This window comes from Rhea pennata, chromosome 4 (genome assembly GCF_028389875.1).
Source record: "Rhea pennata isolate bPtePen1 chromosome 4, bPtePen1.pri, whole genome shotgun sequence".
NCBI classification, from domain to species: domain Eukaryota; kingdom Metazoa; phylum Chordata; class Aves; order Rheiformes; family Rheidae; genus Rhea; species Rhea pennata.
This window is the reverse complement of record NC_084666.1, coordinates 13,874,556-14,162,913: the sequence shown is the minus strand read 5'-3', so window position 1 is coordinate 14,162,913 and position 288,358 is coordinate 13,874,556. Positions and strand designations below refer to the sequence as shown.

Below are 288,358 nucleotides of genomic sequence, written 5' to 3'. Positions count from 1 at the left end.
AGGATCTGAGGGCTGCTAAACCCCGCGGGACAGTTTTCGCGCTCGCGGCGCCTCCGCTCTTGCGGAGTTTGCGCCGATGCTGAGCCGCGGAGCAAGCGCGGCGGGCGGGCGCGGCGGGCGGCTCCCTCCGCGCCGTCGGGGCCAACTTCCTCCTCGGGGGTGAAGCACTCCCGCGAAGAAGCCAAGCACCTTTACAGCCGGGTGCGGGATGCTTTTACGTGCCAGGACATGGAGTGGCCCTTCCAAATCCGCGGAGGCTCCGTGTGTTTTACAGGGCGCTCTGATCTCTTGTAACCTAAGAGCTACTGTTTCGAGGGAAATAAAATAGAAACAAAGAAAACAACGGCAACATCCCTTCCTTCTTACTTCTCCGTGTTAATTCAAAGATAACATTTACAAAAGACAGACAATGCCCTGAACTGGCTTAGAGCTGCCTCCTTTCCTCCCTCCCATCTCCCACGCATCATTTTTTGTAGTCCCTCTGAAATAAAATGCTATGGGTAATCGCTTTGCCTAGCACATTCATTATATGAAACGCGACTGTTTAGGATGCTAATTGACCAATATTGTTACCTAGCACAAGTGCCTTCGGGGAAGCGCCGCGGTTCCCAATAAAAACACTGGATTTGGAACAAGCACCATTAAAATCACCTTTTCTCCTCCAACTCTTTACTTCAGTTTCCCTTACAGCCAAGGCAGGAAAATCAGAAGGCAAGTCATAGCATCAACATAACAGAAGTAAACAAACAAACAAAAAAGTTCCTAAAATCCATTAGTATTTTGGTCACTCAGAGTACAGCAAGCAAGAGAAGAAGAGTTTTGATACCAAAAATTCTCCTGTTAAACAAAGAGAATTATCCCGGTGAAGATTTCGTTTTGTAAATTTGATTTCTTTTTACTAACTGAGAGCTTCTATATTTCATTAAGAAAGAAAGGAAAGAAATAAAGAAAAAAGAAAAAACGAAAGAAACTTTTCTGGTTCCCCGGTTTCAGACCGAGCACTTGCCAGCATATGAATTAGAACCAAGCCCTCGCTATGGCACAGTGATTAAAATACCACCAAGTATGACAGAAACGTAAACACAAAGCGTTCATTGCTGAGAGATAAATAAAGAGCTAATTATCTCATTCTGTCAACTCTCAATGAAAGCGGGATCTCGCTCTCAGTATGGGATACACACTCGTCTCCTCAAATCTCAGGAACATCCCGGTGTTCAAACCATTCTGGGAAAGGAAAAAAAAAAAAAAAAAAAAAAAAAAAAAAAAAAAAACAGCAGCTCTATTTTTCTATTCGTGTTTCCATCAAAACAATGAGATCGAAAGTAGCCTGGGAGTTGCCTGGATGTCTAATAAACACATCACTTTTTCTTTTGCAAGGTTGTATTTGGGATTAGAAAAAAAGTAAAGATCCTACCTGTAGGATCAAGGAGACAATGCGAAACACAGCGCACTGATATTTTTGTACATGTTTTCTTAGTCGGGGCGGGGGTGAGGGGAGACAAAAAAAGAAAAAGTGCATCTTTGCGCCGAGCACCGGGCTTTGGGAAAATGTCGTGTGATTGGTAGAGCAAACTAATTTTGTCAGGCTGAATGTGCCGATGTCCCAGGGCTAAGGCGCCTTGCTCCCTTGATGCGGGTTAACGTCCTCAATAGTCCCCCTCCAGCTGAAGTCTTTGATCAGACCGCTGCTGGCGCCTAAAAACAACATCACTTGTCTGCCTATTAGAGGCACTGACTAATCGTGACAGATTGTTTATTCTCGCAATTAGCAATGCAGCCGCTGCTCCGAGCCCCCCGCCCCCCCCCCACCGCCGCCCCCGGCCCGGCGCGCCCCCCCGGCCTGACGGGCCGCGGGGGAGGCTGCAGCAGCCCCGGCCCCAGCCTCGGGACGCTTGGGCTCCGCTGTAGCTCCGGGCCGGGCCGAGCCGGGCCGGGCCGGCCGGGCCGGCGGCAGCGCCGCTGCGCCCAGCCTTGCAGGAGCCTTCGGGAGGCACCAGGAATTATGAGGGGAATTAAATGTATCTGAGCCCTGTGCTATACGTATGTGCTGTATGTTGGTTAATATGTGCATGCTACGTCCGTATTTATAGGAGTGCACGGAGTATGCTGCAAGTCATCTAGCAATCGCCTTCACGTAGAAGTATCACGTAAAGCGCAGCCCAACGCATGTGCGTGTGCGTGTGCGAGTGACGCGTGTGCACACGCGGGATGATATCTACAGCGCGCATACCACAAGGGTATATAGTCTAGGCGTGCGGAATATGCGTGTTTGGGTAGAGCTGATTGCAGGATAATTCATTCCAATCAGATCCTTTTGCTTATCAGTTAATAAAATGTCTGTTATATCAATGCATTTCATAATCTATGTGGTTCTAATCTACCATCTTTATTGGGTCCGGTTAAAAGGAAGGAGACTTCGCTGTCCGTCCCCGTTTAGATAATTACCCTTAAATGACTGCAAGAGCCTCTTGTGTTCCTAGGAGATTAGAGCCCTGCAGCTATCAATAAACTTTTCTCAGCGAGCGGCCAATCACATTATTAGAGAGCTGCTCCGTTTTACTGCACATCCGTCCTGGACACAAGGATAAGGGATCGTAAAACAAATTTACAAAACAAAATAGCCAAGACTTTAATGGGCGGAGGGCTTAGATGTTCCTTTCCACGTGAGTGAGTTTTTCATTATCTAGAGACACGCACACATTTATGCCAGGAAATACAGCGCACCTCATGTACCCGTGTACGCATGTGCGCGCGGACTTACACAGACAGGTAAATCGCACCGTACGGCCGATGTTTGTTAAAAAAAGAATAAAAACTAAATAAAAACTAGAACAAAAAAAAAAAAAAAAAAAAAACAATCTCCATTTTTCCAGCGTGCCGCTGACCTGTGGAAAACACAGGGGTAGCGCTCGGGGCAGCCCAGTGTTTTGTTGGAACAGGTCTCCGGGAGAAGGCGGCTCCAGAGCGGCCCGAGCCTGCCCGCCGAGCCGCTGCTCTTCCCCGCCAGGGACCCCGGACTTCCCCGACGTTAGCACCCCCGTTCTGCGCTGAGCGCCCCGTCCCCTCCGCGGTGCCCGGCGGAGCGCACCGTCCCCACCCCGGCGCGGCCGCGCTCCGCCTCCCCCCGCAGCCCGCAGCCCGCTGCCCGCTGCCGCCAGGCGCGGGGCGCCCGCCCGGCCCCGACGGCGAGGCCGGGGCCGAGCCCGAGCCCGAGCCCCCGCCCGGGGCCGCCGTCGGGCCGCCGCCGCCGCCGCCGCAGCCAATGGGGCGGCGCCGCCCCGCCCCCCGCGCGCTGGTTGGGCGGCGCCGCCGCCCGCGCCGCTTTATCAGGCGGCGCCGCCCGCCGCGGGGACGGACCGCGCCGACGGCCCCCGCGCCCCGCGCCGCGGCCCCCATGCGCGGCGGCCGCTCCTCCCGCCCGGCGCGGCGCTCGCCACGGCGGGCCGCCTCTGCATGGCCCCTGCTGTGGATATGACCACCGCGCCCACCGGCGTCCGCAGCGACGAGCCGCCCGCGCCCGCCTTCAGCAAGCCCGGCGGCGGCGGCCCCGTCCCGGCCGGCGCGGCGGTGGCGGCGGCGGCAGCCATGGGCGGGGAGGAGGAGAGCGACAAGCCCAAGGTGTCCCCTTCCCTGCTGCCGTTCAGCGTGGAGGCGCTCATGGCCGACCACAGGAAGCCCGGCGGCAGGGAGGCCCTGGCCGGCAGCCCCGAGGGCGCCGGGCCGCCGCTGGGCGCGGGGGCGGCCGCCCGCGCCAGCCTCAGCCCCCGCCTGGGCGCCCTGACGGCGGAGGCGCCGGCCTCCCCGCTGCCCCTCGGCAGCCACTTCTCCGTCGGGGGGCTGGTCAAGCTGCCCGAAGATGCACTTGTCAAGGCGGAAAGCCCCGAGAAGCAGGAGCGGAGCCCCTGGATGCAGAGCCCCCGCTTCTCGCCGCCCCCTCCGAGTAAGTAGGAGCCCGGGCGCGGGCGAGCGGGAGCCCCGGCGGGCCGGGCGGGCAGCGCCGAGCCCCGGCGGCCGCCGCGGAACCCCCGCTCCCGTTCGTCCCCTTCCCGGGCAGCACTGCAGAGTCGGGCAGGGGTTTCCTCCGGGTTTCACTCTGTCTGGCCTCTCCCGAGACCTTCTCTCCTGCGGTTCCCTCTCTCTGCAGCGCCACTTACGCGTTCTCAAAATACAGAAATGCTTCAGATGTCTCCGAAGCCTTGATTTAGCCTCAGAGGGCTCAGACGGGCTTCAAACGCGGGGGAAGAACTGCTTGCACCAGGGCTATTTCTTGCGTCAAGCGTTAACTGGGGAGGATGGAAGGAGAAAAAAAAAAAGAAGAAAAAAAGCCCTGCCTGTCTGTCCATTAGCTTAACTTTTGGGCTGAATTTGCCATGCAAATCTGCGAGCATGACTTAACCTCAGAAGTGTTTTTTTTTCCCCTGAAAGTGGCTGGAATTATTTTATAAGTATCCGCATAGATCGGGTTCCCAGACATGCAGGCTACAGTCTTCGGACTTCCGCAAACTTCAGCACTACAAACTACTCTCTGAAGTATTTCGAAAGCCCGGAGAGCTGCAATTATTGATGTTTTGCTACTTTACTACAGAGACCTCAAACAGTAAAAATAGAAGTCAGGGGGTCGAGATCAGAAAGTGCGGTTTTTGCTCTCTAATGCCTGCGCTGAGCTCCGCAGATCCGGCCAAGTCGGAGCAGGCGGTGCCGTCGCCTGCCGCCGCCGACCTTCGCGAGCAGCGCTGCTTCCTCCCTCCCTCAGAGAGGGAAGCCTCCCTAGACGACTTGTGGAGCATATCGCAGTCGTTTAATTTATTTAAATTGCAAAGCAAAAGTTGTTTTTACTAAGTAAACCGAAAATAGGCCGGGGTTGAGGACCCTTAGAAATGTTAAGTAAGAGCAGAGGAAGCAGACCTGTGAAGAGCAGGAGATAGAGGCTGAGTGTGAATTCTGAGCTCGTAATTAGTAACATGGTTAATCTTGTTCCCAGGGGCCTAATGAAGAGGGTATGAGTCTGAGAAACCAGCCCGTTTAGTTTATTTTCCCCCTTAATCCAATAAAAAGGACAGCACGTATATTTTTGCAAGAGCCGCTTCCTTCACTTGTCTCTTGCCCGTTGAAGGTGGGCAGGAGGCAGAGTCTGGGGACGCCCGGCTCTCCTCCGTGCAGAGTTTTTCCGGGGAGTCCGAGGTTACTCTAGCCATCAACCACAGACGGCTGCTGGTGACTTCAGTCCTGGGAAACTCGAAAAACGTCTGAAGTTCTTTAGTGAAACATCCTCTTGCTTTACTAGGAGGGGTGAGATCAATTTGAGGAATGCCCCGGGCAGGGAGGACCGGCGCGATCCGAAGTTGTGGAGTTTTGGGGTCACTTGACTTGGAGTGGGACCTTATTTTCCAGGGGATGGGGCTCTGCAGGGTGTCCCGGTCCCGGCGCTGCTAACCGAGATCTCTCTCCTCTCTCCCCCTCTCTCCCTCCCTCCTCCCCCCCGGCTGCTTCCCGCACCCAGGGCGCCTGAGCCCCCCGGCCTGCACCCTGCGCAAGCACAAGACGAACAGGAAGCCGCGGACGCCCTTCACCACGGCGCAGCTGCTGGCGCTGGAGAGGAAGTTTCGGCAGAAGCAGTACCTGTCCATCGCCGAGCGCGCCGAGTTCTCCAGCTCGCTCAGCCTCACCGAGACGCAGGTGAAGATCTGGTTCCAGAACCGCCGCGCCAAGGCCAAGCGGCTCCAGGAGGCCGAGCTGGAGAAGCTGAAGATGGCAGCCAAGCCCATGCTGCCGCCCGCCGCTTTCGGCATCTCCTTCCCGCTGGGCGGCCCGGCAGCCGTGGCCGGCGCCTCGCTGTACGGCGCCTCCAGCCCTTTCCAGCGCGCCGGGCTGCCCGTGGCCCCCGTGGGACTGTACACGGCGCACGTGGGATACAGCATGTACCACCTCACATAGAGCCGAGCCTGGCCCCCGGCTCCCGGCGGCCCGGTGCCCGCTCCCTCCCCGCTCCTCCGGCTCTGCGCCCGCCCTGCGGCTCCCCCGCGGCAGAGACTTCTCCAGGCTGCCTCTCTCGGCCCCCTCCGCCGTGCCCCCAGCCCCTCCAGCCGCGCTGCCGTCCAGCCGCGCTCGGCTCCCGCCTGCGGGGCCGGAGCTGCTGCGCTCCGCGGCTCGGAGAAGCCCGAGGCATGGCCCGGCTCCTCCTGCCTGCGTCCCGCTGGCGCCCAGCCGCAGGGAAGGGCTGGTGGAAGAGAAACCGTGGAAAGGGGCTGAAAGACAGGACGTTTCTCTTTCTTCCTCCAAGGCGAGGTCAAGAGGCAGAAGTGTGGAGCAGCCTCTCCCGTCCCTGTGTAACGGCGCTGGCTGTTACCTGTGTTCATTCCTGCACCAGCTCCTTTGGAAGGGGCTCTGTGTACTGTGTAATATACTGTATATTTGAAATTTTATTATCATTTATATTATAGCTATATTTGTTAAATAAATTAATTTTAAGCTACTCTTGTTTGATGCAACTGGTTCATTCCTTGCCCCGCCAGGGATGACACGAGAGACTAAATCTGTGTGCGTGTGCCGAGGGGGAGAGGCACTGGCCTTCCCGGCAGTTCTTCGTCCGCCTCAGGAGACCGGTGCTCCTCAGCCTGGCTGCTCTGTGCCCCGGGAGCTGCCCCGCGCTCCTGCCCTCCCCCGCCGCCCCTCTGCCGCAGCGGCTGCCTGCGGGGGCCGGGCACCCCACCCCAGCGGCCCAGACCCCCGCTGCTGCCGCCTCCGCATCCCCCCGCCCGGCCGGCGAAGCGGCTCTGCACCCCGCCGGCGGCGGCTCGCAGGGCAGCTCCGGCCCGCAGCGCCCGCCGGGCTCTGGGCGCGGGGCCGCCGCCACGTCGGTGCCGTCCCTCGAGGGAGACCCCGGGCTTCGCCGCGGCCAGCGCGGGCGCCGAGCTGGGCGAGAGCCGCGGGGCAGGGGCCGCGCCGGGGAGCGGGGCCGGGCCCGGCGCTGCCGTCGCCGGGGCCGGTGGACGGGGCGGGTCGGCGGCGGTGTCGGTGTCGGGCCGGGCGTGTGAGGAGCCGGGGCGGCAGGGTCAGGGCGCAGGGTGCCGCGGAGCGGCTGGGGGACGCCGGCGGGAGGGATCGCCGCCGTCCGCGGGACGGGCGCCGCGCTCCGTGCCGCTCCGCGCCGCCTTGCGGGAAGCGCGCCCGGGCCGCGCCGGCCCCGCCGCGGAGCGCCGAGGGGCCCCGCGCAGAGCCGCTGCTCCGCGGACGCGCGCCGGCACCCCCGCTGCGGCTCCCCGGGTTCGTTCGGCGACGGATCGTCCGGGTAAGAGAGAGCGATGTTTTCTCTGCTGCGTTTTGTTGTGGTTTTCTTTCTCGTGCGTTATCTTTACGTTCAAGCAATGGGAGCGGCTGAGAAACGCGCTTTTTACTTTTCTTTTCTTTCTCTTTTTTTTTCTTTCTTTCTTTTTTCTTTTTTTTTTTCCTTAGCGGCTTTCATTTCCAGCAATTTAAAACGTTAAGGTTGAAGCAAAGTTAGAAGGAAAATAATTGCTGTAATGAGGCTAGGCAATCTTCTGCAGGCACCGTGGCTCCAGCGAGACTGTAGCTGGGGGCGAGGCGGGACTTTTATCATCTCCTAAATATCAATGATGCTTTCAATAACTCAAGGAAACAACATACCTGAACTCAGCCACTTTCTCCAGAGCTCACTCCTCTAATCCCTCTCTTCTCATCTCTCGCTGCTCTCTGGCTCCCAGTCCTTTCTGGGCTGGGGTGGTTTTTTTTTTTTTCTTTTTCTTTCTTTCTTTTTCTTTCTTTTTTTTTTTTTTTTCTTTTGGCTGGCTTTCTTTTCCAATCATTTTTTCCCTCTGTGCAAATGACAGTGTCTGTGATCCTGATCCCAGCGCCCAACGCCGCGCCGGACTGGGAGAGCGCGGTGCTGGCTTTTTCCCACGTTGTGTCTGGCAGAAAGGCTGGAGATAAACCTAACCTCCCGTGCGGCTAGACCGGGGGCTTGTGTGTGTAGGGGGGAAGAATCTAATCGCGCGGGAGGCCAGGTTTATCCTGTAAAGAAGCCCTTGAAATTTTGAGAGACATTTTAAACGGCGTAAATCGCCTTGAGCTGCCTCTCCGCAAGCCCCTCTCCCCTCTGCGCGCACCTTTGGGTGCTCTGACATGGCAACGTGGAGGCTCCGGGCAAGCCCCTACATTTTCATCTCTCCGCTTTGTCCGTTTTTTTTTTTTTTTTTTTTTGTTTTGTTTTGTTTTGTTTTTTGTTTTGTTTTGTTTTTACATTATGTCAACTCGGGATGGATATTCGAAGCGCAGGATTCCTATTGAACTTTGCTTTAAGTTTTCCCCCTGACCCTTGGGCTAAAGTCCTTGGTTGCTCAATTAAACCCAGATGAGAACAATTAATAACTAAGTAATGACAATAAGTTGGGAATCACACGGATGAACGCTCCATGTGAATAGGAAAAGCTCACACAAAAGAGCAAAAAGGATTTGTCGGCTCTTTTTAAGGGGGAATTGGCTTTTCTTTTTTCTTGCCTCTGGCTTACCAGCAAATAAAACTCACTTTTGTGTCTTTGTCGCCTTAAGGATCTCAGTGGGCAGTTGGAAGTGAGAATGGCTGTTTTCCTTTCAACTTGAGGGTGCTGGCGCCACGCAGCCCCAAGGATAGAGAGTAGCCAAAGCAAAGTTTCCTAATAACTCTCGTCTCCCCCGCCACCCTCCCCAGTCACTCCGGTACCCCCCCGCGTATCTCCACACACTCCGAGAAAGCCTGGGCAGCCAGACGAGAGAAAACCGAGGGGCCCCTAGCACATGCGTGAACCGCCACGGGCTCACGCACACGCACACGCACACCCCGGGGCTGCGGGCCGATCCTCTGCCATGGGAAAGCACGTTGATGTGATAGTTTCCAAGGGGGGGTGGTGGTGCTGGAAATTAAAGTGCACAGGAGCCAGAGCAGGGAGAGGGAGCAAACACGTATGAAACACGAGAAAGGAAGCCATTTTTATACTCCTCATTCCCACAAAAGAGTCCAGTTGTAGCGTGTGGCTGGCGACTATGTTGTCCGTAAATGAAATCAGCCTTTTAATACAGTTTTGCCTGTAGCCAACTCTTTACATGCTTTAAAAATACCGTACAGCACCCTGCTCAGAAATGCCACTGTGTTTGAACTTTTGGGCAGGCAAATTTCAGGGCCCGGGCAGAAGGTTAAACAGTTGCTGTTTTTGCAATTTGAAAGTAAGGAAGGGACCTCCTTCAGTTTTAGCTCCAGAGAAGAAGGCTACTGGAAAAACCTGCTGAACAAACCTTTGGTTAAACTACGGACTTATTGTCTGCTCTGAATTTCTGGTGTTTCCAGAGTCTCTTCCAGAATTTGCAGTTTAACTCAGAGCACAGATCAGTGCCCCGTTCCCTCGGAAAGCTTTACCCTGCATTTGCCACGGCGCTCCAGTGACTTAGGAGCCCAGGTCCTGAAGTGGAGCGAGGCAGAGCCAGAGCAGCCTCCCGCTGCTCCGGTTTCGTGCCCCAGAGCGCAGCCCCAGCGAGCGGGAGCAAGGCCGAGGCGGCCTAAAGCGCCCGCTGCGAGGGCCGCACGCAGCGGCGGGGAGCCTCGTGCGCCCCAGTCCGCACGCTGGGCTCGTGGCGGTGACTCCTGGTCCTGAGCACGTCTCCTTGGTCACATCAGACCTTTCTCCTGCAGATCCGGGGAGCGGAAGGTCTGTTGAACAAATCTGCTGGGTGTCTTTGCGAAGGAACTAGCAGACTTCGCACTAGTTCCCCGACATTGTCCAATTTCAGGCAAAACATCTGAACTCAGGTATTCTGTATGCAAAGCAAAGATCCTAATCTCCAGCTTACTGCAGACTCAGAGATAAATTACTCTCTGTCTCTCCTAATTATACTGCTTGATTTTATATTAAACACAGAGTTGGCTAGAGAGAGCAAGAAAAAGCGGCTGCCTAAACAGCCTAGTGGCAGGACACTCCTCGGGGATGCAGGGCTGTTCAAATCAAATCCAGCAGAGCAGTGACTGCAAAGTAAGTCTCCTGTTGCTTGGGATATAATACATTGCACCCAATGAGCTGTTGGATATAACGAGGTGGTTTTCTCCCTCCCTAATTTTCCACAAAGGCTGGCTGATGTGGCTTAGGCTTTTAACTGCAAGAGTTTGTGGCAGAAGGAAAGACCTTTTCCCTGCCTGTCACAGTGCAGGGTCCCAAATATTTATATATAAACAAAAATAAACAATCAAACAAATAATATATATATGAAGTGCAGTGAAGTGCTTGTGGGTTGCTGAAGTTCCTCTCATCAGCTTTTAACCCTCTCCACACCCATCTGAAGCGCAGCAGCGCCCATCCCCGGTCTGAGCAACCCGCTCCGCAGCAGGGAGCCCGCAGTGCTCCCGCAGCCGGCACTGCTGTGGTGGTGGGCACCCGCAGCCCGGTGCCCGCGGGGCTGGCCTGGGGCCTCCTGGCTCTGCAGCAGCAGGCTGCACCAGAAGCAAAAGCTCTGACTCCTTTAACCGCAAACAGTAAATTGTAACATGCTGCACAGAGATTTGATAGCGATTTGCTTACAACAATAAACCGGCTGGCGCTGACTCCAGCTTCTTCATCGCATAGATCTTTTGCTCCTCCAGGCTGGATCCTGTTACTGCCCTGCAGTGATTAGAGGGAGAGCAGGACAGGGAACTACCTGGACATGCTCTCCCTCATGTGAGCAGGAATGTGCAATAAATCCACCATGCAAATCTGCCCTTTTCATCTCAGGAAATGGACACAGCTGAGGACCTCGCCACAGCACTAAGTGAAACTCTTACAGCGAAGTGAGCAGTTACACTGGGCAAATCATCTGGCGAGGATGCTCCTGGCTGGTGTGGTAGGATTCACCCCAATAAAGAGCTGATTCTCATGGCAGTGTAAACAACGCTATTAACATATCTTCTTGCTTAACCCTGCAGAAAAAAACTCACCCCCCTTTAGTAGGCACACACTGCAATCAAAACTACTCTGTTAAATCATAGACTTACTAGTGATCTATAAAACAAACCTGGGGAAGGACATTTCATAGAAACAAGGTACAAAATCCGAGAGAGATTTTGTGGCTATAGATGAACTTCTGTTACTGTTGGGGCAGACAATGGGGCGATGGGCTCAGAGTGATCAGCACTGGGGAAGGACGAAGATGCAGAGACACAAACATAAAAAGATGCAGCACAGACTACTTAGTTCTTCCAGCCTAACCAGCAATGTTTTCACTGTGGTGTTTTGTGTTCAACACAGAGCAATAGCAAGGGGGATGAACACTTGATGAATTTTGGAGAAGGAGGTATCATACAAGGAGAAATGCAGTCAAGACCCTCTGGCTGCCAGTGCTGCTGCCCAGCATAGGGGTGGAAAGAGGAAGGGCACCCAGGGGAGGCTGTGTTTAGAGGATTCACTGTTACTGAGGTTCACTTTGCATGCAACAGAGAAAGGAAGTGGCAGTGGGAAGGGAAGGAGCCTGGTAGCAAAGGATGACAAAACTATGCTAAATGGAAGACTGCAAATGGGGGAAGGAGAGGACTGTCAGGAGGAAAAGGGAATTATTCCCAAAAGACAAGTGGGAGCAAAAGAATGACTTTCCTTTGATGCAATATTTTGTGTGTATTTGGTATTATTATGCAGATATCAGCTAACATAAGTACAGAAGACTGAGATGTTTTTAAAACTAAGGGGCTAATTGCCTTATACTGTTAAAGTATTTCCACGTAAGCCAGATGAGCTGTTACCATTTACATGAGAAAAAGACTGGAAGAAACTTTCTGGGGCTCTAAGACCTCTTCTTAATATTGATTCAAGCTTGTACAAGTTAGTCCTACGGAACATCTGCTCCTTACACACTGCTCACTACAAACCAGGAGTGCTTTTCAAAACCGTGCAAGCTTTGGACTTGCTGTGAAAGCCGCATCCACAGTACGCCACAAGAAGAGGTAGTAGGATGTCATGGTTGGTGTCAGTCTGACCAAAGATTTTTATTTCTGTGACGTTCTCAACCCGCTGTTTGGGTAGGAGGTTATATAAACAATATGCCCTAAATTCTATTTATAAAACAAAAAGCAGGGTTGTGAAATGTGATATATGCACTAAGGGATGAGAACAGACATGGAGAGAAACAGGAGTCAGTGGTAGTAAAAGCACTTTAACACTAAGCATTGGTTGCCTGGAATTCCCTCTGGAGGCACCTACCTGGAGGACTCTCGAGTCCCCCAGGCTTCGGGACTGAGATGTTTCTAACTGCCGCTTAGTTGGGCACCTAACTTTGAGTATTCTGTGAGACCCTCATCAGCAGAGAGCTTTTAGAGCCAGAAGGTAGCCTGACATCCCTGCAACAGCAATTGTATCAGATAACAACTGCAAAGATATAAATAGTAATTCGAATGCAAACTTTGATTAGTGCAGCTAAATGACTTTAGCCACATCCTTTTTATAGACACAGCCTGAGCATTAACTGGGTATCCAATAGCTATATTGAGAAAGCTTAGATGTTAGCTTTTAACTCAGAATTTTAATTTAGACATTCTTCAAAGGAGGATTGGCAATATAAGATGACTGTATCCTCACAGTGGAAAGGCTCTTAAAGAAAACATCTCTTAAATAAAATGTCTTTGGCTGCATTTTTGTTAACTGTGATGCTGAATTAGGATGAACTGAACAGCCTTGTTAGCTCTGAGCTCAAATGCAGGTCTTTGGAGAACTCTCCCTCTAACTGAAGAGGCTGAGTGCATCTTAATTTCCCCCTAAATAATTGCATCTTTAAAGAACACTCTCAAAATCAATCCAAGTCAGAAACATTGGAGAGAAAATAGAAAGTTGGATAGAGCTTTTAATAAAATCAGAACTCTGAGATGGGCATGTAATCCTAAACTATTCTTATTTTCTAAAATACCAGACTCAATTTCTTCAATGTGAATTGTTTTCCCTTCCTCAGAGATGGCTTTAATGCCAGCCAAGTTTGAAGTTTCTAATGACATTTATTTCTGAACTATGTAAGTATGAGAATTTCACTTAGGATGGTTGGAAACAGAATCTTTTTTCAAGCTTGTATAATGTTTAACATGACTCAATTTTCAAAATGAAGAGACACAAAAACATTGAAAAATGCCCATAACAAGAATGGGCATTTCTATTCCATAAGGAATTTGTTTGGAAAAATTATAGAGCGCCATTGGAATTAGAACCTAAGTTTATCTTAAGTTTGCTGGGAGGGAAAGTTATATGAGACAATTAACCATTGGCTTCGGATCTGGTCCAAAGCCCAATAAAGTCGGTGGCGTCTTTCCACAGGCTAACAGGCTTTGGATCTGACTTGTAAACTATACAACTTCACAGAAGATAATAGCTCTACATTGCTAGTATGGAAGTTAAATATAGTCTAATGCTTGTAGCTGTGTGTGTGCGTGCATTATGAATGATTCATTTAAACCATAGTTAAGACTGGGTTGCGGTTTTCCATTTAACTCCTATGCATATGTTTGTATTTGTGTGCGTGTACATGTAAAGACAGACGCCTGTGAGTGTGTAAGCACGCACACAACTTAGGACATAGAGAAGACTGAATCAAGTATATACATGTGATGGTGAATATCAGCGTTTACTGCGGTAGATATCACCTCTGCAATATATACATTCTGACAGATCTGAGCGTATACTTTCAAAACCAGCAGCTTCTGTTTACATTGAACTGCAATAAAAACTGAAGGAGACATCAGCTAGTATTAGAATTTTATCTTTTCAATGTCCAGAAACAGTTTCTGTGCCTTTGATGTAGGCTGTCAAGTGCTACTGGAAAATTGCATCTCTCTAATTACTGCATTCGGTGCAGAGGAAGGGGCATGACTGCCTGGCAGCATTTGTCAGCGGGGACCCTGCGGGGACTTGCCTTTTGGGTACTGATAAGTAAAGTTAGCTCAGAGTCAGAAAACAGTAAAGCAGTCCTTGCACAAAGGGAAAACAGAAGGGCCACTATTTCAGATGATCTTACACAAAGTTATACAGCTGCTTTCTGCGCCAGCTCTGATTAACCCTGACCTCCGTGGGCTGATCACTTCTGGCACAACTCCTGCATCTTCCTCCAGACCTTAGCCTCAATACGCAGTGAGTGACAACAGCACCTCTGTTCGCACACGCATGGGCAGGTTCAGGCCCACAGTGACTACCTGGTTAACCCGCAAAACGGCTCTATTGAGCCTGATGGTGTGGTTGCACATTTTGAAGAGTCTGGAGGTGATGCTGGCTTCCTTGCTCAGCCTCTGCAACCCCCTGTTCCTTATTTCTTTCCTTATGTGACAGACGGCCCTCTTGGCTATGTGTCACAAAACATTTGACTGCATTTTTAAAAACTGAGTCAGCAGCCTGATGAAATTTAGAGCTGCAACCTTGCTAATAGTGGCAGTGACAATACGGAGGTTGCAGGGAGGGATGATTAGAAAGGCATAGGGGACCGATATCTGTAAGGTGACAATGCCACCAAGAAAAGAGCAGCACTTTCCCTTTCACAAAACTCTTTGTTGATATGAATAGGACTTTTTTGTTTAAAATGTAACAGCAAGTAAGAAGTAAGGTTGTACTGGCCTTATTCATGTTGCTTTCCTCCTGTATAAACTGAAAGAAAGCATTTGTGTACAGTACATGTTACATATAGGAGCAAAAGACCGGGTCAGCTGACAGTGTGCATCCTAAACATGCGCCAGGCAGAAAGCTCTGCCAAAAAGACTGCATTTTCTATAATGTCCCTAGCGTACCGTGGCAGCCTCCAGAGGTGAAGTACCTCCAGGAGCTGAGCAGGATGTATGAGAGCCACATAGGCTGGAAGGTGGAGCGTACTCAGAGAGATGGTTCGGAGCACAGAGCCAGTTATGTAAGTGAAAAAAAATGTTCAAAGAAAGGGGAAAACCCCAGCTAATGTGCAATGGAGCTGAAGGGAATATCCGCATGGGTGAACAAAGTGATCCCAGCATCTTCCATGTAGGAAGTGTCAAGCACAGGTGGAGAGAGGTAAAGAGATAGAAACACATCCACAAAGTTTTTAAAGCTTACAGTGAACAGCAGCAAAAGATGTGCAAAAGACACGGGGTGCATTGTTTTGTGCCTGGCAGCAGCATGTATTTACTCAGGGCAAAATAAATGCAAGAACATAAACATTAGCAAACCAGCTACTTTACTGGCAATTCATAAGGAGAACTTCCAGAGTGCTTAATGCTGCCACAGCCCAGCCCAGGGGGGATTGAAGTATTCAGATATACATTTTAACATGGAGGATAGGCCAAAAATGGAATTATTCAGTCTCTCCCATCTGCATGGTTTCAGCATGATAGCAGAGATGCTAATTCTACTCACCCTGGACCACAGGTAAAATATAAACTGCAGAGGTTTGAAATGCTCTCTGACTAATGAGAGCTACTGAAAACCAGTTGGGGCTTCTGGGTTGGGCTGCACAGTTTCATGGATACATAACAAAAGCTCCTGAAATGAGAAACAAAGCACCTACATAACTCATTCCCAAGGCTCAGTTCAAAGCTGCAAGTCAAAGTTAGAGGATGGAGGCACTTGCATTGCCTTCACTCCTTGGGAAGTGTTGGACTCAGTAACAGATATATCAGTTAGGATCACCCTCTAAAAAAAATACAGCTGGACTAGGACACAGCTGCCCAGCCCAGAGCGAGCTGAGGCCCCTTCCATGCTTTCCTGAAGAGCTCAAAGCCGGCATGGCCTGCTCTCAGGGCAGGCACTGCTCCTCTGCCAAGCTCTCAGTGCTGACCCCTCTCCTCCTGAGGTTGCGTCCCTCTGCAGCACACAACACGTGGCTTTGGAGGTCAAAGAGAGAACAAGCAGGAGAGGAATTATGGCTTTGTTTTAATGTTATATCCAATGGTTATCTAATGTAAAACATGTAACTAATTTCTGGGGTATGGTCCTGAGTGTTGTATAAGGCTTTTTAAATTTAATCTTTTGAAGTGCCTACTTCTCAATAACTGATCACACTGTGAATCTAAGCATCTGCTTCAGGTGCCTAAAACAACTTGAGAGACCAAAGCAAATGCTATTTAGACAGCACAATACTTGCGTTCAGGTTCTAAATCTGGTAGCTGTATGTGGCCCCAATTTTTAAAATATATTTCTTGTGTACAGTTATTGCACCTAAGAAACAGCTCAATTAGTGAGGGACTCAGGCATGACAAGAACCATATAGAGCTGACTTCACCTTTCTATTTTATTTTACACCTACATTTATTATCAATCTATTATAGGTTGGCTCTGCGCATCTTCAAACCCACATTTGCATTCATGCGCTAATTATTGACTACATAGTTGTTAGAACATCCAATAACATGTAATTACTTTTTACTGTATATTCATTTACCTTCTCTTCTAGATGCGAATTTGTATATGTGTTACATTTGGCTTCAGTTCTGTAAACAGTTGTGCCCATGAATAACTTTACCCACATTAGGCGTCCCACGGATCACAGCTTATCTCTCACCCATTGAATTCTATGAAGTTACTCATGCGGTTAAAATACTCATAAGCATATATGTTTGTTGGATCAGGGCCTCTACTTGTAAGTTTGATGTTTATAATTAATTTAAGGAACCAATACATTTTAATTTTTTAAAAATAAAGGAAGTAAATCCTTGGAAAGCGGTAATAAATTTTTAGAGCTGCACTTATTACTGCAATAAAATGTACCTTGGTTTATTAATTAATAACTGGTTTTTAATTTGACACTCTAAAAATGAAATAGCATTGACACATATTATTAACTATTTTATAAAACAATATAGCTAATATTTAATAACTTAACATAGTAAAGTAACCATAGAACTCATATTTGATTATTACAGGGCTTTTTTAACAGCATAACAAAATAAGAACATTTTTGAGAATGCTATGTCAGCAGAAGTTGCCATTTTATGCTAGCATGTTAGCTAACATATAACTGCCTCAGGCTTTGATCCTAAAATCTTTGCCAAGTGGACACATGGTTGTATCTACCCACAACCCTACTAAGTAGCCTGGAATGCAAGCAGTGTTGGATCAGTGCCTTAGATATGAAGATACGCTAGGCTTAAATCTGTTAGTGTAAAACAATTTAAGTTACTTTTTCCATTAAAATCTGCTATATGTCTCTTTAGATAGAATACTAGTAGAGCAAATCAGTAAACTGTGATGGATACATTATTTGTTTCCTGGAAGGGAAATGTTTATTGCTCAAAAAGAGGTCACAGGTTATTTTGGTCTAACTTTTGCATCCTCTTCCTTTGGGCATGAAAATGCAAGCCAAAACGGCCCATGTGTAGCTCAAGAAGGAGCAGAACTGGTAGGATCTCAGTTGCAGAGACGTAGGTCAAACAGCTCTTCCAGAGAGAGACAGTGACTTTTCCATGAACCGTAGCCCATTTCCAGAAGGAAGGTGATGTACCCATCTTGGCAGACACTCACCGAAAAGAGGGATACATGTGTGCCCAGAGCAAGCATTGGCGCGAGATGCTCCTCTCCACTGCTGCCTCCTGGTGCCTGATCTACTGCTGCCCACCCTTGGGTTCTGGCCTTGTCCTGCTCCTGTCTACCTGCTTGCTGGCACCGTCCTAGGCCTCAGTGCTTAGTCATTCGAAATACTGATTTGCTTGGGTCTCCTGGGCCTCTTTAGGGAATTTAACTGCTACAGGTGGGAATGGACCCAGGCCTTGCATTTACTGGGCTGCACCTCACTTTCCTGGTGTTTCTTGTCATTTCTTTCCAGCTCTTCCTCTCTGACTGGAGCAATTTCTCAAGAATGTTTCTGCCTTGTTTTCTGGATGTGCCCTGATCCAGATGACATCCACATAAGCCAGTGGGGCCAGGCTCCAGGACAGGAGGGCTGGAGTCACGTTGCATTGGCAACACCGGATTTGGCTTCATACCTTCTCCACCTGCTCCCCTTCAGCTCCGGGTCCCTTCAGTTTTATACCTTCCTTCTCAGTGCCAGACCAGATCAGATTTAGCAGTTTCAGCTCTGGTGATGCCTGCTCCTGTATCAACGCCATTTTCACTCCTGACTCCAATACAATTTGGTGATTTAATGTACAATTCTGTCCTCAAAAGAGAAGTTTCCAGGACTATTTTCTCTTTGCTCAGTCCCAAACCTCAGTATCCTTTGCTCCCTGCTCATTTGTGACACTGGTATCCCACACTCTTAAACACCTGACATGGATTTCACTGGGGGCTTTTGTGAATGAAGTGGGCCTAGAAACCCCGCAGGAAAATCAGATGAAAACAAATGTTCACAGCTCTCTAGAAATTGGTGTCAGCTCCCTGATACAGAGAGTTTTACAGCGCTATAAATCAGGCTGAAAATGTAACCAGAAGCCCTGTTAGCTTTCTGTTTCTTTTAGCACATCCGTTTCTTGTAAAATTCTGATTAGAGGGACTGGTCTCTGTAGAAATCTTTCACTCTGGACCCAATAGTGCTATAAATCAAAGAACTACAAATCACCACAATTTGCAGATTCTAGGTTTCATCATTTTATTGCCTTTGGAGAAGTTATGTAAATACTTTTGGACAATAGTGACCTTTGCATCTCCTGACATATTCTGGGATGATGCAATAAATAAAAACATTTTCTACAAAATAGGTATCTTCTTCAGACAATGAATGCCATACTATTTCTCTAAAGGCTCATGTCAAGGACATGTTCTCATATAAAGAATCTCACCAAAATCATTGAGATTACTGCCACAGGTTGAGGTTACAGGATTTTTTTTTTCTTAGGGAAGCAGCAGAAATGGAGAAAAACTTCCCAGGAGTTTCTGTGAGGAAGGAGAAATGTGATTTAGTGATGATCATGTGAATAACACCATTTATGACTCTGCTGCCCCAGCTCTTGTTGGGCTACACAAAATGATGGTTATGCACTTTGGCAGGCAAAGATTTCATCACCGCCAAGTATGAATGACAGAACTGTTTTCAACAAATTTTGCCCTCCCAGTGACAGTAAATTCAGTCTAGGCTAGCAAACTCTAGATAACCCTGAGCTGAGTCATACAAGCCTGCTCAGTAATGCATCAGATCCAGCAGTGGTCACAGCTTTGATTCAGTAAGCAACGTGAAAGGGAAATCGTTAGAGGAATGCTTTTAGACGAGGCTTTGTCATGAATCAGATTCTGTGCAATACTTTCACAGGCTCCAAGACTGTAAGTATCTGTCGGTCGTAACTGCCTACTTCCAGAAGCATCAAGTCCAATGTCAGCAGCAGACCTGTGTCTTTTTAATGTGACAGATTTCTGTTCACCATCCTATTCACATCATTACTCAGAAAATACTCTGAGCTCCTGTTAACTCCCATGGATCAGAGAAAAGAATACCGTACAAGGAAAACGGCTTCGGATACAAACCGAATGCATTACATTCCTTCTTTTAGATTTAGTATCACAGTTAAGAGCTTGTCAGTTACCAGGGGTAAATGTAATACCTATGAATTTGTACTGCTATCATTTATTGATTGCACTAACTCGGTGTCTGAGAGCTCTAGTCGTGGACCAGGTGCCTGTCGTGCTAGATGTTGTGCAACAAGGAGCGAAAAGATGATCCTTGCCAGTGTGAGCTCATAAATCTTTGCCTTACCTTTATTGGGAAATCTGTAAGTTTACATTGCCCATTATTATAGGCAGATAATCTATGTTGTAAGGAGAACATTTCCAAAGGCTCAAGTAAGTGTTAGCCACCCAACTCTTGCTGACCCTCAGTGGGATTTTTAGCGCTTATCTGCTCACTGTGCCTCTGAAAAAGACCACTTAGACAGCTAGATGATAAGATTACATTTTTAAAAAGTTCCTTTAAATACTGGAAAATATTTCAGAAATGGGACCTATGTTTCATAGTCACTGTTCCTGATGTTGTTGTCTTTTAATTCAGCTTATTGATTGAACAGATCTCCCATTTTTATTCTGTAGTCTACAAAGTCAGTTAAATAAATAGAAAACTGAGTGCATTTTAAAAGGCAGCTTAAGATTCCTATTTGTGCATGAGTTAGTGTTACAGTAGGACACCATCTGCTGTCCAGTTGGAGTCCAACTACAATTGGCTCAAAAGGAGAATGTAATATCCTAGCTATAAAAATAATGCAACTTGTATTATCTTGGTAATGCTTTTACAAACCAAATTCTGTATCAGATTTGTGAGTCTTTCTTTATAACATCTGCTTGAATTTACTCTTTTTTATCTTTATGTAGTGGGAATACCTAACTGATTATTGTATTTCTTCATGCAGCTAAGTTTTCCTCTTTTTGGTAAAATGCCATTCAGGTATTCAGAGTGTTGAGAAATGAATGGTATAAATGGAAATAACTCATATTACTTCAAACTTTGCATTTGTAAATAAATTGTGCAAACCTTACTGATCAGTCTTAATCAAAGCCAGCACAAGAGAACCAGCTGTAGTGCAGGCTCTCCCAGTCTGCCCTTGTAAGGTGTCTTCCTAGACCTTGTTTGGCTCTTGCAGAAGCATCCGAGGCCTCACTGGTGGAGCTGCCAATCAGTGTTAATGATAAAGGAGATTTCCACACTTACAACTAGAAACTGAGCTGAGACCACCACTTAATTTTCTCAGGCTACTGAGAAAAGGCTACTTACCAGGTGGTAATAATTTTGAGTTACTATCAGCTTGGAGCACTTTCAAATGCTGACTTGGCTTTGAGAAACTCCATAGATCCTTACAGTTCTCTTCTTTGCAATAAATTTGTCTCAAGCTTTGAAAGCAGATTGACATACCTATTGATAAACTATGCAAAATGATCAGTTGCTTGCATAATCAACATTTTCTGAATTTCTGCTCTCCAATTTTTTCCAGAAATAGGGAATTTTTCTTTAAAATGCTTAGCACTTAGTTTTCTGCTTGTGCTGCTCATAATGACAAAACCGTTCTAGAAGTATGCTGAATTACCATATTGTACCATAAATGCAATATACTGGGGATATGGGTGTATCTGCTAAGCTGCAGTTTGAGTAAGTACAGTAAAACTAGACCAGAAATTGAAACAAGTTAGGCAGGAAGAGGTTGTTATGACTGTATATAGACTAAGGGCCTCAGTAATGTCCATAGGGGATCAGTCCTTAAATTCCTCTCTTATGGCTACATAATGAGAGCTTCAGGTTTACTGGAATGACAAATTTAGGAATAAAATTGCCATTAACTCCTCATCTAAGCCAATTAGTGAGTGATTTTCATGCTGCTTTCTAAAGGGTCCTGTATCTCTCCACCGCCTGCATAGGAAAGCTCAATTTATTGTTTCAGTTAGCAGGGGTAAATCTAGGTCTCACTGTGTAGTATATATAGCCACATCTGAGCTCATAAGAAGCTATCTGAAACTAATCTTTTTGTCTACTTTTGAGAATCACCTAGGCATTTCTACTAAGAAAACCCCTCCTGCTGCAGGACAAAAGCCTTGCCCATGTCCCAGTCACTTTCTATCTTCAAGACTGGCTATAATGGAAGTGGCACACACAAAATTAGAAACTGAGCAACGGTTTATCAGAACTAACCATACCATTTCTAGTTCCTTTAATAATACTATACTGATGGTCCACAAAAATATTTATAGAACAAATTGCACAGACTTCAGTCTTTCCTAAGTCATGTATTTGGAACATTTGTAAGGTAAGTTAAACCACAGAGAATTTTGAAATTGCTCAGGAAAGAAATATACTAAAGCATGAACAAAAATTTTAGAAGTAAAGAGGAAGAGAATGGAAATATGCTGTAGATGTTTTGACACATTTTTCTTTCCATGAGAAGGTATTAATAAATTTGATGTAATTAATGTCACTGAGCAATTTTCATATTGTTTGGGAATGAGCTCAGACAGATGCATAAGGATCTTAAGGTCATTACAAAATGCACAGGTTTGCTTTTCTGAGTTAAACAGGCATCTTGTCACATAGAGAAATACTTGTCTTGATTCAGTGCTCACTGCTGTGGAAGAAGATAATAAATATATCTATTGGAAAATTTCTTTTACTACTTGGGTTAAGAAGTTACAGATTATACAGCAAAATTTCACTGACTGCAAATAGATTGGGGAACATTTATAAAGCAGATTAAGGTCAATTCTAAAATATATTTATTGCACATAGTTCGAACACAATGACTAGAGTACTCTCATTTCTGCCATTTGCTTGATTTTACTAGTTCAATAGTTGCTACTAGCACCCAAGTATTAGCAGAATGGAATTCTCCCAGACGTGTTATTCTGATGGCTAATCTCATTATTTCTGTGGTATGTTTACAGACCTGGATGCTATGGACTAAGAAATAAGCTTTTTGTGTAAGTCATTTGCCGTCTGGCTATAATTTCCAGTCTTGAACAGAGAAGGCTGGTAGAAGACGTCCTATGTGTTTCAGATATGTCAGAGGTTCTTCAGGAAGGAATGGAAAAAGTGCTCCTCTGCTGTGGGTAAGGTCAGAATTGGTGAGCTTAAACTGTTCAAAAGAGGTTTGTGTGGTAGCAGGAAAAATTTTGCAATGATAAAGGCTGAAGAGAGGCAGAAATAAACAGCCTAAGGAGACTGTGTAATGTCCATAGTTACAAATACTTTAAGAAGGCAAGCATCTAGCACGAGATCCTGCCTTTGGGTGGGTGAAGTGAGGGTTAACTAAATGACTTTTTAAGATCCCTTTCATTTTTGGTGGTTCTGTGATATTTTTTCCCCCACAGTAACTGTTGCTATCGCTGTGGCTGTTACAACCATTCTCCTTGCTCAGGATGCCCTGCAATCGGAGGTGTAAGTGCAGCTCCCAGGCGGAGGGTGACTCTTGCCTTGCTCGCTCGTCCTGCTTGGACGCAGTGTCAGCCCGTGGCCAGTTTGGTGCCATGACCCCCCATGGAGCCAGGAGGTCCAGGCAGGCCCAGGCTGCCACGGCTGCAGTGCCCTGGACAAGGGGAAGGAGACGTTGCATGGTACAAGGGCAGAACAAGCAGGCCTGATCTTTTCCCTTCTTCTCCATCACTCTTCCCTGCTCTGGCTCGCTGTGCCCTTCTGGCTGTAGCTGCTCCAGAGGGAGTGTCAACACCAGGGCTTGTCAGCACAGGAAAGCTTCACCAGTTATTCCTCTGTAATGGTTCCAGTGTGGTTATATCGCTATAATACCATCTGGGGATACGCTTGTTCTGCGATAAGAGTGCGTTTCTTTTGGCTTCCCTTAAATGCATTTAGTTTCCAAAGGGACCTAAGCGTCTGTCTGAGCGTAGCCAGGGGCTGGGTGGGTCGAGCAACCACTGCGTAATTTGACTCGTATCGTGTCTGAAGGCCTTCCGCATCTGGCAGTTGATTTGCTCTTTCACTTGTGGGTCGAAGGCGAGCAGTCCCTTCCTAGCCCGCACCTCGTCCTGCTCTCCATGTCCACTTCCTTCATCCAGACAGTTTCCTTTCTACAGTGACATTCACCAACCTGCAGCTTATTTTGAAGATTTAATTGGAACTTATGCAGTATGTCAGCTTCATACTAGCTGTTTATTCAGAGCTGAGTTCCGTCCAGTTCCAATGATCGTTTTAAGTGAGGTTCATGGGATTTGGAACAAAGTTGTGTTTTAAGAGTGTTAATTAAATGTATCTAACCCTGAGACCCACTCAGCACTTCCTAGACTTGAGGGACTCACATCCTAGTGAAAGCTGTGGTCACTTTGGATCTTTTAGAATCAGAAATAAAAATAAAGTTTGCGTGGTGGGTTTCTGTCAGCACTAACAGTATTAGTGCCAAGACCAAAGAGGCAGGATCCAGCAGCAGCGTAGCCACACCAACAGGAGCCTCTGGTGCTGCCCTGGTAATACTGGTTTCATAAGGGGAGGACTTTTTTGTGATACTGTGTCATGACTCCTGTATGCTAACGCAGTTCTAGACAAGGCCATAAACACAGATTACAAACATATCATTGCTTACCACAGCTTTCCTTCAATCAAACCTGTTTATAGCTCAGCTGCTAATTCACCTTTAAACCTATCCATAGACCTAAACAGAACCGTACCAGCCTGAAACTAAATGAACGCTCCCCAAACAGAATAACCCTTACTAGAAGATAGATTGAATTCATTTAAAGATGAAATCTTCATTATATAAGTCCCTTCAATATAAAAGTATAACATATTTTCATACATTAATCCCAGACCATAACATAAATGAACATAACATAACATAAATCCATAAATGAACTTCATATGTTTCTGACCAAATCTCCCCTGTTCTGTATTTTCTAAATCTCTCTCCCAAGAGATGCAACATGAATTAGCCAGCCCACCTCTGCCGAAGGAATTTTGGTTTTCCAGTGCCATAGAGCAAATCACTTTATGACATTGATCTGACTGGTGTCCTATTTACCTTCGTTGAAGGTAAATCCTGCAGATGAGAGAAATGAATAATATGCAGAACAGAAGTGGCCACAGAGTTCGAGTTCAACATGGTGATCATTCCTCTGTCTTCAGTGGGCACATATGACCACACATCATCTGAGCACACAGCTAAGGCCCCCCACAAGCATTTGTTACAGTCAATAAGCAGATGCAAAACTCAGAACCAGCCGACTCATTTTCTGCAGCATCCAGCATAGGTTATGTGAAATATTAAAATATGTAATTTTGAATGCATGCCCTTTATTGCTTTATAATTAAGAAACTAGATCTTTTCCCACTGACTTTCCATGCAACTTTTCCCTGTTCTCATATCCCATGTGGCTCTTAAGTACGCAAAGGCACCAGTATTAAAATTTATAAGATACTTATATAAATCGAATAGTTGGTGAGTATTAAATCTGATTTTTCTCAATAATCCAAGGGGGAATATTAAAATATTAAAATTGTTTGAATCTTTAAAATACAAATGGGCTTTTGAATAGTTTAGGCCAAAGCCTCAACTCATGTACACAAATATATACTGGCTGAGGACAGAGCCCTTGAAGTTTTAATCTTGTTATTCACATCTACCGAGACAAATGGCAGGCTTAGGAAAAAGCCTGCTCCCAAAAATCACGAACAGACTAATATAAAAAAGTGAATTTTGTGGTTTTTTTTTAAATCAAATGGTTTACATCTTTACAAGGACATGCATCTTATTCTACGTCATAACTGATTTCATGGTGCAAAAATTATCGTCAAAATCTTCTTTAGGAGATTATGGCATTATCAGCGTAGCAACCTTCTGTATTTCAGGATCTTTTTCATAATTCTGAACACCTTGAAGCCACACATGAATTTCCCATTTTCAGAAACCTTGTTTTCGATCTCTTGGTATATTATGTTCCAGGAACTCCTCTTGGTTCCAGTTTCTGTCTTTGTCATCAGGCATGTTAAGACAACACTTATGTTGTGGGCCATTATAGCCATAGTCTCTCGGTTCTTTTTTTATACGTGAATTACATTTGCCTTCAGGAGGACATGTTATTGCTTCTGAGTTGTGCAAGAATATGTGTGAAATAGCTGGAGGAGGTGGAGCTGTTTAGGCAAAAGGAATGTTTGCTGTTTGCTTTAGGCTCTGATTAGGTCAATTCTCGGGACAGAGCTATGCCTACAAACCCACAATTACTGTTAGGCTGAGTTTTCTGGAAAAAAGAATTCTTTTGCATACTATTTGTCCATTTTATTGCAGCACAGATGGAATATATACATATACATATACATACACACACACCTATATACATACATACACGCATAAAGTAAAGCAAATTGCAACAGAAATGTGCCTAGACTCTATACTATTAATTTTTCTGCTATTAAGAGATCAGTCTGCTGGCCCAGATACTGGTACACAGAAAGCCAGATATTGCTGTGAGAATGGAATACTGGGATCAGTCAAAATAGACAGCAGTATATTTAGGAAAGTGACAATTTTGTTGTAGTAAGATGTTTTAATATTTGTGCTTCAGATTTCTTTCCATATTTTACATCACAAAATGAAAAACAAATATTTTGGAGGAAAGAGAGAACTAAGTCCTTTGCCTCTTGAGTTACTACTTAAATGAGTTCCTATTAGTTTTTAAGAATTACTTTTCTGGAATGTAGCAATCATAACAAAATAAACAAAAACATTTAAAATCTAATCATCGTAAGATTATTCTTGAAATTTTTAATATCTTGGCCTTTCAATTTTCTGTTAGAACAGCTGCAGGGCTTTTGAGGGTAATGGTTAGTTCTCAATCAAATTGTTGAAAAACTCCTGAGAAGCAATTTGCTACGTTAGACAATAGATTTTTAAAAGTAACCCTAGAGCATGTGAAATTGGGCTTAAATGCTGTTATGATAAAAGCCACTTAAGCTACTGGTAATCATCATGTGCATATTTGCACTCTGTGTATTTATATGAAAGATAGATCTGGACATGCTTCAATTATCTTTTCAACATATTTCTGAATACTCTCAATGCTTTGAAAGATGTTATATTCGTAAAATACAAAAAACACTATAAGTGAAAAGGGTATGTCCATCATCATCATTATTGTTGACCCTCATCAAAATAGCATCTTGTTAAAATAGGTAAGTGACTTTTGTGAATTAGAGGTGAAAGAACCCATTGGATCATTGAGTTCACCATGACAAACTGGGCATGCCCCTGTTATATTTTATCTACATGGAAATACTAGTCCACTAATTCATAACAGACATTCTTTTTCGACTCACATACTGTTCTCTTCCATTCAACAGTACTGATTAGATATCCATCCGATTTGATCACTTATCAGATGTTCTCAAGATGTATTCTTACTCCTAGTTATCAGTATTTATCTGCATGGATTACCTTTAAATCAAGCTGCTGGACTTCATGCTGATGAAAAAGGAAGATCTTTTACAGAAGTTGTTTTGATCCTGGAAATCTGGATTTAATACTGGGTTTTGATGCAAGTTCCCAATGTTACATTGAAGCACTCACTGAATTTCTCTATGCTTCAGTGTTGTTAATAAATCTTTAACAATCCTCTTTGAAGATGGAGTGGGAATAATTCAGGTGAAGAGTAGCTCCATGGAGGCCTTTGGAGGCCTCTCTTCATTGGCTATACAGAGAATGTATAAAAGCTGATAAAACCTTCATCTCTGTCCCCTAGAGGAAAGACACTTACAATTTAAACCTACCTGAGCTAAATCTAAACAGGTGCCTTTCCTGCCTTATCATACTTGAACCTGTTTTGCCAAGTCAAAAGCAGACAAATAAACTTTACCCATTTGTGTCCTAAAATATTTCATTATGTAAACTCATTAGACACTTCAGACCCAGGCAGCCAAATGTTCTTGTTTGTAGCACTGTAAATCTAGACCATCTTTCCAAGCAGAAAAGTTCTCTGGAAGAACCTCACTCACATTGTTTGTGTAGACTTGTACCAAATGCTATTCAAAATATTGGGATGTGGTTTAGAGATAGGACTTTGAACTGGGGCCAGAGGCCATGAGCATCATAGCCATATTTTACATGAACATTCCTTAATGTACACGCATACCTAAATGAGAGAACGCCATGCAAGATCAGATGTTTCATGTTGTAATGAAACAAATGATGTTTTTTTTGCAGTTCAAAGTGTCTCAAATACTGTGCTGCCACCAGTAGAGAAGTATTCTGTGGCATGCAGCTAAGTGTATGTGCTGAATGCCCAAGGAGTGGCCTGAGGGGGGCTTAGGAGGATAACACTGGAGACCATGGGGGAAGGAAGGGACCTGGTGTATTTTGTCCATAATGCCTACCATGAGTCCTGTCTGTGCCTCAGACTGACCTCAGGACTGCTAGCTGGCAAAGCCATGCCAGGGAGCAAGGTAATAACTGAGCAGCACGGACAACCACTGGTTTAGTGCTTGAGTTTGTCTCCTGGCCCTATTTTATTAAACAGCTTAGATACGGCCCTTTTAACCAATGCTTTAGTGGGGTGTTTATCTGATGAAGAAAGTAGCTGTGTTGTGATGTTCTTCATCTTTATAAGCAGGCAAAGGTACGGAGTATCTCTGGCTGTGGGGTTTTAACAAGAGATAATGTACGGAACCCTAGTGCGGTAACTGGGGAAAAGAAGTTACGGAAACTAAAGTGAATCAGATAAGCTCAGGCTAATATTACCTGGGAAAAAAAAGTTGATACGAAAAAATGGTGCAGCTTGTTGTATTCAAGGATTTTTTATTCTCATTATTCAGAAGAGGAAATCCAATCAACAGCACTTTTACATTTGTAAATAAATCTAACTGTGGTCATTTTCTGTGACATTTTTTAGTCTGTGCAGATCAAACTAATAGTCACAATGGTTTCTTCACCATCTTTTTGACAAAGCATTTCTAATATCAACTGAAATTGTCGTATCTGTCTGCAGCAAGGAACGTCAATGAATTAAGAAGCCAGTTGTACATCCTGTATGACTTCCTCAAATACCTTATTTCAGTACCAGCAAACATTAGCTCATCTTAATTTATTGCATATTATCAAAAATTAACTTATGACCAGCTTTCCAAGCCATTATGTATTCAGGCAGACAAGATAGACAGTATGATATCATTATGAGCACTACTACAGACACAAGCTATATAGGCATTAATAAATATGAGGGTAATTAAAGCAGTATTTGTACTTTATCATTTTTTTACTGGTACTACCACAGCCTACAGAAACTATTTTTGAATAAGAAAGACTCTAAATCATTTAAGGCTTTTCTTGGACTTGGGTGTGTTAATTTTCCTTTATGTCAGTGTGACTCTTGACTTCTCATGATTATTATGTATTCAAACTTGTCATCATCAGAAGAATAAACAAGCGACCCAATTCAGCTTGGTCTTCACCTTTCACCCACGTAAAATTTCAAAAGGGGGCTCATTGTTTTTGCATGTGTTGTAACCCTGTAATTATGAAGAAATTCAGTAGCAAATTACTTCCATGGCTTTTCCCCTCCATTCTCAGCAGTTGAAAGCATTCCTTCAAGAGACATTAACTAGTCTCAATTTCCCTGTTGTTCTGAGAATAGCATACTAATGAAAATATACACTAAATATTTTTCTGGGAGAGAAAAACTAGTAAAGTCAGTGGAGGTAAATCATTGTCCATTATCAGTTACGATTTGACATGCATTCCTTTTATTGCTCAACACTTCATTAATGTTGGCAAGGTAAACACTGGGGGACATCTCACAGCTTTGAAGAAGCTCCTGCCTGCACAGTAAGTGATTACCCATCTGCGACAATAGTCTTAGGTTCCTAGAACTGGACAGTCATAGACAGCTATTGCTTTGAAAGTACGGGAAAATAGTGGAACAAATCATGGACTATGTCAAAATGTGTCCTGTGTGAAATAAACGATGCGCTGAAAAGCTAGCAGCTTGATGTCAGCTTTTACCTTAGTTTATCAACCATGAAAGAAAATTAACACAGTTTGTAGGTTAGGAAATACTGGACATGTCTTTTGCAATATGGCTGCTTCTGCAATATGTGAAGGAAAAGGCTGTTGTGCTGAGTTCTCAGACCACAATAGATAAATAGTATAGTGGACTTGTGTGATCTTTTCATCATCTAGCTGAGCCTCGTGTGACTGACTATTTGATGTATAATCAATAGACGTTTTGGAAGGTTACTTTTATTCGCTACATGTTTGCTTGTACTTGCTGGCTCTGAAGATGAAAGACAACATGACAATACTTTATACAATGAGATCTTACTTTTCTTACTATGGAAGACCTTGCATAACTGCAGTTTTTAGCAAAGCTAGGCTCCCTTTTAGCTAACACAATTGAGGTTTAAGATTCTTGTCCTACAGTTGCCAAGAAGAACTGTTTTAGAGAGAGCTTTTAAGTGATCACTTTGTAATGAGAGACAGTAATGGGATCATGGAGTACAGGTAACTGGGATTCATGCTGAGTTTATGCATCCTAACCTATAAAAAATGCCTTAAACTCCATGTAAAAAACAACAACAGCAGTAGTAGCTGAGCTAATATTAATGATGGACAAATGTAATACTTTCATGCCTTTTATTTATTTGCAATTGGTTGTATTGTCTTCTTACGGCCATAGGAATAAAGAAGCATACTTCAGAAGTTCCAGCTGACCCGATGGTGTATTGAAGGCAGGTATTCTCCAGGTTCTCAAAGGCTGCAGTGGGTTCTCATCACACCACTGTCAGCAGAAAAGCGCTCTTTCAGAAGGTGTGCTGTTTCAGAAAGTTGTGACAAAAAAGAGAAATCTTTCCTTCCTGGAAAATGTTTTGCTTACTGCCTGTAAATGAGAAAGATGAAATAGGAAGGGAATGGGCACACAGTCCAGCCTAAGGTCCTTGTTATCAATGCCAGCATGCAGCTGAATATCTCGCTGGTGAAGTTAGCATTATACTCTCTTGCGCTGTAGATTATTCTTTGTGCTTCCTGGCTTTGACTCTTGATCTTCACCATATCTGTGATAAGGCCATTACAGGGCCTCTATCCATGATATTTTTTGGCCCGATAAAGAGATATTATGTAGATGGTCATCTTTGTTATGCTGATCTGGAGCTCCACGAATTCCTCCCAGCCTGCTGCATAGAGCACTGCCCATCTGGGCTATGGCTGTGTGGGAGCCTTAGTAGTGAGAGACACAGCAGCAAGCTTGCCCCCAGCCACATACCAGTTTAGGGACAGGATTCACATGTGGGATGAACCGAAACCCATGAACCCATAATTATATATATATATATATTCTTTCAGGCTTGATCTGAAGGCTGGACTTTAAAGTCTGTGCTTTTGGATAGGTTGTAATGCAAGCATGGATTTAATAGAGAGGGCTTAATGGCTTTAAAATCCATCATCAGGAATAGATGCAAGATGTGCTCATATGAACTTAACACTTTAATCTTCCCCTCTCACATGAAGGCAGTAGCCTTCCACTCTTGCAGTGTGACTTTTAATTATTGACAGAGATTAGGTTCTGGTTGAGTAGGTTGTAGGCTGTGACTTCCCTGATGTCTGTACAGAAATGGGTACATAATTCAGAGACTTGGCTCTCTCTTGGTTTTCCTTCTCTGTCAGGTGTCCTCACTCTTCCCCGTTCATCTGGCTTGGCTAAGCCCAGATACATCAACTTCAAATCAGTAACATGTAGCATTTTAGTGTTATGAAGTTGCCTAATTTACTTAAGAGAGACTCTAGAATCCAAAAATATATATTTTGGCAAGGGTTAAACTTTAATCTCAAATGCTACATGCCAGTTGAAAGTGTATTTTGTGTGCAGATTTATCTGAGAGTGGCTTGGCACTAACAGATTTTCCACTGGCGCTAAAAGAGCCACTGCATGCCAAGAAAGTAAATATCAAACAGAAATGTGCCAGTATTTCCTGCCAGTCTCACATTTTTGAAACTTTTTCCATCCTCCATGCCATTGATTTCTGATATGCTCCCAGGCTTCCTAGAGAAAGTCTTTTGAGTCTCACCCCAGGATGTTGAAAGTCTTGTAATTTGAATAGTAAAAATGTTAAATAAGAAAGACCCCTTCCCCCTCCAACACCCCCAAGGAAAATCCTAGAATCTTTTCCTGTGAAAAGCTGGAATACTTCAAGGGGTTTAAAACCATCCAGAACACACAACAGATGGAAAGTGACACTGGCTAAGGATGGTAGACATTCCCTCTAATTTTCACACAAAATGGTGAAGTCTTTCCATCTCTTTTCTGAGACTCTCCTGATACACTTCTCCTGATCATACATCATTATTGATTCCTATGTCTCATTTTCACACACTTTGCTTTTTAATTTTTGCTCACTCTTTACTACCCTTGGAGCTTTCTCCCAGCTCCTGTCTGCCATGTTTCATCCTTGAAACCCTTTTCCTTGAAGACCCCTTTCTTTCACAAGTCATTCCTACACTGTTGGCCACTCAGTCTCATGCCTGAATCGTGTCTGTGCCTGTGCATAGTCTTTGGGGCTCAGACTGGGAGTTCTCCTTTAGGCTCCAGTCCTGCATGCAAACTACACAGATCAACCTTGCCATCACTTGATTTCCTGGAGGAGATATCTCAGTCATGGTCGGACCTCATTTAATAACATGCCACATGCTTAAACAGTAGTAACAAAAGTATCCAGATTATGCCTTAATCAATTCTTTGGAGGAAAACAGAAAATAATATCATCCATAGTTCACTATATTTTATAAAACATAGAATATTTTGTTTATATTTTTGGTTTGCTTTCTAGGCAAAATGTGCTCAAAGAAAGCTACATTTCTTAGTGACCCAAATGGCTTGGCTAATTTTTGTCTTCAGATATCTGTCAATGAGATCTAGTATCTCCTAAGTTTTGGATATGGTACAATATGGAAAAATGCAGTGAAAATCAAAAAGGCTTTGTCTTACTAATGTGGATATTTTTAAAAAAGCCTGTTGCTTAAATATAATCCTAAAATCAAATGTTTTTGCCTCATAAAATGATTTTGTTGATTAATCCAGCACAGCCTGGAGATCATGAGTCTATGAAAGAGGCTTGTGGTAGAGGCAGGAGTAACAATCGTCCCTAAAGTCTCTTCCCACCTGACATTTCTAATGCTACTGTGAACATAATCATAACTGATTCACTTCTCAAGTGATGGAAGAAATCTCGTTTAGAAATGACTTTCATGTATTCAGAAATACAACTTTAGCTGATGATGGCTCACATGCGTCACGCCACTCTAAGAGCGCGCACACACCTGTAAGTTCAAATTGCCTCCATTTCAAATCCCAACAACTCATGCAGTTAGATTATATGTTGAGTCTGCATTTTTTGCATATCTATCTAATCATGTGAACTTTAGTCCAGATTCACATAACATGCTGTACAAAGCCCTCTGGGCTTCATGTGTCCGTTTGGCTTGGCACTCCTGAAAACCTGGAGCCAGGCGATGGGAAATGCACAGCCCAGGAACCTCAACGCAACATGGTGGGAGTGAACAGGGGCTCTGTGTGTGTGTGTGTCTGAGTGTGTGTGTGCGCACGTGTACAAAAACGTGCATGCAGGTTCAAATTTAGCAAGTGAAAGAGACAGACAGGAAGGACGTTGTTGAGTAGGAGTTGAAGAGAAAACATTTTTTAAACAAGAAAAAAATCACTAAACAAATGAAATGATATATATAAGCCTATGTTGATACTAGGAAAATAGTATACGCATAAACAATAAAAATCAGATTTAGGATTCCTTCTGTGTATATACTTTGTAAATTAAAGACAACATTCTGCTCCTGGATCTGAACTACACATTCTTTGCCGGGGATCACTGAGAAGCTCCCACCACGCGTGGGGGAGTCGCAGTATGGGGTTTGTGTGTGTGGAATATGCCCTGCTACACACGGGAGCAAAATTTTGCCCTAAATCCGAGGTGTCACCTGCCTTGCAGAGTTCTTCTCAGGTCGTGGCGCTGCATGGTCCCAAGACAGCAGAGCGGGGTCAAGCCTGGTGCGGGCACTGCTGGCATCGTAGGCATTGCCCATGCCAGGTCTTGCAGCTTGGAGGGAGGCACAGCCAGATGCCGCGGTACCACCGTTCGGGCTTGCCAAAGTGCATCACTGGGACTCCTAAAGGGCCATAGTCTCTGGCCTCTTAGAGTGATTGCACACGGCTGGAACGCTCCAGGGGTCTGTGCTCAGCAAAGTCTGTGAAAATAAGGCAATAAATAAAACAAAATAAAATGAAATAAAATGAAATAAAATAAAATAAAACCATTCCACTATTTTTACAAGCTGTTGGAGTGAGAAGTGTGGGAAGTCTTTCCACTACAAGAGTCGTAGCCTTTTAACCCATGCCCCTGGAAGAGAGCAAACTGAAAGACTTCTGTTTAAATTTTGCCTCTCTGTTCCTTGATGACTTTTATTTAGAATCTCACCCCAAATGTTATCCAAGTACAAGCTGGTGCCAATGAATTCATTTTTATTCCTCAACTGTCTCTGCTGGGGACCTCCATCATTAGAAATCAGGCATCATAAAACTGTTCTGGTTCAAATCCTTACTGTAAAAAGTCAAAAATTTGCTTAACTTTGCCCAGAACTGGGGCAAGAAGCCTCAGTGAAAGGCCATGTCTCAACTACATTTTTTTCAGCTTCTTATATAGGTTAACAGCATGGGAAAAGAATATATATAAATAAACCTATATGCACTAATTGAAAGATTTGTGCAAAATCCCTGGCGCAGGCACAGCATGTGTCACTGTACGTTACCTGTGTCACTGTGTCAGGAAGCACTGGAGCTGTGATAACAGAAAACCTTTTTTTTTTTTTTTTTTTTTGGGGCGGGGGCGGGGGGATATGCTGCATCTCCACGATGGGTTTGATAATTTAGATGAGCACAAAATCATAGCTGGTCTGAGCTATGTCAGCTTAGAGTTTGTAGCAGTCTATCCACATGATGGTTAATGTCAATCACTGTACTTGCGAGAAATTCCTTGTGCAAGTCTCTTTCTGAAAGGTAGGCCACAGGAGATGAATAGGGAAGAAGGAAGCACAGCTTAATTCATCTTTAAGCAATGTATACTCTTTTTTCCCAGTGTATACAGATCAAATTTCTTCTAAACGGGAACACAGTAAAGGGAAAAAGGAATGTATTTTTTAAAAAAAATTATATTTGATATAAAAATTACAGGAAAACAATTAAATTGGTTTATATTCTGTTGGAATAGTTCACTCACTGCTACCCAGCAGATGCTGCCTCTAAATATAACCGGGCAGACTGCAACTTAGGTAAGGTCTCTGCTGCCAACCTCTCTTCTTTAATTCATTAGCATCAAGTTGCTGCCATAACATATAACTCATTAGAGATCTTCACAATTTCAACAGCGAAAAGTCCTCTTGCCTGTGAATAGTAAAAGCTTTGAAAGTCTTTATTTGATGGACTGAGATGGAGAGAAGGAAGCAATGAAGTGAGGGGGGGGAGAAGAAAAGATAAACCTCGTCTCACTTTGTTAATGGTTATGGTTGCTGTGTATGTTAGTATTTTGGTGCCATCAACACTGAATTCAGACTTTGCTGCTCAGAAAGCCTGAAGTAGCTGTTTACTACAGTGACAGTCTTGAATCAGAATGGTCTCAGTGATAGGAACCACTATATGTAGCCCCTGCTGGTTTCCAATGCTTGTACAGACTCAGGGGCTTCTGCCTGGCTGGGTGAATCCCCCACCCTTAGTCAAATGCTGAGGGGCAGTGTATGTCTTGGGCACAACGCATGTGTTAGGACAGAGCTGTCCTAACACATAGAATGGAGGCATGGGAAGGTTTTTGATCCTGAGGAAAGAATATGGTGCATGACTGAAGTTAAGGAACGTGTCTCCTCCACAGCTCCTTTGAACGCGGAGCCCCTGGCAGCGATGCTGGGCCCATGCTTCTCGCTCCGTCACTGCGTGCCAGTTGCGACTCATTAGCAGATTTTGGATCTGCTCTGCTCTCTGCATCTTGTAGGGGAAACAGGGAGGACAGTGCACAGTGTGGAAAGGGCTGGTGATAGGTAGAGTCCTGTCCTGGGGGAGCCTCAGAGGGAAGCCAGTGGGGCAAGTCCCATGCTCAGTGTGCAAGACTTCACTGACCTGCTTAGAGACTCTGTGTACAGGAGAGACTGACCTGGTTAAGTACAGATTTTCTGTTATTGCAGGCCTTATTTTCTTCCTTTGGGGTCTTGTAAAGCTAGAAGTGCTGTTTTCTGTTAAGAAATATTGGAGTCAGACACCTTCTTACCAGCACGGACTTGTTGGGAAAATTGTAGCTTGAGCTAGAGGGAAAGATCCTTTGTCAAAATCTGGAAGAAAATAAGAGGGATGCTGGCAGAATGGAGCTGCTACCTAGCAAAAAAGTCATAAACTGTTAGAGTTTGGGGCCACGGGCAGACATTCTCTGCTAACACTTTCTAGCTATATCTTCGCTATGAAATTCAAAGGGTTTATTTTAATGGTTCCTTAACTGCTTCTTGCTAAGAATGAGCAAAGGCACTTTATTTGCTCTCTTATCCTTTAGGTTGCAGTGGAAGGGCTGTGAACTGGGATGTCTGACTTCTTATTAATTGGCATGTGGACTCTTGTGACTCCCTCCCCCAGCTCCTGAGCGTTCAGACCTGAGAGGAGAAGGAATCTCAGCTCAGCCACTGCTCATGCTGCATGGTTTATATGAGCAAGTTGGTAAGAAGGAGCCTGTGTTTGCTGCTTGCTTTTCCTGCTGTAGCCTTTTGGAGGGCTACGGAAATTCCTGGGCATCTGAAACACTGCTCAGCACAAAGCTCTGTATGCAACAAGACTTCAGAAGCAGTTATTGGTACCATTGAATAAACACAAATCCACTCACAGATCTACTTCAGCACAGTTTAGCAACCACATAAGTTTTTTCCTACCCCATAGGTACCTATATGTGTTATTCCTTTGGCTCTATTATGGTGCTGGTAAGAAACAGCTGCGGTGATGGTAATATCTCAATCTGCCTGGTTTTGCTCCAGTATTTTCATGAGTATGTAGGGAAAGATTCAGGTCTCTACTAATTTGCTCGTATATGCCATTTTATGGGAACAGCTGCTAAAGTGAGACTCTTCACAAATTTGAAACTTCAGAAGCCTGAGAGATCAGAGGGACAATTCATATGGAATCAAGCAGCTATGGAGTCAGAAAACCATACTCAAAGCATTTAAAGTGTTTTCCCTGTGCTGTGGATAAGAGCAAGCAGGAGTGTCTATCTGAGATCATGCCTATGCTTAGCAATGTACTACTAACAGGAAAAACTTCAGATTTCCCCTAAAATTTCTGTAACAAAAATATAGTTTTATATTATAAATAAATTCTGTATTAAATTGCATTGACTAGTAGGTCCATATAGAATATTATTAATGTGCCAGTTATTTTGTGGGGTTGGTTCTGCTTGTGTATATTTGTATTATGGTAGGGCTCAGAGTTGTAGCTCAGAACTGGGATTCCACTGAGCAAAGTTATCTAGCAATAAGCAAAAAGAGCTGTTCTGGATGGATACACCTTGTTAGCTGAAACAGTGCATGGCACATTATATGCTGCCTAAAAACATATATTCATGTCATCTAGCTTTACTGTAAGTCACTAAATGAGGCCAGAACATGTTAAAGTCTGTGAACACAGAGTCACAATTCAATGTGATCAAGTAAAAATGAATTAGTAAATTTGTCTTCTTCATGGGAGCTGCTGTAACTAGACTGTGTGCAGTCATGTGCCTGTGCCTTAGTGTATGTTGTCTACATTTTCCTTTGACTGTGTTATTTAACACTCTTTAACAGTATATGTATAAATCCAAATCAATTCAAGACGAATGCATCCCATTATGCCTGAAAAGGTGAAGCAAGGCCAATATAAATGCATAGTATGCTATAAATTATGCTTTCTCAGTAACTTGCCAATATCTGGATTTGGCTGCTGTATTTGTGGTATGTTTGTAAGCCCGTACTCTAACTTAGAGGAGCTGATACTTAAAAGCAAAACATCATTATAATTCAAAACAAAACGTAAAAATGTAAAAACCTCTAGCAGTCAATACACAATGGGTCCAATATATGGAGCCACATGGGTCTTATGAGGAAGGAAAAAAGGTGAGATTCAATGAACTTGGCCAATAAAGAAACAATGTGGCATTCTGTATCACATTGCACGCAAAAACAAATCACAAAACTTCAAATAACTTTAAAATACGTGCAATGTTTTATTGTGGAAAAGACAAAACCTATTTGGATGTTTCAGGAACTTTGGTCTTTTCTTCAGTAAAAAGTTCTTGGTCTTGCCATGAAGAAAACTTGGAACTCTATTAGTCTCTAGGTAATGTAAGAAATCTGGTACAGAATGTTTCGGAATGCCAGAGTGCTTCTATTTTAGTATTTAATGCAAAGACATCGTCCTAACTGGAAAAGACCTTTTATTTCCTAAGGAATGTGTCAGATGATCTGGGAAGTTGTGGATGTGTTTGTAATCACTTGAGTTTATAAGTGGAACAATTCTGCTAACCAAACTGGATAAAGGGGAGGCAAAAGAGACCTTCTTGATCCTTCATAGCTATTTCCACCAGGAAAAGAGAGTGAAAAAACAACTTCCTCATCCTCCCACCCCTGAAAAAAAGCTGCAAATAAAGAAGAGAGAAGGATTAAAAGCATCTGAAAAAGTTATAAGTACTGATGCTGAAAGCTTTTAAATGCCTAGGTCTAGAAATGTGTGACCAGACAGGGGAGTGACCACTGAATTCTAGGGTACCCTCACAAGTCATAGCCCTGCTCCTCATCTCACACTAAGGCTCAGAGCTTTTCCTTAGCATTTCCTTTCTGATTTCTCCTTCCAAAAGTCCCACCTCTCAGGACGGCCTTTCGGTTTGAGAACTCAAAGTAACAACAGAAAAGCCTTGTCCTGTGTCCTGACACCTGTTCATTTCCTTCACCCTGAGATGCTTTTAAAAAATTGTTCCTCAGCTTTATTTCCCTTTCCAAGGCTCTCCCACAGTAGAACCTCTTTCACGGGAGCAAAAGGGAGGTAGATGTAAAACTATCCAAGAAAACTGGCGGCTCAGCCCCATCTGTCATCAACTGGTCTTTGCAACCTCAACATCAACTGCAACCTCAACATCAGCTGAAAGGAATAAACCTCTCGTCCATCAGGAGGACATAGTTTCTAAAGGCAGAGTCTGTCATTATAGCTTCTACCTTCCTGCTCAGCTAGGAAGTATAAGAAAGAGTGCTGCCAGGTCAGTGCTCAGAGCAGAGGGCCTGTTCCTTCTCCTTTGGGGATTCTTCTCTCTCTCCTAGGTGAATCTGAAAGTTGCGGTGAAAATACTGTGGCACAGGACTGTCTACTCCCATTTTGCTCTAAAATCAAGCAAACTAGCAAGTAGGAGCAGCTTGTGTACAGTGGTGATGGTGGGAAAACTTTTGCTCTGTGTCTTATTAGTCTATTTATTTGTTTATTGGAATGAACTCTTCACCTAGCCCACTCCTGGGGTGAAAGAGAAGTAATGTCTTGCACTGGTTCAGATTTGGGACAGCTATTCACTATTTTCCTTTTGATATTTCTGGATGTTTTTGATTGGGTTTTCAGAAGCACACAAATGCTATGAGCACTATGAAAATGGATCTTGTTGTGCCCAGAATATTAACAAATATGAACCCCCCAACTTTTTACACAAAGTGTGTTTCTTCACAAAAAATAAATAAATTAAAAAAATGTTTCAGATGAAAGTGGGATACCTCAGGCCATCTAGGAATTGCAGTTTATTACTTCTCTTTCTTATTCTTCTCTCTGCAGGAATCCTTGGACTTCTTCTACTGTGGACCTCAGGGTGAGTAAGCGCAGTTTTGTTAAACCAGTCCTTTCTCATACAGCGCCTTACAAATGAAGACCAAAGGTTCCTCTTGATCTGCGACAAGGATGAGCACCTAAAGAAAGAATTCTAGATGCAGCTCCATGTAACTACTGTGGCTAGTTCTGGGAAGCAAAATATCATTGGCGCTGTGTTTTTAATTCTTCAATGAATAATTATGCTGTAAAAAGAAATATAATTGAAATTTTTAAATCCAAATCCAGCTTTCAAGTAAAAGGGCTTTAGGACAGAAAAATATTCTGTCCTATAGATATTCTATCTATTTTTGAGTAAACTTGTGATTGTAAACCATAGTTCCACAATGATTAACACAGTATGTGCCCACCACTGGAATACCATTTGCACATTTGATTTAGATAATTTTTCTTTCAAATTAGGCCATGATACAAATGCTCTGTTTTATGGCAGCCGTATACTGATAAACATTTGAAAATCCAGACCTTGCTTTTAATACTTCTAAGATTAGAAATCTAAGAAAGGTGCACACAAGATTAAAGCACAATGAAATACTTATTTTTACTTTTCAGATTGTAAAAAGTAATTGTAAAATGGCATTTCATAAGAAAAGGGATATCATTAATCACTTTGGCATTATATAGACACAATTTCCAACACAACTCTGGAAATAAAGAGCAATTACTCTAAACATAGAGGGAGAAGGAGAACTGTAAGGGTAAAGCTGCCGTTCAGACACTGGGTTTGGTTCAGAGTTCTCCCAGGAGCTTCCAGTCGGTCTGGAAACAAATCAGTGAAAATCAGAAGAGACCTACCTATCCAAGAGAGTTATATGATGCCTATGCAAGGTAGTTACAGTTATAGCCATGTAATTATCATTGTGAGTACCACATAAGGAGTACAACTATGTGTATGGATATCCTTGTTCTGGAAGAAAGGTCTCTGACCAAGGAGCACTAGTGGTATCACTATGCTGTTATAGTTCTGCTGGAAAAATTCCCTTCATAAACAAGTTCTTCCTCTTCCATCTCTTCTGCAAAATAAGGATAATTTTTTCAAGCTGTTAATTTTAACTAGTTGGCAGAATGCATCCACTTCCATTCAAGATCTCAGGAAAGAAACCTAAGTTGTACCATCGCCTGTTCTTTGAATGTGAGGTACAGTGTCATGTTAAGAACCACAGGTTATATCCCCACAGGCCCCACAACCTTATTTAGGGCAAGTGCATTGTAAATATGGGAGCTAACCAAGCTTTGTAGTATAGCCATTCACATTTGAGTCATTTTTAAGAAAGCAGCAGTACCAGGAGCATATCCTGCAGAGAAAATGGTGGTTGGTGAGCAACCTAAGCATTTCTTTCCAACAGAGAATGCTAGAAAGCAACAGGGTGAGCGACCTGATTGGAGCAGCTAGTCCCTAGGGTTGCTTAGGCCTCCAGCCACTGTCTCCCAGCTGCTAGCTGGCCTCCAGCCTCCGACTCCCTGTTCCCTAGCTCCCTGTCCCCACAAAACACAACGGAAAGTGTATACACTGCCATCCAGTTAACTTCTCTTTGTGGAGAAAATGGGACAGCAAGAGGCAGGCCCTGACAGAGAAGGAGGCAGCAAACAAAAAAAAATGTGTGATTTCTGTCTGGAGCAAGACAGTCTGTTCTGTGCCAAAATTCTGAGTTTTATGGCATCAGAGAAAACAACAGATTTCATGGCAGCAAAATGAGAAAGCTCGTATTGCTGAGATGCAGTGGGTATACATGACTGCAGACTTGAGCAGACACCACTCCTGTTGCGTTTTCAAGCTTTTCTTCAGTCAAGAAGGGTAGCCATGCACTTTTTTAAGGAATGAAAGAGGAAACTCAAGAGCACATCTTTGTGACAAGGAGTCATTTGCATGTCACATCCCCAGGACCTCAGAACACACAGGGCCTTGCTTGTGTGTCTTAAAATACATCTGTAAGGTGGCTCTGATGTAATATACACCCTATAAAATCTAGCTGGATCTTCCAGAAGGTCTGCTGGAGGAGTCTCTATAATGCTGCAGGAATTGCTGACACCTTCCTAAGTGCCACAAACATCCCTCCACAAAGTGTCCCTCAGCTTTGTGGTCATCTAAAAGACGGGATTCTTTTCTGAAATTATGACATCTCAATCCCTTCTGTGTTGTTCTACAATAATGTCATTAAAAAGGACAACACTAGATAGAAATAAAAATGCATCGTAACATAGAGAAAACAGTTCTTAGTGGCTGCTTTCAACTTGATTTGTAATTTTCTCCCAGGGGCTGGCTCCATCCTGAGAACACTCCTCTGCCGCTATAGCTGAGGTGGTTCCCCTGCTGAAGCCTAATTTGAGGTGTGTTCTGAAATTGTATAACAAAAAGATGCATTACTGCAGGCAAAAGCCCAGTGAACAAACAAGTAATGGCAGAGAATTTTAACTGCATTAACAGTAAGAGTTATTAGCAGAATTCAGCAACTATTAAACTGTTCAAGCTGTTACTCTATGTGCTGACCTGAATACATTTCTTTCTAAGCAATTAAAATTCTACTGTGGAAGTGCTGGCTTTCAAGTTCTCCACTTTACCATAATTTTTATTTGACTTGCTGTGTATGTAATTTACAAATGAAATGAGAAATGAAGTCTTTATACAGCATCCTTTGTAAGCCCATTCAAAATACATACTATTTAGCATTTGTGTTGAGCATTTTCAGCTGATGAATATCATCAGGCCCACAGCCGAATGAATTTTGCAAAGTTATTGTAATTGTTTGGATTCATAACATACGGTTAGACTATTATGCTGTTTCTTTTTATTTGTTTCCCACTCACATTAATATTTTGATTTGCAGCAATATTGGCAGAAGTAAAAAATCTCAGAAATTCCCATAGGAATGGGTGTGTCTAAGAAGATCTGTAGCAGGCACATTTCCATGGCCATGGTGAAATCTGTTTGAATTCTCTGCCACTGCATAGGAATGTTTTAGACATCTGATCTAGGACTGGTATTTTTGCCATATGACTTAAGTAGTGTTTCTAATTTTCATAGTATTTGGTATTTTTTCTCAATTACTAAACTCTGAAGACATGTTACAGCAGCATCACAGCTTCAGAGTGGTTAATTCCCAGTCCTGGTGTTCCTAGTGTATCAAAAAATGTGCCCCTGAAGGTACAAAAGTCCAAAGGCCAGCTAAAAACTCCCAGCATATTTATTTTAAAATCACAGCTTAGGCTGACCTCCCAATTTTTACTTGACCTATGAATATTTGACTGCTTGAGGTTGGCAATATGGCCTAAGCTACTAGTTTCTCACCACAGGGATTGAAGAGAGGGTAGCTGGAGGCACAAACTAAGCTAGCAGTAGTTTGGAAACAAACCATGATTTAAGCTACAGTTGCATAAAGTGTTTTGCAGATAGCAGTTGGCGAGCTCTGGGAAGCATTTCTTCCTCCCTGATGAGGAATGTCTCCTGGGGTTTCCTGGGAGCAATGTGACTCTGGGAGCCCCTCAAGATTAGGATGGAGGGTAGGGGACAGTAGCACTTACTACTTCTTGTCCTACGTGATTTGAACTTAGTCACTGCTCCTTAGTGGAGCAGTTCTTGGTTCTGCATGCTAATAATAGCAGCAACAACAGCAATTACTCCCTCAGCAATTACTGGAGAATGAAAAACATTTCTGTCTTTGGGTCAGGGATCATTTTGTCATTTCTAAATATATTCATATTTATATTATTATTTTGATTAATGAATGGAGAATGGTGGTAGATGTGCCAACCATAGCAATTTATAACATCATTAATCCTTTGTAAAGCAATGGTAATTTTGCATTCAAAATAGTTTATTGTGTCAATATGTCATGTTATATTTTTCTCACTGTTGTGTTCAGCCTCCTTTCCTTTTATCTCTCAGTGTCTATTGGACCTGTGGATTGCCCCAAGTAAAGCTCTGATCTTACAAACGTGTGCAGACTCTTTTTTTCCTATCACAAGCCATCCTCTCCCATGCAGCAAGACTAGTACCGTAGTCAAGAACCTGCATAAATTTTTACATAAGTATTTGTTGATTAATATCATTTTTGATACTAATCAGTATCAAAGTTGCCTTGAGAAAGGACCATGTCTTACTATGTGTTTACAAGGTGACCAGTGCAATTGGATCTGGTTTCTGATTCTGTGTACTAATTACATATGTGCAAGGTTGAATTAATAATAGTAAACTAATGGTAAAATATTTACCCATCAACTTAGTAGACAGGTATTTTGGAGTACAACTTCTTATTAATTTTAAGATAGGTCTTAGATTAGCCTGATGTTTGCATGAACAGTATTAAGCATCAGCACATATCAAATAAATAGGTAGATAAATTGGCCATTAAAGTTAGAGGTCTAGATACTAGACTTCAGATAGGTCTGATTCACTGTGATTAAGCAATTACAGAAGGAAATGTGTCCAGAATAGCTGCTCTGGAGAAGTTATGTTGAATATTTACTAAAAATCATCATATTTGGAAGTTTTAAAGAAATTGCTCAGTGTTATTGGATTTAAATACATGTTTATAGGAAGGAATGAGTTTCCATTGTACTCATTTCATGCTTATGATTAAATTTTAATTTAAAAGACTGTTAGTGCCAAGACTTCTGGAAAAGCTGGTGTTTGCGAAAATGTTTAGAAATTTGACTGGGAAATGATCCTTTTCATTTCAAAATTAGTGAGCTTAGTAAAACTTGATTTTATCTATCTGAGTCTGCGAAACAACAAATATTTTATTTTTTTTTTTACTTATGCTAATGCTACTTTACACACTGAGAGTATGGAGATCTGCTGTGTGTGTTACACTTATGTTAATGTCCCTTTGCCAGAATATTAGTGAGAGGTCTTTGCATGAGTGAGACTCAAAGGCCACGAGATCAGTTTCCATGATTCACTGTAACCCTCTCCAAAGTACTGCAGTCACCACATCTTCATCTTGCCATCTGACGGAGCTGAAAATGGCCTCTGATGTTAAAAGAGAGGAAATACTGTGCTGATATTGCATTTTGTGTAGTCTGGATTATTCTGCCTTCTGTTTCAGCTTTTTAAGGCCAACAGTATGTTTGGAGTGTATATTTCTATCATTTGATTTTCTTTCCTACAGCTTCTTAACATTGGAAAACACAAACCTGCACCAGAAAAAAATGTGTCTTTCCCTCTTCCATCATCTCAGGTGAAGACAATGTGTTAAAAGCCAGGAGCCTCCCCTCAAGTCTAGCATGAGCTGTGAGTAAGGCAGCTTATGCTGAATATCATTTTTTCTTTTACGATTGAGTTCAAGTTTGATTATTCCTGCATCTCTTCTTCTAGCTTCAAACTAGAGTGTTCTGGTTTTCATCAGTTTCCCTTCCATAGTAGATGTACCAGATTTTCTTTGCCACTTTTTTTTTCTAACATTCACCATTTCCGCTCTTGATCACTTATCTTTGATATACTCTCCGTGAGCTCCAGCTCGTGTGCTCCTTACCTTTCTTTACTCTTTCCATTGAAGCTGGTGATACCCACAGGGGAAGACCATTACTGGCTTGAAGTCTGAGAAAGACATATATTTGCTTGTCTTATTTAGGCTAGCTAACAGGGGAAATTAAATTATCAGTGTTCTCTGATGTCTTACCTTCTTCATAGCTCCGAGGAAAAAAAGATGCTCTTTCTGCTACTTGAAGTACCTAAAATAAATCAGATATCTTGAAAGAGAAACTATCTCTGTACATATGTTTCCCCCTCTTTTAAGTGCGTATCGTGTAAACTGTAGCTTTGCTTTGGCATAGGTAGGTTGGCAGAACAATGCAAAGCTCTGCCAACAGAAGTTTTCTGTCAGTTCACTTACAGCACATCTCCAAGATATAAAAAATAAACTGGCAAAAACCCTTTTCTGCATAGGAGCTTCTGTATTTCAACCTGGGAAATCTGCATGCTTGTCCCACGTGCTATGGGCACCTTGGCTATGCTGTCCTATGGGGAACTGTTGCACATCTGCAGCACAGCCGATCTCATGCACAGTGGCCATTCATCCAAATATTAGGCAACTTCATTAAAGCTACTGCTTTGACTGGGCTCATTAATGTCCAGAAGTTGTGGGAACATGGTCAAATTATTAAATCCAGACAAAAATCCTCTTTTTAAATCCAGGCAAAAATTCCATGAATATCAGGGGGACATGCCAGGATGGCTGCCCTGTTTCTTTGCACACTAGAGTTTTTGTAGATAGAGCAAAGGAGCTAAAGTTAACACAACTAATCCGTATTGGGAATTGATAGAACCAACGCAAACAAAAATTTGGTGTATAGATCTAGCTTGAGTTCTGTAATCAATTAGCAATCAACCAACCAAATGTGGAAGTACCTATGAATATATTTATACTTGCTAAGAATCATTTTCTTTCAGTGTTACTGTCCTGTGGAGTGGGATTTGGAGGCAGAGAAACAAGAACGATGCGTTTCCCTCGTGTTTATTTTGGATGAGTGTGACTCAGAGAGCAAGCACAGGTGATGCACCTACTGTCTATTCAGTCAGCTGTGAAAATAACTATTACTATTTGCTGGAGTTGTAGCAGTGCTTGGCCCTCCTCGTTGTGGATTTGCATTCCACTGTTCTGGCTGCTGCACAGATACTAAACGCAGAGATGTTCCTGGCCTGAGGAGCTTCTGCTGCAACTAATAGCATAGAGATGTGTGTTACCTCTCTCATCGTTTAAAAGCAATTCCGCTCTTCACCAGCTCCTGACATGTTTGCTGGGGCCCCCATGGAGCTTCATATGCTAGATTTTTGGAAAATGCTCTAAGCACGCAGAGTGGCTAAATCAATGGCTTTCTTTGCAGCCAGCCAGTCTCGGCTGCAAAAAGCCTTTTGAAAGCGTTCACCCCGCTGCAGACCGAGCGCTGCACGCAGATACAGGCACCTAATTCCTCTTCACTGGGAGCTGTGGGCGTGAGCAGCACTTCATGGCACTTCCTGAAGAATTTCAAAGGAGAATATAACAAACAGTCCAAGTATTCATACCGAGAGCTTTGTTTCCAGTTTCACTGCAATAACAATTAGCAGCCAGTTGGCATTTGGCCACTGAAAATTATATAGCCAACTGGCAAAAAGTATCATTTTATTCCTGGCTTTATACTTGCAAGCTGGGTGGCATAGGAGTATTTTGTGAGTGTATATAACACTAACCTCTGTAGACTAATGCACTGTCTAAGTAGTCAAAAGTCCTTTCTTCACACAGCCAAAGGCTAATTGCCAACCAGTTTCACTGACCTTCATCATCACTGATCTTTGTTAAGCAGTGACATTTGCCAGCATTTAAGCTTTGTCTTCCTTTTTTGCCTGTTTCTGTCATGTTCACTTTCTCTCTTTTAACATTTTTGTTCCATTTAGAAGCACAAAACTCTCCCTGGTTTGAGGAGAAGATTGCAGACAGTTACCAACCTCCAGAGCCGTGGCACAGTTTGACTGCTAAGCAGGATTCCCTCTTGGCGTTTGGTGGGATGCTCCAGAAGACATGCCCATAACTCACCAGACCTCACAGCACCTCTGCACTGCCTGCCCAGAGATGAGAACTGACCTAGGCAGGATGCTCCCCCCGACAGGATCACCACGTCCCCAGAGCAGATACTCAACAAGCAGCAACCTTCTTTTGCAGTTGTACCTGTTTGCTCACTTTTCTCCACGCCCTAAGGCTAAATTGCCCTGCTAGCCAGCTGTCAGCTTTCAAACCATCATTCTCAGTTCCTGCAAGAAAGCTGAAAACATATAACAAGCAAATGGCACTGTACAACATTATAATTGCAAATATTTCGGCTTTGTTTTCATCTCAAGGAAAAGAGGTTTGGAGTGAAAGGAGAACAGAGGCTTGCCAGTGCATGAAGTTTTATGGGCTTATGTCCCAAAATTATACGATCTAAGTCAATCAGTTAGGAGCTACGTCAACACTTTGAATGTAACTTAAAAACAAAAGAATTCCCAACTAGAAAATAATAGATTTCTTTAGTAAATAACTAATACTAGAACATATAATGTTAAAATTGCTATAATTAACATCCCTGTAAAATGAAAAAGTGATTAAAATGGTATGATTTGTATACCTTAGTAGAAATGTGTTCATTTATACATTAGTCTAAAACTATAGTTAAAGGTAAAGGATAATTAGATGGTTTGTTAAGTCAAACACTTGAAAGTGGAGAAAGTCAGGTTGCCCATGACCTCATAAACTATTTTTTAACTTTTTCTATTCACTTAATTATAAAGATAATAGTCAGAATGACTTCTAAGGATCCCTGAGATAGACTGAATTATCAGCTCCCCTGCTTTTGGCATAATCTTGTTCTTTTTTCCTTTAAATTTTCCCCTCTCATGTATTCAAGCACCATGTGAGAATTTCAGTTGTCCTTTTTCTCCTTCTACTGACTACAGGTAAAATTTTGAGAGCTGGAAAACAAAAGGAAAAACTTTAAAATATCCTAACTCATTATTTCAGAAAGTACAAGATAATATTTTAAATTACAAGATTATATTTTTGAGATACAATTTGTGCTATTTTGTAATTTTGAGATGAGTGCCTTAAGCACTAGGAATGTTAAGTACTAGATCCTGTGGGCACTATGCAGACACCATAATAAAAGGGCTGATTTTTCATACTGATTTTTCAGTGTGGCAGGAATCTCTAACTTCTACTAACTTACTAAGCTTATAAATGAAGTCTGAGGTAATGTATTCATTTCAAAGGAATACAGGCTTTTGATGTAGCAAGACACATTAAGACTGTATTAATACTTAGACTCTTACATCAAGATAGCTAATTGGAGAGCAGCAAACCTTGTAAAAAAACACCTAGTACTTGCAGTGAAGGCACATACAGTAAGGTCACGATAGGAACTCAGATCCCCTGTGGCACTAGACAAGGCTGCCTGCAATCAGTTCAGGCTAAAAGATCTGTACTTCTCTCACCAGCCCATGAGATGAAGCTTTACAAACTGCCAAGTCAAATCTTTCCAAACAAGCAACAAGTTAAGTTCAGAGGAACAGAAATGATCTTTATTTTAAACACTTGATAGCTCCAATAACCTCCAAATAACTTAGCTTGCATTCTGGGATCACTTTTCTGCAAGGGGGTGAAGTTGCAAACAGTATAAATTAAAAGTGGTAAAAATATTTATTGGCAAGCAAAATTTTTAGGAGCACAATTTTATATGTCTCTGTTTGCATAGCTTCAGCATAAATGGGGTAATATTAATACCACAAGAAGGTCTGTTTGCATGCTGCTCCAAGAATTTTCTTGCAAAGGAAAAGCCTTGCCTTAGCCATTATTCTTTATGACCACAAATCCTAGTTACCTTAAAAAATTAAAGTCTCTTTTTATGTTTATATGGGTCTACTTCTGTGGTCATGGAAGGAAGAGATAATTACTCAGAACATCTGACAAAGCTGTTTATTATGATAAGCACTTCGCTATTTTTTTTTGCTTATAAAGAATGTCCTATCTGAGCTTGCTACACTATGGAGGAACATTTTTCCAGTTTTCCACTGACAGAATTAGTTTCTTCAGCCATCACTGTGGCTTAACAGAAAGCGCAGCATTCACTCTGCCTCATGGTTGCAGTTGGGCAGTTGCCACCTCTTACCGAATCTAACATCTTGGCTTCTGAAGCTAAGGCAGTTTCCAATTCCATCTCTTACAGAGACCTAAGTTCAAAATAATATGAAAGCAAGACAAGGTCATCTGCAAAATCTTAAGTGAGAGGTCTTCTTTCTACTCAGAACCAGTATACAAAAAAGCATAACAAAGGAGAGCTACTGGCTCAGGAAATACATTTCTTTCCCTTTGCTTCACCATCTGTTTGAAAGTTGATAGGATGGAAGAAGATAATGTTGTGCTTCTTCCTAATAAGCGTGTTATTAGAGCTTCCCGTGACTGTACCCAGCTTCACCACCCAGGGCTCTGTGCTTACATGCAAAATAAAAGAGGTTTGATATTGCAGGGTGCTGAGCCTGCACTTCTCTCACTGATGTACATAAGCAAAATCATTGTAGAGCTAAGAATTGCACACAGGCCTGTTCCACTGACTGCTCTCAATTATTCTCCTTGTTCATTTCACTAATACCCAAAAAATAAGTCTTTCTTCAGCATACAGAACTGTGCAAGCTGAAAATAAGACTGCCAAGTTAGAGAAAGGACTGGAGAGAAAGATGTTAGCACAAATTTAAGAAAAAAGTTTGGAATAGACATAAGAAGGAGAAGAGAGACAGGAAAACTGAGGACAGGAAGAAAAAAAATGCTGTGAATGTAGAAAGGAAGAACAGAGATTTACACACCCCAGGAAAATCTGAAGTGAAGAGGATACAATATCAGTGCAAACCTTTGTCTGAGACATATCACCTGAGAAACTCTCTAGAGGAAATAAATGTCTTTGAGGCCAACCCTGCTTCATGTTCATACAGTTTTTACAATGGGGTTATACAGCTTCAGCTGTATATTAGTATTTAGTATTAGTATTGCCCTTGTGCAGGCAGAAACCAAGAAGGAAAACAGGAGAAACTAGGAACATATTGTCGGCTGTGCAGTCAGGAGATCCCAGCTAGGCCTAAATCTATTGCTCCTTCTCAATGTCTGATGGTGAGACAGGGAAGAAAAGAAAATGGCTTCAACACTTCAGAGTCTCTGTGTTTATCAGATAAGACTAAGGATAGGAAATTTAGTTAAAGAACCAAAAAAATTTAGCAGACTGGAAGCTTATCAGCTATGCCGCTGATTGGAGGAAACAGGATTTAAAAATGGTTGAGGACCTTGGGAGTAATTCAGATTGTGATGAAAGGCTGGTGCTTTGCATGTGTCCTCCTTCGCTGCATCAAGGACAAGAAAAGGGATGTTCAATCGCTCAAAGTACAAGGGCAACATTTGCTCACCCTCTGGCTGATGGAAAAAGGACATTGACTTCAGTCTCCCTCGTGCAGATGTCTGAGAAGTTGGGTGGCAGGAAACTGCAGACTCTGAATTACAGTATAAAGAAAAGGCTTAAGCTTAAGGACCTCCACTGATGAAAACAGAGCTCAGATATTTTAGTTCTAAAATGGCACCGTGTGCCTGTTTCTTTATTATAATGTCTGTGTAATTCACCTCAGTTTTAAGGGGGATAGTTATGAGATTGCATAGGAAAGGCTGGCATAGGCAAGATCATTGTTTTGACCAGAGAAGTTAGCCTGACCTACCCCAATAAATCTTAGTGTTTTTTGTCAGTCAGAAAAAGAGGTATACCTATGATATATGTAATTTAGTCTTGTCTTGATATGATCTGCATGGATTTTTCTTACCATTTAGGAAGAAAAAGTAATCATGCTTTGCTTGGTCAAGATAAATCAATGGCCTTGAAATTTGGAAACAATATATATTCGACCACACAAACTAATAAGGCACCAGTGTTTTAGCAGACATTATAAAACATAAAATTAGATGGAAAATTGCCTTAAGCCCCTGTAAATTAAAATTGCTCTTTTTATAGAAAAAATGAGCCTTATATAGCAACAAACAATTTTGTGATCTTCACTTAACTAGCCAATTTCATATGGCAAACAGTATTTATTCATCCTGCTCCAGTGACCTAACCAGCAAATTTACAATGTGATGCCTTGCATATTTTCACAGTATTGTAAAAAAATGAGGTTCTGTAGATTTATTTGATCCCTGTTGAAAAATTATTTTTTTACCTCCTCCTAACCAGTGTAAACTGGAAATTGTTCTTAATGTAATTCTCTTGCTTACCGTCCACTCATTGATTAGGAAACTAATTAGAGCCAGTTTGCTCTAATTTGAAAAAGTGAAAGTAACATATGTTGACAGTTAATTTGGATTTTTTTTTTGTTAACAAGCATACAAGTTTTTATAATGAAATTGTATTTGATATTGATATAGAAAAACATGGACTAATAAATTGCAACAGGCTGGGAAAATGCAGTACGTTAATCACTCTGGGAATAATAACATAGATCATTTAGTACTCTAGTTTTTCTGTTGATGATTTTGCATTTTAGCTATTTTTATACGGTATTACAGTGACTTGATTTGGAACTTCTCAAACACACGTCAATACAAGTTTTTAGCATTTTGTGAGTTTGCACAGGCCCAGTGCAATTTCTGAGACCAAGTTACAAGAAAAATATATTGTATCTAGGCTCCATTTCAAAAACTTCTGTTGTCTTGGCTTTTTAAAAATGTCAATATTTATAAAAGGGTGCCAGCTGACAGCCTGCAAGACTCCTGGTAAATGTTTCATCTAAAGGGGACCCAAATCGTTTGCAGTTTTTGCTCTGACCTACTTCATCGCTGGAGCAGGTCACCGTCAGATAGATACAGAGGCAACACAAGCATCCCCGCCTGAACAGCTGTCATCTGGAGACTAGCTTTTGCCTGGCTGTGTGCAAGTTTAATGGTAGAAGCGGAACCCTGATACTTGCAGTCTTCAGTCCGGCGTGCTCAGGTGGCCATAGCAGCATTATCTTAACCAAGCTAGAAATCACGAGCCCCTCCAGGCATCTCAAGTAGGTAATTTGGGTTGTGCACTCATTGTGAAGCCCCATGCTGATGCCCATACCACTATGTCTTTAACTACTTTTGTTGCCCAGTTTTGCTAGACAGAAGTTACTCTAGGCATGTCTTGAACGCATGCCCTCGTCTGCTGCTCAGACGTACCCATGGAGTGAAGGCTGCTTTTTCTCCATGTTTACACAGTCTGAGGGGTGCTGCTAAAATGACTGATGAGAGATGAGGACACATTTGCTTACCAGCCTTAGCACTGACAGTCGCTTTATTTCCTGCAGGCCAGCTAAAAGCCATCAAACAGCACCATCTTTCAGTCACCCAACTAGACTGAAATTACTGAGCCTCAAACACTACAGCCCTTTGGCTGTTTCATCAGCCAGACATCTTCTTTAATATAATTACTTTTAAGACTCCTCTGCTCTACAAACATATAAACACTGCTTAAAAATGATATCTTCAGCCAGACAGAAAACATAAATCAATATAGTATAGAAAGAAACATACAGTTTTTCAAATTACCTTTTAGGACAAATTCTGTGTTCCTCATACATTCATTTTGAAGAACTATATTATAATGCCAAATGATATAGCTGGAAAAAGCAGACAAACTCTTGAGTGCAACAGCTTCTCACTTGGTCTAATAATAGGTATTTCATTTGCAAAGCACTTGTGTTGCTTGTATCTTCAGACCACCATAGGTATTCCACTATACCGACCTTTGGCATGATTTATTTTGAAGAAAGAAGCATGCAAATACAAAAATCTCTAAAGTCAAAGCTCAGTTTGGAAAATACAAATTAAATTGTCTTTTCCTCTCAGAAGATAGTATTTTCAGTGCACAATCAATTCAAGTTATTTACCTAGAAGTTAGTGCTCCGGTAGCCCTGTGTGAGGTGGGAGATGCAGATGCAGATACGGAGCTGAAGCATCATCCTATGTTACTAGTCATCATCCTGTTACTATACATTGCTCTGTGCTCTTTTGCATGTTGGACCAGGACATTTGGAGCTAGGTCTTACGCTTTGCAGTGCTCAGATGGGGTCCTTTCAGCCCTATCCATGAGATTTGTGTGCGGCACAGGCTGTTGAGGGCAATCTGGCCAATCCCTTAAAAATAGGTAACTCCATCTCACAGTATGATAAAAAACCAGAGGTGTGCCCAGCAGACAAACTAGGCACAGGCTGGCACCTGAGGTAGTCTGCTGTTGCTCTGGGCTGCTGAAAGCCTGGGATGCTGCTGCTGTCAAAGCATGTCTATGAGGAGGCAGTGGTGTGGGGTGTCAGCCTGCCTGCTCTTCTGCTGCTCAGGATAACCCTTAGCCGCCCTTCTGTGTGCCACTTGGATGCTGAATAATGCCAGTGCCTTACCAAGGTAAGTTATAAAATCATGCTGTGGTTTAAATTTCCAGCTTACAGAAAATGCTCCTTCAACAACAAACTTTGCAGGGTGATGTGTCATTAGAAAGGTGTCCTTGATGTTGATACAGGTTAGGTGAGGTAGCTACAAAAAGGCACCAAGCATCTGCAGAGAGCAATTCATGAAGACCCCTGAGGACACCTGGCAGGAAATACCATATTTACATACATACATATAAATGCTTATATATTTAGATACACATTTTTTTTCACTTTCACTGACATTTTAAAAATTTCAGAACTTTAACAAAAAAATTATCATTCCTTTTAAAAGAAAAGTCTTAGTCAAACAAATAATATTGGCTAAAGAGGCAAACATGGGGTTTTATCGAAAGCTACTTTCTGACTAGCTAATCTCTAAATCCAGACTGAAAATTTCATCAGAAAAGTTTTTTTTTTTTTTTTTTTTTTCTTAAACTTTAATGCTTACAAGCAACCACTAGAGGTCAGCTGTGTTTTTAATTTAACAGAATTGCTACATTCCATTTAATTTTTTCCTATTTTTTAATTTCAATTTCTTTTGATAAAACCTAAGAAAGAAATAAAATAATTACTGAGGATATTTTTTTAAAAAAAGCCAAAAGCCTGTCATATATTGGAAATGATAGGAAGCAAAAGTCTGATATACTCGAAGTACATCAGCAGAGAGAGCTTTCAACTTAGTATTTGAAAATCTTCATGGCTTTATGGAAAATAGACATAACTAGGTGATAAGCTTGCAGAAATTAGTATAAATCTGTTAATTTCAAATAAATGACACTATTCAAACTATAATATGCAGTACTAGTTTACTCTTTGTCAAGGATCTAGGGCTCTGTTTTGACAGCAAATCAAATCTCTGAATCTCTGACTACTTTTCAAATTTCAAATCATTACATTCTAACTTTAATTTTGTTTTATTTTATATTTGATGTTTTAAATGGCCTGGGCATACTTGAGTTTTTTAGGGGCTTTCAGTTCAAGAGTTGTACTCTGTTCTCCATTTCAAGGTCCAAGTAGTTTCCTAACTGTTCCACATAAACCCATATAGTTTCCCCCCAAAAGTCTCCCGTGCAGTCAAAGAGGCTTGTGATTCCTCTCTTCCTAGATGGGGAAATTAGGCCAGTATTGGAATGATTTCTAGATGGTCTTCTCCATCACCTATTTCTGCAGATTTATTCTTTTAGCTGACCACTCCAGAATCAAGTTTGAGTGTGTGTATGGCAGAGGAGCAAGTCAGGAGTTTCTAGTTTCTGGCAGTCTCTCCAGAGGCTGGAAACACTGTGCTCAGGCCGCACTCTACCATTGAAATTTGGATTTTTACATCACTGCAGTATCAGAATTACTGCACGCTGCCTCATGTAACACTGCTGCAACTGGGAGTTTGGGCCAGACACTGTGGTATGGGTTTAATACAATGTACTTTCAGGCTGAATCATTTAGTGCTCGGCACAGTGCAGCAATGACTCAGTGTGGATTTAATGCCAGCCCACACTGGAAAGGCACGCGAGCAGATACCGAGTCATTTGTATCGCACGCTGCTGTGAAACATCTTGCAGAAAAAGCTCACATGAATTACTGTACTTAATATGGTTTATGTCATTTATTTATTGCTCAGATGCATTACTCTGAATCTGCTCCTGGCAGTTTTCCCAGTTAGCTGGAACAGCAGTTATTAGGGTACTGAAAAACACATGCTCTCCCGCATATGCCAGCCAGTGAACTACCTGTGATGGCTCCCTCAGCTTTCCACGCTGCATGATGGATACTGATCCATTTTTTGATGTGCCCACCTAATCTAATGACTCAGAAGAACAAATGTTGAGCAGGATAAACATCCGTAACAGTTTATAAATGGGGAAATGGCACTGTAGGATCTTCCCATTCTGATCAATGGAAGTTGTAGTGTTAAGAAGAAGGTTTTTGTCCTCTTGGTTCGCACTACTGAGTATTTGACTGATGCGTATGTCATAAACTATCTGCTCTGCTATTATGCCGGTAGTGTTTGTAACTTTGCTTCAACCTTTCTCTAATATTTTATGACAATTTCTACTTTCAGTTCCTGTACTTTGCCTGGGTCAGTCTGGGTGGAAACAGGAGGACAAGTCCCATGCATTTATGCAGATTTGGCTCTGAGCACAGACAAAGCAAGCTTGTGTGGCCTTCAAAGGAGAGTCCATCCAGACAAAGCTTTCCTTAGCTGGAAAGGCAGAGGTCCACCATGCTGGCAGTGCGCAGTCACAGGACCTGCTGGCCAAAGAGCTGTGAGGGAGCTCCCCAGGAGAAGCAGGGGGCAGAGCATGAGAGCCCCTCACCTGGGATGCTGGAACAAAGCAAGATGCTACCTACCTGTGGCCAGTGAAACAGGACTCGGTACATATTCTTTTTTAGGTGAAGTGACTCAAATAACCCACTTGAGCCATACTTCCTTATTCCTTATCCTAACAGGACCTATTTTAAAAAGCCTCAAATGCTGACTCAGTGATAGGGAAAATGGAAACAGTAGTAAAACAGTAATGGAATGATCCCGCTCATGAAAAGAAATGCTCAACTGTATGAGCAATCCTGCATCAGTATTTTGAGCAAAGCCTTAAATTTAAGAAGTGCAATTAACAGCACAGTTGTTTTTATGTCTCAAGACCATGAAGGCAGAACAAAAATTAAAAGGCCTGGGAAAGAGTAGGAAAGAAAAGTTATCATTCAAGTCACTTCCTTCTGTGTTCTCTTGTGTACAATGCCAAATCCAAACAGAAAACAAGACTAGGTCCAAGATCCTCAGATCCTTTTATGATAGTGTTTTAGTGACACAAAAGCCTATCTGCCACTACTCTGGTTCAGGAAAGTATGAGATATACTTCCACATCCTGAATCTCTCTTTGGGGGTGACTTGTGTTTGAGTCCGGTTAGATTTTGAAGAGCACAATACTGGGGTTGACTGGGCCTTGGGTAACCAGTGCCTTAATTAAGAGATCTTGGCATAACCATGCAAAAACCACTGCAGTGAGTACTGAAAAGGTAAAAGTTGGAGGAAGAAGAAATATCTAGCTGACCTAAAATGATAAATTCGGTAGGATCTACAGCATAATCCATGGTAATAATTACTTTTCTATCAGCCCCCATCTGACCTTTTCTGCTACATTTTCATATGCTGTATGAAGCTGAGTTTTCCTATGCCAGAGCTACTTTCCTCTCTGCTCTGACCTGTTTTTTTTTCTTTTCCATTGGACATGGCTGTGATGGGTGTGGGTGTGTGATGGGTCAAGGGTGTGTTGATTTACTTGTCTCCAGAGCAACAGCTATGGCACTCTTTATGAAAACAGATGTTCATTTTAGACCTGAAATGTCTTTCTTCTGCTCAATTATGTCCCATCACAGAGCCAGTATTACAAGTACCTAGTCTTCAGATGTACATTTTCAGCAAATTGATAAAAACACTACCTGTCCAAAGTCTCTTCCCTTCCGAGTGTTGAAGCAATGCAAAGAAAAGCAGCCTGTTTGATTTTCCAGCGAATCTACCAAGAGTAGCTTGGATTTCTCTCAGTTTGCAGCTCTCCTGTTCTTTCTTCATTCATTAGTATTTACTTTTTTAAAAAATGTTGAACAGATAGTGATAGGAGCAGTACAAATATCTGGCCCAGACAGAGTGAACTGAGTTTTGTGGAAATGTTTGGAGAAATTCCAAATATTAAGAGAGCAACAATTAATGAAGCAGCATTTTCACTTGCTAGAAGCACTAGGCAGTACAAATTCAGTTGTTTCATAAAACTGTTTCTAAGCAAAAACGATATCCTCGTAATCTACACTCAGAGTGAAAGACGACTTTATACCAAAAAGTGTCTTGTGTAATATTTTTAACCCCCAAGAAAAAAACAGAAGTCTGCATTAAACCATGTTCTAGGATATTGTCTCCCTGATGATTAGTGATTGGTACAGTAATACAGATCAAGAGTCTGAACTCAGATTTGAGAAATGATAGTGATCCAATTTTCTGATAGATAAGAACTTCTTTCAGTTTAAGATGTCCTCATTTTTTAAATCCTGACTACCAGCTCAATTCAATTAACATGTCTGGTACTTTTTAGAAATATGTTTTTGGGTTGAGTTGTCCACAGGAAGCTTTGTTATTCTTTTTGATGGAATAAAGATGAGATCCTCAAATTACGTGACTTCTTTTTTATGTGACATTTCTTTCCTACTCTCTCTTTCTCTCTGGGCAGATTAGTGAATTTGGCTGTTTAGACACTGTTCCTACTCAGAAATGTCAGGTCATCGAGGCAAGACCTGAACTCTGTCTTCTGACAGAGGTAACCCATGGCGGCTACCATTTAAGAGGAGACCACTGCTTCTTCAAAGAGCAATACTCGAAGGAAAAGAGGTCTGTAACTACCTTCTCCCACATAACCTTAACCACCCTTCATAACGAGCTTCATTTTTCTCTGCAAACGAGCCTCTCATTTCCTCTTCCCTAATCATATGGTGCAAGACTCATACATTGGTCTAAAGGAAAATACTTATTTCATATACAGCAAAATGTACAGCATACCAAGTACACTCTTTAAAATAGGCTCATGTTACTAAATATGTTTCTTTTACTTATGCTGGCTGTTTTAGCAGCATTACTATTTACAGGGTCACAGACCATGTTGCCACGAGCAGAGATCTTTAGTATACAAAACCAGTTGCATTTGGGATGATATTTTGTAACCCTTCATTCCCACTGCCAAATATTTGTGATTTTACCACTAGATAGCAGTATGTAGCAATGAATGTTATTTCCAAAGATAGCTTGAAATAGCTCTGTAACTAAATGCATAACATTCACCCAAACTCGTGGAGCACACTGGGAGGAAACTGCAGAAGGAGAAAGGAGAGAAAACACTTCCTAATTTTTTTAAATCTCAGCTGCTCTTTTCCTGTCACATTCTGCTTCATAAATGTTCAATTGTCTGCATCTACTAAGGAACCAAGTACTCTTAAAATCAAACCATGAGATATAAGGGAAAAAAGGAGTCCTTTGTTCCCTGTTATGGGAGTGCACAGAGAGGTGTAGAAAGGCTTTCCAAAATGCTTCTGTGCTCACTCGAAAGATACAGAAGAATTAATGCTAAATATCATTTACGGCTTGCTGCTGTTTGTCTGAAGGGAAAGTGAGGATGCTGGAAGAGCGAGGAGGCTGCAGAGGCTCCCATAGTTGTCCTGGCCGTGTAAGCTCAGAGGACCTCTGCGCACCCTGGTTTGGGCTGAAACAACTGCAGGAAGGAAGGTTTGTCTTTGCAAGAGCCAGGACTCAGGGATTTTTCTTTCTGGACATACCGAATTTCATGATACCAGTCTTGGGTGGCATCCCTTCGGTGGTGTCGGACCTCTGCCTTTGGTCTTTAACTTACCCTGTTCAGTGCCTTGCTCCTATCTGACCACTTGTGCCATCTGCCCTGTCCTTTTGCCAGTATGAAGTAGTCAATACAATTTTTGGAGCAGCAGAGCTCCAAGGGGATGCTCTGCACTTGGTACTGCTCAGATGGTTTCCCTTGAGGAATGTCAGCCTTGTGTGAGTCCATCGCATGCCTCCTCCACTCCTTTCTGATTAAGAGGAAAACCAGGCTGATTCTTCCAAGGCACTTGAGCCACATACAGGTACGTTGGATTTTCCTGTTCCTTACAAGTCAGCCCCGTTGCTATTGCCTTACTGCGTCATTCTCTTACCTCTTGTGTATCTTTGCTTCTCTGTTTTCTTTATGGTAATCCAGTAAAACTTCATTCCTATAGGAAATGATGCAGGGTGGTTTTTTTTTTTTTTTTTTTTTTTTTTTTTTAAGAAATGGTGATTTGCATTAGATGCACATCTATCTTAATTTACAGGTGATTAATTAGTCTCGCCTTGGCTGGAGACTAGATTAGATTGATTGGTGGAATTTATTTATATAGTGAGTGTTGAGCAGGGATTAGAGTTCAAAGCTAAGACAGTCCAGCAAGAGCTGCCAGACAGGGTAATGAGTTGTAAATAGTCAGAATTGGTGAGTTGAAAAGCAGCCTTATACTGTAAGAGAAGAGGGGGAAGTGACGTGGTGTCTATAGGCTGAAAATTGATTATATGTCTCTCTTTACAGAAGAAAATAATCTTCTGTGCTTATAGTGAATAAAGTTACTTGTTTATGCTGACAGGAAAAAAGGAAGAACTGTGTATGTGCCATGTCTTTAAGTGTTCCTCTTGTTGGGGTTAACCAAATACAAAATACCCGGCATTTTGTCACTTTATGTCAACTTAAAAAAATAATGTTGTTAAAGGGGAAAGGCTGTGTTCTTTCCTAAATGTTCTTCTTTCTTCAGAAATTTTATGTTTCTACAGAGCCCCCGACCCTTATGTCATGGGTGAAGAGAGGTGTTGACACTAGGAAGAAGCAAAAAAACCCTTAAGAATTGGGAAGAGTGTTAACTCTACAAAGAGTGCTACTTTGGAGGTATTGTAGTACTTTGCAATGATTATACTCAGATTTCCTAGCGGAGGCTTTTTTACCTATCTGGGAATACTGCTTACGCTGTTCCCATGTCCTTCCAGACACACCGGTGACTGCAAGGTGTTGCCTTTCCTCTTCCTCTCCTGCTGGCAGCCCTGCAAGCAGCAGGGCTGAGTGTGACACAGCTCTTGTCTTACAGTTCCACATCTTCTGCTTGTCTGTCAGTGTTTCTGGAGATATTATCACTGTAAAATGCCAGAGTGAATAACCCCACTCGTTTACAGTGTGCACATGAGTGCACTGGTGGTACTTTTTCCTTCTCCACAATGAGGTCGTTATGTCCATCATACCGAGACCTTATGGCTTATATGTGTTACTCCATTCTTTCTAATAACATTTGAAATTATGACTGTGTGAAACGTATCCTTCCTTTATCTCTTGTGACCCAAGTGAAAAAGATGCACTTTTTTTAAACGCGTGTGAATGGCACTATAGAATCCTTTTTTGGGGGGGTGGGGCAGTGGGAGAGTTTTTCCATCTTGCCCATCTAGGTTACGTTGTTAATTGCTCTAAGTATATACACACTTGGCAGTAAATCTAATATTCTTCTTGATGGGGATTTTTGCAGTCTTTTTGAAGGAGGGGACCCTTGGGCTGCTCTAAACTGGACTTAGAACCACATCATACCTTGTGTTCAGTACTTCTGCAGGAATATGTCGAAGTAGTTGCTATATGCTGTCTTAAAAGATAACACCCACCACCCTGACCCAGGCATGATTTTGATAACTCATCATGAAAAGACTTCCTTCCTGTTGTTTGCAGGAAGAGGAAGAGGAGGATGCTTCCTGAATGGCACAGCAAGGGTGAAGGGAGTAACGAGAGGACTCCAGGTACCAGTAGATGGTGCACAAGATGGGTCAGCATCCATCCTCCTTGTCTGAGAGCCAGGGAAATGTGCACAGTGAAAGGCTTCTTCTATACAGCTCTGTGCACCAGCGCTTAACAGGGAGGCGAAAGGTCTGAGCTGTGGTACCCTGCCTTAGTCCAGTCTGGGTCATTAGCACCTGAGGTTCAGGTGTGCCAAAGACCTGAAGCTTTCCAGCAGTGACCCCCAAGAAGCACTGCTCATCAATGCACCACATGTCCCCAGAGTCCCAAACTCAGCAGATGACCTTGTCCTGGGCAGAGTAAGGGGAAGGTGACAGAGGTAGGTGCCTCATTCTGTTTAAAGGAGAAAGGTGGCAGAAGTAAGAGAGAGAGGAAGCAGGTTCCCATAGACAAGCCAGGCTTGCTCCTCTTGTGCCATGGGTAGGATCTCCTGCAGTGGGAAGTCCTGATTAACCCTACTTTTCTTGCATATATCTGAGCTTACTCTGATCCAGGGAGGCCAGGACGGTTAGTAGTTCTCCGAGATGTCATCCAGGTTGTCTGTGAACTCAAACAGACATCTTGATACTGTTTATTCTTTGCTAAAAGAATAAAAAAAAGAAACAAAACTTCAACATTTTTACTGGGTTTTAAAACCTAGGACCTTATGCCCATGTCTGTATTGCTTATGTTTTGGTCTTTACATGAGATGATATATTACTGTGCTTTTAGCCTGGTTGTAGACATTTGATCTATTTCTATCTGTCCAAGGATGAGGGTAGGGTCATCTTCTAATATTTAAAAAGTTGGAGGTAGGGGAAAAATAAAGAGGAGCACTCAAAATTACTGCAGTCCCCTCAAATCTCTGCCCCTTTAACATCATGGTCTTCTGCGGCCTTGCGGGAGCTGCTGTCTAGAACATGAAAAGGGTAACGGCTGATGACAGGCAAAGCAGGCATCAGGTGGGTTGATACTATGACACTGGTATATTTTAACAAAATAGTGAATTTAATTACTAAGCAGGTAGGAAACTTGGATCATTATGGAAAAGGATTTTGTCCTCAAAGGGAAGGCGGTCAAGTACAATTGCCTTTCTGTTTTCTAACAGAAGTACAACTTGTAGAATACAAGTACATTTCTCCGGTGGGATCAGTTCGAATCAAATTGGTTGCGAACTGTCTTGTTCTGTCAGTTTGTCTCTGTAAAAAGGAGAGCAATTTAAAACCTGGCAGAGAGGCTTTGGGAAGAAATATTACCCACAGGTAGGTATTTCTCAGAGGTAGATTGCCTGCTTACACTAAGGAGAGAGGATACTTCTAGCTGCAGGCTGCGCTAACTGCACCGACGCAGCTACTTTGAAAATTAGTGATAAAGTGAGAAGTGCAGGCATAGAGACTTACCCAGTCACTACCTCTGGTCACCCTCCTGCCTCAGGAAGGGGTCAACAATGAACCATCTGCTTACCTTAACATGGCCAAATTTTTTGTACGGGGAAATTGCTGTCTTATTTCCCTTTATCTATCTTCATGAGATACCTTTTAGCATTGTATAGTTTATTCCTCTCAGCTACTGGCAATCTGAGATAAATCCAAAACACTGTTCCAAAGGTCCTTTAATATCAAAGTTATAAAATATTCTTTCTTTTGGAGAAAGTAGGACAACTTTGTGAATTCAGGTTGCCTCTTCTCAGGAGCATCCATCTTCTCAGATTGCAACTGCCAAGATGCATCAAGGAAGCAGAATTTCCTTAATAACTGAAGCAAAACTGTTCCGCTGCTTTATGAAGAACACTCAGTACTCTCATCTCTGCGATGGGGCACTCTGGTGAGAAGGAAATGTAAAGTTAGACTCATCTGTAAACTCCTGTGCTTGAAAACAGCAACAAAATCTTGCAGTTTTGAATTCAAGTTGTCTTCCAGCTTTCTCTCTCCTTCTCATTCCAGAACGAGCCCTGTGAATAACAAGGTGTTATTCACACGGTGTGGTGCTGCTCTGAGAGGATAACTGAACCACTGGGTATCGATGGTCCTTGCTATCTTATGGGATGGGGCTGGATCATCTAGTCACCAACCAGAGCTCTGGGGTACAGGCAGACTAGTACAGTCCATCGGTGTGGCTGACAGGTGGGAAGCACTTTCTGCTGCAATAGCTTAACAGACACAGACTTCGCTTCTCTTATCGCTGTTTAGGCAGGTAGAATAGTCAAACCGCATTCTGACTATTTGGGGAGGTTTACAGAAGGAAAAGCCTCCATAGTCAGATATTTATTCTACAGGCAAAGGGATGGTCCCTAGCTGCCTTCCTGAGTCCTGATTGCTTGGTACATAAGATAAGGGCTGACTTTACATAGCCTAACATGGGAGTAGTTTGTATTATCAAATGAAATGACATTAACATCAAAGAAAATGAGGGCTGGCAGGTACCGACTCTAAAGCAACAAGAGCCACTTTATATTTAAGTATCTGATACTGCTACACTGACATTCAACAGGCATTTAAGTGTCAATAGGAACAGCTTCAGAGTGTTTGAGCATAAATTGATTGCTTCTGGGTCTCAAATTTCTGAAGGTCCTTCTATTTACAATACTGTAGATGCCAATGCCTCTCTGATGCTCAAGGTATGAATTATTGCCAAACACAAGAGGCTGGGTCGCATGGACTAAGAGTCAACTCCAGTATTTCAAATCTTTTTGTTGAGGCTAGGGTTGCTAATAAGCAGTAGTTATAACAGTATTTTTATTCTTTAAGAATTGGATGTCAGTGTTTAATTTGGGCCTCAAGTATTTATCTGTTTTTTAATGTAATATCATAAGATATCCTCAAGCAAATTTGCAGATTTCTTTCGATGAGTTGAATTCTACTTTTCATCAGTGACATTCTGGATATAGTAAACATGGCAGCAAAGCCAATATATTGGCTGGAATATTATTTTAAGTAGTTCTGTGGGATTTTTCCTCTTGCTTGGTTTGATGAATGAAGCTATTGAGGAGAAAGGAAGTGAAAATCTTTAGTACACAAAATAGCAATTTGTTTGCCTGTTTACTAGGTTTCAGCTTGAATATTAATGTAAGTTCATCACAGTTCAGCTGATATGGAAGGGAGGAAAATCTTGGGGACAGGAACGATCATGGACTCCATTTTTTTAGTTAGGTTTTATGCAGATGCAATGCTGTCTACATTTCGGGCTTACTTTCAGGGACTGTGTAGTTCTCAAAGCATCTAAATTCATGCATTACCTAATCTAGATACTAGTCTGGTTGCTTTAGCCACTTTCTGGAGAACGTGTTTCATGAAGAAAATGATCCACATTCCACCTAGCAATCTGCTATGATCTAGCTTAGGAAGAGGTACCTCCGAACTCTGACAGATTGTACTTGCTTGACACATTTTGCAGCAAACTGTCACTAGATTAAAAACATGTCATTGAAGGTGGGACCAGGCCCAAGAATTCCTCCTAAACAAGCACTTTCTCTGTAGCTCAGATACTAGCAGTGTTGAGGAGGGAGGCAGTGCCTTGGCTACTCGGATTACAGAGATTGTTTTCCAGCCTATGAGCATATTTTGAAGTAGAACTGAGATCCCAGATGCCTATTGGGAAGGATGTATCAGAACTACAGTCATGATACAGAATTCAGTTTGTTTGTTTCTCAGAGGCTTCTTTCCTCTTATCATCAAACACTTTTAAGTTCTGTAGTCTGGGCTCTAGCAAAAGCTTCTGAAAAGCTGAAATGTGGACTGGCAGTTGTTTGCACCAGCAGGAATATCCCTTTTAGATGATGCTTTTTTTTCTGTCGAGGAATGAGGGAAGCCAGTGATCAGTTATTTATTCCTCTGGCTAATGGAGTTGTAGTGTAACCCATATAGAGTCAGTCCTCAGATCTTGTTTTATCCAGGGTTCCTGTAGCCCTCAGAGGGGTTGGAGCAGGATGGATACATGAAGATGGCTTGCTTGCTGGACTGCCTTGCTGAGCAGGTGTAGCTCAGGTAGATAGAGCCGGTACATATGTGATGGGAATACTCGAAGAGCACACGACATGCTGTGCTGAGGGATTATGCTGAGGGTATGCCTCCACCAGCTTTGGCAAACAGTGTGACACTTTACTGCCTGAGCGGTTGCGCATTTGTCCTGACACACATGAGTCATGTAACCCTGTTTGCTCAACTCCACGACTTCTGATTTATCCTACCTCTCACCGAGGGTAATTGATACCTGCAATGTGCAGCTGCACAGCTCTGGGGTCTGGGCAGCAGGTTTGGGACAGAGTTAAGGATGTGATTCCCCAGCAGCTGGTGCCAATCTCAGCTGTAGCTACTCTGCTGACCAGGTGTGTGTTTTTGCCTCCTGCCCTGACCTGAGCATGTGGGCAGCTGTGGGGTGAAGTAGTGGAGGGCACTGAGCTGTTTAAAATGAACAACCTTTTGCAAACAGCTTGTCCCTCTCTTTTGTCTGAAATACCCTGAGAAGACAGCACTTCCTGGTGTTTCTGCTGCAGGGTGTCTTCACCTGCTCTGTGGAGGATGGAGAGGCTGTGCATCCTTGTGTGCCTGTTACTGAAGCACTGAACCTTGTGGTGAGGACAGTGAGGACAAGGTCTGTAGGGTGGATGTACAAGTGAGCCATATGACTTGTCTGAGAGCCTGCTTTCAGTGGACATGCTTAACTTACTGTGTGAGTCTCTGAAGTGTGTGACGGAGAGGGTGGGAATGGCTTGGGGAGCTGATGTGTTGGCTGCAAGCCGGGAGGAGAACCCCTGAATGAATAATATATGTTTATGTTATGACTTCAGCTTCTTGTTAAACCCTGACAAGATGGTTGTATGTTCCTGTCCATAAGCAACAAAATCCACTGCATGTGGGAATATTTGTCTGTGAAATGGGGAGGATTTACAATTTTGTGGTGCCCAGCTCCTAAAATGAGGGGAAACATTGGAGCTCAAATATTAAATCTTGGCTGTGGCAGCATTGCACCATAATGCTGCTGCTATTGAACCACAAGTGAAATAATGAGATCTACTTGGTATGAACAAGTAAACAGCCAGTAGTCATATTCATCTCACACACACTTCCATTTTAATTGCCCAGCATCTGTGCGATTGCTTTGTTCCCCAGAGCCTGACAAGGAGTAAAATCAGTTCACACTGTAAAATGTAGCATGGCATTATGTCCGGAGTTAACACGATATTCCTGCTTTAGATCTCTGGGTAACTTGCCTTCCTGGAGTGGGGTGGGTGTATTCCATAAATGCTTCTGGAAAGTTTTGCTTAGCTGAAAATCTGTGGACCAGACTCAGTCGGTATTTCCTCTGTGTGAATCAACAGCAGATTGCCCCAGATCTGTACTGATTTTGGGAAGCACTCTTTGCTACACTTTACAAAACGAGGCAGTACAGACTTGAAGTAATGCCTCCCACACCCCACCCAGCAATGCTCATTCTTGAATTGCTTATCCGATGGAACAGATATCTGAACTTTGCAAAACTGAAGACCCAGCTGACCTGCTGCTTATATGAGCATCAAAGATAAGCGCTGCCAACAGGTAAGAGATTTCCATCTGAAATGATGCATCCATTATTGCTGATAGCATTTAGTCTCTGTCACCCAAAAAAGGAGGAATGAAGAAATGTTTAGTTACTAAAACTTTAACAAGCAGGTCTAGTAAGAAAATAGCAAGATTCCAGAATCACAGCATGAGTATCTCTATTGCAAGCTCTAATTTACTTGCTGGTGAAACACTCAATGAAGATCTTGAAATGAGGGAAGGAGGTAGAAGAAAGCAAAATAACTCCTTTACTTGTGTCTATCTGCCTATGTTGCAACCAGATGCAATGAGACATGGAGTTTGAAGGGAAATAAAGGGAGACAGTTTTATTTTAAATTAAGAATATTAAGTTTTCAATTGTCTGTGCTAAAAGATAATGTGAGGGAGCAGAAGGAAGTGACCTTTTTTATTTCACTGAGTCCTAAAGCTCGTGCTATCATTCAATAAAACAGGAAATAGTTTCCTTTCTTTCACTTTTTTTTTTTTTTTTTTTTTTTTTTTTTTTTTTTTTTTGGTGTGTGTGAAGACACTGCCCTCTGGATGTGTTTGAAATGGAGCAGCTGTGGGATTTTCCTTAATGATACAGATCTGCATAGCACTGATTTTCCTTGAATTCTTTTTCAAAAAAAGATTCTTAAATCCTTCAGATTTCAAAGGATTTTCTTAATTGATTTAAAAATTAAGCTTTAAAGATCTTTTTTTAATAGATGGAGGCAAGAAGAACAGGAAGAACACTGAACTCAACATCTTAAAAAATCAATGGCATAAGATGTGTTAATCAAAAGGAATAAACAAACAACTTAATGAGAATGAAATAGAACTTGCTTTTATTTAGATTTTGAAAAAAATCTTTAAATTTGATAATGCAGAAAAGACTTGATTTTTTTTTTTTGCAAGAGTGGTGGGATTAAAACTAAAACAGACTGGTTTATAAATATAACCGAAACACCCTATTTCAGGTCTGATAGTATTCATCACTTGCTTCCACATTTTTTGCTGGGCCTGAATCCCTTTTAAAAAAATGCAAGTTGAACCTGGTGATAACAGGAGGATATAAATCTATTCTAATTAGAAATAGAATCATAGTCCCTTAAAGCAAGACAATAAACTATTCTCTTTCACTGAGAATAAGCTGACCAGACTTCTGGATGACAAATCTAGGGTATTGTGGAGCAGGTGCTATGATCTCTTATCAAAGACTGGAGGAAATATGTTACAGCGATAAGAAGAAAAGGTTTATTATGGCTTTACATATAAGTAAACATTAATATCTGAACAGGGAATGGCTGTACGGTAAATAATTACGTGTTTCTCAGGTGCTAAGATCTAAGAGGAATACTAAGTACCTTCAGTTTTCTGAACAATGTTAGAAACATAGTTCATTTAGAGATTTACAGAAGTTAATATACTTGATAAATATGCCATATAAAAATCTCCATGAAAGCCACCCATGGTGCTAGGGAATTTGACATTAGTAGGAGTGTTTTGATAACTTCTCAAGTTAGAATCTCTCTGGTATTAAAAATGTATTAGCCAAGAGGGGATGTGGCTATTGCCAAGTGTGAGCGTGCCTAGACCTGATTAATAAACACTACTTCTATATGAATTATCCTTCTTGTAATTTGAAGTGTGCATGTCTGCATAGTGAGGATGTTTCTTTGGGGAATACTCCTTTCACAAATGTGTGTGTGTGTGTGTGGGGGGGGGAAACAAGAAAAAGTTGTCAGTTCATACACTGAAAAAGGTGTATGTGTGTGGGAAAAATGTTTAACATCCTTTCTGCTTGCTTACTGCTCTCTTTCCCAGTGTTGCTGCAATAATACAAAGCAATCGCCTGGGTCTACTTTCCTCCTACTTCCCACCTCCAACTCTGCCTGGTTTGTATTGCACATGTAGTTGTTCCCTCATCTCATGAACTGTCTTCAGCAGCTGATGGAAGTGGGAGTTTAACTGTATTGGGGTCATCGGTGCATTTGGCCTGGATCCAGCAAGCATTTATGCGAGTGCTGAAGTAAAGCTGATGGGAACTTCCACTGAAATCAATTGCATGAATGTGCTTAAAGTCAATTGCATGCATAAATGCTCTTTCTCGCAACTGATGCCTGCTGATAAATGAATGTAGGCCCAGCCTTGCCATCATTAATCTCGTTACTGTGTGATACCAGCATGTGGAAGTTCTCCTTTTATAAGTCTTGGTGAATAGGCTAACTTCTCTGTAGGGGACAGCTCTTAAACATGACTGCCCCATTAGCAGGCTATAGGAGTCTCATGGCGTTGGCGTGAAAAGTGGAAGCACAGGGTCAGTGCGGGAGAACTGATGGCAGCTGGGGGGCTGTGGTGGGCTCTTCCCACTTTATCAAAGGGAAATGAAAAAATAAGACCTAGAAAAGGAAGAGCCGGAGCTTGAAATAAAGAAACTATAGGAAAAAGAAGTCTAGGTTTGGATCAGGAAAGGAAAGATGGAATAGTGAGAGGAAGGAAGAAGAGCTGAAGAAAGTAGAAATGAAGAGGAGGGAAGGGCCAGTGATATGGGCAGGACAGCCTGGTAAGAGAGAATAGGACAGGAATGAGATTCAATGTACTGTTGACAAGGAAATGTGTAAAAAATGTGTAGGAAATTTGAGGAGGCTTTCAGTTTGATACTGCCTGAGGTGTGCTTGATATAGGAGACAACAGAGCTTTGATTTAAGGTTGGTTTTGTCTTGTTTTGTTTTTTGTTTGGTTTGTTTTTTTAAACAGTGGGTGATGTAACAACAGAGAATAAAAACAAAAACCTGATCAGCATGAAAACATGGAAACCGATTGAATGAGTTTGAAAGATGAAAGAATGAAGAAAGTTTAAATAATGTATAGCTGATGTGCCCATCAGCAACAGGACTGCAGTTGCTTTGTACTAGACACAGTACAAATAGATGGTCAGAGAGACTGCTTACCCTGCAGAGCAGATGGAGACAGAAACTGAGTGGAATAGAAAAGCAAAATAACTTACTTCAGGCCATACAACAGCTGGGTGACTGCTGATTATCCTGGAATCCTTATTAACGTGCATGTCCCAGCTATCTGTAGGGGCAGTACAGGATTTTGGTCCTTTCTATTAACAGCATTTTTTGTTGTTGGCAGAAAAGGGATAGTTAGAAAAGGGATAGAATGTGAGGGGAACAGATGGAGACTTTTCTTTTCTCCTGTTTGTTCTGAACTAGTAAAAATTTGTAGATGAATCAAAAATAAGCTCCAAGGAAGCCTAGAAGGGAAACTGTGCTTGAGTAATGTTTTCTGTGTGATTTCTATTTTCTGTTTTGAGATTTCATTTATAAAACATGAGGGAAAAAAGATGTATTATGAGGGCTTGGAACTATAGTCATCACATTGCTAATGATTAAAGAACAGATTTTTGCAACTTTTACTGTGAAATATTTGCCTACAGATTTTTGTCTACATCCATGCCAGGTGCTTGAGATAAGGTCTGAAACTTCAGGTTTCATTTTCTTGTGACCTCTTGGTGCTCTGAGAACCCAGTGCTGTTGGGTTCTTAACAGCAATAGGAAGTAGAGCTGGTCTGTTGCGTGTGTGTGGAAGGAGGCCAGTACAGAAAGGGAGCTGGGGACTTCTAGGGGGAAGAGGGAGGAGTGACAGCTGCTAGGCAGGAGGACTGCACAGACACGCTTGCCTAGTCCAGGTAGGAGTGCATCATCAAAAGCTATTCAAGATCAGGCTGTTGTTCACAAGAAGGTATTCCACAGATCCTGCTAACATCTGTCAAGTCACAGTCAGGTCAAGGAAGAGGATGATTGTGGTCCTGTAGACTGAAAATCAAGTTCAGTGTGGGTGCTTCTCAAACCAAGTGAAAGAGCATAGCAGATCTGCTTCCACCAGCACCTAGGTTTCTGTGCTTAAGCCTGGCTAGTTGGACAGGCAGTTGTCAGAACTGGTTTTCTTCTCTCCTTAAATTTATTTTTAGAAGAACCTCCTTCTCTCCCTCCCTCCCCCACCTCATTCCTTCAAGTTTTATCTCTACCTTCTGCTGCTTAGTACAAATGTGCTGCTTATATAACCTGTCCAGCTGTTGATACTCTGAGTTAGCCATAAATTAGTTACATTTTCATTTTTGTCAGATCAATGATGGGCCTACAAGTCCTGAAAAATATCTTCCAACTTGCTAAAGCAATTGTTCCACAAACCAAGATATTCAGCAAGTGAAATTTATAATGAAATATATGATTGCATGAATTCAGAAGACAGGACCATTTCAAGACAGTTGCTTGGGAAAAAGCTTTAAGTAATAGAACTACAGTCATTCAATAGCCGTCTTCTTTCCTAGAAGAGGATTCCCTATCTTGCCACTGGTGTGCTGCCTCCAAAGTAGTATTAAACTCTTCTCTTTGTAAAATCCTTATCACAAGCTAAAACCAATTAATGAAGAGTAATACTTTGAGAGGACTGCTGTTCTGTGGTGCACAGGAATCTGTGAAAACTATCCTCACTTCAGTTGTTGAGACTTAGATTTTCCAAAGTCTATCTTTAATAATTAGATTTGAAGGAACTTCAAGTTACTCAGTTTTATGTACCTCAGTTTGCTGAGGTACAGAAGAGGCTTCCCCCCGCGCCCCCTCCCCCCCCCCCCCCAAAAAAAGGTTTTTCATTGCTTCCATCTAATTTTTGTTATTGCCAGACTTATCCAGAACATGACCTGGTCTTAAACTGGAGATCTGAACATTGACCAAACTCAAAGGAAATAGTCACACTCCAGACAAGGTGGGTATGCCCACGAAGTGGGAGCTCTGAGAACAAGGAAAGCAAAGGGAAGATCGGGTGGCCTCCTAGCTGGGACTTCACATGAGTGGGCCTGGGCAAGGATAAGTCCTCGTCTTCTATGATGCTGAATAAAGCATCTTTGTATGTTTCCATTTTATTCTAGTGGATAGCAACATTATTCATGCTTCCTGACAGTTTCTATTATACAGATACAACATTTTCCTATTCTTGTGCCCAATTTCCTGAAGGTATTTGAATGTTTGTCCTCTGGAGATTTTGGTGATTAGGCAGGTTGGATAACTTTACTGTTGGGAATAATCTCTTGAATTCAAAATAAGTAATCAAACAACATTGTTCATGACTGCAAGATATGGTCCAGTTGGGTGATTCTTCAGTGTATTGCTAGTACTCAGAAAGGTTAATTTACGAATAGCTCCCTGAAAGATTTCAGTTAGTATTTGTGCACTTGGAGAGATGAGATTTTGATTTCCCTTGATATACAGAGATTGATATACTTAGGAGAGTTTACACAAGTTTACTATGGTAATTTTCATACTAGAACACCAAGAACCATTCATTTTAATAAGGATGTTAAATAAAATAGGCACATTTTGCTTGGCTACATTGCCTGGGAACACATTTCTCTACAAAATGGCTCTCAATGTTAGAAGATCCAGCTCTGCGTTTAAGTTCTGTGGAGTGTGTTTAAAACCATTCCCACTCAGCACACATTTAAATACAGATTTAATGAAATGCCTGTCTGATTTTTTGAACTGAGCCCACAGTCATGAAACAAGGCAGTAACAGGTGACAGCAATCTGTTTGGTGGGGCAACAAGCCCTCGTATTCTCTATGGGGCTGTAAAACCTACCCATTAACAAACTGTTCCTGTTATCAAGGGAACAACATACGATGTGGGTTTTAGGAGCATCAGAAGGCTTTCCACATCTCTTCACATCATTCCACTCTGTCAAGAGGAGGCAATGGTTTTACTTTTGATAGCTCAAATCTCTTCTTTGCAGAAACTCAATTAGTATTTTAATTAAAACAAAAGGAGACAAAAGGAAATAGCATGTCTTCCCTAGAGGAATATTCCTAACACAGAGTGTGTGGCCACAGAACAGAATGGAAAAGAAGTGATCAAGCAACAGCAAGGCAGGAAATCCTGGAAAGACTGCCAGGCACGGCCTGTTCCATGCTGTCAAAATTTAGCATGAGCAAGAGTTACTCAGCTTTGTGACCTTGCACAATACTTGGGTTTTTTGTTTGTTTGTCCTTTCTCAGGGCAGAGACTTCCCCCAAATAAAAGTATTATTCCATTTTCCACCCTCCTAATTCCCCCCCACCCCCCTTTTATGAAAGACACAACTGTTTCTGCTGCTGGAAGCTGGACTTAACAGAAAACAATTTACAAGTGTAAAATTAGGTAAGAGCTCTTGTAAATGGAAAATCCCAGCAGAGTAGTTTAGAAAGATCATCCCCCACTTACAGCTGAAACTGTTCTTCCAGTCAAGCCTATACTTAATCGAGTTAGAAGAAACTGATAGTCTGAGGAAAAAGTTACCAGAGAGAGAAAGAGTAAAACCTACACTGAGTCTGTTATTTAAACTAGCTTGTTAGAGAGACCTTTCCCTGCTGAGAACAAAATACATCCATGGGGTTTGCAGGCACATGCTCCTACTGAGCAACACCAGGGTATAGACTAATAGAGCTCTACCAAAGATGTTTAAAAGATCTATTTGCAGAATCAGACTCACTGATGTTGAAAGAAACCTATGGAGACCATCAAGTCCACCCTTTCTGCTCAAAGAAGGGTCATCTAGAGCAGGTTTCCCAGGACAATGACAAGTCAGATTTTGAATACCTCCAAAGATGGACAATTCACAATCTCCCTGGGCAACCTCTTTCAGTGTTCAATCACCTTCACAGAAAAGAAAGATTTTTTTCTTATGTTGAAACAAAATTTCTTGTATTTCATTAATTTGTTCTTGTATTTCAGTTTGCCCCCATTGCCTCTTGTCCTGTCACTGAGCACCACTGTTTCTGTCTTCTTTACACCTTCCCTTCAGTTATTATATGTACTGGTGAGGCCTTGAGTTTTCTCTTCTCCAGGCCAAACAGTCACAGCTCTCTCAAAGACCTGTCCTCATAGCCCTTTGGTGAACTCACTTGGGCACTCACTATGCCCATGTGTTTGTACAGGGGAGTCCAGCACTAAGCACAGTTGTCCAGGTATGTCTCGCCAGTGCTGACAAGAAGAGAAGGATCACCCCTTGATCTGCTAGCAGGACTTCATGTAGCCCAGGATACTGCTGACCTTCTTTGCCACAGGGACACATTGGTGGCTCATGTGACAGTGTCAAAAACTTACTAAAATCAAGGTGAACAACATCCACTGCTTTTCAAGGACAGGTGAAGAGTGAGTCAAAGAAGGCACCAGGTAACCTGACCTTCTCAGTATGCTTTGCCACCAGGACCACTGCCCCGTTCAGCAGCGGGCCCACATTGTGCTGTGGACTCCTAATCTTGCTTTTGTTGCTGATGTACCTGTAGAAGCCTTTCTTGTTGCCCTTCACATTCTTCACCAGTTTCAACCCCAATTGGTTTGGCTTTCCTAACCGCTCCCTGTATGCTCTATGTCTCTATATTTCTCCTAGTTTACCTGCTTCCATCTCTTGTGTGTTTTCTTTTTATGTTTGACTTTAGTCAGGAGCTCATTGTTCACCCATTCAGTCTTTCCACTGTTCTTATTTGACTTGTTTCATGGGTAAAGACATCCTCTTGGAAAGCCTGGAGCATACAGGATGTAATTTTGGAGGGAATAGATTTACTATTTGCAGCTTTCATAATATAATGGGATGTATATAAATTACACTTTTGGGGACTGATTTATTGGAATCAGCTGAAAGGATAAATGAACACAGGTTTTATGTGGTACATTCTTTTCTGTGCTTTGGGGATGATTTAATCTCTTAGAGTTCATGTGTCTTCCTGCACAGATAAATTAAAGCTGGCAATAAACTTTTTCGTGTTCCAGACTTATAGAGAGAAGATGGATCCTCTTGCCTTCCTGTATTACAACAATCTTCCAATTTATCCATTATCCAAAACTATCTTCAGCATCAAGTCATCAAAATGTTCCTGGTTATTGTTAATAACAAACCCCAAGTCAGCTGTAGAGAGGTAGATTTCAAAATCAATGAAGTTAAGTGAGAAGAAGAAAACAATCCACGCAGCAGCTTTCTAAATTGCAATCTGATGTGGTTACTAGAAATTGTAAATTTGTAGACAGCTGAAAAGCAGAAATGGTGAAATGACAAAAGCTTCATTGCAAAGCCTGCTGGAACCAACCAGTACAGAATTATTTAAGAGGGAATCTATGTTTAAAAAAAAAAAGAAGGAAGGTGGAAGTTATAATTGCTGATTTGACTTTGTTTTTTCTCTTCATAAATGCGTTGTTTTAGTTTCTTCAGTACTTGACTAGCTTCAAAAGGTGATAGTTTGGTTTCTGGTGGAACTTTTTGTTCACCTCAGTGACTCAGAAGCTGAGACACAGTGCTTGTTTTCTGAATAGAAGCAGAAAACATGGATTACTTAGATCTTAACAAATCTTAACAAGTAGCAGTACCTGTTTTTGTATGTGATCCACACAGACTTCTTGTGTTACTTCATTCTCAACATGATGCCAATTCATGTGAGTGTGTGTGTGATGGGGAAGATGCTTGTGGCTAGTACGCATGCATCTCCTCCTGGGAGCTCCTTTTGAGTGCAGAACCCTGCTAAGTGATGTGGTCCCAGCTGCAACGGTGTTCTGTGGCCTTTCAGCTACTTCGATACAGGGGAGCAGTGGATCCACAAGCCAGGTATGTGGGATCACTAGAGTCAGGGAACTGGCAAGGTACAGCACAGCTGTGCTCCTGAAAGGCAGCATGCCCAAGATAGGGTGGAACTTATACCTGATCACTGCCTGTGAATAAGGGCCTTCACAGTTTTGGCCCAAATGAATGCCATGGATGGCTTAAACTTCTGCATTCTGACAGAGTGGAGAGAAGGATGAAATTGAACCTCTGCTTCTGGCAAATGCAGAGATTGTTTCCTTCTTGATCTCCACATCAACAAGTGAAGAAAGTTGGAAGAGCAATGGTATGCCATCCTTAGCTACCAGCCTGAAATCCCATAGGAACCATAACATGCACTTCACAAAGAGACATACTAATGACAATCAAGCTGTTATAATTTGCTGTTCAAAGCTTTGGGATTTTAAGCTAAATTGCTTCCTCTCACAACCTACAAAGACTTGGTTTGCTCTGAAATTTTAGGAGTTCCCTTGGGAATATGGCCCAAACCTACACAGCGCTGCTTTCGATATCAACATGCAGTGCTTGGTTTCTTCAGTTAATTGTCCTTGCTAATGTCAGATATATCTTACAACAGAAGGCAGCAGAAATGAAGCACCAGGAATGCTTAATGAGACTAAGCAATATAAAAAACATGGCATAAACCTGATGCACAGTGTATGTCTAGGTATTGAACCTGGACTTAGGCTTTGGCTAATCTTTCAGTATAGCCTACACATAGATAGTTCAGCAGTTTTTCAGCTTCTTTTCCTTTCATGTGATACTTTCCTAAGGATCCTCCAGTGAATGCATCCTAATTCTGCATCAGTTCTGCAGAATGCAATGTTCTGCACCATGGCAATAGTGACATTAACTGAGCTGCATATTTGTGTAAGAACTTGCTGTTCTTGACTATTCTACAGAATCACATGGAATATCAGGTTGCCATCAAGCTTATACCCATTTACTGGTATCAGTCTCTTGAAATGATCTGTTCCCTGTGCTCTTGATGGCATATTCTGACATAGAAGGAATCCCACTTCAATACTACAAATAATACTTGCTGAAAATGTCTTTCCCTTCTCCTCATTTTTGAATTTTAAACCTGATTCCTCCTGAATTTCACCAGTTTCCAAGTTTCATTTGATTGCCAAGATATGTAGGACTGTATCATACAACTGAGCATGATGCTAGACTGTAGATGTGCAGAATATAAGAAGGCAGTTTCTACAGTCTCGGTGGTCCTGGTTGCAGTACAGGGTTTTGAAGACAATAATAACAAATTGCTGTTTTTTCTCAGACCCAAGATAAATAGTCTGTTAAAATGTTCTGGAGGACTTCAACTTCCCTTAGGAACCCAGGACTGTTCTGAAGCTACTGTTCGCTGCTGAATTTTGTCCATTCAAAAAAGCAATATACACAGTATTATTGACTGCGACTATCAGGTCCTCTTCTGCTTTTCAAAATCATGTGTCATGTATGAGCCACTGGGACACGTGTTACAGAGAACAGACCACACACTTTTCTTGTCTTGACAAGAGCTTTAGCAGGGAGAAAATACTTCTTCAAACCAGTTCTGGTACATAAAATAAGAATCCATTTTAAATTTGGACCACAAATCTAGCTTTGGTCTAAAGCTTGCCAGGCACAAAGAGATAGTAATCCATTTGATTGCTATGTAAAATGTGGGTTGTTAGTAAATCCAAGGGCCACTCCTACACTACAGGAAGCCAAAGGCACTGCTCACGGCACTGGATGGAGATTCAAAAGGCCTATGCTCTATTTTTGACTCTATCAGTTGGCCATCTGATTCAGGCAAGCTGTTTATGCCACAGTGTTCATACACAGATACTTAAAACTGCATTTAAATAACTAAATAAGCAGTGTGATTTAGACACATCAAAACCTAAATTTAATAATCTCGTTCTGAACTGTCAGAGGTATTATGAGATATAATTAATGTACATAAAGCACTTCATGATCTTTTCTTTACCTGCCTATTTCTTTATCTAATTTTTATGCCAGACTGATGAAAGATGCTAAGTTGAAAGTAATTATTGTATGAAGAGATGACTGAGAAAGCCTAATAGCATAATTACCCTTATCAATAGATTTTCTTGAGTGCAACTTTTTGTTGTCCTCTTTTGAAGACAGTGATGATTAGAAATGATTCTATTTGCATAATTTCTCTCTGAATAAGAATCTTTTGCAAGGACATAAGTGATAAAATTCCATTATAGAAAACTGGAAGGAAAGTCTGATGCATTTTCAGTTGATTGAAGAAGCATTTTTGCAGATACAGAACCATTTTTCTTTAACTTGACAAAGGCACAGAACTCCTTAGCTTGGCTCTTCCCTCTTCCCATCCTCATTCTCTTCCGTCTGTTCAGGCAAAGAAAAAAATGGGATAAGGAGTTTCAATGTTCTGGGCAGGCACTTGAGTTTACAGTTATAATTAATCAGGATGATTAGGTAACTATACTCTGTAAATTTTTTTGACTTTTCCAGTAAAATAACTGTTGCCTCTATAAAATAAAATGCAAAATTCTGTGACCAGTTACTCAGTAGGTGATGAGGCTAAGGGCTATACGAATTAATTATACTCAATGTATGCTGCATGGAGTCACCTTTGGGATCAACTAATAACTTTTGCTTCTTGTGTTGGGTTTATCTTAGGCTACTGGATAAGCCCATTTGTTCTCATAAATTCTGAGTACTGAGCTAGGGGAGAGGAAGAGAGGGGAGATGCGGTTTTGACATCCAACCTGCTCTTTGTGGCCATGATAGGAGTCAGCCCCTCCTGCAGACTGTCATGCTAGGTGATTTTTCTTTTTCTCCTGTACCACTTCATGACCAATTTTTGCCTTTGAGGTAGAGGATTTCAGGAGTGGCATGTATTCCCAGCCTGTGAGTAATTTGGACATAGACTCTCTCTTTAGGGCTTGAAAAAGGCCAGGCCTGACACTCCTTGGACATCTATAACATTACAAATTCAGATAATTAATAAAAATGACACAATAGGCTTTCAAGGTAATGATAGTGCTGGGTGAGGAAAGGTGCTAGGTAAATGCAACTGTCTGCTATTCCTCATGGAAGTGGCTGTGTTTCCAGCCTAGCTCTTAACTGCACTAGTCACCCATGGGTCAAGTCCAGGCTGTACAACCAAGTGCTGTAAACACTGAACTAAAGACAATCACAAGAACCTTTAGGCTAGAACAGGCTTCATCGGGCTTCTCATCTAGCAGTTAAAAAAAAAAAATCAGCCTTGTCACATAACCCATAAAAAATGAGGTTTGCTGTTATTAAAATTTTAGTGCAGGAAACTGAGGCAAGCACAATGTTTTACAGTGATCATAAACCAAATAGAGCTGCCAATGTGGGCATAAAATGCAAATGTACCTTATTCTGAATGAGACAAGTACTAGGTACATTTCTCACGGGAAAGCTGTACAAAACTGGGCAGGTTTGGGATCTGGGCCCTGGACTACTTTAGGATTTTTGTTTTAATTCAATAACTAATACAAAATCAACAACTATTTTTATATATGATATAAACAACTGAACTGCTGTGCTCCAAAATCAGTATCTCACTATCTGCTCAAATGGGATTGGGAACATTCTGGGTATTGAAACATGCTTAGTTATACTGGGTAATTGTTAGAATAGTTCTCTGCATAATTTTGGCCTGGGGCAGATAATGTTCTTCTGAAAATGCTGGCTGTGGCCTGGGAGTTAGCATGGATGGGAGACCATTGCCAAAGGGACAATTTAGCTACAATCACCCCATTTAGGAAGGTAAGTGTCTAGTAGTAAGGATGTGAACTGCTTCGAGTCAGATAGCGTCAGAGAAACAGCCCAAGGCACAAGGATACGCACAAGGCACAAAGATGTGGTGGTATTAAAATACCGTCATGTTCTCAGCTGCACCCTGGTTCAACAGGACTCTACAGCCTGGGAGCTGAGACAGTATCCTGGAAAGGGAGAGGTATGGGTTTGCATAAGAGAGACATGGAGCTACTGGAGAGAGTCCAGTGTAGGGCCACGAAGATGATCAGAGAGCTGGAGCACCTGCCCTGTGAGGAACGGCTGCGAGAGCTGGGCCTGTTCAGCCTGGGGAAGAGGAGACTGAGGGCGGATCTCATCAATGTGTACAAGTACCTGAAGGGAGGGTGTCAAGGGGACGGGGACAAACTCTTTTCAGTTGTCCCTTGTGACAGGACAAGAGGCAATGGGCAGAAATTGAAGCACAGGAAGTTCTGCCTGAACGTGAGGGGGAATTTCTTCCCTGTGAGAGTGACGGAGCAGTGGACCAGGTTGCCCAGAGAGGTTGCGGAGTCTCCTTCTCTGGAGATATTCAAGGCCCACCTGGATGCAACCCTGTCTACCATGCTCTAGGTGACCCTGCTGAGCGGGGAGGTTGGACTAGATGATCTCCAGAGGTCCCTTCCAACCTTATGATTCTACGATCTTTTTGCAGGTCTGGGTCTGTGGATTTAAAAATCATCGTTCCTCTTTGCATGCTCCATTCAAAAACCGAAATTCAGTTTGTATCTATCTGTACAGCAGCTAGAACAGCCTTTGCATTTCATTGTCTGTTCTTGCCTTTTTTTTTTCTTCTCCAAATGTTTCCTTCATTATAGAGTGTTGAGGACAAATTGGAATTTGGAAAAATTGAATTTGTAATCTTCTATTGTTAGAAGAGTACTGCTAGAGATTTTTACACTACTTGGCACTGATAAAACCTCAGCTGGATGTCTGTTTAATTTTGAGCATTACTCTCCAAAAAAGATGGGGACTCTTCTGGATAGAGCCAGAAGAAAGGTAACAAGAAAAGTCATGTTTTCTAGACAATTGATCAATGAAGAGAGATTGAAATGACTGAATTTGTAGCGTATGGAGAGAGAACAACAAGCCTTCAAATGTACTAACATCTGCTGCAAAAACAAAGAAAATAATCCAAGCCTGGGCTAAATATGGCAAGCGGCAATGGGCTTAAAAAGTGCAAACTGAACACCAGGTAAAATACCAGGGCAAGTGAGGCACTGGAAGGCATTGTCTGGAATTCCTGTGGACTTTCTAACACCAACGTTTTCTTAAAAACTTCCAGATAAACTGCTGTCTGGAATGACCTGGGCTATCTAGGCTTGCTTTGGGCCTGGGGGATGCATTGGCTTCTTTCCTGTTGGGTGATTTTGACTTTTTTTCTTCTTTTTCTTCTGTAAGGTTTGAATAATAATGAAGTAAAGCCAGTATATTTTTATCCATCACAAAACATCTTCGGAAGAGTTTTCGTTTTTTTTTTTTTTCCTATCTGGCTATAAAATCCTCTTATCTGTCTGAGCACATTCTCTTTAGAGACCTGCAAATATGTAACAAGATTTCAGAGTATGTATATATGTACTTATTTATCTTCAAAAGATTATTATTTTAGTTGGTTTTGTCTTCATTGCTAATGTCATGTACCTGAGGATATGCTTTGACTATGCTGAGAAGATGCAGACTAAAAACCTTTTGATAATGAGATCATGTTCAATTCTGGACGTTGTCTTTGAATTTTGGCTTAGAGAGCCACAGACCGTTTTCTCTTCTCTTCTCTTCTCTTCTCTTCTCTTCTCTTCTCTTCTCTTCTCTTCTCTTCTCTTCTCTTCTCTTCTCTTCTCTTCTCTTCTCTTCTCTTCTCTTCTCTTCTCTTCTCTTCTCTTCTCTTCTCTTCTCTTCTCTTCTCTTCTCTTGCAGACCAACAGTGAAATGCTGGGTAGTACAGGGTTCCTGTATGTTCTAAGTCTAAAGGGAAAGGGTGAATCCCAGAAGCTGTACAAAAAAATTTGGTGGAGTTTTTTCATTGCTGTTTTCACTTGTAATGTGATACATTCAAAAATTTGTAAAAGGTTTTCATGTGGAAAAAATAACTGGTAATGGATAAATGTTTGTGAGGTAACATTGTCTACAGCACTTCTGCACTGCAGCAAGTGTTTTGGAAATATTTTTAGGATTTGATTAACTCAGTGTGCAGATGCCACGTGTGCAGGGAAAGGTGAAATGAACAAATGGACATTCTGATTTCCGGTGTTTGGACAATTTAACAAGGTGCTCAAAACTGTAGAATATATAGGTCAGATTCTTCCTTAGTGATATTTTACTCTATTTTCTTTTCTTTTTATTGGAATTGTATAATGGTACATTTGATCTGGATCCTATTAATTAGTAGCAAGTCTCCACATTATCCTTGGATCATCAGTGGAGCACTCTTACCCTGAATGACCTAATCTGATCTGAGGCTGTTGTCTTTCCCGACCTGAGGCAGAGACTGGGGAGTAGGAGTTTAGTAGCCTCAGCCCTAGGCTGTTTCCTCTGAAAGCCAATGTATGAGGGGTTAAGCCATCAGCTACTACTTCAGGAAAGACCATATGGCTGAGATTGGAACAAAAGAGATAGAAATGGAACTGATACTAGTAAAATTTATGGTATAACATTTTTGCAAAATTGGAAATTTACATCTTTGAATAATTTTACAGACTTTGTCTCCAAAACCTACAGTTTTGACAACCTTAGAATTCAATATGATAACAGGAGGGAGATAAATTAGACAGTCCCTTTAATTAAAACAAATATTCTTCTGCTCCTCAGGGAGAAAAGCTGCAGGAATTTTGGAGGGAATTTTGGAATGCTGGAGATGCAAGCATTCCCAAAGGTGGAGCAGAAAACACTCCCAGTTCTCCTAGGTAAACATCAATAAGACTTGCAGGGACTGATTTCATATACCCAGGGCTCTCCCAGGACTGCTGTTCAGTGAGGTTTCTTGGTGAGAAGTTTGCAAAGAAAATCTACTCGGCCGCAGACTACTCTTTCCAGCAAACCGTCTTAGCGTAACTAGCAAGACAACAGAAAAGATGCTTTGTTATTCTACAGATCTTCTATAGTGATCATACAAGCTGAATGCAATTTCTTAATGATACGCTTTGGGAGGTGTTCTGCACTAACTAGGCATAGTGCCAGGTGACAAATTATGACAAATGTATCTTCCTTAATCCCTTCTCAATGCCCGTGCCTGCCCAGGGCCCTAAGAAACATTAGTTGTTATATTGCAGGAGTAGAAAACTCAATTACATGGATGATTTTACCACTTCTTTCACATGGTGCAAAGGTCCTAGTATAATGGTAAAATAAAAGTGCATAAACTTGCTGGCTTGACGAAGGTGAGAATCAGATGATTTATTGCCAAATTACAAGTGAACTAGCTCTGTTTATCAATGTTTTGTCCCCTGGACAGTGCCACCCTGGAAAAATATGCTGCTCATGAAAAGGTTTCATCTAATTCTAAATATCATTAAGATAGTCTGAGTGGCAGAAGGTTACTATGAACTGAAAGAGCATAGTTTTGCTTTCAGCACACTTTCCATTAAAAATGACATTTGAGATATGAAAAAAGTCACAGCACAAACCATAGAGAATATACTTGTAAAAGCACTCAAATGATCAGGCAGATCTGATCCTCAGAATAAAATATACGGCATGTGCAGATGGAGGATAGGCTTTTAAAGCACATTCAAGTATGTATAGTCCCCAAAGCATCTAGTTGCTTTTCTCTATTTTAACGTTCTAACATCTATTCTCTCTTTTAACAATACTGGAGAACTGAACTGAGTTGTTCATAAATAACTGGGGTAAGATTGTGTCACAGGCAGAGTGTGTCCTTGTCAGTCACGAAAAATACAAAAGCTAAAGTTACTAACTAAAGAAATGCAATAAAAATAATGATTTCTGTTCTGTTTCCAGTTCTGAAGACTTCTTGCAAGATATTTTGTCCTAGAAAAGAAGAAGAAATTAGGTTACATTTTCCTCACAGAAGTAATCAGCTTAAAGCAGGAGAAAGTATATTTGGAAGGTGATTGAAAGAATGAGAATATTATAGGAGAAATCTGAAGATACGATCATGAGTTCCATCCAAATGGAGTAAGGAGGGCTTATTTACCTCAGACAAACAAAACGAGCAGGACTTCTGAGAAAGTTCATGAGAAAATCCTCACCAAATCCTCCATTTTGGAAAGTGTGTGTCCATGCTGAAAGGAAAGAAGTGTGGACAGAAGCACCATAGTTGCTTGCTCACAGTTTAACCAAGGTCCAGTTCTGAGAACAGAGTTGTGTGTGCTTCTGTGGGGCAAGGAAATATGCCTGGCGCTGCAGCGTGCTTGCCAAGGTACAACACTGGCTTTACAATAGGCCTGTGTTCAGACTTTCTGACAGCTGGAGGTGGAAAAAATCGACCAAAGATTAATAACTTTTGCTGCCTGTTGCCAGCTACCAGGCACACGTAGCACCTGGTCACTGCAGTAGCTCTGCACGCTCCATGGCCTGCATAGCGCTTTCTTTCACAGTATGTCCATGGTGCTCTCGGTATGAAGGTATGAAAAGCATGGGTTGTGATGTGGTTTTGATACTCGTGTGGAAGTGCATGGTTCTTGGTATTTTCCCAGCTCTACTTGCTTCCCCAGGCAGTATTTGAGTCATTGGACAAATGGAGAACCTCATTAGAGAGAGGATGGATTTTGAATGCAGAGTTTGACAGCAACTGATTCAACTCCATTTGGATTTTTCCTTGAACTAAGGAGCTACTAGTGCTTACGCACTCAATGTGAGGTCACAGCCAGCATGCTAATAGATGTCCTTATTCCAGGATTTGCTTGCTGCTGTACGTGTTCGGCTTGGATAGGTGCAGATGATGCAGAAAATTGGTGTTGGTATCTCTAGAGTGTGTGCAGAATTTTGTACAAATGTTGCTGGCTTGGAGAAGAGAATCCAAAAAGCAAACCAAGCAGTGATTCTTCTAACAGGAGAACTATTTCAGCTGTTGAGCCTTTTCATTTCAGCTTAGTGCTAGATCAGATAATGTATTACTACAGACAAGTCTCTACCTGATGCCAGCAGATGTCTGTACATGTGTATGGGAACCTTTGAGATGTTTATGGACAGAGTGGCTCATCAAGAGGATAGGTAGGGCTAACAAATAAAGGATTTCATCTCCAGGAGAGAAGTACAAAGTCTGACAGATATTTTCCTTGAATCTCTGCTTAGAATTAACATGAATAGGAAAGGAAGCCAATGTGCTTGCATTGTTTGTTCTGCATCTGTCCTGGGTTCAGTATTTTCCTCTCTTTATTCTGTGGCTCTACAGGTTACTCAGATTATTTATGTGATTCTATGGGAAGCTCAAATTTCAGAGGCATGAAGATTTCTGAAATGTCTTCCAGATAAATCTCTTGTTCGGAGAGCTTGCGACCATTTTGTTCTATATCACAGAATCGCAGAACAACTAAGGTTGGAAGGGACCTCTGGAGATCATCTAGTCAAACCCCCCAGCTCTCGCAGTCTTTCCTCATCAGAGAGATGCTCCAGCCCTCTGATCATCCTCGTAGCCCTCCGCTGGACTCTCTCCAGTAGCTCCATGTCTCTCTTGGACTGGGGAGCCCAGAACTGGACACAGTACTGAAGATGAGGCCTCACCGGGGCTGAGTAGAGGGGCAGGATCACCTCCCTCGACCTGCTGGCAACACTCTGCCTAATGCACCCCAGGAGACCATTGGCCTTCTTGGCCATGAGGGCACATTCCTGGCTCATGGTTAACTTGTTGTCCACCAGCACTCCCAGGTCCTTCTCTGTAGAGCTGCTTTCCAGCAAGTCAACACCCAACCTGTACTGGTGCATGGGGTTATTTTTCTCTAGGTGAATGACCCTGTCCTTGCCCTTGTTGAACTTCATGAGGTTCCTCCCCACCGATCTCTCCAGCCAGTCCATGTCTCTTTGAATGGCAGCACAGCCTTCTGATGTTTCAGCCACTCCTTTCAGTCTGGTATCATCAGCAAACTTGCTGAGGAGACACTCTGTCCCTTCCTGCAGGTCATTGATGAATAAGTTCTTACCAGTACTGACCCCTGTGGGACACTGCTAGCTACAGGCCTCCAACTGGACTCCACGCCACTGATGACAACCCTCTGACCTCTGCCTTTCAGCCAGTTCTCAATCCCTCTCACTGTCCACTTAGCTAACCCACACTTCCTGAGCTTGCCTATGAGCACATTATAGGAGACGCTGTCAAAAACATTGCTGAAGTCAAGGTAGACAACATCTACTGCTCTGCCTTTGTCTACCCAGCTAGTCTTTCCATCACTGAAGGCTATCAGATTGGTTAAGCAGGATTTCCCTTTGGTGAATCTATGATGACTACTCCTGACCACTTTTTTCTTTCCTTTTTTTTTCCCCTCCACATGCTTGGAGATGACATCCAGGATGAGCTGTTCCATCACTTTTTCAGGGATGAAGGTGAGGCTGACTGGCCTGTAGTTTCCTGGGTCCTCCTTCTTGCTCTTTTTTAAAGACTGGAGTGACACTGGCTTTCTTCCTGTCCTCAGGCACCTCTCCAGTTCTCCATGGCCTTTAAAGATGATGGAGAGTGACCTAGCAATAATATCCACCAGCTTCCTCAGCACTCGTGGGTGCATCCCACCAGGGCCCATGGATCTGTGGGTGTCAGGTTTGCCTAAATGAGCTCTAACCTGATGCTCCTTGAGCAAGGGAAAGTCTTCCTTTCTCCAGACACTCTCTCTTGTCTCCAGGCTCTGGGATTCCTGAGGGCTGGCCTTAGCAGTAAAGACTGAAGCAAAGAAGGCATTCAGTAACTCTGCCTTCTCGGTATGCTTTGTCACCAGGACACCCACCCGTCATCAGTGGGCCCACATTTTCCCTATCTTCCTTTTTCTACTGATGTATTTGAAGAATCAGTTGTTGATCTTCAAACAGTGTCTCATCATCACAGAAACCAAAACCCTGTTGCCAACACCAGTGGCACAGCCAGTTGTTAACCTGGAAAATCCATTTGCTCTCCCCTCACCTCACTGTGAGGATTGAGATTAAAATCACCTGGGCTCCCTGACTCCTTGACCACCATCCTCCGAGCTCTGAAATCCTGTTGGATGGTGCCCAATTGCCCATGGTATCATTAGCGCCCACATGGAAGAGCCGCAGAGGGTAATGGTCCGACGTATGGGCAAGCCTTGGCAGTCTTTCCATAATGTCTCGTATTTGAGCCCCAGCAGGCAACATGCCTCTCTAGAAAAGAGGTCAGGCTGGCAAACAGGTGCCTCTCTCCCCTACAGCAGACAGTCACCCAAAGCCATTGCTCGCTGCTTCTTTCAGGCACTCCTGGCAAAGCACAGGGTCTGTTGTCCCAGCTGCTTCCCTTGTACGTGTGTGTATGTATGTATATACATACACACACTCTCTCATACACACTATATATCTATATATATGCTATGTATGTGTGTATATAAATATATATACACAATATATGTATAGTATGCTTCCTGCTCATGAATAAATAGAGGGTAAATAAGCTAAATATGCTTTTTAAGGGAAGGAATAGCTGTACCTCAGCGTGTTCTTTTATTGGAGCCCTAGAACACATTCTGCTTTCTGCAGGTGTTCCTTGTTTCTGTTCGGGTCTTTTCTAATTTGTATCATAGTCTCATACCTTTTCTCTGAAAATATCAAATCATCTACAGTAAGTTCTGAGCATCCCTGGGAAGTATATTCTTACTGGTAATATCTCTTTTGAAAATAAGTAAATTAAGACACAAGGAAGTTGCACTGAGTAATGTATAGAAACAGTAGGTTTCTTCCCTCCCTCACTAGCTATTAAAGAAATGGACATAGATCACCTTCCAATACAAGTATAGATCTTCATGTATAGACATCTCTGTGCATAACAGCAATCAGAAAAATATCCATGTGGATCTACACCTACTGATAAGATTTGGCACTAGGCTGAGTAGTTCAAACAATTAATGTCAGAATTCTGATGAAATAGGAGAACTATAACAAAAATAGAATTATAGTTTCTACAGAATAAGATAATTTCTAAATCAGCAAAAAACTCCTCTTTTTTCTCCACCCATAGGTCTATTTTTTTCTTTAATTGTTATGATTCCTCTATTTCCATAAAAGTTGGCAATCTTTTCAGTTTATATCTTCAAACTTTCTTTGGAATGATAAAGGATAGAAATGTTCTTTTCTGAAATAAGTTGTGATTCTCACATAATCCCATGATTCCAGGAGATGGAGTTTTCATAAAAAGTAGAGGGACTACTGACCAAGTCACCAAAGTTGGCAGTGTTGCAGGTGAATGACCAGCAAATGCTCTAAGGGAGCTTGAGAAACCTTCACTGCATGAAAGAAGGGACTCTCTGGGCTAGTAGCTGCTAATTCCAAGAATATGGGGAAGATCCTTTCTATTCTTGGCACCAAAGAACTGCTGGTTACAGAGGTCTCATGTCCTGCAGATGCTGAAGTGGCACAGAGGTATTATCTGGAAACTACTAATCTCAGTAGCTCAGTATATGAGCTGAGTCCTGGAGACATTTGTTCGAGTATTGAACAGATTTTTTGAATAACTGCCTCACAACTTACGTTTTTCACAACAGAGAAACACTATTTTAAAAAGAAATCCAGTAAATTCATCAAATAAGTTTGTATTAAGGAAAAATTCACCTGGTAGAAATGTAAGCACTGCCAAGTCGTACAGACACAGTAAAGATTGCATTGCTATGGAAACAAAGCTAAAGATGGCTTATGCTGTGAAAAACAATTTATAAGTGACTGTGAAAAGCAAGTTTATAAGGATGACACCTTTTGAGTTGATCTTGATAGACATGATGTAACACAAATGTCTTGGGTTAGAAAGCTGTTTTTATTTAGTTTTCCACCAAGAAAGGCAACTTTCACCTCTACTCTTACAAGTCTGACATAAAAACTATCAGTGTACATGCAGGTAGACAGACATGTGCCAGTATAGACTAAAACTTCTCCTATCAAAAACTATAGCAAAAACAAGCATGGTCTCTTCATGTCCATCTAGTGAAAGAGGAACCGCTAAGTCAGGATAGAATATTGATCATAATATATTTTCCTTTATATGAGTCAAGTTATTCATTAAAGGGTAAAAAAATCTAGTATCTAGTGTTTAAACAAAACATACTTTATAAATTTGACTAAGCTGAAACATCATACCTAGCCAAATGAAAAAATGCTCTCTAACCATAGTTTCACTAGCAGCTCTGTAGGTATGTAAGGCATGCAGTTCATTTCCTGCCAAGACTGAGAAAAATGGGTAGGTCTGAGATAATATTGCTAGTGTGCCTGAAAAAGATCTTAGCTGTCAATGTTGTAGCCGACTGCATATATACGTTTTGGCTTTTGGTCTTCTTTAAAATTTCCCAGGTAGAACTTTCGCTCTGACTCCATTTTAACTCTGAATGATGGAGGGTGCAGCGGGATACAGAACAGGATTTTCCAGAGCATCACAGTCATCAGTAAGGAACACGAGGTCCTGGAGGAATAAGAGAGAGAACAACTGTTATAAAGAGTAAGGCACAAAATAGTGAAATGTTCAGATGCTCAGGCCCTGATCTAATCTTATTGAAGTCAGGGGACAAGGTAGAGATGGAGGCGGTGAAAAGCAGAGGCTGCGTCACTGTTATTGTATCTGGACCTACCCTTCTGCAGTAGGAGATCATAATGGTGTACAGGCTCCGGGCTTTTTCCTTTAGAGCACTCACTTGAAGCACTCTCTCACATCTGGGGTATGCCACAAAGTCACGGAGTTTTGCCAACACACAGTAATTCTGAAAAAAACAAGCAAAAGAGATATTTGTAACTCTGCAGAAATACAGATTTGTGTTCATTGTCCGCCATTTAAAAATTCGTATTTTCTTTGTTGGAACCTTGAACTCCTACTTCTATGCATGTCTAATCTATGTAAACCTTTAGTTAGGAAAATTAATAATCTGTATTTCAAAACAAAAGTATCTGCTCAAAATAAGTGCTTGGAAAAGTGTGTTTTGGTCAGCCAGTTTCTTTCCCTAAAGCACGTGCTTTAGGAGGGACTCATGCTTTAGGAGACATCAATGCCAACGCAATCATACCTGCTTCTGAAGCTGGTGGAGTTACCTACAGTACAGATGTACTGTATCCACTTTAAGAGGGCTCCTCACTTAGCTGCTGAAAAGAATTATCAGAGACTCACAGACATCATTCTGGTGTTCCCATACAATAGGCAATACTGGGAGCATGAGGGATAATTTTTCTCTGAGTAATTCTCCTTCACACTTTGTGTTATCAAAGCAAAGCATAGACAGCATTAACTTCGTAACTTCCCTGTAAGGCAGCTAAATAAATATTCCAGCTCTTGTTTTAAAGCAAAGCACTGGAACTGCATTGCTTAATCTTAGTTAAAACTGAGGCTCTGGTAATTCTGGAATTAGAATCCACTGGCTCTTGGCTTGCAAAACTTCACAGTGTAATTACCTTCTGTAAAATGTGTTAGACATTTCTTGGTTTGTCTGATATTTTTTACTTGTTATTTGCTCAGCAAGGCACTGGGAACATAGGCAAAGTGTGTCACCTATCCCAGGACACAACACCATGATATAAACTACTTGTGCAGGAGACTATCTGTCTTTGCTGAGAGATGACTACTGCTGCCTTTTCTCAGAATTATACTTCTATATCCTCCAAAATACTTTTTCTTTCTGGATTCAGCAAGCGGGTGTTTAAAAGGGGAAAACTAGCAAAATATTCCAGCACTCCCACTTATTAAAACTGTAGTGCTGGTAGTCACACGTGCTATAAAACAAAGTAAAGTGAGGTTGATCCTAAGCATTTTTCTTTTAAACTATTACTCTAGGCATTGTTGCACATTTAACTTCTGAAAAGGTGCTACCACAATAAATTAATAATATGCAAATGGTAATCATTTCAGATTTTCTTCATTTTTGAATCTGTAAACAAGTATAATCTCTGAAGCTTCACATGGATTTTAGTAAGATCCAAAATGATATTTCTTTTTGTTTTTTTCCCCCACATCTCTGGTTAATTAAGCTCTGAAAAGTTAACTTCAAACTACTCTTCTGGGGTACAGCCTAAGCAGTTATTCTCTCTTCTCATTAGTTGATTTTACTGAACAGCAGTACGAAAGAAAAGTGAAAACTTACGTGTATGTCCAAATACAGCCTGGGGAGGGTCTCCACACATGGGTCCTGCAGGAAAGAAGAACGACCACTGCAATTTTGTTTTCAGACAAATTTCTGCCAAAAACTAGCAACCCAAAGTTTCTTTGCAGGAAAAGCTTTTAGATAGACTCACCACAGGTTTGGAGAGCTGTAAATCCCTAAAAGACTCCGTAATTTCTTTGCTCAGAGAGAGCACCCTCGAGTAGCAGGTCGGAGGAGCTGAGCTGACAAACAGGACAGCAGCCAGCAAAGCAATCAGCCTCAGCAGCATCTTCATCATGGGGAGTTTGTCAGAAGAAGGAGAAAGGGAGGGAAAAAATCACTGTCAGTGGTTGTGCAGCTACTGGTGAGCTTCAATAGTTAAGTTTGACAAGTCAGCCCCCAATTAAATAGTCTCCTGCATCAATGGAAAAAAAAAAATGCCTGGGAGTGGTCCAAGCAGCAGCTTGCTGCCGTTTTAAATTTCCTGCCAACCTACGAGCCTGAACTCCTAGCACTTTCCTGCCCTGGAGCAGGGAAAGAAGGGAGTGAGGATAACAAAACAAACACTACGTTACTCCAGAGAGAAAGCAACCTAGTGAGCATCTAAAGGAATACAAATATGTGTAATAAACAGCACAGAGTTATCAAGGGTCATAGGCCCTGACCCTGCAAGTACTTTGGCACATACCTCTTGGGATCATAATATACAGCCCTGGGACTACACAAGCTGCATAAAGAGAAGTATCGTCACAGGGCTGGTATCTGATTTTGATAGTATCGGTTAGATTGCTTATCAGACCGTTCAGCAGGCCTGAAGGGTTGCTGCTATAAAGGAAACTTCCCAAATTCAGTATCTTCTTCTCTTTTCAGTCTATTACAATGCTCAGTGTTTCTTAATCAAAATAATAGCGCTTGTTGCAGCTGCTTGAAGAGACTATATATTTATATATTCATGGTCTCAAACAGATTAATACACCTCTGTAAGGCTGTCGTAAACCTATAAATACCATTTTGCTTTCCAAGTTGAATTTATGAAGCTCTGTTTTTTCAGCAGAGTCCAAAGTGAGCTAACACATCCAGATGCTGGATGCAGGTATAAAGGCTGAATGTATGTTGGTTTTAGATGTTACTTGTCCAGTAAAATGGAAGTGCCCTTGAAAGAAGAACTGGCTATATGTTAAAAACAAAGAACCCCTCACTGCTCACCCCCGCCCCAAAACCTTTCATGTTCAGATTCTAGCTAGGCATTAACCCAGGCAGTGAACTGCCTGATGGAGGACAGCACAGTCCCTTGGGGTTGAAGCAGAGGGGGTAGGTTCGCCTGAATATGAAAGGAGAAGAAAAGACTGAACATGTGTACAAGGAAGGGCTTCCCACCAGCCATTTTTTTCAGAGAAAATCAGAGTTCTGAAAATCGGTTTTGTGGGAAAGGAGGAGTCTGCCTGCTGTAGAGGGGTCTGCTTTAAATCCCCCCAAATACCTGGAGAAGATAGGGAAAGAGAACTGCATGCTATTTTCCTGTGACATTTCTTGGCTTTATGAAGAATGATATGTTTAGAAAAATCATGTGCTCCTGAATGACAAATAAGAATGTGAGGAAAGAAATATGTAAACTGTTGGGAGTCTTAGCAGTGGGGGTTTTAGGGCTGGCTTTGGCAAGTGGGCTGACAGGTCTTATTTTCAGCAAAGGGGCTTGTTTAGGCAAGTAAATGCAGATCTCAGAGAAAAAGAGGGAACCTTCTCCCATAGAAAACAAGAAGTTCCAAAGCAGGTGGATCTATAATGTGAAATCGAAACACAGGTACCTAATGCACCTCCAAGGAAAGGCTGCTGCTTTGTGTAAGACTTGCCAGCAGAGAAATAAACTCTTATCATTGTCTCATTAGTGTAAACAGGAGTTTAAGGTAGCAGTAAAATATTATCTTTCTATCACATTCTCATTTGGTAAGAGGTTAAAATGTAGCTGCTCTACCAGAAAAACAGTCTTCTGAACACCATAAATGCTCTTTCAGTAAATAAAGTCTGCAGTCCAACTGCTACTAAAGATGTCTTCGAAATTAAGCTTTTCCTTCTTTTTTTTTCAGGTGTGAGGAATACTCTCTTTCCTCACATTTTACCTATATTAGCCCTACAGTGACAATTCCATTTCAAACTACGGCAAAATCCCATGGCTCATGTTCTAAAAGATAGTTAAACGTCAATATGCCTGTTACGAGCATGGCCCTATGGCTGTCCCTTCTCTTCCAAGAGTGAAAGACAGCAAAAGTAACTCTCAAAGTCCTATATTTTGACCAGGTTCAGGCAACCGAAAGATATTTAACAATCCCAGTCTGCAGGATGGGAGAGGGGCAAGACTGTGGTTTCTTGGCCTGAGGCAGCGCCCTCTGCCCAAAGTGCCTTATCCAGTGCTCGTGCCTGGGGTAAGCCTGGCAGTCTCAACCCCTTATCTCCAAGGATACACTTGGGGAAAGAAGTGCCCAACTCCTGTGTAACAGTGAGGATTTGGACTTTTTGTCCAAAAGCAGAGAGAGCTGGGATTAATTTCTTTCTCAGTTTCTGAAGAGGAAGACTCTCATTTCCTGCATCCCTGTTGAATGTCATTAAACTGAAACTTGTGCGTTGTCTTCTTTGCTCTGCTGTCCCTTGTGACTCTTGTCCCAGAACTCCAGGGCTGGATGGCCAAATTCTGCAAAAGCAGTAAAAGGAAGTAGGCAGCAAAAGTCTGTTCCTGCTTTTTTACTCAGGCCCAGGCTCACAGGCTGCATGCCCAGAGCTACATCTTTCCTGAGCACTGAGGTTTGCTCAGACCCATGCACTCAAAGCGATGTTTGGCCACCGGCAGTCAGAGATGTGACGCGTGCTCTGAGGTATCTTCTGTAGAACAGGGAAACGTAATAAACTGCTGAGCTACCAAGACACTTCTTACATGTGGCCCAGAGAGCAAAGGAAAGGCTGGATCTAGGCCTTGCTGAAACAATTAACCAAAATCAAAGAAGGACTGTCTGCTCTGTGACAAGGCAAGACTGCTGGAATAATTTGCTCCAAAGTTTTTGCTCATCTGGAGCACTCCTGCCATGTGGTTTCCCTTTGATTCCATAAAAACTTACTGAAGGAAAGACACCTATGATGGTCATGATTGCATGGAAACCTTGACTGTACTCTTCAGTTCACTGAGCACCTGATGGCACCAAGGGCTCAGATGCCACATGCTATCTCTATTTTACATCAACTCTTAAGGCTGATTTGTCACCACAGCCTCTTAGTGCTACTTACAGTGTATATATTTACTCTTTTTCATAAGGAATATTCCATACCAAAAGTAAACACACAGGCTGAGACTAGATGCCACTCATGACATGACTGTGTATATGTACCTTCGTTTTGTTTTTGAGCTATGTTGTCCTTTTGCTTCTATTTTCCTGAAAACTCAAACAATAATATTTTTCTAAAAGTCAAAGGACTCGTTATGTAGGCAGAAATTCCTCCCATGTTTGAACAGTCTACCAGTGCCTCAACCAACATTTGAGAAAAGCCTTTTCAAGTTGCTGCCTTCCCAATCCTAAAATCCACTTGCCTAACAAAAATGTTTATTTTAAAATAGTTGGAGGCTGCCATGAGGCACTTCATGAAACGAGCTTCTGATTATTTTGAAAAATAGGAAAAGAAAAAGAAAAGTAAAACAGCACTTTACAGAGAAAGTCTTGTGTACTTAGGAAGTGGTTCAAATCCCTATGACTCAGTTTGCTGTTGTGGCAAAGGTGCCACTTTTTGCTTTACAGCTGAGCTAAACTGCCTCACAAGCTTCAGTCTCAGTGCAGAGCTATTCGGAGGCTTCTGGAAAACCCTAAAATTTTGATGAAGTCCTCGACTATACTGGTATGTTTGCACTATTTTTTCCTCACAGCTGCCAGTGCACTATTATAATTGCACTTTGGTGAGTCTTTATGTAGACAGCAGCACTGAACTGGCACGTAGGGTTGTGCAGTATCTCACGCTTGAGGGTGCTGGGCACAGCACGGCCGGTGGCATGGGTATCGGAGGAAAGGAGCATGCCCCAGCACAGCATGCCCTCACTTGAGGTGGGGGTTTCCAGCTCATCTCTTTTGCAGTTTCCAGCTCACCATACATCTCCAGTTGATGTACGGGAGAGCTGTGCATCTTGGTCGAGCTGTGTAGACTGGACAAGGCAGGAAGATAGGACCTCGGGGCTGTTGCAATGCCTCCGGGCTGCTGTTGCAATGCTCTTTGGGATTATTAAGCAATAGTTTTCCTCTCCTCTGCTTACTCAGGGACACAGCTCTCTTTTTCCTACACTGATGTTGTTATTTCCAGTATTTTTAAAAATTTACATATATATTGAGAAAACAGATGTTACTGCTCAAAAGCCTATTTTCAGATAAAACAGTTATAGAAGCAGTTATATCATCGGGGTCGGAAAAAGAGACTAGATGTTCTGCAGCCCGCAGGCCTTGCCAGCATGAACCTGATGCTTTTACCTGCAGGTAAGCATATGGAAATGGGGTGTCCTGTGGACAGGTCAGTGGTGACTGCACTAGTCATGGGTAGGGGAACAGGAATAATTTCCTTGTGCTGCCGCAGAACAGTGACCAAATCACGTACACTGACATCATCTGTAGAAGTCTCCCCACGCTGTCTGCTAAGCCTGCTATCCCAATAAGCTGGGGACTGGGGCAGCAAGATGATGCTGTGCTCTGGGGCGCTGAGCTGCGAGTGGCGTTGGTGCCCGAGACAGCTCAGAGATGTTCATGCGAACTGCTGTCGCTGTGGTGCAGACAAAACCCTGGCATTGCCGAGCCTCCGCTCCCCATCTGTATTCTGGGGATAACGGCACTTCCCACGGATGCTGCGGGAACATAGCTGCTAATGACAGAGAAACAGCAGATTACGCTCGGTTTCAGCCCCATCAGCGATGCTCTTTTCAGGGACTGCGAGGCTTATTGATTTGAGTAATGCAGGATTTAGAGTCTTAAGCCTTGCTGAGAAAAAGGCAGTTTTACCTCGGAGTAGCTAACCAGCCGTCACTGGTACCAGCGGTGCCTTCCGCGAGCTCCCTGGCCGGGGTCGAGCGTGGGCAGAGCTGCAGCACCTCGTCTTCTCGCGGCAGCACAGGAGCGCCCTGTCCGCACCACGCCTGGCTTTGGAGCCCGCTCACGTGCGGGAGTTACCTCAAGGTAAAAACAGACCTTACCAGCGCTGAAAATAGGGCCTCAGCAACACGATTTGGGGGAGGGAGCCTTTTTTTAGATTTAGATCAGCTTTCAGCAATAAAAAGCCATGGGGAAATAGGTTGAGCTGTTCGTGCTTTCCCTGCTGCCCCATTTGCCTCCCCTCTCTCTCTCTCTCTCTGCATCCACATGCAAATGTGGAAGATGATAGCTCCAGGTCTTATCACTGCTGGTCAGCTTCCATCCCCCCAATTACATTCATGATGAAAAATGATGTCAGCCAGTGAGGAATATATCATAAGCAACACAAATAAATGTATTCATCTACTAAATTTATCCCTGATGTAAGCCCATGGGGGAATTCAAGGGGTGAATCGATGCAAAGTCTGCACTACTCGTTCTCAGATGTTGTCCCTCCAAGGAGCTCTTGTCTATGCTGTGCTTAATCCGTAAGCAAATGAGGGACTTCCTTTGCTAGGACTGGTATTCTTGCACCTTTCAGAAGCATTACGTCACTAAAAGAAAATAAATGGATAAGACTGAAAGTGCAGCTGTATATAGTGACCTGGTCCAAGCTAAACAGGAATCTAAAGAGACTTCTCTGCTGAACTACAGCATGCACAGGAGATTTCTCACTACATGCTTAGCATGCTAGCAGGTTCAGTTTTCTATTTATTCTTGCCGAGAAACCCACAAACATCAAAGCTTATGTTGCTGTGTGTATTTCTAGATATAAACAACAGTTCTTCCAGCAGGCTAAAACAACCACAAGGCAAAATAAATTCTCATCTCAACTGGCTGAGAAGGTAAAGTACAGGTCCATATAATACATCATGTCCCTGTAGTTCTGCTTTCCTTTCTATGGACTGCTTTTCATGTTTTATGTTTACACATAATGGATGAAATCCTGCCATCACTGAAATCAATGTCACAAGTCACAGAGTCCTGCAGATCCACGTTCTCGCTTTAAATCTAAACTTGTATTCAGTTCATCAGCCTCAGTATTGTGGAAGCAGTGAAGTCAAACCAATAGTAAATCAGACACATTATTTCCTGCTTCTCATGGAGAGCTTTACTTTTGGGAGTCCTGACTGTTGGAGACACAAAACAGGTTCAAAGGCATCTTTGCCACTCCCCTAAAACTAAATGATGTGACAAGTATCTTGTACAGGTATGAATACTCTTCCATGGCACAAAAATGTATAAAATAAGGTGGGGATAGCTTACTTACAGCTTGGTAAAATCCAGAAGTCATGAAAATAAAGGGAGTTTCATTCTCTTTAAGAAAATTAATAAATTTATCAACTATTTTATTTTTATTCTATAAGCTTGCCTTGAAATAGTACTAGGCAAAGTAAGTATCTGAGCATGTCAAAACTGATCTCAACGCCTATGCTGAATTGAAATTCAGTTTTCAATTAAAGCTGAATTTCACTTTTCATTTCAGCTCTTCTACTTCATGTCATGTTGATAACAAGGAAAAGAATCTCTTCTGCTTCAGAACCACATGTAATGAATTCCCAGGTGACTAGATGTCCCTGTAAGCATGTTTTAATTTGTTTTTGTCTAATCCAGGAGACTAAGAAAAGAATTAGCTGAAGACTCATGCATATTTTATGAACGATATCTGCAGACATGCCTGAAATATGATAGTTCCCTTTGGAAATATGACCATAGGTTAGCACAGTGTGTCCTCTACATGAGAACGTTGTATTGCTGTATCAGTAGAGCCAGAGGCAGTATTACCCCAAGTCTGGACACACAGGTTAGGTGTGCACCACACAGGTAGTCTTGAGAACATCTGTAAGTGCAAGGTGCCCATCCGTCCTCCTCTGCTGGACCAGCTGCTTCACAGATGGTTTCTCAGCGAGCATCCGGCAGTGCATTAACTGGGGGCACTGCAGTGGGGGGGTTCATGGTCACACTCAGATAAAAGGCAAGTCAGATGTGAGGTTGGTTTTGAGGGACTTTCTCAGCAACAGTATGTCTGTATATTCTCGTTGTTTGCATCAATGGAAATATCTGGACTGACTAATTGCCCTAGCTGCAGTGTTATGCTTTTCATATGAATGCAGAATAAACCAAGGTCTTTAATGTTTAAACTTTTAATTCTGGACCATAAAGCTTTTGATGGAAGACTAATCAAACAAACATCTATTTCCTCCCTTTCTGCTTGGTTGCAGTTTTTTCTTTTTGTTTTCCTTTTTTATTTGTTTGATGTTTTAGAAGGGTTGTAGCCAGAAGACCAAGAACTTGGCTTGATTTAAAATGTAAATGCAATTCTATCAATCTTCTCCTCCACTAATAGGCTGCCTGGGCATTTTAAGGGCATATAGTGAAAAGGAAACTGTGACTGCTAAAGAAAAGCCAGCCCCCTGCTGTTCCTGTTCATATTTATTTCACAATCAGCCCATTGAAATGGTGTGATTCACACTCTGATGCTGTCGTCTAGCTGGCAAAGTCACTGGTGAATTTAAAGAAGTTTCCCAAGCTGAAAACCAGGCAAACTATGTTTGGGGCAAAAAGTAATCTTATATCAGCAATGAGAAATAGTGAGTCACTGCAGTGATCTCTCTTGCTGAGAGTTGAGGCTACCCTTGCAGATAAGAAGTTCTTTTGAAATAAGAAGCTATCTTCAAAAAACTGTAAAAAATACGTTGCTTTTGAAATGTAAAATGTCCTTCTGATATACATATACATAAAGTATACAAGAGTAAAGTCATGCTTAATTTTGTAGAGGCAATGAAAATGTCCTTTGTGAAAACACCATTCCTCAAGAGAAATACCCAAGAAAGAGTAAAAGCATGTGTCCATGCATAAGAGGGAAAGAGGCTGCCTAATTCTCTTGAGTGAATACAAAAGAAAAATCCTAGCTGTTTACCTTAAATTATCCAGAGTTAATACATTCATTGTCTACCTTATACTCAAGCAGCTTGTGTGAAATAACGATTTCTTGTTAATACAAAGGCACACATGGCCAAAACATAATCTTTACTATATTAATCATCATCTGTCTTTGTGACGAGTATTATCATATACCATATCATCGACATAACCTAAAAACAAGAATTCAAAAGCAAGTATCTACACAGAATAGCAGAATATCCTAGAGAAATAAATAAAATTCAGTAAAGGCTGGATTAACAGTAATAATTAGAAATGCAATGGTGTTATGTGATAAGCTATTAATTTTAAGATAGAATTTCTCCCATAATAATTCTTCCAGCTAATTATTTGGCAGGGATAGAAGATGCAAAAAATCCTCAGTTAATTACAGCATATTTACTTATTAATCATAGGATGAATAGTCTGAAATCGCCATGATAAAGGTAGTCTTTCAGAAGAGTTGTATCCAGTCGGGACAAGATAATATTGACACCATTGTAAAAGCAGAGCTAAGAGCTCATCTGGAATATTGTATACCCTTTTGATCACCCATGCTCATGGAGGGTGAACTCAAACAGCGCAGGGTGCAGAAGGAGACCATGCTGTGAATGGAAGAGATGGTACAACCTGGGCATTTTCCCCTTCTACCTCCCTTTCCTCGATGTCCCAGCACTTCTCCAGCTGCTGGTTCCTAGCCTGCTGTCATCATGGAGCCGGCTGTGGGTGCCACAGCTCAGAGCAGTCCTGCATGTTATAGCCACCCCGCGCACAGCCCATTCCCAGTCAGCAGCTCCATTCAAAGGTGCCACCAGCATGTTCTGTGGTAGAGGACAGTGATCCCGCAGGCAGGCTCTCTGTGCGTGCACGTCCCAGCTGCTCAGGAAACATGAAATCTTCACGTGCTGGGACCGCAGAGTCCAGACAAGCTAGAGGCTCTGCAGTTTGGGTCGAGTACCAGACCAGTACCCAGAGCCACCACTTTGGCTGATACAAGAGACTGAAATGGACCTCCAGAGGAATTACAGTCAGAAGGCAGCTTTCAAGATGGGAGCTCACAAGTGTCTGAAATAGAATCCAAAGACCTCTATGAGTCCAGGCTGGTGAAAGATGTGGTAACACTGTGACCAGAGAATAACTGTTGCCCGAGGAGACCAAGTCTGAATACAACATTAAAACTATTGTGTTAATGGTGCTACTTGATGCTCTCAAAAAGGCTGGGTTTGCTCTCTGTGAAAAGCACACGTACAAGCAGTGCAGCAGCTGCCACCCTCAGAACATCAACCCATTTTATTCACTAACTGTGCACTAACAAAGAGGTTGGCATCAACTTTGTTCATGTCAAAAAGACGCAGTTTCAATTCTTCCTAGTGCATAATTTACGTGTGCTTCTGTAAGAAAGCCATCGGCGGAGCTCGGGACGATAGTATTGTCTGCACCACTGCCGCTGCGACACCAAAGAGAAACGGAGCGAACAGAGTCAAAGAAGCTGCACATCATTCAGCAAAGTATCAAAGTGATCAAAGCAAACGCTTTGATTCTGCCTAACACACACTATTGAAAGACGGGTTACATTTCCAAACGCCATGTGTCAGTTCTTGATTCCAATAAATTGGCTCTGTAGAAATTTAGCTTTATATTGTGGTAGGCGTAGGGACTGAAAAAAATAAATCTTTTCAAGATGTATTTGCCTAAACCATGCTATAAAGTGTTGAACTTGCTAGGAAAAAGCTAAATGTATTTGTTACTCTCTGAGAATGCTGCATCTTACTAGAGAGAGACCTAGTTTCTGGGCTTGTAAGCCCTGTAGAGTAATCCACATTTTTTGAGTGTGAGGAGAAACTCTGAGCTGATCCTTTTGTTCATTTGTATTTAATACACCTCTTTGTTAACAAAGGCAAGCCTCAGGAGAAAAAGTATGTTTTGACTTACATAGTTTGTGGACCGTGTTTAAAGCACTGTTTGGAAAAAGTGCTAGGTCATAGTCCTTTCACAGCTATAAAATATTGACTGATATTATTTTCATGTAGTTATTGTCTTTCTCCAAAGAGATAGGCAAAGATTTGAGGTTCCTGATTTAAATGGATTATTGTGAAATACTGTTTTTTGGCGTTATAATTTGACCATTAATGATGTCAAGCATGAAGCTTTTCTTATACCCTGGCAGGATGTACTCCATTTCTGTCTGTATAAAATCTTATTTTCTCTCTATGTTGCAGCAACTGTAAAGCCACAAGCTTCCCCCAGGGAGGTATTTTGTTTAGCTGTGTGGACACATTCCTTCAGGAAGCATTGAGGCCAAATCTCTCTCTCTCTCTCTCTCACACACACACACACACACACACACTCATTCACTTACTCACTCACAAACTATATTAGCAGAATTCAAGACTTGACCAGTATTGGGCCTGGGGTCTGAATTTCAGTATATATTAAATTGTATTTTTCACTTTTTTCTTTATTTTTACTCTCTGAGTCAGCGGAGCAGTATAGGCACTTTCCAAACATACAGCACTGCCCAAGGGCAGTCCTATATCCTCTGACCATGTTAGAGTTAAAAAAAGAACCATATCCACCACACTGCCTAAGCTGTGCTATCACCATGCTTATCTGCCACGTTTTTGTTTTGCTTCTGTATGAGATAGAGATGGCCAGAGGCATTTTTTTTATTATGAGGCAAAATGAAAAAATGCAAAATATTTTCTGCAATGTGCACAATCAGCATGTGACTCCGGATGAAAAGTGGTACAAGATGGGAATGAAAGACAAAATAGATATATGCTTATTGTTTTATACGTTCTTTTCCTTTAGTCTCTGAAAGCAGATACAGCATTTTCTCTAAGAGAAAAGTCAAGCTCTATTTTGTTCCAAGATAGAATCAGATTTTGACACCCTCCCTGGTAGTGAGTATCAGGAGTAGGATGACTGCTGCAGTATAATGATTAACACCACCAGAGTTTGACCCTGACTGATGTATTGAGCTCTGCCTAGAGGTGGATGAAGAGTGAGTTGAGGGCTTACAGGCAAGGATTAAAGAGCAGGCTAACACGGGTGATGCTGTTGTGGGTGTTTACTACCGATCAGGAAGAGGAAGTCAATGACTCCTTCTACAGTCTGCTGGAAGTAGCCTTGCAATCACAGGCCCTGGTTCTCATGGGGGACTTCAACCACCCTGACATCTGCTGGAAGGACTACACAGCTAGGCACAAACAGTCCAGGAGCCTCCTGCAGTGCATTGAAAACTTCATGACACAGGTGGTGGAGGAGCCAACGAGGAAGGGTGTTCTACTGGATCTTGTCCTAGCCAACAAAGAAGGACTGGTTAGAGATGTGAAGGTTGGGGGCAGTCTTGGCTGCAGTGACCATGAGATGGTGGAGTTCAAGATTCTGCATAGAGGAAGCAGGGAAATAAATAGAATTGCAACCCTGGACTTCAGGAGAGCAAACTTTGGCCCCTTCAGGGACATACTTGGGGGAATTCCATGGGTTAGGGCCCTAGAAGGAAGGGTGGGAACTCCAAGAGAGCTGGTTAATCATCAACCATCATTTCCTTCAACCTCAAGAGCAATGCATCCCTATAAGTAAGAAGTCCAGCAAAGGGGCAAGACCCATTTGGAACTAAATCTGGCAAGAGATATCAAGCACAACTAGAAGGGCTTCTTCAAATACATTGGTAGAAAAAGGAAGATAGGGAAAATTTGGGCCCACTGCTGACTGTGGTGGGTGTCCTGGTGACAAAGCATACCGAGAAGGCATGAGAGAGCATGTCCTGAGAAAGCATACCGAGTTACTGAATGCCTTCTTTGCTTCAGTCTTTACTGCTAAGGCCAGCCCTCAGGAATCCCAGAGCCTGGAGACAAGAGAGAGTGTCTGGAGAAAGGAAGACTTTCCCTTGCTCGAGGAGCATCAGGTTAGAGCTCATTTAGGCAAACCTGACACCCACAGATCCATGGGCCACAAGTGCTGAGGAAGCTGGTGGATATTATTGCTAGGTCACTCTCCATCATCTTTAAAGGCCATGGAGAACTGGAGAGGTGCCTGAGGACAGGAAGAAAGCCAGTGTCACTCCAGTCTTTAAAAAAGAGCAAGAAGGAGGACCCAGCAAACTACAGGCCAGTCAGCCTCACCTTCATCCCTGAAAAAGTGATGGAACAGCTCATCCTGGATGTCATCTCCAAGCATGTGGAGGGAAAAAAAAAAAGGAAAGAAAAAAGTGGTCAGGAGTAGTCATCATAGATTCACCAAAGGGAAATCCTGCTTAACCAATCTGATAGCCTTCAGTGATGGAAAGACTAGCTGGGTAGACAAAGGCAGAGCAGTGGATGTTGTCTACCTTGACTTCAGCAATGTTTTTGACAGCGTCTCCTATAATGTGCTCATAGGCAAGCTCAGGAAGTGTGGGTTAGACAAGTGGACAGTGAGAGGGATTGAGAACTGGCTGAAAGGCAGAGCTCAGAGGGTTGTGATCAGCGGCACAGAGTGCAGTTGGAGGCCTGTAGCTAGCACTGTCCTCCAGGGGGTTTGGACTAGATGGTCTCCAGAGGTCCCTTCCAACCTCAACCTTTCTGTGATTCTGTGTGACTCTTGCTTACAACAGCTTCTAATAGGCCAGAGCTGCTGTTAAATTGAATTGAGTTCTAGTACTTTGGTTTTTGATTTTGTTTATTTAACATTTATCTATTTGTTTATCTTTATTTATTTAACTTTTATATATCTTTTTAATATTTTTATTTATTTACCTCCTTAACTGTATTTATTTTGTTGGCTTCTACCACAGGAAGGAAAGACAACAAGGAACCATGAGCTGGCCATGGAAGGCTTGTATGAGCGAATGTGAAGCCAAATCCTGTCAGATGTTTCCGCAGCTGAACGCAGCAATGGACTACGCACTTCTGCTGCCCAGGCAAAGGCCCACACTATATGTTTTTTTTTTAACTCATTGTGCATATTCTCCCTCTGGCTGAAGAACTCTGCCTCCAAACACATTTTAAGTAAATAACTCCATGTGACTTTGGTTAAACTAATGGGCATGGAAAAAAAAGAGGGGAGGACAATGCCAGCTCTTTCTGGGCATACTGCTAAACATTAGAGTAGCAGAGGGAATGACTATAGTCCCATACCTGGCTTGTAGGCCTCCTTGGGGTGTCTGAATATCTTCTGGTAAAAATGAGCAAAACGTTTCTTTTCCTGATCTGCCTTGCCCAGCAAAGTGCACAGTGACAAAGAGGCAGAGACGTGCCAATACTTGATACTGCAGAGCTACAAAAAAATGGCTGTGCTCAGAGATAAACACTTCACAAGACCTGTAGTGGATTTTTGTAGTCTATTTTGCTCAAGAGCACTACTGAGCGGGGACTAAGATTTCTTAAATGTCTGCAGCAGTGTTGAACATAACCATAGTATCTTAACAAATGATACTCGGAACTGGAAAGCAGATGCTTAAAATCTAGGGAAAGACGACTGTAAGTGAGGGTGAGTTATTTTCCCCTCCGATTGCTCTTCTGCTTAAGGTGGCATTAAACTGTAGGCATAATACTATTACATTCTTGGAAGAAACACAAGCTGATTTGGGATTAAAATGAATGCTGAGAAATTTTTCATGTAGAACTGGTGCATGAGTTGCTTGAATTTCCATTGCAATATGTGGACAAGTTTTCAGCTGTGCAAGAGATCAACATCTGATGCTGGCCTTTTTTTAAAAAAAGAGAGAACACTGCTTAGAAGGAGAAGGTGTTCTTTGGAGGCAAACTAAGGCTCCAGCAAAACACTTAAGCACATGTGAACTGGAGCATACCACTGAATTTGGTAAAAGCGCTCTTCCCTTTGAAACTGTACATGCACATGTGCCTACAACATAAATGATGGGTAACAACTGCCAGAAAAAGTTGTGGACAGATACTTGTGTCCATCTGCCTAGTCAAGTGAGCTATGTTTTTATTGACTGTATGTTACAGCTTTTAATGCATAATTCACAACCATCTTTAATAGTCCATGTGGTCATTGGTCCTCCTGATGTATAGATGACTTAGGGAACGTAAAGATTTTTGGCTCTTTTGTATTTATACATGCTTCATTCTTTTAATTTCTTTCATCTTTTGGCTCACAGCCTCCAACATGGGAACATAGTCCACTGACAGTGTAATAGAAGGGGTTTGAAGCACAGAATAAGAATAGGTGTGATTATCTATGATGCTGTTGAGAGCTGGAGACTAATTTCCAGACGACAGATGTTGTTATTATCATTGTTATATGGTTATAAGGGGCCAAAGTCATAGATCAAGACTCCCACTGAGCTAAGAGCTGTGTAAACTTGTGGTAAAAAGTTGGTCTCTGGGCCACAGAGCTTTGCTCAACTGACTGTTTTTTTTCTTCCAAGGCTGTTTCCTTACATCCATTAGTAACAATATATGTTCCTTGTCTGGTAATTGCATGCTTTGCCTAGTGTTTGTCTCATGAAATCTGAAAGTGAAAAATGCCTGTGTTAATGTGGTGGATTCCTTGCTGTTGCGTCCACCAGCACCAGTGAATCACTCCCACTTGAGACAATGAAGATTTAGGAAGCAGTCGAATTTCTCTCCTTTCCAAGACAGTATTGTTCCACACATCGTTTTGTTGAGTGGTCTATCATTTCCAGTGCTGATGATTCATGCAGGCAGAGAACATGCCTCTGAAAAAGGCCATATCCGATTTGCATGCTGTTGCTGACTGGGGTTTTTTTTTTTGTTGTTGTTGTTTTTGCATATCTGGGATGCTGAGGCTGGCCAGCATTTTCTCCAATAGTTCTCTATATATGCTAGAAACAAAATGCTGCTTATATGGTTTGTTTTATTTGGCAACATTTGGGGTGAATATCATATTCCCTGTGTTGGTCTTTCTGACCAGTTTCTCCTGTAGAAGTCTAAACCTGAAAGGGCAAATTCATCGTTGTTAGTTCCACTTTGGTACGTGGTCCAGAAGAGAGAGGGCTTTTGCAGAGCACAAATACAGAGCTCAGCTCTCCTGCTCATGTATTCAGCTTCAGAAGGCCTCAGCTCAGAGGCACATGGCTAAATCTCCAGTAGGTACTACACCGATATGACTAAAGCAAGCAAGAAGCACTGCCCAATGAAAAATGCATTGCCTGTTTGGCAAGACAGTAAATGATTGCACAAAACACAGGAAACAAACAAACAAACAAACACACATATTCAGATGTGTTTTAAGTCTGTACAAGTCCACTGTTGTAAGAATTATCTAGTTAGTAATGGAAGTGAACACACTACAGTTAACTAGGTTCAGGCAGCACATAAAAACAAAAACTAGAATCAAAATCTTATGGTTTGGTTGTTTTACCACCCTTTCTCTGATTTTTCTGAATCTGATCATCGCTCTTCTCTGTCTAATGTAGAATTTCAAAGGCAGTTTTTAAGTACCTTTAGTACTTGGGTTATGTCCAGTGCCTCAGTAGCTAGACACAGTAGACACAGTATCTTGGAGAACAGGCTGTTTAAGCTAGGATTGATATTTCTGGAGACTCAGTTTTCATTAGGCCAGTGCAGTAGGAGATGCATGCCCACTCCTCTGGGCATATTACCCTCCAAACAGCCCCTGCACTCCCTGTCTTAGGAAACCAGATGCCTTCAGGTCTATTAGTTTCCAGAGATCAACTCATATTACCAGGCTTTTTAATTAAAAAAGAAAAAAAAAAAAAAAAAAAAAAAGAGAGAGAGAGATTTTGAATGCTTCGGTGAAAATATCAAGGGTTGATATTTTCTAGTGTAATTACTGCTGTGGTTGTTGCTAGTATTTATACAAAATACATATCTAAAGACCCCAGCGAGATAGAAGCTGTATATGTAGTTGGTGGTCGTAAGAGATCAGAAGCAATAGGAAAAGAAGATGAACAGAAAATGTGGTGTGGTCAGTCCCGTAGGACAGGGACTATTTTGCTGGCGCACAAATTATTGCCACGCACACAGGCCACAGTGAATCAGAGGGAACCAAGGAGATTTAGCCCCTATACTCTTGCCCATCCCACTACCCTGCTCTCAGGTGGAGGCTGAGATGGGAACTGCGGAAATTTTTTGCAAAATCCTGATTTGTGAGCAAACTCACAAACACTTTGCAAGCCTGCAATGATTTCTACTGACCTATGTGAGAAAAGGTCACTGCTGGGCACGTAACAGGAACAGTTTCTATAAACAACGTGCTTCGCCACTAACATAATTTTACGTCTACATTTTCACTTCTCTCTTTTTATCCGTCTCCCAGGGCTGTCGGTCGCTGTATTGAAGATTCCCGTAATTTCAGCAGTAAGCCACAGCAGGCTCCTCTCAATCAACAGCAGCAGCGTCACAGCAAGCAACAAAAGTAACAAATCTCCTTCCAAGTAAGCACACTCTGACTTCATTCAGGCACACAAATGTGCTCCAAATCCCATATCACGGTCTCCCAGCCCAGCAAGACAGAGGCTGCAAACTGAGTTGAAACAAAATAGATAAGCAACTGGAAACATTTTCTTCCAGCAGAAAAATAACCCAAATATTTGCACTTTGTCTACCTGCTGGAACCTTTATTCCTTTCCATGACCCTGCTGAGGCATTTCTCTTCTCTAGGTGGAGGGCCCAGGCTGGTTGGGTGCGAGGCAGGTTCTTCTGTTTACAGGCAATGGAAATACCTCGTGTTTCTCAGGAGAGATGATGAGACTGACTTTGGGGAACCTCAGTTCCTAATGAAACAGTTTGGAAAACCTGTGTTCAGTGCTCTTAACCAGATCCTACCTTCAGAGCAATGGAAGCAAAAACCATGCTTTCTTCAGCTGCCTTGTTTCTCTAATTTCCAGCTCGCCATTTGCCTAACTACTTTAGCCTCATCTTCTAGCTGAAGGCACAATGAGGCTTTCATTATAGCAAATACGCACATACTAGACAGATGAATGGAAGCCACAGGTGGTGGTCAGTACTGAATGCTGGCTTTTGTGAAGCACTGACACTGCTTAGATGCTGGGGATTTCTCCCAGCTTCTTATGGAGACAGACAGCACTGATATCAGAAGCACTGATCTGCTTGTCTAATCATAAATGCTTGTTGAAAAGTGGGGAAAAAAAACTATTTTTATACCCACCCAGAAGAGGATACTATTAGAAGTTACTGTCATTTTCAAGTTTCCAGCATGGCTTACAATTTCCTATGAATATCACCATTTTTACAAATGCTGTCTAATGCTGTATTAAAATACCATCATTAAAAGAAGATAAAAAAAATCATAATAGAATAAAACATTACATTGTGTCATCCAAATTCAGAAAATACTTTAGCATGTAGGACCGGACCCCTTTTCTCCTCTATTATCATTAATGGAAGAATACAGAAAGATAAAAAAGAAAGATAAAAAAGAGAAATCAAATTCATTTGATTCTTGTTGATACTGATTCTTTTTTCTTACCTGTCCTTACTTACTATCTCCTGAAGAATCAGAAGGATATAAGATACATAAAATCAGTATTTAATAAGTTTGTATTTGTTTAAAATTTTAAATTAATATTAAATGCATTTAAAATTTTCATTCTAAGACTTTTTAAATAAAAGCATAATTTAAATGATAATTTAAAATTTGACAGTAGTTTGCTTCTTGAACTAAAATATGCCATCACAGTTTTCTCACAGAAAAACAATGTCATAATAGCTGAATAAAGGAGACATGAGAGAATGATGAAGCATTTCTTCAGATAATAAGGACTTATGATGGCATCAGATCAATGGAGTATACAGGGCTGCAAATACTAGGAATCCTAGAAATCTGCAGATGTGAGGAGCATAACTGATTTTCCACTTCTGCACTGACTAGTACATGTAGAAAGAATTCCTTCTTTGTATTAACCAAGCATGATATTCCAAACTGTGTGTCCAATTGTACACTAATACGAAAAAAAAATGCTATTGTGAATACATATTATTCTGCACGTCTACTGTCAGGAGTCAGGCTCATTTCTCACAGCTGCCTGGTTGCTAAGGATAGCTGATGTATATGGATGTAGACTGCTCATTGCATGCATATATGCACTATATTGAGTGAGGATTTTAAAAGAATGCCTCTCCTGGTACTTCTACACATTTTTGTGTTTGAATCAGTTCTTGAATATAAATTCAGATAAGCCTGGAGTATAGTACAGAAACAAATGCTGAGGTGTCTGTATATACCAGAGATTTTTCGTAGCCTACTGGTACAAAAACGTTAGTTCCATAGTCAGCCTAATTTTATGCTGCTTCAGTTCCATGGTTCAATGGCAGAAGTTCCAGCTGGGGACAAAAAGCATTGAATAGGGGCTATAGCCTCATTTGAAGTCAGGGAGTAAGAAGTTAGTATGCATCCAAAAGGAGACATTTGCTGTATCTACATCAGCAAGTAGTGCAGTACTGTGGGAGCAGATCTGGAATGGGGAACATCTGATGCTGAGGATGTCGGTCCACACTACATATGTTTTGGGGGTTTCACACCAGACTAGTACTGATCTGACCCCATGGACTGACAGCCCAGTACCAGTTGTGGTGTGTTCTTGGGCTAATATCTTTATTCTTGAAGCATTTTATGAAAATTACCACAAAGTTTTTATTTTCTACCCTATAAGCTACTAGGATGATGGAGAAAACGATAAAATTATTCATTTTGAGAGCACTTACAAAAGTTTGGATTCTCATCCAAATTGCTCAGCAGACACTTGGCAACCTCCAGACTAGGTCTGTTGGTTCTGCAAATCTGAATGCAAATTTTGTGCCTTTTTCTGCAGACCTGAACACTTCATGAAAACCTCTGTCAAGCTTTGCTCTAACAGATTTTAGCAAACTGCTTGAATGCATATTCAGCAACTAAAGTTTTTCATTATTTTCAGAGTCTAATTAATTTGATAATTGTTTCTTCAGGTGCCACTCTTTTGAGCAATTTCTTTTTCATTCTGTCATTGCTCAGCTACCTATGTACAAAATCTCCAGGGTCCAGAAGCGAGTTCTTTGAACAAAGTTCAACTCATGTGGGTTTATTGTGTTACTCTCAGAAAATGATTTCACTTTTCTAGCCATGAGTTTATATTTTCTTATCTGTTAGATGAGAAAACACATCTTGAACTGTTTTAGTTTTTTATGTCTATGTAAAAATGGAAGGAGAATGTGTGGCTATACCCCTATGAGAAAAGAAACAAGGCTGTAAGTCACCCTGGCACTCCTACTTAGTGTTTTGCCTTAATAGCCCAAGTGTAATAGCTCTAAAAGGCTGGCCTCTTAGCTATTCTACTAAGAAGAGCTCTTCATCACTTGAGCTGCTTTCTGAGTTCTTGAAAGACTCTCTGCAGGCTAGGAAGGACTGTGAAGTCTATTATTTTACATCAGTCAATATTACCGATAAGTTGTCAGTCACAGGAAGGAAGAAGACAAATACAATAGGCCAAGCTATTAACGAAGCTGCCTCCATGTTCTGGATGCAGCCATATTACCTGAAGAGGTGAAGAGAATCATTAAGCAGTAAAGCTTATTAAACAGCTAAGATTAAAAGGAACATAAGCCACATTAAGCCAGTACAGGCTATGAAAGAGAATGGCTGGGCTGTTTCACTGCTGCATAATGACTGCACATTAGACCAGCAAAGCATGCAGTGCAGACACCTCAGGAAAGTGCAAATCTAGTCTGACCTCCTTTGGAATATTTACTTTGGGGAGAGTCAAGGACTCTGACAGTTAGGCTGTGAAAAAAAGCAAAAAACAAAAAACCAAGGAGCTGCTCAGGAGATATTCTGGGACAATATATCCCTCACCTATTCTACCTAGGTTCTGTTCTTCTCCAGTACTGCTCACCTTTATTGCCCAGTGACAGCCACTGGAACAAGTTTCCCCTCTCTAAGTAAAGGGAAGCTAATTTAGGCCTTTTTATTTGCTCCTTCTTTGAGCTGCAGGAGCTCTGTTTGGCAAAAATTACTTGGTACATAAAAAAAACAGGTAGAAAGACAAAAAAGTGTGCAAAGGTTACAGATCATGAACAGGGGAAGAAGAACATGGGAACCCCTGGTGTTCCTGCCCAAGCTGAACATTGTTATGCTCAAGAGCATGATTTTGTAATAAGCTGGCCATAATGAAGTTGCACAGTCTCAGAAGCATTTTATTCCATAGGTGTTTTGATGCCCTCAGCTGATTCCTTTCTGATTTCCCAAGTATAGAACCAAAGGCTATGACCAGTACTCATACAGACAGCAAATATCTTGTCTGAACATCAATGTACCTGCATGAAGTGAAGACCAATCTCCTGCTGACTTTTTTTGCTAACAGTGCTAAAGCTTGACTTTGCTCCCAAAGCAGCAGTTTCACAACACAGATTACCACTGACCTTAGTAGAACGCAAGCAAGCAATCTTGCAGAGAGCTGAAACCAGGTTTCTCTCATCCCAGTTCAGTTGAGTTTTGTTTTATCATAAAGGTGGGCTTCAAAACTTCAGTTCTACCAAGGAAGGAACTCACAAAAAACTTTCACAAGTCTTCCATGCTATTTCTGTGCTGAGGGAAATACATAATGCATACTAGATTGAATTCCACAAAAGTAAGTAAAAACTACAAAGGAGCAAAATTCTTTCTATTTTAAGTGATTTCTGCTACCTACTGCAGTGAAAATTGCTTAGGGTTTTATAAATCTGTGATTTACTGTAACAGAGTCAAATGACAAGGTAAGTATAATGGAAGTGATCAGGCTGTAGCTGAAGTCAATTGCAAAAACATCATTCAGTAGTAATAAGTCTGCAGCAGATCCAAAAGTTCTGGCATTGTAACCATTCCTGACCTCTGATTCCACTAACTTCAGTTTCTTTTCACTCCTTGAATATGCACAGGAAGTCCTCTTTGTTTCTATAGACCGTCAAGTTTTCTGAGGGACTCCAGTGCTTTGAGGACTGTTTCTAGGGCTAGTGTTCTCCGGAGTGATGTGTGTTCAGGAAATATGCAATTTAGTCTGTTTTGATTACTTGTGTAATATCGTGGTATTTCACAGATAACTGACATAGAATAAAGAAGACTAGATCCTAACTAGAAGCTCAAGCCCAAGGTACTGCAGTTTGGACCCAGGTGTGTTCAATGTTCTGTGGCACCGACTGTCGTGTCTTTACAAGCTTAGGTTTCTGTGTAAGTAGATTGTTCTAGTTTATCTCTAATACACTAATTACACAGGCACGTTAAATATTCTTGCATTTATATGCAGCATGTTTTTAAAGATACTGTGTTCAAGGCTTCTGAGCTATTCTCAAAGTTAGCTTAGGAACTCTACTTTAGGAAACCCTGAGTTTGGTGTAGCAGGAGCATGGTGCAGCTGTGAGGAAACGATCAGGCTTGAGAGAGGAAAGAAGCTAAACCAGTGTTGTTTGTAAGCCACTTCCCTTGCTCACTAAGGACACAAAACAGCTGAAGTCCCTATATTCTTTGTAACTTGTAAATGCAATGCAAAGTGGGAACTGCCAGAGTTTTAACTCTGCTAGGGGTATTTTGCATTTGTTGCATTTAGGAGACTTTGATTGTTTTAGCCCTTTCTAGGATATGCTAGTATGAAATAGTAGAACTAAGTAAGATCGGCAAACACTGGTGTTTGCAGCAGAAGCTTAGTTGGATTCAGACTCTGCACTGTAGCGCTAGCCTAGCTGGAGTCAGTTTTCTTTTTCCTCTCCTGCAACAAGGCTGAGCAAACAGCAGGCCTCATTTGAGGTAAATGGCCGTAGCTGTGCTGAGTTCACGTTGATGTGACACAGTGAAGCAGCTGCCTGGCAGCCTTCTTATAAACATTACCGAATGGTGTAGGCCTCCCTGTAGAATGGAGGATGGGAGCAGGTGCTCTACCAGTCTAACCATGAGATCTGATCTAACCACTTGATTGTGAGTCCATCCCATGCCCCATTACCTTGTTTAATGGGAAGGCTCAGGTTCTGTAAGTCCTCACAAATGTTCATGCCTAGGTGATGCGTAGTGGGATTAGTGCAGAAACTCTGCAAAACTATATTTGTCTTTAAATTTGTACCTTGAGGATGAGAAAGAGGACTGCTGGGGAAGGGGAAGTTGTTGGGAGAGCGGTTTAGGAAACCAGACTAAACCACTCCTTTGCTGCAGGTCATAACTGTAGGAATGTTAAGGTAACCTTGATCTATGCTGAGATCAATTCCAGAACTTTGTCCATTCTGGGAGTATGCCAAAGGATGCCAGTTAGATTCACTGCTGCTCATGGTAAGCCTCAATAAAACTATAGCTCTTTAACACAGTCTTAGGAGAACTGAAATAGTTTTCTGTTAAATTCATCCAGGGAATGAAATGGGGCTCAGTTATTTTAAACAGGGTCTGACCTTTCTTGAGTACAGCAAGTACTTATGTTTGAAGAGCCACTAGAAAACTGTCACTGAATATTTCAGGGTTCTTTCCTCTTGCTTCTTTATTGAGTATTCCCAATGCATACATTCCCCCAAATAATACAAAAGGTCAGATAAGTTTTCTGGTTTCATATCTTCTGCCTCTTATCAACCCATAGTGACTGGAATGAGAGGAAGGCAATCGGATGTGGTTTTGAAAGTGCACATGCATAGATTTCTCACTGCCTCAGGTGACACACAGTAAATGGTCACAATATTTTTATTCCAACCCATGGCAAAGCAAAGTTGGCTTAAACCACAGAGCCAGTTATGTCTGAACTGAGAGCACAACAACCGCTCCTGAAAGTTTCTAAGTCCTTAAACAGGATGGACCTTCTCCTGAGAACAAATCTGACTATCATCAGTTAATGCTTTTTGGTGATTTGGAAAGTCAGTGAGATTGGTGCTCCTATCTCCCTGATACTCTGTATAAAATCTCACTACCTCTTGATGTACAGCTGTGCCTTCCCCTTGTCTCTGCAATGGCAGTAAGGCTGCAAAGTGGTAACCTTTCTTGGGAAAGAAGATGCAAGGAGATGTGCTACGTACAGGGAACTTATCAGTTTCCAAGGAGACTGTTTTTACCCCATCATCTTTCATTTTTAAACTGGACACAATCTTAGAGATACAACATACCTTTCTAATATCTTGATTCTTTACTTTAGGGTCATATTCCACATCAAAAACTTCAGTGTAAACAAGCTTCAATTTACAAATATTAGCATAACAACAGGGTATGCTTTTAAATCAAGAACTCTAAGGTCACCCTGTAAATGTCATCAGAAGCATATTAATACAAAAGCTGTCATCACAGAATTGCTAACTACTAGCTCTAAACTACTAAAATGCTCTAAGGGAAGTTTTATAGTGCAAAGGAATGTAATCAGGTTTGTTTGTTTGTTTATTGCAAACTCTGCAAGGAGTTATGAAAAATCACTATTAATCTAAGACATATAACATTGAAAATGTAAAATAATATCTTAAAATGATGTTCATGCTGATTGTAGCTTGTGATTCACAAGGAGAAAGCTTAGCTCTATCAGATTGTCCTTTTCCCTGTCAGAAGTGTTGATATTGAAAACGGAACATATTTTTAAAAGTAAAACAGTTTATCTCAAGCAAAACTGATTGATCATAAAGGAGAGTAGATGAGCATGAGAAAGTTGGATTTGGTTCTGATGTTGTAAGACTTACAAGTTGACTGCAATGGCTTAGAATTATCTGTTCCAGAAGAGTAAATACTGAAATGTCTTGAAAATGTTTAGGCTTCAGAGAGTTTTATTGATATGCATGATGTTATGATATAGGATTTCAGCCTTAGTTTCTGATTTACAAAAGCAACTGGAAAAACACATGAATAACTGTTCCTGGAGAACTGTTGCTAAAATTGAAGCCAATGCAGTGGTATTCTACTTGTTCTGGAGAACTTAAAGGAATGGAATTAAAAAAAAAAAAAAAAAGAAGAAGAAGAAAGACACTGATGTTATTCATCTATTCAGCACTTAGAATATGTTTGGTGTTGCAAAGGACAAAGTGGAGCCTAGGACCCTGTTAATAAGCATCTGTATTTTCAAGGACTGATATTACTCATATTGAAGGTGCTAGAAAATTGCCATCGATATCCTCAAGTCGATGCTGGGCCTGCAGCACACATCTAGTGTTGATGCCTTCTGTTTCAATGGATGCCATTGTGAGAACAGCATTTGATTTAGTAGCAGAAACGCTGGTGCTACCGGGAAGCTCACAACTTGGTGCAAGCAGATCTTTGTTCAGAGCAAAGGCACTGTGGCAATACAATGTATTCATTGCCTTCAGAATAGCAAAACTGAAAATTCTTTTCAAATGATCTTTTTTGGTGGTTTCATGTAGAAAATGACTGAAAGATAGCACCCATGCTAACCCAAGTTAGAGGAATGTAATGATATCAATTAATAAATCATGAATGAACAGCTCATCAATGTTATTAATATATGTTAATTTTTCACATCTTGCATTAATACAGCATACTGTTTGTCTTAACCTCCTAGCTATGTGGATGTTTAAATGTAAGTCAATAGTTTCCACAGACAAAGGACAAGTGGACTGAAAAGCTGCCATAATCCAAGCAGGAATCAAAAAGTCACATAAGTCTAGCAGGACTAATTAATGAATAGAGACATATGCTCTGTAAATTGTTAGAACTGTTTTGATTCATGGTGGGCCTTGTCATATGAAAACATGAAGGGCATCTCAGAAGAGTCATTAGATTCTCAATGTAAATGGGAGACATTAGATGTTTCTAAAAAAAAAGTAATTATTGGAAATTGTTTTGAATAATTTTGATTTCAATTAGCATTTTCTGCATGCTAAGTATTCCCAAACTGTTCCTGCCCTTCTGATGTGTAGGGATGTATTGTGTGTAAAGTAGTCAGTCTGGAGAGCTGCTGGCATACTACCTTTTTTGCCAATTATTTAAGGCAGAGGGAAGGTAAATTTAAGGTACTTTCACATTAATTGAGCAAATTACATTAACATGATTTAAGCCCTTAGCCCAGGTGGAAGTTAACTCCTATCAATTGAAATATGTTAAACTGTAAGTGTGGTCCTACTCTGTTGCTAATGCAAAATGAAATGGTTAACTTAAAGCATCACATCTGCTGGTTAACATGAAAGATAATTGCTAGCTGAAAGGCACTGATTTCTTTATAAGCTATTGCTATCTTATAATTGAACAACATAACCTCAATAACATGTATTGTTTCAGTTTTTTTGACAAAATAACTTAAGCTTTCTGAATGGGTGAGAAAAAAAAATAATAACGAAGAACAATTGACACTTTTCTGGAATATATGTTAGATGAATAGTGTCAAGTTTTTGAAAACTTCCCTGTTTTGTCAACATTTTCTCATGTAAATAGTGGTAATCCAAAAAAATTAAGGAAGAGATATCAGATGGGGATACAGTTTCACCATGTCTGCTTATGGAAAGTTATCACTGTGTTTGGATTTATTGGCTGTCTGGGTTTTCAGGCACTGCAGGTTCTGAGCCCTTAGCCACTGCAAGCTCTTAGACATGCAGAGCAGGGTTTTACCCACTGTGTTCAATTCCAATCAACCTTTGTCTGAAAGGTTGTAGCCAAATTATATTGGGTTCACAGACAGGTGATACAAATAACTAAGGTAGTAAAAAAATCCTGAGGAGAGGCTGAAAATTCTCATACTTTATATAGGATTTATTTTAGAGCTTTTCCTAACCCACTATTCTTAAGGAAGGATGGTAGATGTTATGGGAGAGCATTAGAGCCTCTCTGCCTATAGATACGAAAACACATAGTGTTCCTAGTCCTTCCGCCTCTTGTAACAGAAGTTTCACTTATGATTTTTCCACTGTTTCATTTTCTTCCGCGGGTTTCTCCTACAGGAAATGTACAGACTTTCAGATACTATGGAAAGATGCATTTTCTTTGTACTCGTTTCCCCTCTGGTAGAAGCTTCACAAGTAAGCCTTCCACTGCTTACTGTTAATAACATTTAAGGTGAATATTCGCAAGGGGATGCTATTTCTGTGTATAAATGTCAATAATATTTCTAGAATGACCTCACTATATAGCAGGTGAGGCGTGTTGTACCTCAAGGCAATAAAGTCATTTCAGGATACTCGAGCTGAAGTGTGTGTGTGTGTGTATGTGTACATGTAATTGATTTACTACCTTTTTTCTGCACATCCAAAAGGATAAGCAGAAGGGGCCTCGGTCGCTGCTCTCGGCTGCCGGAAAGGGCCCGGGCGCGGGTCCAGCCGCGGGGGCGGCGGCTCCGGCCGGCAGGTGGCGCCGCGGGGCCGAGGCGGCGCCGCGCTGCGCTGCGCGGCGGGGCGCGGAGCGGAGCGGCGCGGCGGGGCGCGGCGGCCCCGCACCGCCCCTCCCTGCCCGGGCCGGCCGCGCTGCCGCCTCGCTGCCCTCGGCCGCGCCGCTCCGCGCCCCTCGGCGCGGGGCCCCGGAGGAGAGGAGCGGGGCGGGGGGGGAAGGGGGGATGCATTTTCCCTTTCTCTCTCCTTTTTTTTATTACCCCCCCCCCCGCCCCTTTCCTGTCAACTCAACCGAGTTCGGAAAACCAGCTCGGTCCCTCCCAGCTGCCGGAGAGAGGAACCCCCCAGGCAGGAGGCAAAAACACTCTAGACCCAGCGCAGCGCTTACGCCCCCTCCCCGCCCTCCTCGGGAGCCCTCGGCTCCCCCGCGGCGCAGGGCGGCCCGGGCGGCCGCCAACTTCTGCGGGCGGCGGGAGCAGCGTCGTCCGCGCCTCCCCGGGCCGCGCCGCGGGGGTGCCGGGGGAGCGGCCCCGGCCCCGGTCCTTGGCGCGGGGGGGTGCGGCAGCCCCGGGCCGGGGCGCGGCGCTGCCCGGCCGCCGGGTCTCGGAGGCGGCAAAGCGGCGGGAGGATCCGCGAGGATCCAGGTAGATCCAGCTTTTACCTCTCGCCACCAGCCACCATCAGCAGGACCTCCGCCCTCCGCCTCCCCCCTCCCCTCCGCCGTCCCTTCCCCCCGCTCCCCGCTGCCCCTCCGCCGTGCAAGATGGATCAAGTTAGTGAGCGGTAGCCGCGCTGCCCGCCGCGCATCGCCGCCGCTCTCGCAGGGCGGGCGGCGCGGCGCGGCGGCGGGCGCGGGCCGGGACCCCGCGGCGGCGGAGCTCCCCCGGCGGCGCCGGGCGGGCGATGCGGGCGGCCGGCCCCGCGGAGGCTGCGGCGGGGCATGCGGAGGAGGCTGCGGGCGGCCATGGGGGGCGGCCACTCCCAGCGGGCGCCCGTCTTCGACGAGAACGAGGACGGTGAGTGCGGAGCTGTCCGAGGTGCCGCCGCCGCGCCGGCGCCGCGCGCCCCTTCGCCGCCTCCGCGCGCCGGAGCGCAGCGCCGGAGCGCGGGCCGCGGCTGGGAGCGCTTCCTCCCGCCGACCCCCCTCGCGGGGAGACCTGGACGGAGCGCCCGCTGGCTTCCCGCTAGCCCCCCGGGGACGGAGCGGGAGCTCCCAGCTCTTGCCTGGGCGCGGGCGCCGGCGGCGGCGCGGGTGCCTGCCTGTGGCTCGGCTGGGCTGAGGTCTAGCGCGCTGTCGCTGGGGTTTTAAACACATGGCAGGTAACTTCGTGTGCGTCTCGGTGCATCGCTCTGGAAATGGATGCCCGCTCGCGTGCCGGCTGTGTTTCTAGCTGACTCTTTGCCCTAATGCCCGGTTTAAATGGTGATAGCTCCCTCCCTCTGCATACTTCCTTCACCATCTTCACCTTTCGAAAGTTTTTTTAGCTTGTTCTGCTGCGTAAAGATTTTCTCCTCTCCTAGATATCATGAAAAGTGTGTTCCGTAAAGTTTTTGGCAGACAATGGAAAACTTTGTATTAAATGCTGTGATTCTTTGCTATTTATGCACTTCCTTATCATTCTCATATAAATAGAATGTATTTAGCTGGACTTATGTGACTGCATTTAAATTAAAACCATATAAAGAAGGTTTTAAAGCAAAGAAAATACTAACTTTTTAGGAAGCAGTAATCAGGTATCATCAGGAAGCAGTATCATCACCAGAAATGCTTTAAATGTTATACGTGGGATACATATTGTTGTGTGTCTGTACAGTTTATGCCTGATTTTCAATTTATTCCTTTCCTAATATGGTTTGTTATGAGGTGATTGTGCCTCAACAGGCTATATCACATTGCTTTGGTTTTCTAAGGTTCGTAACAGGTCAGTAACACATATACTCTTCCCTAAACATGCAGGACACATGGAGGGATTGGTATTGTTTTACAAAGATAGAGGAAACATATTGAACACATTTAAAGTGTACTTATTTACTTGCACTTAAGACAATTACTTGATAAAGCTTGGTGAGGCTTTGTTGACAAGACTTCATTGTCTGTATAGAGCATAGGACAGTTTATTTACTATTTGACCAGGTTTTGTATACAATAACTGTATTTTTTCTTTAGCAATATAAAATTTCACTCATTTACCATAAGTCATGTTAGGTAAACAAACAAGAGAGAGAGAGAAACCACTCCTCAGTGTAAAATCCTTGTGGTCACCAGGTACCATTAGTCTTGTAAACCCTGAAACTCACCAAGAAATATCCAAGACTGAAAATATGGTGTCAATTGTTTGTGGACATCTCAAGGCAAAAAATAGCTGTGCCTTTGTCTTTATGAGAGTTTTGATTGGACTCTCTTGAGTTAGCTGCTTCCATGAATTATTACCACTTCTTTTGCATGAGACAAAGCTGTGGTCAGTTTTGGTACAATATGAACAAAGTTCAGTGGTTAATTACTACAGAGAAGACTTCATACCACGTTGTTGTTCATTTTCCCTCAGAAAAAACATTTCTGTGATGCAGCCATTATTAATACTATTTTAAAAGGCATACATAAAGTATTAGTGGATTTCTATTAGGTCGTTATTTACTCTTTGCTTCTTTTACTCATTGTGAAAGTCCCTGACATCATCTCATATTTCTCTTAAGACATTATGCTTAATACAACCATCTAGTCCAAAAGAATTCATTGCTTTTGAAACACTAGCGTATTTTCTATGGTGCTTGTAAATTATTATTTGGGATGAGATTTTTCCAAGTACCAAAATAATATAGGAAAACATATCCTCTTTGAAATCTTGCCTTGCAAGGCTTAACCTGAAACTGAACTGTATTTCAAATACAAGAATCTATAAGAATCACTTCAAGAACTACAAGAATCACTCTTTTGCACAATAATGTAGTCAGTACAAAGTTTAAACCCCCACTTTCCTACTACAAAGAAAAGTAGATTAATTTCTTGAGATGGTTGCTCAAGAAAGACAATACTTATCAACTCTAATACAACCAGAAAAAACAAGCTGTATATGGATATATAGGCATAAAGAACTAAACTATTTAATATATTTTATGCAATGTCACAGATGCCTTGTAAAATGAGAAAACTAAGCACAAAAACATATTGTCATTTTATGTTCATACAAGTTAATGTTAAGCGTGGAATAAAACATGAATTTCAGAAGAGGTTTAAAGCCACTTCGTTAAATGGTTCACTGAATCATTAACTTTCTACCTGAGTTTCAAAGAAGTGTTTGGAAATAGGATGGGTGGTGCTGCCTAACAAGCCTGGAGAGTATCTACTCTAGAATTACCACTCATACTTCCTGTTTGGTAAGAATAGGTCTTAATCCGTTCAGCAGACACTGATTTATCAGGCAGAAAACTGTAAGTTGCATGTAGACCTCCCTCGGTGTTTGGGATAATAAAAATGATCCATCCAGAAGCCGGAAGGCATGTTGCAAACCATGTTGCTCAGTCCCCAGGTATCACAGACAGCATATTACATCATTATAATATATCAATCTTTTTGAAGGTCATAATACATAGCATTTTTTTAAACTATATTCATCCTCTATGTTCCTATTTTTGTTAGAAGGATCTTCTAGAACTTCATTCTTCTAAAGGTTAGAAACATTCTGGTTTCTAGATTAAAGAGGTCAAAAATACTTTTACGTAATTTATATTTATTTCTATTTTTTGTTAGCTTAAACAGCTGTTCACTCTCTGTGATGACTACCCCAGCACATTGTTAGATAGCAAAAGTTTCCCTACTTAACTTTGTTTTGTGAGAAAACCTCTTCTAGTTTTCTTTCTACTGCTTTCCCATTCTCTGACTCTTTGCATGTATTCAAACTCATCTTGATTACACACAGCTAGCCTAAATTATGCACAGTATTGCAGGCAAATTTTACCAAGACCTTTTACAGGAAATAATACTTCCTGATCTCTACTGGAAATAGCTTTCCTGGTATAGTCTATAATTTACACATGCCCTTTTCATGAACATATCATACAGATAATTCATAGTCATCTTATGGTCAGTTAGCCCACTAGTCTCCTGTTCAGTAATTTCTGCTGATGAGCTCCAATTTACAGCGGAAGTTCTTGATATTAGCTCCTGTGTACATGATCTTGCATTTTGCACCATTGAATTTCAGACTATTTCTATTATTCATATCCTCAAGATGATCACACTCCTTTCCTTGTGTTGTTCTGATTCTGCATTATTTTAACAATGCTTTGTAGTGCCACTGCTTCCATTAGCCAAATGCCAATTTTTGAGTCCACTGTATGTTTTGTGGAAATATTCAGTTGGATCATTTCCAGACCTCATATTCTTTGTTGGTAATCCATTTCAGCTAGATGTTTCTCATTTAAACATAACACTGTTTCCCAGCCTGCATTTTGTCAGCTAATCCCCACCTTGTTCAGCTTTGCCAGTGCTTTCTTACACTTTTGCTCTGCTGAAATTCAGACAAATGAAAACACAACTCTGCCTTCTACAAAATAAATTTCTCATCAAGGAGAAGTATCTGGTTATTCTCACACAACTGACTTCTGGTAAATTCATGCCTATCTTTGTCTCATTCTTCTTAGCCTAGATTAAAGCACAGCAATAGCTAGGAAAAGCCAGCAAACAGAGTTATTTGTTTGCATAAAGCTTGTACTTCGGCTGAAGAAGGTTATAGGAAAAACAACTCATTTCTTGACTTCTATTGCTGTACAGGTTGGGTAGAGATAGATAGGTCTGATGTAGCAGCACTACTGCCTCTGCTCAAATTGAGATGTGTTAATGGATTTGGACTATTACTTTTTTCAGAAATTTTAAAAGTGTTTACAAGCTAGATACTATTGCAATGTCTGGTCAATCCAGTGTGAAGGTAAAAGGAAACCAGTTTCATTTTTTGAATATTAATGAAGCAAAATAATTTTGACTCCATCTGCCCTAAATATTTCCTGTGCTCATGAAGGAAATAAAACAACTGTCTTCTCCTGAACAGTAGAGGTGCATCCTCTACAAACAGCAGAACAGAAGAAGACCTCTTCTGTCCTCATACTCAGATATCTGGAAATAAAAATCAGTTCACACAAATGGAAATAGAGGAGGAGAAAAATATTCACCTCTAATAATAAAAAATGTAAATATGTTATTTGCAAATTCTCAGTGAATATCATAAGTAACAAATAAGCTAACAGTAGCTTGGTGGTTATATAGAGTATCTTTTATGCTAGATTTGCTTGATTCTGCTCCATGAAGCCTGTAATGATATTTGACAGGTGAAAGTGAAATAGTAGAAAAGACTCATTTAGAAAAGACTAGACTCACAACAGAGATTACTGTTACCAAGTAGTAATAACAGATATTTGCATATATTCTAGAGGAAGATACAGAAGTAAGAATAAGAAGCATGTGTTAGAGGCTGGAAGCTGGACCTTTGAACTGATATGGCAGTTGCATTTGTTTTGATGATCTGGGGCTTAAAAATTTGGGTTTTGATATAGTTCCTTTTAGAAACAGGTGCATTACACTTTTTAAGAGCTTGTTTTTTTCCAGTAAGTGACTTTACACTTAAAGCAAATTCGTGTTTCCAAAACACCTTTCTCAGAACATCCTGAAGCCTTAAAGCTTTGACATTGCTTTGCAGAGGTCAGTGTGACATGCTGTGTCTCAGTACTGTAATCCCGCAGGAGGGAAATAAGAAGTACCAACCTGCCTTGGCTTGTTTTTTCACGGGGAATCTCTGTTTCAGTATAGTGCTTACATATCTACTTATCTCTATGCAAGTGCTGAAGACCCATTGCTTTGCCTGAGTCGTAAGGCTTCATTTTGCTACAGCGTCACAACCTCCGAGCCCAGTACAAGTTTTTCGTACTAAAGAATACAGGATCCATCCTCCTGGGTGAAACTTTAAATTCTAAGTTGTAATTTTAAATTTGATTTCTACCTCTCCTTTTCAGAAAAGCCTTTGGATGATTCTCAGCCTAAAGCAAGAATTTTAAGTTGAGACTAAGGTGAATCACAGAAAAAGTCATAATTAAATGACTTGCCAGCTGCCTAAAAGAACATCTTACACTAACAGCATACACAATAGACACAGATCTTAACAAAAAGGCCTGCAATTAATACAGAATCAGGTAGCTAAATTCTGAAGATAATGGGTAAATTTGTACAAAGTACAGTGGAAACTAAAGATCTATAGAAGCGACATAGGGAAAACTGCCATACAAGGGTTTCACTTGGAGCCAGTTTACAGAAATGGCTAAAAGTCAAAACGAGTCAGATTCAAAATACAGTATGCAATGTCCAGTTATTCTTAGTGACATGGTGGTGCTCATCTGCCTGCCACAACACAGCTGTAATAGTAATGTGTGGTACAGCCACATAACAGCTGCAAGAAGCTCAAATCATGAAGCTAACAACATATCATTTTCAAACTAATTATTTTATAAGAAATATCCCTGAAGAATGGTGATGGCAAAATAAGTCAGACAGAAGCTACAGAATCTAAATAAAGTTCCTTAGTGAAAGTAACAGGTACAGGGTGGGATTCATATTTCAACTAGATTTTTGTCCATGCAATTTTTACAGGGTAGTTAGGTGTCATTTTGCTGTTTCATCTGAAAAGATAAATATTCCAATTCCCTGTTAGAATTGGATTGGGTAAGAATGCCACATTGTGACTTACAAATGCTCTAAGGCAGTTCTATGTTTATCTAAGGGATAAAACAGCTTTTTAAAGGCGTTACGTTATGCTAGATAACAACTATTAGAAAGAAAGATTTTAAAAAAATCAAGACCTGTTTTTTCTTTCTTTCTTTCTTTCTTTTTTAATTTATGGCCATGTTGAGTTCTACAATTTTATTTATCAAAGTTTAGAAGTGAATTCATCATTATGTGTAGCACAATATGTTTCAGAAGCCCTAATGCTTGTGTCTTTACAAACATTGAAAAAAATAGTGATCACTATTGAGCTTGCAGTTGTGGCATAGTATGAGACAATAGGAAAATATGGACAGAAAGGAGAACATGGAAGAGCAAGATGACAATACCAGGCAGCCAGATAGGCACCAACTGCCTTACTGTTGTCAAGTGCTTGCATGGCCTGTGGCAAAGCGGATTAACAGAGGATGTTACAGCATTGCAACCATTCTCAGTTATTACCTTCCCGACTCAGCCTCCTTTAAGGTGTTGGTACAGTGTACACAAACAATGCCGACCTCTTCATACACTAAATGACAACTGTAGTGAAGGTTAATATTAGAGCCCAGACTTCCATTTCCCACAGGAAATTCTGAAGAAAAGCAAGACAAATCTGTTCCTTTTATCTTAGCTTCTTGCTCCTTGTTCCCTCAACTGAACTGCATATCCACGCCTAAAAATGTTGTGCAATCTGATTTTCTCACACTGTTAGGATTAGAACCAAGCCTTTTTCAAATGGCAGCTAAAGTATTCACCAATTTTACTTCCACTTGTCCTGAAAAACAGAGTCAACATCTGCTAACAATGGCTTAAAGATGGACTAGATGATTTGCCCAGATCCTTTCTAAATATATTTTTTATGATTCTATGATTTGATTTTCTGTTTTGATGGAAATGTTCTTTTCAGCAACAAGACCTCTGTCTTAAATCGGAAGGCATTGTATAAGTCTCTGCTGCTGTTTTTGTAGCCTTCCAAATTTTACACAGGTGGTTGGCATGGTAGCCAGCACTGACAGTGTCAAGGAATTTCTAAGTGGCTTGTTCTCCAAAAAGCAAGGGCTTGGGAAACGTAACATTTTACCCAGATTGTTCTGTATATGTTAAGTAGTGTGCACGGAACTCAGGAGAGGCTTTCTGAGTAACAAAGAATAAATAATTAGTGGCAAGCAAGATAATCCAATCCAAGATCAGGGAGAACTCCTAATATCAAAGAAACTGGGAGAAAACAAGATTCTTACCTATATCTCAATCCAGTACTTTTGCAATCACTCCTTTTCAAGTTCACAAATTATGTCTCCCATCCCTACTGTAAATGACTCTTGCAGTGAAAACTTCAGGTCTTCTTCCTGCAGCTGTGCTGCTGCTGTTTTCTTTGCCAACAGAATAGTCTTTCGGACAGCTGTGTTCTGCCGGACTAGAGAAGCTAAATGGTGGAAAAGTAAGCCCACTGGAAATGCCAGTGCACCTACACTGACTTTTTGTTGGTAGGAAGCTAGGGGTTGCTGTGAAGGAAAGAACCAAGAGCATAATAGGCATATGTAATGTCTTTATTACAAACTTAAGCCTAGATGGACTCACGAAGTGTGGGTTAGACGAGTGGACAGTGAGGTGGACTGAGAACTGGCTGAAAGGCAGAGCTCAGAGGGTTGTCATCAGTGGCGTGGAGTCCAGTTGGAGGCCTGTGGCTAGTGGTGTCCTCCAGGGCTCAGTACTGGGTCCCATCCTGTTCAGCTTCTTCGTCAATGACCTGGATGAGGGGACAGAGTGCCTCCTCAGCAAGTCTGCTGATGATTCCAAGCTGGGAGGAGTGGCTGACACACCAGAGGGCTGTGTTGTCATTCAGAGAGACCTGGATAGGCTGGAGGGTTGGGCGGAGAGGAACCTCCTGAGGTTCAACAAGGGCAAGTGCAGAGTGCTGCACCTAGGGAAAAATAACCCTAGGCACCAGTACAAGATGGGGGCAGACCTTCTGGAGAGAAGCTCTGCAGAGAAGGACCTGGGAGTGCTGGTGGATGACAGATTGACCATGAGCCAGCAATGTGCCCTTGTGGCCAAGAAGGCCAATGGTCTCCTGGGGTGCATTGGGAAGAGTGTTGCCAGCAGGTCGAGGGAGGTGATCCTGCCTCTCTACTTAGCCATGAGGAAGCCTCATCTTGAGTACTGTGTCCAGTTCTGGGCTCCCCAGTACAAGAGAGACAGGGAGCTACTGCAGAGTCCAGCATATGGCTATGAAGATGATCCGAGGGCTGGAGCACCTGCCCTACAAGGAATGGCTGTGAGAGCTGGGCCTGTTTAGCCTGGGGAAGAGAAGACTGAGGGGGGATCTTATCAATGTGTACAAGTATCTGAAGGGAGGAGGTCAAGGGGACGGGGACAAACTCTTTTCAGTTGTCCCGTGTGACAGGACAAGAGGCACTGGGCAGAAATTGAAGCACAGGAAGTTCTGCCTGACCGTGAGGGGGAATTTCTTCCCTGTGAGAGTGATGGAGCACTGGAGCAGGTTGCCCAGAGAGGTGGTGGAACCTCTTCTGGAGATATTCAAGGCCCACCTGGATGTAACCCTGTCTACCATGCTGTAGGTGACCCTGCTGAGCGTTGGACTAGATGATCTCCAGAGGTCCCTTCCAACCTTACTGATTCTGTGATTCTATGAGCAGCAGTTAGGAGGTAAAGTCTGAACATTTGAATATCTACTTATTGACTTCTGTGCAATACTTTAAAGGAAATCTGTCTTTGGAAAACTTTCTCAGGATGTGAGATTAGTTGTAGCAAAATATCTGAGAAAGTTTTTTTTTTCTTTTCTATATAGATACATTCTGTCCATAAGTAGGGGGATATTAAACTTGCTCCACAATGTGGTATCTGCTCACTTCCAGTCACATTCAAGCGACCAGTCTTTCAGTTCTGCCAGGGAGACCATGAGGCTGGCAATACTCATTCTTTGCTGACATGTCCCAGAAGAACAATGAGGAACAGCCACATGTCCTCTCATCTGGCTCTGGTGTGACATCCCACAGATCATTAGTTGTATTTGGCATGAAAATGGAAGAATTCCTTGCTACGTCTGTGGATTACAAAGCCAGCAGTAAGGCAGGAATGCAGGTTTTTGTGACTTAAGTAACATTCCTTCCAGTGTTCAGCCCTGAATGAAATGCTACCCCCAGCTGAACTAGAACATGACTGAGAAAATCTTAGTAAGAAAAGACAGTGAGATATGATCTTGCTTATAGATACTCAAAGAAAGTAGATCCTATCCCACCAGGACTTTATATATAGATCTTTATATAATCTCTCCTGAATGTGAGGATGAGAACCAAGAACCATGGGATTTTTTGGACAAGCACAAGACTTTTTCATTTTTTGTGGATTCCTCATGAAATGGCAAGGCTGGGAAAGCAGGAGGAAGAACCCTCCTGATGCTAAGTCTAGTGGGTAGTGATTTCTGGGACCAAGCATAGGGGAGCAGAGAAGGGGAGGAAAGGTTGTCATGTTCATTTTTGAGATGTCACAGTATTTTGACTTCACTAGAATGCGTTAATGCTGAGATGCTGGGGAAGAAGTGGTCGCTGAGTTCAATCAATATAAGGTAAAAAATTCCCAAGGGGATATTCACGGAAAGAGAAGGAGAACTTCAAGCTCAGCCTAGCAGTGGAGCTCAACAGACAGTTCCTTATCATGGTAGAATATGTGAGGAGAAGAGACAAAAATGGGAACGGGTGATGCAAATTACTCATTGAATTCAGCAGAGAGACAGGACTTTCTGGTAGAGTAGAGCATTGCAGAGGGTAGAGTAGCTTGTAGTAAGCAGTGTGCACTGGGCAATTCAGCAGATATGTCTCAAGTTCTGCTTAATTTTACGAGCTAGTTATTAAGTCCATTACCTTAAGCTGTGTTCTTACTACCTAATGTATGAGCCTTTGCTGAATTTTCTGCCCTATTTGTTAACAGTATATACATGTGTTTACGTAAGCTTCCTGACAACAGGAAAAGGTAAGAGATTATTATCTTGCAAAGATCAAATACTTATACTGTCAACAGACATTATTTTCATGACTAAATGTTATTTTGAATTTGCTTAGCTTCAATGAAAATTTTTCATGTATAATACAGAATGTTTGCAGAAGCAGAGTAGGTTAACGTTTGTGGATTTTCTCATTTTGTTAAAGAAGAACAAAACTGTCTTACATTCTAGGTTCAATTTTATTGTGAAGACTAGTACTGTCTTCAGTGTGTCTCCATTTGATCCTAGGAAACTGCCTACTCTATGAGAAATACTTGTTCATTTCACACAGTATCTGTAGATGAGTGCTGATAAGACTCAAGATGCTCATGCCCTCTCAGTACACAAGAAGGTTGAGTGCTACAGTACCACTTAATATATTTATCAGAGCCTAGAGCTGATTCAATTAATACTGTATTTCATAGAACTCCTTTTGACTTCACTGTAAAGTAAACAAAATTAATATTTCACTAAATTCTCCCATACTCCAAGTTCTTCTTCTTCTTATGTTTTGGAGTATGTAGCAGATGGACTTTTATTGCACTTCCTCTATGCAAAAAGTTATTGATAGATACTTTGTCTATCAGTAGATAGATTGAAAAGGAAAGGATGAAGGCATCTGTTGCTTCACTGGTGAGTACTACCAGTCTTTTAGGCCTTTTGCTTAGCAGAATCTGACAAAGAGAAGGAAACTGAATATGTAACCTGTTTTCAGGATATCTTTGGAAAAATCTTAGTGTTATATATTGGTCTATTCCCTTGAGCGATCAGCATTCACCGGAAATGTCTGGCAAAAAGGAATTCTGAGAGTAGAGGTATACTTTTGTATCAGAGAGGAAAGGTCTTTCTTCCATCTGCTATAAAAGAAACTCTTTCCACCCAGTGACCTGAAGACTGGCTTACACTCTAAACATCTCACACTTGATCAGTTTGACCTCATCTTTGCTTTCCTTCATTTCCCCATTGACTCTTATCAATCTGTGTATTATTATAAGCAAATCAAACAATCCAAATGGACAGGTTGGGATTTGTAAGGCACTTAGTTTTGTTTCTAACCTCTGGAAATTTTAACTCTGTAAAATACATTCATAAAAATAGGATACCTCTTCTTAAATCATTAGCTTGGCTCAAGAGGTTGTCATATTTTTGTATTTTTCAATCTGGCATTCTTTTGTCTATCAGGAAATCTTCCTAGCAGTATGCACTAAGGAAACTTTATGGGAGATTTCAGTTTATTGCACTTGTATCTATTCACTCCATCCCCCATTTCTTTTCCAGTTTTGCATGTGCTTAGTTTCTGCTCTTACTAGTAAAAGATTCTTTCTATCTATAATCAGTTTTTCCTCCACAACTCCTTCTGTTACCTCTGGTACTAGTCTTGACACAAGTGTCAAAATCTATAATACTTTACTCTTAGAAATGTTCTACTATATTTTCTGACATGCTTATTAAGAATAATATAAACACATAAATTACTTTCATTTATTCTATAATTAATGCAAAGGCATTTTCCTTTTAAAATTCAAGAAACCCCTCTTGGAATATAATTACAAAGCATTACTGAGTTGAAGGCAGCCTATTATACATGTTTTTAAAGCTTTAATTATAACTAAATGTATTTGATGAAACTGAAATGTATTTCCAAAATTTTATATCCTCAGAAGTATTTTATTTAGAAAAGTTATACCATCATAATATAAAAGTCTTTATTTTATATTTAATTAATCCTTTTCTACTCTCTTCTATATTGTAGATATTTTTCATAATACTTTTCATCAAATCTATCCTTCAGCTTGGTTATCTGACTCAAACTGAAATATAAATTAAAGCTATTCTTTTTAAGCTATTCTTTTGAGCCTCCTAACTGGCAATATTTTCATTGCTTTGGATTTGTATCCATGCTCTCTCTCTCTTTCTTACTTTTTTTTATTCTAGTTTTTTGAATTTTTCAAAGTTTTGGGTACGTTTAAAACTTACACACTTTTTTGATCAAAATGCCTTGTTATTTTTAATTTTGCTTAAAACTGAAAGAAGTCAAACACTAGCTTCGTAATTGCATTACTAACACTATTCTGTGTAACATTGTTGTATTAAATAGCATAAATATATTACAATAGATCATACAAAAAGTAATTTCCTTCTTTTTCTTGCTTTTTTAGTGATGGTAAGGGAACACCTACTGTTCCTTATTTAAAATCTAAAAATGCAGACTGCGTTAATCCTTCTGTTAATTATTATTTCCTTATGATACTGTTCTGCCTCCCTTGCTGAGCAATGAAAACTATTCTTAGTCCCCCTGATTAGCCCGCTCCCTGGCTAATAGTCCCTCGGTTAAAGCAGAAATGTAATATAACCACAAAATCACCATTAGCCATAGATTCTGAATGTCCTCTACACTTTCCTGCAAGAGTCCTAAACTTCCCTCTGGATTATCTAATAATGTTTTCACAGTATGTTGTGTTATGAAAATTGTATTTAGGCCTTTTTGGATTTTGTACACTGCCATTGCACACTAACTGGAAGAGTTTTTTTGTGTGTTAGGCTTAGATAATCTTTCTCCAAGCTGTAAAGCCTTCTAGCTCTTTGGGGGCAACACTGCACCGTAGCCACTATGCTTTGTTATATGCAACCTGAAGTCAAAGAACAAAAGCTAATCAAAAGATCATTTCTGAGAAGCAGCAAAAAGTTATTATTTAAAGCCCAACTAAGCCCAACTTTTTAGCCCCCAAACCTACTGTTTTAAGCCCAGCTTTTGGCCCATGAAGACTGAAGATACAGCTATGCAATCTTAGGTACAGGGCATTACTGTAAAACAAAGTTAGACTCTTCATTGAGATTGGTTTGAATATGGCAGAAAAAGAGTAGCCAGAAGTCATATGTAGCTTCATAATTTCTCTCTGCCCACCCTTGATGTGATTTTTCAGTAACACATCAATTATGCCATTATTTTCAACTATTTTCCATCCCAGTGACATGTCTTTAAGGCCTTCATCTTATATTTTTAAGCTAAACTATTATACTAAATTGTTCTATGGTATAAATAATAATAGTAGATAAAACATATCACATAAAGAGAAATAAATTTTTAGTGTGAGAGTCTCAGCAAAAAATCATTGTTGAAACTCTTTGTTGCAGGATTTATTGTTCTATCAAACCAAAATGTCACAGTTAAGTGCTAGAAGACTTTTCTGGAAAAGAGTCACATAATGTAGCATTTTTTTCTGATAATCCAAACTTTCAGCAATGCAACCATTGTCCTTTTGGAGTTAAGAGAGCTCTCTGCTGATGGATGTAAGAAGAGAACAGCTAGAGAAGAGGCTAGCTGCCCAGCTTAATTGTAAACATTGACTCTGGATGGAAAAAAGTGTAAGTGATGCTAGTTTGGTGGCCAGTCAATTCTAGTTATTCCTAGATTAAAATCTTCCCTCTGAACGGCTTTTCACAAGGCTTTACTAGGAGTGAGGAGAGCTCATGTTTGTTTTCTACGGGAGATAAAGAAACATGCATTAGGGAAGAAATGCCATGTTGTCAGCAGCTCAGCACCAGTGCTGATTGCTGCCCAGATTTCAGCCCTTCGGTTCTCCTAAGTCGGGAGTCATCAGTGCATCACACAAGTGTCAGAGGGAGCACAGACACAAGCATTAAACGCAGCAATGGAAAGACACCCTTCCAGTGGGAAACAGCTGCTGCCACCTATAGAGGAAAGATGCTGCTTGTGGCACTCAGTTTTATCAGTTTCCTGAGATGATGAGAACTTGAATGCTTCTCTGGGCACACAGACACAAATACACGTTTCAATAGCTGCAGGATCCGCTCTCAGCGTCCTAACCTTCCTCAGTTACGGGGATCACATATATCTTTTGATCCACAAATATATGTGGATCAATAGGATCTGAAGGCTGAGGGACAGTCTATCCTGGTCGTTGCTAAGAACCTCCTGCAAAGTTATATTCTAAACTGGAAAAGAAAAATACAGCGTAGCAGACCACCCTGGGAAAATTGCTGACTGCTATCGTATGCAATATGTTTCTTCCATTCTCTAGCTATTTGAACTGATTTGCAGTTCTTTTTCCTTCTATATTTGTTGATTTACATACTGCCTTCTCCCCTCTGTCAAAAGAGGATAGAAAATAAACATTTTTTATTATTTTGGAAAAGTTTTAATTCTGTATTGTGAAGAAACCACAGATTTTTAACATTTTTTTTCATAAACAGCCAGAGGAAGCTCTCACATACCAATTTTAATTATCTTATCCTAGTTAGAAAAATATAGATACAAATATATTTATAGATAATCCCTATACATACGCAAATGTTTTTGTAGGTGAATTAATCTAATCAAAACAAACTTTGCGTATGTAGAAGAGAACTGTAGAACTGAGTCACCAACATTCATTATTTTCATCTATCATTTATAATTAAGTTTATTTGATGTTTTATTTCTATGATAATACAGAATTGGTATGAGTGCATTTAGTAACACTGAGTGTTTCAGAAATTTAGACTAAAAAGCCCTCTGCTGCACTGAAAAATTTTACCTTTTGCAGATCACTGTTTGTTTGTGCTTTGTAGCTAATGATTTCTGTTGTTAAAATTAGAAGTTATGTTCTTGCCATTAATATTTATTGTCTACACACACTCAACAGAGGAATCTTTTAATTCATTTCTGTTGTGTGGTGATATAAGGCAGGTCTTTGTAAGTTGAGCTGATGCTTGGAGAATGTGCTGACCTGCTGCTGTCAAGTCCTGCCACCAGCCTGGGAACCTTGGCTGCTACCAAAGCCTCCTCCTTTGCTTAGAAATCTCTGTGCCAGCTGATACGAGAGCTTGTAATTGCTTGTGGTGCAATAAGTGTACTTTTATGAGGCTGAAACTATCTTTACTTCACCATTGGAAGTATTGCCCAGCAGTAATTATCATAATGATCAGAGCATGGATAATCAGCTCCAAATGAAAAACTGTTGCAGTTAGATGGCCATGTATGTACAGAAATCAGCCCATCTCTTTCATTCTCAATGCTAAAACTGCCAATTCTTTCATTAGACATCTATCTGTAAACATTTGAGAGGAAGAAATGTGAGTTGCCCTGAATATTCTGCAAGTTCTTTATGAATTAATTGTAGTTTTATACTCTTTCCACACAACCCTGAAAGAAGACTGTGACAGAAAGTGAAATATCAAAACAAAAAGGCATTTTAATGTTATTAGTTAATAATGCGAGTTATTGCTTCAACTTAAATGGGCACAAACTGATTATGTTGGAACTCAAATTCCATAAAAGATGGATTTTGAACATAAAGGTAGGAAAGCCTTTGGGAGGCATGCAAGAGCTTTTAGTTGAAAATGGCAAGCAGAATGAAGAAATTCTTATGAATCAAATGATTCGCGCAGTGAAACAATAAGACTCCTAGCTAGAATCAAAAAGAGGTCCCTTTCTGGTTGCAGTTCGTTCCACAGTCAAAACCATAACAACAGATTCAGGTTGGTCCTCCTGCAGCTGTAGGTTTTGATTTGAGGTTTCATCTCTTTTTTTTTTTTTTAGCAAGTATATCTTGTATACAAGTATACAAGTTTAACTTAGCATTATAAAGTTTGAGATGGTCATGAGTAAAATACAACTTATGAGTGCTGAAGTACATAGTGAAAACAGTTTAACTGCAGGAGATGGATAACAATGTGTGGGTAAAGAGCAGAGTTAATGAAGAAAATCCAGCCCTCTTAAAAATAAACCGTTTCTTTTATTTAAACAGGCCATGGTGATTTGACTAGTGTAAGAGGTATCTAGCTTCTGATAGATGGTAAGGCACTTCTTCATGCCCATTCTTTATTAGTATCCTAGTAATGGAATACTTGATATTTACTGTAACCCTTGCACACTGGAGTACTGGTATTTAAATGCACTCACATGCTCACTATTTATCAGGTTAATTCAGTTCTCCTGGCTTTTTCACACAGGTCTTTTCACAGCAGTCTGAGTTGAGGCTGAGCTGATGGGTGGTCCTGGACCCATGGGCAGTTTGCAGGGGGAGGCGGGTCAGTGCCACTGAGGCCCATTAGTGCCTCCAGGGCCCTGAGCAGACACAGGCTGTTTGTCAAGCTGATGTTTGTGACTTTTTTGATGAGGAGGAGCCATGAGAAACAAATACCTGGAAATCTCATAAAAGCCACTTAATGTTCTTGACAATGTTGCTATTTCAAATCCCAGGAGATAAGCCAGACCTGGACAGACACATTTACAGCCAGTTGGTTTGTCTGCTTCTTTTGAAAGTTTTTTGCTGAGAGAACATCTCTACTTTCATACTGATGAGCAATAATCTTATAATGAGAAATGCAAAACAAGCCCACCACTCCACACGTCAGGCACACTTCTCTTAAAAGTTATAGCTGACATCATTGATTTGAAGACCATGGCGTTGCTTTGTGTTTAAAAACAGTAAATGGGAGGTAATCTCAATTGAAATGTGATTCCTGTCCTCATGGCTCTGTAGCCTCCCATTAACATAGCACTAAGATCACATTTGCTGAAATCCTGCTTTGTAAGAAGAGTGGTCCTGGAGCCACCACCCAAAGAAGGTAAAGCAAACGGGTCTCATAGCCTGCCCCCAACCTGCATTATGCAGGCCTCTCTGCATGGGTAAGATTGAGTGATATCTTATGGAGGATTGTGTTGGTAACTCCATGGAAAGAATTGTCCTTCACCTGAGGATACCTCTTGTGAATTTTATTGTAGGAAAAAACAGCCTAGTCCACTGAAATTTGACATTTTATTCCCATAGCAACTTCCCTCAGAGAGCCTTCCAGTTCAGTTATTAATGAGGTTATCCTCACAGTAACTCTAAGGGAGGTGAATACTTCCACTTGCAGGTGAAAAAGATGCCTCACAGTTTATTATACATTTCCTGATCTCACAGGGGAAGTCTATTATGGTTAAAGTGGAACTTAGACTTTCTGTATTTCAGCCAATGCATTTTCTTAAGGAGTATCTTTTCTGTCAATCTGCTCCTCCTAACAATAGATTTCACAGATTCATTTTGTCAGCTCATTCATAAGGAAGCAACTTCATCAATCAGAAACCATCTTTTCTCAACAAACAGGATTTATGTTTTATTACTTATGAAAGGTCTTAAAGGCATTTTACATTTGAGCAGGTTCTGAAACTTTTCTCCTTAGTTTCAATGTCACGTTTACCCTTCAGAAGAGCTATGACTAGCGCAGGCTCACGAAGGCTTCCCTGCTATTCACGGGCTATGATAAGGTCTAGTACGTCAGTTCCATTGTTCTTTGACTATTTTTGATGTTCCCAGTATTGCTACTAAGTTAATAGCTTTTCTGAACTAAACCTCTGTCCTGCAGCAAAACAGAACTGCTTTCACAGCAACAAAAGGGAATCTTTAATTAAAACTTTCACTGATCTTAAAAAAGTCAAATTCTCTGACTTGTGAATCTGTAATAGTAGAATTTTATAAATTACTGCTTTATAATAGGATACACGGATGAGTGAATGAGATGATATCAGAAGTTCCAATTACTTTCTGCTAAAACAAGTTAGTCTATGCAAAAGACTTGCTACACTAGAAAATGAGTTACCTGAATGTTATACGCTAACAGAATGTAGGTACACCTAAAATATTTGCAAAGATCTATTATGGTAAACAAATCTGCAGTTATCCTGAGGCTCTGACACTGCCGAACTAAATCCTAGTGATTGTCATCTAGTAGATTGTATGTCAATAATATTTTACTGTACATAGCAAAAGGTTCATCCATTTTTTGTCAGATTATATAATTATTTCTAAGCAACTACTAAAAATATTTAATATAAGACAACCCGCAAGCTTTAGAACTGACCAGTCCCACTGCCGGTGCTGCTTGGAAAGCAGACACAACTAGACTCACCTGCTGATAGGTTTGTATTTAAAGGAGAGGTTGTCCTGTCATCAATGATGACAGCTAACAGTTTCTTTTCTGCTTTCATTTTGGTTAGGAGTTCTCCTGTGACTTTAAAGGTCAGAGTGAAAAATGGAGAAAAAAAGATGCCGGTATGTGGATTAGACTGTAGCAAGGCTAGTCACCCAGAATCAACCAAATTCTGTTTCTTTGATGGAGCATAGAGGCAATGAGGTCAGGGCTATGAAATTAAGTCAGTTGCAATAAATCACTATTATTATCCAATGCATCAAACCTAATAATAAGTTAATAATTTTAGTTCCTCGTGTTGCACAGCTACAGTGCCAGCCAATGTAGAGAGAGAGAACCAGGTGCTTTTGTATGGCCAGGCACGTTAACTCCTGTGTCCAAGAAGTGAATGTCTCTGCAACACTGATGTGTAACTGTTTTCAGCTGCAATCAGATCTCATCTGGCCTTCAGGCTGATGCAGGTGCCCAGGCTCTGGCCACTGGCAGACACTGATGATGTTTAGGAACAGAAGCTGAGAATTATGTAAACATTTCAGTTCACCTTAAGGGAAGGCATCTGGCTTCTGACATTGTTTTTTTTTTACCACTGAATTCTCCACCTTGTACATAAAATCCCCAATCAATCATTAAAGACCTTCCACAGCAACTGGTGGTTATTTGTTGCTTGTTGAAAAATGATATCAGACTTAGCAGTGAAAATTCCTTTCACCTTTATATTAAGCCTAAAAGAGAAAGGCCCTGTATTCGAAGCCCGACTATCTTTTTAGTTTAAAGTATGAGTCATCATGAAAAAATACCAATGAATGATTAAGAAGAGATGCTTCAAAATAACACTGCAGAAGGAACACACTAAACTGGCCCACATGATCTAAGCCATCTAGGCTGTCAATAGCCCTCAAGTTCTTGGGTGTCAGTCTATGGTACCACATTACTGCTGTCTAGATCAGATCAATCCCCCTCTACCTACTACATAAGAAGCAGTATTAGAAGAGTGTCTTGTCCGTGATTCCTCTGCAACGGGTCAGCTCTGCACAGACTCATCTCCTCCGCTGCAGTCTTGGTCACGGTTTCATCGTTACTCTTAGTCTGCACTATGTTATAGTTCTACCCCTTTCTGAGCTTCCTGATGCCTTTTTGCTAGGTAATATCCTAGGGCAGGAATTATTAGAAATTGAATTGCCTTTTGCAGTATTAAGCTACATTCATGCTTGCCACTATTGTCTTTTATTTCCTTTCCTTTTGGGGCTGTCTCAGCTGCTGCTATTTTAAATCTTAGATACCTGTCAAGGGAGCTTCACGTTGCTTGTATATTATGTCATTTGCCATAAATGGGATTTCTGAAGACCTTGCATGACCCAAGAGAAAAGCAAGTAAAAATCATCCTCCATAATAATTTTTGCAGTTCGCATCATCAACAGTGATGTTCAATAGTCATTCGTTCCTGTTTTATATTGCACTCCTCAGGAGGGCATGCTATCAGCTTGTACCTAATTCCTACTGGATTGTCCTGCAGACTTTTTGTAAAGAAGACACGTCCTTGATGTTCCGTATATTTTCTACATAGTTCTATCAGCTTTATTTGCTTTTTTTGGCTTATTAATAAAAAATAATTTTATATCCATTAGTTTAAATGAGTACCATAAATGGATTAATAGGTTTTATTGGGTTTATACATAATATTGCTTTCAAGTAAAAGCAGTCATATTTTAGATCATATTAATTTAAATCTTTGTGGCATAGCAACATGATCATTTCTACTTATTTTCAGACTAATGCTGAGGCAGATTGGCTGCCTTCCTGAGATTGCCATCTACGACAAAAGGCCTGCTGAGCAAATCTTTCAGATTCTGTGTATACATTTATTGCCTGTGCTCATTTATGCCTTGGGAGAAAATGGAAGGGTCATAGTCAATGCATTTTAGTGGGATAGAGATTAGAGTTTGATCTCTACCTCAGTATAAAATAAGTAATTTTTGTAAAAGTAAAACACAACCTCTCAGTTTTACAGACTAAAAATAATAAGCATAAATTAATAAAAATGATCTAATTAGACCATCTTGAGTTTACCTTTTCCTTAACAAGATTTCTTGTCAGTTTTACTGGGTATTTTATAGGTTCTTGTCACTCTGTGTCGAATACTACTTTATTTTCTGCATATCCCTGTCCTACACTGGACCAGAGGGTCCTTGGCATGTACCTAACACTACTGCAAACTCCATGGAAATGATTGGCATGTTGATTTACTAGGATTTTCCATTATATAAAATATTTTCCATACTACAAAGTGAGAGGAATTCTGGATTTATTTATATCACTTAACTTTGGCATCTTGTGTCATTGCTTAAACCAGGAGGCTGCCTGCAGCCTCCAGACATGTTTTCATAACATTTCTTGAGCAGGAGTCATAGGTGCTATAACTCACTTCGGGAAGTGATATCTCATTCTATTCTCCATGAAACTAGACTTTAAAGGCTAGCCTTTTAGCTTAGCAGAAGGTATCATGATTGACTTTATTCAATCTAAAAATCCATATTGCCACCAAAAGCAGTGCTTCTGCTCTCCTCCCTTCTCCTGTTCTCCTCAGTATGTCAGTGACAGAGTTCATGTGATTGCCCGGTAAGCTGAATGAGCCAGCTGAAAATCTAATAACTTTTTTTCTAAGGTTAGTTTGTGGGCAGAACAAGTGTTTTATCTGAATGACTATGTGCCCTTGTCATCTCATGATGTGACAAGGATCATATAGAATGCCAGAAACACAGTTTCAGCAGGGTGGCCTTAGAGTTAAACTGGTTGTGCACATAAGTTTTAGTGCATCTAAGTTATGATTCTTAAGTTAGTATAAATATTCTCCAGTTCCTCTCATTGTTAGGCTGGCTGAAAATAGAAATCTTCTCTGTGAAAACCTTAAAACAAAATAAGATATCAAATTTCTTGAAACATTTTGGTTTCAGCAAGATAACTGAAAATGCACATGCTCTGTGTGCACACATACAGGCAATAATAATAGCAAAATGGAAATCGTTGTGAACCAGTGGTGAGAAATTTTTCATTTCAATTGGAATCACTCAAGGTTTTTGATTTTGTAGCTCCTTCAGTTTCTTCTCTAGCAGCAAAGAGTTAAAATGAAAAGCAAGTACAAAGCAAAAAGGTGATAAAGACTCCAAATCTAGATAAATTTCTATGTATTTTCCTTGGAATTGGAATGAAATTCTTAATCAAAGAATTAGAACTTTTGTATGGCTTTTGTATCCTTCAGATAGACATTATTCATTAAAAAAATCATTTTCTTCATCATTTGCTCAAGCAAACTATGACAGGCAAATGCCTGATTTTCAATTACTTTCTCTTTTTTTCTGGCATCTCTGTATGACTCTGAGATAGACTAACCTATCTGAAGATCACAGAAATGGCACACCAGACTCTCAGATTATGATTTAATATGGTTAAATTTTAGGCTAGTATTAAAGGGGCATAAAACCGAGAAAACTGATATTGTTTTCTAATCTAATGCTCCTAAGGACGGTGCTAGAGATAAGCAGTTAAAAGGGCTCTTCTGATTGATGCAATTAACTTACGCTGTAAACACGTATTCCCACACGATCCTTCAGAAAAGAACAGCCAATCTCATCTAATCAGTGTTAAAATTCTTGTGGAGCAACACAACAGCCAAGCACTTCCACACCTTCCACACGGAAATAAACTTTCCTTTTTTCCTGGGATGACAATCATGGCAATCTCTTTAGACCCTGGAGCTTCTGGCGAAACCTTTTTTAGGCTATCACAAGGAGAACCTCTGAACAGACTTTTAGCAAAAAAAGAATCAGTGATATGGTTCTTAGATCAAATCCCTGCTCCAGTTCAAGGCAAGAGTACTTTCGATATTGACTTCAATGTCTTGATGACAAGACTCTGTTATCTGTAAATCCCTCCCCATGGCTCGCAGAAGATGATATCCCTCAACAGCTCAGGATGAAAATAAGCATCCTTTTTTCACTTTGGTTTTGGTGATTTATCTGAAATTCCTCAGAAGAGGTCTTGAGATTGTAGGATGACACACAGTAGTTTCAGTTTAAACCTTTTCCACAGAAAAGCTGTAATGATTTGTAGCTACTGTCTGGAACTGAAGGAGTAAACTTATTCTGCAGGTTTTAGTTAGCTGCTTAACATATTTTATAGACTTGATGTGTTTAATGGCTTTCTTATTTTATTTTATCTTATTATAGGTGCAAATAGCTATGGAAAGAATTTATTTCATTTAAATCTTAGGATTAAATAGATTCTTGATTAGCTATGAGTTGCAGTTTGCTTGTGAGTGCAAAATTACATCTTCATTTTTTATAACTTTTAAAGAATAACTTTAAAAAAGAAATTATGTTCTTTAGCAGAATTAAAAGTGAAACAAGATTTTGATGATCAGTTCTCACATCTTTTCCTTTAGCAGTTTGGTTGTTGTTAAACATTAGCTTTCTTTGGGATTTCAAATTCATTTTGGGTTGTGACAACACATACTTGTTTCTGTAATAGTGTAAATCATGAGCGGATTCACTCAAGTTACTGAATGCTTCCTCAGTTATTGCAGTCTGTTTTCATAGGATTTTGTCAGTGAGAAATGGTAGCTGTTTCTCACAGTCTGAAAGGACTGATGTCATTTGGGTCAGTTCGACATTAGCCTGCATTTCATATTACAACACATCTTCAAAGGAGTTAGAATTTTATCCTCGCATTCCCTTCTGTAAACCCAAATTTTGTATCCAATTACATTGCCTTTAATCTAACATAATGCTACCTCTGAGTGAACGAAGTGTGTATCATGCAAGTTATTTGCCCATGCTTAAGTTATGGAAGATAGAGTATAGCCAATCACCTCATCCCGTGGAAGATCAGACATTGTCATCATCTAAGGAAGTGTAACTTAATAATGAACTGCCCTGAGAGAAACCACTTTGGATCAGTCAGGAAATCGGAAATGAAAGTCTTTTGGTGATAGAGGAATGTTTCATTTTGACTGACAAAAGGAAACACATATTTTCTTTCTGGTTCTGGATTGTTGTGACCTGATTCTGGTATTTCAAAGTGTGAAAAATGACATCAGTTCAAAACGCAAAAAATTGGTTCAACTACTTATGCTGTAGAAAAATAATATTTTCAAATCATTAGTTATAGCCATTTTGTTCCATTAAAAAGAAACAACTTTTTTGAGGGGAGGTTTTATGTATAAACTAATATTAAAGTATCTGAATTTCCCAAGAGACAGGAATTACATTTTCCATACATGTGTAGTTTGCAAACACGATTAGACTGAAGTGCATTTTAAAAGTCAAAGCCACATTAGCCAATTTTTAAATTAAATTTAACTGACATGCAAAGATCTTCAATTCTTTCTAACTGCAAACAAATGCTGAATAATTATAAAAAATGATTAACATAATGATTAGAAACAGTTTATATTAAGACTTAAACACCCATTAAGCCCGAAAAATTGAGACATTGTAATGCAATTTAAATGCAAAGCTCCTAAATATAATGATAGAAAACTGCCATGTTCTATCATAAATGAGATAAAAGATCAGCTCTGAAGCTGCTTTTATCTTGTCCTTCAGTTATGTAACTCTTTCTAATTAGTATGTTTTCCAGTCAATTAATATATAGGAATGGCACAAAGCTAATGAAGCTATGCAGTGTTTTTATTTGCTTACCTTGAAGATACAGCTTGTTTTAGCATGCCATCAACAAAAATTCATTTCATATTTAATTTAAACAGTATCTTTCTTCACTAGTTCATTTCCCATCAATAGAGTATGATGGAATGTGACTCCTATGACTACACTAACCATTTTATATCCCTTAATCTAATTTTTAAGCACTCTTCATGTTTCTCCTGTCTATATCCATTCAAGCTGGTGACTCCATCATGAGTACTGAATATCTATGACTTTATCTACTTGGTTATTTATCTTCTATGTCTGCAATTTTAATAAGCTCTTATGGTTGCTGAGGTTCTATCAGCATGACCTTGTGACTTAAAAGTCATCATCGCTTTCTCTGGGAAAAGCTGGAGAATGGGAAAAATAAAGATATATAAAAGAAGAAGCAGAGTTCATTTGAAAACTTAATTGCAGTGCTGCCCAATGAGCATAAAGCAGGTAAATCCATACAGATCACATCTACAAAGGAAATCTGATTTAGTTGTTATTCTGTTTTTCTGATTCACACAAAAGCAGGAAGCATTAAGGCACTCTGAAACAACCACACAATGTCTAAGACAGGACACAGACGTAAATAAAAGTCTATTTCCTTGGCTGATGCCATGTTGCATTTCTCTATTCTGTTTTCCATTGAGATCAATGGGAACGGGGCTAGATGCCTTGAAATGCACATACTGTTATAAATGTGGCTTTACTGTTTACCTTTAAGTACCTTGAGAGACATATTCCGGTTTTGGATACTGTCACACAGTCGAAATAAATCATTGGGCTCATCCAAGAAAAGCTAGAGAAGGAGAATAGTTGGATTTGGCTCTGGATACTTACCAAGTTGCTCAAAATATTTCAAATCAAAAGGTCCCTAATTTCTTTTCTGTGATGCCAAGAATGTGTGTGCCTGTGTTTTGACCACTTTGGATAAGCTATGTGTTCTCTGAGATACAAAATTGTTTCAGGTAATGGTTACTGAGTGTATTTGAACTAATCACATGTATGTGCTATACTCAACTGCAGTAAGAACAACAGATGTCAGCTCTATGTAAAATCCACCTGATACACATATTGTTTCTCAAGCTAGATGTAGTTTACACTTGAACAAATGATGAGGAACATGAGAGTATTTTAAATTGAATTGCTAAGTAAAACTAAAAATCAAAGGGTAGAAATTTTGTGATCTCATGTGCTGTCACAAATCAAACATGTAATGATCTTCATCAAAGTATTAGTTTGCTTGTTTTTGTTTCATTCGAATTACTGTACCATTCATAATAATAATGCCACTGAGCTAAATTCATATAAAAGACTTCATTATTTTAACCTATATCGTTGTGTATGTAATGCTGATTAGTCTATGCAAAAAATAATCATAAGCATTGCCATTAAAACTGGTGTATTTGCAGAATAGTTGTAAAAACTCAGTAGTCTGTGATGCACATATTTTCCCCACAGTTTACTTTATCCTTTGGGAGAAGTGGAGCAAGAAATGTTTATTTTATTTTTCACTAAGAAGTTTTATATCAAATCTCTTCAGCATTCATGCAGTTGAAAAAATGTGTCTGACAAATACAGTCTAAAGTAGGAGAGAAGTTTTCTTCTCAGCTCTGCAGCAACTTGATGTGTGCAGTTTGAGTTAATCATCTACTTTTCTCTGTACCTCCACTCCACAGCCAAGTATACTTTTCATCACTTTGAAAATTGCTTTCAATTTTTACAGGGAAAGCACTATTACCTGTCTCTACTCTCCTGATTACTGCTGTATTGAGCACCTAAACTACTTCCTATAGGTAATTTTACAGCTACCTAGAGACATAATGATCCCTGTTTCCACAGATAGGGGCACATGGTGCTGAAGCCTAAGGTCACGTGAGAAGGCTGTGCCAGAAGAGAGATTCCTGTGTCCAAGTTGGTCACAAACCACCATGCCATGCTTCTAGGCATTCTGGTATTTTTGAGTGCACTAATATATGTGAACAAGTATCTGTAATGGCTAGGACCTCCTTTTTCCATGTTTACTGGCAAAGAGTGCAACCATTCATTCAGATTATGAATCCCATTACCATCCTCCATGTTTTTATTAGATCAAGATTAAACTACTGCAAAATGCTCTACATAGGGCTACTTCAAAACCATGAAAATAATCAAAGCAAGATACACTTGTACTTAAAGCTATTAATGGAGACTTGAAGCTGTGCAGTGGAATTCATTTAGAGTTCTATATGAGTATCATTATATGGAAAAAATAGTTTAATTATTATGCATACATAGCTCATCATTGAGATTAACAGGCATCAGTTGCTGCAACACTATATCATGCAACAGATGCCATAAATGCTGAACTATTTTCTCCCTGAGTTAGCTGAATATCTCTGTTTTATTCCATAATCATTGCTGGCTCTAAATTAATGAAGTTTTTTTTAGGGAGGGAGAAGGAATATGGGGGAGGAGAGAATATCATACTTCTTGATCTTTCCAAATTGATGAAAGTCAATAAACCTGAAAGAAGACTCCTACGTAATTGTTATTAAAACTCACAGTTTAGTTCTGTGAATTCATCTGGGTAAAAAAAATAGCTGAAGACAATATAAATTCATTTTGATTTCTCAAAAAGATCCTTAATTTTCATTTCTGAAAGAGGTCCAACTGAAATACATATTGGAAGACTCAGGTTCAGAGCTGATGTCTAAGTTAGAACTCCTAAGTATGGCGTGTGAGAGAATCTAGCTACCATGTTGGGTATGGTCCAAATGGATCCAGGGGAGCTGTGGGGAGGGTGTTAGTTCCCAGGCCAAACACATACATCTTTTTGATATAGACTGCTGATGAATACTGAGAGTGAACCATGGTGCAGAAAAATCAGAGCTAATGCATGCCCTAAAACAGACTCCAAAGGCTCTTGCAAATGTCTAGGAGAAAGACACTATGTCCCAGGTTATGGGGTGAATGATAGCAAGGACTCTATCCAGGAACAGGAGGATTCCTGGATAGAGGTGCGCACTCAGCCTTGCAGTCTCCAGGATTAAGCAGAAATGGAGTGGGACAGGCTTCGGTCCCACTCAACTTGCTTTAAGCCAACGGGGGTCTCTGTGGTCCTTTTGCACTTCTTTTATAGATCTAACCTTGAGTGGTCTCGGCACACTTTCCATCTGAACATCTGGATTACAGGATCTGCCACTCTATTTTTTTCTCCTTTCCAGTCTGTAGTCTTTCTACTGGATCTGACCCGGGGCCTAAGGATTCAGCCCTTACTCAGTCAAAATTCAAATGCTGTTAGCGATAGCTGTACAATGACACTGCTCTAGCTATGATGCCACATGCATTTAAAGTTTGTTCTTAGGTGTTATGAAGAGAAATAGTATGTTTTACGAGACCAGCTGATAGCTAGGGAAAGATGGCTTATGTGCCCGAGAACTGAACTGTTTCTCCTAGATATATCGACTCATTTAATAAACATAACCTGTGCTTTAGCTGTGAGTGCAAGATCATATTGTTGGAGAAACTTTTTTTCCATTCATATTTGTTAAATATAGGCAAACCTTCTGTAACCAGAGGTAGAGGAAGCTGATTTAAATAGGAGTTTTAATGCAGTCATAGTGTTGTTACCTGATCCGGGAGTTCTGTTTGCATCAATTGATGTTGACAGAAAGTTAATGTCCACTTAATTTCATGACCTTCTATACCTCCATTCACTCTATATTTCATTATGATACACATGATCAGAGGAATACATAGAGGTAGATATGTATACAAATCATAAAGAAAAGCGAACATTCGTGTATGTATGTGTGTGTGTGCGTGTATGCATAAAATCATTCCTTAACTAGTACCAAACAGTTCTTGCTAAAAAAATAGTGATAAAATAAGTGTTCAAAAAGTTGGATTTTTTTCCCCTCTTGAGTAAAGGGTATTAAGAAAACTGTTTTTAAAGGAGTAATAGTCATATTACCATTGCCGAAGAATGTATCCTTCTGCCTGCCACACCATTATCTCAGCTGGGTTTTGTGCTAGAAAAATGTCATTAGTTGTAACACCAGGCTTCACAAGAGAGTTAGACATGTCATGTTTTAGAGGACAAGAATACAATATTTGTGAAATCCCCATTGGAGAAGAAATGGCAGTGTCTGATCTTGATGATATTTTGAACATTGGAAATGCCAGAGGTCATGGTGAGCAGTACTTCTTCTCAGAATAAGTAGTGACCCTGTGGTGCTGAATTTTCACCATAGGGGAGAAAAAGCACATTTAAAAAATAAAAAATGTGTGATGAACAAAATAAGCCCCAAATTTTCTGTGTGAGATTAAAAACACCTGAGGAGAATGACTAGTGTAATGATAAGGTGGCAGAGAACTTAGCTCGACAGTTCACTGCTTATTAGAGTAGTGATGTTAATGTGACTGCTACATGGCTGAACTACTGTTGATGTAGTGATGATCGCTTAAAATGTGTTAGTTTTACCCAGCTGAATATGATATTTGTCTCAGCTGTAGACTGTCCCTTTTGTTCCCCATCCCTCCCATCACATTGAGGGCACTTCCCCAATTTTGGAATCTACAACATTGTAAGTATGTTTGAATGCTCAAAAGAAATTAAGTTACTGCAGCTTAGTCAATTAGCCATTTCCAGAAAAACCACAGTGGCTGAAAGCATAGCTCATTTCACTCAAATGTGTTAGCTTATTTCCACAATCACTTGCGATGATTTTTCTTTTCTCTTCCACCAAGTGTGTTGCAATCTTTATCCCTTGATTTAAGACAGGGCAGACCAGCTTGTGGGACAGCGAACTAGAGAAAGAAAGCACTCCTTTTTCTTAATGAAGATCTGGAAGTGTAATAATATCCCACTTTCTCTTTATGTTGAACACAAAAACTGAGAAAATTTGATCAACTGTTGTGGCTGTATTTTATAACCACTTATTAGACGTACTAATAATTCACGTTAAACCACAAGGACAAAAGGGCTCATTTAATAATTTCCTTCTTAAAGAAGCCCAGTCTGCATTTAAATCCAAAATGATCAGTCATTCTAGGCATTCAGAGCAATAAGAAACATTAAATAAAAAAGTACAGAAAAATAGAATTTACATTTACATAATAAATTTCCTTCTCATAACTAAAAATGAATGCTTAATCTTAGTTTTACAAAAATAAAATAAGTCATTGAACAAACTGATGCATTTCAAAATCAACTGAGTTGCGCAGCACAATAGTATATTCAAGTCCTACTGAAATGTGACTTGAATTCAATTCGGATAATTAGAGTTGAATCTATATAAGGTGTTTTCCAGTTGTAGCTGGGAATTGGCCTCAGAGGTTTGGGTTTAGATTGATGTTACACTCATATAGACCTGGCATAAGGTAGGTCAAGGTAGATAAATATGATACTATTCTCACCTATGTTGCACTGAAGTAGATTTGTTCTAACTTCCTTTGAATTATGCTGAAAGAAATTTCAGCCTTGTAACCTGTATAGATATTCTTCAACTCATCAAACTCTTCCCACTGACTACTTCTTACCAAAGAAGTATACCAAAAAAGATTTTTCCTTTACCAACCTGACCTTACACAGGCACTAAACAGAATACATAAATACACAAAATAAGAAGGGATGCTCTTAAATGTAGGCCTAGCCTGTTACTTTAATTTAGCTTCCAGTGAAATGAATCTGTTTTATGCAAAGAATGTCTGCAGAATGGAGGACAAATTTAGTGAAACTAAACTTTGCAAAATGAAAGTGTTTATTAAAAAAAAAAACAGTAAAATATACAAGAAATATCAGAAGGTTTGAAAGTTGGGGAGTGACAGGGAGAATACCAGGGTGCTGGAGGGAAAAATCACTGAATTTTCCTGATCAAACAGATGAATGAGCTGAAAAAACTGTTTTGAAAATTTTCAGTGCAATGTTGAATTCCTGAGTAATCTTCCATCAACTTAAAGACTGCAGTTATTAAGGTCTCAACTCCTCCACCTAGGGGAGCGCATTTAGGTTGGATGATTGGTGGGAACAAAACTTAAATTGACAGAAGTCCTTGTGGAAGGTGTTATTCCTAAATCAACCGTCTTATCCATCACACCATCTTGGATATGCGATATCGAAGATCTTTGATAAAAAATGTGGGCAGAGACCACAGCCAAAGGCAGACGTTCTTGGCAGATGGATGTGCTTCTTCTGAACATCAAGGTGACCCTAGCTTTAACCTTATTCAGCACAAAACTGGTTTTCTAGCAATAGTAGGTTAAAAATCTTTTGCTGTTTTATGCATTTTCCTTTAAGTATCCAAATCCTAAAATGACTATATTAACAATTATCATCTTTATTTGTAAAGAGTAAATTCTTCTACTTTCAACTCTGTCCACTCTGGATTTGATTTGGTTTCCAGCAATTACCAGGAAGATGGTTACTATAGCTGCACTAATGAAAGGAGCAACCATGTTTCCTCGAAGACAATGTAACCAAGCATAAATAAACAAATGCTTAAATATATTCTACATGTCATTAGTAGTGCAAATGAGATATTACTGCAACAGGGAAAATAAGATTTTAGCGTGTTTTGAAGGCTTAATACATATAAACCTTGCAATATTCTGCTCACTCCTCAGCTTAAGCATTGTAAAATTTTTTTTGGTAGATATGCAAAATATTATAGCATTCTCTTTTCATCATGATGTGAGACAAATATTTGTTATGTTTGTTCATGTTATCACATTTCTCCAGTGACAGTCTACCTACATAATTTTGCTGATGTCCTTTTACTGCAATAATGGTAGATGAAGGTACATGACCAAACCCACAAACATAGGAAAGTTTTAACTAAAAAAAAAAAAAAAAAAAAAAAAAAAACATGTTACGTTTCAGTGAACTTTACCAGCTCCAGTTCACTGAGTTTAGCTTTTAAGTGTGACTCTTTCCCAATGTGTGACTCTAAAGACTGTCACACATTGTCAGGTTTGTGTTTCAATGGCTCAGTATCAATTTTGTTCAGGATGTTATTGGATTTTTTTTAAACCGCCAGACCTACCAATGAACCAGAGGTATGAAGGTCATACTGTGTTCAGTCTCATGCAACACCAGCAATAATGACATTTCTGGAAAATGAAATATCTCACTCACCTTCACTGTACAACACTTCACTGTCTAGGGCAGATCATTTTATCATTTAGATTTTCATGCAGCTGGAGTAAATTCATTGTATTGCCAAGTTAAAATGAAATCTTCCAAAACAACTTATGTTACATTTGTGAAAACTTATGTTACATCTATGAAATAGGCTTAAAAATATCAGTATTATATATGATATGAAGGTGGCACGGTTCAGAGTAGCTGATCCTACTAGTCCATAATGGGACAAGCTTCCATCACTTTAACAGAATATCTTCTTGAATAAAGGATAGGAATTGTCCTGTGGAGTGATTACTGTAACAATACTATCCATATCATATATATATCTGTAAGCAGAGGGTATTACCTGAATTATTCAATACTCTTTTAATAGCAATTTCTAGAAGGATTAAGATCTAGACAGTGCTAATGGCTGCCTAATGCAACTGACTTACTGACTTCTTACGTGATTAGGACAGAGATTTGTTGCTTTTTGGAGACATTGGACGTTGGCGGCATTGGGCTAAGAATGGGTGAGTTGACAAACAAATTAATGACACATGGAGGATATTTTAATGTAAGCCTCCTCTTTTTTCTAGCTACTAGGTAGATTTGGTGTTTTAGGAGAAACGATAAATATTGCATGCTAAAATGCCATTAATAGGAAACTGCCATTTGTTTTAATTGTTATTTGATTTATGATTCTCATTTAGCACTTGGCAAACTATTTTCCTTCTCTTCTCTACTTTATTTTGCAGTTAACTTTGACCACTTTCAAATATTACGGGCTATTGGGAAAGGGAGTTTTGGAAAGGTAAGAATGGATTTATTTTTAGCAATTAAAAATCTAATAGACAATTCTTTTGTGTATTTCTGATGTGATCTCATTAGATGCTACTAAAAAGGAACATAGGTTTATAGACTTCTGCTGTTTAAAGACATTCTGATCTCAGACATACTGGCTCAAATTATACTCTAAATTATTTCTATTATGATACATTCACTAAAGTTAATTGAGTAAATATGTTTATAATAATTAAATCTCTTCAATGGGGATTAGCGGAATTTAGAAATCAAAACAAAACAAAAAAATGCAAAAAGTTGGAGAAGACCATTTAGTAGACAGTCCAGTAGGGTAATCTTGTCTGGACTTATTCATGTCTTTAAAATAATTACAATATTTTAAAGACACTTTACATAGATTTAATATACTTGGGACTATACAAACTGACATTCACTGTAATTATGATCACTAAGTAAATGTTTGTTCAATTCAACAGGCTTGGGTTGAAACAGAGAAGATTAATGGTTTGTTTACATGAGTAGATGACCTTTCTTTGCTATAATAAAGACTATAACAAGGTTTTAAATTTTAATATGGGTAAATACAAGGCCATGCAGCCAGAGAAAATCATATTAGAAAAACATTAGAAACCATTACTTGCAGGAATACATTTGAAGGTGAAATACAACTTTAGTAGCTGATTAAGAAAGAACAATGTAGACCTTGATTTAAATGATTCTTCAGTGCATGACAGCTGAGTGGCAGTGGGCTATTTCTGTAATTATAAATTATGCACATGCATAAGGTTTTTTGGCTCCTGGCCTTCCACACAGAAAATTGACTGTCATTGTTCAGGGGCCTAAAAAGTTTCACGCAGACCATTGCCTTCCTGGCGTGATCCTTGCTCTGTTTGGTAGATTCTGTGAGAGATGCTCTTGGAGGTGAACAGCAGAATACGTTGCCGATGCAAAACTGTGGTCAAGAATTCCTTCAAAAATCAGAGTGACTGGAGAGCTGTGTCTGTTTATTATCACAATGCACGGATGGAGCCTCTTATTTAAACAGAAGAGAGCCTCCTATTTCCTGCAATGAAAGTTAGGTTCAGAGTAAGCACTTAGAAACATATCCAAATCATCCCGACCATCATAGGTCTCCTGAACCCCTTTCTTCAAAGCTTCCGCATTTCCACTTCGTTGTGTCTGCCTTACCAAAGGGGTTCTGACCCTTCCACATCGTGTCAGAAAACTTAAACGATCGTTAAGAGCTTTCTGACGATGTGGTGGTTGATTCATTCTTCTCCTTGGCATCAGTGTGTAACATTTCCTATGAGAGCAGGATTCAGGAAATGTTGCTGAATGTTTCTATGCTGATATTTCTAGAAACATTTAATTTTTTTATGGGCTTATTTTTTCCTATGGGCTGCAGTGTTTTTCTGAGCCTATCTTGGGAGTAAATATGTGTGAGAATAAAGTTTTGCAACCCTGAGAGAATATACTCAGTGCAAAAAAGAAAGAGTGCATAAGGTCCCCTTTGAACTTAAATCCTTAATTGCAATTTTCAATGCAACACAGGAGTCCTTGGCATAACAGGCTTATTTATTCCAAATGAATGCAAACTTCCAACCAATCACCTTATTTTTCTTTCCACAGACAGAAAGAAAGAAGCCCCTTCTAAAATGACCTATTGTACCACAGCCAAAAGCATGACATAGTAAATCAGTCACTATTTCAAAAGTGTCTTTCTCTGTGAGTCCGTCTTGTCTTTTTCCTTCATTTAGAAGCCTCATTGCTGGCAACTTTTCCTATTACTGTCCTTCTGGAACTACCTGGCAGCAGAAAACATCAACAAATAGTGCAAAGCCTTTAATCTCTATTGACTCACTGTTTACAGTTTGGGATCTGCTGTGCTCTAGCACACAGCAACATGCAACACCATGTTTGGTATCACACTTTCCTTAAGCTACTTTCTTCCTTTATAAATGCTCTGTGGCCTTTTTCTTCTGGGAGCAATAGGATTTTTTAAGACGTGCTCTAGTTTTTTTATTTTATTGTTCTTGGTACAATCACTCTCTCTTTCTCTCTCTCTCTTTTCTCTCTCTTGATATTTCTTAAATTACTGTGGTTGCTACAGCAACCTTAGACCTCTGCAGGATATCACTGCAGGAGATTTCTGGAATGGCAGCCAGGCAGAGACGCTGCACAGCTCAGCTCGCTTGTGTGCACAGAGCTTGGGGTGACCTGGGCACCCCCTCTGCTCCACCCAGGGCTCACTGCTTCAGCAGTTGTGCTCCAGCTCTGCCGGCTGCCTTCAGAAAGCAGCTTCCTGGCTTTTCCACCAGCTGTTGCATTTTACAGTGGCTGCTATAGGAATTCCCAAGCCATTCAGTATCAATTAGTTTATATCTGAAGAGCTCACCTTTCCTGGGAAGGAGTCACCAGTTTTGAATGGCGCTGCCCCAGTGCCCCTGTTCTCATAGGGGCAGGTCAAGGCAGACTCATGCTCCAGTATTTTCTGTAGGGAAAGGGAAGGAACATCACAACAGTCGTGAGAGTAAGAAAAAAAACACGGAGAGAAGAGAAACAAGGAGCATAATCTGGTTTCTGGAATCAAATGGGCTGGCTTCTCTTTGCCTGAGAAGAGTTCAGTCTGTAGTTGGCTATGGGGTAGATCAAGAAATTGAGCTTTGAGCCTTCTTGGGACCATTTTGGCCATAGCTTTTGTGCAGATCAGAGGGTCCTGAGCCTTTGTTCAAGACAGATGATGTGTAAGCTACTTCAGACTGATGTGTGACCATTGACTGAATATTCATCCCCCTCCTGGGCATGTGTGCTTTTTCCCAGTATGTGTGTGTATCTGTAGGCACATATAGATACTACTACAGATCTGTGAAGCGCTGAGCAGCAAGACCCAAACAAAGTATGTGGCACAGCTAAAAGCAGTCTTGCTGACCCCAGTGACCTTGTTTTGCCAGATAGATGAAGGTAGCTCTTTATTTATGCTTTGATGTCCTCATCTGTAACATGAAATATTGATTTCTTTTGTTGTTGTTGTTGTTGTTCTGTTTTGGAGACTGAGGCTAGTTGTGCTTTACATGTTCCAGCTATTAGTATTTTCAAATTCACTTGAAGTGGATCAGAGCAGAAATTTCCTCTGAACAGTTTTTGTCTCAAAATTAATTTTTTTCCTTCCAAGTAAATTCAAAGTAGACAATTAAAAAAAAATCAAAACAAAAATTCTGAACACTGGTCTAAGCAGTTATTTCTTTATGCCATGTCATGCATTGTAATTGCTCTCATGTTTAAGCTGTCTGAATTTTTTTCTGTTATGTATAAGTATTGTCATCATTCCCATCAACCAAAATACCACAAAAACTTACATATTTGAAGACTGTTCAATAAATGAAACATTGACTGGGAGTGAAATACAAAAAAAAATCATTTTTCTTTACTGTAACAGTAATCTCATAGTTGCGAGCTTACTACTGCAAAATAATTTGTATTCAGCTACAACATCTAATTTTCAGGGATATTATAGTATCAATTTTCTTCAAGTTTGCTGTTCATGTTAGCAGGTATATTGAACAAATTGACCTCCTTAAATTAAATTTAGATTATCATTTCAATGTACAAACTCTTCCTCCTTCTATTTGTCTAAGATACTGAGATGCAAGGCATAATTCTGATTAATTTGGTTGTATAAAACAGTGACTTCCTCTACTGAAGTAATTGAAATTACATTGGTGTAAAACAGATGGAAGCCCAGAATCAAGTCTGCGCTGATTGAGGGTACTTTACTAATATGCAAAGAATTTCAGAAGAAAATCTGCTGCTCTCCTAAAGCAACATAATGCACAACTACAGAATATTAATATTATTTGACATTATAACCACCTATTCTTTTAGCTTGAGTTAATATGAAAGGATACTAAGCAGATGCTCAGTCTCTGCTGCAGCTGTCTTAGTTTTCTCAGGGGAATCTGAGAACGAAACCCTCTATGTCAAGGAAATTCCCTAGCAGTGTAAAGCCAAACTTAGGACATCCCTTCCCTGGCTTGTTTTTGAAAATCTCAGTCTGCTTGTAGGCTGAGTCTACGACAATTAATTTTAAGAGTATGTGAGTAAAAAGCAGATAAGGTGGCAGTATCTGGAAACACGCTTTGTAGACAGATTTGTCCATCGTGATACTGAGTGTGAAATGTGTCCCTGGCTTCTGGCTTGTAGTCCCCTACATATAGGCATGTATCTTCTACTGCTACAGTGCCACAGCCTCACTCCTGGGCTGTGATTACTCATGGCAGTTATAGGTGACCTATTGACCTACACTCGACCCTATCCATTTCTGATACACTGACATGATTAGTGCATGGTGCAGGAGTGAGGCTGAGGTGTTGCTCTGCAACCTTGCCACCTAACAGAGACCATGGTCAAAGGAGCTTCCTCTGGCTGCAGACTGGCAACTCTCCTGGTTTATAACCTGTCATACCACCACCATAGCATGTGCTAGTTTAAGTCCTATATAACAAACTGAGACCTGGCTTTGTCGAGACTAAGTGCTCCTGTTTCCTGCTGTTCTCCTCTCAGGACCTAGCATGTGGCAGCTAGGTGTCTCGTGCGATTAATGGGAAATATGGGAAATACAGACTACAAGTCTGTAGTCTGCAATAAACTTTTCATCCCTCCCCTCCTTCTGATTTAGGAAGTACTTTCCTGCTGCTACCTATGGCCGTTCCTACACAGCACTGTACTGCTTTCTGCAGCAAACCAGTATCTGCCCAGGTTTTATTAGCAGAACTCTCCCACTTCCCTGACCCAGCTCTGTAACAGCCAAGAGGGCATTCAGTCACCAAAAATGGTCTTAGTGTCTGTGACCAATTAACCTGCAGATCAAAATGGAGCTGTTCTATTTTTTGCACATGAAATCAGAAGAAATCAGAGATGCAGAACACAGCTTAGAAAGGGACCACAGTATAGCTTGTTCCCGAAAGGCTCAATTTAGTGTTGCATGTATTCGTTTTCTTCATTTTGATGGCAAATGGCTCTAGTTCACTTTGGTGAAATTCCTTCTAACATGGTAACTTTGAAGACAATTCATCATCATCATCTCCCAGGTATCAGAAAGACACACCCTTGTGATAACAACTGAGACGTAGGAACACCCTCTTTAGGAAGGTAATATACTCGCAAGAGGCTTTTGAAAATCAGCACCCTGTAACTTCAAGAAAGAAAATTAATAAGACAAGACAAGATTAATCTTACCTGCCTTTAAAAACATACAACACAGATGCCTACATCCATGCTAGTCATCTACAGTCCCTTTATGTTGTCCAGAAGAGAAGCTGTCCCTCTCAAATTGATTCCCTTACCCATTTAGACCTTTGCCATGGAAAGAGATGGTCTGTGCTCTGAAAGTGCCTGTCCCTCCCTGCTGACTATGAAGCTGGATAGCTGGACAGCTGAATTTATCTCACACCTATATTTGGTTTACAGAGATTGCTGAAGCAATGATATCGGTTTGAGCTGAGCAGAATCATTGGCCTTTGGAAAAATTCAAAGAGTATGTTTTAGAAATGCGAGCATGACAGTCTTCAATATTGTTATGTGTAAATAAAACAATTCTACAGATTTCCTTATATAAAGAGTCATCACAGAATTTGTTTGCTGAGGTGCCAGAGCACCTGTTTGTCCCTATTTTAAAATGTCTCATTTGGAAAGAATTTTAATGATAAACAAACACACACACACAAAAAAAAAAACAATTTAAACATTTCCCATTAAGATTGTGCATGTGAAGAAAGCTCTAGGGTTTTTCCTTTCTTTCCTGCAGTAGTTGAGCAGTTTAAGCCTCATAGAACAGCATGTTGATGTTCTGCTCAGAAGAAGAGCTGACAGCCAGGAGGTGAAAATGCCAATGAGTATCTTATCAGGTGTTTTTCACAATAATGTCAGTATGAATATAGCATGGATTTCTTGATTTTTAGCAGAAAATACCTTCAGTATGCTAATGAAAATCCTATTGATTTTGAAAACATGTTAAAAGATGTGACTAGGCACACATTTCTAGAAGATGTTTTTCACTATTCTTTTTGAAGGCTGTATGCTAAGGAAGCTTCTAGTAACCACAGAAGTGCCTTGAACGTCTGAATGCCTCAAATGTGCTGAATACCCTTATCTTTACTGTCAGGTGAGAGAATCCAGTGCCTTTTAGAATCACATCAATGCTGTAAAACATAATGTCTTTTTATTACATATTTAGGTGCTATGTATGAGCCCAGTTTTCTCCATTGGTCAAACCTGTCACCTCTTAGCTGAGTAAACCTCATTCTCTCAGCAGTCTTGCTAGTCAACTGTTTAACGCAGAGCCTCTTAGTATGAAGGAACAGGTGACTTCCGTGAGCGTCTCTCAGTCTTGACTAAGTTTCATTTAAAATCATGCTGCAAATTCATGTAAGTGAATGAACTTCTGAACTTAGGTTCTGAGCCAAACTCCACAACTGTTAGATTTTATAACGTGATTCACTTGGTTGGAGCAGCCAGTTCCAATTCTGTGTGTGCCTACAGAACCTCAGACAAGTGAGCAGGATTTGCCCCTTGCAACTCTGTTACACTTTTGAAAAACTGGCAGACCTTCGAACAATTCTTTTCCTTCCTTCATTTCAGCTCAACCCCACCTGCAATCTGTTCTTTCCCCAAGAGGCCAAATCCAATTTCCTACTTTTCTGTAGCTTGGTTCTTTCTATACGGGCTTGAATCTTTAGTTATTTTCAGGACTTCACCAACATTCTGACTTTCCATAACAGCCCAAGGAGGAAAACAAAACAAAACTTCATTACTCATCATTGTGCAAGATCGATAAGCTGAAGAAAACACATTGCCCTGTTTTACTTAATTAGCAGAACATCTCCTGGTATTAGGAAAGGTAATTAGAAACACTGTTTAATTACACCTTATCATTAAAGGTTAAAAGTACTCTATTAATTCCCATCTTTGGACTGCATTTGAGCTCAAGAACACAGTTTGAGGAAATAGAGTTCCAGAGGCATAAATGTGGTTCAGTTTTTGATGGGCCAGGTCCTTCTGCAGTGACTGGAAAAAGATGCAGGAAGTAAAGTATGCCAGTGGAAAGCTCCCAGAGCGTTTCCTTTGATAATAAGGTATAACTGAGTGTGCCGTGCCTCCCTCGAGGGTCCTGACCTGGGCTCTGGTGCTTTGTTATCAGACCCAGAATCTAGGTGACACCTTATTAGAGTCAGATAAGAAGTTTCAACTGTTCTAAGTTGTCTTAGTTTCTCCAAAGCATTTCTGGACTTTGAGTATGCAAGTTCCTTAAAACACAAATCAAAATCCAAAGGATTTCTTTTTGGTTGACAAGACAATATAATTTGATTTCTCAGCACTAATCTCATATATGGATGCATATGGATTTTAATATGTGTGTGTGTCTGCATGTGTTTATATACATATATATGTATAGTATAAATGTACATATATAAATAAATATAAAAAATAAAATAATAGTGCCCACGTCAAATGAATCCTTCATAATATTCTTGAACTAACTATAGAGTTGTATAAAACCGGATACTTACAGCTGATAGTTTGTATATGTCCTGATGATGAAAGATTCTGGTTGGAGCCTATGACTGTACCAGCAATATAAATATTGCATCAAAATAATATTTTCAGCTTATGTTCTTTAAGCTGTAAGACACACTAAGAGTCCTCAAAAAAGGTGTGATCAATTAATTGGAAAAACCTTCAGAGTATAATTCTGATGGATACATATTGTGCTCTATTACTGTATGTAGGATTTGTTATGAAAATGAGATTCATGCTAGCTTTGGGGATCAATCTTACATTTCTGTGCTGCCAAAAATCATATTTAAAGTGATAATTCTTAGATGCAGTGCTGCTGTAAGATTGTGACTCTCTGCAGCTTCATTCACATGGAAACTGTTCTACCATTATTACCAATGAAAAAAATTGAGTGCTTATGCTAGAATTCTTTTGAATAACATTTTCTTCCTGTGTTTACAAAATTATTGCATCTTTGGCCAAAAAAGAAAATGAAATTAAAGCAAAGAAATTTACTACATGAGACTATATCATTGTAATGGTCTCTTGTGATCTTAAAAATATTATGATGAATATATGAAAATTCTTTTCAGTATTAGTTAAGGGAGAACAATTCCAATAGATGAAATTTTGAGCCACGTGAACCTATGATGTATTTATGATGCAATAATCCAGATGTGCATAGTGACCTGTGGGAATGTGGACAGTGACTGTGCATTTTCCTAAGGCAGGAGGAAATAATTTCTGTAATTAGTGTAATAGCCTGGGATTCAAACAATTAAAGTGTATTCCTCCTAGCTTTATTGAATAACTTCTGGAAATTATGCCACTTTCTGGGTCTCAGTTTCTTCTTATGCAGAGTAGGGTAAATATACAGGTATTCTTTTGCTAATTTATTAGTTACAAGCCATTACAAAGAATCCTGCATGGTTTTAACATGGACTTTCTGCAGGTTTTCATAGTATGACATCCAGATCTCTTTGGATTCTTTAAATATTGTAAAACACTTCTTTTTTTGAAGTCATAATTGAGTTTTATTTCTGGAGGTGTCAAACTTTGCCTTTTATTTTGCTGTCAATTAGGTGTGCATTGTACAGAAGAGAGACACCAAGAAAATGTATGCCATGAAATATATGAATAAACAAAAGTGCATTGAGAGAGATGAAGTTCGAAATGTTTTCCGGGAGTTACAAATAATGCAAGGTCTGGAGCACCCTTTCCTAGTCAACTTATGGTAAGCAAGTCTTAAAAATTCTATAAGGGATCTATTGTTATCTCCATTTGCTGAGTAAATTTAGGCTCTAGAAGACTGGAAAACTGGAAAGAATGAAATAGTGATCTCTTTTTAAAAGATATTTAGTTTTTCCTAAGTTTTATTTTTCATAAATATTTTAAAGATGGCCTTTTTTGTTGCAATATTCAACATTCCTTTCACTTTTTCATTTCTGGTTTGGGTTCTCCCTAAATTGTTATGGCAGTGTGTGGAGATACATTGTTCTGTCTAGCTTTATCATTTGTTTTTGACAATATCTGGACTAAACAACTGATTTAAGATGGTGGACTATCAAAACCAACTATTCGATTAGAAAATGTCTTGAGTTGATTCAGAGAAATTTCAAAACTCAATTTCTCTTAAAAATGGTAACAGGGAATGACATGAAAGCATCTATTTGTCACCTGGAATTTCTCTTATCTTCCCAGTAGTAATATCTGAATGCTTCAATCGTATATGAGTGTGAGAAATTATTGGTCAAGTAATGGTTAGATGCAGCTATACCACACACTCAAAACATTTGATGGCTTTTATTTAGTGATAGTGCTAATGGGGTGCAGACTATCTTACTTGATGTGGAGATGACCTATATCATTTTTTAAAAATGGTATAAACTATTATGCTATGAGAAGTATTCAGTTAATGAATAGCTTGATTGTCTGCAGATGTTCACAATGCTAATAGACCTTCTATTTTGTGAGTTTTTGGCAGTCTTACTAAAGTTTAGTGATCAACCTACATTCTTTTGTCTGTCCTTTAGCTCTCCCTTGACCTGTGCTTTTGAGCAATTTCTTGTTGCCAGTTTAGCACTTTTCATGAACCAAGAGTCAGATTGTTGTCAGCACAGCTTTAGTTCAATTGCACCCACTTACACCAGCAGAGAACTTGATCCCAAAATTCGTTCAAAAAGCTCCTAATCATATACACATCTCAAGTACTCTCCACTTAACACAGAGGATGACACCTGAGCTCATCCTGTATCTTTGTCTTTAACAGTCGGTAACTGTGATACAAAAATTTCTCACTGTAATAACCAAGGTTCCAGCAACTTGTACTATGGGGATTTCTTCACCAAAGATATGCTGCTTTTGTGCTTTGTAGCCTATGGGTTTTTCTTTCATACATTTGTTTAATATCTCTGAACCCATACAAACTTTTGTTCTATAAAAAGAGGTGGCAAGGATTTCGACTGTATGACTAGACATTGTGCAGACACAGTCATAGGTTGATGTGACCTACAGGATAGTTTTTTAAACGTAACAATGCTGAAGAATTAAAGATCAAATATTTATTGTGAAACAAGTTGTATGCTATATTTCAATTACTGAATTATAATAGGCTAACAAATATTCTTTCTTATTTTCCTTTGTTATGCAAAGTTCAAACATGGAATAGATGATACTTTAAAATGTGTTGGGTTTGATGATGATTTTCTTGCAAATAATTAATGTATTCTTATGCTTCTGAGATACAGTCCCAAGATCTCAAGTTTCAGATGCCATACATATGTACATGTTCCAAGAGTAACGTTATACTCTAAAATTAGCAAAATGTTTCAGGAAAAAGAGATACTATTCAAAATGCATCACTGCACTAACAATGATCTGCATCCAGTGCCTCTAGCAATGCTTACAGCTGATCAGACTGTCTAGGATGCTTATTTTGGACGGTTACCAATTTTTCTTTGAAGGCAATGCACAGAGGAGGCCTTTCTACCACATCAGATCACTTAGTAAATGATAGGTCAACTGTAACAGATGGAGCCAAAAGTACATCACCTGCATTAAATCATGTGAATGGCTCAGAGGCCGAAGCTCCTGTCTCACACTCACCATGGTTGTTTTGCAGGATTGCATATAAAAAAGAATGACACAGACTATCCTGAGACTTACATCCAGATGTAAAAATAGTGCCTGCATTCTCGGACTATCTTGCCAAATCATGCCATTTGCTCATACAGTTATACAGCCCTTGTTGCATTAGTATCTAAATGCTTCACAGCCTGAAATGTTTATGTAGACATCATTTGGTTCTCCTTAGAGCAAAAACATGACTCTGCAAAAGTGCATATAAGCCAACAGATGAAATAACACCCAGGACCATTCATGCATGCTGCAATGTGCAGCTGGAGCAGCCCTTGGCACGCACCAGGCCCACGCGAACCAGCCCTCTCTCAAACAACCTCTGGGCATAGCTCAAGAGTTATAAAGTCCAGAGATCGTTGTAGTGTGGCCAGCCTCCATCAGGGTCTAAGACTTCCAATTATAGGCACAAGCTGTTCTGTACCAGCTGGCCTGAGCACTCAGGAATGTTCCCGAAGAGTTTAATCTACTGGTATAGCCACAGAGCGCCTTGAACAGCACAAGGTATTCAAGGGACGCCTCTTCATCCTTGCAATTGAAGGTGGGCAACTGTCTAGCTAAATCCTGGGTAGATCATTCTATTCTGAGATTTAGCGACCGGGACACGCATAATTAGAGCTGTAGACAATTCTCAGAGAATAATTACATTGGCAAATACTTATTTGCACCTAAAGTTTTTCTCCTCAAAGATTATATATTCACATTTCCAGTAGTTCAAAGCCATGATTCCAGAGTGAGAGGCTGAATGTGCACTTTAACCTGGGCAAGTGCAGCAAATGAAAGAGTTGAGCCCAGATCTGCCCTGAAATAGCCTCATCTCACAGAAAATCTTGTTATTTGTATCATGCCCATAGTGTATTTCTATAAAATGCACTTAGAATAATTCTGATCTATTTCTTGAATTCTATACTTGCAGTATGTTATTCTGCACCTCAGAACCCTCCATCTAACTCAACATTTGCCTGAAATTCAGGATATTCTACTCCTTGTTTTTACCTAATAACTTCTGTTGTTGAACTACAACAAGGGCAAAATACAAAAATCACAAGTGATCTACAAATACCAGTCAGGTCTGTTTTAACAGCATTAAGTCTTATGAAGCTCTTAAACATATTACATATATCACATTTATTTATCCATTCAAAGAGCATTTTATTTGTTTATTTACTACCATGGAAAATGGAACACTGCAAATAGAAATGGAATATTCCTGTTAAACATATTTTATGTGTTCCTAGTAATAACCTTTTAAAATAATAGTATTTATATTTTTACTGATTGTTGGTAAATTAACAGCCTACTTAATGCATTTGGACTGGCAGTTTAGATACAACAATAATTTACACTGGATTATTATTATATTAGCAGGAATCCATGAGATTTCCTCTTATGATTCAATTCCTGTCATACCAATGGAAGGAAATCATTGAAGCGGCATTTCTGTTGTAGTAATTGCAGCTATGTTTGTGTTTCTTTTCTCTGAGTCAGATTTTTTTTCTGTTCATTTTGTTAATTGCTCTGTAAATGTACAAAGGGGCTGTTATAGGAGGCCCTAACTCTAGCGTATTTCATAAACTGAAATATGAATTTAAAAAGATGTAATTATGTCATGGTGTGTGTGCCTGAACTGAGCTGCACAGGTCATGTAAATGTTCAGTTCTTTTTAAACTAGGCCATTTTGGGTTAATCTGTCTTTCTAGGCTCTATCACACTTACTGAGGTTGAGTGTTAGTTTTCAGAAATCCTACCTAAGCTAAAATTTTAGAGAGTAAAACTCAGAAATCCCATCAGCCTAATAAATTCAATGACCATCTCCCTGTGCTGGGATATCCAACATTGCCCACAGGTATTCAGAAGTAATTATTAGGAGAAAATATGTACCAGTCTGCCATCTGGAGCTCTATTGCAAACCACATTTAATCAGATAGGCAATAACACTGTGCCTAGATCCTTGGAGAAGTCATAAATGTAGTTGTAGGCAGAACTCAGACCAAGACAAGTAGTAGCGTGCAGCTTTTCTGAAATGCTTTGTTTTGCATGCTCGTTTTATGTTAGGCTGTCACTGGATAAAAAACAAAAGCAGATTTTAGAGTAGGATCTGTAGTAATAGCAGGATCTGTAGTAGGATCAGTAGTAGGATCTGTAATGTGTTTGCACTGAAAACGTTTTAGTTTTGTGGCTAAGCAGTCTTGTAGTCTGTGAAGGATGGAGAGTTTAGAGCCCGCATCTCCTGCTTTCCAGGTGAGCATGCTGACTCTTTGCCTAATACGCAAAACGGGATGGCAGTGCTAACACCTTTACTGAAGGAAATGTATCTTATTTGCCCCTTGCAATCTCAATGAAAAATAGTTAGCTGGCTGGACACACTCTGAAGGTCTTCAAAAATATCCGCTTCTCTCCACTGATTGGATAAGGAAATTAACAGCTTATTTTGGCTGCAGTAACCTTTGCCTTGCTTCCTTCTTCCCTTCCAAAATCCTCAGACACAAAAACCAAGACTTAGGCTTAAATATGTAGCCTGGATCTGATCTGCTATTCCTTTACCCGGAAGGAATATGAATCATGTAAAACTTAGAGAATTTTAATGTCAAAATACTTGAAATTTTTAAATAGCATTTTCTGTAAAATGTATTTCAGTTTCATCAAAAATTCTTTTTTTACTTTTCAATGAATTCAAATAAAATCCCTTATTTTAATTCATCATGTCAAATCCCAAATATCTATTCAAAAGGATATTTGGAAGAAATTCCAATCATGGCAACCTTTTCATGAGCTCACTGGACATGACTCCTGATCAGAATTGCTGATTTTCAAATATCTTTCATTCTAATCTTCAAATTATATAATAAAATCAAGCAATAAAAAATAAAATCAGTAAAATCAATGGTAAATCTCCCAACACTTCCTTGAATTGAAGAGAATACTAACCAAGTACTTTAATCTTCCTTTGAGAAATTTCATCATCAAAGAGAAAAGTTGGCAACTTAAGAAACAAACAAGACTGGAAAGTCCTTTAGTTGTATGTGATAACTGCACAAAGAGGGAATGAGATATGGGTAAGCAACCTGTCATCAATTAAATTCTTGTGCAGCGAAAGAGGAGAGGGAAAGAAGATAAACCTTGGACAGCAGGTAAATCTGCTGGTATCTACCAGTAATTCCAGCGTATACTAGGATACAGAACAGATAATATAAAACAACGGCAGTGTTTCATTTCCATAAGATCTATATTAAAAAGCTTTTTGAGGCTCATATATCTTCTCTGAGCTTTATTAAATTTAACTTTACAATCTGAACTTATAAATCATATTATTTGAAATATGAACTATCTTTCATAACATCTGACACAGAAAAGAAACATTCTTCTGTAAATGTTCATAATAGCTTGGAGGATAAGAACATTTTTCAGGAAGGATTTAGGGCTGATTTATAACCTTCATTTTGGTTTTAAAATGAAATTTTATTTGGAAATAAAATTGCTCAAAGATATTTGAGTCTTGTAGCCAGTCTTATCACCTTTAGAGGCATTTCTGATAGCAGAGATTCCTTCTCAAAATGAAAAGCAGTTCTGTTTTTTATTAGACCTTTTGTATGTGTCATGTGTACTTCAAGCACAGATGAATGAGCTGTAGAAATGTCAGCTACTAACACAGTCCCACCCTGAGACCACAGCATGCTCCTCTGAGCGCCAACATTTTATATTACATTTATCTTTCACTACATCCCTGGATGTCCTCTGGTGAGATGCATAGCATTCCTGAAAGGATCTATTTTTTAAATATCTTTCTTATATCATGCATTAGGACTGAGCCACGATTCACATACCCTATCTACCACTGTGGTTAAACTTGTCATTATTTTCACAGATGAGTAGATTGACTAGTTACTCTGAAAATAACATAGCTTACCACAAGAAACAGACTTTTTTGGCAAAAATATAGGTATCAAAAATGTATTCTCTGCTGACGTAGATAAGAAAGATTTATTTTCTGGACCATTCCTCAAAACCTGAGGAATATTGAAGTAATCTTTTTTTTAGTAGCCTTTCTTAAGGCTATTATGGCCTTTTTTAAATTGTCAGAACATTTTCAAAGGCAGCAGAGAGCGACAAATGAAGATTTAGTTTTGTCAACTTACAAGTCATTCTCCTAGTATAGCCAGAACAATATGCTCGATGTATTTAACATCCCATAAAGAAGGATTAGCTGTATTCTCCGAGTGACTCTATCTTTTGATATATTTTTATTTCTACTCATCACCCTCTGGAAACCCTCTGTCCTCCACAAGACAGATCTACAAGATTACTTTACTGCTACCAGCTAGAGTAGAGCAAGGCTAAGTTTCAAATCCAGTGAGAACTGGAAAAAATCAAGAGCACCTATCATGCCAAAAATGTAAATGTTTTGCATGCATGTCTGAATTCACTTAATGCCACCTGTCTTCAGACTAGATTCGTTGCACTACAGCTGTGGGTTATCTGAAACAGTTTTCATAGAAGGACCTTAAAGGTCATCACTACTTTTAGTAGTAGGTGGAAATCGTCCACACTGTTGTTTGCAGGGAAGGCTGAAGCGCAATTGCCATCAAAAGTGGGCAGTGAGTAAAAATGTTAACTAACTATCCAACTTTGTCATCTATCATTGGCCCAGATGTTGAGATGCTCTAGCACAACTTCAAAGATCACTCTTGGAAGAAGCTCACAAGCACCCTGGGGCCTCTTACAGCAGGAGCCCTCTCTTTAAATTCCTAGGGATTTTCTCAAAAAAAAGGGGGGGGGAGAGAAGGAAGAAAAATAAAATAAAAGAAATGCTGAAGAGAATAAATGATCAGTTCAGTCTCAAGGCTTGCAATGGATTGTTTAATGCACACACACACACACACACACACACACACATCACTGGAAGTTATCACTTCCCTGTGAAGGCACCCTTGCTAGAACAAGCTGGGAGAAATGACACCTTGGACTGCCCTATAACACAGCTCCATTCCTCGAACTGGAGTCAAAGAGGTGCATAAACCTACAAACTCAAGGGGAAAAAAAAAAAAAAAAAAAAAAAAAAAAAAAGAACTTGGCCAAGTGTAGCCAAGTGTATTCCTGATGGGTGGAGTTGAAAATAACCAATCAATTTGCATTTAATTACCTAGGGTGGAGGTAGTTCTGTTCAGTCTTAGGGGAGTTTGCTTAGTGGATGCAGGTCTGTGCAGCTCAGTGAAGTAGGATGTTGGGTTTGACGTTGATGGAGATGTAATATGGAGAGAAGATATTTTATAGGAGATAGAAAAATTCTTTCCTGATGTCCTGTATGACCACCTTTGTGAGCTTCATGATGTTTTCTACAGAAGACTGTAAGTAAAAGTCATGCTCTAACAGGAAAAGATACATAACATTTTTGGAAGGGAGGATTGTGAGGTCTCCTATTAGAGCACAGGTTGGGTATTTACAACTAGGAAAGTAAAGGCTGCGGGTGATGTCTGTCTTCTTAAAGGTCATGAAGCAATAAATCCTGACAGAATCTCTGGTGAGGAGAGTATGTGTCAGCAAAACTGCTTTTAGCTTTCTTCTTGCTAATACCCCTATGCCTGGTTTAGGGGAAGAAAGGCTTTTGTACTGCCCTCTTTGACTATATTTATACTGGCAAATTAGTTTGGGGGAATCCTCCTAGATTCTGGAACTCAGTTTTCCATGTTACTAAACTTTTACACCTGTTCCTAGTGTAGCTGTGGGCTGGGGTGGGAGTGCTACCCCAGATAAATCCCAGATGTAGCCAGAGACCACTCTAAACAGGCAATTTGCATGCAATCACTCTGTTCTGGAGGCTGATCGTTTAGTAGGTACAGACCAAGCTTTTCTATGCAGTTTGACCTCAGTGCTGGAGAACAGTCCCTGGCACATTTGATTATATATGATTCTTACTACTACTTTTGTGCATCTAATTGTGTTTATGAACTGTAGACCATGATTTTGGTGCCTTCTAGATATCATGGACACTAATTCCTTTGTAGGCAAGAAGACAATATAAACTAAGGGAGAAAGATACCTTGCAAGTTTGTCTTGCATAGACCTTAGGTGAGTGAACTGGTCTTTGCAGGAACCTCCCTCTCCCCTCATTGTAGAGGGAGCTATGGATGAGTACTTTCCTCATACAGCTAGATCATTTCATCACTGAATTAATGAAAAATTGGAATAAGAAAAGATATCAGAGCCTTATATCTGAGTGAAGAAGGAGAGGAAAAAATAGTTTCTACAGAACCTTAGAAAAGATAATAGTGAAGGAGAAAGAAAGTGTAGCAAGACAGCAGAAAGGGTAGGATAATTGGAAAAAGAGAATGCGGGAAAGGTTTGTTGAGAGCTGTAAATACTTGGGGTATTGTTTCTGGCTGCAGAAAGTATGCTTGAGTCAACATTTTGCCTATTTGCTGTGTTGATAAACCCCTGGATGCTTGTGTTAACTTGGAGCATTTGTCAGCAGATTAGCAGTAACATCTTAATTTACTGATGCAGTCTGAATATATGATCCAGCGTTCTTCATTTTGTGCTGATTTTAACACCATGAGATACTAACCATCAGTACCGGAATGCTACCTTGAGTCTACCTATATCGAATTGTGCTCTAGGGACTAATTGCTTCCTGTGAGGAAATCACCACCACCTTTAAATATATATTTTTAGACTTGTTTTAATTCTCTCATCCTGAAAGCATGCTGGAATTGGCCTTTGGCCTACTTTAAATTTTGATCTTTTTCCCATTTAGAATCTGCTGCAATAGGTATTTCATCTCATGCGTGTCATTGAAACCTGGGACCTTTCTTAGGAGCCTGTTTTCTGACTCATTCTTACAGAGATAAAGACTTATTTGCTGCTCTGTAATAAACTTTTCTCATAGAAAGCTTTCACTGCAAGAGGAATTTTATTATTAACACTGATGAAGTTCAAGCAGCAGGAAAATAATAATTTTATTTTAAGAATGTTCAGTTTCACTGTCAGGCTCCTCTTGTGAATTTGGGTTTATACTTCTCTGCAAAGCTGGAGCAATCTGCTATCCAAAGCAAGGCCTCATGAGCCTGGGGTTAGCCTTGGCCAGGTCCCAGACCTATGGTGTGAGAACGATCACAATAATCCTCAAGTCTGAGTGTGCAAGAGGCTTCTGCTGTTCCTATTTGGACAGAAACAGAGCTCCGGTGCTGTGGCAGGGGTGTCCTCAGGACAGTGTGCTGGAGAACGGGGTTTTGGTGCCCTCAGCCTAATGGGATGAAAAAGAAAGCTCTTTAGATGTAGTTTCAGACTATTGAATTGCCAGTTTAGGCAAGAGGTGCTGTACTTCTTTTTGCTTTCACCCTCTGTTTAAAGGTTAAGAACACCAGACGTGATAGCTAGTGTGTGTAATTAGGCCAATAACCAAGGTCCTGTAGGTAAAGTGGTTCTCCTAATCAGTGATAGAGTAATGAGTTCATCATGCAAATCTATTTTCAGGGAGACATGAGTGATTCTTATCTATGCTATGGAAACTAGAACTGCAATTAGCCTGTAAAAGCCTTGTTAGAGGCAGGCTATACAAGAGTAGCTCATCACTGCATTAACATGGCCATCCTCATGGAACAGCCATCAGACTGCAAGCAAAACTTGCTTGGACGTACCTAAAATAATACATAGGCATCCAGAGAGTGAATGCAAAGTAGATAACGATTACCAAATAAAAGTAAGTGCTTAACGTTTTTCCTGCAAAACCTTGGTAATGAATGTATCTTGCGAAGCAACATCCAATCCAAAAATGTTAAAATTGTTCTTGGAGGCTATTGATCGTATAATATGGGTTGGAAATTATTCGTGGTAATCTAGTTAAAAATACACTTGAGATCTTGACTTTTGAGTTCAAATGAGAGCCTAAAATGTATAGGTTAATTCCTATTTATTTTCTTTATTTGTAAGAGGATTGAGGTAAAATTCTGGATGTCCTTGTTATTAAAAAAAAATTGTTGAAACAGTAATTTATGTCTTCTTCAGGACATACGTCAGTGCTCTGAGGCAGATTTTTACCTGTCTTAATATACTAAGACTACTGCCAGTACTGCCAAATAACAAAAGTCTGAATTTTCTTTTTGCCCAAATGTTCAAAAGACAGAACATTATCTGAAAGTCTGACTGTATATATGAGAGATAACAAACTCTTGAGTGTAAGGCAATTTAAATTGTACATGATAACAATCATATCAAGTAGAGTGGTTTTAGCATGGTAAATAGTGGAGCTGAAATGAAGTGGTAAGTTCTATAATACATTATTGCTCTAATATTGCTTTCTTGGGGATCACTTGATTTAGTTCATCAAAGCTTATCAAAGTTTTCTTTTATTTTAAAAGTAGACTACAGAGTGTTAAAGTGGCAGCAATTCCAATTTTATTTAACAAAAATGATATTTATTATCCTTGTGGAATATAGTGATATTAAGCTGATACTAAGAAAAGATTAATCATCTTTTTCCTAAAGTAATGACACTTCTTCAGTCTAAAATTCTTATAGAAGAGACTAATTCCCATGCTTTGTAAGCACATGCTTCAAAAGGGAGGAATGAGAGTTTCTTTTTTTCTCCTGATGGACTCTAGTTGTACTCCTTACACGACCAAGGAAATCTCACGGGCTCTGAGGTAGTGACTGTTTAAATTCATCTGCAGGGCAGCTCTAGACAGGAGGAAAATGAGTTCTGCCTACCAAATTCTCTTCAACTAGCTAAACTGGAATCTATCCAGTACATGGTGAGTAACTTCTTTTTTGCAAAAAGCAGAGGTGCAGGATTGAGCCGTAAGGACAAACACCGGCAAAATGCAGCTAACAAAGATAAATCCTCTCCTTGAAGTTGCAAAGCTCTCCTCTACCCACCAACAGATGGGTTCAGAGATGTTAAACAACAGGGCAGGAGAAAAGAAGAAGGCAAACGGGAGTGGTAACGAGCTGGGTGCGTGAGGGTGCAAGCACTGGGGACGAAAGGAGAATATCCACCTCCCTCCCCTTCTGTGGGTACAAAACCTGAAACCTAGCCGCAGAATACTGCCAATACTGATGCATGAACCACTTTCAAAGGTCTGAACTCTTTTACTGGTGCTTGGAAATAAACCTGCCACTTGCAGATTTTCATGGCAAATAATTACTTTTTACTGATAATAAGTCATAAAAGTTATCTAAAAACACTTGGTGTCTGAAAATAATTTTTTCATGCCCCAGGTACTTTCATAACCTTGTTATCAAAATTCTGTGAATGCTTTATCAGACAATGCTATGCAGTGACTTTGCAGCTGCCTCTTTTTAATTCAGAGCCCTCTTCTAATAAGAGTTGTCAAGTTTTCTGATATGTGTAGATACTGTTAAGAGTCTAAGTATATTTAATAACCAAATATATTCCATGTTTTTTAGACAGGTTGAGTATCTACTAGTCATACTAGGAAGACTTTCAGGTGCTGAATGGGTGCTCAAAAGACAATTATGTATTTAGGCATCTTTATATTTTTAAAAGTATAACTTTATCTTTTTTTAAAAGAAGAAACAAAATACTGGCTCAAGATATAAATTTGTTGTTGAGTGTCAAGAGGAGAATGTGCACTCTTCATCATCTCAGAGTAGCAAAAAAGTTGATTTTATCTGAGATCTATCAGAAGAAACAGAGCGACTGCTTACAGACCTATGTGTAAAGTTTTCTCTGTTACAACCTGAAAATTCTGCAATATTTAAAGACCAAAATATTTAATTCATCTTAAACTAAGGCATTTAAAATTGTTCACAGAATGAAATATCCTTTATGCATAAATCAGATTCAAAACCAAAATATTCCTTCATGGAGTGAAAATAATTTGAAAATAAGAATGGAACAGCCTATTGTAAACTGTAGGCATTTAAAAGAAAGGTATTTTCTGACACTTTATGAAAAATTTAAAATATAGATATATTGTCTAGAAATTAAAATATTAACATGCAAGGGGGCTTAAACATGTCAAGCTGGTCTCAAACAACAATGACAGTACTTGTCATGGAACTACAGATGTCTTCATTTGATTACACGGGATTTTTTTTTCCCCTTTTATAGAAAGGTAAAACATTGTTCTTTTCCAGCCAGTACAAGCAGTTCTGTAGATGTTAGATAGTATCAATTTCACTTCCCCAAACAGCTTTATTGGAAGATCCAGAATTTACACATGACCACTAGCATATTTTTGCTGGATCTGGGAAGCTTGATATGGCAATGTTTGCGCTTTGCCATCAGCCATAATGCAACATGCCTGCATTTAAGAGGTTTATAAGTACGAGTTTAGACAAGCTACACTATGTGCTGTCAGCATACTATCGTGTTATTGCTGTTCCACCAAAACGGCAGTATCCGGTGTCTAGCAGACCTCCTGCTGACAAATAAGGCAGAGTCAGATGTTGATCCATGTTTAGGACCATTAAACAGTACTAACGATATGGTGTTGTATTCTGACACTTGTTTAAGTGGAAACAAGAGTTCTTACTGTATGTCAAAACTAGCATTAGTTATGAGGTTGTGAAGGTATAGAAAGACAGGTAAGCAGGCTTAAAGGTTGGGACACTGATTCTAGGTACATTTCATTATAAGTAATAGTTCTTGTGAGCATGTCTGAAGCGTTCACCTCAGGCCTGTGGGGGTGGTGGGGAGGGGAAGCAACATTCCTTCCATATCTCAAGTAAAAGGATCCAAGGTGAGTGTTTTCTCTGGGAAGCTCTGTGGCCAACCAGTCACAAGGCTGAGGCGGTTGAATAGCACAACCTCATTCATTCAAGGTGTATGTGTGGCAGGGGAAATCCTAGACTTGTGATTTTTTTTGATGTATGTCAGTGCTGACAAATCGCATTTTCCTGTTGGCACTGCTCTGCCATCAGTTCGAGCTTGCATTTCATCATTAATCAATTCGCCCCCAAACTGTGCATATTGCCCTTGAGTTCCTGGACGACTCAGTGGTGCAGCAGTCTCTCTTCCTGACCAGTCACAGCAGGCCTTACCCTGCCTGGCAGGATCACCAGTCACTTGTGTTGTGCAGGGAGCATCTGCTCAGGTACCATCATTGGATTTCTTCTCCTTCCTTCCCACACTTCTCCCAGGAGTCTTGTGGCTGGGAGTCCACTTTGTTGTATGGTGGCTGGAGGCATCTAGTGAACTTTTTATAGCTGCTTATTTTATTTTGTGAAATGCAGCTAGCTAACTTCAGTGCTTTAGCTCTCTTCCTTCTCCCCTTCCCCTGGTGAATAATTCAAGAATATCTTAATAGCATTTTGACATGTCAACATCAGGATGTCCCTGTCAACAAATAGAGTTGCCTGTGGTGACTTTTGCTTTCTGTCTGGTACATTTCATACCAAGTCCACTTTAACTTGCATAACTAGTGGCAATAGCTCATACTTTGGTTGAGGTGAAATATCTTTAGTGCTATCACAACCTTTGACAAATACAGCCTGCTTTAATGACGCTCTGAATTCATTTTTCTGTAACTGCTTACTAGAACAATTTCACTTCATTGCCTAGAATGTCATTCTTTTGTTTTCTTTTCTCTCTTACTTGTGCTTTCTCGAGGTGTATGAACTCTTTCCTGCTGATGAGGGAAGAATGGTGCTCTTCAAATTGCTCTCCACTCTCTCCTCAAGCAGAATATCCAGGCTGCACAACACCTTCTGTGCACTCGCACAGGCACAGCCTGTTTCGAACCGAGTGCTGTCAGTAGCTGCAGAATAATGGAGCTGTCAAACATAATCAGATTGGGAGGAACAGAAAAGATCATCTAGTTTTCCAGAGCTATGCACAGAGGGGGACAGAAGTCATGGTTGACAGGTTGATAGTACTGGGCAGCTGGCGCTTGGTGGTTCTTACAATGCTGAACTGTCTGACACTGCCTGTATCAGCAGAAATAGATCCTCTTCGTGGTTGAACTGCTTTTTTCCTTTCTTCTTTCTTTTTTTTTTTTCCTTTTTTTTTTTCATTCAGTCACTTATGTATAAAGTGATCTAGTTTAACCTTGGAAAGATGCTTCTGTTTTACTTTATTCTTTCACAACTCCCAGTGGAAGTGGAAGATGCAAACTTATAGTGAAACTAAATGATACTGTCTGACAAGCTAAGATTGGCGTCATAGAGTCTGGAATGAGTGGTAAAGAAGAAGAAATCCTATTTGTTCATTGACTAATCCAGAAAAACCATTGCTTTTTATGTGTCCTGTACCTGCTCTTACTTGGAGAAATCAGTTAAGCCTGTAGGACTCTGACCTGTGTTCTCCTCCACCCTCTCTCACATTTCCCATGAAAACAGAGCCTTAATCAGAAGCTGTAGTAGGAGAGCAAAAGCACGATGCGTATCATCATGTCTGCTCCTCTGCGGTGAATCTTTCTTCTTTTTTGAAGAAACTCTGATACTGAGTCTAGAAGAGAAAGATGTGCCTGTTCCTATAACACTGTTCAAACATCAAGTCTCTGGGAAAAATCAGATCTGTAAGTAAAGGGCACAGACATTATCACAGCAGATGAGTGAAGGAAGGCAGGCGACAAGATAGTGTTTAACACAGAAAGATCCTTCTTCCTTAACTGTTTAACAGAAGGGAGGAGCTAGACTTTCATTTGTGTGCCCTTCATCCCCACCCCTTCTGCCCAAATGATACTCTGGAGGAAAGATCTCGAGCAACCAAAACTGTGAGAGAACAAACTGGATTTTCAAGGCATTGTTCTGAATTTGGTTAAATGGCTTCAGAGGGCAGAAAGTGGGTAATATATTTATTTCTAAGACGTGCCTTGCTCCTCTCCACCCTTCCCCTGCCAGGTATCTACCCTTTTTTCTCTGTCATTGAAGTGAACCTTGGCGTGTATTCCTGCGTTGCACTCCTCATCACTGCCTTGACTCTTCCTTCATTTGCCAGTGCCTGTGCTGTGATGTCTCCTCCCAAGGCAACCTGCAAGGCAGCTACTCCTCATCTAGATTGGCTCTTACTATTGTCAAGCAATTGCAAGTCTTCAGTGACTAAATCAAAGGATGGCTTAGATTGACCATTTGCTCTTTAAAAAAACAACAAAAAACACCTGGGGGAAGTCTCTTCTCTAATCTTGTGCTTCTGACCTCACTTTTTAAAGCAGCGATTCTTAAATCATGCATTTGAAAAGCATGTTGTGCATGCTGCCTTAATGCAATAAATAACTGCCTGATATTTCTGTTGTGCAGAAGATACATGGGACATTAATTAGCTTCCATTGTTTCTACGTCTTTAATTTAATGTAGGTTTCCATGACAGCAAAGAGACAAATCAATCAAAGCTAGTAGTTAAAACTGACAATTCACATTCTGGTCACTAGCCTAAAAAATGTGATGTACATTTAAATAATTAGACTGTCTGCATGCTTGGTCACATGTTATACTGCTGCCTCTTCATTTACAGCAGTCTTCTGTAAAAATACAAAATGTTATGGGATGTTGATCTACAACTCAGACTTTGCTATTTACAGAGCAGTCTGCTGAAATCAAAGATGTTTATCTTACAGATGCAGTAATAGCAGTAATAAACAAGGAGAGCTGTTATGCTATGCCTTGACTATATATTTTTATGATAGAAAGTTGTATATAAGGCTAGTTGAAAATAATTTTAACATAGAATTTATCAAAATGGCATATTGACTTAAATATTTTTCTTCTAAATCACTTCCTTTTCCAGTAAAGTTTCAGAATATTCAGGAAGTTCTTCAGTCTCTAATGCTGGCCCCATTCTCCTGCACACTAGTTCTGATGCACTTACTTACTAAAATAGATGAGAGAAGTTTAGACAGAACTGAAGACCTGATCTCTCTATATATATATTTCAAGAAAGATTGTTTACTTCTTCCCGTAAAAGTTTTTTTTAAGAGCTTCTTAAACATTGATTTTTATATTTCTATTTTAATGATTTGTGTTAGCCTGTATCTCAGATATTCGAGACAGTTATAGGCTTCCCAATGTAGAGCTGTAAAGAAAGTGAATCTGAAGGATAATTAGACGATAAGTTTTCATAAAAGCTGATAGAGAAGTCTAGGCACAGTAGAGGTTTGAATACTCTCTGGAAACTTGCGGCCAACCGGATCTGATCTAGTGCTCCAGTATGGAAGCCTTCTCCAGAACAATCACCTGATCTTATATTGAGCAGTATCTCCCTCTTTAAAGTGCTATTTTTGTTTTGAGTGATTGAGAGCACCGACATATTTTGTTGAAATGAACACGCGTAGGTGACCTCTTCCTATTCTTAGCTGCCTTTCTGGAGCATCGGATTTGTTTGGATATGTCTCCCAAATAGCTTAACGTATTCAGATGTGAGGTATCAGATCTGTGTCTCACTGCCACAAGTCAGAGAAGCTTCTGCTATTTTTAAGAGAAATTTTATGTAGCAGCACTTTCGAAGTGGACAAATCAGGGCTAGACACCTGTAAGGCAATTGTCGTGTTTTATGACAAAGTAGGTGAGTGCCTGATTCAACTATTCAGCTTATCCAGTTGAAGAACATGTAGCAGCAGCTGGACAGAGACCTGACCTGTCTCTGGGTTGATATGACCTCCTCCTAGGCTATAGGCAGAAGCTGCTCCGGTATTTTCTCCTTCTGCCCTTCCCTGAGCACTTTTAAAGGTAGTCTCATGGATGTCTATGAAGGCTGAAACAAGTGACCATGATATGCCTTGTTGAGCACAAGCATAGGCATACCCACTGTGCTTCTCCAAACTGGTACTGTGTTTATGCATAAGAAAAGAGATTTCTTTCTTATATGGCTGCGGTAAGAGGAATAATGTGACAAATGATAGAAGACCGCACAGCTTAAAAAACAAAGCCACTGAAAAGCAACAAGATACATATTCAAGAGGGGTTGGAGTAGCAGAAAAAGGAATTGATGTTTTCCTTTAGGATTTTTGAGGAAACTAAATACAGAAGACTGCAGTGCTGCAGTGGAAGAAAAAACAAGCACATGTCCAGGATTCTCGAGACGAATGGCCTTACTGTAAAGTTTAATCAAGTAATCATTCCTTAAGGAAAATATCAGGCACCAATAGAATTTTTCTCTAACTTTTAAAAGATCTTTGTGCAAGAAAGGAACCTTGATAAAGAGTCACTAAACAGAAGTTAAAACCAGTCTGTTTCCATAACCTTGTTCAAAGTGTTATATCAGGAAGAGCAAGGAGTGGGGGAAAGGAGCAAAGGAGCATCCTTGGCTCTTGCCCCAGTAACACTGCACCCGTGCCTTAACTTGGCAAATGAGCAATTTCTAGATAGAAATAATGGGTTGTCTCAGAGATGTCTGGAATACTGGGAGCAGTATATGACTCTAATGCCAAAGCAGTCCTCTTGCTCCTGTTACCAATTTCAGGAGAGAAGTGCGTTGCCTGTTCAAGAAAATAAGGCCCTTGCAAACCCTGAGGATGGATGGGTGGATGAGGTAGCTATGTCAAAACTCTGAAAATGATTTTGGTATGTAAGGATGTGACGAATGGAAAGAATCACAAATCAAAGTCCAAACTGAACTTCCTGATGCAGGATGTATTGGAGAATTAGGTCATTACAAAAAAGAATGGGTTGAATAGAAGTCTGATTAGTGGAAACAGTCTGCCTTCAAAGAGAAGGAATTACAGGCGAGTGTTAGATGATGTTTCCTTATTTGAGGAGATCATCAAAACCCTCCCACTCTTTGGCTCATCTTATTGTAGAGTAATTCTTTCTGCCTCCACCTCTATATTCTGCTGATATAATCTTAGTGTTAGACAAGTAGCAAGCCTCTGAAGAGTCACTAATGGCAATGATAATGACGACAACTAGCCTCTCTAGAAATGAAAAAGTATAGAAGGATAGTATAACTTATCTATAAAGGGACATGGAAAGAGAGTCTAGAATCCTGTTCTTCTGGATCCGGGGGTCTGGTCGGACAGCAAGCACATGGAAAGGTTTACAGAGTGTGGTAGTGCAATGCGTCTATTAAACTACCTCAGAAAACACAAGCCCCTCTTAGTCTCTGTTTTAGGACTATAGAATAATTGAGGTTGGAAGGGACCTTGGGAGGTTTCTAGTCCAAGTGCCTCCTCAAAGCAGGGCCAGTTATGAAAGCAGAGTACGTTGCTCAGGGCATCATACAATCTTGTTTTGAAAACCCTAAGAATGGAGGCTGAGCAACTTTCCTGGCTCAGCTAACTAACCCAGAAGAAAAGTAGCTAATGAATGAGGCAGAAGCTTTAGTTTTTATTTTTCTGTGCTGGTTGCACTTATAGTTGAGATTTCCAAGTCAGACAAGTTGTTGGGCCTTATCTCTGTAGGGGTGTGGAGCTGTGTGATCACAGGTGCCACACATTCAGACAAGAATAGCAGAGGCCATTGAAACAGGGGGCAGGGAAACGGGAATGCTAAGCCCATTGGTAGTTTCTGGACGAAAGAGTGGATTTTCCTCAGTACTGGAAGGCTTCTATAATAAAAGAGTATGCAGTCTTCAGAGCCCAGTTTTTGGCTGCACATGCAGTCTCAGTTGACATTTTGTGCAAGTTAACCTAGGAACACTTTATTGCAAAGAGTTGTAACACACAGGCGTGAGCAGCATTTGATTCTAAGTAGCAAGTATACTATAGAGGGATGTGGTATATTCCCCCCCCCCAAAAAAAAAAAAGTGGGAAGTAGGAGATCTTAAGTACTCTGCGGAAGAAGCCCCTTTTCCTTGAAAGAGACAAAGCTCTATGCCATTAAGACAATAGGCTATCAAAATTCCATGTAAGAGGTAGCTTCTGCTGCAGTTATACAGTTTTAGCCTTTGACATAAACTAGTGTATCTTCTAAAGGAGTCAGCTGAGACAGAATAGTCTTTACCATGAAGAAAGGAGAAAATATGACAGAGTAAAATAATGCATGAAATATTTTGTAGCTTCAGCTATCTATTAATACTCAGAGAGTCTACTGGCAAGGACTGGCTTACTAACCACACCTGGCTTGCTCTGAATGGCAGGGAAGGCAGGCAACCAGAAGGGCCTGAAGAACTCTTCTGGGGCAACAAGCTTCTTTCAGACCTCAGCAGGAAAAAAAATACTGTGATGAGGAGAACTGGAAGTAGCTGTAGTCTGACTGGTGAGAGAACTTAGGATGTTATGACCATATGTCTTGTCCTTTTAGTCTGAAGATCTCCCCCTCATCTAAGTTGCAGAGGGTGGTTTTGCGTGATGAACTTCTTTCCACTCGTAATGTAACTGAAGTTAGCATCCCTTTCTTAAGAATCCTTGAGAGGAAATTTCCAGAATTTGAAACTGCTGAAACAATGTTTTTAGTTCTGAGATCAAACAATTAAGATTTTCGTTTGTGTTAGCTAGGTTAGCCTCCCAAATCCCAGAGGCTCATTAATTCAGATTGATTTTAGCGTAGAATGAACTGAGATGACCCAAACTGGAACTTACTGTTCCTTATTATAGAAATTCAATCATCATGAACAGTGGGTGAAGAGGTAAATGAGTTTATTATTCATAGCATACACGCTTCTAGTAACTAGATAGAGAATCCTGACCAAAAAAAAACCCTCAAACTCCTTATTGGCTGTTCGTGCTTACGATGCACTCATGCATGGCAGCACACTTTATCAGGTGCAGATTTTTTATGCTAAATGGGTGCTAAGCTTTGTGCATGTTTAATATTTGGCTATGTAAGTGACTTACGTACTGTGTTACCTAGTAGGCTCTGAAGTTACAAACTAGAAGCAACAAGGGGAAGGTGAAGAGATCTTAGCATGGGGTTACCAGCTAAAAGCTACAAGGTGAACCTGCAAATGTAATTTGTCAGAATGAAGCGGTGCAAAACCACGAGGACAAAGTTACTCGGGATACAAAGGTGAAGGCACTGCTGCAGCATCTTCAGGGTGTGAAGATGAAAGGTTGCCAGTGAAAGGCAGGCTACAGAATTGGAAATGAAAGATCCTCAGTATTATAGGAATTAAAGTACCTAAGGCACAATGCAGATATTATTTTGGAATCAATCTTCAAAAGCCTCCGAGAGTTCAGAGTATATTTCTTTCCGTGAGCCCTATGGACAACCCATAGGACCTATTGTGAATAAATTTGCCCCTTTCTCAGCCTACACAATGAAAGGCTTTAACCCTTATTAAGCAGCAAGCATGCTACAGTTCATTCTGCATATCTTTATCCTTTCAGGCATCCACTACTGATTTAAATGCCATTATGTTCACAAAAATCTCCTGCTAATTGCTAGTCTTAAATATTATCTTCATTATGCTTCTTCCAGCCACAGTGTTTAAAATTATTTGATCAATATTTTATGATGGTGACTTCTTTAGAGGCAGAACCACTGATTTTAATATTTTAAATCAAAGACAGAGAACTGTCACTATTCAACAACAGTAATTACCTCATCATAATTAGAGTTAGGCACTTAGTAGTAAGTAATAATGGTAAAATGCAAAAATGATAACAGGAGACTTTTATAATTAAAATTGCTAATAGCAAGTCATAAACAGTAGCAGCTGAAAGAGGAAATGAAAGCTGCACCTGTGGGGCACTTTCAGAAACCAAATCTTTCTGTTTAAATGGAAAGCAGTTCAGGTATCAAAATAATTTTTGTTTCAGAGAAATAGCTAACTAGAGAAGAAAGTAGCACCTCTCCTTCTTTCAGTGAAGCATGTCCATCAAATGAATCAGATTGTGCTTTCATTTCAGCTGAAGTTATTCTCTATAAGAGAAAAGAGAGAAGGATGCATCTGTAATATCAAAATTATTCATCCCTGGAATAGATAAAAGGTCAGGAGCTGACTGTGGAGAGAATTATTATTTACCCTTCAGGTAGACTTTTCCCTAACCCTTGAATTTTCTGAGCTTCAGAAGTCCACAGGTCAATATTGCCACGCACTGTTAGTGTGCCAGGTGCATTTGTCTTTCCTCTAAGTGTATGCCCTTTCCTGGGAACAACACACTTCCCTCCTCCCCCACCACACATTCACCTCCTGAAAAGTATTGCAAGGATCTGCAGGATTATTTCGCTTCAGATCCCACAACACTAGAAGCCAAATATATATGCAAGAAAGATGACAACTTCTGACTTCAGAGAAAGGATCTTGAAATTCAATGCATGAACTTACTGCCAGCAGTTTAGTAGCTATATTATTCATTATTTTTGTTTCACTTACAACGTGAACAACATAGAGCTAATTAAAATATGATATTTTTGCCTGAATTTTCCACTGCTTCAAGTTGTATTATAATTTCCATGTAGAACAAGTGTGAGATGCTTTCATTCTGTTATGACAGCATTTTTTCAGCAATTAACAACATTCATGGCTTCTTTGCACCAGTCATGGGGATTACAGCAGGTTAAAGATAAGGAAGTATCAGACCTAAGCCCCATATATTTTCTTTTGTTTTGTGTTCCAGCTCTAAGGGGGGTTAGGTTTAGCACAGCTGGTTAGAGCATGGTGCTAATAATGCCAGGGTCATGGGTTCAATCCCTGTATGGGCCACTTGTTTGAGGGTTGGACTAGATGATCTCCAGAGGTCCCTTCCAACCTTACTAATTCTATTCTGTTCTAAGTGAGAGAAGGCTATCTTCAAGGTCAAGTTGTATGAACAGATTTACATGAGTGTAGTTTTCTAAGTTAAAAAGTTTTCTCTAATTTTAATCTTAGTTCAGAATCATCTTCTTTCTTCAAAATCCAAATTCAGATTTAGATTATAACTGCAAGGTTACAACCTTGCACAGAAACAGGTTTTCTCTATGTTTCAAAGCCTGCTTTTTTCTTTAACTTGTTTTCCTACTCCTTTTCCTCTTGGTCTCCTGGGTGTTGATTATAAAGCAAATAGAATTTCTTGCTATGAAACCTAAGCTCTGCCTCAGAATTACACCCATAGCTGTCACCAACCAGCCAGTCTCTGTTTTCAGTAGATTCAGAGACATTTTGGCTGCAGATTTTTTTGAAGATGAAAGACATGAGAAGTACAAACATCTCTCCTGTGTGCCATTACCTGTAGTAGTCTGTAGAGGAGCCTCAGGTTACCCAAGCGTAACTGTCAGGGACTGACAACTTTCTGCCTCCTTTTTACCCACTCTTTACTCTCCTCTCCATGACTGCTTTCTCCTCTGCATTTCTTTTCTGATCTTTGTTTCTCTTTTAGCTGTTTACTCATATTACATATTACTTCCTTCTACTAAAACATTTTTCCAAATGTTGACATCAAGTAGTCAACTTTTGATGTTAATGTAAGCAGCTGTCAGTGTGACCTTCCATTCTCATATCTATTTGTAATTATTAATGTAATATTTTCTAGAATGCAGGAAAGATGACCTCCTTTACCCAATGCTGCAAGTGTCTTGCTACCCACACATCAGCTTGTCATACATATTTCCTAAATACGGCTATCTGATTAAAAACATATTGTGTATGGTTAGTAATTAGTTCTCACTAGCAAAGAATCTATTGAATGTGCAAATGACTTAAATATCTGAAAGATCCTTAAATCTAGTTTTAAAGATCCTATCACTAATTCTCTGTCCTAGCGGTTGTATCATCTTTGTGTTATTACTGTTGACTCCAAGGTATTGTGCCTGCGCATGGACTAATATGTCTGACTTTAGCCTAGTCACATAGTCTACAGATAACCTGTGATAGTTACATTGTTCTGCATTTTCTCCTACATTTACAGTTGATTTACATTGATTAAAAGTCCTTATTCATAATACGTTTAGTACTATAGCATTATATAAGCAAAGTTGCACAGAAAGTAACTTCTTTAATGTGGACAGGTTTTATGATGTCTGAAGCTTTCTGAAATTGTTTTGTTTTTGTGTAAACTGCTGCTGTTGCTGGTTCATGAATACTAAGTGATCATTATAGATATAAATAGAAGGGAAAATAGTTTATCCTTTCATGAACATGAGAGGAAGCCTAGTCTGTAACAGGAAAATAAAAGATTCTTTGCTACTTAAATAGGAAAAAAATTAAAAGACATGACTGAATATAACTAATAAACTGACCAAATAACTTTCTTCAGATTTGAGATTTACTAATACTCCAATTCTATGCAGGAATTCTTTGAGGTCATACAGGTAGTTCTGAGAGTAATATTTGGTCCTTTGGGTTATGCTGTTTGAAACATAGATTATGATAAATGAGGGCATGTTGTCCAAATATTTAAAGAGTTTGCTCTACACACTCTACATGGACTTGGATTTCAAAAAAAGTTTATTTCTGTCATTACATACACTTCATCCCATAGTCAGATAGGATTAAAATGACCTCTAAAATCTTGGATCAGTGACTAGTTGGCACTGAAGCTTTAGGTAATCTTTTTGCAAGAAGAATTAATTGACAAACCTTCCAAGAGTTATGTCAAAGTTCATTTGAATGTTCCGTATGGAAATGTCATTCTTTCCTTGTGTTAATGTTGCACTGAGTGCAACAGTACTGCATTTCAGCAGAGCAATACATCTTGGTCATGTCCAAAGTATCAATGGTGTTCTGTGATTTGTTAAACTTTCTGTTTCCTGAGAGTTGGTTTGAAAATTTTCATTTCCCTCTAGTAAGACTAGGCAGGTTTTGGACCACTAGTTTCTTATTATACATTCAGATTCCTGAATCTAAAGGTTTCTTTGTTATGCTACTGGTTATTTGATGATTGTTTCTGCAGGCCCTTCGAATTTCATTTGCAGTCCTTGTTGGAAAAAGTGTCATTTAGAAATTTTTGCTGTTAATATTCTTATGTAATGCAGAATATTTTTGTTTAATGTATAATATAAGAATAAATACCAGGGTAGAACTGAGTGGATGAGGCTAATTCCTGAATGACTCCATAAATGTCTAAGTATAATAATAAGATGAATGGGGTAATACACTCCCATTACACTGCATGGGTACGGCACCCGTTGGTTGGTTGTCCAGGCAGATTGTGGAGTCTCCACCTGTGAAGATATTCAGAAGCCATCTGGACACAGTCCTGGGCAACGTGCTCGAGGCGACCCTGCTTGAGCGGGGTGGGGGGGGGAGGGGGTGTTAGACTGGATGATTTCCAGAGGTCCCTTCAAGCCTCAATTACTCTGTAATTCTGCAACATTCACTTCGCTATCCTGCATAAAAGCTTCTGTCATCTGTGCTTGTGCCATTCTTATAAAGTCTGCCCTAAAAGTTTTGTGTTCCAGACCGATATCCACAGCACTGGCAAAGTCACAATATTCAAATGCATTAATCGTTTCTGAAACAAGCCTTCTGCACAACTGCACAAATGACTTGGGGGATTTAGTTAGTTGCATTTGTGGTACTATGATTACATCTGCAGGCAAAATATTTGATGAGCTGTAAAGTATCTTTTGTTATCCACTTATGCATTAGCCACATGGTATGTGGGTCCAAGATCTCGGAGATGAAGAATCTCTATTTTTATCTGCAGGCTAGCTGATTCCGTTCCCTCTCAGGAAAAGGCCATTATTCTGTAGAAAACTTTTAAGAAAACATAAATCAGATCCCACTTTCTAGTGCATTTTTTTTTCAGTAAAGGTAAAAGAACAATATTTAAAACAAACCTAGGTTATTGCTATTTTAGAAAAATCAGTTTTTGCAAAACTTTGTATTTATCTTTCTGAAATAAATGTCTGATTTGAATCTCCTTATTACCTCTAATTTTCAATTTTGAAAAGGGATGAACTTTTTTATCATTAGAAACTGATTTTATCCAAAAGTCCAATAAAAATGCAACATACATTTTCTCAGAATAAAACTGTACTCTGGGAAAAGAAAGTACAAGCTGTCATGTCACTGACAAAATATGGCAGAAAAAGTAGTCCATTAGAAATGCTCATTCCAGCCATTTTAAAGATAAAATTCTATTTCCCAGAGCACGTCAGAATTTTGCTACCTTCAATCTTACTGAAAACTCCTGTGTATTCTTTGAAAACTGAAATATTTTGCTGTCTTTGTCCAAAAATATCAATGAGAAATAATGAAAATAAGATTCAAATGGTTCATTAGATTTTACTACAATTATTAACTTGTACAAGTGGAAATATAGTATTTAAATTATTTTAACACAATGTGCTGCCAGTCAAAACGATTCATTTTAGTTGCTGCTTATAAAACATCCTGCAAAACTTAGAGAGGTCAGCTTTTATCTTCAAGTTCTCAAAGGACTTAAAAATCTTAAGACAATATTAGATGGAAACTGCACTTTTAAAATAGTGATACTGCTCTGTCATTTCTCAGTGTATTTATTTCCTCTATATTTAAATGGTATTCTCACACCAATGATTAAAAATTGAGGCTGAAAGTTAAGTCAAAAAAAAAAAAAAAAAGAAAAAAAAGAAAGAAAAAAAAAGAAAGTTTTGAAAGCACTGCTTTCAGTACATCAAAATTTTATTCAATACATCAAAACTCCTACTATGGCCATATTTTAAAATATAATTAAAATAGTACATGTAAAATGTCAACTTTGGATTTCTTTAAATAGTCATACAGTGCTTCAACATTTTTTAACCTTGGATGCCTAAGATGTATTTCTAAATCACGGCTGGACTCTTCTGCTTTGCTGTTTGGTGGGAGTTATTGCTCAGAGGTGAGCTCTTCCTTTTCCTGCTGAAGCTAATCAGAACTATAGGCACCCTGATTTTTAGATAATCAAACTATAAGCTGAAGTAAGCGTTCAGCTTTGTGAGTGTTGGACATTGCATGGATGGCTAGAATATAAATTCTGTACATTCCTTTATTGGGTAGAGCTCTACGCCGCTACCTGTGAGGAAATGATTTCAACAAGGACTCACAACTTCATTGCTTATGAGACAAGCAACTTTCTCCATCCGTGTGCTTGCACATTTGACTCTATTTCCTGAAAAACTAGAGTATGTAGCTTTCTATGAGAATATGGGAAATCTAATGCTTCTGGCTGGAGCCCCTTGGTAAAGAAAATTTGGTCAGAAGCAACATATACCCTATGCCTTTGCGTATCAAATCTGGCTGTGTCTATGTGAACAGGTAAAGCAGCACTGCAAGGCTGGATCTGCAGGAAGATGGTCTGCGCTGTAGACCAGCAGCCGCACTGTATGCCTTCCGAGGGTTTTGCTTCGAACTAGCTCTAGTCTGGCTGCCTTAACTGAGCGCTAGTGGCTGGTAGGCATGAAGCACAATACGAGTAAATCTGCATCTTCAGATTTACTTTCATCCACGGTGAACCCAGCGGGTGTGCTCCAAGGTATTTTGGCTGTCAGACATGGTCCCGATCTGAGCTGAAATGACAGCGTAGTTGCACGTTCTCCTAGGAACTCCTTGTTCATTTGTTAGTCATTCAAATACAAAGACGAAGGACATGGGGTGAAAGTCCCTTTATATGTACTTTAAGTATAGTTCTAGCCAAATACTGCAACAGGCTTGCTTTTTAGAAATGAAAAACTAATGACCTATGTAATGAATAAATTAAGTGGTTTTATTCACTTTGCACATTTTATTACAAAATGAATCCAAAAGAGAAGCTTGCTTAATCATGTCTTGTTGAAGCACATGTTTATCAGTCCTCCAAATACAATATTTACTGTCGAAGATGTGCAAAATTTTTGCATATTTGGCTTCTGAGGGAAGGATTTGTAACTAAATAGGCCCTTAGCATTTTATCATACATCTTAGGCTATGTTTGTTTGGAAATGTTACTGCTCCATGGGGTATGAGGGTGACACAATTTATCTTTTTAAAGCAGACTGAGAATGTCATACTTTGATTAGGATGATATGTGCCCCACAGAGCACCACTCTCCCCGGGAGTCTGTAGCGATTTGAAAGATGCAGTTGTCTTCCACTGAGAGTTCCTTTGTTTAGCAGCAATTTTGGTAACAGAGAAAAATTGTTCTGACACAGAGTTTAAAAACCAGTTGGACAGTACTACTAGCTCAAACTGCAACTGTCATTTCAATTCCCCCCCGCACACACACCTTAATTTCAGTGTTCTCAAGATCTGTGAGTCCTTTGGAGTAGCAAGTCTGGAGCCAGAATTTCACTCCAGCTGGAATAACTCTATTAATATTATCTCTTATACATACATAACCTCAGAAAAGACCAATTAGGCTGAAACCATCCTTACTTTTTATTGTCTCTCTAAAATACATGTTAATCTCAGAGTATCACGTAATATAAACTATGGTTTCTTTACATATGAACAGGAATCTGTTTTGAGGTGTTAATAACTACATAGCCCATGTGAATAGAAAATAACTTAAAAATATTTTCTTGCTTATACCAGTCATAGCTTAAGAATAAGCAATGGTGTTGTAGCTCTTTCCTTTGAGATATCTGAATTAGGGGTTTGAGTTTGGGTTTTGCTTATTTGAAGTAGACCTGTGATTTTGCAAAAAAAGATTAGGAACAATTTTGGGGCAGACAGGCTTAATTTTCACATCCCAGAGCAGAGATCTGATATTACTGATTTTCTACTTTTTTTTTAATAAAACAAATGAAGGTGCTCTCTGTAGTTATGCAAATACCATAAAGTTCCTGCAAGTATTTCCATTTTACTTTTTAAGGTGGCGTGTACACACCTGAGAACTTTTTGTGCTTCTCTTTTGTGGAAACCACCTAGTGAGCAAGCTTGACTCATTTAAATGCCTGAAAGCTAGTTAAACACAGTCAAACACAGAATATTGTATTGTGTTTGCTTAATGTATGAAGGACTAATGACATTCTTATGACCTGTTTTGTACAGACTAGAGTAGATAATCCACTAGTGATCTCTAAATCTTATATAAAAGTATAGTCCAAAAATAAAATAGAGCAGACATAATGAATTATGGCAGAGAAGTATTAGAAAATAAATAGCTGGCCATCTAGGATGTTGTTTTCCTTTGGTGCAGATTGTTAAGTTGCAGCAAATCTAGGAGGTGATTGCTCAGGATCAGAATGAATTAAATTGGAATTTAATTGCTAAGATGTTATGAGAATGTATTTGTATAGGAAATCTGACCATTTTTATTGACTAGGGGTTTTAGGATGCAGGGAAACATAAATGTTAGTCTTGGAGGCAAGCTAAGAAGAAGACAACTCCTCCCCTCCAGAATTAAAAAATGCTCTAGTAAAATTTATGACATTCAACAATACCACAAAGAGTTATTGCACTATGTTTTCCTGATTGAATCTGGTCCACAAATTTGAAAAAGTAGAATTTCAATCCTGCTTTAAATGCAGATCACAGCACAACGGTGGAAGGCAAGCACTACTGTCTCTGCTTAATGTGATACACTTATATGGTAATAGCAATGACAGAAATGCGACTATGTCTGTGCATTGAGTTGTACCTTGTAACTGTGAGGTTATAAGAATCAACAGTCATCATTGTCTATAGATACAATATATATTCTCTGCTGCTGAGAGAGACTTAGCACATCTAAACTTTTCAGATAGGGAAATACTAAATTTTCTCCCTGTTATTACACTTTTTACAAATCCAGCCTGTATTCCTGGTGAACTGCTGGCAGCTCTGGTTTCATCTGCAACCTGTGTCTCTGGGTCTTTACAGACAAATGAGCATCCTCATTGAGGAGGATCGACTGAATCTTTGTGGATCTGAGACACCTGGTCATACCAGTGTTGCCTTTTCTTCTGTTGGACAAGCAGGACTGCGACTGTCTAGAAGTCCTCGTATAGTCTGACTGGTGGTTGTTTTTGTGAAATAAATTGCTAGGGGTTGGTGTCCTAAGTTTTGGGTGAGTTCCAAGCCCCAGGAGAGTAACTCAGGCAGTTCTGGTGTCCCTGGCACAGCAAAGCACCAGTGGAGCATGGACTTGGACATCTGTTCAGTGAAATCATAACAGCTGGTTTTAATGCAATTTCTCACTTGGCAGAGGTTGGGAAAATATTTGGTTTTGCCATGAAATCAAACATGCAAGTGAAAACACAGAAAATGCTTTTTTAATCTACCCCTAGTAGCTATCCCACCTAGCTACAAACCAAGGTTAGACTCCTATTGTGTTATGTACAGCACATACACATGGTAAAGGATTGTCTCTATACCTAACAAATAAGGAAAAAGAGTAATTTTAACTAGAGATGAAGAGAAGTGAAATAGTTTACCGCTTGCACCATTTACTCTGTTACAGACCAGAAAATAAAACCAGGTGTTCAAACACTCCATCAAATATTTGATATCTCAATTTGAAGCTCAGTTTCCAACAATCACCTTCCTTGATCTGATGTAAGCATTCAGTGTTGACAGCTTTTCTATTTGTGCAATGTGAAGATTTCTCACATCAGGTTCTGGGGTATGGATGGATACAACCCAGCTGTGTGTGCTACTGGTCTTCAGCCTGTGATGATAATGTTGTTCTCCTTTGACAAATTAATCTCTTGCTTGTAACAAGACTACAACTAATGCTATGAACTGCTCATTATCTAGTCAGGGGTGGCAATTTGTGCCCTATTGGCAGTCTATCATTGGCCCATCTTATTAGTTATTTTAGCCTCAGAGAATTCCATGTGAGTGACTGAAAAACAAATAAAGATAGAGGAGCTTTTGTTCTTTATTGGAAAAAAAAAAAAAGAAGAAGAAGAAGAAGAATAGCAGGGAGGAGGAGAAATCACTGCAGCCATCTATCCCCTAGTGCAGTTCCATTCATTTTCAGTTAGTTGGATCAGTGATGAGGTCTGTTACAGGCCTTCTTGAGATACAACCAAATAAATTCTTTCATAATAATGAGTCTCTGTTAGTTCAGGGGTATCCTTGTTAGGCTTTGTACAGCTCAACGGATGTCCAGGTAAACTGAAGCATGTTTTGTCTTATAGAAATGAGGGATCATTGTTTGCTTGTATTCCTAGCACTTCAGGAAAGGAATAACAGAAGTGCCATCTGCAGAGCTGAAGGTAAAAGAAATCAGTATTTTTCTAGTTGTAGGATGTTTCTCATGCTTGGAGGACCAGGTTCTTGTTTCTTTTGAGTATGAACAAATGAGGATTAGAACATGTTGTTGGGTCTAATCTTCTGACTCAGCTTTGCAGGGACTTTAATGTTTTTTGTCCAGAATGCTCTTGATTCAAGGGAAGGCTCTCATGAGAGCTTGTCATTACTGGCTAAATACAGTCAGAAGTAAATTTGCTGCCAGCAGAGCAAGCAGGAGAAAGCAGCAGCCTTGACCTGCGTTAACCTGAGCCAAGGGAGAGAGCCCTCTATTTTGGGGGGTGGCTGTGCTTTGGCTCAAGTTCTGCCCCCTCCTTATGGAGGCCACACAAAGGAGGAGTTCTGTTTAGTCATCGCTAGCAGAGTTCACCAATTACTAAAACTACGAAAACAGAACATTTCATCCAATCGACAATGACAAAGTGCAATGTACAAAGACAAAAGGTATTAGCAAATTATTTATTGCAAGCAAAAACTCAAAATTAATAAGATGAATTATTGGTATGATATCATCCCTGTTAGAAGGACATCTCTAACTAAGCATATTAACACTTTATGCAGTCTGGAAAGTAACATGACAAGATATCTTTGCTTATCCAGATTTTGCTGCTGAAATAACATCAATAAATGAGTTCAGTAAAAATAGATCTATAAAATAAAAATAATTGGCATTTTAGAACTGTCTATGTTCCTCTACATGATAAGTTTAAAATAACTGTCAGAAAATTGTACTTTAGCTGGTGTTATTTCTCTATTGTGAAGGTGAAATATTGCTATTTCTATTAGGGGTTGCTGAATCTGGTAGTTGAACAGAGATCCATTACCTCAAGTCCTACAATTAGCAATGCTGAGCATGTCTTTCCAATAGGTGTGCACACACAAGCATACGCGGCAGTGCAAACATGCATATAGACATGGCTAGCCACACAGATCAATGCAGACAGAAAATCCCACGTTTGCCCAAACACACCAGTGGCACCCAGGCTTTCCAGCTGCTGCCACCCTAGGCACATAAGTGGTCTGACTCTAGCTGTTGGCTCTCAGACCTACACACACACGAACACACACATGCACCATTTTTGTGCAACCAGCTCATTTTATTCCCTTATCCTTCTATTTTCCCATGCTTGTTCCTCCTCTGACCATCTTGCTCCCTCCCTTTCTCTGCTCTTGGTTCCTCTCCTGAATATCCCTAAGTCTTTTACAATCCCCAAATGCTCTTCCCTTGCATCCTCTAATGTATCTCATACCTCTAGGCAGTAACCTCCTTCGGTGTGTAAGTGCTTTAGGGAGCCTCTCCAATTGACTCACCATGATGAGTGTCACCCCACGCCTATGGGGCTGATGGCTGCTCTGTGACAGCCCTAGGAGGAGCCACGTGAGGGTATTATTTGGGTTCCCCCACCCACCATAGTGTCTCTGTGCTCTTTTGTGTGTGTGATAGTGAGTCATTTATCCTACGATGACCTAACATTATCCATATTAGCTTGATGAACTTTTAAAGCAGAGCTCTGCAACTTCTATTAAGGATTAACTCAACTCCAGAAGAGCATGGCTTGAACTTTGCTTTAGGATAGTGACACAGTTGTGGCCATGGAGTAACATTTAAAAGGATGTCACTGTGTGTTGATAGGGTTCTGAGGAGTGGCTGAGCACGCAGGGGCTGCCAGGATGATCATGCATGCCAGTAGGATCGATAGAAGGGCATTTGTACACAGGTGGAATACGAATGAAGCTTATGGCTATGTAAAACACTGCTACATGAAAGGCCTTCTGACATGCTGGTGCCTTTTGGGCTCATTCATCTTCTACAGGAAAAGTCATCATTGACTGTCCTAACCTTAAATGTGAAACAGCTGCTATCTATATAGTAGCCTGTATTTTGAAACACTCCCAGTACTCACATGAACTAGGACATTGTATGACCTTTGTTTTTATGTCAGCTCTCATAGGAAGGTCTAATATCAGCGTAACATCATGAGCAGACAAGATTTCTTTCTTTCTTTTTTTTTTTTTTTTTAATAGATTGAGCTTTTCTTTTCTACTCATGCTCCCAGGGGAATATCCCTGTTTAAAATCCATCTGTGGCACCATGTTGGCCAGGATGTGCTGGACCTGCTTGAAACACCAGAAGATTCAGCACATGCCATTGCTCTCAGATAAGCCTCAAAATACCTCAGAAGTACCTTTTTCTTTCTTGAGCATTTAACATCCTGTTAAAAAGAGTCTGAGCTGAGTCTTCAGGACAATCTGTAAGAGTTTTGGCATAGTGAATATGTCTCAACACAGTAAAGAAAAAGGAAGAAATTTCTCAGTTGAGGAGGAAGTAATAGTGTGCAATTGCAGTGCTAGCCCCACAGCCTCACTGCTTGAGATCTGGCTTGTAAGTGCTGTTTGCTAAAAGTCGACTCAAATGTACTGTGCATCTGCTAGAGGTTTTTCAATTTATGTTTTGTGTCTTATTTGTAAACTAAGATATTTGAAGTTCATTTCAACAGATGGAAAATGGCTGGTTCAACAAGCTGATGGTGATGTTCCTTCAAAAATGTTCTCTTTGTGCTTTATTCTTTGTTTGGGAGCTTTCTCCAATTGTTGGGAAATAGCTGGTCTGTGTGGTGTGACACTACCTGACAAGCTTTGATAAGTAACTGAAGAATGCCCTGTTGAGATACTGTCCTTCCTCATTGTTCTCACTTTATTTATTTTCATGTGTTGTTTTTTTCCCTTAAAAGTACTCTTCTAACATACAAATTGAAACAATCTTTCTTGCTAGGTTTTGCTTTCCAATCTTCCATAAAAATTGAAAAGCTTGCAAATTAACTTATCTTTTCTTATATACCTTTATTCTGTTGCAAATTATCAGCTGCTATTTTGCTTTTCTATTTGTGCAAAGATAACACAGCCATTCATATTCAAAACTCAGACTTGAGCCTGGATAGCATTCCACCTCCTGCTATAATTCTCTGTCATTCCAGTAGGTACATAGTGGAGTTGAAAAGTTCAGAAATAATACTGCAACCATAACCCTGCTACACTGAAATTAAGACTTAAAGTCGGGTAAATCCTTGCTTTAACACACAGACTCCCTCACACACCTTCCACAACAGTATTTTATGTACATTTTCAAATACTCTCTGTAAACCATATGAAGCATGATATATATACACAGGCATTGCATCAAGTACTCTTCTTTCTTGCTTATTTGTACTGGCTTGAGTTAATTTTCCTAAGGAAAACCTCATTTTTTAATAACAGTCACTGTGTTTGCTGTGCCATATAATCACTTGCATATGAATTGAGTGGTAAGGAATAGCACAAAGTGTTCAACTAAAGGCCTATGCCAATATTAGTTAACAATCTGACCACTCGTAATTTAAAATTAACATCCCAACACTGGTAGCAAATTATGTTTTCAGTTAAAATAGCCCAGAAACCAATCTGGCAGAACAGTTCTCAGGTTCATATGAGCAGTAGCTAACAATTATAGATTCTACTGATTAAACATCTGGTAATTCAGCTAAAGAAGTAAAACATTGTTTCGATTATTAAGTGTAACAAATTAGGCATTAGATTTTAAACTTGTCTGTTTCCCATATCACTTCTTTCATGGGTGAATGCCAAGTGTCCTGATTTACATGTCATCATTCTTTTAAGATTTCATCATAAGAAATGCATTAAAAGACCATTCCTCTGCCACCACACGTTCAGATACTGTCTCTGCAATAAGTAGCAAATCTGAGATTTTCATGACCACATTTTCCCCCTTTTCTTTTGAATCACCTGAAACATCAATATCCCATTTTTCTACCCACTTTTCAAAGAAGTTCAAGGAAGAACTGTACCTGTGACTCACTAGAAAAAACTAGTTATGGGTTAAATCCAGATGTTAAAGAGATATGTTATTACAATCCTTAAGACTCCAGGATGCTGAACTGCATTTTCCTTTGTTTGATGTCAGGGCGGAGCTGAATTCTTACAGTGGAGTGGGCTAACTGCTAGGAACTGGGAAATTCTGACCTTTGAGTTTCAGGTTCCTCTATTGATAAGAGATTAAGTCCTCAGCAATTTTGTTATTTTTGCGTTTCGAACAAATATTGGCAGAATGTAGATAAATCACAGGGATGCTGTGAATGCAATTAAAGTCATTAATCAGTATTGCACTTGAGGCCTATAAATGCTCTATAAATTCTGTAATTCATATCATTGTGATATTCTTTCTCTTTAAAAATCTTCCCCTTTTGCATAAAGATTGGGGATTAAAACACTTTCTTTGGCAAGGAGCTCATATTTTTTGTCTTGAAAAGCTCAAAGTGTTTGTGCTATGTCTTCTGACTCCCAAAGTCTAGAAAGGAATCGCTATCCACAGAGGAGAGAATAATAATAATAATAATAATAATAAAAGAAGACAAAGTACACAGTGGATTTACACAAAGAGTTTTTCTTCTGATGTCAAAAATCTAACATTAGCAATTAACACTAGCAGTGGCATGTTATTGTACCAATAAACTCTCACACACTATCACAGATTGCCTCTGCGAACTGGCTGCAATGTGGACAAACAGAAGGATGTGATGGAGCAGGTTGCATGCTAATCTCGTCTTAAAGGCATGCGTTTGGTAAGACAAACAGTTGAACAGCAGCAAAGAAAAAACAGGGTATGAAGAATTATAGTTTCTAAAGCATGTGTCTGGGCAGTGCAGGGAACAGTGAGAAAGAGCCAGTGAGGGCACATAACTCCTATGATAAGAAATGGGTCTGACTTTCTGGGAGAGGTGACAACAACAATGATTTAATAGATGAGATTAATGCTAATGAGGTATGAGCACTTTAGTTTTATTTTAATCAAGGGATTGATTCCCTGAATTTGGTACTACTTCATAGCTGTTCTTTGGAGAGCCAAAAAACTGGTTGTTCTCAACTGGAATGGGAGCTAGCTGGAAAATTGCTTTCAAAACAGAAGGTTGCATTTTCAAATTGCATTAATTTTTGCATTTTAAGCTAAAATGTATAAAAATGTATAAAAAACCAAGCTAAAATGTATAAAAGTAACTAATATGCTGATTTAGCAAAGCCAATATATTGAGGATTTAATCTAACATTTTTTAAAATGGTACTTCATACCAGTTTGGCTTCTTGAAATAAAGATTCAACTGCTCATAGCCCTATTCTATGCTTCACATCAGTGCTTGTAGGAACAATAACTGTTGTCAGTATGGAACCGGGAAGAAATTGCGGCTGCTACAAAGTCTTATCATTCAGAGTTTTCCCAGGTTTCAAAATTCAGATTTTGACCCACTGTGTCAAGAGGCAAGAGATAAGAGAGCAATAATAGACCAAAACCAGTCACTGAGTATCTATGAATTACTAATCAAATACATACAGATAAAAATAGATCTCTGATGGTAATTAAGCAAATAAATAGTATAAAATTACATTATTGAATAAATAATATTCAATCTATAAAATATAATGGGGGAAAAGTGTGTATCAGAATTCTGAAAAATTTAGGTGTGTGTGTCAGCAGGTCTGACAAATGTATAAACAAAACATCAGCATCATCAGCAAGGAATTTGCTACACCAAACATAATTATGCAGCTGACTGAAAATGGCTGGAGATCTACAGAAAGTACCACAAGAAAGAAAAATAGAAAATGTCAAAGCCTTTCTTCCATTTAAAAAAATCAATAGACATGGAATTCAAGTTTTCCTATCGACAAGAAAGAGAGAAAAAATGTAAAGCCCTGCCTCTCAGAATCAGCTGGATTTCCCTTGTCCCTGGAGCCTTCAGGAGGTCCTCATGAGCTTTCTGGGTTAGCTACAAATACTGGTTCTGGTGTCCCAAAACCCAGGGTTTGAATGTGACAGTTCCCTGTTAATAGTCATTGTGAAGGTTCTGCACGGTTCTTGGTGCCCCTGGGCTATTCCAGCCTGGAAATGTGTATTTTCTCTGAACCTCTATCCGGCACTATTGCATGTGAATCCATAACAAAAGAGCATCTTTACATTCTGTTGTAAGGGACTAAGTTTAAAACTTCTCAACATTTGTTAAATCAATGTGTAAGTGGCAAAGGAATCTTACTTTTGCTTATATCGCTAAGTAGGAGAAATTCATAGCTAATGTTTGTAAAGTGCAAGTACAGATTCTATTGTAAATAGTTACTTTACGTGTTTCCTCATGATTACCAAAGACAATAATGTATGTACAATGGGATATTCCACATCCTCAGTGTAATTTGCCAATTTTCACAAAAGCCCTTTTGTAATGGCCTAAGACACACAAAGTGGCAAGGAAACAGATCTGCAATAACTTCCCCAGCTGTCAAACTGTTAGTTTGAAAATAGGTAGGTAGGGAGTGTCTACTGGCTTCTGTGCCCGCTCTCTGATTAAACCCTGATGCTTCAAAGGGTTTCCTTCCTACCTTTTAAATATTCATTTCATACACAATTTATGCTGCTGGCACGCAGGCCAAACTTCAGTCCTGCTGGCCTCATGCTGCCATCAGCTGATAGCGCAGTTTTTCCCCTCTGACATTACAGTAATTGCTGATGTTCTGGTTCCTTTCCTGTTCCCAGCAGACTGTCTTCTTGACAACTGATGCATCTATGGTGCCAATAACAAAGCAAGTGAGTTATAGCAGCAGAAGAAGGAAGCAAATGCTTCATCATTCCTGATAGGTCTTTTAAATAGCTCTTTTAAAAGTACTTTTTTCTTCTGTGGTAATTGTTTTGCCTGTGTTTATCCAGTTCTGTGGTGTTTTGTTCAATGGATGTGAATGCAGTGTGTATTTTCATAATTAATCATTTTTCTTCTAAATAGTGACAGCAGCCTTGAAGCTGTGAGATATGGTGATTTACAGTCTGGCATTTGGGAAAATAATCGTATTAGCCCACTTTTGTGCTTAATATTACTCCCCCGATGATTCATTTGAGGTGAATTCTTATGTCATGCTCTGCCCTTATCTTTCTGAGCACAGACTTTCATCATGTATGCCACATTATAAATGTCAAATTACAAAAGTGATCACTTCTGAGCTCTTCTGTTTAAGTGCTGCTCCTCCCCCCCCCCCCCCATTTTATTAGTAACAAAATACCAGTCGGTTATAGTAAAAAAAAAAATACTAGGCTTTTTAAAAAAGACCTGTATCCCAGCAGGTGAGAAGACTTGCTGTTAAGATTCTGGGTTGTATTTGCTTTTTTGTAAGAAGAAATGTAAATAGTCGAGTCACTACTCAATGTTTAAATCAGAGACAGTTCACAGGAAACCATTTGGTGTGGATATGCTTTGGTGCAGGGCCAAAATAGAACAAAGGTGCTTTAGCATCAAGAAGCATGATATAAACCAGCACAAGCACAGCCCTGGAGCAGAGATCTCAGGGTCTGTTAATGCAAGTAGGAGGTGATCTGGACTCTGTGGGCCAGAGTATGTAAAACCCCACCTGGCAGAGGGAAGGCATGAACAGCTAGTCCCTAGGAAAAGACTCTTTTCTTCTCTTCGGAGGGTTTTGGTCCCTCACTGAGCCCAGTATGGAAGGTGTCTTCATTTGCTTGAGAATCACAGCCCAGACTGCTCTCCTGCCTGTTGGTAACCAGCCTCTTTTTTTTCAGAAGTAAAACTAGGATCAAGTCGTCTTTTCAAATGACAGCGGTGCAAATGCCATTCCTTCTTCCTCTTTTATGTAATAGCCTAGTGGATAAAGACAAGTAAATGTCAGTCTGGTTTCCTCTTAAATTTCCATAGGCCATTCCATGTCAAATAGGTGGTGACTTATTGCTCCTCTACTGGGAAGCTGGACTGCAAGACTGACGCCAGAGATCTGCTGCTGCTTAGCAGAAAATCTGTGCTCATGTTAAAATCGGATGCTGATGACAAAAAGCAGAGCAGCAACACAAGGCCAATATTTGCCTCGCCTGTGGAAGGCTGCAAAACCACTATGCCCGTTCTTGCTTTTCATTTCTGTTTTGCAGACCAGCCACGCCAATGGCCTGTATTAAAATTTATATTCCTGAGGCAGAGCCAGAGACCAGATGGGTAGGCTGATGGTCTCAATAGCATGTGCAGAGTGCTCTGCACACATTATTTCCTCTGCACTGCAAGTCCATGAGGTTGCTGGATGTTGTCACCATTGTTGAAGAGAGGAGAAGTGATAGAGAGATTTATACCACTGGTTTAATACTCAGTTGTCTACGTAGATTTTTAGTCGAGTCAGTGTTTACACAGCCAACCTATAGGTATAAATATATTTTCTGACTGTTTAGGTACCTATTTAAAGATATTGTGTAAGAATTACAGAAGAACGTGGAACAAAGAAAGAAATGAGGATTTTTGCCTTCCCACCCTTGTTTTTAGGATGTTACTCAGCTTCATTCTTAGACTTTGTTTGCTTGACTACTTTGCTGTATTTCTGAATCTGTACGCAGGACCACAGCTGACACATCTGTTAACAAAGGATGGTCTCTATAGTTATTTGCTTCCTCTTAGATAAATTTACTATTTCAGTCTACAAATCTGTATGCTGAAAGTATTTTTCCCTTTCAATTTCCTGTAGTGTATAAACTGTTTTAAACCTCTGCTAGAAGGTCTGATTAACGTATACAACAAATTGGTGTTTCTTTCCTAGACCCAGTCCCTATCCAACATGTTTTTCAGTCTCATATGAACTTATTAAAGGAATATCCTCAAATATTGTTTCCATTGCCCTCTCCAGCTGCCAGCCTAAGCAACAAGTGTCAGATCCACTACAATTATTACTACAAATATAGACAAAAAAATCTTGGGAGGAGAGTTTATGATGATTTTCTTTTTGTATGAAGCAAAGCAAGTTTGCTGTTACTGGAGCTGGGTGAATTTTTTCCAAGGGAACTGTTTCTATGAGGAAAACCTAAATTAAAGTGAATCAAATGTTCTGAAGACATGCCAATTAAGAAAAAATTTTGTTGGAAAACCACCCTCTTCTCCTCTTGCCTGGAGGACTCTTAGACTGCCAGACTCTGGGCTCTCTTGCTAATGGGTTGTGAGGAATAAAGGGCTCCTAGACTGGCTTTCTTCTCTTTCCCCTGCATGCAGGCTTCTGGTTTGCTTAGGTGACAAGATCTCCACCCATCCCAGAGGGTGGACTGCCCAGCTCCCAAGCTTTTAGGTCAGCATGTACCTTTCCTGTGCCCTGGGGTCCAAACTCCCTAGCAGACTTAGAAGCTCAGAACCTTCTGGAGCATATTTTCCTGAGGAAATATCTGAAGGAAATACTTCAGATGCACCCAGAAGCTATTTTTTTTTTTACCTTGCATCCTGAATTAAGAATAATAATATCTTTAAGTCACAAGAATCTTGTACTTTGACTGTTGTAGAAGTCCTAGCAACTCTTGTAGTGCTTAGGCACTAGGATTTGAATAAGTTTGGGATTTTCTAGGGGTGTTTTGAACTGCAGTGAACCAAAACTTGAAGCACTGCTACTTAGATCTCCTTCTTCATACCCCCCACCATTTTCTACATAAAGAAACAGTTGAGAGAGATTCCGGGTAAGATCAGGCCATGTGTGTGATGAGGCAGAACAGGTCAGGAATTGAAGTAGCATTGGATCCTGTCACGCTGAACAGCCTGAAAGAGAAACTGTTCATCCACTAGTACTGTCGAGGAAGCACTGTATCTCTCGAGCTGTAGATTTGGGCATTCACGATGACTGCACCCGACTTAGTCTCATCTTCTTGACCAACAATGCAAGATATTGCCTGTAGGATGCTTGTTCCAGTGCAGGCTGTGTAGCTAGGGAAGTCTTCCTGAAAGACAGCGGTAAGCGCATTGCTAGCTTCTGTACAATTAATAACCACTGTATCCTTAATGAATCAATAGTGACTCAGGCAGCTATAAATGTGGAAGCTGGGCAGTAGTACACACGAGGAATTATGTGTACTTTCTATATTACTCCTTGATCATCTGCTTCTGTTTGCTTTAGGAGACAAGATGCCTGGTGAAATAGGCTTGCGGTGCAGTCCCAGAACAGATTGCTCTTCTGTTAATGAGCCCTCCTTAGCACAATGTTACTTTCACAGATGATCTTCTTTGCTGTTATTTGGGTCTCTTCCTTACTCCTGATGGTTTGACATGCTCCTGCTTCCTGTACCTCATTTACACTAAGCCGTTACCACAAATAACATCAGTGTGCCAGGTTAAAGTTAAAAATGAAGAGTAAATCTTGAAGGCTTGACAGTCCATTCTGCAGAATAAATTCAAATGTCTGGGATGAGATAGAACTGTAGTAGTTGACAGCTGAAGTTCCTTCTTTCCTATTACTCTGAATCAACCTGATAAACCCAACTATAAACTAAGAAGGCAAGAGATACCTGAGTTTTACATCAAATCTCACCATTTATTGTGACTATAATGGGAAGTGGGAAAACAAGCTGCAGCTAAGAGTGACAGTGAGATCTGATTATTCAGGAACTACATTTTGACATAAAATTCTGCCAGTTCAAAAATATTACTCTTTGTTAGCAGTTGGCATGAATAAAGAACTGTGGCTCAGTGACAGTGGTTCCCAGAAAAATTTAAACAAAAAGAAAATGGGCAGAATTAGGGTTCTTTATCATAGACTATTGTGATGTACTGAGATCATAAAACCCCATTCCTGGGCCAGAAGGGCCCAAGAAACATACACTTCCATCAGGTATGCTTGTACTAGTGTTGGTCAGGAGCTGGGTTTTGAAAACAAAAACAGGACAAAGAAATAAATTATAAGTTATTGAAATCTGCACAATATTGTAAGGGAGAATTTTATCTGAAGCTTTCATATATAATAAAAATGAAGTCAGTTTTAAACAGAATCTAAAAAGAAAGGTTTATTCTAAAGAGGATTCTTCATCCTTATAGCATATATGTGAATATTGATGTGAGTGACTATCTGGTCATTTCAGGGACTTGTCAGCACAGAAGGGACTTGAACTATTCCTGGTAAACTTCAGACATCAGCCTTCTTTCCTCTGTAATCAATGGAAAGAAGAGGGTATCTCCAGAGTACACCTATATATCTACAGAGTTTCCTCTGGAGGTGTCCATCTTTCTCTAATTACTGCACAGATTTCTTAGAGAAACTAGTTTTCTAACCTAAAGCACATTAATAAGGTGCCTAAATGCAGATAGAGTAAAACTAATTCTAAAGAAGCTCAGCTCTAATAAGTTGTTGAGTGTAACCCATCTGGTCCCATTTGGGTTTATGGCTGCTGTTCTAGAAAGGCAAATAAAATCTTTTCATTTCTAAGTTTTCCAAGGTCTCTCAAAATTTGATACGTGAGTAAAAAGAAAAGATGATCATGCTGCTTGGGGAATCTCTTAAATCATGCTGCTATCTTACATCCTTTCTAGAAAAGTTGATTGTAGGGAAAATTTTTATGAGGAAAAAAATGAAAATTTAAATTGAAACTGAAAATAGCTTTCTGTCCTCAGTTATAGTTACAGTGAGATAATAAACCTGTTATATTCTGCACTCCATTTTTCAGATTAGTATTCAAAACTTGTTGTGTCTTTTGGGCCTGGAAAGCTTACAAAATAGCTAGTGTGCTGTTGAGAAGGCAGCCTGAAATGCACTAGTAAAAATCCAATAGCGTGAACAGTATTTCACTTCAACTTTTTTAATTTATAGCAGCATTTTGGAAATGTTGCATAATTTAAAGACAGGCTATATCTTACTAAGAGGAGTGTCTGATTTCTCTAAAAATGTTAGCAGGCAGCTACATGGGATTGCAAGCGCTATGCTTTACCACTGGAGTTCTAAACTAAGTGAGTCATTTTCAGAAAATAGGAGGAGTTCCTTGTGTGAAACTTTTTGAGCCAAACTTGGATGTTTTTTATTCACTAAGGGTAGTGTCAGAGAGGGGGAGATTCTGTGGGAAACTGGCTGACAAGTGTTTGGGTATTTCTTCCACAAAAACAAAAGAAGGCAAATCATAGCAGAGGCGTTCTGATCTCCAGCAAAGTCAGGCAGAGGGAAGGGCATAACTGGACGCCTGTCAAATTCCAACAAGGCAATGAAATACAGAAGGTGTACATAGGCAAAGTATGCCTGACCTGCTTTTTCTAGGCCCCATATGAAGATAAATGCAGGTTTTCATATAGCTCAGAAGAAAACCTGGTTCAGGTCTAGCTAAATAGAAAAGGAAGCTCTATTTTAAGTCTCAACTCATACAGGGTGCTCACACAAATAGATACACATACACAATCCCTGCAGTGTATGACACTGTATATGGCAAAGACTTATGCTTATTCTTATCCTCAAAATGTGTTCATTTATTTTTCATTTAGTGATACTTTTCTTGTGCTGAAGGTTAAATCTTTGTATGATTGAAGCTTAACTGTGAATGCTGCATCTTTGATGTTTCTTTGCTTTATAAACCTGAAAAAACAGTTTTAAAAATTGTCTCCGAAATAGAACAGTGTTGAAGCTAAACCTGGGGAGAGTTTGGAGGCCATTTGTTTTAATCCGCCTCAGGTTTGACTGCTGAACTTCGGATAACACCAAACTATGAATCTAAACGTGCAGCTGGGTTTCTCAATAGTTCCTGCTGCCTCAGCCAAACCTTAGAGCCAAATACTCTGAAACTTTGGTTTATTCAGTCTGGTTGAAATCCTTGTTTAGTGATTTCTGTCTATGCTTAGAGACGTTGGCAACAACTTTTTTTCCTTTTTTTTTAATCTTCCACTGGATGAAGTAAGTGTTGTGAATATCAGATAGCAAGATTGTGAGAAAGAGGAAAGAGAAACAGAGGAACTGCTCTATGGGACAAATATTTGCTCGAATTCTATTCTTAAGGGCTCTTTTTTCTTGTATCTAGGCCCAGCTTAGAGAGCCAATCAGCTGATAAAATGAAAAGATCCAGGCTTTGCAAGCTGAAGGCTTTGGACTTGCTTCTGAAATTTGCATGTTTTCAGTTTACATTTCCCATCAAGCTTTTTCTTTCTCTCTCTTTTCCAAGAATCCACCTTTCTTGGAAATTTGTTTCCTGGGTGGGTCATGGGCACTCATTCGCCTGAGTATTTTCCCTGAGTTCTTTGTATAGGCTGTCTGTTGCTTGTTTCAATTGCACATGTTTGTGACAAACAGGGATAAGAGAGACTAGCTGGCACTCTACAAATAATTGCTACTGCTGTAGTGCCACATGCATATGAAGTGATATAAATTAGCCATGATAATAACATGAAATGATAATGAAGAACTTTGAGAATATTCATTAAGCACAATGAATATAGCCAGTCATAACACATCTCCAACATAGCTGAGTGGATTTTAGAGTCTGCATTCAGCTGGGAATATGAGCAAATCTCAAGTGCCTTCTCTAAATGCTATTATTCACTCAAGCAGAATAGGGTTCTCATGTGTAATTATGATGTACCTATCATAAAAAGGGCTATATATAGAAGAGGAGATAGCAGAGACTTTTCCTTAATCCTCTCAACAAAATATATATGGAAGATAAAATACGTGGAAAAACAGGTTGATGAAGATTGAAGCTGACTGAAAACTAAGCGAACTTGGTGAAAGCTGCCATGCTCTTTGTGATAACAGAAAAAATAAAATGAGCTTTGACAATATTGCATCCACATCTGCTTAAAATCCTACGGAAATAGACTGAGACACGAGTCTCTCTTGCATTCATTTGCAAGTTCTATTTTATCATTGGCCTAATAGAAAACACAGACTTTATCATGACACTGTGCCATCAAGTCTGCAAGCATATGAGTAACTGATCTGGAAGAGTAATTAATTTTCTCTTGAAAAATAAATCACCAGAAAGTACTTTTAGAGATGGAGGACTTCAAAAAATGAATCACTATTAGTCTATGGGTGTAAAAAACTTGTCAGAGCAGTAACAATAGCTAGCAGTGTGGCTGCTTGGTAGCTTTTCTGCTTTTAGTCATTCATAGTGCAACGGAAATTCTGCCTATCTGTCTGAAACTTTCCAGATTCCAAACAAATGTTTGTGATGGGTTCAGCAAATGTCGCTTATTACCTCAAAAATACTGTGGAGTGATTTTCTGCCTTGGGCATCTCTATCATATCTCTTCCAAATGGCTAGCCAGCAGTTTTGCCAGATACCCTCTCAAACTGGAAATCATGCTTCTTGGTCAGCAGCAATCACTAAAGCAAATATTTCATGGACTCGATTATCTAGTTCCATTCATGCACTCCCTTTTCTCCAGAAGATATAAAACCAAGTTCTTGACCAATTGCAAAGTTGGAAATTGGTACTCCCACTAAGTAGTGGAGTTTGCTGAGCAGTTTGTAGGGAGGATACATGACAGTCAAAGCCCTTCCTCTGGTTGCTCTTATTGCGATGCAGGAAACAGGATGAGACAGCTGATGCCAAACAGAATCCCAGCAACATGGACCCATCATGCTGTCCGCACCCTCTTCTGCCTTGATATTTCATGATGTGAGATCATCTGGCCCTTCGCTACAAGACTGTTAAGTTTTAGAGAAGCAGGTTTGTTCCTGGTTTAGAGAGCAGAGCTAGGACATGAAGCTACTGGGCTCTTCTGACTCTGCCTGTCCTCATGTTCTTTGGGAAACCTGCATCATACTTACCAAGATGCAATAGCAAGATCATAGCTAGCAAGCTGAGGAAAGTAATTATTCCCCTCTAGCAGACATTGTGGGTCCCATCTGGAACAGTGTCTTCAGTCTGGGGCCCTCTAGACAAGAGATCAACAAATGATGGGGAGTCAAATTGAGAACTTCTTAGATGGTTAGGTTTCTGGAGCATATGATGTTCAAGTGGTAGCTGATGGTGTCTTTAGCTTGGAGAAGAGAAAGGAAGGATGAGTGGGGATCTAATTGCAGTCTTCCACTCACAGAGAGGGTGGCATAAGGATGGCAATATACACAGAGGGAGAAAAACTCTTTGAGATGCTTAGGGAAAGGAAAAGAGATAATAACGACATGGTGCAGCAGGGAAAATCCCCCAAACTCAATGACTGGCTAGAACAGATAGCTTGGAGAGGCTGTGGAATTTCCATCCCTGAAGATTTCCAAAACTTGTCTGAATAAGGTCCTGAGTAACCTTATCAAACTTTGAAATTAGCCCTGCTTTGAGTAGGAGGTTGCACTTAGTGACCTCCAGAGAGTCCTTACAGCTTAAATATTCTATGATTTTGTGTTAATGTTCAGTGAATGCTGTTCAATACTAACATAAAAAATATATCACTTGGTTGTGGTCCATATAAAATGCTGGCTCTAAGTTCTTCACACGTGATTTAGGGGAACGGTAAAGAACTGTGTCTAATCAGGAGATGACTACCAATATTTTGATCACACGGTTTCTCTACCATACTGTAAAATATACCAGGATTAAATATAGGCAAAATGTCCAAAGCTATTGCCATTACCCGCTTCTCAAATGGCCCTCATTCTCAGCTAGCACATCCAAAATGGGAGGCAGAAATAAAGATACTGTCTTTAGAGGGAACAAGATATGGGTGATTAGAGCCAGATGAAGGAGTGAAAGAGAAGAAGCCCTGGGGTGAACCATCTCAGGTGATTAGGACTCACAAAGAATTCCAGCAGCTCAACATAGCATTTATCAATGTAGTTTATGCATGTAAAAATGCAGTAATGAGGATTATTTCATTAGGCAGAGGCATAGTACATAGTAAAACAGTAAACAGTGCTTATTTGTTTTGCATTTTGCTTTTATACCTTTATGACGTTACTGTTCTTTGCTGCCTGCTTGCTGTTTGGTTGCTGAGCGTACCTGGGATGAGCTGAGCCTAATGCTATGGCTATTGCCGAAAGAAATGAGGAGCATTTATTTTTCAGATCAGAGAGGGTTTCTGGCCTCTTTTTATCTTTCTGGAGGAGGAAAAACCCACTTCTTCCATGTATAGATGAATACTAAAATAGGTCTAATTGACAGCCCCTAGCTGGTTTGGAGCTAATATGAATTGGTATTAAGTTATATGAATATATACTATGGTAATGAGTTCATAGCCTATTTCTTAGTACCTTTGCTACAACAGAAATTCTCAGAGCACCTTAAAGCTTTATTTCAGGCTAGTCTTTATTTAGTCAATTTTCTTAGCTATTCCCTTTGGTCACATCAGGGCTAAATAGAAATTGAAATGCAATTTCAAATAGGCAGAAACAACTTTATAGAACAGTTTTTAATGTAATCTTCAAAAATATTTTTATATATTTATACAGAAATAAAAGAATTAATTGTCCCTTGTCTTTAACAGCCTTTGGAAAAATGGCTCTTGTCTTTCTGAGTTTGGAAACAAATGTGTTTCCATTTTTTTGCAACAAAAGACTTCTATAAAATGGTTTGCAAGTGCAAATTGCAAATACCAATAACCAGTGCTTACCTTTTACAAAGGGATAAAAGAAATCCATAGAAATGAATGCAAGACAGACATTATGAAAGAACATTTCAAATGTACATGCTCTAATTTAAGCAGTTCATAGATCAGGTGTTTTGTCACTTAAAGCTTCTCTTTGACTGGCAGAAAACACAAACTTTCTTGAAATTTAATTAGTTTCATCTCATTTTATAAACCAAGTAATTCAAATATAAGTATTTGCTGTTCCCATTCGTTTTGGATATAAAAGTTTTCAGTATATCTTTGCAGTTAAAGCACAGCCAAGTTTTAATGACTTGACATAAGAATAAATAAAGGTGTTATTAGCCATACTTTGTATTTCTTTTTCACCTAACTGTTCAGGGCATAGTTCTCTGTCACACCCAAATTATTCAAGTTTTTAAGTGATATTCTTTTTTTTTTCAATACAGTCAGTCTCTGGTGGCCCTATTACTGCCCAGCAAAGGAGTGAGGAGTATTCTATAACACAGTACACAAACCGGGCTATTAAGAGATCAAAGCAAGGCAAGCATATCAAGAAATAATGACACTAAAGCCATGAATTATGCCCTCCCCTTACACAGAGATGTTATGACAGAATTGTCTTAACTGCAGGACAATGTATTAACTGTACATGAAGAAGGTGCAAGCTGCCTTTAACTTTAGAAATTCATTTGTAATACCATTGACTATTAAGAAGCATTGTGTACTATGCCATACTTTAATGTTGTAGTGGTTTGATTTCTCTTTATTAACCAAAACTTTCTGTTTGGCACAATCTATAGCATATATGTATTAGTAATTTTGTCAGCTTTTAATATATTTTCTTACTAATTCCCAGCACAAGATTCCTTCAATTTAAAAGTTAAAGCAGTGAATTTTCCAAATTTTGGATTTTCTTTTTTACTATATATTCAAGGCAAACCTCCTTACTTTTCTCTGCTATGTATTCTGTGTCACAAGCTGCACAGAGACCATTAATTGCTTTTTTTGTTGTTCCATTTTTCACTCAATTCAAGTAAATAACTGTTATAGGCTGTGTGCTATACTTTTTCAGATCTTTGCACTTTGTAAAGGAAAGATAAAATGATGCTTTTCTAGCTTGGCAAAATATCATAACCATTATATATATGCTGGCCATGCAAATTACAAGGTAGTTAGACATGGGATCCTTGTTACCTGGCACTTTTATCTTGATAAATACTAATGTTCATTGTAAGGCATATAGATAAGAAGGAGAGATGGGGTTCCTGTGCATTATGCAGTCTTGTGAGTGTGATGCACTAACCATGCCACCTCATGCTTTTCTGTAGAGAATCTACTGGCATTTTCTGTTGTCATTTATCCATAAACAGCTTCTATGCATAGTTATTTTGTGAAAGCCTTATTTAAGAATTTTGGAGAAGCCAAAGAGCAGAGCCTGTGTCCTGTCTCAGAACAGTCATGCGTGTTGTGCATCCTTATTAACCAAATACATGTGCAGCATTGCTTTCTGTTTTTTAGGAAGGTAGCACAGTGATGCCTTCATATTTGGAGCTGTGCAGAACTACCCATAATGTAAAAATGGAGTAGGTCAGTGGCAATTACTCTGGTGAAAGCTGCTATTTCATCAATAGGAAAGCTGAGCAGAATTTTCTTGCAGAAAGCAGGGCATTATTCAAAAGGTTGTAACTAAATAAAGATCTCAGAGTCTTCAGTTTTGTTTTACTTTCAGAAGAAGGATTCTCAGACCTTTGGGATCCACAGCTTAATGGTGTAGTTTCCAAGAGATTAGCAAGTATTGGTACACAGGTTCTTTGGGAAATTTTGCTGTGCGATACAGACTCTGCAGGATCTGGTGATCCTTGGAAACATTAGCAGGAGATTCCTGCTCAGAGACCTGGAAGCGATGAAAACCCTGATTTGGGGGTAAGGGTTCTGGAATTTGCACTCCTACATGAAATTTAAAATCTACTTTTGAACAATCTATTTAAAAGGAGAAACCAAGTAGTCCAGATACAACCCCGTGACTTCTCTGAAAGAGACCAGTTTGACCAGTTAAGGAGAATTACACCATCAACTGCCTGCCCCCTCTTGGAGGCTGAATGGGATTGTGCAAGTTAAAGAGCAGCCTTTTCTGCTGAGATGTGTCTGTGTTTGGAAGGCTCCTCAAAGCATTACTAACTCAGACCAGTTCTGCGTGGCTCTGCAGCAGGATTGAGCAGGGCTTGGAGAGGGGACTCGTAAAGCACTGAGGCATAAGGCCAATCCTTCCTAAGCCCTTTGGGTTCCTTATTTCAGCTGCCAAGTTAGGAACCAATGTACTGCTCCACTTCTCTGCTTTGCACTGCTCTGCTGACACTGGATATCTGTAAAGTGAACTTCAGTCTCTGGTGTGTTTTATCTACTTTTCCAGTTCACAAGAAAATCTATAATCAGAGGGTCTTTGCATCACTAAAAAAATTATCTCTTCCCTGTATTACTACCAGGGAAAACTAGGAAAAGATCTTGCTTTAAATTTCTAATTAGGAGCTACCAAGACTTAATCATTTATCATACTCACTAGAAAGCAGAGCTGCGGATGGTTGAATGTCTGAATTGTGCATTTCTTGCCTAGCTGATTGCCTCAGATTTATAAAGTTTGGTTTGGGCTTAATGGAGAAGTCTTTATTATGTGTTTTTACTCTTAAATTAAGGTCCGTTTTTGCAAGTAATACATTTGAAAAAAAGAAGGCTGGATAGTGGGTGCCTCATCTGGCAGAATTTCAACAAAAAAATACCCTAGCTAACAAAGAAGATAGACTATAAAGGGGAAAATGATCTTAATAATTCTTCTTTAACTGCTTATGTAAAGAGACAGAGAGAAAAATAATAAATATAAATATGATAAAAATATAAAAATATAGATATTATAAAATCAAATAGAGAGATATAAATATGAAAACAAATATAACTCATTCAGAAAGTGCTTTGTTTTGATTTGTTTCCATGGAGGAGTTTATTCAATTGTAATTTATCTTCCAGACTGAAAAAAAAATCAAAAATCCAATTTGTTGTTGCTAGGGGCATTATTATTTTATCTTAATTTGAAGAAAGCTGATTCTAACGCATGAAAACTTCTCTTTAAGCAAGAGAAAGCAGAGACTAGTACTGTAATTAGAATTGTTTCCATGACTGCTTCATGACACTGCTTTTTTTTTTGGGGGGGGGGGGGAGAAAAAAAAAAAAGAAGAAGAAGAAGAAGAATCCAAAGAAAGCAATTAACTACAAGCCATTTATTCTCTCATTTCTGCGAGGATTAAGCCTGTGGCTTTACAGTAACTTAGTAATATGGTATTCAGTAGTAGTCACAAGGCCTTATTTCATTCAGTAAGGTATTTCTCAGCTACCTGGTTAACAAAAAAAATCCAAAACAACCTCTGATTTTACTTCAGAATCAATCAGTCCTCTTGTATGTCATTTGTCTTTCAGCAGATAAGAAGCTTACAAAAGTAGAATTACAGTGCTTGCTCCAAGAGCTGATCTCCCCTTGGCTGATTTGCCGTGAGCCCCTCCGCAACCCACAGCAAAATTTTTAAAGATTCATTTTTTCAGGGGCCAATGTTTCACCTTCTGTCAATTTCAATCCTTGGACCAATAAATCAAACCTACTTATTTCTTGAAATATTGAAAAGGGAATACTTTGTTTCTTGTGCAAAGAAGGAATATCGGGTTTGTATAAGGGAGAGAGACAGAGAACAAAACAGGTTGTGACTGTGACGAACGAATCCCATTGGAGCTGGTGCACCAAGTTCTGTGGGTCCTCTGCACAGCGCAGGAGTAACAGCAGTCACTTCCCAGCCACACAGCAGGACCTGGAGGCTCCTGCTCAGTAGTTTAAAACTCTAGCTGTGGGAACTACTCAGCAGAGTGACCACCAAAGGCCTTCTGCTGTTTGGCATGTCCTAGTCCTCCTCTAGGCTGTAGGTATAGAAGTGCAGTGTAATAATCTCATTTATCCTCCAGAAATCTCTTGTCTGCAGCACCTTTTATCTCCTCATGATCTGAACCTGGCAGTCTGAGAAATGCCATCCATGCAGGTTTGAGCCAACTGGATCAACAGTGCAGGGAAAATGCCATTATCCATGGCTATATGCATACCATTAGCACCGTGTCAGATGCAATATAATTTAGCATGGGTGAAAATGTCCACTCTGAATATTGAACGTGTCCACCTACAGTACCTGTTCTTTCTAACTGGACATTAACAGCTCATACTCAGCCAAACCTGTATAAATACACAACAGGTACCATAGGATTAGCAGAGTTACCACAGATTTGCATCAACATAAATAACAAAGAAAAATCTGGCTACAAGTGAGAGAGGAGAACATCGGAGAGAGTATACAAAACTGTAAGAGCTGTGTCTCAGTGTGCACTATCATTCTGGCTTTAATGCGTATATAAAGCTGGCCTGTGCTTCATTCACCGATTGTGACAGATGCGGGAAGGGTGGTGAATGCAGACATTAGCCATACTCATGTATCTCTGCAGGCTTTGTTCTTTTTTTTGTCCATTTGGATTCCAATTATGTTGTTCCAAGGGTAGAGTCTCGGCTAGAAGCCTTGTAACTGTGTTTGTAAGAATTGCACTTAGGTTAATAAGTTTGTCTGAAAGGCAAGATGTTGTGGCAGGAACCTAATCATTCACAAACAGGTCTGGCAGCTCCCAGGACGCTCACTTCTCACCCTGGATTCCCTGAGATGCCCCAAAAGTTCCAGAAAGTCCCAGAGCTGTATATGAGCGGAGGTTGGCCGAGTCCTGGTGGGAAGCATTATGTATTTCCATATGACTCTTTACTCTTCCCTGAGCATCTGCTTTTCAGTGACAGTCGTGTTAGATAAATATCTAGACCGACCCAGGGTGGTTACTCTTATGTTGTTACAGTATGTGGGCAGAAATAGCATGCAACCCTCTGCACCTGAGGGTTATGCATGCCCTAAGACTATTCAAATATTCTTATCTTCTGACATAACACAATGGGACAGAGTACCAGCTCTTTCCATTTCTGATCTCTTTTAAATTATTCATCATTCACAGACACATCAAAGTTTACTTTGGAAATAATAAAGTGCCACCATCCCCTGCCGCTCACGCTGAACAGGAAATCAGAGTGCGTCAGCAGGCTCAAGCCTGGAGTGAAAATCCATTTCCAGCCTGGGTGCGGCCAAGATTTCACATTTATTTCTGGATCGTTCTGATGGCTCTTTTATCAGGACCAAACATTTATGGGTACACTTTGAAACATGCTCATCATTTTTCCAAGAACGGGAGTAGTTGCTGAATTTAAAACTAAGTTCACAACAGTCACTCTTTACCTTGCCTCACCGTTTCCCTCATGACGGCTGAATCATTAAAGAAATGACTCAGGACATTTTTGTTCTCGAGACCAGAGTTGCATCAAAACTATTCCTACTGACATGTAATCGCATGATTCTAGACACTGTGAGAGCTCTTTAGTCTCAGACTAGACACAATATTTCATTTATACATTTAAGTATGAAGTTCTCAGTCTTTAACTTCTGTGTTCTTCCATGAAAAGGAACCAGAGAAAATCTACTTTATTCAAGCAGTAACTAAAGGAAGAAATAGTATCTCTCATTACATCTCTCATTACATGTGTTCATAGCTACAACTACTCTATTTAAAAATACAGCAGTGTCAAAAAAGAAAAAAGTCTTAAACATCAACTACATATTTAAGCTTCCTTTCGAGATTACTCCAGGCTCAGTATTGCACAATGTTCAGAGTAATTTGAATATAATCAAAGCCTTCTTTTTTCTTGTGTAATGAAATTCTGAGTCTCTGGAGGTGAGTAGACACCATGTGCCACCTACTTTAGTATTTTCTTTCAGTGATTTGACTTATTGAGAAGTAAGCTTAATGCAGATAAAATGGCTTTCCCCTCCTGGCATTTGGCAGGCATACAGAAATGCAACAGAAGATCAGAGTACCTAGAGACACTTGCTTCTCAGAACTGTGTGCTGAAAGAATAGAAAGCATTTAAATTCAAAACAAACCATCTATGACAACCCCTAAGCAGTGCCTCATTCCAGAAAGTGCAAGCCTGGGAATAAAAGTGAAACTGTATGTAGCTGCCAATTAAAATAATCTAATATAGACTTTTCCGCTTTTTTTTTGTTTGTTTGTTTGGTATGGATTTTCTGAGAACCCACTCTGTTTCATTTTTTAAGCGTATATTTTACAATTCAAAAGACAACTATTTAAAACAGTAGCCAATATACATTAGATGCTTCGTAGGATAAAGGTGATGGAAGAGGCATTATCACTGTGGATCACTTCTCAGCAGTTCATACCTACAACTGATATAAGCTAATACAACTTTAAGTCAAAATGAATACTAACACTATTTCACAGACAAGAGTGATTTCATATTAGAAACAAGATATTCACAATTCCCCATTTTAAAATACTAGATTTTAGAAAGTCAGCATTCAGAAATGAAAACCAGAGAGTTTCTGTCAGATCAGAAGAAAATAGAGCAATGGCAAGATAAGTAGAAACACATGGAAATTCCTGCTTGCCCAAGCACTGTGTACTTTTATTGGCTGTCTATAGATTTGGATTTACAGGATTTAAATCAGATCAGAATTTGGGCCTTAGAGTATCCAACGAGCAGTTCTGGGAAAGGATCCAGAAGAATTCAGTCAATAACCATGAAGACTCCATCGGTTCATAAAATATAAATTGTACACTGAAACAATATGTAATGTTAGGCAGTACAATTACAATTTTATTTCTTATTGAATTTGAAGCTACAGTGCAAGCTGTAGAGAATACACAGTAAGAGAACATCATGTACATTTACTGAATTCAGAATATACCTCCAGGGCATAAGGTTCATATCTTGCCATGATACTTTTCATCGGTAAGGAGCTACAGTATTTTGTGTGTGAAAACTAAGTACATTTCTCTGGCCTCATTTTAACTGCTGTTATTTAGGAGGCCATTTTTGCCAACTGAATGAGTACATAGCTATCTAAAACCCAGTAAACCTGAAAGGTGTTTTAAATACTGTTTTGTCAACATTTAGGTGTTAATCTATGGTCAGAGAAATCAAGATAGCAGTACACCTGCATTTCAAGCTCTGCTTGCCTTGAATATGCAAAGAGACCCACCACCATCAAAGTTTGGCCATAGTTGGGGAGTGTGGGGACTGGCAGGCTTCAAGTGCTACATACAGCAGTGGAGAAATCGGAGTGTTACTTTTGAACAAATTAGGGCCTTATCATGAATAAATCTACTTCTGAGGTACTTCTGTGACTCTTCCTTCTAGGTATTCTTTTCAAGATGAAGAGGACATGTTCATGGTGGTGGATCTCCTACTTGGAGGAGATTTGCGTTACCATCTGCAGCAGAGTGTTCACTTTAATGAAGAAACTGTTAAGCTGTACATTTGTGAGCTGGCACTTTCCCTGGATTATTTGCAGAGATACCACATCATTCACAGGTGAGTGGATTTTATTTGAGGCATGGACTGCTTGCTTTTGGCAGAGCACAGGAATTTTATCTTGTATCTGATTACATAGTTTCATTTATCCAAAACCTATGTACCCATTTAAGAAGTTTTAATTGTTGCACAAAGGTATCCAAGGGTAGAATTTGGCTCTGAAAAGGTTTCTTGTTTTATTAAGTATTTTTTCTTCTGTCAGCCATTCAGTAGCCCCATTTCCATGCATATCCTTCCTTCCCATGCATGTTATAATTCAGTACAACAACTTCATACCACAACGTCAGGAAAAGGTCACAAAACCAAAAGCTGAGAATGAAGAATAATTTTTTAGCTTCCTGAACCTGTTTGAAGGTCAAAAAGAGGAGGAGAGGTGAGGAAAAAAAGAGAAAAAGTCAGAAATAAATTGCACCAGCAATAGGTGGTGATTTTTTGTACATTTTTTAGATATCAACAAACTTCTGTTTTTACTACTTTTGAAGAATTTAAAGTAATCACAGTATTTGTGACCAAAAATTGTCAAGCATCAGAGTCTGTCTGTTTTCCTTAAAAAAGTCAGTATTTAATTAAGGTAGGGGAGCAAGGTCTCTTGTGATGTAAGCACAACAACTGTGGAATTATAAAATGATGGGCTTGATCCTGTTCTATTTTACTATTTTTAGGCTGAATTTCTCCTTTTAGACTTTATTTCTCCTTGATTTGCAGTGGTCTAAATAGAAAAAGAATCAGTTTTGTGAGTCATCAAAGCTGGATATGAATTTCAGAGGCCAAAATGAACTCATCTGAGCTATAGATCTACCCATGACCAATGTAAATAAATTCCTCCAAATATATTAATTGAGAGTTGTCACCCTGTCCACCTAGCATAGCTATCTCATGATTTCATAGTAAAGAGCCAATAAAAAGTATGAATTCACTTTCTGAAAAGGGATAGATTGATAAGAAATCAGATAGATTGATAAGAAATGAGATACAGAGGCAGGTGGTTGTCCTGTATACTGAAATTAAACAAGACAAAATTCAAATAAACACCACAACTGTTGTTTTGTTTGCAATTAGAGATCCCACAAATGTTGCAAGCATTTTCTGCAATTTTGTATCCCCAGTGTACTTTATTATTTCAGTACAATTCCATGTATTCTGTATATGTTTTCCTTTCTCGAGGAATGTTTTAAAAAGACAAGCTCAGAATTTCATCTGACCTTTGTTTTTATGCCTTAAGAAATGTTCTTGATGAAAAATAAAGTTATGAGATTTTTCCTCATCCTCATTCTAATGATGAGACATTTTATGCAAATCAGCTGTCAAAACATTCATGAAAGAATCCAGTTTCTAATCAAAACTTGTATTTTGTTACTTGTTACAAAGTCTACAGCTTAAATAAGGTGGCAAATGTCTTGAGAAAATGAAAGACCGGCTCCAAGTATTTGCGACTGCAAGTTTTCACGACAGTGTCTGCATTGTCATAGTCCAGCTGTAAAACTGAGCAAAACCCAGATGGAAAGAAACTTTTGTTCTTTTCTGTATTACTTTATCACAAATGTTAAGAACTAGATTCTCTTTTTTGTGATAGTTGTATTATAAAGTAACACCACTGACTTCAAAAATTGCTGATTTGCATGAAGGTAAGTATGAACGTTGCAGGGTCCCAGCAGCAGGTAGACCTGGTGGTGGAAGTTGCTGACTCCAGCTGATGGCAAGTTCTGAGGTTTGTTTTTTGTTTTCATTCCACATTGAAAGTTTTCACAAAACCAAACTTGTGATAAAATACCAGTTTCTTAGCCTGCAGGTGATGTCACTTGCTGGTTAGTTAGGATTCTTGTTTAGGATGTAAAAGGTCTGGTTCAGGACTCCACTGCACTTTAGAAGAACAGGGCAGCCCTGAGAGCTGAAGGTGGCTCTCACTCCTCCTAACTTACTACCCAAACCACCTAGCTGTAGTGTGAGCAGCCTGTTTTCTCCCATCTTCCCAGCAACTAGCATAAAACCCTAAATGATCCAAGTGCCAATGAACATGGCATGAACATTTAGTTAGGAAAGTCCCAGCACATATCACCTTCTGCCTCATCTCAGCTGTGAACTGAAATGTAATTTTGCTGGGCAGATCTTCAGGTGCCATGAATCACTCTAGCGTAACTGGCATCAAAAGTGCAATGCTGATTTCATTTGGTTAAGAAGTTAAGCCAGCGGTGTTGCACAGTGAAGAAACATGTGGCTGTTACTTTAGTACTGCGAATATATCATCCTTGTCAGAGATTACACCAATGAGTTGGTTGGTATTTGCACCTCATGGTAGCAGACCTCAGCAAAACCTTTGTGCCAAAGTCCTACCAGTCAGCATTCACATGTTCACCTACAAAACAGTATCAGAGCTTTCACTTTTAAAGGAGTGCATTTGTAGGAACAAAAAAAAAAAAAAAAAAAAAAAGTTTAGTGAGTCACTAAACCATTGAGAGAGCCCCCTCCTAAATTTTGTGCTGTGCTACAAAGAAAGAATAGTTCAGTGATTCACTGGATTGGGTAGGTGGATTTTCAAGTTGTGGTTTTATAAAGAGCTGAATATATGGAGTGTGAGTCAAGAACTTTACTCCTCCTCAGTATTTACGGATGTGTATGAAATGTGTACAGGTTTCCCTTACTATTAGATCCAGTGACATGACAGAATTGTTTTTTCAAGATTAATCTGCAGCTTCAGAAATTTATTATGAAGGGAAGTGGCAGTGCCGGGACAAGGAATTATCAGGCATGTACGAATGAATGGAGAAATGTCTAGACCAGTGTTAAGCCCGTTGCTGTTGGAGTTGCCATACTGTCTGTCTGCATTTGTACTGCCAACAATTTGCTGGTATAGCTAGCTTTGCATTTTTAAAGGTGGCAGCCATTTCAGCAATAGAAGTAGTGATTCTTCCGTGACAACTTTAACCATACATAGAGTAAGGAGAACTACTGTTCTGGTGTATTTGTGAAAATCATAATTTTTCATTAATTACATATATATAAATCCGCATTTTTCACACACAGTCCTACAATAGTGGTCATATTTATTATGGCACAAGAATGAATGCTGCTCTGTCTCACTTGTAGCTCTATTGGAAATGTTTGCCTTTGCACAAATGTACAGCCAGAATTACAAATACTTTAAAAAGAGAAATTACCATTGTCAAGCTATGATCTGAAGACTACTCTAGGCAAATTTTCACTTAACTTACACAATAACTAATTTAATGTTGAGACATCTCTAAACTGTGCATTATTTCACAAACTCTTATTTCCCCATGGTCCTGCTATTATAATATTTAACCTTATTTTTTAAAAGAATAAATAATCCCTTATAAGTTTCCTGACCAGTATTTCTTATAGACCCTTGGATCCAGCATGTACAGAAAGGCTCTTGGTAATTCACGTGGTCTCATTCGTTCCCAGATGCCAAACAAAATCCAGCGTTCTATATTAGCTGACATCAAGTTTCAGGGCTGTATGACTAAACATATTCTTTCCAGTGCTGGTTGTATAATATCAGTGAATAATGTATTTGATAAAAGTTTTCCCATCAAAGGCTGAATAAACTTATTTCAGACATGAGTAACAGCCTCCTCCTTTCACAAATGTTGCCGTTCATACATTTTAATAAAACCACCTGCTTCCTCACTAAAGTAGGCTGCACAATTTCATCCAACTCTTTCTTCTAGCCATAGCGGAGATGTGGTACCTCTCAGGAGGCTTTTGCAGCTCAAGCCCCAGTGCAGAGCAGTGCCAGGCCTGTGGCACTGAGGGTGCTTCCAAGTAATATGCTTCGTGCTGATAGAAAGACATTCGTGTCAATAGAAACACATTTTCTCTCTTTAAGGGGGCAAGTGTTAACTGCATTGCCCTTACAACTTTGCATCATCACTTGGCTTTGTCAGAAGCCAAGGTTTGGTCAGGATGAGGCTGGATGTGGCAGGTGTCTGGAAAGAAAATTATGATAATGTTCCAAAATAATTTTAGTGTGCTGCATGAACTGTTTGATATGGATGCCCAATTTACATATATATATGTGTGTGTGTGTGTGTGTGTGTGTGTATGTATACACACACACACATATATACACATATATGTGTATGTATGTGTATATAAAATTTTGGTAGAAGCACAACATGCCTTGGGTTTGTTCAGCGTCACGGGTCTGTCCCACGTGCTTAGTGTAATCACCACTCTGCTTCACATACCTGCAAGTTCTGCTTTTGAACGGCTGTCCAGCTAGAGTGCAGGACAGGTAGCAGCTAATGGGAAACGGTGACAAAACTGAGCATTATGTTTCACTGTGCCAGCTGATCCACCGCAGAATAAGAGTATCTTGCTGCTACCAGCTAGATGAGGTGTACTCTTAGTTGAGCACTGCTACACTGTGCTGCGGTTTAGAAGATTCCAGTTTGTTCATTACCTTTGAGCCTTTCAAGGCATCCAGCAGTTTGGTGAAATAAGAAAATATGTCTAAATGATTAAATCCTCTCTCTTTAAAGCAGGCCTTTCCAGTTTTAGTTGTGGAGCCATGCACCAAAAGAACACCTTCTTACTCAAAAGGTTCCCTCATGAAATTGTCCATTTAGCATGTCAGCAGCAGATAACTGGGAATTATTTGAAAACAGAGCCTTCTCCCTTTATCGATCTTCAGAGATGTCACAGGCAGAACAGTGCCATCCTGAGGTTTGCCAGGACGTGTTAAAAGGACAGAGTTCCTATGAATTTCAGTTCACACTGAAAAGAGCTCACACTCATTTTCTTTCTGGTAAGCATGAGGAAAAAATATAGAAGGATCTTGAGCAGATGAAATGGGAAAAGGCAACCACAGTGTGGCTATTATTCCTAAGGTTCCTAAAGTACTCCTAAGGTTCATGACAGGTTAAGAAGCCTATTCACTGAATTTTGTTGATTTGTCTCCCAGGTCTCTCCCATTTCTTTTTATTGTGTTCTTTAAACAAGTGCAAACCCTCATTATTTCCAAGGACAAATTGCAGGAACTGAGAAATGTCATGTAAGAGAAGCAAATTAGAAAATGTATCAAACCCAGATAAAAAACAAAAGCCATACAAGCCACAAAGCACAGAAAACCTGCTGAATTCTTATGAACCAGCACTAATCAAAAAGAAAGTGATTTACAAATTCTAGGCACAAAAGGTATTTAAATTTCTGTTAAGTCCTGTAAAAAGCGTTAGATATCACAAGATACGCATATGCAGAGAATAAGCCTTTCAACTTTTGAAGGGAGTTCTTTAACAAGAACGAATTATTTTTACTTTTGTTTGGCAACACTAAAAAGAGTAAATTATTCCATTTACCAGATGACATACTGCAAATAAATGAAGCTACTTTGAAAATACACTGAGATTGAACAGACTAGGTTACTAATGATTGGTTATTGTTAGGGAAGGGACGTGAAAACCCTCTAAGACACTTGATGCCCCATCAGATGGTCCAATTTTGCCGTTGGCACTTATATTTTCTCGTATTTTGTGTATAGTGCACTCACCTTTCTCCACTCAGGAGAAATACCTGGGAAATATCAGGAGAAGGGGCACCAGAAGAAATCCTGCCATGCCCTCACTGCTTTCAGACCCCATCATGGAGAAATCTATACTGCCATCAACAGGAGATTGTTTTGTTCGTGGTAGTTTGCAAGTGAATAGATGAAGCTGGTGCTGCGTGGGAGAACCCTGCATGGGAGAACAGGGAAGGGGGGATTTGTTTCATGCTGCTTCTCCTCATTATTGCAAAGTTGTGACAATGTGCTTGCTTCAAATACCTTGTTTAGCCAAGGAAATGTCATCTTGCAAGCCCTACATCATCTGAAACTTAGATGCCCAGTCGAAGTTAGTAATCTGAAAGTCTCTGTAGTTTAGAAAGAGATGCAGATAACCTCACAAAAAGATTCAGGCTATCATCGCAGACATTTATGGCAGGAGAGGAAAAATCTAATCTGTACACTCTTTTCTGTAAACTATGCTTAAAGGGAACCTGTAATGTCCATTTGGATATTATACACCAGTTCATTGGCTCCAAGCTCTGCATCTCCTATTTGCCAGCCAGTCTGGCAGGTTGTATATCAGTGTTTTGTTTTTTTCACTTCTGTTTGTCTGTCTGAGGGCTTTCTCAAAGCCCTTTACATTTGTTCTAGGGCTACTTGCCTATGAATTGCTTCTAATTTCTGCCAAATGCACTCCCATCTCTAACAGCTGCCTTTTCCTGTCTGTGTTATTCTTTTTCCTCTCCTTCTAGGTTTCTTTAATAATCCCTTTACAGTAACCTACCTTTTATAAAGTGTTATACAGGTAGCATACAGGATATATGATATATATTAAAATACATGTCTCTCTCTTACTTCCACAGTTTATCATTCCATAGATGGATAATGAAATTAAATCCTTCCTTCCTCCCCGACCCTACTGTTAAAATTTTGATCATGAATCATTTTCATAGGTTCATACACTAAAGTAGGAGATTCTGACCGAATTGAAGCACTGCTCTATATTGAAGGTTATCTCAGGTTTTCATCCACAAATATGATCTGCATTAAGCTAGTTTTCAGCTTTAGGATATTACTGGTATCTTCCTGCTCAATGCAGTGTAAGTGTTACTAGAACCATCTTTCTTTTGCAGAAATCTTTTACAGATTTCTTGGTATTACTGTAAAGCTGGAAATGATTTTAGTACAACATCTTTTCTCAGCTGCTGCATACTATTGAGAACCAAAATATTGATAGTACATCAATGTTTTAATTCTAAGTATAGTAATTAAAAGTATTAATAATAAATTTTAGATAACATTGAATAAATAATTTAAATGATTAGGCCTTTATTCTGGAGAGACACTGCAGTACCCACAATATTAATTGATTCTCCTCTCAGAGCCAGGATGGTGCATCTTCCCTAGCCTCCTCGTTCCAGCTATGAGGGGAGGAGGGGATAAGCCAAGGCTCCCCTTGCTAGGAAGGTCACATTAACAGTGAAGCAAGGTCTGAATGAAAGAGGAGAGGTTGAGACTCAAAGCTCTTCTGATACTACATCAATTCTTTCTCTGAAGGAATTGGTATTAATGTTATTCTAAAAATATTCTGATATGTTTGATACTAGCACCTTGGAAATTTCACCTGACATCACTCATCGTGACTGAACATAGACATATTATCTCTGCTAAAGTTGCAGATTTGCATGCAATGTGCTTGAGTCATTCTTATTTACATTCAGTGAAGAAATTTAAAAGCTTTGATTAAAGTCAGTAGATGGGGAAAACAAATATGAAAAAATGAGGTAGTAAACTTCAGGCTGAGGAAAATATAAACCGGTAGGAGCAGATGGACAAGTGCCTGTTTCTGCTTTAACGGTTGCATCACCTCTTCAGCTTGGGTGAGCAAGGGAATTTCTATCATTCCCCTGGAGATTTCCTTATAGTGTAAGCTTCATTTTAAAATATGGCAAAATAACAAAGACTTAAGGCGAAAAGTGCACATTTACATTAATTTTTTAGGACTGTAGTAGATTTTTATGTCTCAGAAACTGAGTATATTGTCCATTATGTGGTAGAAGACATTTCATTAAAGAATATTGCTGGTTTAAGCTTTCTTCCTCTCTTAGAAATGTATTGAGCAGCTCTCAGGACAACCTGAGATTCCAGGTGAGAGTGGTCTGAGTTGTACAATTTTTCATAGCAGATGTATGGAGGGCTCAGAAAGAGTGGGAGTTACAGCGCTGATCACCTGAGGAATTTTCATCCTTCAAAACTTTTCATCTGGTAGGCAGGAACTGTAATTAAGACATTGATTGCTGAGAGTTTTGTTCTGCTGAAGTTGCTTTCTTAACTTCTTTTTTTTCTCTTGCATTTATTCTCTCTTTCCTGTCTGGGGGCTCATCAGGGCATTCCCTAAAGGTTACCTTCAAACTCTGCAAGTACCAGTCCCAACTCCCTTGGATGGGTTTTACAGAGGAGAAAGCTCAGCAGATCAAAGTTTGATGCTGCAGGACAGTCCTACCGGTGCATCCCAGCTTCTTCCAACCCATGCATACACAACACACACGGATCCCTGGGGGAAATTTCCTGTCGACACCAGGGGAGAATTCACATTTTCCTTCTGCAGAGAGGAGGAAGGGGCAGAGGAGGCAGGGCAGGCCTGCAGCTCAGCAGTCACGGTGCCCTTACACTCAGCAAGGTTATGTATGTTCCTAGGGAAAGGACCTTGCTAAACGAGGGTCTTGTGAACATGCTGAACTTCCTCTAGGTGGGAACAGCACTAGAACTTTTAATGAAGTGAGGTTCATTGGGTTCGGTTGTGGTGAATTCAGTCATTCATTATATTATGATCAAAATCATTCTTGTAGTCTGATTAACATGAATAGGAAATAACCTCTCTCCAGTGGCTACCATTTTTAATTCCTTTATTTATTTGTTGATCTTACTATACAAAAGAAATCTTGGCACAGTTTTGAATTCAGAATGTAGAGACTGTTGCTTTGTAGTCTAAAGATAGAAACAGCTTCCTGAGCTCTTGTCATTTATTTTTTGCCTTCACAGTGACTATTCTGTGTTTAATCATGTTCTATTCTCCTGTTTTTTTTCAGTGATATTCTTCCTTTTTGCATATTTTGCACTCTTTGGTGGTGGTGGTGGGTGCTTGAGTATTTAAATATGAGCATAGGTTCTTTAAAGGATAAATATGAGTTTCTTATAATAAAACTGTGGGCCCTCTTCCTATATACAGATGCTATTTCTATTTTGCTGTCAGATTTAATTCAGATCATACACATTTTAAGGTTCAAAGCATATCTCTCTTTGGCTTTATGTGACCCCCAAACATTGTTAGTTTTTAATAAAAACTAAGACAGCTTAAAATGTCATCTTTTTCTGTCGTTGTTATCATTCAATGTCAAATGGTCTGCAGTGGAACTGGAATGATAAAAAACTTAATGAATGATAAAAAAACACCACAAGAAAAATAACTGAGCAAAAGGTATATTTTTTAACAGTGTCAGGAAAACAAATTGCTCAGATAATCTTATACTAAGCTCTGAATGTTTGGCCCATGAACTCACAGTTGGGAGATTCAGTGAAAATGGCTGATTTTTCAGACAACCGAGTAGCTACTGCTTGAAGAGCCACTAGCAAGAGCAAAAGGAATTGGTGACAGGACCAAAGAAAAAAAGTACATCATTTCTCTGTTCAAGAGCTTGAGGAAGTTGTTGGTGGCAGGGAACTGGAGAAGGAATAAGCAAAGCACCGATGAAGCAGCTTGGAAGGAGAAGATAATTTTGAGGCATTTCCAGAGAGTGGAAAAAGGCTGAATACACTAAGAGGACTCTTGTACGAAGTGCAGAGGAAAAAGATGCCAGAGAAGCACTGGGAAGGTTGAGGACAGGGGAGAGCAGAGTGTGGTATGGGGCATGGCCAGTGAGAAATCTGCCAGGAGAAAGGAGCAGTCTCTGACTCTCAAAATCAGGAGTGACTGAAGGCAGTGTGGAGAAGCTGAGAGATGCACTATGAAGTGGAGGAGTGGAGTAATAGGGGAAATGGTGGTATGTGCCAATGTACAGCTGTTTAGTTGGGAGCTAAGGCTACCAGAAAATTGACTGATTTTGAATATATCTCTGTTATTGTCAGGGTCAAATGGCTTTATTCACCAACCTTGAAAAACCTCTCCCAGTGTTCTTCATGCCGATAGGAGTTAATACACTGGCATGAAAAATAATTTCTCCTGTGTATTCCTAGAAGAGGTACTCATGTGAAGAAATGCAGTCCTAGATTTGCTATGTTGCTTTTGCAAGTTGTTATAAAAATTTAGAGATGGTCCTCTAGAAAATGTGTAATCAACACGTTTACTCAAGGAGTAACAGACATCTGTTTTGAATGCATTTCAAGCAAGAGTAGTTGACTTAATGGTAATCAATAACAACTACCAATATAGTCACTTAGCAAGACATGCTGAGGTGAAAACCTATTGCCAGAATGCTGTATTTCTAAATTTTTATACTGATTAAATGTATTAATTATCTAGAGTTATGACTTTAAAATCTACAGAGATCACAGCTTGCCTCTGTTAAATTTGAGACACTGCAGAATTTTCCCCTGATGGTGCTCTTTCAACTCTTGTCTGCAAATCTACTCACAGACACAGAAATGTTCTACAGACAGACCCCCATGCAGACACACGCACTTATGCATGTACACAGAGTTCAACACTAATTAAAATACTAGGTTATTTCCCTGACTCCCACAGTACCTTTACAACTGAAACTAAAAATTATGAACATACAGGCAAAGACATTAATTTCCACCCAACAGTTTTCTGTCCTATCATTATTACTGAATGTTTGATTTTTGGAAGAGAAGATATAGTGTTAAAAAAATAAAATATAGGAGAACTAAAGCTGAGAAAAGGAATTATTAAGCCTGAGTTTTCCAGATTTTTGAACATATACATTACACCAGAGTAATTATTTAAGTAGTGAAAACAACAGTACTCAGTCATTGCCTGGTCTTCTTCCCTTCTAAGAAATACTTGATCACCAGTTTCAATCTGTCAGACAGATGTTTGCTCCCTGAGATGAAAGGTGGCTTCTGCTGTTTAAGAAGAGCTCTGTGTGGCAATGCCTGGTCTTCTTTGGACACTGCAGATGGCTGGGTTTGAGATGACCATGTGTCTAGAGGGAGTAAGGAACCCTGGCTCCTTCCTCCAACATCCCTGGCATAAACTCAGTCTGTCAGAAGGTTGTGCAGATACTCAGAGACTCTCCTCCCACAGATGAGGAGTATATTCTATTTAATGCTGCCAATTAAGAGAATTCTTAGGCGTGCAGTCTATTTTAGCTATGGCACAATTTATTGTGTGTGAATGATTGTATTCTTCGTTGTGTGAAACTAAGAAGAACGAGACAAAGAGCACCAGAAGCGTGACACCTGTAGAGAGTAGGAGTAAAACCTGCCTGTGATAACACATTACAATAATTTGACTCAAGAACATTCTCCATTGTTTTCATAATTCCAAATATCCTGCAAGTTTTTTCTTATGTTTTTAAAAACATATTTCATAGTTCACCATGATATAAATATAGTATCTATATTTGAATTGGTTATCTAGAATCCCAATGTAGCAAGTGGATATGTACTCAATACACTCAATGGAATCTAAAAAGCTATTCAGCTCATCCAAAAATAGACATTTAGTCATCTCGTTCGTTCTTCACACTCCAGTGACTGTATTGGCTAGACATCCATTGACTATAAATAGGAATATAGACACCTAATTTACACTCAAATAACCTAATCTAAGTATCTTTTGAGTTAAATCTCACCCCTAATTTCAGTTGAATAAGTAGCAAGAATAATCCTTACAATAATTTCAGGACTAGCAATTACAGTAATGACAATTTCTCTGCATAGAGCCTACTTTTCATTTGTGCTGTATTCTAGTCTAGTAATCTTAACCAGGATGTTGCTACTACTACAGTCTGTGGGCCCAAGTAATACTGCAAAGTTTTTCATTCCTTATCTAAATTCAAGAGAATCTGGAATTAATATCTGTTTGATTCCAAGCCTTATGTTGTCTACTGTCCTAGAATAGAAAGTCTTCTTAAAAGATGTTATAATGGAATATGAGTTGTGTTTTGGGTCAAATGTTGTATACCATCAGGCCTCATCTATCTTAAATAGCAGTCTCCAAGAATACATATACCTATTACTCTGGGAGTTTCTTAGTAAAATTTCCTTTTTAAAAGCATTCATACTTACTCTTAGAAGTAATTTATTATTTTCCCTCCCAGCATAGGTGAGGCTGGAGATAGAGAAGTATTATGAGACTTACAACTGAAGTATTAAAGGTTGGCAGGAGCAAGTGCAGCATAAAATCAGATATTTGCCCTTCTGTTAATTAGAATTAATCCATCTGCTGGTGGATTTCACAAGAATAATTGCCAGCTGCTTCTGGCAGATCAGGTAGGGGCAGGTCAGGTTTTTAATCAAATAGCTGTAGTTTTATTTTTAGGCATATACTCTGCCTCCAAGCCTGCATTAAGGCAGCTCATTTTACGTATATCAAAACTATAAAGCCACTCATATGCAGGATGGCATAGCTCACTTGGCTGTGGAACATATTCAACCTCTTCTCTGTGATGTATCTTGGTTGTGTTTATGGTGGTCATTTTGAGAAATAAAGGCCCAAATACTCATAACTATGGTTCCCACATTGTGGGCATGTCCCAGCAGGAGTTGATGGCAATGGGGAAGGTAATTGGGGGTCTGACATTCCCATTAGTATTCGGGGTTTCAGATCTGAAAGAACAACATAGCATCCCTACGCAGCACATCTGTATTCTTTTTGCCAATCTATAGACCCACTCCTGGCTAGATCACACTGCTAAGATCAGCAGAAAAATAAGTTTGAAGGGGATCTTCACTATGCCACTTCAAAGGGGTTCCCACTCCTTCAGCACTTGCTGAAAACTTTCAACCTTTAGAAGCTACTGCCATCTTTTCTGTCTGCATGTGAAGCCCATCTCACCATACTGCACTTTAATTGTCAGCCAATCCAGCTGTACTGAATATGGTAGTATGTATTGCACTTGGATATACATTGTTTAACATGTTTCCATCATGTATTATTATTCTATATGCTGCTTTTCTAACAGACTTCTGTATATAGAAGCCTATATAGCTTCTATATAGCATAGCCTATATTGATAGGGCTTTTCAGCCAAATTTTAGAGCTATTTCACAGCATTTATAAACTGCAAGCTGTATCTGATTCAGTAATAGCCTCTTAAACACACATGTGTTTGGCACTCTTTATATTTTCTTTCTGAGTTCCTTCTGACTCTCGGAGATCTGAAATGGATCTATTCTGTATTTCATGCAGTGAAAATGATGGAACAGCTATATGAATTTTAGTCATTGCAAAGCACTACACTTTCCATATTAAACTTTTTTACAACTCATATAGCAAAGCATGCTTGTCAGTGATGTTGTGCTCCTCCTGATTTATCTTAAGGCAGGAGACAAATGTCATCAGTTCCTGCTGTCATTTACTCTTTCACGGGGATTTCTGCCTGTGTTGGAAGAGGGCCCATCTCTTTTACTGGAAGGAAAGTGATATTCATGCAATTGCTGGCAGAGCACATGCAGAGCATGGGGCACTTCCTGATCAGAAGTTCTCACATGGTACCTCTGATGAGGGAAGCATCCCCATCACAAAGTACATACTCTTCTGCTGGATCAGAAAATGCTTTCCAAAGCTGAATTCCAGCCTGTGTCTAATGAGCTGTGCACTTCTCGTGGTTATTGGAGAGGTCATCTGTTCACAAGAGTTGATTCATGACTGGAGTATGACCCTTGTCCTTGTACACAGAATATCTCAGCAATACTTGAAGCTACAAAACAGAAAAGATTAAGCCATCAGCTGCAAAGTTAAGATTGCTGATACATGGTGATTCTATGTGACTCCTACTGAAGCTGAGCATTCAGCTGAAAAGAGAATTTAATTGTTCTCTTTTCTAGTTTCATGTTTTTCTAAAAGCATAGATTGAAATATGGTTATGTTTTGGCATTGTCTGTAACAAAACCAGATAGTTGCTCAAGGTCCCCCTCAGAGCCACCCTGCTGTCTTAGTGCTCTAGTCCTGAGCAATGTCTGATGTTGGTGTTAGAATGCAATTCTAGCAAAGGAAGTGGAAAAATTCTCTTTGCTTTGGATCCTTCAGCAAGATTAAACCAACAGCTAGATTGCCTGCAAGTTATTGTACTGGATCATGTTCACTTGGAGGAGAACCTCTGCGTCCAAAACAGGAATTCTGGATAGCATACTATGGTTTTTGTTATGTAAAATCTCAATTTATACGGCCACAGTGATGCTTTCCAGCCTCAGTCTCTGAGACATTACACAATGCAATACATAGACAAAAGTACTGGTTCACTTTCTCCTTTGAACAAATCTTTCTAACATTAGAAAGCTTTAGCAGTGGTGGTGTGTGGAGGGGTTATAGTACATTAGAATCTCCATCTATTTTTTTCTGCAATTACATTCTGTAATTACCTCTGTGATAAAATATTGGATCTTCAGGAAGCATCATGCACTGAAACATTCTGTGTTGGTATTTTATTTTAATCTATAATCTATGCAAATAAATTCAGGAGCTGAACCTAGCTAAAGATGACTATTATCTTTCTACACATACCCAGAAATGTGAAAGGCTCAGTATAGGATTACTGTATTTAAAATAGCCATTTTCTTCAACCCAGGATAGAAGTATCTACTACATCTATTGCTCTAAACCAAAATTGACAAATAGTGTTTCCAAAGACCACTGTCCATACACACAAATGTAGATATCATTACTGCCACCTATTGTTACAAGTAGAGAATTGAAAACATTTTAATTGAATTTTCCCAAAGGAAGACATAATTGAAAATAGCAAAATTGCTTCTGTTGAAAAATAGGCATGTTTTGGAGGCTTCCTCTGCTGGAGGCACCTCTGCTTTCAGTGCTGTATAAAATTGGTATCACAAGTGCTAAGAAGATTGAAGATCTTTGTGGATATCTGTTCAAGGCATAAAAACTAGCACTAAAAACCCATTCCACAAGAAGGAACCATAGGTATCATAACGCTCAGGATCACAGTAACTTGCTTCTGTATATCTAGGTACAAGAACAACAGCCTTGAGCTTGGCATCCTGACTCTCTTTATAGATACATAGAAAGAGGTAGCTATAAAGCTAGCATTTTAGAACTGTTAATTAGTAAAAACTTCTTTACTTGTTTTCACTTCACTTTTTAAATTATCTTGTGATAATTATTACAGCAATTATATCTTGTATACGCACCAGAAAATGGTCTTGTTGATCAAGCAGGTTGTTACAAAGAAAGAAAAAAAAATGACCAAAGTGTTATTTTCAGCTGGGTGATACGATTCTGTTTGGCATCATATGGATGCAAGCTATCAGTTAATTAATTGGAAGTGGTTATGGATTTTTTCTGCATTCATTCCCTGGGGTGGGAACTGTAGAGAAATCAGAAGCTTTAAATAGGAGGAGGACCCAATAAAGAAGTTTTTGCAAGCCCTACTGATTTGTCAGGTAACTCAGATTCATGAATAATGCGTCACAGATTTTATAATAACAAAATAACATATTTCTGATTAGCAATAAATATTTTATTTAAGATCTAATGTATAGAATGTTGGCAAAGATTTAGTTTTATGGATTTTCAAATTCTGAAAACTTTATTTATTTTTTTAACATAACTAGAACTTCCATTATAGGAGTAACAGTGCTGCCTTAGTGAATACTGTGAGACTGAAATATTAAAATATTATAGAAGTATTAATACACTGTGATAAAACCAAACTACCTTTCAAGCTGGAATGTTTGTAAATCTGAGTCTTTCCTGAGGGAAAGAGAATTAATTCTTTTAAGGCAATTGATACCTATCTCTCTATACACACATATATATATATTTATATATATATATACCAACCCAGCATTTAATGATTTTTGATACAATATCTGGTAAATTACTGCAAAACTATACATTTATGCCTTCTTTGGAGTCTGAACCCAGATTTTTTTTTCTGGTTGGAGATGGGACTGACTAAATAAGTTCCACTGGATGGAGTTTAGATCAATTAATATATTAAGCTTTTTGACATTTCCGACTGGGATAGGATACTGTAAGCAGTGCCCTTTAACATGTCTGCAAATCCTTTGTGCATAACAGGCTCCAGAAAGTGCAAATGGAGATGGCTGAATTGATTGAATGACTTGTACTCTTTACTTCTTAAAAGATAAATATATGCACGGACATTCTGGTGCAAAATAGCAGCTTATTCTGCTTTTGAACTGGACTAGTGGATCTCAGCCATGCTGGAATTTTCTCCCTACTCAAAAGAGCAATATCTGAAAAGGATGCATTCTCCTGTACAAATAGCTCAGCCAGCAAAAGCCATGCTACAGTAAATTAATTGTGTAACTTACCTCTCGTTGTCAGTGAGTTAGCGCGAATTTAACTAGATCAGGACTAGCACTTTAAGATTTCAGCATCTCACTCATCCCTGCATTTCCATTTCACACCTATTCACTTTATTAACAGAAATTCTTCCCTTATTCCTGTTTCGTTTAGATAGCATGAAGTGTGAAAGTCTGTTTCTGAGCTTAATTATTGTACTGACTTGGGTATCAGACATGTTGTTTTATGAAAGTGTAACCAGACACGTACACACAAACATCTGGAAGATTTTTTTCTTTACAAATCTTTCAGAAACTAATACCAAATGTTCCCAGCTAATTTCCACTTTTACTGAAGTCTTCAGATTTCAACATTTCAGTGATTGGCAGGGTCATGTTATCTCACAGTGTTCATCACAGCAGGAACAGAGGGCTCTCGAGCCTTTTTATGAAGGGCCAGTATATGGCAGCAGTCACTGGTGAGAACCAAGTGAGGGGTACATAAACTGACAGTCTGATGTCTGGAGTGGTTAAAAGTCATCTTTATCCATCAGATAGATAGGAAAAATGAGTAAAGAACTCCGAGATTCTTACTATGTTTTTGTTTCAATACTATTGACTGTTTCTTGAAACTAGGAAGGATGTTGGACAGGAACAAAAAGCTAAGAAAATAAATACGTGATGAAAGGAAGAGAGAACACAGCAGACTTCATCAAGGCTTTTTCTTGGGCAAGCACTTTTTGTAGGTACTCTGCACAGTTCAGCTCCCTGGGATATGCTATTTCTGTTCTGCTCGTCTGTAAGCAAATCACATCTGAATAATTCCTCTCCTGGCTGTATTGCAGCAGGTAAATATTGACTTTTCCCTTGTCCAAGGCTTCAGTAAGCCTTGGCTTTGCCATAAGAAAATATCACCATATATATACATATATATATATATGTATATACTTGCTTTCTTTACTAGCTGCATTACTTGGACATATACATTACTTATGCATGTGTCTATTTGGTCTAAATAAGAAATAAGAAGGAAGTCCAGTTCTTCAAATGCAGTCCTTCATGTCTATTTGTGAAAATCAGAAATTGTTCGCATTTCTTTCTATAATCACAGAAAAACCTCTTTATAATATGTGGTTCACTTCAGTGCTCTGATATAATGCTAAATACCATGTTGACTTGAATATTCCATAGCTGAAACTCATATTTTCCAATTCATTGCCATTTTTATGGCTGTTAAGAACTGTTATACAGCTAATATTAATCTTAATGAAACTTGTTCCAATCTACTCAGTTCATTATGATGTGGCAGGTACATGTCTGTGATTTAATGTGAAACATTAGCGTGACTAACTAAAATTAAAAAAAAAAATAACATATAAAAAGTTCTGGTCAGGTATAGTCTGTGCTATATAAATGAGTTATGAGCAAATAACTGAGAATAATTTAGTATTTGAGAGAATCAGAAACTCAGTAAACTGAAATTATTGGAATTATCCCTGTATGACTTCAGGTTGTTATCCAGAACTTCTTGGTTTTTTCTGTGCCTTTTTTAATGATAGCAGCAGTATTCTAGACTTGCAGCTAATAGTCCATATTCCTAGTCCTATTCCCTAGGAATAGAAAGCTGCAAGAGTACCACCAATGCTCACTTTTAGTGAAGATTATTGGGAATATTTTTGGACAAACTAGAGATACATAGCATCTGACAACAGCACAGTGGAGTGGCTGAAAAATAGTGTGATTTTCTGTGACCTTAATGCAATTTTCTTTCCCTAGTGAAAACAGTAACTTTAAACACTTTTTTTTTCTACATAAAGAGAAAAATATTAGTTTAAAAAAATGATCTGCATAATTAAAAAAATAGAAAGACTTACTAATAGACTAAATCTTTCATCTCAGTTTTTCAGTTTGTCCTACACAACATACAGTTAGATTGTCAGCACTCAGAGAAAAGAGCAAAAGAGAGACGTTGTTAGGGATGAAACAATGCCTGTGAAGCCAGTGTAATCCTTCCACTGACTTCAAGAGCCTTAGTTTGGATCTTGCTTCATTTCCATCCTTATAAGAGTGCAAAATCCATTTAATTTAATTTTTCTGTTGGATATATTGAAATGATCTCCAAGAAACAAACTTAGCCTTCTGCAGGGCTAGAAGCTTCATTGCCTATAACCTAATGAATTCTAAGTGTCAAGATTTTCCTGGCACATCCAGAGATGAGCATCTCTTATGATCCATGGAGTTTTGTTGCAGGTAGACTTTAGACTTTCCCATTTTTCCTGGAGGAGATTTGTAAGGGTTTGTAGTGTTAAAGGTAGTTTATAGGAAGCCACTCAGTTCCTGCTCCTGACCTGGTGGGTGGAGAAAGACCCTTTCGCACCTTGCAGAACTCACCAATGATTATAGAATGATAGGAAAATATCGGGTTGGAAGGGACCTCCAGAGGCCGCTAGTCCAGCCTTCTGCTCCAGGCAGGGTCAAGAATGAGAGCAGACCAGGTTTCTCAGGGCTTTATCAAGCCAGGTCTTGAAAATCTCCAAGGACAGAGACAGCACAACCTCTCTGGGCAGCTTGTTTTACCGCTTGACTGTCTTCATGGTGAAAAACATAAAAGCTTTTCCTCATAACAAGTGTGAGCCTCTTTTCTCAATTCACACCTGTATTTCAGTATGAGAGATTATGATTTTTGAATAAAAGTGAGTACACACATCTTCTGTCTATTCAAAAGAAGGAAGCTAAGGGTCTTTAAAAAAATTAAGACTTCATTTGTTTCATTGCATACAGTTGAGTTTTCTGTTAGTTATATCTGTTTAATGAAGACTTGAAATCACAACATTCTTCATTTAGAGAAAATAACCAATCACCTGTTAAAAAATGATATACTCCTAATAATTCATGCTGGTAAATTTACTATTAACTATAATATTCATAGCTGTTTCTGTGGGATCACTTAAGTCTTATGAAGCTCAGGAGAATGGAAATGTGATAATATATTAAATCACACTCTGAGCCAGCAATGGAAAGAGCGAAATCCAAAAGACATAAATCTGATAAAATATTTTGGGGATTTTGCTGATACCAAAGAAAGAAGCAGAAGCTATTAAACACATAAATTCAAAAGCATTCAGAACTGTTATAAGTGAAATATCTTCTCCAATAATTTTTAAAAAAGAGCTTAGCTGGCAAAGAACACCTGCCCCTTTATTAAACCAACACATAAAAGCTTTTGATAAAACAGAGAGAAAATGAAGGCAAAAGCAGGAAATTGCAAACAAATTTTAAAATGGCAGAAACCAAGCCTGCAGTGCTTGTATGTTTGCTGCAAAATATGAAAGCAGCATGAAACAGATGGGCAATGTTAGTTCTTCAGTTCTCATAGGTTTAATGACAAGCATAGACTTTGTATTTGGTACTATTATTGATGTGTTTCAAATAGGTGAAAGGAAGCCAGCATCTGTACTAGTTGCAGAAGTGCTTTCCTAAATTAATTGGATTAATCTTAGCTGGAGAAACACTAGCTGGTAGTTCTGTTACTCACATAAATGACTAAAACTTTGTTAAAGCTTCCCGAGTATTTTTATGCAATTATGTCTTGTAATTAACTTTAGAGTTTAATTCTCAGTTATATAAATAAAATCCTGCTTTAGTTTATTTCATTTTTATGAAATATGAATCTTGCTTTTACATTCCAAAAGCAAACAGGAAAGCACTACTTTCTAGGTACTATTTATTATTTGATATGCCCATCATATCACATCTGACAGATCTCTTCTGTTAACTAAACAACCCTAATCTCTGTTCTTTACTCTCAGGGATTTTTTTTTTATTCAGCCCTTCCCCAGATCTTTTTTTTCAGTTATTTTGCTTGAGATACTATGAAATATGGTGACCTGGAGAACATACTATTTCTTGAAGTTAGAGCATAATTTTTTTTCAAATTTTTCTATAACCTATTCATAATTAGTTGTTATCAGTGTGTTGTGGTAGTCAACCAAACAGTCATTTCTTTCTTTTCTTAATGAAACTAGACCTTTGATGGCTGATTTTACCAACCATAACCCCACCGGATCAATGCTTAAGTCCAGCCTAGACCAATAGTTACAATAGAAAGTCATAAAGTTTTGGTTGCTAATTTGTAGCAGGGCACACAAAACTTTTTTAGAGATTGTTCTCAGTTTCAAGGTTTAGAACAAATAGCACCACCACAACGCTTTTGAGTCTTCTTTCCTATGACTCTTTGACCTATGTAAGGGAAATGAATATGTGACCTCTAGAAAGGTCACATATTTAATCCCTATAAGTAATTCAAATTCTAACATTCTGATATCTTCTGATATCTTGTGTCTGCACTTACTTTTATCTGGCACTGGCAATATAATCATCTAGTTTTGCTCATTCTTACTGAGATCTCTCAGACTTTTCTTTAGATGAAATAACTTTCATTATTTGTCACTTCATACCACTAATAAGTATTGTTACACCTCCTCAGCACCAAATGGTTGGACATTTCAATTTTAATCTGCTGTTATGCTGAAGATTGGCTATTTATTCTTGCTTTTTTTCCTCAGGAGTAATTACCCCCATGACAGAGTTTATTATGTGGAAGCTATGACTATCTTTCATAATAGGCAGTTGTGCCAGACTGTATCAAAGACTCACTAATTTCCACATAAGCACTCCTCTTCCAGGTCTCCTCCTCCTCTTTCATGATCTTCCTTGTAGCCCAAACAAGGGGTAGAAAAGGACTTTGGATTTGAACTTGTATATATTACTTTTCACAGAATCACAGGATATTTAAGGCTGGAAGGGGCCTCTAGGAGTCCTGAGTCCAGCCTCCTGCCCAAAACAGGGTGAGAAGTGAGATCAGACCAGGCTGCTCAGGGCTTGAGCCAGTAGTATCTGAAAAATCTCCAAGGATGGAGACTTCACAGCCTCTCTGCTACTTAATTTAGAAAACCTGCTTTTACCTCACTTGGTAACAGCAAAGAGGAACATGGATGGAAGCAATAATTGACTTTGTAAATACCTGAACCTGAATTATTTTAATCATTGTGAGCCTTTCCAGTGAGTTCAGTGGTGCTGATTTACATATGGAGTGAATATGAATTGGGCAAAATTTTCCTCAACATAGAGGGAATATCTTCAAGCAGTGGGTACCCTTTCAGCCTAAATACTACAGAAGATACAAATAGACTATTATTAAAGTTGATTAATCATTCTTTTTTACTTAGAAAATGTATGAAGTAACTTGCTGTTCTTTTGTCCTTCACCAGGTTTCAGTTTGACAGTTTCCAGGCAAGCAAAAGAAGCTAGAAATGGTTTTGCAGGCAGCAGCAAGCATAAATTAAACTACACTTTTTTTCAGTCTTTTCTCATCTGTCTGCAGCTCTGAACTTCTTGGTCCAGCTATTAAAATAGTTACACCTGGTCCTGCCACTGAGTGAAAAGTTTGAAGGTTTCCCCTACTCCCATTTTTTGGTTCCTGCTCTGATTTTTTGTGAACAAAAGGAGTTGGAGTAGGACCAGCACAGACTGAGAAAGCTGTGTGTATGAAATCAGTGACTAGGAGAGTGCTGCTGGTTATTGCTCAGTGAATGGTTTGAAGACAGCCCAAGCCTCTTCTGAATCTGAAATTTGAGTTTATTATTTGCAAAAGTGCTTAGATTTCTGTTTTTAGCTCATTCAAGAGATTTGGATCACGAAATTACTGTTTCAGTTCATTTATGTAGCTGAGGATGCGCACAACAGGAAAACCCTAAATTTAAGGTATGGAATTTTGTAATTGCTGTTTGAACAGGCCTGCTAAGAGGAAAAATGTTTGCAGGAAATCTGATGTGCAGTTAAAATTGAATTTCACTTACTTAACATATTTGAATTTAAACTGCTTAACTGAAGAGTTTTTTGTTTTAAATCCAACCGCCTACATACACAAGGTTTTTACTATTTAAATGTCTTTAATTAGACTTTTTATATAAATGGTCTTGCTATCTTTAAGATGCCCAAAGTCCTCCATTCTGGATATATCATAATTGCATTTCTCCGAAACTTGTCAAGTCTTCACACTGACTGTGTTGAATCCTCTCTCTCCTATGAGCACTTAAAGATAGGCATGTATCTGGTAGGTTAATGCAGCATGATGTACTACTAGCCTTGCTCCTCCGCAGTCTGTAGAGCTGTCAACCGGCTGCCAGTGGAAGAGTGAGATTTTAGCACTGTGCTATAAACTGAGGATAACCATGAGAAAGAAGCACTAGCAGAAGGCACACTCTTCACTATGACTTTGCACTTTGGTTTCTCGTCTGTAATGTGAATCTACTCATCATGCACATCTCCAGGCATGTGCTCTCAAAACAGTAGCATCTCATGTTATGAAAAAAAGTACTTGAGAAATTTCTTTCCCTTCTAACTCAAGTCAGTCCATGACTTTTATTTGCTGTAAAATCAGTTCAGAATAACTTATTTTCAGATCTGAGACAGAGTTATGAGTGCATCAAGGTGCCTTGCAGGCTAACAGGTCGAATTACTTTCCTCAACGCAATGCACCCTGCTGTACATGTCTCCCAGTGACAGTCCTGCCTCAGAGCAAGGTGCGCAAAGTCAGTGGAGCACAGGTTGGAGAAGATCCCTTAGGTAGGAAAGGCTCTATGGTATGTTTGGATTTGTATCAAGTATAAGCCACCGTCTGACTTAGAAACAGAAAGATAAGTACAAATCTAATTTTATCGCTTAACTGTTCCTAAACATTACAGTTGCAACTGCACCTAGAATGTATTTGATGCTATATACAGGTGTCAGGCGGATTTGTCAATGTCTTTTCTGGTGACAGTAAAAATATATAGTCTATTTAATGATGCAAAACCATAGCAGGTATTCACATAAGATTTTTTAATCTTATTTTAAAAAGAAAGTAGAAAAGACATGGGCTTGTAATTAGCAATCCCTGGATACTGCATTATCATACACATTGCAGTATGTTATAAAGCTGAATTTCTGCTTTTCCTCAGTTTTATTCTCAGTGAAGTACTAATGAATTTTACCGTTCCAATTCTTAATTTTTATTTTGTTAAGTTGGTGAAAACAGTTTGAAGGCAATGTTGAACATATACTGTTACTGATAAGCCACCTTATTATGATAACAGGCTCTAATGACCATAGCTGTAACTCCAATTTCTTTACCCGCTTGAGAATTGCAGGGTCTGCTTGTTGAACTTTTTGTAGGCAAAGTTTAAAAGATTTAATTCAACAGTCAAAATTACAAGGTGTTTGCTTCTGTTGAAAATCACTAATATATCCAAGTATATACAGATGAACATCTTTGCAGCTTGTTTGCAGACTCATTCAATGGCTTATTTTGAGTGTTTGCAATGGCCTCTTTTGAGTTCAGTGGAAAACTCAGCCCAAGGAGCAAATGTTTTGCTCAACATGGATTGATGCATCTTTCTATCTAGGTAACAGTACACCAAAAGCCTGACTTCAAAATTGCACTAAGCACCAGCTGTTAGTGAAAAGGTAGTTCCACAAAACATTCCCACATCCACCTCAGGAAGCGAAAGGGCGAGACAAATCAGAGAGGCTATCCAGACCTGAAAAGGAAGAGATGAGTTTGCACCAGAGCATCTCCATAGTGCAAGCAATGATGCTGATCCAGAAAAGGAGGCAGCAATGCACACAAATGGGTAGGGGAAAAGTTGTCTCCATCCCTCCTGGCAGCAGCCTGAATGCAGACCAACCTGCAAACGGTCCTGAAGCTGCAGCTAGGGCAATGTGATTTCTTTGAGCAAAGACCTAAAGAGAACAGTTGTGCTTATGTTGCAGCATATCATAATCTCCATCCTGTCTTACCTTCCCTCCCTTCCCCAGCCTGCTGTCTCTGTTACAGACAGGCACATATGGATTTGGAGTTTAAATATGGAGCTGCTAGATTTACCCCAGTAGTATAAGAGAGCAGGACTGTGTGAAATGTGAGTGGTCAGGTACATGAGCAACGGAAATTAGCAGGTTCTGCCCAAAAGGTTAGGTCACTGATGTTTCCAATTAAATGATTTTCTTGGGCTTGTCACATAAAGAATCCCTGAGGCAATGAGGTACCTTCAAGACACAAATCTTCAGTCTCATTCTTCCCGCTGCTATAAGGAGTAAAGTATGCAGTCTTGAAAAATAATTCCATGTCAATGCTAACCATGTGAAAACAGAGGCACATGAAATGGAAACTTGCACAGTCTCTTTAGCATGCATGTTTTTTCTGAGTAGTAAAAAGATGTAGATAAAAATATCTTGCCTTTGTATATGGTATGTTTTTCACAGGATTTTTAACAATTTAAGTATCCCAGACCTTTTCCCATGGGAAAAGCTTTACAATTTGCAAGTCATCTTTGGGTATCAAATGTAATGCATTCCTTTTCTTATTTTCCAGGGATATCAAACCTGACAACATACTACTGGATGAGCATGGTAAGTGGTTATTAACAGTTTTCTCTCAAATATTCTAATTTATGAGATCTCAGTGACACAGTGGCTTGTGCTTCATGAACCAGCCTGAGATTTTGGATTCAGATTTAAATCTTATCTCTCTCTTCAAAATCCCCCTGCCCACCTTGTGAGTCTTGTAATTTCCCTTCTTATTGCAAACAATTAAAGTTGCTCTGACACAAGATCTGAAGATGGAGTAATTCACTCTGAATTGAGATCACCAGGAACACTTGATTAAAAAAAAAAAAACAAAAAAAAAAAAAAACATTTTTTTAATACTGGGGAACCTATCAGGAAAAGACTTGATTTTCAGAGGTACTGAGCACTTACAGTTTCTATTCCAGAACATCAGAGGTACTGAGCACTTACAGTTTCTATTCCAGAACAGAAGGGCTAAGAAATCTGTAATAGCAGGTTATTTCTCTTGTAGGCATCTGGAATTATTTTCCTAAATTTAGGTACAAATTTGGAAACTTACCTCTAAGCCGCTGTAGATTTTTATGGCTCTACATGAAATTTTGGTCCAAATGACATTAAAAGAGACTAGAAAACCTAATCAGCTTTGAAATTTCATTACTAGTTCCTAGTAGATTTGGAACTCAAATTAAAGAAAAACACGGTATAATAAATGCTAATTTCTCTAAAATTTAGACATATAGCAATATATGATAAGCAATATATGAAGAATTTTGCTAAAACTTCCTTCATTAGTTTTGAAGCTATTCATAGGAAAGACATGAGAAAATGAAAGTAAAAGAAGTCATTAACCTTTTAGCAGTTACAACAAAAATATTACAAGAGGAATACTAAATGGAAAAAAAGGCACATTTGGTGTATGGGAAAGTATCATACTTTATACAGCTCAGAATCTTTGAGAAAATATGCAATTTTGGAATGATGCCAAAGTTACCATTATTTTTCAAGATATACTGCAGAACTGCTGGGTATATAAGTTAAAGTTGATTAAAGAAGTAACATTTCAAAAGGTTGGAGTTTGTCCCAGAAATATTGAAGCCAACAAAACTGAATAGTATTCAAGTTTTAAACCACCTAGGACTCAAGTAATTTAATGTTTCAGACCCATGAGTGTTAATGTTCCCTAGAAACCAATATCAGCAAATAAACATGGAACAGAAATCTCTTGTCTTTAAGTCCTGGGTGAATTAAAGATGTCAAAGGCAACGTGAAATGACTATGAGTTTGTTAAATTTCTGACTGACAGCCTTTGAAGTATGGTTGCCCTTACCTCTTCTTGCCCCTCATCAAGGTCAACTACAGCACAAAATCAGCCTCTTGCTAGAGCTTTGCTACCATCTTAAGGGAGCCTTACAGAGGCTCAAGTATTGCCAAGGAAAAGCTACACCAGAATGATTGGTGCTGCAAAATGAAGTTTTCTTAGTGGCTATGAGACATCAGTAACAAAATCATCTATAGCTAGCTTGAAAATTTTGGAGCAGATAGTGCTTTTTCTCCATAGCAGCAGATTACTGCTCCCACATAACACCTGTACACGAGGGACAAATAACAATGTTTTCCTGGACTTACAAATCGGCCTTGGTCAGCAGAATTAATCAGCTATCTGATAGATGAATCCTTCATTCACAGACCTGTAACCCAGCTGGGCAATGGGTCCTCCCAGCCTAGGCAAGGGTCCATACGCTTCAACTCACTAAAGGAGACAACATCTTTAGGACATCTTTAGATGTATCTATCTATGCTAGTCCCACTTTAGGCTTCCTTTACAGATGGCAGAAAGACACAGGAACTTTAGAGGATCTGATTCATCTGCTATTTCAGATGTCTGCACTAGAAGTATATGTTTCTCTTCAGTGACCCAAGGAAGGCTTGGGTTCAGCTACAGATATCCACATTATAGATGCACATTTAGCAAGGTGAATCCTATCCTTGAGATCCATAAAAGCTTCAGTTAAAGTTCAACACTTCATAGTAACACTATTTTTGAAGGAACCATCAGCCTTCATTTCACAGAAAAAGGTGTTGAGTATACACATTTTAAATATGCTAGGCCGCAGAGCAAGTATAACCAATTTACCTAATAGCAAATATAACTCGGCGTGCAGGAACTTTATTCAGCCTCTAGGTGCCATGCCAATTTCCTGGATGTTTAACTTTAACCTTAAGTAAGTTCATCTTATCATTTACTAAACAAACTGTGCTTATGCAAAGTGCTACAGAATTGGGAACGCATAAAAAATGGACCAGGAGTTTGTTTCAATAAGTTAGATTTCATTGACTTTACTGAATAGAACTATTTTGGTGGAATTTAAAGTGTTATGCCCTTCACATAGCCTTGCATCTTCAAGAAGTAAAACTGACTGAAGTTTTCATAAATTATACCAAGATTACAGACATTTCTGCTTATTAAAACTAGTTTTACTATAATTTACCTGTGTGGCTTAGGAGACAGACCTCAGGAATACAGAAACAATGAAAACGAGATTTTTCCTCAGTAGAGCCACATCTTTACACTGCTGTGCACGGGTTCTGCTGTCTCAGTGGAGATGTTTGATTATCATGAGGGGTGTAATACTAAGTGAGAATGTGGGAATTGCCTACGAATAGTGTTTCAGCCCCTACCAGAAGATGATTGCCAGGTCTCCTGGAGAGATTCTCCAGCCAATAGAGGAGTCTCCTTTAAGGAGAGAGATTAAGGATGTTTTCAGTGAGCTGCAGGTGAAACAGTGGAATATTTCATATTGGTTCACCCTCTAAACCGGAATCACGCCTCGTTAAGGAATCAGAAGCTATCAACAAAGCTCTTCTTTCTAGTTCCCTCTTCACTTTCCCAGAAAGCTATTCCTCTTAGGACAAAAACTTTCTAAATTTAGTACTGTTGTTCTGATCTGTTAACCAATGTGCATCTGAAACAGAATTATTCCTTTGATGGTTGAAGGGACTACCTGATGGTGCAGGAGAGCTATAATTATTGTATCGTATAGAGAAGTGTGATACATAATTTTCTTAATGTTATTCTGCTTCCTCCAATTGTTCCTTTCATTTTAATGCTTTAGAACAATAAAACTGAAATGAAAATGTTTGGAACTTAGAGCTATTGTATTTTTCCTGAAATGCCGAAGAAATTAGAGGTGTCTGTGCCTTAAAATCACTTCATGATCTTTTGGCTTGTGTGTCTAAGGAGAAATAGAACATTATAAATGCAGAAAAACAAGCAGTGGCATCTGGATTAGTACATGTCCTTTTTCAGAGAAATGAGCTTATTGTTTCTATATATATTAGGTAGCACTATAGCTGTTAACACTTCTGGTCATTCTGCAAAAATTATTGGGCTGTAGTTTGGCACCTAGGTTTTGCGTTGTGCAGAACGATCACATCAAAATTATACTTTTTTTTTTTTTTTTTTTTTTTTTTACAGAAAATCTGCAAGGATTTGATTTCCCCCCAAGTATGTTTTTCAGGAGATCACTCTATAAAACTGGAAGGTTACCTACCTGTAGTAATTTCAGTAATCCCTCTATCCAGTAGGATGCCTGTGTGATCTCCTAGGGAATGATTCCCTACTGGGTCAGATTGATGGTCTACCTAGCCCAGTGTATTATTGCAGCCGGGGCAAAAGGAACGCTATTTACAGAGAGCATGTGACCTTGCAACTTTGCCACATCTGGTGCTTTAAAGATCCCTAGCACCCACAGTTTTTATGTTAGGATGTTAGAAGTACCTCTCTGCATATTCCCTTTTGAATCTGGCTAGACTTTTGTTAATGACTTTGTCTACACGCTCTTTGAAGCAGCTGATATTATCTGCCACTACAACCTCCTGGAGCAACAAGTTCTAGAAGTTCATTCTCCTTCATGGAAGAAAAGTGCTTCTTTTTAAAAAATCCTCCTTTCAGCAGATGTTGCCTAGCCCTAGAATTGCAGGATTTGTTCTACACTCGCTTTATCCATCATCCTCATGACATTCTAAAACTCTCTGAGCCCTCTCTTGTCTCGTATGAAAAGCCTCAGTCTTTTTTTAATTTGTCCTTTCAAGACAGCTGCTCCCTTCCCTTTCTCCTTCCCTGCTGTCCTAGATATAGTTACGAATATGCAGGCTTTCAGCTTAAGAACATAACAGCGACCATACTGGATCAAAGACCCATCTAAATGAGTTTCCTACCTCATAGAGGTACCAAAAAGTGAATGACAGAGCAAAACACAAAACAAGGCAAGCTCCCAAGAGGACCTCCCCTGTGTACGCACCCAGCCTCCAGTCTTTTCTGACTGAGGCATTTCCCAAGTTGAACGTGGTTCATACATTTAGTAACTTTCAGTGGTCTTTTCCATGGCCTTTCCTGGTGTTTCCTTGAGTGGAGTGAGCTTTTATCATCCTTAACATCTTGTAGCAAAGAGTTCCATAGCTTAAACATAGATTATGTGAAGAATCACTACCTGTTTGTTTGCTTTGAATGTACCACCTACCATTTTCACTGACTGCCTCCTAGCAGTCCTCTTGGAAGTGCTTCCTAAAGTTTTTCTCACACTGAAATCACAGAATTCCAGAATTCTGCAAGAATGCAGGCCTGATATTTCACTTTCAGCCTCAACAAGACTGATAGTGTTCTATTCATTTTTTATAGGCTGAATTTTTGCATCTATATTAGTGATAATTTTATTCATTTCTGTTATGAAGAGCTAGTTTCAAGGTGGCATTTGTATGTGCCTTTTTATATTATATATACATTCGATTATATTGTTTTATGATCATCAATGTTGTCCCTAAAGTTCCATTTACTTGATTATATGAGAATCTCAGTTCTAATTTGAAAAATAAAGGCAAAGTTGAAAAATGCAGCCAGTGTGCAATTTGGGCTTAAAGCCAAAAATAGGATGAAAACGGGAAAAAAATCAATATTTTGAACTCTGGCTTCTGAACAATAGAACTTGCAACGTTGATATTATATAAAAAAATCCCTCAGAAGTGTGAAGTCTCCAGTAGAGAAGTACCTGATGTGTCTGCATTAGCGTTAACCCTTATCACATGCGCAAACAATTTTCCTGATTTTGCTTTGCCCTGTGATCAGAGCTATGAACCCACTATGAACTCAGCTTGCTTTGCTGAGATTTCCATCAGTTCTGATGCATGTGAAGGTAGTGACACTAACTCCAGGTTTGATTTTTTTTTTTCCTATCATTCACCCCATCAATTACATACTGTTAGAAACTCAGTTAGGTTTGAAATCATGTGTATTTTCTTTTGCTTAACGTTAGTCAGTCTGCCTCAGTCACCTTTCAGAACTTAGTTTGATTTTACTTATGATCCATCCTCATTTAGAAAAAATTAAATGAGAGTTCAACAAAGATCACTTGTTGTCTACTTCAGGTGTTGGATTTTCAGGCCATGTGGAAAAGTGAGGCATAAAAGTCATATGGCACTTCTGAGATGCACATGTAAAGCTTCTGAAAGCCATACACTGTGCTGCAGGTATTAATTTACAGTTTTTTGCATTTATAGACTTAGTTTGAAGTTGGCTGGAGGAATGCAGTTTTCCAAACAATTTCCATTGAAATACTTTTTGTTTAGAATATATTTGTTGATGTACGTGAAATCTGTGCAGTCTGGAATGATTTGTAAATACCACTCTGTAGAGAGCCAGACCAACATGCTAATTTATCTTCTCTTCTCTTCTCTCCACTATCATCATATTATACTGGGTCATACAGCCATGGGAATTAATCAAGGAGTTATTCCCCTGTGATACTCAAATCCAGTTTGGTACTGTTTTACCTGTTGTGAAATGTTCAGTCTCACAGCTCTTACATCTAGAACCAAGTGGTACTGGCATATTTCTTTGTTCAACATCATACCTGACACCCGAGAAAGGAGCCAGGGTACAGTCATCGGTTTCTGCATTTAATTGTTGTGCAGGATGCTATGCAAAAAGTGAGATCAAGTATAAGTTTGAAGCTCAGCCGGGAAAAAGTCCCCATGATTTGAAATTTTGGAAATGGTATGAGATGGCCAAAATTCTTGAATTTTTAGTCCAACCAGTAACTTGCTTTCCTTTTCCTATATGGAATTGTTGCAGTACAAGTACATGTCGTAGAGATTGATCAGAAACTTTCTATAGAAATCAGGGTGGGAGGGGGACAGTATTGACAGCTCCTGAAATATTCAGGACAAGAATGAATGATTCTTTAAAAAATGCAAATCACTGGGCTCAGAACAGTTAAACCTGTTAAACACTGTGCCCAGGAAGACAAAACTCTGCCTCTGCATCTCTCCGGCCATGGTCTTGTCCTTCTCTGCTCCTGCTTGCCTTCACGAGTGGGTGCTTCGCTCCTCGCCAACTGCTTCTGCCCTGGCTGAGGGTCAACTCCAGCCTCTCCCTGGCTCCCACAAAGAGCTGCTTCCAGCCATGCAGCAGCTTTTTTTATCAGTAGCAAGATGCAGCAGAATTACACAGATTTGATCTTCCCAATCTATCCTTTGTATTACAGAAAGGCATTTTTTAACAAAAGCCATCAACCACTGTATATAACACTTCACAAGTGTGCTATTTTAGTTTTGTTAAATGAAAAGAAATCTAATAAAGGGGAGAGAAAACAATGCACCACCAGAGAGGCAATTTTCATCACAAATCAAATATTTGGATCAGTCTGAATGGATATTAGATGATAGGTGTTTTGCAATAGGCTATCATGCTGGCATGCTAATGGGAGAATCACTTACAATACTATCATTTAAATGACAGAACTTAATATTTATCTGTCAAAAAAGAGAATGTATTAGTCTGCCAAGATTCTTGCAGCTTTTCATTCTACTTTGCACATGAAATTGCTTATATATACTGCCATGAGGTAGCTGTATGTGGTTCAATTATCTCTTTCAAGAAGTTTTCTCCCACGGTGTTTTATTGCATAAATAAACTGCAAACATGCTATGCAACTGCCATTGGCTTCAGTCACCATGAAAGGAGAATGTCATTTTGCAATTTGATGCTAGACCAAGCTGTAAACACTAATTATTGTTATGGCAGCCTAATACACCCCCATTATGAAGAGATTACTTTTTATCTACTCAGTTTTTGTCAGATTTTTCCACATTTCTGTTGATGTGTTCAGAACTGGATGTCTTAGAAGGAAAGCTTCATAAGTGGTTTTTGAGAATAAGGTTAGGAGAAGCATGCAAAACGTTTAATTGTAAACCTCTAGTGTGTTTTTGACTTGGGGCAATAGCTTTAATTTTGGAAGTGTATGTACCTTTTGCCCCTTTCCCTTTTAAAAAACTGCAGATCTGGCCAAATTACAGGACTCTGAGATTTTCAGTTCATACATGTGTGATTGTAGATTTCTTAGAGATTGACAGATGCATTTCCTGGAGACTTTGCCTGAACAGCATCTAGATTAGACTACAGGCACTGAATAATCTTTTATTGAAATTGCTGTTCCTCAGTCAGGCACTGGGGTAACATTCAGCATCAGAACAAAAAGCAAGTCATTTGTTACACTTGTTTCATCTGTGGCAGCAAACAAGATAACAAACTCCTTCACTTAATAACTGCATCATGGCCAAAGCCTGCTCTGTTCTGGGCACTGAATGAGGCTGGGATCCTGATCAAAAAATGTTACAGGAACCTGTCGTTCAAGACTCTAGTTAAACACATGACATAACACATGTGGCTCAATTCCAGTGAGTGAATTACTGTATAATAACTGAACTAGTATCTGCAGAGGGTTTTTCTTTTTAGAAGTCTGATCCAATGCACAGTTAAGCCAGGGAAGAAAGTACCTGTCCATGAACTCTGTCCTCTAGAATGGCTTTGCCAGATGTAACCACAGGCAGCATAATACCTGCATCACTCCGCAATATGAAAGGAGTCCTTTACTGGAAGATGCACAACCAAGTAGCAGATTTAAACATTAAAAGAAGCAGATACATTTTCAGGCTAGATCTGCATTCAGTTTACCTTGCCTATGGCAAGCCAGGACTATGTGGTGGAACAATTTTAGCTCTGCTTGTAGTAAGCTACCCTAGGAAAAAAAATAATGATGGCAGGTTTGGGCCATCCAACCTGATTAGTTCAGTTTAAATTAGCTGTCTAGCTGGTCAGGCAGCAAGTCCAGGGGCCAATTTGTGTCATATATCTTTCATCTTGTCAAATGAGTGATCATTTGGGACCTGCTGCTGTTACATACACACTCTTCTGCTACTGTGAATCTAATTTTATAGTTATTGTACTAGAAACCATCCTTTTTCATCTTGGCTCCCTTTTTGCCCTGAGGAGATTTGGAATAAGCCAGGATGACTGTAACTTGAAGTGGATGAGATAGCAGACAGATGACACAAGTACATGAGATTATGGAAGGTGGCTCTAGGCATATTTCACATATAAGGCCACAAAATTCAGTTCTGCTCCTGCACAAAGTTACTGCTCTGAAAAAGTGGTTACTCTGGTTGATGTTCATGGCAGGAGGAGGCTTAGGGGCAGCCAGCAGCAAAGGGTCAGTACTGGGAACTAATGATGGACGCCACTATATGAGAAAAGAAGTGTGCCATCATTTTGGTGCCAATACAATTTTTCTACCTCTGATGAACATGTAATAGTAAGTTTCTATGAATCAGTATACATTTCCAATTTAATTTCTTTCCATTAGCACTTTAATATTAAATAAAGCAAGGAATATTTGCATGATGCGCTATTTTGACCGTTGTTTTCACTCTGTGTTATTGCAGGACATGTTCATATCACAGACTTTAACATAGCGACCATAGTGAAAGGCTCCGAAAAAGCTTCTTCTATGGCTGGCACAAAACCTTATATGGGTAAGTTTTCAAGATTATTGTAAAAATGTAGTAAAATGCACACATTTATATTGATTAGTGATGTATTAATTTTTTTTAGTTGTAAATGCATACTATAAATGTGAACTATAAACTTCTTTTTAGATAGTGTATGTTTGTTAGCAAAAGAAAACATCAGAGAGAGGAGAACTGGGGAATGGTTTTGTCTCTGCAGTGCTTTTAGTCAGATTCTCTTTGTTTTTTGTTTTGTGAAGCCAATTTGAGAGAGGCTCAGCTGTGTTCCTTCATGCAAGTCCCCACAGTCTGGAGAGAAGAATATGAAGTTATAATTGTATTACTGTATCTATGATGTGGCAGAGAACACATAATGCAATTTTGAAAGGCTAGGCACATCTTTAACCACATTGCTGAACTAGCTTCCTCAAAAATTTTCCTGTTATTTAGAGTCCTAGATAACCAGCCACTTAGGTGACTGTTCCTTGGCTTTAGGGGACATTTTATGTTTCAATCATGTGAATTTTAAACACAGAGATTGAAGGCTATGAGAATAAAATTCATTTCCTCTGAATTCATGGGTCTAAAAGTTTTGGCTAAGCTAATAATTCAATTGCCCCTAGAGCTGAAGGAGCAAAGATATTTCCTGAAGGCAATTTGTTCTACCAAAGTTAGGCTAGTTAAATATAGGTGTAATTCGACATAATTTGTGGTTTCACACACCTCTGCTGTTTTAACTCTGTCTACACATAAAACTGCCAAGCCTGAAGAGAAGACTAGCTTCAGACTAAACTTATTTGGGATCCAGGAACTATTCTAAGAGGTGTGTGACCCTTCAACAGGCATGCTCAGGGCACATCTAACACCCAGACAATGTCAAAACCCAGTACACTAACATAGCCTGAAAACATGGATAGGGGAACCTAAAGCTGGTTACCCTGCTTCTGCGTACTAGCACAGGGCTCAGAGCGTTTGCCTAAGATAGAAATGAGCACTTCATGCTCTTCGCACCCAGAAGAGCACTGTGAAACCTGCATGTCTGTGAACATCTGTGCTAGCATTGAGCCAGTGTCAGAGTGGTTCCAGGCACCGGACCACACTTGTCTTATTTTCAGAGATGACTTGATTTTATCCTGAAACAGCTAGCGCTCCCCCAGGTAATTCCCAAAGAGTTAGTGGGGCTGGAGTCTGTTCCGCATTAGCAGCTGGGACATAGCCACCCCGTTTTGGGGTTGATAGGATACGATAGCTCGTCATCCTGGTGTTACTTAGTTTACTTTTATAGATGAACTCCAAATGGTACGATAAACATTTCATGTGGCCTGGGCTAAAGCATTCAAGTTACGCGGAGGAATCAGGTTTAGACGACTTTCTCACTGGTCAGTTCTGGATGAGTTCCCAGTTCAGAGCTTCTACTTAGGTGAGCTGGTCAGCACTGCACATGCATCGTATATGGAGATTAGGATGCTGAGTTTGGGTATTCGGGGCCCATAACCAAGTGTTTAGCGTCGTACTCTGCATCCTCTATCGGATGTGGTGAAAAGAGATGGGAAGGGATGTCACAGCCTATGTTACACTGACTGCTTTAATTTAACAAGCATTCACATGAACATTTTTGCCTGTGTGGGGTGTTTTTATTTATGAAAAAAAATCTGAAAGAACAAAAACTCAGAAAAAAACACTTTTTTCCTCTAGAAATAATTTGACTCCCCCCGTGCATACCCACAAATAGCTGTACAACTTAATGTGAAACTAACTCCATTCACTCAAGTGTCCTTATACATAAGAACTGAAATATTCAAAAAATACCACCATTTCCAGGACAGTAATTTTGAGTTTCTGGGAAAATTTTGTATCTCCAAGCTCACTACTTCTGTTAAAATAGCTGCCTACAGTCTTTTATTAGCCATTGGCATTAGATGTGCAAATTCTTATATATGTTATTCAAAAAATACTCTTGGACAGTAGATATTTTGCAGGAGCTCAGACAAATTTAGAATATACTCTTTCCATATTTAAATATTATGATGACAGCAGATATAATATCAATAGAATCTTTTCTATGATTTAATTTGGTAGTCAATTAAATGACTAAAATGGTGGCTTTACACTTTTAATCTTGAGGTGGTTGCATAGTTTCATATTAGAAAGCATATTTATTATGAAAGTTAACAGAAGAAACTTGAGTATTTGCCTAGGAGTCAGTTAGCATTTTAGCCTCTGCCTGTCATAGTCTGAATGTGTGGAACGAAGAGACCATCTGGGTGTTAAAATGATCAGAAGGAGCAGATCAGTTCAAATATTCTGCTGAGTCTTAACAGGAAGTTTAGCATCCCTTGGAGCTTCTTTCAGCTCTTTTGCACACACAGGTGGACACCATCTTTTTAGTTATCTTGTTTGCAGATTTTTCTTCACAAGAAAAAGCTAGCTAAGAACACAAAAATCTGTGGGAAGCACAGTGATTTGGTATTTCAGTTTTAGAATAACAACCAAAGTGCTTTGGAATTCCAATCCCCCCCTTCCACCTCCCAAAAAGGAGGAGGAGTAATTCACGTTATTTGCGTAACTAGCATTACCCAAGGAAATCAAATATTTCTGCGATTCCTCTTAGGAGGCCTCATTATTCAGTGCAGAGATGCCTAAATCCAGGCAACACTGCCTAAATTCTACTTATGTCCCTCTACCTCATACTTCTATTTGTTAGGCAACTCTGGAGTCATTGTACTCAATAGGAAAATATTAGTCTCAGAAATGGATACGCCTTTATAGCTTTATTGTTTTGAGATGAATTTCTCAGCTTAAGATCGTGACAAACAATTTTCTCTCACCTAAGTATGGTGTACCATTTTTCTGCCTTTCCAGGTAGTTAGATGAGGTCATGGATGATTCCAATCACGTAGCCATGGTCAGCCTGGGCTGACACAAGGAAGGAGGTGTATTATAGAGCTGGAAATGGGGAAGATGAGGGACAGGGACAAGATACACACAGTGATGAGCTGCTATCTTGGTTCGCCTCAATTCATGGAGCCATTCTGTCCCTGAATCTTCCCCTCCAAATATCAGACCTCCCCCAACCAACTATCACCACAAAAAGAAATGATAAAAGAAAAATGCCCTTTACAGAGAGATTTCCACACCATCCATCAGTTTACTTTCTCTCTAGCGAGTACCCATCTCTTGGAAATGCAAAAGCCACAGGTTTAGAGTCTTTGCTACTCTATCTGTCAGGAGAGTCATCCTTGCATTTATCAGGAGCTGTGAGGAGGCAGGAAAGCTTTTAGAGCTGTTACAATTCTCTGTTTCAGGATGAAAAGTGATGGGTAAGTATTCTCTGAGGCACAGCTTGGAAATCAAAGCTTCAGCAAAACTATCTCAAATATCAAGAGTTTGACAGATAGGGCCTCACTCTCCCTGGTGCTGTATTTCCTCTTTCTAAGTGAATTGAGTTCACTTCCTTTCCTCTTAATTTACGCCTTTAACTTAGTGGAGGATCATACCTTTAGTGAAATGACACATTTCTGTTGCTGGAATCAGAAAAGCACTATTTTTACTCCGAATGGTTATTTGATATTGCTATGATCTCCTGGCTTAAGGCTGTATCACAGATTTTCCATGTGGATTTGCATCGGTCATTCAGACAATGAGGCTCGGAGTTTGGCTCCATGTTTGGTAGCAAGTTTTCATTACCATGAATATAAATCACACTTTAGTCTCAATATAACAGTTACCTTCAAACAAGTCACTTGCTGAGCACCAGAACTGAGGAAACCTAGTGATTCCTGTAAGACATACTTTCTGTTACACTGGTTTTGACAACAACGAGGACAGGAAGTGTGATTTTCCCATTTGGGACTTTTATAAAGTCTCACTCTCATTTGAATTCTGCTACATATAATATGACATGAGGGCATACTCCAAACTTTCCCCTGGTTGAGTTATTTATAGGCTTTCTCATCTCTACCTACTGCCAGTTTAAAAAAACATATACAAAAATATTGTCTTTATCTCAATATTATATGAAATCTGATTGGAATAGGCTGATAAATTGCCATGGAGAGATTCATTCACATGCAGCATGACTGCCTAAAACTTGTGTCCATAAAAATGCAATATACTGGCATCGTGTTACAGAAATGCACTAGCAGTTCAGATTAAGATAGTTTAAAACACAATTTACCTTGTATGTCTAAGCATGGTGCAAGTCAGCTCTTGCAGCCTTTGCTTAATCTCACTTCATATTAACCTTTTTGTCCCCAAGTATTTCTCAGGCTAAATCTTTCTCTGACTATTTCCCTAAACTTGAAACAGCTCTATGGAATGCAATGTATCTGAACTTGAATGTTTTCCCAGAAACCTTCCGGTTTCTGTACATTCCATCTTCTTAGTTGATTCATTCAGACACATCAAATACATGCCACATATAGACAACAAAAATATGAAGAACAGTGAATCTGAAAGGAACAAGACTAATAGCCTGGCAAAATCAGCTGCAGCTGCTGCTGCAGTTTTATTCTTCAATATAAATTACCCTTTGACTTGAAATGCTGAAGTGAATTCAGCTGCTTGAATTTCCAGGGGTCTTTAGAGTTTATGTCCCCTACTACTCAGGCATCTGCAGCTCTGAAATATAATGTATGCCTTAGTCTGGTTTAGGAAACTTTTGTGTCTTACCCATGCCTGATTTTGTCATTATGAATTTACTCTTCAAGTTTTCTACATCACTTGTGACTGAGGGTGTTGTCAAGGTTTTATTGTAAGTATAGTTCTTAGAAAACTCGCATGCTTTCAGGCTGTCTTACTCCTACCCCGGCAAGCATTGCAAAATGTCCTTTGAGTTGACTTTTGATAGGTATGTCTGCTTCCAACAGGTGGATGCAAACACGTGTAGGGGAATGCATGATGAGCAGATACAAGGAAAGCCAGCATGAGGCAGGACAAGCGTGGTCCCCAGCCGTGGTCTGTGGCTGGAACATGTGGGCTTGGGTTTTTCTTCCCATGGACAGTCATTCACTTGTCCTCTTGTGATTAAAGGATGCCAGGATACACGTTGATGGAAGCACTTGTGTTAATGCTCACCATCTTCAATGCTATCCAACTCTGTGAACGACAACAAAAAAGGATGTTTTTCATTTTGCCTTCTCATACAGGTGGTAGGCAGTATGCTTATGTCTCAAAGAATACTTTCTATACCAAACATCCAGTTGCAATATTGGCCTTTGAACCCTGCAACAGGTTTTACTTCCAGAAAATATTACATACATTACTTTTTGTTTATTACTAACCCTTGCATAATTTAGATATATTTGAGTCCTGTTGCATATGCTTTTTACTCACTGAATTTATTTGTTTTTTTAAATGGAATTTCCCTACATCCGTATATTATTTATGAGACACACTGGATGTTGTCAAAACCTCCCACTCACAGATTATAAATCTCTTTTCTATTTCTGGTGGTAGTCGAGTCAGATAGAGGGTTTGAAGTTTTCTTCAGTAAAGGCTGAAGTTATCCGAATAATGCACCATGACTTTATTTCACAGCAAACTGATAACATAACTTTTAGTATCCTAAAAGCATCTTACACACCTGCCAAAAATCTAAATCAAAAACATCAGCAGTAAATTACCTGAAAAGTTTCAGCCACTCCTTACTATCTTACAGGCTTGTTATCTCTGATTTTCACAGCTGCTTTCGTAGGTTGCTGTCATGGTGAAGAATTGCTGAATATCTGAGATTACCAGAGAGGTGTGAATTTACAGAGGCCTAGTGAACATTTAAAGTGTATGAGTCATCCATATATATTAATTAATACTGTGTGGGTATGCTATTGGAGTCAGAAAAAAGCTAGTGGATATCCTGATATCAACCTTACAGGTAAAGTAAAAATATTCTGTAGGACTAAATTTGTTCCTGAGGTAGTTATAATAGAGCAGAGACAAATCTGGGGTTGGATTTTCGGAAGTGTTCAACCTTGCCTTTATTTGAATTCACAGTAAACAGTGGTCTGAAATTAAACAGTGCTCTGAAATTAAGTAGTGCTTTGAAATTCCTGTCATCTGAGTAGTTGGGTCAATATTCAGGTTTTCAGAAATCCCCCACTTGTTCTGCAGGGCATAACGGGTTCAACTGCCTATCTGCAGAGTCTCCCTGGCGATGTCTCTCCCTGGCCTTTTGGTCACAGGAAAATAGCATGGTGCCAGGGAGAGCTGAGAGGCTTCTCTTATTCTGATAAGCAAGAAGTGAGAGGGGATGAGTATCCCCTTAGGATACCTTTTGGAGGTATCCTAAAAACACCCTTCCCTGTACTGATGGGATTGTGCAACCTGCACTAGGACCTCTGCAGTTCAGAGGATCGAGCACTGAACTGGAAGGGGGTATTCCGGTTTTGGCTCTGCTCTGACATTAACATCAGGCACACAAGCAATTTGGACTGAAATGACCTTAGGGCCTGATGCAATATGCAGGTCCACAGACAAATCTGAGATGGGTTAACTTCTATCAGAGGTGGGAGAAGGGGCAACTGGGAGCCCAGCAAGGCATTTCTGGTCTCTGAATAACTTTTGTTCTTTGGTCAAGTCATGCAACTCCTCCAATTATCATTTTTTTGCATGCATATCATTTCTTTGCATGTATAGCAAATATCTTGGCGAACCTGGTAGGAATATGTGAGGCATGAGCACCTTAGTGCTTCTGGAGTGTCAAACAGCAGTTGTAAATCAGATAAATATTCACAAATTCTGTCCTACAAAATCTCAGTTCGCAAGGCCAGTTGGCTTCAGTTACAAGGTGGAATTGCTGCTGTCTCTGCACCAGGCCATCTCCCCAAAAGCATGTGGGATTCTTTGGCCACTATCCCTTCAACAGCTTGTTAGGAAAACCATGACACTGCAGCATCTAGATGGAATAAGGAAGGCGCTTCCTCTGTGTGATTCCATCTCCAGTAGTAGGAGACCATCACGTGGTCCATGTTGCTGGGCTCATTTTCACAGGGCTACTGCACGAGGCAGTTTTTCTGAGGCTGAGCCAGAGTTTCTGCAGTGACAGTTTCTCTGCACAACCACAAGAATAAAAACTGGGTACTGTTCAGTGATTAAGTAATACAGAGGGTTTTCTGAGGACAGCACTCTGTGAATAAATGCAAAGGGGGTTATATAGCTATATAGCAGATTAATAAGGCTTTCTAAATGTCGTGTCTGTATACAGGTAATAGTATGTAAAATCTTTACTTTGATTAATAATTGCATTGAATATGAGTATTAAAACTACTGTGGGGTATTATGTGAATAAAGGTACAAAAACAGTCATATCAATCGCTATAACAGCTTTAGACTTCACACCGGAAAATTGCCAGCCTGGCATGTTCAGATTTTAAGCAGCATTTTACCTTATACAACAGAAGTTAACAGCTTGCTACATGAAAGATCTGAGTCAGGAAGCTGTCCATTATAATTTAGACCTTTTTAGCACAGGAGAAAGTAAACTCTAGGAGGTAAATTGATAGTTTACCAAGTTCATGTTTACATTCAGGGAGAGAAAAGTTAATTTCTTTCATTTTGTTCTTCAAACAGCGTTTTCTCTAAATGTCAGATCACTTGCCATCACTATAATTTCATTCCTGCTTTCTATTTAAATCATGACCTAGAAGAATTACTGACCTTCTCTCAATTTATTTCAGAGAAAAGTGAAAATTAATATTTTCTTATCAGACTGCTGAGAAAGCTGTTAGCATTTCATTGAACCTGTTCAGTCAAAATCAAATTCACCTTTTATTTAGACAGATCGGTCTGTTATCCATTAAGCCTGACACAGCCAGATGTAAGCATGTAGCTAATCTGTGAACATGTAATATATATCAAATCACTCACACATTTAGAATTTGGAAAGGTCTAAGCTTTTAACAACTTATCTTGTGCTGGCCAATGAAAATACTATGTTGTTTATATTGTATATGGGGGGAGGGTTTGCAAAGTTTGAGAATAATACAAAGAAGCAGAATGATACCTAGCAGCATGGCATTGTGCTAAACCTCAATTAATGGTACTGGGATCTATTTTGGTGTCTATGAAATCTCATGCTTTACAGTAAAACCCACACCACGGAGGGATGGGTTTGCTACGTGACTGGCAGAGTGTATAGCCTTGCAACCACTGCTGTACGCCACAGACCGCTGGTTCCTCTTACCAATATGCAGGATATCTGCTGTTTACTACACAAATAAACTATTAAGAGCTCTAACTGTCCATCCATCTGACTAGTTTCAGGGCTTTCATTCTCGAGAAAGGGTTAGGACATGCCCATCTGAACCTGATCAGGCAAAAATTTGAGGCCAATCCACTATGGCTTTGATTTTTATTTTGCTGTCGGTTTATCATATTGATAAATTCAGCAGATGGCATTTTGTAGGAACTCATGACCAAGTCTGCAACATTTAGCTATGCGTGGGCCATCAGCTCCCTTCAGCTGATTGATCTTCAGGAATCACTTTGCACTGCTATCATTACTGCTTAAGCACGCTGCAGACAAGGACATTTGTTAGTAGGTAGCAAAGGCCATTTGGAGAAGGGTATTCTTCTTTTCACTGTGCTCTCTTTCATTGATTTTGCAAAGTTTCAAAGAAGTCTGATGGAAGTCGGAGGTGATTCAGAGTAAGTAATAGCTCTATAAGCTCCCTTAATCAGCCCTTGTCAGACTCCTGTGTGGTGCTAGGCAAGTACACGAGGCATGCTTTGATTAGGTGCTCGCTAAGCAAGTGAAACTTAAATCAGTTCATCAGAAAAGAAACTTCATATTGTGCTATTTAGGATTCATGTCAGAGCCACTCCAAGCCTTTCATTTTATGATTTAGTTTGATAAATTATCTTTATGATTAAACCAGTATGCTCCATCAAAAATTATAACAGCTATTCTTTGTGCTGACCGTTCTAAGTGATAGACCACAAATTGACCGTTTTATCATGGATAGCCTTTTCAAACTCACCACTGAGGGATAAATTAAAATGGCCTGAATTTTGGAGACCTGGAACACTTAGCAGTGCTATGCAATTAGGTGGTACCTATTATTCAGCAGATTTCTAGAAACCCTACTTAAAAGCTTTTCCTTCTACATACAAAATGCTGTCTTTTACAACATAAAAAGTTACTGAAATTTGGGCTGTGTTGTTTCCATTTCTGTTGATGTTGGTACAGAGACAGTCCATAATGATATGGCATTGCTAGAAAGATACAGTGCCAAAAACATTGGAAGACAGAACTCTCAAGAGGATTTTAATTTATTTGTTGAAAAAACATTAACTGGAAATACATATTAGATACAGTCACGGGATGCACTGAAGAACATTTTGATGTAGCACAAAAATGAGTTCATTCATGTGATTTGTCAAGAAAGAAAAGGAGATAAAAATCAGTGAAAAACTGAGTTTGCTATTAGAAAAAAAAGAAAGGAACAATTATGGAAAAATAGAAAAGGATTTTTGACTTTGAGTTGTTGAAACTAAACATGTGCATTTGTTTATTATACAAGCCAGGGAAATATTCCTGACCTTATCGCTTGCCCCTGTTTAAGTTAGCATAGATGTCCTAGCTTGGACATTTGCTTAATTTTGAAATGCTCTGTATTTCTAGTTACTGAAGCCTTGTATGAAAGGTGGTACCGGACCATACTCTTTTTTCACCTGTAAAGAGTAGTTCCTCTTTGCCTAGGCCAGAAGATTTCACTGCCTCTGTGACGTAGATTTTCAAAACTTCCCAACACTTTGAGTGACTATTTCTAGTTGTGTGATCTGAGGTGAAGAGCCCATGCAGTTCATATCCTCTGCTTCCTTTAAAAGGAGCAGTGTCTCCTAATGTACCGTTTACTACTTACTAAGGAAAAGTTGTGGTATAGTCTAGTGGGAGAAAAAAAGCTACCATAAAATTCCATGACAACTATACCAATATCAATTATGCTTTAAAATCCAGCTTTTAATTCAGTTATTTTAGATTTCCAGTTCTATGGACAGCAGCAACTTTCTGCATCGGAGTATGGTCAATTAATCCTAGTTTTAATAACACTTCAGTGAAATTGCTGATTCCTTACCAAATAGCTTGCTGTCAGCTGTACTGAAAGGCAGGTCCTAACCGGTGGAGGGTGCTGCGTTACCCAACCCAGTATCAAACTGGTAGAGTAATACATTAATTATCAGCTGAAGAGAAAGTCAGGCATTTCAGAGGAGGGATGTTGGTGCTGGACATTCAGAGTAAGGGTAGCCGACAGCGAGCATGGCTGAGGGAAGATGCTGCAAAGACCTCACTGAGGCTTCTGGTCTTAAACCTCTTTGTCACCCCACTCAGAAGGGCTGAGGTAGAAGCTGGTCACTTAAGCTTTAACTTCATAGGATCATAGGATAATTAATTCATGTTGGCAGGGATCTCAGGAGGTCTATAGTCCAACTTCCTGCTCAAAGTAGGGTGAGCTGTGAGGCCAGACCAGGCTAAAACTGTTGAAGGCATTCTTTTGGGCAACTCTGGTAAAGCATTCCTCCATTTTGTCAAAGACTTCTGTTCACAGGGATCCACCTGTAAGACCTACTGATTGCACCACTTTTCCACCCACTCTTTGGCAGACTTGCTGCCGAATATGTTAGCTTCACTACTTAAAAGCTGCACTTCCACCATACAAACTTCCACTGACTTCACTCTGACCATGCATGACAGCAACTACAAACCTCAGACGAAAGAATCTGCAGAGTCAGGCCCAGTATTAAAACTATGTGTTTTCCTAAAAAGCCTTTGTTTAATAGATGTTGCTAGAGGAAAAAGATCTGCAACTCTTATTCTTACATTCACTCTCTCACTTATGTTCACGTGAATGAACCTTTTCAGGCAGGATTCATGTATTTAGGTAAGTGCACAGGGATAAAAGATGTAGGAGATCTCATCGCATATCTGAAATTTTGGTAAGAGAGGATATGTGCAAAGAGGATGCACACAGCAAAGCTTACTCCAAGCTTTCAAGACCAAATCCTATCATCCTTGTGAAGAATCTTCCCAAAGTAGACCCCAGCCTGCAAGATGGCTGTCAAGAGATGAAATTCAAATTTTAAAAGATTATAAAGAGTCTATTTTAATAATAACCTTGAAGAAAATCAGTGCAATATTTTTTAGATTTTTTATTTGCTTTAATCCCTTAAGTGTGTACTCAGAATTTGTTCTCCTGACATGGTTATTTCTTACAGCAAATTAGAACATTATGTTCTGTATTTCCCAGCTGTAGTTCTTCAGAGCTTGGCTAAGCCATGTTTATTGGAAGATCTACTTTCTTCCTGTAAAATCATGCTATGGCTCTGAAACCGAGAAAGGAGCGCTTGAGGCAGGCAAACTGCAAAGGTCTGTCATACAGGCCAGAGACCTTCATCTGGACCTAATGTCTCAGATCAGAATAGCTTTTAGGCACATTTGTAAGATTTGTATTTTACAGCCTTGTTAAATTAAGAGAAAAGGCCTTTTGGCTTCAATCGGGCTGAGATGTTGCTCTACGAATAAACTAGTACGTAGCATACTGTCAAGGATGTTACACCTTCTGTCAGTGTCCCCTCATCTTGTGAAATGGGTGCTTATAGAGGTTTCCCTGAGGACACTTAAATGCAGCGAGTCAGTCCGCTGAATCGCATATATTACTAAAACAGGGGGAAAGCACTTTTTTGCTTTAAAAATCAGGGGGCCGAATACTCTGTGATCTAAGGAAACTATCATCAGCTTAAGGTGAGCAAAAGAGCACTTTTCAATAAGCTTCAAAATGCTGGACTCAGCGCTGCAACAAAAAGCGTATTCAGCTGATCTGGTTAATGTGGAGTGAGTTGATGCTGAAGCTTTCAGACCCAGCAGATACAATAGAAGTGGATAACTCAGTCAATGAATTAGCAAAACAGCTGCACCATTCTACTAGTGTTGCAGACTACATCAATAAAGTGCTTTTGTCTCTTCCCTCACAAAAATCAAATAGTGATCCTTCATATTATTACAATGCTAAAGTTGGGTAAACAAATGTGGGTAAATAAAGTAAACTAATGTAACCCTTCATTGCTAAGTGTCCACGATGATATTCAAAATATGACTCTGGTGTCTGATATGTCTGACAGTGGCAGAATTTAGGAGCATTGATCTGCAAAAGTAAGGCAGAAAAACCTGGCTGTATCTACATGATAGACAGGCCCTAAACAAGTAAGTTTGGCCTATCAAGAGCCACAGAAGAATACAAACAAGCCCTGAGGTGGATGCATGCCAAGTTGAGCTATTAGCTGGAGGTGAGACTGAGCTAATGCAGCATCACAACTTTTTATGGCAGCGCTCCCAGCACAAGCTCATGTTTGCCTGAAATCCACTGTTAGTTATTCTCCAGGCACACGTATTCTGGTAAAAATATTTACTTAGGTGCCTACAGTTCTGCTCCTGCACATAATTAACAGATGTTCTTGTGGGCCAGAGAGTGCAGAACCACTATCTATTAGATTTGGCTCTTCAGGACTTTCTAAAATCAACTCTTGAGTTGTAAATTGTTATGATGCCACCCATAATGACTCAAGGACTGCAAAACTCCTCTGGAAGGAATGTCTTTCCTTTAATTAAAGGCACTTCTTTAAATGCCATACGTAGTCAAAACCCAAGCTGCCGCTGTGAAGTGAGACCAGGCCACGTTAATTATTGCAGCATGCATATTAGGAAGCGACGAGATGGCCATCAGTTGGCGTTAGTCTCAGTACTGCAGCCAGGGAAGGGCTCACGTGGTAATCGCAATCTAGCATGATGTTACGGCTGGCGATAGTGTTGCCCAGAGACTCCCCGGGGGAAGTACTGTTTTCACAAAGCATACGTGACATTAGACTGTGAAATAATTAGAAAAGCATGACTGACTTTTCATTTCATTTCATATCCTATCTTATTTATATGTGGTTTTCTGAGGAAACTACTCTGGCATTATTTCGTACCTCTTTCTTGCTGAATCTGGTCAAGTGGATCTTTGTTTTGAAAAGATTTTTTTTTATTCGGGAAAGTTATTATGGTATTTATTACCTTATTGACAGTGTGTTTTTATTTCCAGTCATAATGGAGTTTCTCTCACAGTATACAGTTGATGTCAGGATTTGTATTTAATTAACATTTTTCTATGCTAAATTCCTTTAAAAACCCTTTGATTAATGCTATCCACATGTAGAGAGAGGTTGGAATTTACTATGTTCAACACTGCCGTCAATCAGAACGAGTAATCTTGCTTGCAGGTATTTGTCCCTGTAAATATTTGTATTACCCTAAATATTCCAAGTTATATTTCAGTTAAGAAATTCTCCTCCCATAACTTATTTTTATTCATATAACATGAAGCTTAAACAGATTGAGTTGAAATTAGTATATAAAAGTAGTGGCTTTGAAAATCCTCGACCACTGAAGGATGCTCAGAAGCACTTAACTCAGATGAAAAAAAGTAGAGGGCTTGATCTGAAAGCTGGCCATAAAGTCACCGTTTTTCAGGGATCGAGCTGAGGGCTGTCTTTACTTCTGTCTCGTTGCCCAGCTCTGCCTGTGTGGCTAGTCAAATCCCAGTGTAGATACACACTTAGGGACCCCTGCTTTGGAAGAACGGTGTGAGAGTGTTGCATACACCGAGGAAGAGGAACCCGGCTGTGATGTTACACTGTCTGGGCTCCTCCACCGTCGCAGCAAAGCACCTTCAGCGCGTTGTACAAACTCACTGTTTGCCAGTGAGCTAAGGCTCTGAAGCTGCCTCCTGAAAATTCAGTGTTTACAGAAGCCTTTAATTCCACTTAATTGAATCCTTATTCATTTTTAAAATTCAAATAATAATGATCTGTAGTCTAACCTTAACATAATGCTCTTTGTTTGATTTGCTTCATTGTTTTAGCTCCAGAAGTGTTCCAGGCCTTTATGGACGGCGGCCCGGGATACTCGTACCCTGTAGACTGGTGGTCGCTAGGAATTACCGCGTATGAATTACTGAGGGGCTGGGTAAGAATGTGAGGTTTGGGGTTTTATTTAATGCTTTGCCTGAGAGACGTCCAAAAGTTTGCAGTGTCCCCCTGAGCATATTGTTCATGATAAACTTCAAGTGGATGAGGCTGAGGTTTGGGTCTGGAATGCAGTCTTGAACCTTTCCCAACTGAAAACATTTTGGGGCAAGTTTTCTCCCACTCTCAAATACTTTATGACAGTTTACCTAAAATGGGCATAGACTTTTGGTGTGTGCTAAGAAAAAGACTAATTTTTAATGGCTGCTTGTTGGTGCTGAATTGGAAGCAGTGGTATTTTTCTATATAGAAGTTAAGTAACTTGGATCTTTATTATATCTTTGATTCTCTTGGCTAATACCCTAAAAGAGCTAATATAATATCCTAAGATGTTTGGCCCAGCTTCAGAAAATGCTTATCTGCCAGTGCACTCATTACTTATCTAATCAATTATGTGAATAAGCTTAATGAAAAATCTTCCTGAGTATGGTCGAATTACACAGAAAAAAAAATGGAAAATTCTTTTCCATTTTGGTCCAAAGGATTGGCGTTTGTTGGTTAACTATTTACTATTCCCTATGGAAAATAATACTTTAAATACTGTTTCAGGGTAATGACATTTAGCTTGCAGAGCTGGGATTTTTATATTTAAATCATATTCTGGAAAAGGATTTTATTGCATTGTGGTATGCTGTACTTAAGGGAGGAGTACTTGTTAATATATCACACTAGCACACAGTACTGCTACCCTGTCCTGCTAAGCACTCTCTAACGTAGGACAATCCAGCCCACAAAGATCTCACAGTTTCATGTGGAATGACAGACAAAGGAAAATAAAATAAAGAACAATTATTACCGCATTTTTAGGAGGAAAACTAAGCTTCAGAGTGCATGTATATTGTTACTCCAGACCATAAAACCAGATTTTTCAAAGTGTTAATATTTGGCCATATTTTAAAAAAAGGCCTTTGCAATTTTTTGCCACCATCACTCTGAAAAATTACTGAGCATTTAGGCTGACGTTGTCCCCAGTATGGAGCATTTTAACTCAAACAGTTAAGGTCTGGCAGTGATAAATACATACTCAGCCTTAGTGGTAGAAGGTAGTACTAGTTGCACATATAATAAGTTGAAAGAACATACTGCTGTTTTAATATCAGTCTTTTTCACCAAAAGGTTTCTCCGAGAAAGGAGCATAATGATTCATTGTGCAAGTAAAGCTGAACTCCCAAATCGCTATAGATTCCTAGTTACTTTAATAAATGAAAAATTATAGAGAGTGGTATCCATTTGCCAAGATCAGCAGTCTTCTGTGGATAAGTTTATCCATCTAGGGGCAAAGCAAAGCGGAGGCTGAATCGAACCAATTTTTAAATAAAAACATTGCCATCTGTCCCTGCTCCAGCCAGCTGAGCCAGCTGCTTGTGTTGCACCGAGGAGCGGTTCTTGCCCGTTGAGCAAGCCAGAGGGTGGCTTGGCAGCCTATGCCTTTCCACAGACTAGAAAAAAATGAGTATTTTTTCCGTTAAAATTTAATTCTAAGTTTTTCCTAGCCTAGCCAAGGCTAGGAGCCACGGCCAGCAGGAGGGATGCCGAGGGACGCAGCAGCGGGTTGCGGAAGCGCGCTCGAGCCGAGGCGTGCCGCCGGCAGCGGCACCCACGAGCCGCGGAGCCCGCCCGCGGCACGGGCCGCGCGGACAGCCGCAGGGCGGCAGCCGGGGCGCGCGGGGCTGCACGCCCGCGCCGGCGGCAGCCAGCACACCCCGAGGCAAGGAGAGGCAGGAGCAACGGGCCGGTCTCCTGGCTGCGACCTTCTCCAGCCGGGTCTCTCCGAGTTCTGGGTAGCACATGAAACTACCCGCCTGAGTTCAAGGGGCACTAGATAAAATTGATTTGCTCTCTGTTGTGCTGAATTTTTGTTCCTATTTGCCTCTGCGCTCACCAGCTGGAGCTATCCTCGAGGAGGCTGCGGCCACACGCGCTGCAGCTGTTGCTGCTGCCTTGTTCTCTGCCACCAAAACAGCCGAAACGACGCGGGGCTGGAAACTGGGCTGTGGCCACTGCAGCGGGCTGCAGCCAGTGCTGAACTGCCCTGCCCTCTTCTTGATTATCCATGCTAGCACGAACACCTCGTACCATGTTGCAGGCACATTTCTCCCCCTTTCCAGCTGCTAATAGGAGACCTGACAAACAAAAAAAAAATAGCAGTTTCTAATACTTTGCACTGAGTGTTGCTCCTTTTCCCAGCTCCATGAAATTAAACTGCACGATGCACACCACGACACAAGTCATCCTGCTCCTATGCCTCTACAATTTCAAATGGACAAAGCTAAAATATTGTATTAGCTGCTTAGAGAGGCAACAAGAATTTAACAGAGCCTACTGATGAAACAGTAGGCAGTGAAAAATGCAATCAAGGTAGAGTATCATTCTAATAACTCGTTTTACAAATGCATGACTTCAAAAACTTGTTCCTAATAATGAATGAGAATCTAAATTATAGGGAATCTGTTGGTTTCCGAATATACATTTAATCAAGAATAGATCACAGCATTCCTCACACACAAAGCACTTTAGAGCTTTGCGCTTCTCCTCAGCCACAGGAAAATTCAGGCACTGCAAACACAGCTCACCAGGTCCATGTCATCTATAGGCCCATAAAATATGTCAATTTTAGATTTCAAAAAGACAATTGAGGAGGGCTGTAAGTGAGAGAGACTACATTTTTATTGTAGTTTTGGGGCAGATTTTTTTTTGTATGCCTGCACTGCATTTTTGAATTTCTCCCTCCACTACTTGGTAAATCAAGGATTATAAAGCTTCCTCAAGCCACCAGTATTGTCACTTTAGATCAAAGTACTTTCTACTACTATAAGTAAAAAATAGTAAACAATCCACATATCACATAGAATGCCACAAGAACAAACTTATTTCTTTATCCAGTTTGAACTGATATCAGATATACCTTTTATAGAAAGAAAAATTTGAAGAGAAAATGCATCTACAAGTAATTATATTCATTAAAACAAAAAAAACAAAAAAAAAAAAAAAAAAAAAAAAAAGCACACCCACAAAGAAGAATTAGCCTCAAAGTTGTTATAAGATGTTTTGGTGTTTCAATATTTCCAAGATAAGCAATGCTGAGCTCAGGGAAACATGAGTTGTCTACAGTCTTGTATCCATTCTTGCTGACTTGATATTGATTTAACTTTATCCCAGAGGCCCTATGAAATTCATTCGGCCACCCCCATTGATGAGATACTCAACATGTTCAAGATAGAAAGAGTTCACTACTCATCCACGTGGTGCAAGGGCATGATAGCATTACTGAAAAAGGTAAGAAAGATAAAGTCCTTTCTTCCTCCCTCTTCCAGCAGTTCCTCCAGCAATTGGGCAGGCATCATACAAGCAAGACACAGCTCACAAACTAAGTAATTAAAATTTCAAGGATTAGGAAAAAAAGCTTATTTTTAGACTTTTATGAATATTGGTGATGCTGTATTATCTCTTTAGAAGCTATATTATTCTTTGGCTTAGATATGGGTCTTTTAGAGGCCTGGAAGAGATAGAAATGTAATGTTTCTGTTTATTTTATAAGATGTTAATGTTAGCAAAAGAACTTTGGGAATCAGTGATTTCCACTCTGGGCCCCTGCCCCACTGTCTTCAACCTGAGTGGCAGATGTGGCAGGGAAGGAAGAGCCACGAGGCCCTCTGAATTTGTGCTAAGATTTCCAGCAACAGTAGTTAGAAAAGGGCTGTATCTCTCCCAATCCCATGTTGCTGTATTTGCAACAACAAAAGTCCAGCCATATTATGCTATATGTTAGTAGCTACAAAATGGGCATCCTGATCCTGGAACTTGCTTCCTTCCTAACCTCCTCATATGTTCATTTGTTTTAATTTTTTGACCATACTGCAAGGCTCTTCTGCCCCTTCTAGGTATTTGAAATCATCAGTCTTGCTGGTTTGAGCAGGAAGTGTTTCTGAATGTGTGAAAAGAGCAATAGAAGATCAATTTCTTTTGCTGTAATGAGCAATCTATTTTTGATAGATGGTGCAATGAAGTGGTTAATTTTAATTGCTGCCAGGATGCTCACTGTAATAATATCTTCTAATAAATTAAGGACTAAATACAAATTGGTGGATAGCATTGAACTGTGATGTTTCATGTCACTTGGACTCTTGTGTGTTTGTAAATAGACTTTTATTGCTAATTCATTTCTATATTTTAGGCCTGAAACAGCCATCTGGTAGCAACTAAATTATCTTAATACCCTATGAGCTGTTACTTTTATTTTCTAAGATTGGGCCTTCTAGGAGGTGTTAGATGATTCCCTAACCATCTTCCCACAATAAGTTGTGTATCATACAATTTATTTGTGTGATACATTTATTCTTTTACTTGGCATCCAGTTCCTTAGGAAATGCCTTGTCTTGATCACAGCTCCTCACTAAGGACCCAGAGTGCCGTCTTTCAAGTCTTACAGACATCCAAAACTCTCCATACCTAGCTGATGTCAACTGGGATGCTGTTCTAGAGAAAGCCGTGACTCCAGGTTTTGTTCCTAACGTAAGTCAATATTCCAGCTGAACTGTGTTTGCAAATTCCAACTTATTAAAGTTACCACCATTGTTTTAAGCGTTTAAAACAGACACTTGCATTTATTGCTCTTCAGTGATTTGCGCTTGACAAAAGCTTTACTTTGGACTCTGCCTTCATGTACTCAGACACAGCTAAGAGAAAATTTGGCCCATTTCATTAGATCAAAACAAAAACTAATTAACCTTGGTTCACTTTTTGTACTATTTCAAATAAAAAACATCTTCCAGACTTTTCATTTTGTCTACTTTAGAACAAATGTTTGTCAGTGTTAACTCTGAACCAAAGAACATTTCAAGTCTGAAAGCTATGCATCATGATAACATTTCAACACCTTCTAATATTCAGGTGTGCAGACCCTCTTTCACCTAAAACATACTATTTCAAAAGACTTATTTATTTCCTTTGTGGCAATTCAGATTCTATTACAGCATTTGGTGGTTTCTGTTTTGTGGTTCTGTTTAGTTGGTATTTTCTGGATTTATTTTTTTTGTTCATTTGTTTAAAATGGCCCATAAATTGAATGGCTTGGAGGACCATGAATAAAAAGCAATGACTGGTAACCACATCTTTCTCCAGTTTACCAAGGCACAGAAGTTATTTCATGTCAAAATTCTTCTCTAAACATTTGCAACAGCCTAATATTATTTATACTTTTTTATGTAACTATGGATAAAAAAAATAAGGAAGGTGAGGATAGCTAACTTCTCTCCTCATCCAGGTATATATCAGAATTCCTGCTAAATCTGACAGGAATGGCAGTAAAAAGTGACTTTTATCCACTTGGATTAATCTAAAAGTCATATAAAAAGCTTGCTCAGACACTTCAGGCTACAGGCTGATATTGCAGGGCTTGTTCTACCAGCTGATCAGGTGCATTAGGAAAACAAGTGAAAAGGTGAGAGAAAAAGTATCTTTTCTAGCATAACACCTTTTTTTTTACATTTACTTTGCTGTTTCAGGAGACCTAGCTTGGCCAGGCATTTTCCAGGGAATTTTCTTTCTCTGAGCCCAGCATAATCTACACTGATTAACTCTGGGGCCACACAGCAAAATATTTTTTTGTTTTTTCTTGTTCTCTTTGGGAAAGAGGGTGAGTTGAAGCCAATATACCCTGAGATGTGAGGAGGATTTTATAACTGAGGGTTTATTTAAGCATATTTTAAATAGTGAAACACAAGTATCAGTTTAATCATCATTATTGTTTTTGAAAAACCACAAATAAGCTATTTTGGCTCCTATTTAAAACTCTCACCTGATTAGCACTTGAAATTCATAAGCATAACAGCGTTTATTGATCATATGGGAAAAAAATGCACACGTGACCAACAGACTATTAGATCTTGTTATGCCAGATGAGGAAATCCTTTTCTAATCACCCTTTTCTAATAATGAGAGGGCTTGGGGGGGAGGAACTGTAACAGACTTTGCAAGCAAAAATAGTTATTGTTCCAGTGCAAGTGCTTTTTTTAGTAGGGGAGTTTGCTGGTCTAGTCATACTAGTGATCTATTTCTGCTGTACGTAAGGTTTGTCTTTGAGAGCAATAGGAAAAAGATCAGGATTTCTGAGGCAGAAACGAATTCCATGTGCTGGCACCAGTTTCTCGCACCACAGCCTACAGCAAGATAATCTGCATGGGAATGCATCTGAGCTCATCTTAGGTACAAAACCTGAGGTCAGCCCCTTCCTTCCTTTGCTATCTTCAGTAGTGTCCAGGCACCTGAACCCACCTGCAGCCCTTCAGAAACACAGCAGGGGTATATACATTTTAACAATAAGGTCTTAGGGCCAATTTCTATCCTTCCTGCACTATTACAGTACTGTTTCTGTTCTACAACACTAATTTATATTTTGATGAATGCTCTGAGGCAAATTCCTCTCTATAATTGGAGTAACATGATTGGAGTCACTCTAAAAGTAGATCTGTGTATAGCTAGGAAGAGAATCTAACCTTTTGTATTTGCTTTATAATGTGATTTTTATCTTTACTGTGTTATTTAGTCTTCAAGCATTGCTCCAGGCCTGGAAAAAACAGTTCTCATTTTGCATTTGTGGGTGAGAAGCTGGATTGTTACTAATGCTGTTAACACTGACTGGACAAACCAAAAAATGCAATAATGCTTCAAAGAATAACTTTATATCCTTTTGTACCAGAAAGGAAGACTGAACTGTGATCCAACATTTGAACTGGAAGAAATGATTTTAGAGTCTAAACCTCTCCATAAAAAGAAAAAGCGACTTGCCAAAAACAAATCAAAAGATGGGTCTAAAGAAGGCTGCCCACTGGTAAGCTGGGAACTGTGCAGTCAATGGCATCTCACATGCTTTCTCTAATGGTAATCAGTTAAGTCCAGTTTTATCATCTCTGAAAATAGACTTGGTCTCCATGTGTGTCATTTGATATATAGCTGCATAAACCAACTCCAAAGCAAGATAAAAAGCAACCATTTATTTCAGTCATAAAAGTAACGGTATTTTATGCTATAATCATTTTTAAGATTCTCACAAATGCTCATTTAGTATGAAAAACTGTTGCCAGTTGGCAAATAAGCTTCCCACACATGGGCAGATAGTTATAAGGAGTATTTATTCACTGCTAGTACTGAAAATGTAAAGTATGCAGTGAACAAAGTCCTTACTTATAAATGTTTTAAAGCTGTCTTGCGCAGTCTTTACTAATGTGTCCCACATAGAAAGACACATTGTATATTCAGTCTAAACTTTCAAGAAGATTAAGAAATAACCACTTTCCAGACTTGAATTTTCATTTCAGTGGGGATTTACAGTTTCTGTTGCTACTCCTAATGATTGTGAATGTTCATGCAAACCATTCTTAGAGCTGTCAGACAAAAATCCTCAGGGATCCTTTGTGGGGAACATCTCCTGGAAGAAAGGAAGATTGATTCTGCTATCAGTGTGTACCTTTGAAGAGTCTGCAATATGCCTCTTGATAGTATTCATTCATAAGTTGTTTTGTTCAGTATCATTTCTGTTGTTGTGATTTTGTCTAGGATTTTCTGTCATTTTTAATCAACCTATTCATGCTGTTTTTTAAAGAACGTACACCTGCAGCAGTGCTTGGAAACTGTTAGGAAAGAATTCATCATATTCAACAGAGAGAAGTAAGTGCATTCCTTAATGCCTATTTAGCATTCACTACAGAAATTAATTTCAGAATGATTTTTTTTTCCTCTAGTCTTAAGGAAAGTGATTAACGATCACAGCAGTAAGAGCTAAAAGGCTGGATTTCCATTGATTTCTTCCTTTTACAGTCTCTGCTGGGTTGATATTGTAGTTCTCTCTGAAAGCAAGCAGAAGTGCTTATAGTGAAAGTATTTTAGATAGATAGGTAAATGTCACTAACAATCTGCAGAGAAACTGTTAACAATTAAGCAAAAGAAATATAATACAAGGGGCTGCTTTTTCAAAAGAACAAAGCCAAAGGTAGAGATAACTCATGAAATTAATGATATGAACTGCAGTGTTCTAAGGCAGATACTCTACTGTACTTTACTCCATAAAACATGTTATTTCAACATCGGTTATTTCAACAGAACTAAATATTAAGCAGAAAGTGTATCTGAGAGGAGGGAAGTATTTCATAGTCTAAACATTAGCCAGAAGCAGTAGAAGCACAAGTCTGAATCCCTAGAATGTAGATTTTAATCCTACTGATATACTAGATTTTATGCATTTTACTGTGTTTGAGTTTGAGCCACTATCAACCTGTTAGTTTTGTATTTGTATTAAAGATATAGTTCGTAACACCTTCATCCAAGTATACTCAGTAGCTTTGTTTGCTCTTGTTACATCTACAAGCCTTTAAAACAACTTTGTGAAATGTTAGGAATTATTGTAAGAGTCCTTATATCTTAAAGCTTACAGTGCAAGCAATTACTCTCTTTTGTAATTGAAACTGGGAAAGTGGTTGTCAACTCTGCATCATTCAGGCCATGCCATAAAGGAAGTTATGCCCTGGGTCACTCCACTTCTCTGTTACAACCTGTGGGCCGCCTCCGTGCCCCGCTGCTGACTGCTCCACGTTCCTCTGAAACTGCAGCAAGGACTTACAAGGAAAACGATGTCAGATAGATCCTTAGTGCCGTTTTGCACGATCTCTGGCAGAGGGTAAGAGCCATAAACAAGCAAAGCCAGCACATGTCAGCTCGTAGATTTTCAGGGACCTTGGTGAACTTCTCTGAGCTGGTTCTGGTATCAGGGAGCCTTTCTGCACAAGCTGCTGCCTCTGTTTGCTGTGCTCGTCTAGCCAGAATGTAGCCAGATGGAAGGCTTTGCTTTTGTTAACATCAGTATTTCACTGAATGCGAGCTACAAATTCAGGTACATGAGTATCTTCTGTTGAGACACAGGTATACGTCTTCTTTGCACACTGATTTTATCTTTCGTTAATTCTAAGGCAAGGGTACATACTGCCCTGATCCAAATTAAAGTAACACAGGAAGCAGGGTCGTCTGCAATCCAAATTCAGATTGGGTGGAGGAAACGTTTTTTTCTGTTCTTTAAGAGTGATATTAAAGAGTGATTTTATTAAAAAGCTGAGCACAGATTATCCTGCGATCTTAGTGACATTATCACTAAACAAATCTCCACATACATCTGCATCTATTTGCAGATGTTCAAAACCTGAAATAGCCCAAAAGAAAAGAAATAGATGCAATATTTTGTTGTAGTGGAATCCTATTTTTTGCTCTTCATGGTTCCTGAGCTTCTTCCGCTGCCTGAAAAGATGTCCTTAAGATTGAAATAAGAAAATAACAGAAGAGAAAACACAGGAAGTATCTACTTCTAAGAGAGAGTAATGTTTCAGTTGAACAATTCTAAAGGTTTGTCATCAAGATTATCAGCCCACTAGTTAAATTAAAACATTTTATGTTACATTTTGACAAATCAAATATATATTTCAAATACGTATATATAATGTGCATGCAGATGAGTTAGAATTATGCAGAGATAGTTTAATAAATGGATTGAAGTGACATGTAAATTGCCATATTGTTAAAAATTGTAGTATAAACTGTCAAAAATTTATTAATGGTTTTGAGGATTGGAGGTTGTTTTCTTAATATTAATATACTATAATAGTATTGCTATGATGCTGTATGACACAGCATCCCGTAGCTGTCTACTACCCACTGATTTCAATAGGCTTCCCCTTTCCTAAACCCCTAGAAAACCTTATTTCTCTCAAGATTTGTTTGAAGCAGTCACACTTAAAACATTCAGCCTGAAATTGAGGCAGTAGCATGGCTGCTTCACATTTTCCTCTCCTTTCTCCTGTCATTCCTAATGTTTGGCTATAACTAGTCCTTTCTTAAAAGGTACTGAACAGATCTAGGTGTACGGACAGTCTTCTGTTCCCAGAATAAACAGCAGAGGTTGAGGAGGGTTGATAATTTACAGGTGTTATTGTATTTAACATCATGGTTATGCTTTTGTCCATATTATAGGCCAAACATTTATTTAATAATCTCTGCATTTTTTATAAGATCAAATTTATTGTCTCTTCTTTTGTAGTTCCTTTCTTTTCAATTGTCTTTTCAGATTTAAATCCAGAGTCCCCGAGTGCTCTCTTTCATTTCCTTTTGATAGGAATTGAATATTCGTAATGATTTCCAGTATACCTCATTGAATGAACTTTTTTAAATATGTATTTTATGTCAGTGTACTGTCTCTTGGGACATTTCTATTATCATAATCCCCATAATGTCTGAATACTTTTTGGATGAAGTTACAGCATAACTTTTCTTTTCTTGACACTTTTCTGACCTTGGTTCAGCTTAAATCCATCTCTTTCTGAGCATTTCAAGTGATTGTGGGGCTCTTCACTAATCTCTTTCTTTTTCCTTTTGTAATCTTCAATTCTGTGTACAGTTCTGCTTCCTTATCTCAAAAAAGATATAGTGGAATTAGAAAAGTACAAAAAAGAACAACAGGATTGATCAGAAGTATGACATGGCTTACTCTGAAGGATTTGGTAGACTTGAACTTGTTTAAACTCAGAGAAACTTTAGTTCTTTTATAAAGGTTTCCATGTGCTGAGCTCCAAACTTGATCAAGGTAGAGATAGTTGTGGCTGAGATTGTTTCCAGTAAAATAGACGTAACTCTTGGTGCCAATGAAGAATTGTCCTTCTCCACTATTTTTCATTTAGACATTACCCAAAGGGTCACTCATCCTTGAAACTTTTGCATGAGAAATAAAGGAAGAGAATATGTAAAAGCAACTACTGTGAGCTGTCTGCTCTCTACTGACAGTTTTACAAAAGGGGAACTATCTGTCTCTTTCAGAATTACACCCAGGACAAGCCAGGAAATATGTGCCTTCCTTGAGAATGCACTTGGGACCATACTGCAGAGAGTTATCCTTATTCATGGGCAGGTGCCTGCATCTTATGAACTAGATTCTGACAAACTAGATCGAACATTTTCTCCTTGTGGTCCCACAAAGTCTAGTAACCAATACATTAATTTCATAGCTGCTTTCCTGTTGCTTGTGCATGTGGATCAAAGGATATATTTAAACTAGAAAAGTAGTTCATATTTAAAAATGTAACTGAACAAGACAGATACTGTTTAAGATGCACCTGGTCTTGGACAGCCACTAACACATTTCTAAGAGACACTTACTTTTCTAATCTGAGTATGGCTTGAATGTTAGTGTTAATCGGTTGTTTTAGTTTCAGTTTCTTAAATGGTTGCTCATCATTTACTGTTTTCATTTATTTACTTCATCTCTTGACTCTTATATTGCTTTATCAATTCCCAGAGTAAACCTGAGCTCTCAAGACATTACAGGCCAACATGTTACGGCATCCAGTATAATTTGTCACTTGAGTTCCACACACTGGTATTTCACGTGTCAGTCACTCCTTATGTGCACCTGAACCCATTATGCTTGATTATAAATTGCTAGTTGATAGAAAATTATATTCACAGCCATTTACTGAGCATAATTGCTCAACGGGAACCATCAACCTGAATCAATTACCCATGGTGTAAGTATATTTCCCCACGGATTTTTGGAAAAGGTGGGAGTAAATGTCAGGAGTGTCAGTGGTACAAGAAGACATCTGTACTATATCAGGCTACTTCCTCTAGAATTTTACTTTTCACATTCAGCTATAATAAAGCATAACTCATGCCTCAGTCATTTAATTTTAAATTGAATTAAACAGAGTTATTCGAATGATTACATGGTAATCTACTGAGCTATCAGAACACATATGTCACAGTATGTTAGGAAAACAGAATGAAGGTTATGGATGTTTACACCGAAGCAGTGTCAAGAGGAGATATTCGGGATCAAAGACACACAGAGTTCTGGTCACAGAATGACTCCTACTCCGAAGGGCTTAGGTAAGATTTCAAAGGTACCTGAAATAAATGACAGTTAGATGCCAAAGGCAGATGCTGAAGGCATCTAACAGGATATAAGCCTCTATGACCCCAGCTTTTGCTGGCAGACCCTGAGCCAGACTGTATGCTACAGGCACCTCTCATGGACGAGTACTGACAAGTGCTTGCCCATGTCCCTGTGCTTCTATGTAACTTCATTACACAGCTTTTGGCAGAGTTTACTAGCTTGTGCTCCATACCAGGCTGATAAGACTATTTACTTTCTGCGTGCCTGAGTAGCGAGGGTGTGAATCAGCTCTAATCCAGAAGCAAACTGGCTCTGCTAATCAGTGCGTGATGAGTTTGTACAGCTTCTAGAGAGGAAGGGACTTGACTCTGTGATTCAGAGAGGATAAGTATCTGCCTTTTCTTCTAGAGATGCAACAAGGTTAGGATTCATTTAGCTTAATTTAAAAATCATTTATTTATTCTAAACTCCTTTAGTAGTGGGGAGAGACTGGTCTCAAAGTTGGTCTGTGACACAAACAACTTAGGCTGAGACTAATTCTGTGTGTACCTCTATCCTGCCTGTAGATCTTTTAGTTGTTTGCAGTTAGGTGGCATAAAATCCTTCTCAACTTTGTGGTCTCGGTTTGTATGCCTCATAATAAATACCTACCTGCCAGTTCAAAAAGGCACAGATCTTCTGTGGTCCAGTGCTCTGGTCCAGTGTGGTCTGCTGCTCTCTGTGGATTTCAGATTGCCTAGAGTATCTCACATGGCACTGAGCGTGTATTTTGGGGCAATTGCATTTGAACCGTACATATCTAGCCACCAGCACAGGTTGCCAAGAACAAGTTATAAGGGTGAACATTATCAAGGAAGAGCTAGACTCATGAGGTCTGTCTGCTCTTGTTAGTGATTTGATGTGTTTTTTGGATACAGGTTCCCCAAAATACATACCTGTGATTACACACATACACAGTCACATTATGCTTCCTTCAGAGTTGCTCCATACATGTTGATCCTCTACAAAAACCTAGGGTGGAAGGAAGGGGAGATTACTGAAGGCCTCTAACGCTATAGACTCTCCCTTTCAAACTGCAGTTGCCCGGCTCGACACTAACATCACACAGTGATGAGTGTTGAGTCCATTCCTGGCTGTCCTAAAGTCTGCCCCAGTCTGCCCCAAGGTGCCTCTGGCTCAGAAGAAGATTGTGCCATCTCCATGTACTTGAACGCTCTTGGAAAATTCTAGCACTTTTTAGAAATTTTTGTTTTCATGAAAACCCTAGGTAGAGAACTCTGTACACAAGGGAGAGAAAAGAATAGCCCACTAGTAACTGCCTTGGTTACTGCTCCTCAGTTAGGTGTAAAGTGTTTTTATCTTTTTAACAAAAAAGCACATTAGCTACACCCATCTGTCTCTTAAGATTAATTAATTAGATTTCCACAATTGGCATTCTTCTGGACTCTTTCTCATTTTTTAAATGTCTAGCTTTCCTTCTTCCATTTACACTTCCTCTTTTTCTTCCCTTTCTTTTCTCATTCTGCATTTCCCACCTTCATCGTTGTTTTACGTCTATTTTTACATCTTCTGTATTTCTTTTTTCCTTTCCCTGTGTTTCTCATGCCTACCTACATCTACTCCAAATGGATAAAGGGCAGCTTAATGACTAAGTTGGCACGATTAAATATTAAAAAGGCAGAGTATAGGCAATTTGCAGTAGTGCTCAGTTGTTAGCGTGGTCCCTGGCATATTTTTGGCCTGGGCAAAAAAAAAACGTTCTCTAAAGCAATTCCCTTCAGCACAACGGTCTGTTTAGCACAGACCAATGGCTATTCCTAGCAGGCAGCTGGAATGCAACAGCACTGTTTTGGAGATCAGGGTTTAGCTGTGTGGATGCCAACCAACAGTATGGGTGCCACTTAGCTTCCAGGAAACAATTCTTGCACCATTTTACTTCTGATATAAATGTAATCAATGCTAAAAAGCAGAAATGACTTTCTTATGCAGACTTCTTCTATTTGCCACCTGGCACGAGAAACTTCCTGGGTGCTGCTGGAGAATAGGAAGCAGAGGAGTGGTTTGACAGAGGTACAGATTACCCCAGATAATTTAATATTATGCAGAGTCGCTGTATCAATGTTTGACATATGCTGCTATGAAATCAGAACAGCTTTCTTTTAGCTCATGGATTTCTATGAATTTGGCCAGACACTGGAGACCAGGCCCTGTGTCTGTTCATGTATCCTAATCCTATGCCATTTTCACACCCTGCACTCTGGTTTCCATGGGAAGCAAACTTGAGCTTAAGGGCAGGATGGGATCTGCCGTTTGCCCCAACAGGATCTCCTACATGGACACTCCAGAAGAGGCATGTGTTACAGAAGCATAGCATGATGCTTTCAGGGATATGATATTTTTGCTCTTTTTTGTTAGCATATTTCCTTAAGATTTATATGGGGCAGAAGTTGGTGTTTTCCTCTTTATGCCAAAATAAGCAAATCTGCTGAACCAGCTGATCTACTCATGGGCTCACATTTTTTTTTTTTTTAAGAAAGCAGGTACAAGAATTTCCATTGCTTACTAATATATTTTGTGGCTATTATGTTTTGTAGAGTAAAAATACTCTCCCCAGATATACTTATTCAGTGAAAAATAACTTCCCTGGGATGCTTTTCTTACTTTTCTCTTCTTCATTTTATTTTTCTTTTACTAAAAATATAGTTAAACAAAAAAATGGCAGATGAAAACTAGTAAGTAGAACAACAGAGGTAGAGGAGAAAGAGTAATGCTCACTTATAACTGCAAAATACTGCCAGCTTCTTCAATTTTACAAAAATAGAAAATAGCAAGAGCCAATTTATAAGAAAACCCTTCAAAAATACAGGCAGAAAATTATCAAATGTCCATGTATCAAACTCAATTCTTGTTTCCCACAGTGGCAGCCTGATGACAAGCCAAGCTGCTTATTGTCCCAGAAATGATGCTCAGTTATCAATATTTCTATGATCATTGCCTGCAATTGATGTTGAAATGATGGCACAAAAATAATGGGGGAGGTTTTCAAAGTGAGGCATAAGATGCACATGCATATCAGCCATTATTTTTGAAAAGATGTGGCCTACATATTTCTGCGTAGAAGTTGTCCTGGTTTTGTAGGATGTGCACTTTTGCTGAAGTGTGTGAACTCCTATAAAGAACAAATGAGGGATTTTATGAAAGATAAATCTTTGCACGAGCCTGGGGAAGTTAATTTGTTCTTTTCTCTGAAGAGTGAGAGATTGTGGGTGCTTTGAACATTGTCTCTACCTAGTGTCTAGCCAAGGGAAGAGTCTTTTGGGAACTGCTGAGTGGGCTGGCCTAGAAAATGGAGCCTTCACTTTCTCAGCACAGTCATTTCCTTGTTAGATCATGGGTTTTTTCTTCTGTTTCAGACATGTTTGTAATTAACCTTCCAACAAGGCCATCTGGACAAGTTATCAGCATCACTTGCATGTAACTACTAAATCATACAACTGAGGTTTTTTTTCTCTAGCTATTTAGCAAGCTATCCCCCAAGATTCATGAATTTAAAAATTAGTATAGATATGCCTGGTCTGTTCTGACCTCAGACTTTCTCCCCTCTGGAGGATAACAGGGATAAATGTTCCTTAGATTTAGTTACTCCTAAGGGCTCCTTTCAAGGGATGTAAAAATTTCCCTTACTAGAACTTTTGTTCCTGCGGTATAACAACAGTATTAATAACTTGACTTATACCCACCTTTTACCAACATTTTTTTTTTTAACCACAGATCAGTGGTAAAGAAAGGATAACTCTGCTTATCTCTTTGTCAGGTCAGCAGAACCACTCTTAATTCTTAGCATAACTGTCCCTGAGACTACGTATCTCTTCTATTTGTACAGAATTATCCAGGCGTAAATGCAATAGAATTGTACAAACTCATTTTCAACTTCTTTTCCCTGCAAGTTTTCTTCCATATGGGTGTCCACTAGAGCCATTTACTCTTTCTTTTTTTTCTTTCTTTCTTTCTTTTTTTTTTCCTGTTTACCCTTTGTTATAACATTCAGCAAAGGAACAGCAAACTGTTTTGGGTCCACAATAGCGAGGTCACCCTGGAGCCATTCTTCAGCCTTTGTTCTCTCTAGACCTTTATCTAGAAAGCCATCAAAGCCTGCAGCTGCATCAGCTTAAAGGCAAGATAGGTCATCCACTGCAAAGCAATTTCTTATAAAGGATTCGTTGGACTAGTGCCAACTTCAAAGCAGAATGGCCCACATTACATTTGTGTTTGCCACAAACACAGCAACTGTGTCGAGCTACCCACGTTTTTAAAAAGCTGAGAACATCTGATGGAAATCTGCTCCAAAGTACCCAAGAATGGATGAACAAAGGCTAAATATCGTGTTTGTAGCTGTCCAAACTTCTGACTAAACAGACTGCTTGTTCACACACAGTTGATGTAACAAAATTTGCTTAGGTCTTGACCCAAGTCTTCCTGCAGTTCCAAACTTGATTGAAATACAGACTAATTATCTTTTTCTTCATTTCTAGCTCAAACTGAAGTGGTTTTGGTGGCCGTGCATTCCCCTCCCCCCAAATATTTCTGAGATAAATGGTTATGATTGGCGGGATTTCTGTGCTTTAGGCTTTTAGCATACCTCAAATCATGACTGTCCTGTTGAACTTACAGCTTCTCTTCCTTTTCCATTGGCTGTATCCTACCAGACAACAGACTAAAGACAAATTGCCAATACTTTTTTTCGCCTAGTCATCAAAACTGAGCAAGTGAATCCTGTAGCTTCAAGCTCTTCCCTGGTGGTTCCCAAGTTTGGCAGTGGGCTTCCTTAAACGTTTATGATTTGCACTCTGGCCTGGCATGTTTGTAACAGCCTTTTTCTTCAGCATCATGTTTTCTGTGCTAGTATTTAGCCAATCTGCTCTCTTTTTTTTCAGTCTTTTTATATATGCAATAGTGCACATATGTATAATTACATATATGGTATAATTACATTTTTTCATGATTATATATGTCACCTTCTTTTTTAACCATTGCAGGAAACAAATGCTAATTCTCCATGTCATTCAGGCATATGGGGCACAGATCAGTACTTACAGAAACAAAGCAATCAACTTCCATCCCTCTCGGGGCAGCTGCTTCATCATATGATGGGCAGCTGCAAGGAATGACTCACATTCCCTGGCAAGTTCCTCACTCCTTGGACAGCTCACTGCCTTCTTTTCCTAATCCAGAGCTGCAAGTCCAAGTCTGCAACATGCTCTTTAACCAGTTTAATCTAAAAATTGCCTATGGGTATGGATTTGACAGGAACACAAAATTTCATCAATCCAGACATGATTTCAATTTTCTTTTTATTTCTAATTCTGATAGCTTTTGCAACTCAGATTTAAGACTAGCCCCAAATGTGAGATTTCTGGATAAATATTATTCCCTATCACATCCAACCCCTTACTCTGTTTCAACTTTGCAACTGGGGAAGCTAATGCACACAAAAGGGCTGTATTTTCCCTTGAGTGGCAGAAGTGGAAAGAGAATCGGTACCTCTTCTTAGTCCAATTCTCTAGCCTCTAGGACACACTGGCAAGTAGGTGTTAGTATGCCCTGTAATAAAAAAATAGAAGAACAGTAATGTCTTTAATATAATTTCAAATACAGAAAAAAAGTGATTAATAAATTATTGTATAGTTAAACAATAGTTAAATTTGGAATAACAGTTAAATTTTGATTAAACCATCAGGTTAATAACCCATAGCTCACTTTGACAGTTTGTAAATTATAGCTAATGAATTCAGATACAGAAATAGAAAACGTGTAAGAATGGAATACAGTGAAGCACTACTAAAGCAATGTATTTCTCTGGCATTTCCAAACCTCCATAATTATGTTTCAATAACAGCCCTGGCCGGTAAGGAAAGGATACAGGTTTAACGCTGAATCCTTTACCGGATTACAATCTTTCAGCTGCTTAATTTTAATCGGCAGCACTGCAGAAATTTGGAAGAGTGTTGCCTTCATACGAAAAAGTAGAAGTCATTTATTGAAATTAAACAAAATGATCAGATGAGAGCCCGTTAGTATAATACAGTTAAATACTCAGGTGTACCATAGGTACAATGGCTCTTACATTTACACTGCTTGATCCACCAAGGATAATGTGTTCCAGATTGGGGTGTTGTTTCAGCACTGAATGAAAGGGCCAAAGGTTATTTCCTCTCTGGAAATAAATGAACGATAGAAATCATCTCTGTAGAGAATGAGAAATTCAAGACTAGTCTGTGGTGCTTTTTGAACTCAGCATGGGCTTCGCTCTCTCCTTTTCTCAGTGCTCCTGACATTCTGCCTTTGTGCCAGTTTGAATGAGCTTGGAAGAGTTGAGATGGTCTTAAAAAAAAAATCATTTTTCTGCTTTGTGGTGTTATTGAGAGACTTCTTATTTCCTCATTAACATTGGAAGTACAATAGGTGCTTTCTGTTTCAGCGTTTGATGGAACAAACAAATATTAAACAAATTCAGGAAGAAAAATACTTGAGAGTCTTAGATCAATGCAATGACTCCTCAGATCTCCACACAGCCAAAGTTCATCTCACCTCACTCTTTAGCATGTAAGAGCATATTGGCTTCCAAGAACTGCAGCCTTTTCTCTTGATGTCTACAAATTATCTCTAAGGGGCCAGTAGCTCAGACCCTAATGTTGTTCTAGACTTTATCTGGTTCAAACATTCTTCTCATAGTTTCCTGGATCTCCCTTGAAACCCTTACCAATAGTAATAGTAATAATAATAATAATAAGCCATCACATTTGCTGCTCTCCTTTGCTTGGTACTAAGAGAGTTTCAACAAGAAGTTACATACTCCGTTCAGTTGTCCAGAAACTCATATTTCAATTTTCTTAGAGTCCTTGGATGAAAATTCTCTGTCCTGGTGATTTGTCAACATTCATTTGAAAGATTTGTTCTAAAGCTGTTCTACTGACAGTTTGACTTGAGATGATGGACAAATTTCTCATAAAGGAAAGAATGTCCCTAAGCTCCTCTGTCAAGAACATTGATGTAGAAAATTCATTGACTTCCCAGCTAGGGACTCATATTTCTTGTGCTCTCTTCAAACGTCTCAGTCATCCATCGACCTGTAGGATCATCAGTAGGCTTCCCATTTCTGATGCACTTGAAAAAAATTAATACTACTAGGCTTAATACCTTTATCAATTTGTTCCCCTAAAATCTTTCTTGTTTTTTTTTCTTTTGGTCTTAACTTACCAGTGTTTGTGATCTTTTAAACATAACCTCTTTGGACAGGGTTTTCACTGTTTTTACCTTAAATAGTTTCCTTTATTCCTGCATTCAACTCTGATGGAATTTTCATGTCCTTTCAAATTTTCTTCTGAGATTTAGCACGGCATCTTCATAGTCTTTATGCCACCTGCAAGTATTTTACCTGTTCAACTGATCCTTTAAATTTCCTTTTTGCATGCTTTTTCATTATTAAGTCGTTTATATGTATCAAAGGTTACTTGAGAAGGTTTTCTGGACTATATCATATATACCAGTTATAATCACTGTTACAAAGTGCTTCTTCTATAGATACATCTCAAATCAACTCCTTGGTGCCCTTTTTGGGGAATACATCAACAGCTGCTTCTCATTTTTTAAAAGCAGCTAGTCGGAAAAAAATTGCTCCAAAAAAACAGCTGTTAATGTTTTCTAAGAATTTGGTCTCTACCTTGTAACTTTCACATGAACCTACTCACTCTGCATGAGAATACTTACGCTATGTCTTTGTGTTTGAAGGAAAAGAACAAGAATCATAACACACATAATAATATCATCAAAGTTGATACTAGGGTTGAACAGAAATGCTGACAATTTTGATGATAAAAATGATTGATGGGTATAGCACTTGCTGCTATGGTTCTTGTTACTTTTTAGAAAAGATTGCTTTGCAAAGTCCCTAAACAGTGTAGGATTTTTTTTTTTTTTTACTTACCTGAAACTACTTAGGAGTCTTTAGCAACATCTAAAAGCAATAACAAGAGGAATATTCTACTCACTCTTTTACTTCCTTTTTTTTCTCATACTGTTGGTAGTTAATAATACTTTTGCACAATAGCAGAGAGAAACAGCTGCTTATCTCCTGTTGTGTGTGTGATCAAGCTAGAGCAAGAAATTTTGTTGAGCTGCAGTCTGAACAGAGGTGTAAGAGCTCAAAAAACCACTCCACTCTGCTGGCTGTTTATGATAAGCTTTAGTGGCAGCAGGATTTAACCAAAACCCAACTGCACATATTTAGGAGGAGGAAATCATCCGTATTTAGAAAGAGAAATAAAGGACAACTTTAAAGCTAGAGAAGTGAATAGCATCAAATAGTGCAGGGGTCTACTTTATACACAGGTGCATGTGGCTATCCATAAGGCAATGGCAGCAGCTATTATTCTTAGTCATCTGCTCATGATAACTCTATCAATGTTATTAACCTTCGGTAGATTAAGAAGACAGCAGAATCAAAGTGGACAAACTTCTAGCATGGACAGTAGAGCATCCCTTCAGAGCCACGGAAAACTTCAAGATGGACGTAACAACAATTTACTGGGACACGGCTGCACAAGAGGCTGCAGCAGCTAGTGAGATACGGCTCCATCACACATGCTCGCCCGGGAGGGCAAGGAAAGTTCCTCTCCATGCATGCTTTGATCTTCGTCCCCTTGGACACCAGGAAGTCTAACTCCTTCAAAAAGCAGGATCCCTAGCCAACTGCAAACCCACAGATTACACCAGTTGAGCATTTCCACATACAACCCTGCTCTTCTTTTGACTGGGCCACTGGAAACATGATCATCAGCAACAAAGTACAATTTTGTATGTAGTTTTGACTTTCCTCTTCAAAATCCTGGAGCAAAACTTGAAACAATTCATTAGGCAGCCTCTCAAAGATTGCCAAGATTCTGACTACTTGAAAGAGACAAAGTTATATTGAGGCCAGCTTTATTCTGAAGGCTTTGCGTTATCCTCTCTGTCTCTGTTAACTAAAATGATCCAATCTGGAATTTTTGTGAAACTGCTAAAGACAGCAGTTTCTGAGCATCTGTTGTTGAGTTTATAATGGATGTATATGATGTAAATACATGAATGTAGTGTCAAATAGGCCAAACACTGAATAATTTCATTTAACCACCTGAAGCCCATTGAAGAATTTGCAGCGTGACTGTATTCACATTGTTCTTTATGCATTCTGCTTAGTAGTAAAAGATGTGACTCTGGCCAAGTCAAAGTTTTGCTAATGATTTTAGTGGATGCAGGACCAGATTCAGTAGTAGTGTATTATAACCATGACAAAGAAAGATCTTTTTATTAGTAACGATAGGCTGACCAAACCAGAGTTGAAAAGTAGCTTAGTAAGGGGAGCTAAAAATATTAGGAATTTGCTCAGATTCATAGTTAGATGTTAAAAAATGTGAAGAATTTACGTGTGTCTCTGTTTTCATGTATCTATTCTAGATAAGAACTGTCTTGAATAGAAAGCAACACACTTTATCCAAAGCATTACTAACATGAAAGCCTTTTTTGTTTGTTTTGTAGCATCCACAGTTCCATACATTTGTGGTATTTTACAGCTTGTATATCCACATTTTGATAATAAATGCATGCTTGTTCTGTCCTATTGTGCTTTTATTTTTTTAAAGATTATCATCCATAAGCAAATTTCTTTTTCAACTTTTTAAAACAAATAAATTAGGCTTTTGGAAGTGATAAGCATTTTATTTATAATACTCTATTTGTACTGTATTGTTTCTGTTTTATCTTTTACAAAACAAAGTTCTTTGTAATTGAATCTATTTTGAAATTTGGGTTCACATTATGTGTAATTTTTGTCACAAAATTTTCATAAAATACAACTTTTTACAGTTCCATGAAATGATATGGTGTTCCTATCAACAACAAAACAGTTTACAACTGTAATAAGGTAGAGATTTTACATCTGTCATGAATATAGTTGTGTTCACTTGATTAATCTGGGCATAGGCTGACCTAATTATAGGATCAAGGAAAGGAATTTCTCTGGTCCTGAGAGGACACGTTTCATTGTCCAGAATAAACGGCTTCATGCTCATCTTCTTCTTATAATGACCTTTTTCTTCCTTAATTTTGGTTTCACTTGGGAAGGACCAACATGGACAACATTCCACACAATTTCTGGAAATTCAGAGTCAGAACAGAACAGATGGGGTTTCAAGGGACCTTTGGAAATCATTTCGTTCAATCCTTCCTGCTCAAACAGGGTCCACCAGAATAGGCTGCCCAGGACTATGTCCTGTCAAGTTTTGAGTATTTCCAAGGATGGAGACTCCATAACCTCCCTGGACCACATATTCCAGTGTTCATTCACCCTCACAACCACCCTTTTTATGTTCAGCTGGAATTTCCTGTGTTTAAATTTGTGTCCATTGTCTCTCATCCTGTCACTAGCCACCACTGAGAAGAGTCTGGCTCAGTTTTCTTTATTAACTCCCATCAGATATTTATATACACTGATCAGACCTGCTCTGAGCCTTCTCTTCTTCAGGCTGAACAGTCCGCTCCTCTCCTCCTATGACAAATATTTCAGTCCCTTAATCATCTCTGTGGCCCTTTGCTGGACTCGCGCCAGTACCTTTGTATCTCTCTTACTGGGGAGCCCAGAACTGGCCACAGCACTCCAGGTGTTGCCTCACCAGTGCTGAGTAAAAGGGAAGGATCATCCCCCTCTTGACGTATTGGCAATGCTCTTCCTGATGCAGCCCAGGAGGCTGTTAGCCGCCTTTGCCAAGAAGGTGCGTTGCTGGTCCATGTTCAATTCGTTGTCCACCAGGATCTCCAGTCCTGGTCTGCAAAGGTGAGAGCTCTTGCTCTGTTCTAATTAAAATACATCTTGATCTAGATCTTGGTCCTGGAAAAAAAAATAAAATAAATTCTTTATTTGAGTAATCTCACAGAAATTAATGGCACTCTTCATAAGTAAGTGTTTGCAGGATCCATGCTGTATCAGATAACACAGATTAAAGCCATGAAAATTTTAGAAGCAAGGTCAGTAATATGTCAAGTTTATCCAAAAATTTCCAATTTGAAAAACACCTGTCAAAAAAGGAAGATAATTATCAACATTAATTTTTGCCTGTAATTACAATTATTTTGAGTGACAAGAGTTATTATGGATGATCTTGTACAAAGTCAACAGTATAGCTTGCATCAGCACTGATGTGTATGTTAAAACTGAGAAGGCATTCTTGAAGTGAATCTCCCAGTCTTTCCATTTTACCACATTTTTGTTCATACTTTAGCACACAAATCAGATTCTTTCTGGATGACATTAAACCAGAAGACGTGCTCCTGGAGCACACTTAATGCCGTCTCTCCATCTTTGGGTCTTTAGACCATGGAAACAGATTAGAATAAGTCTGTAGTGAAATCTCCTGCAATGTGTCCAGAGCAGATGTCAGGTCTGCATCACTGACTGCTTTGCACTACAGAACCCCTCCTATTAGGCTGCAACTCTTGCACTACAGCCATAAAGAAGGCTGTGTTTATAGAATAAACTCTAAAGGAACAAATAATCTGATCCAAAGTCAGACTGTCGGAATTTCATTAGTGATAGTATTGCAGACTGAGTCTTTTCTTTCTTCCTCTGCAGATGGAATTTAATTAGCGACTGGAACCTACTGAACATTTGCTGTCTGATCTGGCTCACTGCAGAGTATCTCTGCAAATGCTCTACTAAGCTGGTTTTGAGAGGAGCCTAGTTATTTTGTAGTTAGCATCTCCACAAAAAATGTTTGCACACTGTATTGTGCACAAATGCAAGCTCACTCTGACGCTCTTTAATTTCATGCTTATTACTATGTGGTCGTTGCTCAAACAACTTACTACAGTTTGCAAAAAAAAAAAAAAAAAAAAATCACTAGTGCTCAGATCTAGTTAACTACAGTCCATGGCACTTTGTTCGACTGTAAGCTGAACTTTACTCTGCATGTAATTATCTTTGTCTACATTACACAGCTCAGACAATACCCTCAACTACACAGTGAAAACCTAAATAAATTCTTAATTCCTCTTTCCTTTTAACCAACATAGATGTAATGAACTGACCTGTCACAGGAGACTGTGAAGAAGGGAAAGAACTCAGCTCCTTTTGTAGTAATTTGTGCTTTCTGAGGATTATGAGAGTAATACAAGAAAAGTAGTCACAGCCTGGAAATAAGCCTGAAAAGTCTTTGAAAAGGATTTGTCTTAGCCTTAGACATGTACAAAATATATACTTCTGCAGCTGAATTAGTCAGATCTAGAGTCAAAAATAAAGAGGGAGAGAGAAAAAAAGGATTTTTCTTTTTTCTTTTTTTTTTTTTTTTTTATTTTTTTGCTTTCAGATTGCTTTCAAAATGTGGTGCATTTGCTCTATTCAACTGTCTCAGCAGCTGGATCTCACTGCAGCCCTGCCCCCATGGAGCAGGAAGCAGGTGTCCCTGTGCAGTGCAGATGCAGGTGTGCACACTGAGCACTGACATTCAGTCAGATGAGTCTTGTTTGCTATGTCACAGACATCTGATGGAGATGCAGTCTTAACTTCTTGTGAAAAAAAAGAGAATGTTTCTGATCATTTTAGCACAAGGTAGACTTGAGTCATTTAAACAGTTTCTATCCATACATGGGAAAGGCTGGAGAAGCTATGCAACAACACTTCCTTGCAATGAACACTGCCTGGCTTTTCCAGCACAAAGGAGCAGAAAGAGAAACAGGCAAGGCAGCCCAAATAAGGCATGGAAGGTTTTTGCAAAATACTCAGTGAGATGGCGGCAAAAAACAATGTGAGGCAGTCATAAAACCAAAAGAAGCTCCTTGGGACTCATTTATTCTATACAGCTTTATTGCTCTACAAAAGCAGCTAGTGATCTCAACTCCCAAAGTCTCATCTGGTTTCTTCAAGTCATTTCAAGGGTAAAATATTTTGTCTCATTTCTGTTCCAAATAGAGAAAAGAGAAGGAGATCTATCTAGCTGGTTGTTCACACAGCTGGAAAAGCAGTTTGCTCTTACAATATTTCATTGCAAAGCCACTTGCTTCGCAATGTTACATTTCTGGTCACTGTCACAGATGAATGAGGAGTAATGCACTTTACTCCTAACAGAGTAGCAGCAATATGTTTTATTGCGGTAAAATAGTGATTTAACAAAATTCAATCATAAATAAGACAGTGATTTAACAAGGGTCAATGACGAGGTTATTTACTGTGTGGAGGACAGGGTCATATAAAAGTGTCACGGAGGCCCTCCCGTTGAGTCACAAGGTTTGGAGTGGACCCCCTTGCTTTCCAAACTTCTCTTCAGAGGAGCCTGGGCACAGCTGGATCCAATCTTAGTCCCAGACTTGATCAATGGTTTATGTCTAAGAATTATGTGCACAATCAATCAGAGACGTAACTTAGCTAAGTTTGCAAAGTTCAGCATGCTTTTCAGCTATTAGTCACTTATTGGGGACTTGTCTTGAGTAAGGAATCTCTCAGCCTCAAGGAGTAACCTTGAGAGACATCCCTGCTCAAGAGGAGATTCCACTGTGTAGCCAGCTGCTGTGCAGGAGAGCTCAATGGGCTCTGGGCTGCCCGCCCTATTTTGGGGTAAGATAGTTGACTCAGTCATATTTGCCTGCTAGTGGATTTTAGTTGGTGCATGCTTAGTCAGCCCCTGCCCGGGTGCTGTAGAAGACCTCTCTATGTGAGAGGTCAGGTTGGGGTGGTGGGAGAAAGCGGGAAAGAGAGCACATCGGCAGGGAGGGAAACACACTGCCACACTCTACCCCATGCCTATAGTCTTTCACAGAGTGACAGTACAGTCATGTCTTGCCTCTGTACCATAAATAGTATATTGATAATTGATGCACCCACAGTCCTTTATTAAATCTATCCTATTTAATCCCTCACAAACTTGGAGTGTCTCTCTCCACTGCTATCCTAGCTTCTCTTGCCTGCCTTGTGGTCACGCTTGGCGTAGTTGGCAGGATACCGCTGTGGAGAAGCCTGTTTGGGTGTGAGAGGACAAGGAGGAGGTGGGGAACGACGTTCCCAGGTGGCTGCAGGTTGGTGGGCACCCATGGCTTGCAAGTTGTCAGGGTAGGTCACCCCCGCAGCATGGCCAGAGTCAGAAAGTGAGCCAGGGGTATCCCCTGAGTGGCTAGTGGAACTGGTTTCCAAACTCCAGCTGGGAAAAGCAGGGCTGGGCATAAAAGACAGCAGCTGATCTAGGGTGGATCTTCCTGACTGTGCTCCACACCAAGGACGAGGTGCTGTGACAGAGTGCCAGCGAATTAGGTAGGTGGAAAGTGACCTCGCAGTCACTCAGGAGGCTCGACGAGTGACCCAGGAGGCTGGGACTGTAACCACAGATCAAGCCGAGAAGCTGCAGCACTGGTGTGCTGTTATGGCCACCCACACTGCAAACAGCCAGAGGCAATGGGGGGGCAGCAAGAGGTCCATCCCCTGGCTGCGCGGGCACTGGCATGAAAAAGCAAATTGGGATCTGGAAACTTGGGATGGAAACATCTGGCACTCCGATGATCCCCCTTGCTCAGAGTCAGACACAGAGCATGAGGGGGAGGTAGCTGCCTGGCCTGTGTCAGAGCAGTGGCTTTCCGGACCGACTGCAGCCAATCTGCAAGGGCTCTACAGCTACTTGTGATTTTAAAGTATCAGTAAAAGATATGCATGGGCACTACCAGCAGCAGCCCCGTGAAGGGTTAGTAAGGAGGTTGTTAAGGCTGTGGGACAATGCAGCAGATGCTGTTTATTTTACTAGAGAGGAGATTGATAGGATGAGGGCTCTGCCCCAGGGTCCCAGGCTGCGCTACACTCTCCACATCTTGCAGCAACAAAACCAGAATGCCTTCTCCTTCTTGATGGAGTGGCTGATGAACACAGTGTGTTTAACCTGGCCAACTCCTGTGGACATCAATGACAGACTCACTGAGCAGGTTTCTATCACAGCAGGGATAAACCAGCTGTGGCAACTAGGGATGTTATCCAGAATTTAGTCCCCTGGTTTTATTGGGCCAGATCAGGCCCCCAAGAGCAAAACCATATGGATTAAGACGCTGCAAATTGCCACCCGCATCTTAAAGCAATGATGCTACCCACGACTGGAGTGGGACCAGTACAGTGGGGGAAGTTGCAGCGCTGCTACCTCAGTTAGCAGAGGTGTCCTCTGTTAGCAGAGATGGGAAGTCAGCATGAAGGAGGGTAAACATGAAAAAGAAAAAAAAAAGAGTGAGCCACGGCACTGTGTTGTGAGACCTGCTGCGAGACAGCGTGCCATGGCAGGAGGCAGATAGTAAGCCCAGAGCAGAGCTGCTGGAGGGGTGGCTGCAGCTGCAGCCAGAGCAGCACACAGCCCACAGAGGTGGGGAAGCATGGCGAGCAGCCTGGAGAGCCCTGGGGGCTGATGACACTCACTGCCCCACTGTCAGCATGCACAGAGGGACACTGGACATGGCGCAAAAACATGCCAGGCAATTGTCCCTAAGTACCTGCTCCACGGTGGCTGCAGATCAAACAGTACTATATTCACAGAGGGCAGAAGCCTGGGGAGATATGTCCTGACTGCTGTAGACACGTGCTCTCGTCTGTTATATAGCCACTCCTGTGCCACAGCTATCCAGGCTCACACCATGAAGGTGTAAGACTTGATTGGGTTATATGGTTCCCTGGAAGTCCAAAGTGATCAGGGCACTCAGTTTACCAGGAATGACATTCAAAATTGGGCCAGAGAGCGAGGAATATCTGGGATATATCACATACCCTACCATTCGCAAACAGTAGGATTGATAGAGCGAACGAACAGGTTACTCAAAGAGCAGCTATGCAAACCATCCCCTACTGGCACCCTAGCAGGTTCGAGCAGAAACATTCTTCAGGCAACTGCCTGCCTCAGGGACCAACCACCGCACCCCGAAGCCTGCCTCCGCAGGCGAGCTGTGCCTGGCAGTGAGTGCAGGGTTGGATCTGCAGCTGCCACACAAAGAAATAACCCTGGAATCAGAAAGCCACCATCTTTTGAGTATGGGGCTGGTCGCTGCCATACCTCAAGGGTATTATGGTTGCATGACACCCTGTAACAGTTTAGCTCTCCGGGGGTTGGATGTCATTGAGGGGTCACTGAATCAGACTGTCTTGAAGAGGTGAAGGTTGTGATCTATCACACCATATTCCAGCCCCTGGGATGCACCCAGGGAGACCAAACAGCCCAAATGACATGTGAGCTGATGAGAGTCCCCACTATCCAAGAAGCAGTTTCCTTGCAACCCACGCAGCAACAAGGCAGTTTGGGGTCTATAGGGTGTGCTGTGTGGGTGCATGATCTGGTTGGAAGGACCACTGGAAGAGGAAATCATTGCTGATGGTCCAGGAGATATCCACCTGGTACTAATTAAATGATAAAGTGTCCCACAGTCTATATCCCCTCCAGGGGGGTATACATTCACTATTCACTGTGATTTAGTTGTTTGCATACCTTAGCTGTTAAGTGGGCTAATACTGGAAAGGCATGCTGAACCTCATCCACACACTGGAGACACCGATACCTCGTCTCTGTCAGCCAGGGATAGGCGTGTAGCGAGAGCACTTGCTGGAGACCTGGTGAGGAGTCAGTGAGTTGCAGAGTATGTAGTAGCAGGTCCACCATGTGAAACTACATACCGACCAAACTCCCATCAGGGCCAGGCATGCATATCCCATTTTGTCAACCACATCTAGGTGCTTCCTGGGCAGAAGCTGCCCAAGGTTAGTGCAGCTGAGATAACAAAATGGTTCTGGTAGATTTAAGGGGTCCTTACAAACAATGAATTGAGTCCTACCTGGGCGTCCAACTCGTGTGTCCGACCTGTGCCTCCGGCAGCCTCCTGTCGCATCCCCCTCTCTCGGTTCCCAGGATTCCCCGTGCAGCTTGTAGTGTAAGTGCTTTACTAAATCTACCCTGTTTAACCCCTCACAAACTTCTAATGTCTCTTTCCGCTAGCATCCAGCCTCTCTTGCCTCTCTTGTGGTCACAATCACACATGCATGTTTCCACTCTACCATTCCATGTAAAACTGCCAGATTGCCTTCTGTTCCGTTTGCTCCTTCTGCATTGTGAATTAAATATTGACATAGCACTGTAAGTGTTTAATTATTATTTGTCATAAAATACAAATAGATCTTTTCATCTGTATTCATGACAAAAATGATTGACGGAATATTTTCAGAAATTTTTCCATAGATTTTTTGAGGGTGGTGGTAACAGATTTTTGCACTCTACTCAAAATTACATCAGATTATATAAAATAGGAAATAATAAGCAGCAATCTATCCATTCAATTTATTTAGGTATTTTCTGCTTGCAGAAATATATGATCACAATTTAAAATTAATTTTTGGCAGTTTAAACCTAAACATTCATATATTGGGATGTACTATGAAACATTGGCTGCTGAACGCACACAGCATTTTTCTGCTTTCCAGCTGGATGGCTATGCCTACACTTCTGCCGTGAAAAACATATTCCAACATAGTTAAAGCTTTGAGGTTTTGGACAAGTACATTTACAGTTTTTGTGCCAGAAAGACATAACTTTGTGGTGGCGATTGGAAAGGAAGCATATACTCTGTCATTCACTTAAGAAAACACAGTTGTACTCACAGACCTCCTGTGCTAGAACCTGCCTCAAGAACAGATCTGGAACAAGCCATCATCATGCAAGTAATCACCATTATTTCTGTATCTGGCCCAGATCTCATCTGTGGCCAAATGGATTCATTCATGGAGGCTCTTAATGACAAGGGACTGAAGCCAAGACTCTTCCTACCTCCAGGGTTGGTCTGCATAGACTCTGCCTTCTTCTATGGCAAAACAATCAGCAACTTTTGGAGGTTGCTGGAGCATAAATCATTTACCCTGCTAGGAAGCCCCAAGAATATTTTCTCCTGTATAGCAGTTGCAGTTTGGTCCCTTAGCATGTGCTGCCAACAGACCCTCTGGCTAATTTTGAATGAGGAATAACATAAAGCTTCTATAGATCCTCCTGGTACCATGCGAAAGAAAGCCTCCATGCTAGATATGTGTGATTTTTTTTAAACAAGAGATTTGCAGTTCTTCTTCTGGAGAGCATATTATTAGCTAAATAACTAATTTCTTATGCATACTGTGCTTAATCATCTTTGCTTTCGTCAGAGTTGTTGCTTCTGCTTATCTTTATTTTAGTGATTGGATCAACTGCTCTCTGGCCAGCAGGGGAAAATGTTTTCATATTTTTAGCATTCATTTAGCAATGCAAATTTGGTTGCTATAATAATGTTTATGAGACAATACACAGTACAATCAGGACCTTAATAATGACTGATACTAGGTCTATTCCATACATCAAAGATCTTGGCTCAGAAGTATAAACTCTATTTTTAATATGGAAGGAGGAATGTACATAATCAATTAGAATAGTTTTTACAAAATAGCTAAACAGTCCTCTGCGAGTCCTCCCAGAGGTTCAAAATCATAACCTAAGGCAGCAAGTTTTGTTGCTCAGTGTTTACAGTCATAAACAATAAAACAAGGATATAAGAATCTCTGTAACATTGAATCTCCCTTAAGAGAAATA

The 288,358-nt window shown here is 39.9% G+C and overlaps 3 protein-coding genes across 3 annotated transcripts; 2 read left to right on the top strand and 1 right to left on the bottom strand.

Annotated features, from left to right (window-relative positions):
* Positions 1–3,453: 3,453 nt before the first annotated feature.
* On the top strand, positions 3,454–6,394 carry MSX1 (msh homeobox 1). Its single transcript, XM_062574600.1, has 2 exons — positions 3,454–3,940; positions 5,501–6,394. The coding sequence occupies exons 1-2, from the start codon at positions 3,454–3,456 to the stop codon at positions 5,932–5,934; spliced, it is 921 nt and encodes a 306-aa protein (XP_062430584.1). The 3' UTR covers positions 5,935–6,394.
* An 81,321-nt stretch (positions 6,395–87,715) lies between these two features.
* Positions 87,716–89,988, bottom strand: CYTL1 (cytokine like 1). Its single transcript, XM_062574721.1, has 4 exons — positions 89,815–89,988; positions 89,664–89,708; positions 88,167–88,295; positions 87,716–88,000 (listed from the first exon to the last, which is right to left on the bottom strand). Exons 1-4 carry the CDS (start codon positions 89,959–89,961, stop codon positions 87,917–87,919), a joined length of 405 nt encoding a protein of 134 aa, XP_062430705.1. The 5' UTR covers positions 89,962–89,988; the 3' UTR covers positions 87,716–87,916.
* Positions 89,989–116,860: 26,872 nt separating this feature from the next.
* Positions 116,861–278,339, top strand: STK32B (serine/threonine kinase 32B). Its single transcript, XM_062574564.1, has 12 exons — positions 116,861–116,927; positions 148,127–148,182; positions 156,806–156,957; positions 210,385–210,558; positions 234,927–234,964; positions 243,677–243,766; positions 257,632–257,735; positions 260,954–261,070; positions 262,181–262,306; positions 264,492–264,623; positions 265,395–265,459; positions 278,201–278,339. Exons 1-12 carry the CDS (start codon positions 116,876–116,878, stop codon positions 278,337–278,339), a joined length of 1,245 nt encoding a protein of 414 aa, XP_062430548.1. The 5' UTR covers positions 116,861–116,875.
* Positions 278,340–288,358: the final 10,019 nt, after the last annotated feature.

Excerpts from the sequence above, each read along its gene's own strand:
- MSX1 (XM_062574600.1), top strand. The coding sequence starts at position 3,454 with ATGGCCCCTGCTGTGGATATGACCACCGCGCCCACCGGCGTCCGCAGC. Across the intron at positions 3,941-5,500 it reads CTTCTCGCCGCCCCCTCCGA|GGCGCCTGAGCCCCCCGGCC; the intron begins GTAAGTAGGAGC and ends TCCCGCACCCAG.
- CYTL1 (XM_062574721.1), bottom strand. The coding sequence starts at position 89,961 with ATGATGAAGATGCTGCTGAGGCTGATTGCTTTGCTGGCTGCTGTCCTG. Across the intron at positions 89,709-89,814 it reads TACAGCTCTCCAAACCTGTG|GACCCATGTGTGGAGACCCT; the intron begins GTGAGTCTATCT and ends TCTTTCCTGCAG. Across the intron at positions 88,001-88,166 it reads TGATCTCCTACTGCAGAAGG|GACCTCGTGTTCCTTACTGA; the intron begins GTAGGTCCAGAT and ends TTATTCCTCCAG.
- STK32B (XM_062574564.1), top strand. The coding sequence starts at position 116,876 with ATGGGGGGCGGCCACTCCCAGCGGGCGCCCGTCTTCGACGAGAACGAG. Across the intron at positions 156,958-210,384 it reads CCTTTCCTAGTCAACTTATG|GTATTCTTTTCAAGATGAAG; the intron begins GTAAGCAAGTCT and ends TCTTCCTTCTAG. Across the intron at positions 265,460-278,200 it reads ATCATATTCAACAGAGAGAA|ATTAAGAAGACAGCAGAATC; the intron begins GTAAGTGCATTC and ends AACCTTCGGTAG.